General features: G+C 38.9%; 4 protein-coding genes, 1 non-coding gene and 2 pseudogenes across 8 annotated transcripts in view; 5 read left to right on the top strand and 2 right to left on the bottom strand.

Annotated features, from left to right (window-relative positions):
• The window catches only part of cachd1 (cache domain containing 1), a 101966-nt gene extending 4365 nt beyond the window's left edge, over window positions 1-97601 (top strand). The window contains exons 2-27 of the mRNA XM_088350435.1: window positions 27130-27192; window positions 35284-35432; window positions 48598-48704; window positions 55181-55307; window positions 57872-58016; window positions 58198-58414; window positions 58498-58647; window positions 60875-61141; window positions 63136-63285; window positions 63831-63954; window positions 64038-64155; window positions 65825-65993; window positions 66085-66227; window positions 67915-68096; window positions 68348-68458; window positions 69784-69906; window positions 70446-70545; window positions 72414-72530; window positions 74267-74427; window positions 74551-74637; window positions 76958-77074; window positions 77443-77594; window positions 78839-79000; window positions 81893-81970; window positions 83860-83961; window positions 95095-97601. Coding sequence (XP_088206561.1) covers window positions 27130-27192; window positions 35284-35432; window positions 48598-48704; window positions 55181-55307; window positions 57872-58016; window positions 58198-58414; window positions 58498-58647; window positions 60875-61141; window positions 63136-63285; window positions 63831-63954; window positions 64038-64155; window positions 65825-65993; window positions 66085-66227; window positions 67915-68096; window positions 68348-68458; window positions 69784-69906; window positions 70446-70545; window positions 72414-72530; window positions 74267-74427; window positions 74551-74637; window positions 76958-77074; window positions 77443-77594; window positions 78839-79000; window positions 81893-81970; window positions 83860-83961; window positions 95095-95333 — 3660 coding nt within the window. The 3' untranslated portion in view covers window positions 95334-97601. The remainder of the gene's footprint in view (window positions 1-27129; window positions 27193-35283; window positions 35433-48597; window positions 48705-55180; window positions 55308-57871; window positions 58017-58197; window positions 58415-58497; window positions 58648-60874; window positions 61142-63135; window positions 63286-63830; window positions 63955-64037; window positions 64156-65824; window positions 65994-66084; window positions 66228-67914; window positions 68097-68347; window positions 68459-69783; window positions 69907-70445; window positions 70546-72413; window positions 72531-74266; window positions 74428-74550; window positions 74638-76957; window positions 77075-77442; window positions 77595-78838; window positions 79001-81892; window positions 81971-83859; window positions 83962-95094) is intronic.
• A 20826-nt stretch (window positions 97602-118427) lies between these two features.
• Window positions 118428-189458, top strand: raver2 (ribonucleoprotein, PTB-binding 2). Of its 3 annotated transcripts, none has more exons than XM_088350438.1 (16): window positions 118428-118769; window positions 130957-131023; window positions 146106-146413; window positions 147323-147487; window positions 163107-163298; window positions 167407-167524; window positions 169419-169501; window positions 169572-169670; window positions 170497-170608; window positions 173291-173637; window positions 175331-175439; window positions 175561-175742; window positions 176787-176888; window positions 181890-181943; window positions 182127-182345; window positions 184773-189458. In XM_088350438.1, exons 1-16 carry the CDS (start codon window positions 118473-118475, stop codon window positions 184908-184910), a joined length of 2592 nt encoding a protein of 863 aa, XP_088206564.1. In that variant the 5' UTR covers window positions 118428-118472; the 3' UTR covers window positions 184911-189458. The 3 variants fall into 3 exon arrangements, with proteins under 3 accessions (XP_088206564.1, XP_088206563.1, XP_088206562.1); XM_088350437.1 differs by having other exon boundaries at window positions 181845-181943; XM_088350436.1 differs by having other exon boundaries at window positions 181845-181943; window positions 182100-182345.
• LOC148355172 (5.8S ribosomal RNA) lies at window positions 176366-176511 on the bottom strand (annotated as a pseudogene).
• A 6940-nt stretch (window positions 189459-196398) lies between the features above and the next one.
• jak1 (Janus kinase 1) lies at window positions 196399-240989 on the bottom strand. The gene is made up of 25 exons (XM_088350516.1): window positions 240768-240989; window positions 233325-233532; window positions 228732-228855; window positions 223631-223784; window positions 221996-222159; window positions 219189-219463; window positions 217029-217144; window positions 216550-216717; window positions 216281-216438; window positions 215877-215991; window positions 215490-215688; window positions 214291-214400; window positions 213311-213457; window positions 213149-213236; window positions 212956-213083; window positions 212741-212879; window positions 211560-211711; window positions 211326-211476; window positions 210458-210546; window positions 209202-209391; window positions 208268-208392; window positions 206576-206748; window positions 203320-203437; window positions 199941-200063; window positions 196399-197721 (listed from the first exon to the last, which is right to left on the bottom strand). Exons 2-25 carry the CDS (start codon window positions 233512-233514, stop codon window positions 197608-197610), a joined length of 3510 nt encoding a protein of 1169 aa, XP_088206642.1. The 5' UTR covers window positions 233515-233532; window positions 240768-240989; the 3' UTR covers window positions 196399-197607.
• On the top strand, window positions 221205-221402 carry LOC148355170 (U2 spliceosomal RNA). Its single transcript, XR_015852340.1, has one exon. It is a non-coding gene; the product is annotated as a U2 spliceosomal RNA (small nuclear RNA).
• Window positions 240990-263386: 22397 nt separating the features above from the next.
• On the top strand, window positions 263387-285498 carry ak4 (adenylate kinase 4). 2 transcript variants are annotated; one of them, XR_015852253.1, is made up of 6 exons: window positions 263387-263928; window positions 265020-265139; window positions 273938-274110; window positions 280920-281038; window positions 283144-283739; window positions 283774-285498. XR_015852253.1 is itself a non-coding variant. In XM_088349975.1 (5 exons), the coding sequence occupies exons 1-5, from the start codon at window positions 263787-263789 to the stop codon at window positions 283268-283270; spliced, it is 681 nt and encodes a 226-aa protein (XP_088206101.1). In that variant the 5' UTR covers window positions 263387-263786; the 3' UTR covers window positions 283271-285498. The 2 variants fall into 2 exon arrangements, 1 of the variants encoding a protein (XP_088206101.1); XM_088349975.1 differs by having other exon boundaries at window positions 283144-285498.
• Window positions 273365-273515, top strand: LOC148355168 (U2 spliceosomal RNA; annotated as a pseudogene).
• Window positions 285499-288358: the final 2860 nt, after the last annotated feature.

Below are 288358 nucleotides of genomic sequence, written 5' to 3'. Positions count from 1 at the left end.
TGGCGGCCTTTCATTGAACAGTCCCGGTTAGCCCCCCTTTGGTGGTTCTTTGTGGTTATTTTTGCCTGTTAGCCCCTTTGTTGCCTGTTAGCCCCTGTTTGGCTGCTTGCCCTTTGTTGTACCATCACTGCATCCACCTGCAACACACCGCCTAGACAGGCGCCACAAAAACGACCAAAATTTTGCTTAAAACACTTGTCAACTCTTTGACTAAATAACTGGGAAAACAATATTGCAACAAGCTTGCTAGGGTCCTTGTGTTCCTCCTATGATGTCACAGCTCAGATAGCAAAAACAAGACATGCTGTTTTCAAATTTCATCATCTTGGATAATACTGAATATACCAAAGAAATATGTATAGATTTTATGCAAAAACTGTTTTATTTCCTCACATTTTGCATGTTTAATTTGGGAATACCTTTTAAAAATAAAATGTAATCTTGCATATATAATATATACATGGGCATAGAGCTTCCTTGGGTAGGCAATGGCAGAAGGTTCAGCACTGGGGTGTAGGAGGGGATGTGGCGGGAAGGCCACTGGGTGGGGGGATTACTTCAGAGGCAGAAGGGCGGGCATAGGCCCTGAACACAGAGGCGAGGCAGTGGGGGAGCCCTGGCCCCAAATGGTGTTTCATCTCTTCTGCAGCAACACTGAGATGCCTTTATCCTGCCTCTGGGAATCGGCTTTGAAGGTTTCCTCTGATCTTTGCTCTTCTTCCTTTGTCGAATCACCTCTAACTCACCTGAGCTCTCCTTGGACCCAAGCTGCCTAATTTGTTTGTTGGCATTGGTTTTCCTTTTAATGGCATTGGTTTCTCTTTATGTCTCAAATGTTCTTATTTTATTTTGTGAAATCATCAAACCCTGACTTTCTGCCTTGATATTCCTATCAGGTTGAAGAATGTCAAATAAATAAATATGTGTTTTAAAAAGTAACCCGTATTTCTACTGTAAAATCATCTCCTCTAGAGCTTTTCAAGATCGTCAGCATGACAAATGCTGGTGTTTGTTTTTGTGTCGCATGCACTATTAAGAAAGGTCCTGTGGAAAAGAAACTTTTTCACAAAAGTGTCAAAGAAACCTTTTTTTCCAATCACATCAAAACATTTGACAATATAAAAACTAAAATAGGACAAAACACAAGTTGACATCTATCATCAAAATTATATAAATGTTGCCTCTCTTTTTCAAAAATTCTCATGGAAACGTAAACAGCAATCAAGCACCTATTGCTTCCCTACTTGATATGGCATTAGAGGGTTGTACTTGCTGGGTTTGGTCCCCAAATGCTTACTGCTAATTTCACGGCGGAGTTGGGTTGAGACTCAACAGTGTGTGCTGCTGTCTCTTAGTGGGCCAGAAAGCTAGAGAGCATCCCTCTTTAAAATGTAATGCAATCCTTCATGACCGCACCCTTTATTCTCTAGCAAAATTCTATGAAACTGAGGTTATCCTATCTGATGGGTCTGAGTTACCTTTGTCAGTTTGGGGTCTGTGTGTGTAATTTAAATTTTGGTTAAATCTACAGCCTTAACTGACATTAATTTTGTGTGTATAAGTCTGATAGCCCAAAGAAACAGGCCATTCATGTGGTACGAGATTTCTGTCAGAATTGACAGTTGATTTCTTCCAGTAGAAGTAGCTTCCATCAGGCAGGGTCAAGTTCATACTTGATCATTTGTGTGGACTGACTAGCTCGATATGGTGCATTTATTGTCTACGAAAAAGAAGCCAGGGCAAAAGAGACATCTCCAATAATTTCTGATGCTTGCGCGCTCGTTCTTTTAATATCTCCAGCTGCACATTACCTTTTGTCGTTCAGAATTTCCTGTTTTAATACAATTACGGTTGTCTAGAGGTAAAGCTGAGAGGGTGACCCTGAAGGGAGAGTTGAAATCCAAAAATATGATCTGTATTTATTTGTCACTGTACTTGTTGAGGTCTGAAGTTGAGGTTTGGGTTTACACTATCGTCACTGCAGCCGGGAAGAGGTGATTGACATGAAGTGGGTGAGGACTAGACGTTCAAAGAACCTCATCCCTAAAGGTTTGTCAACAAAGACTGGCACATGGCTTAACTTCTATGAGGTGTTGAAGATGTCACTGGATAGAGTAGGAACTAGAAGTAAGACTCGGCCAAGGTTATATAAGCCTGAACTCGACCGAATAACTTGATTTCAGGGGCCCAGCCCAAACTTAACCCGAAGCTTTATTTTGGCGCCAAAATGCATGCTTTGGATTTACTTCGGGCTCTGTCCCTCAAATCAGGTGTGCACTTCGAAGTGCATCGCCGAAATAAACGCTTAAGCGCCGAATTTGCGCATTTCGGCGAAGTGCAGCCTAATTAAACCAAACAAGATGGCACTGAAAAGAAAATTATATTCTGCAGATTACAAGCTGCCAATAGTGAAATATTTGGACGACAAGCAGAAAGAACGTTTGTAAAGCTTGTAAACTGTTGGCGATAAGCAGAAATGACGTTTCACATAAGGGATATAGAAGTGGGAAAAGGAAGTGGCACATCTTCTACTGCGACACCAAGGATGAAAATTTCTTTGGATTTTGTAATATTGTAAGCATGTTTTTTATGATAGAACTATCTGAATAATATAACTTGGGCGTCGAACTGCAGCACAGAAGTGAGTTACTCAAGTAAAAGTACTGTTACTTCAGAAATGTACTACTCAAGTACAAGTCAAATTCTGTCATCTAAATAGTTAATTGAGTAAAAGCAAGTGTATGCTGTACAGATCCTCCATGAAGGAAAAAAAAATAACAAGAGAAAATCCTGGCTCGGCCGACTTAATGATTGGCATTTTTTTCATCTAATGGTTCTGTTCCACTCAACCCTACAGGAAGGTTGATATTGTCAAACCAAAGTGTGCATGCTATTTTGCTAAGAAGAAACATTTTTCTTTCACCATTGAACTTTTGTGAATAACAAGTACATGGGCAGTTCGAGGACTAGCAGAACTGTACTTTGGTAATGCACCTTTTCCATGCATTGTGATTTCTGGATTTTTCTTTTTACTTTATGTCTCTCACAGTGGACATGCACCTATGATGAAAATTTCAGACCCCTCCATGATTTCTCAGTGGGAGAAATAGCAAAATAGCAGGGTGTTCAAATACTTATTTTCTTCTTTAAAAAATAAAATAAAAAGATTATATATAAGCCACTACATTATTCGTTTTTATCCGTTTATTTGCTTTTTTAAAGCCGTCTGTCCGATTCAAGTCTTAGTAGTCTTTATTTCCAGTTTTAGGAGTCCTCAGGTCCTAGGTTGTGAGACCTGTCAATTGAGAATGACTTGTGATTTAGACAAAATATTTAACCCAGGTTCAGTCATTTTACCCATTACTACACAGAGAATTATACATAAAATGAAGTACTGGTGCAAAATATGTGTACTGTGTGGTTTTATTATTTGGCATTTGGCTGTTTCCCGTGTTGTGTGCCTTGCTGCTTTTTAGACCCGGGAATTAACATTTCCAGTAAATTCCTTGTCACATCGCTTAAGAATTGTTTTAGTCGTCCTCCATTCTAAACACTGTAAATACAGTGACGCTAAGACCTGATCAGCCTCCAAGCCAACACTACCTTAGAGGACAATCAGAACCAGTTCCACTTTTGCACACACCAATGAGAAAGCTTATTGGAAAAGACACTTCTTAGGTTCCAAACAAGGCTATTTTGGTTTGGAACAGTGGGCTGCAAAAACGGGCCACTTCAGGGTCCTCTTTAATGCTTTCTCTCCCTTGTTACATATGAAATGTTATTACTACTGCCAAAACACAGGTTATGGCTAGATGACCCAACAAAAAACAAATTTTCAAAGCACATACAGTACTCCAGAGGTTGCCGCAATATAATACTGAACATTACAGTGATTAACTAACAAAGCTAATTGGGGCCAGAGCTGAATATTTTTTTAAAGAAAAATATACCTGCCAAGAGTTTAATTTTACACGCCAATTTTCTCGACTTCTTTTCAATGCACCTGTTTCCATTTTTACCTTGCCGGACAAAGTGAGGAAAATAATTCCTAAAAATGTATTTCCCCTGCAAGCTTCTAGACAACAGCACACAAGCCAAGTCATTTTTATATGTATAGCCCTTAATCAAAAGTAGTCTCAAAGAGCTGCACAGATTATTGCACGGACTATTATTACAGACTATTGTTACACCATCCCCTGATCCGAAACCAACATGAGGGCAAGGAAAAACTCAAAAACCTCAACGTGAGGAAAGTGAAACATTGAGAAGCGACCGCACATATGGTAATCAAGTCATGTTTATTTGTATCACCCTTAATCACAAGGAGTCTCAAAGGGCTGCACAGACCACAGTTTATTGGAAACCATAGACTATTATTATACCATCCCCTGATCTAAAACCTCCATGAGGGCAAGGAAAAACACAAAAACCTCAACATGAGGAAAATGAAGAAACCTTGAGAGGGGACCACACATGAGGTAATCCCCCTTTCAGGATGACCAGGCTGCAATGGATGTTACAATAACAAATAGTACACACATATTGTCATGAAAAAATATAGGTTATTCATATGCCATAGAGCAGAAGTGTGTTTTAAGCTTAGATTTAAACATTTCCACTGAGGTTGCAGATTGGATCTCAGGGGGAAGAGCCCGGATGGAGAACGCTCTCGAACCTGCGGAACTCTTCTTGGCTCTTGGGATCACCAGTAGACCAGCGCTTTCAGAACGCAGGCTCTGGACCAAAACATAGGGGGAAATTAAATCTGAAACTCCTTTGCATTTATACTGTATCAAGTGCCTTTATTGCCTTTAACGGTCTCACTTGGCCAGAGCAAGTTCTTTCCCTTTTGCACCAGCTGTTGTGATCTAAATCCGTGTGTGCATCTGATGAACAAATGATTTGACTGCTTTCTGATGGGTTCCCCACATTTTTCAGTAAAGTTGGCCCCTTTCTTTGCCCCCTCTTGACTTACTTAGTGTTTTGTATAGTTGTTTTTGACTTTGAGGTACTGTTTTCCCTGTTCCCATCTTCTTACTATCTAATGTTGACCTACACTCAAATGTCAAGCTTCTGTTAAGAATCAAATACAACCATTTCTATGGCAGCTCTTCTTCAACAAGATTGTTAGAAGCACACTTGTCCAGAATCAGATTCTATCTCTGAAAGAAAATTCTTAGTTTTAAATGAAAATTAAATCAAACAAATGTTTTTATGTAGCACTTTTCAGCCAATGGATTGCCAATCAAAGTGCTTTATAAAAACATATATATAAATATATATATATATATATATATATATATATATATATAGATTAATATAATATATAGATATATATTAATATAATATACCAGAGTGATATCCCCCTAGTTGGGAGGTGGCTGGAGTCAAGAACACACTCTTTCTGGGAGATTAATACAAAGGAGGAGATTCCCAGCCCCTTGTTCAACCCAACTGATGTGTTGCAACATTGTTGGGAGTCATTAGGTGATCAAACCACCAATTCCAACCCCTAATGCAGAGCGCCAATCATGGTCGCAATGGGTACCAATGTTATAAGTCTTGGGTATGACCCGGCCAAGGCTCGAACCAGCAACCTCCCAGTCTCGGGGCGGGCGCCCTACCCTCCAAGCCACCGAATCAAAATCAAATCAAAACAAAATAACTAATAATACAAAAATAAAAATAAAGCAAATGCACTTATGGCAATCCACAGACTAACCATGTGAGGAAACTAACCTGAAGGAGGCCAATCCACACTAATAGGGATGGCAACAGATTGGCTCATGAAAGGATGTTCAGCAATTAAACCATACCCTACCAGTGCCACCCCCACATCATACTCCACCAGCCTGATGAGGAAAAACTGAAATAATGAGAATAATATATACAAATTAAAAAACAACTTCAGAACAAAAGCAAAACGAATTAAAATAAAAAAGTAAATATGTTTCGGAAAAAAGTTATGAGTGAGACTAAAAAAGATCAATTACACCAAATATGCAGATGCATCTGGCTTCTCTGCACATTCGTTCACCACCATGCCACTTCCAAAATAGTCTTTTGTCATATATTTTACATATTAGAGGTGCATGTAATTAAAACTACAGTAAAAGCCAACACATTTATTTTTTGCGCATTTTATAAACTTATGGTAAATATTGGCGCAATGATCAGTCAAATGTTTCTTGACCAAACATTGTATGCAACGGGAATCCATCCCAGGTCACAACGGTTTGAGCTTCAGAACTTTACCACTAGACCAATAGTGGCATAAATTTTGTTTGAAAAGACACGGCATTTCATCCCATTATCACTCTATTCTTACTCGCGTTGCCAGTAACAAATATTAGTGATGGGGGGGAAAGAAAGTCGTTCTAAAAGATATATAAATAAAGATTAAAAAAAAGCTTGACGAGGGAAACAACCCATTGGTCTATCTGATGATCGACTTGGTGAGTCGGACTCTGCGTTTATTTATATCTATCAGAACTACTTCCCGTTTTCTCCCTTCTCTAACATTCGTTAAGTTACGGAGCCCATCGCATACAGAGTTTTGCGATTTTGGTCAGCGTTTTTCAATTGAACAATCGTTGCGCAAATGTGGCAGCGTACCGTAAAACCGTGTTGTGATGCACAAAATATAAAGCCTGTGATCATTTTTAATTTGAACCACTAGCATTTTGCTGAATATGAGGTACATCGGGTTATAAGGCGGACTTTTAAAATTCTGGCCAATGTGGGCTTTTAGGTGTGCCTTATAGTCTAGAAAATATTGTACTATCTTGTTTTCTGGACAGTTTTTGTCATAGTTTGGCCCTAAAGGTGGCTTATACTCGACTTAAATGTGAAATTATCGACACACTATTAAATCATTGAGTTTTCATTTTTTTTTAATGACCGGTACATTTCACTTGTTATTTTCACACTGAACCACAAGAGGGCGCTCTAGGCCAATGTTGTTGTTGTGTGTGGGACATTTTTCAAAGCGGAAAGAGAAAGCAAAGCGGCTTTTCGTCTTCCTCCCAAGTTGGAAGAGTTGTTTACCGGTAAAAGTGACACTGATGATGAAATTTGAATGGATTTAGTGATTTGCTTTAGGTTGATAGTTAAGTATGTTCTCTAAATAACTCTTAACATGTTACGTCATTACGGACGTATTCCAGCATGTCTAAGATATGCACGTTCGAGTAACGTTAGTATACCGTGTTCTCTGTTTCATTTTTATTGCAAATTGCCTTTCAAGATGACATGTATGTTTTTGGTGTTCGATTATGTTGAAAAAAATTTCGCCCAAAATACGACCTATACTCTGAGTGAGACATATACATCATTTGCCTTCCTAATCTTGCATTTTTTGGCTGGTGCGACTTATACTCCAGAGAGACTTATAGTCCAGAAAATAAGGTACTTATCTACATAAAATAAAACAATAACAAATGCCCAATATGCCTGAAAAGGATAGAAGGTTTGGGCTTTGGTCTTCCTGCTTTCTGCCAACGCATTGAGCACTGCTGGGTCTGACTTGGCCAAATGGGGCCTAACACAGCCTTTCACTTACTTCATTGGGCACAGCTTGCAATGAACTATCTTTGAGAGGGGGATAGAAGGAAAAGTGTGTGTGTGCGTGTATGTGTGTGTGTTGGAAGTTCTGGTGGAGAGGTACTGCCAAAGGGGCACTAAGTAAAATATCCCATTGGGAGGGCAAGTAGTGAAGAGGGACAAGTTCACTCCCCCAGCCATTGGGCCTTTTTAGTGTCCCCATCCCCCTTGTTACGCACACATAAATACACACGCATACACACACCACCACTGAGGAGGCTTTGCATTCTCGATGAGGCAAGTGTTGGCGCTCCCGTTGTGTAGAAGCACATCAGACGGGTTTAATGCCTTTGCTCACCTTTTTTCCTGTACGTGCATACACAAAACAACTGCTATGGCAAGTGACAGGCCCGAAAATAAACAGTTTTTGACTTCTTTGTGAATTTATGCATTCGACCAAATGCAGGCACAGTGTAGAATTATCCCTCAAATAAGGTCCTTCTGGGGTGAGTAAGGGCCTTTTTGAGTGATTATTGTTGATTTTTTTTTTTTATGATCATGGCCAAGTGGTTGTTGTAATGACTTGCATTTTAAAATTGCACCAAAATAGAAACATTACATGGGATTTATTGCTAGAAACACCTGAAAGCTAGAGTTTAGGACAAATACAGCTTGACTGGGGCCACCCATGGAAACCAGTCATCATGTATAATCAAATACCCAATTTGAAGGCCTTTTAAGTCAGGACCTACTCACAGGGCATCCACCAACTTACCTTAACCAGGTATTCAACTCATTTTTTTACATTAATATAGAAATTTTCTGTAAACTCGCACTTTAGAGACAACTGTATAACTACATTACATTTACATTTTTTTAGATTTACATCTGAACTTTTTTTTAACTTATTCTGTAAGTTACAGTAGTTGAACTCAAGTATATGACTCAACTGTAAATCTCTTCTTAAATATGAAAAGGAAACGTTAGAGATACTCCACTACCCTTTTGGACCCAAATGCAAAAACACGCTATTCTTACGATTTACCAATGAAAATGTGAAAGCAATAGATGACAAAAAGATAAAAGGCTGAGTACAGAGTAGCTTGAGAGGAAAAAACATTTGTCACATGCCTTACAACATGACCAGATTGAAATCAACAACCCGTCAGCATTAAGCATAAAGGAACATTCATACCCACCTGCAGATCCTGGAGCATATTAATCAAATTTAAGAAAACGAGACCATGTAAACAATATAAACGGACAAGAAAAATACCTCGATGGACAATTACTTAAAATCCCTGGAACAAACCTGAGTTTACCAGCCCAGTAAAATAACTTTTGCAAACAAGAATGAACACAAAATACTAGCATTATATACATTTTTGGTTTAAGGTTACATTAAACAAGTGTGCCATGAGTCGAGTTTTATGAACCAAAACATGCTTTGGCCCGGCGCATTACAGATTACTGAATAGCAGGATGGCAGGGATGCCAAGTTGTGAATTGAGTATGGAAAATAGGTCGAGTGTGGTGCATGTGTAATTAACAAAAACATCCAATTAGGAAATAGTTAAAAGTCGACTGACTCAGGAAGGAACATACCTGAAATATCAATTCTTTGTTTCAATGTTTTTGATTATATAATAGTCTTGTACGTAAACTAGACCTGGGCAATGTGACAAATATTTTAATTACGCTAGAATAATTTATCTGTCGTTATCACTAATTATCGCAATGATTATCACGTTTTTTTACTTTTACATTTTAAGTCAATTTTTGCCCATAAGTAAAAGTTCACATAATCACATGCTGCATTAACCAATATTTATTGTAGGAACAAAGCTTTCACTTGTTTGTGGCTGAATTGTTTTTCCTTTAGCACATTCTTACAGGCGATTCTGTTTTAAATAGTGGAATAATCTCGTTTTGCAGCATATTGCGTTTTTTTTTAATCAGACTCTAAGTAACCAAAATACCTTCGAACAAGTGAAGACGAGGGTCCTCTCTTGTCTACGACTATTTCAGCATGTTTTGAGTGGTTATGCAGGCTGTTATCCTTCTTCTCTTTATCATTTTTGACAGTAAGCCCTTCGCTTTTGCTCCTTTTTTTACTGTAGTGCTACCAGCGTGTGGCGCTGTGAGATGTCTGCTTCTACTTCCGAGTTCGTGTGTGAACACACTGCACTGTATCTCTAGCACGCTAAGACCTTTGACATTTTTATTGTTAAATATCTGGTGCATCCGTTCAATATGGTTGGTCTGAAGTGTAAAAAAAGAGGCGAGTCGCTCCGTGTTAGCCGCTTTTCCTGCGAAATGATTGGCTTGTCTTCGTCACCAGTGTTGGGAATAACACCGTTATAAATAACGCAGTTATGTAATAATAATAATAACAATTTCCTTTGTATTGTCATTCTTTGTAACAATGTACACAGAACGAAATGTCGATACACCTGACTCGTTGTAGCGAGTCGATGCAGCCGCAGCCAACAGAGGGCGCCGCCATTATACCAATTAGGTATGTCTCGGCCGAGGCGCGAACCAGCGACCTCCCAGTCTCAAACAGCGTTATTATTTTCACACATGGGGTAATCTTACTAATTAAGTTTTCTGCCGTTAACATTACTGACGGTCAAAAGCAGGGCATTACTTTGAAGCTTTTTCCGTCCCTTTTCTGAGTTGTTTATGTCACGTCTTTTGGGTCCATGTCACTATTCAAAATAGCGACTACCATATAGTTATATCGCAATTACAAATATAGTATTTGCTAATGAGCCAAAAGAAAAGGCAAATGAGGGCTGAGTCGCAACCGACTTGTGTCACTCGCGAACAAAACATTTATTTGGGCTGGCTCTCGAAAAGTGAAAAGCGAGCAGGCATCCCATCAATCAACACCCGGTTCCATACAAGACGCCTTTTTTCTCTCGCGATTGGTCAATATGCATTTTGGGAGGATTCTGTGTTGTTGACTTTAAATTTGTTGAGCATTAAAAACGGTAAAAATGTTTTTGTATTTTGTCTTATTTGTAGGTTTATAAATATTTTAATTTTATATCCTGTCTTTTTCATTGTTAATGTGTTAATATAAAAATGTCAATTGTCAAATTATTTGACATACAACACTTTTTTTTTAAAGTGACGGAAATAGATACTTTTGCTGGTTACTAGTTACTTTTACTATAGAGTTATTCAGTTACTAACTCGATTACTTTTTGGAAGAAGTAGTGAGTAACTATAATTCATTATTTTTTTCAGATAACTTGCCCAGCACTGCTTGTCACTTTCGTCTTCTGATTATTATCCTGGAACTCGAGTTTTTATTACATTAGCACCCCTATTTTCTCCGGTGGTCGAGTGGTAATTACAGTTTAAATGGTCAACTTCTATTGAATATTTTTTTCGTCTATGGTGGCAATAATTATATGACAATAATTATCGTTATCGTTTCATCACCAGGGCGTAACGTAAACATTGTGCTGCTTGCCCTGTTGCGCATTAAAAAAATGAACCAAAATCATTGAAATGGAGCACATTTTTGATTTAGACCTAACCGAAACCAGATCCTTTCAAGGCCGATTATAAACGATATTTATTGTGTATAATCGCTGACTGTCACACTTTTTAAAAGGCTCATCAGTCTTGTTACATTGAGACAACATATTGAAACCGTTTGCGGACCATTTTTCTATCTTGGACAGTCTCCATTTTTGAGGAAACCTAGTTTCCTTTGATCCTCCTCTCCAGCTGCCGCAGTCGGTTTTCCTTGTCCCGCTGTTGCAAATTATGTGTGGTAGGTTACATTTTGCGGGTGCAACACAGAATGCAGAACAAAAGTGTACACGGCATCTGTTAATTTTGTTCTTTCACCATAATTCTTTGTTTACTAACATCTTGATCTTCCATTGTTATCCCTGTTGTTTTATTTAAGGGGAAAAAACAAAATGCCTTCTAGTTACTTCTCTGTGTTTTTGATTTGCATATTTTTGTGATGCCCGATTGGAATATAAATGGCGTGCTGACACTTTGGATCTGACATGCGGTTGTGTTACACATATATATCATTTTTCCATCCATCTATCCATTATCTGCACCGTTTATCCTCATTAGGGTCGCGGGGGTTCTGGTGCCCATCCCAGCCATCTTCGGGCAGTGGGCAGGGGACACCCTGAACTGGTTGCCAGCCAGTATATATTATTTTTGTTTAGTTTATTTTAAATTCAAACATTTTACTCTAAAATAGTTTACTTTTATTTTTTTTGCTCTCTAATGGCTTGTTCCAAATTTCATTGTTTCTTCATGCGAGGGGCCTCCACACTCTTAGGTTGCCGTTAGCTGGCTTATTAAAGCAGGACTTTAAAGGGAAAGTGTGTATTATTTAGCAGCCCCTACTAATAAAAAAAATATTTCATTGATAAAAAAAATCGATTTAAATAATATGTAAAAATACATTAACCATCACGCAAACGTGAATTAAAAAAATACTGAGAGGTTGAGAATCTATTTTACATGAGCCTCACCTAGAGGGACCTGACATGATTTTCCGCTATGCTGCTAAAGGAACCTCCCAAAAACAAAAACAAAAAGCATTGTGAAAGGCTGGGAAATCGAGAGGAAAATGGGTCAGTTTGAGTCTTAAATTCTTCCTTTTGCTTTGTTACACTCGTTTTAGGTTGCACGGCACAATACAGCACCATTTAGTGGTCAAGTAATACACACTGTCCTTTTAAATGCTCCCTGCAGGCGTCTGCTGCCATCCCTATCATTGTCAAAGGTCCCTTTACTTACCACACACGTAAATCTAATAGATGATGATTTTAAAATGAATTGTAATTTTGAGTAAGGTCATTATTCTTTTTGTTACGTATGTTTGGGGAAATAGTTTCTACCACATATCGTACTTGTGTACAATAATTACACCTGAAAGGATTTAAACTGACACAGTGGAAAGAATGTGGCATAAGGAAATACACAGTTATGCAAATTTTAAATCATGGGAAGGAAGTTATCATACTGTCTTTTGAAATTTACATGTAGATCAAGTTGTTCTTAACTTTTTAGACAAATTATGACTGAACAACTGCCTAAAGTAGCAGATCAGACATTATCTATGTTAAATAGGGCATGTACACACAGGCCAAGCGGAAGTCCCGAGACAAAAACGGACTCATTTTGACCACAATGGGTTTTGGCAGTACCTTGTGGTTTTAGTACAATGAAAATAACCTGTTTTTATAATCTGTTTATTGTTGATACTGATAAGACTTTATTGTAACTTTAAAATTACTGTGGGCAGTACGGCGACGCAGTATGGCGGAGGAGTGGTTAGCGCATTTGCCGCACAGTTCTGAGGTCATGAGATCGAACCTCCTGTGTGGAGTTTGCATGTTCTCCCCGTGCTTAAGTGGGTTTCCTCCGGGCACTCCGGTTTCCTCCCACATTCCAAAAACATGCTTGATTGGTTAATTGGCCGATCCAAATTGTCCCTAGGTGTGAACGAGCGAGCGAATTGTCTGTCACTCTGTGCCCTGCGACTGGATGCTAACCAGTTCAGGGTGTCCCCTGCCCACTGCCCGAGGATGGCTGGGATGGGCTCCAGCATCCCCGCGACCCTACTGAGGATAAGCGATGCAGTTAATGGATGGATGGATGGATAAAATTACTGTAGCAAGATGCCTGTAGGTAACATGCCAAATGTTGCTTGTTGACCTATCAAAAAGTTACTGTAAGGACTATTTCAAAAAGTCGACCTGTGTAACAGTCAACCGACTGAAATTACAGTACAGTGGGACCTCCGTTATCGCGGTTAATGGGGACCAAAACCACCCGCGATAAATAAAAATCCGCGAAGTAGCGGCGCACCTTTTAATTTTTTTTTTTATTTTAAAAAAATAATAATAATTTTCTCCTATTATTATTATTTTTTAGACCTGTGAAGCTCAGAACCCGCGCACGTGGAACCACGAAGTAGCGACGCCCCTTAGAAAATGCTTAATTTTTTTTTTTAAATTATTTTATTTTATTATTATTTTATTTTTTTTAGACTTGCGAAGCTCTGAACCATGTCTTTTTTCCTCTTTTGTCTTGTTTTCTTTCTTTTCAGAAGCTGCGCCAAATGTTGCAGTTTCTTCACTTTGGGTCTCTGTAGTTTGTATTCTTCCATGTGCTTTGTAGTGTTCGTTTTAGGTTGCATTACACGATAAAGTGACATCCTGTGGTGAAATATTGCAATTGTAAAAAGTGCGTTTTAATTGTTTTAGATATAAAAAGGTTTGCATCAGAAAAATTACGCTAGTCTGACTGGGAGTTTTTTTCATCCAGAAAATTAGATCAGAGGCATGTCTGGGTAAGCAGTCTTGCCAATTTTCACGTTTTTTTTTCGTCTTGGCACCAACTTTTCTGCCTACATTACTTGGATGCTATGAAACAAGTTTACTGGAACGACTTATACATTCTTTTTAATACAAAGTGATCACTTTTTAGTTTAAAGTATTATGGTATCTATTAAAATGACTCAATCCCACCTTAACTCATTCATTTCCATAACGTATAATACGTTTTCAGAAGCATTGACCCTGGGTGCCAAAACGTAAAAATATGTTTTTTTTTCATTTTATTTAAAAAAAATGTGTTATAAAGGCTAACTAGTAGGTATCAAGTCTCTGGGAACGGTTTTAGTAGAAATACCTAAATTGCGACTCGATAGAATGAATGCCGTTGAGCAGGTCTTTGTACTGTACTCAGTGCTTTCTGTATCCACCATATGGCAGTGTGTAGGCAGCTCATATGCCGAGTACGTGCAGTTTGGTGAGAAAAGCGAAGATATAAGTACAGACGATTAACACTTCAAAGTTTTATTCTTTCTAAAAAAGATAACTAAGTCTGTCATTGTCGGGACAGAGAGGACTTTTCTTCTATTTAGCTTATCAATAGGTAAATACTAAAAAACTTTTTGCTTAGAAGAAAACTTAGCAATTCTTATTGCCAAATTATCTTTAACACTAACCTGAGTTAAGAAGAATTAATAAGAGAACTTGGCTTGTTTTTTGAAAAATTATTATTATCACCATATACTGTTCAGAGGTCAACCTATAATCGGGCGGGCCGATTACCGGAATAGATTTTTGGGAATTTGACGGATATCGGCATTTATTTAGTCGACAGGCCGATCATTTAGGCTCAGATGCAGCTGAGACTCACTTTGCCCTGCTCCCTTGCTTCTTTTCTTAGCTTCATTTTGCCAAAGCACTGAAAACAAGTCCGTGACACACTTTTGGGGCCCAACCAACCAGTTGAGTTACAATGGTTTAGGCCATCGCGTCAGCAGAGATGTCTTTTATTTAACCTCATCTTTGATGGTAAATCCATCCAGCCAACCTGCTTGTTGAGTGACAGGACTTTAGTCATACTGATCTCTGTCAGAATGTTAGAGGAAGCGTGTGCTTTTGTCCTTCACCTGTGCACTTGCGGCACTGTGGTATTAACGTGTCTGTTTACATTCCTTTGCAGGTGTGTGGGATAGGGTTGAGTAATTTTCGAACAATAAAGAATAGGCAGTTTCTTAAAAAGAAATATTATGGCGGATGCAATGTCTTTTAAAAAAGTTCACAAAAGCATCACACAATGTATGATTAATTTGTTTCTAATTCTTGCTGCGCTAAAAAAAAGTATAATTCACCATGCACAATTGAATTACCCTGACTTAGAAGATGAGCTCTTTTTTCATTGAGAGGAGTTGAGACACTCATCTTTCATAACAAATTAGTCTTTAAAGGGACATTATTTATTATCAGGGTTTGTCCGGGTTCTTAAAATCCTTGAAGATGCTTGAATTTTAATGGGTTCTTAAGGTCAGGAAAGTGTTTAAATTTTGGGTTGAAGTGTTTAAAAATGCTTGTAATTATTTCCATTGTCATGCTTCCTAGCAGTCTGACTCGATAGAACACGCTTTTAATTGAAGAAACAAGTATGTGAAAATGACGCCGATTTTGGCTCCTGTTCTTGAGATGGAGTTGTCATGTGAAGCGTTTCAGCCCCCTACTGTCGCATCCAAAAGGACGGGTTGGTTAATCAGACTAGTCCTGGAAACTTTTTTTGAGAGGTGGCTTTTTCGGCTTGGCTCATTGAGGAGAGACGGCTCTTTTGGCTTCCAAACGACTCCTCAGATTTTTTTATCAATAATAATAAAACCTTTTCCACCAATCTATTAAATTATAATTGGGAATTAGTAATTTCACATGTTTTACAGGGAATCCCTGCTAAACACAGAAATGTAAATTTGAAATTTCAGATATCTACAAAAGATTTTTGTAAAATACAAAACAATTTTAGCTATTTACACACTGAACAAATTTGAAGTCGAACTACAACACAAACAACAACACAATCAAATATAAACTGAAAATAATAACTCTTCGGTGCTGTAAATAAATTATAAATGCAAAAAAAACTGCTATTTACAATTCTATTTTAAACATGAACCATTATATAAGATTGCATTTTTTTAAATGCCCCTAGGCTGAGAAAATTGTATTTATTTGACATTTAGGGTTTTTTTGCTTCAATTGTAATAAATTTAGAATTGAAAATATTCTGTAATGCAACCAGTTGAAAAAATTACCTTTAGATGTCGCTAGCGCTTAACCATAAAGTTTGGACATTTCTCTCTTTTTGTCTGAAGAAACAGAAACTAGCTACAAATTATTTAATTCTAAATTAGGTTATCACTTCGAATGGAATGATCATCCAGAAAGAGATGAACCCGAGGGCAAAGTAATATAAAACGTTTTATTTATCCATGTAATCAACAAGAATCAAGGGAAATCTAACGCAAGAGACACCAGGAAAATCGATCAGGAATAAAAGGTTCAGTTACTAGCAAAAAGAAACCAAAAAGTTCCCGCTATAATGCTATTGCTTTACAAATGTTATTTTGATGTTACAAATGTAGCTTTCCCTTATACGCCTGACGTCCTGACTGCTACGTGTATTTATTTTGCTTCATAAAAGTCCACATGCCGCGTCCAAAGAAATTGAAAGCTTGTAAAAAGCTTCCTACAGACCTGTTAGAACCGTGGTGTATTCCAAATAGGTCTTTGATGAGCTTTACTAAATTATCCTGTATTTTTCTTTTTGTTATATATTTTTTAAACAAGTTGCGGACATTCGATTCCAAAAGAACTAAGAGCCATAAAAGTAAAAAAATATTTATTTTTTCGAGAGAGAGCAATACCATATATTTTAAGACGAAATTCAACAAGACAGCCAAACACGCTGTCATGACAAAAGATAATTTGTGTTCTTGTTAATTTGATAAACTGTATGAAATAATAATAATAATACCAGAGCCCGTGTCCCATATCAATATAAATATACCACTCAAAAATGGTCTCCCTCCCGCAGTTACTTAAGAGTCTAATTGTGCCCGGTCCGGTTTGTCAATTGTCTGTCTTTTCTGTCCTAAATAATAGTTTAAAAACGAGGCCTGAGCATTGTTCTTTTGTAAAAATGTTCCAAAATACTGCAAACAAGGATGCCAATGTATTTACCTTCGGTGCAGACGGCGCTGGGCGACGACAAGCAACGTGTGTGCAGTGTGTATAGCTCCGCCCATTCCTACCACTCACCCAATCAATTTGCCCTAGGTGCTTTGCTAAGATGTCTGGGCGTTTACACTTTGTTATGTGGCTTTTTTTTTCATAAAGTGTCAACAATGAAGATAGATTGTTTAATGAGCTTCAATATAAAGGATCTATTTAGCAATTTCCAGCCAAAACGTGGTTAGTTGTTGTGACACTTCAACTGTATATTGTACCCAAGACTGTGCCCTATATATACTGGACTGCACCCTGGCAATAATCAATGTTCTCTCAGCTTGAAGGCAGCATGATTAGATCCGCATGTGTAAATTAATATGCAAATTCCGTCTTCTCTGAGACAGACACACTCATCAAAAGATGTCAGTTCCCGACCTCTGATTAAGGGTAGCAAATAGTTTCAAAGTTTACCTCTCCGAACATTGTTTCTGCTGAATATTTGTTTGAAAACAAATTGAATTTTTGTTAAGATTCACCCAATATGCCAACTTTACTGTTTTGGGTTTTTGTATAAACAACCATTTTCAGATGGAGTCAAACATTCAAGCTATATACACATCCTCCCATCTTGCATGCTAGTGTTGAACCAGTATGAACACCGAGAAGTTTGTTTTCGTCCTCTTTTACTGTGAGATTTTATCATCATAATGGACAGTCTCAGGTATGCGGCCTTGATCTTCCTTTGGAACGTTTTCACATCAGCTCTACTTTAGCAGCGAGTTGTTAGTCCCAGAATGCAATGCAGGACTGGCGCTTATGTGACCATAGTACTTGTTTTTCAATGATTTTCTAACTAATACCTTGCCGCTGAAAGTCATCTTCAAGTGTAGTTTGGTTTTGTTATTGCATATTGTAAAAAACAACGAAACTCGCTTTTTTGACTTCCATCAGCATACTTCTCAATGAATTTAACACATTTCACTCTTTAACATGGGTATTTGTACTTACTCAAATAATTCAATTTGTGACCTTCTTCTTTACCGCCAATAGTACAGCATTTAATGTCCTCAGGAATGGATTTATTTAACCCATTATAGAGCAAGCTTAATAAGATAAATAACTTTTCAAATTAATCTTGCAGTTTTTCCAATTTGTTGAAAAAAAATCGGATTTGATCAGACAATAGGTTTGAAAATTAATGGATTTGTTTTACTAAGGGTAACCTACTTATGGCACAGGGAGCATTTGTGACCTGCCAAACATGTTTTATTGGCCCGCCACATGTACTAAATGCATTTGCACCTAAACTAATTTGTGTTTTAAACTCTTTTTTGCAATATGCAAACATCCAACTAACCCATGTAAAATTAAATAAGGAAAACATTTTTAACAGTACTTTTATAATTTTGATGACATTTGAAACTAACTATATTAGGCTATTTTGGTTTCTTTTTGTAACAAAAACCAAACAAATTAAAAAATATATTTTCTCATGCCTGGTAAATAGCTTAAAAACGGCCCTTGCCGCATTAATTTTTTTCTGTGTGTGCCATTTCTCACTTTAAAATCTTTTTTTAATATAGATGGGATACTTCTGGTTAAACAAAGGGTAACTTATAAAAAAACAGCCACTTTTCAGCAGACCCCAAAATCGGCTTGTTTGCCCAACCATTAATAATGAGTCAACAAAATGAGATTGCCATTCTGAGTACTTAAATTAATCAATGTATTGTGAAAAAACAGACCGTGTTAATCTAACCTCTACACTTTTAAGTGTCATTGACAGCACATACTGTAGCTGTTATTTTAACGTTGCTTGTTATCGACTGCTAATAGTCGTAAAGTGCATTTTGACCCTCAGGTCTGAAAATAAAGCCGGTTTGCAGTGACCTTTCTCTTTCAAAAGCATTCAAAGGGGGAAGTGCAGGAGTTAAGTATATTAATATGCTGGGTTTTTTTCTAAGAAAGTAAAATCCACCCGGTACAAGCAAACGACGTTCGAAAACATATTTTCTTGAGGTAAATCTACTGGTGTATTACAAGAGTAAGCACCGATGGTAGTGACTCCACAGATGGTAAAGTTTAAGCATTGGCAAACCACCCACTGCTGCATATTCCACTCATAGACGTTTGGAACTACCATAATGGACCGGCTATAAGACCCACTTGTATTACTTTTCACTGAATGGTTGGTGCGTAACGAAAACCTTGTGTGACTTCCCAACCTGAAGCAATCTGGTCATTAATGCTTGGATGTAGACAGCGTTTGGACATCAGACCCACTAGGAGTCAAAAATGTTAACCAAGTCAAGTCAAGTCACATTTATTTATATAGCCCTTAATCACAAAAATGTCTCAAAGGACTGCACAGGATTACAATTACACAATTGCACAATTACCTGATCTTAAACCAGCATGCGGGCAAGGAACAACTCAAAAACCTCAGTGTGAGGAAAAAAGAGAAACCTTGAGAAAGGACCTCACGTGTGGTAATCCCCCTTCCAGGATTGACCAGGGTGAATCAGAATAGTAAACACTAGGTAAGATGTTGAAAATGTCCGGAAAGTGCATGACAGCAACGACGCCCTCAGCCTGTGAACTAGTCCAGAAAGTCCAGACGGCCACGACGCAGCCTCCCATCGCTCCCAGTTGGTAAATGTAGGGGTTGACATGCTTCAGGTCAGACGCTGGTCCGCTGACTCATCTCGAATCGTGCTTCTCCTTCGTATCAGCCAGGCAGGCAGTCGGAAAAAGACAGGACAATACAGAATATGAGGTGGGCATCATAAGCTTTGGAATAGAAGTGTGTCTTAAGCCTCGATTTAAAAACTTCCGAGGTTGCAAATCTTATCTCCGGAGGCAGGGCATTCCATAACCCTATTAGGCAAGAAATACATCTTTTTACAAATGCTCATTTTCTCTTAATTTTGCTCCAAAACGTGGGACTTTGTCATAACAAACATTATTCTCTTTGGTAGAATTACTGAAAATAGAATAAGTTGGGAAAAAAATTTTTCTGGTGAATTCAATCTCACATTTTGTAGTCTCTATGTTTATAAAGGCCTCGTGACTGACTGGCAACAAGTCCAGGGTGTCCCCTGCCCACTGCCTTGTGTCAGCTCGGTTGCACTCTAGCATCCTTGTAAAACTTGTAGTACAGGCGGTTGGAAAATGATGTTTAACAGTCTTTTCCGTACAATTTTGTGAGACCCTGACGGGTGGACAGTCGAATCTCCCAATGGTATGGGAAACACAGTTTCTTGAAGAATAAATAAAAATGCTTGAAATCTGGAATAAGTCAGGCACTTGAGTAGTGATACTGTATCTTCTCATCTGTCTTCATACACTCACATAAATCAGTTATATCAATAATACCATTGTTATTTAGTATCAGTTCTAATATTACTCTTCTTAAGAACCACAGATGCATTCGGCAAACTGATGAAATTGTGACCACGATTAAACATTTGCGCCATACATATACCAGAATGGTTGGCACTAAGTGTCTTCCTCAAGACTTGACGTGGTGAGAGCAGGATTCAAATCCTCCAGTTACTAAGCAAACGTCTGAAACTGCACACTGCTGTGTTGGTTGTACAATATAAAGTTTCAATTGGTCTTTCCTGTTTGTAGCATAGCTACCCCCACTTTTCCATACTTTCTCCAGCTCCTGTCCTTTCGTGGCACCCACCCCCACCCCTAACATGTGGAAAGGGTTTTATATTCAGTCTGGCGGAGAGGGTGAGCAAACATCCCAGGACGAAAGCGGGAGCCTCTCAGTTCGGTGCTCTATCGAGGTGACATTTTAATGTTTAGACAAAAGAGGTACTTGATATTTTAGACCTGTACCACCTGATCACTAACAACAACAAAATACCCTCCCCCCTTCTATTGAAATATACTCTCTGAATGAGGTGTAAGCTGCAGACAGCTGCGAATAGTGAAAGATTTGGCCCAAAACGGCAAGAGAGAAGCCCGATCGTCCTGACTTAATGATTTACATTTTAAGCCCGAACCTGGCCCGAATTTTGGGCGGGTTCGCGTCGGGGCCCAAGATCCTACCTCTATACTGACGTCATGTTACTCATGCCAGGAAAGTCGGTATTTTGATATAACAAAATAAGTGTGTTTTCAGCCATAAACTGTTTGGTCAACTTTTAGTGAACCAGAGTTTGTTTACCATTCTGGTCTGGCCTTTCTTTGCAAGTCTTGAGAAGATATATTTTTCTGCCATTGCGGTCCCCCCCTCCATCATTTCTGTACCATGTGAGCATAAATTGTCACACAATGTGGAACAAAAAGCAAAAACCAGTATATGGAGGAATTTTCGCATATTTGTGCTGTCGATAACATTTAATTGATTTCATGTAATTGAATCAACCCCCAGCTCCAGGTCATAGAAACACAACAGAATTTATTTAGCAGACTCATTTAATTAGTCAACCTGTTGAATGAAACTAAAAGAGACATTTATTAAGTGTTTGGTGTCAACTATCTTTACGATGTACATTTTAGAGATCTTATTTGGCTATGATTCTCTCATCTTTTGTTCACCTGCTCATTTTTCTATTGGAATTGTGTCATTTAATAATTTACCGGATGATTATTGGCATTTATTTTCCATTTACTGTACCTAGCATGTATTTCACTAAACGGCAGAAATTTGCAAGGCTGCATAGAACCAAGCGAAAACCTTGTCATGCCCAAAATATAATTTGCAGAAACCCTCATGTGGCAAGATTGTTCAAACATTAACATTTCAAATTAAGAGCAAGCAATTTGCAACAGTTGAAAGTGGTTAGTCATGAGTATAAATGTTATCTACAGTCTCAATGTGGATTCACAAGAATGGTGGGTTAGTTTGATTAATTTCACAGTTTGTGTGAAAAAATCAGTTGAGGGAAACAAGTAGAGGAAAAGGTCAAGATGCAAATATAGGTACTGTGCAAACATCAGATAGAGTATACTTGGCTTGACTCATTTGTGGTCCAATATGTAAAGAGTTACCCGTGAGAAGGGAGGCTAGGAAGAAGTCTGAGCGGAAATGAAATGCGCCAAAAGAAAACGGCTGAGCTCCACACTTCAAGGAGAGAGCAGTTAATCCAAGTCCATTGGGTTTCAAGCGTTTATCCACTCATTGAATTGATTTCACCTAAGTGTGTGATAGAAAATTTAAATGAGAATTATTTTCTCAGAGGATTTCCCTAGAAAGGTTTATATACAAGAATCTGATCACTTCAAAGAGGGGACTGAAAAGCGGCATTTACGTAAACAGACTTTTGTCTTACCTGCGTCTACATAAAACAATTCTCATATATATACAGAACAAAGTCGGGAACTAGATAGATTGGATGGAATGTCCAGTTTGAGTTGTCATTTTTAAAAATCGTCTGTGGTTTACCGAGACAAACGGAAATGTTTAACAAAGATGCTATCCTGCTAGTTTCATAATTGATGAATCAGTCGTTCATTTTCTCGAATAATGGATGAATCGGATATCTCAAAGACATTTTTAGATTCCTCCTCTTTATTCAAATGTTGAAGTTTGGACGGATACATAAATAGTGCACGAAACAAAAAATATTCTATGATATAAAACAATTAAAAAATCCGAGTGTTTGTTAATTAACTTGGCCATAAACAAAAATACATACAAATGTATCTCATGCACTTGTAAAAATATAAGATACTCTTTTACCCTTTTTTAGGATTAGGGCTATACAAATAAACATGACTTGACTTGACTTTTACTACCACCTTAGCCTTATCTTATATTACATTTGCACTTATCATACAAAACAAAAAACACAAAAGAGCAATGCATTTCATTTAATGTCTAGCAAATCTTTTGTCTACAAAAAAATACATCAAAAATATAAATCCACTTTTCAATTGTTGTCAACAAATTTGCCTTTTTGTTATATCTTTCAATATGGTAAAGTCCCAAAATGAGAAAATATATAATATGCCTAAGAATCTGCCTCTTATATAGAGTTAAACATGTCTTTATTATTGTTATTGTTATTATTATTTTTTACTTATCTTATTTACTTATTTTCTGAATTGTTTTCTCTGTACTTCTGCAGCACTTTCTGCTCCCTTGAAATTGTTAACTTTGTTTCATGATGAAACAGTCATACACAAAAAAGTTGAAATTGCCATGCCAATTTTGTTTGTAATGATGCAGTGTTTTAATAAAAATATTTTTAAAAAAGCAAAGTAACTATTTTAAAACCAGTCTTGGCGCCCTCTGCTGGTGGTACTTCAACTCTCAGCGTCACAACAGAATTGTGTGCAGTCTTATTTGCATTGATTTAACATAATCATAGTCATAAATCACGCGATACAGCGGATCGATGATTGAGTTTTTAGTCAATGCTTTCGTTAATCTTTTTAAATCGATTTTCTTAGTTGTTGCATACTATCCTGAGCTTTAGATAAAGATATAAGGTTTCTTTTTCTCACGGTATGGTTCAGACCACTGTTTTTAGGTTACACAATTGGGTCCCAGGCTTTTGCCTTGGCAAAATGATGCTTAAAAAAGAAATAACTGAGAGTCATGTACACTCTTTAAGAATTGAAGGCGATAGTGTACTGCAAATGTGAGTTGGCTTCCCCATTTCACACAACAGTAAAAGACTGGTATAAATTGTTTACACATGTTGAGCATGGAGAAATGCAGATATAAATAAGAGAAAATCATATATGAGTTTTATTATCTTGAAGACAAAGGGGGGAAAACTTGTTTTGTTCAATTTATAGCAATACTTTTGTCGTCCCATAGATTGGTTATACAAGTCAGTCAACCAATCATATTGCAATAACAAAACAAAAAACATTTCTTATGAACTTGACTTGGACATTTTTTTTCTCTTAAGATGGGAATTTTGTCTTAAAATTTCTCAAATTTACTTTGGCAACATGTTAAAAAGAATAATTGTTTATTGTGCCACTCTTGGCAGCACAGCGGCTGAGTGGTTAGTGTGTCCGCGGCACAGTTCTGAGGTCATGGGGACAAATACAGCTACCAGCCTTCCTGTGTGGAGTTGGTCTGTTCTCCCTGTGCTTGCGTGGGTTTCCTCCGGGCACTCCGGTTTCCTCCCAAATCCCCCAAAAAAACGTGCATGTCAAGTTAATTGGCCTGTCCAAATTGTCCCTAGGTGTGAGCTGGATGCCTCTGTGTGACCTACAATTGGCTGGAACCCAATTCTGGGTGTCCCCTGCCCACTGCCCAGCTGGGATCGGCTCCAGCACCCCCGCGACCCTACTGAGGTTAAGCAGTGCAGATAGTGGATGGGTGGATGTGCCACCCTTGCCTCCCTAATACATTTCAAGTTTTGAATGCATTTTCATTTCATATTCAATGCTTAAAAATCAAAACCATATAATCAATTGCTTTGATTCTGAGTGTTGCAAAACCAATTTGAGTATAGTCACCCCTTTATAAAGAAACATAAACTGAAATAATACATCTAAGTGTTTACGTCTGCAAGTAAATGTTATGATAAATGAGGAAAAAAAACAAATTTTTCCCCACGTCTTATCGAGCTATCGGATGATATGATGCAAATAAATCTACCATTGTTTCTTGCTAGTCTGGCCCCTCTGCCAAATTTCTTAATCCAATGCCGCCCTGCGACTCAAAACGTTTGCCCACCCCTGGTCTAAACTTTAGACTCGTGCATTTATTTAGGGTTTTGCACGGTTTCGTTGAACTGCTGCAGACAAGTAAGCTTTTGATGGTGGGTCACAAGCCCACAGTGACCTAGGCTACTTCAGCCGTCTCAGGTTTCAGAGGCGAGCATTCCTTCCTGGCTACTCCATAGCTGTGAAAACCACAACGTAGCTCAAACAATAAACATTGGAGGCACTGGAGGGAAAAGACAGCTAATCAACAGCAGAAGTTGCTCACTTGGTTCAGTTCAAATAATGTTTCTGTTTTCGGGTTCTTGTTTATTTGGTAACTCTCCTTTATTTGGGGGCAGAGGGAGTGAAGGCTGCAAAAAAACAACAACATTTTTGGAGCACTGTATAAAATGTTGAAAGACTTGGGTTCAGATAATGTGGTTCTACATTTTTCTAGTGAAATCAATGCATCAAATTCTTCTTATGCCCCTCTTTTGTGGAATGACACCGGTTGACATCCGTGAGTTAGCGTTTCTTTTAAGTCAGGAGGTGAGAAATTTCATGGCCTACGATAACAATCCAAAAAATACGGGGTTCATTAGGCGTGCACCGGGCAATGAAAATGTTTTGTGTTATGTCTGGAAGGCTGCAATGGAAGCAGGCCATCTTTGACGTTGTGCAGTGGAGCTGCTACAGTTAAGCACCTGCTTGCCTTCTGCCCTTGCACAAAGTGTAAAAAACTCCCTTTATATACATACACTTAACGATGTTTGTGCATGTGTGCATGCTCGTGAGAACTTCTGGAATTGGGGTCAAAAACCAACCAGGTAATCTCCAGTGAGTTTTGGTCATGCTTTGTTTTCCTTTAAAGTGCTTGCTCTCCCACTGGCAGAAATCGTGGCAACACTCCGACTTATCTGTGATAAGTTTTGGCTAAATAGTAGACGAGCAACAACTATTAAATCATTCACAAGTAATTGATTGTCAAAACGCATTAAATGCGATTGACCTCTGTTAAAAACATCAACTCCTTTTTCCATTTAACTCAGGTGGCAGTGAAACAGTTCAACAACTACTACTGTATTTTAATTGATTACTCATGACTTTTTTTTTTAAATACCACTGATTTGACTTTGATAAAATTAAACATCATATTCACACCCATTACTTCTTGCTTACATGAAGACCAATGTTCTTTGTGTTGAGTCAAATTAAGACATTTAGGTATATTAAAGGTGGGTTGCGTCATTTACGTTTCCGTAATACATTGAAAGTAGAATATTTTCTCTCTTTTAATTAGAAGTATGTGTTTACTGTGCCCAACTGAGTTGAAAGAGCCCTTATGCTTTATTTTTCATTGAGCCCATCTCCTTTTATCAAAGTTGTCCAGGGAAGGTTTTTTTGTCAGTGTAGGATGAAATGGTGAAAGTAAGAAAAGGCCTGCTTCTAGTAAAGTCCAAAAGCCAACCCAAAGCCCAAGAAAAATAAGAAAAAAAGCAAAGTTTTTTTGCGCGCATATCATAAGCTGACTAAGGCTGCAATCATGAGAGTAAAATGTTTCAAATTCAGTTTAGAATCATTAAGTCACCATTTTGTAAATGTCTTTGTTTTAACAATTTGTGTGTTTTCCTTTTTTTTTGCTCTAATATTTTGTTATTGTTTATTTTTACAACTAAATGATGGACCAGTCTGAATGATGAAAATGCACTGTTTACATTTGAGCAAAGGTTCAATATTTGGGGTCTTTCACCAATTTGCTTTTAGTCTGTAAAACAATTTTGCATTTTTTAGGAGTCATACAAAGATTGCAAATGATTATTATTGTTTTTACAACATGAATTTGAAATAATGCTATGTTTTAGATTGTTTTAAAGCTGATGTTTTAAAGAAGCAACAAAATATTCGACTGATTTATCAAATATTAATCTATTAATTTTTTGTTGGCAGGTCTGCCAAATGGAAACACATCAGTATAATTAATATATGATAAAAAACATTGTTTCAAATGAGTTCCTTAAGATCAAAAATTCAAATATAAATTATTATAAATTAATTTTCAGGAAAGGCATTTCATATCATTTTTATAACAATTTTTATTAACTTCAGGTGAAACGTGAAGATTACAAGATAAGATATAACTCAAAGAAATCATATCAAAACTGCAAATGTTGATGTGATGTCAAAGAAAGGTGGAAAAATGTCAAAGCCGCACTGCTGTAAAATGTGTGACACTTTCACATTCCACAAAGCTGCTATTCTTTTAGCCTCATGTTAATGTCATCTCGTCAAAATCAGACATCAAGAGATTTTTTTCTTTTGACCAAAAAGGTCAAAAAAGCTTCCAGTAAGTGCACAGAAGAGTTGTGAAAAAATGAACCCACATATTGATCTAGCCTCACTGTCTTATTTCCCATCTGTTTCTTTGCAGAGGATTTTCAACTCCTTTGTGTACACTGAGAAAACATCAAATGGAGAAACTGAAGTCCAGCAGGTGAGCAACACTGTACTCCCCCTTTCTTGTCACACAGATGGTGTTGTCAAACGAATACACTCACACATACATTTATAGGCAACTGGTTCGAGGGGAGACGGTGTGATTTTGAAGGATGTTAAAATTCTCATGCTGCTGTCTCAGGGTCTTTGAAGTTGTGCTTGAGTTTGGACTCAGAATCTTTTATCGTGAGGTTGTTTTCTTTACTGTATTTTTTTTTTCAACATGTTCGTCTCAAATCAGAGCATTTTAATTAGTAATCAAGATTGATCATTAAAGTATGACAGTCAATCTTTAAAAAATATTTTCTCTTCAGTATTTTCACCTATTTCTTTGTTATTCTCCATTCTTCATATTGGTATAGGACAGTACTTTTTTAAATAGTGAAGGACTTAGTAGTGCGTTTAACCGCGGCGGACATGTTTTTTTATGTTTTTTTTTTTTAAACTGTCCTAGCGGCCCTCTCATTGGCAGGGTGTGCGTGGTTTTATTTGCATTGAGCATACTCACTTTGCACATGGCATGAGTATAAAGTTTAGATGAGGTGTAGCAGGCCTTCAGGTGACAGCTTGACAAAAATATTTATCTGGGATGACGGACAGGGAGAGATGGAGATACAGACAAAGGAAAGTCTCCCGAAAGCCAAAACGAATCGTGGGTGGCGCTTTGTTCAATGTGACTATGCTGGGAGACGGGGAAAGACTTACTGTGAACTAAGAATGTTGGCATCCGAAGGCATGAAGCCAAATAAATCAAGGCGTCTCTTAAACATGTTACATCAAAATTCACACTGATTAGTCACCGAAGTTATTTTTCAGCAAAGCATGCTAAACAAGGTTGTAGATTTGGCATTGACAAAGGTGATGTGTCCCCACTAGTATCTAGCAATCATTGTTCTGTCTACAGCACTATTATGTGATCACTAAAAAATGATCAATAATGTTGTGTTTACCTAGCAGCGCAAAAAGAGTCGATTCACATTGTCTACTGTAGCGCTAACACAAAGGACTAATGTTTTGGCTGTGCCCTACACCTATTTCGCGTGAGACTTAAGTTTTGTTGAGATTTGGTCCTCACCTATGGCAACCTCAAATCTACATCCTTAGTGCCAGATATTGCTAACAATCATCCCGCGTTGTGACTCCTACTTGAGTAAACCGATGAGCAATGTTGGCTTCATATAATCCAGCAGGTGATGAGAGTTGCTGTGTCCTGCTTCTAACCCTGCTTTAAAAAGCTGTTTTTTGCAAAACGTGCTCCATGTAGCTATTAATCCGGACATTATCTTCAAAAAATTCAGCACTGATTATTGCATATTTATTTGTTTTGCAGGTAAGCGGTTGTTTTTATTAAATATTGTGCGCTCAAGGTAATGTTTTGGATTAGTTTGAATAAATATAATGATTTTATGTAATTTTTCAATTCAGTGTTGGTATGGTTTGACATGGTCAGTGTGGTTTAAGACTTCATATTTTATTTTTGGACGCACTAAAAATATGTTCTGTTCTGTACAGTTAATAAAGCTATTCTTTGTTGTAATTTGGTCAATATGTATTCATTTCATTATTATCATATGGGTTAATGAGGATACAATCCTATGCAGAGGTGTACTTAAAACCTTTTTATAGACAAATAATACTTTTTATAGTGGCAGGGGGTTAGCGAGATGTTTTCTTCTTCATGGGGATGAAGTCATGACATAAAATAATTGAGAAGCACTGGCATAAGAGTTGTTAACAATCCAAAGTTTTTGTTACAAATTCAAATCTTAAAATCTCTTTATTGCAATCCTAGTGAAGTATGAGGTACACACATGTACCCTAAGCTCATGCAGGTGTAAATACTTTCATGATGCTGCAAAAGACCCTTCTCTATGTGCAAATTATCATCAGTCCCGGCTGCATTTGCTCATTTCTTGTCAGTAGCGTACTTAAAACAACTTAATAGGCCATCTCACGACATCGATCTCGAAACCTTTTTAATGTCAGTAGGTAATAACTACTAAGTGGCTTTGTCTACACATTTGGCTAGCGTTTTTCTGGGCAGAGGAACCACATTCATGAGCCAAAGTGTGAGTTTCAATAAGAAATACATATGTGGGAACAGAATACCATGCATGAGACACTGTTGGCTAAAACCCCTTTTAAATTTGATCTTTTGAAACTGCACTGAAAAAAATCGACATGAGGCTTGATACTTTCTTTTATACATAGTAAATGAAAAACATCTTCAAGAGCACCGAACCTCAAAATCAGTTAACTATAAACGCCTGAATGTCCACCCGTTAAATTGCAAGTTCAACAAATGTGGCTCATTCAGTCACTTTTTTCTTTTCCTTCTCAATAATGTTCATAAAGTCGCTGCTATTGTGAAAAAGATATATCTCCATTTTGGGGCCTCATATTTTATCTTCTGCAGCAGACAGCACACAGCAAATGCTCTGTGATAGCAGGTCCCTGAGGGCTGTATTTGTGGGACTATCTGTGTGCGAGACTGTGATAGACTTCCAGTGATATTTATGACATATGAAAAACCATTAGGTTTTATCTCGTTATCACACTATTTTTTGTTATGGTACAGAGTGTCAAATTTTAGAGAGTTGAGAAAATGGTACCTCGCCCTAAAATAAATAAACGCAAAAAAATAACAAGATGGGAAATAACTTCGAAAAGAAAATAAGAATAGTATAGAATTTATTGCCATGTGAAATGCACTACGATATGAACATTTGTCCCTGATACTGTGAATAACAATAGTGTGAGGATGAGGCCAGTTCTGGCATGAAAGATTGGTTAAAGCAGCATCTGGTTTTGTCAACTTTCACTCTGAGGCAAGAACTGGAATTAAAATCCATCAATTTTCTACACTGCGTATCCTCAATAGTATCGCAGGGGTGCTGGAGCCCATCCCAGCTATCTTCACCGAGTGGCAAGGGAAACCCTGAACTGGTTGCCAGCCAGTTGCAGGGAACACCGAGACAGACCGCTCGCTCAGTCACTCACCTAGGGACGACTTGGAACGGCCAATTAACCTGTCAAGCGTTTTTTGGGAATGGGGGAGGAAACCTGAGTGCCCGTAGGAAACCCACGCAAGCACAGGAAGAACATGCAAACTCCGCACTGGAAGACTAGTAGCTAGATTTGAACCCATGACCTCAGAACTGTGCCGCGGACCCACTCGCTACTCAGCTGCCATGCCGCTAGACATAAAATGTGCAGGAAAATAAGATGTGATAATTATTGTGATAATTATCGATATCGACTGACAAGAAATATATTACTGTGATAACAAATTTCGTCTAATCGCCAAGGCATACATGACAGCGTGTTATACACAAATAAATGTGGCAAACAACACGATGATGATTCTAAATCATAATCATTTTTGTTTTTTACATTTTGTATTACTGATTTGTGTAATATTGTGCGGCAGGCTTGGTATCACAATTCCTGCACACTGGTAAGGTCAGTCAGGGTGAGGAGAGTGGAGCTTTATGTTTGCAAGAGTGTGGTCAAAGTGGATAGCTAAGATTGGAATGGCTTTCTTGTCCGCACTGAGGCAAACTGTAATCCAAGATTTAGCTTATATGCGCAAAGCTTCTGGTTTCTTTTAAGCCGGTAAAAAGTGGAATTTAGACTCTGTATTGACATGTCCCTCCCACCGATTATGGAAAAACTCCACAGTTGAACTCTATCTCACTCTTTTTTTTTTATAAAACGTTCATTGCCACTAATTGCCATGCTGCCACAGACATTATAAGTGTACACAACGCCTTTTTGTGTTAACTTTATCGTCCGTGCCTACGTCCTCGTCTCAAACTCTACGCATGGAGCCATTTTGTATCGCTAAAGAATTTTTGCCGGTGCATGAGGTTGCTTTTAAACTCCTAACAGTATGGAGTTTTGAACAGATTTGCGGGTCAACCTGCAGTTTTGTGTTCCTAGCTCAAGTATTTCGTCAAAGCGCCACTTCTATTTGTTGTTTAAGCAGTCCTTCTCTCACTCACCCAGCGCCATTGGACACTCTAAATTTATGCCTGTTTGCGTGCCTGACAGGCACACGTATAGCACCTCTTCCTACCTGGCCTACTGCTGCATCTTGCCTGCCAGGTCAAATACAGCACCTTCCTCAGAAGCGAAATATGACAGGCAAAAATTTAATTTCTGCATGGTGTGGACTTTTTTTTTCCAACAATAGAAAAGGACAATGCCAGGCGTCATTTGTCTAGTCACGTTGTCCGCTACTGTGACAAATTTACATAAATGCATAAAAAAAAAATTCACCCTACTCAGAGCAACAAGCTGCAACAAAAAAATGTAAACATGTTACTGTTCCTGAAAAAAACTTGGAAATCTATTTGTACTGTGGCAAGAACCAAACAGCTGTTAAATTGCAGATTTTTTTTTGTTTTTTTGCTTTTCTTGACTTTTGCTCTGTAACAATTGTTTTATTATAATATTGTATTGTTTTACACTTAAAAGTTTATAGATTGTATTATTTACTGTATTTGCACTTAAAAACTTTTTTTTTTAATATCAAGCAATAGAAGGTAAAATTGACACTGGGAAATTGTAACATTTGTATTTTCAATAGCTGCTTTTTATTTGACTGCCTTGGCTTTTGTTCTGAAACAGTTGTTATAGAAATATTTCTTTATTTTTATTTTTATAAAAGTTAGAGTTTGAATTGTAGTTATTTAATAAAGCATGCAACATTTTAGTGCTTAAAATCTTTGTGCTGTGTTTATCATAAATATAAACCAAATCAAGGGGGGAGGGTTTAATTAGTCTATGATCATGACATTTCTAAGCGAAAAATATATGTATCATATCGGTATGAAATACTGCCATGTATTTACTTGATTGGATAAATATTAAAATTCGCTGTTTCTGCCACTGCTAATTGGATTTGGACAAAGGATTTGAGTTACTTTATGTGAAACCAACTTCCATCCATTATCCATTATCTGCACCGCTTATCCTCAGTAGGGTCGCGGGGGTGCTGGAGCCCATCCCAGCCATCCTCGGGCAGTGGACAGGGGACACCCTGAACTGGTTCCCAGCCAGCCGCAGGGCACACAGGGACAGACAATTCACTTGCTCATTCACACCTAGGGACAATTTAGACCGGCCAATTAACCTGACATGCATGTTTTTGGAATGTGGGAGGAAACCGGAGTGCCCGGAAGAAACACACACAAGCACGGGGAGAACATGAAAACTCCACACGGGAGGTTCGATCCCATGACCTCAGAACTGTGCCGCACACGCGCGAACCACTGCGCCGCCATGCTACCTGTGAAACAAACTGTCATTTTTAAATCGCTCATACACTTTTGACTATTCTTAACTGAAGGATTTGTTCCTTTTTTCCACTTTTCGTAGATAATGTAGTACACACATGCTATGATAAATCTGTAAAAAGTACCAATTGTAAAAAAAGGTTTTAAAATATGGGGTCGTTTTTATTTTGGGGGGCGAATTAAACGTTGACTTAGCCATGAGAAATCCTTCACTCAATTCCCGCAGAGCATTCCACAACATCGGGGCGAAAAACCACATTCTTTAATAAGGATTAGTAATTGTTGCCACCTATTCAGTAATAGTTGTTCATGTTTGACATTTCCTATGTTGTAAGATATTGTTGAATAAGCCTGAATTATTTTGCCAGAAAGCAAGTCAAATAAAATGTTTCTGCTATTTTTAAGACTTTATCATGTCAAAGTCAAGTTCTCGGAGCCAAATATAGCCCGCAGGAAGGTTTACTACGGCCCCTGAGACAATCTTGATTCACTATTGTATTATACACCAAGAATTGTGTGTTTTTTTACTGTACATTACTTCTTGAAGAGGTTGTTGTTTTTAATTACTAGATATTAGCAATTTATTGTATTTCAATCAAATTATATTAAAACAAATCTGTTAAACGCATAATGCTAAATTGCTATTATTTTTTTTTTTCTTTAAAGTATATTTAGCTCACTTTTGCTGAAATAGGCACTAAAGGCTGCTGATGGTGCCTGAATACCAGCTTCTTTCATTACATTTTCATGTTATGGCTTTATTAATACAAAACAAATGTATAATTTTTGCCTGTTGAAAATTGATGATTACTGGCAGAGCAAAAGGTTTTTAACATTTGATTCATGCAGCCTTAGGCTTGTAACCATTTTTTTTTTTTTTATCCGGGCCTCTGTCCATTTCACTTTGATATCCCTGTTCTATGTGTTAACTACATGTAGGGATGAGTGATGTGGCCAACAAATATAGTCTCGAGTTAACAGATTAGTCTGGGAGATTCCAATTTTAAACAATTTCAAACAATAAACCCTACTCGATACACATTTATCTAAAGAAGATTTCTCTCTGAAATATACTTATTGTGCAAAATATTAGGACAACAATAACATATTGCAAATCAATTTGAATTCAACCCTATCACTTAAGAGCGTATGCAAAATGTAGCTCCAAATGGTGTATGCCTTATTTGCTTAAATGTCAAAATTAAGTACCGTATTTTCCGCACTATAGGGCGCACCGGGTTATAAGGCGCACCCCCAAAAAATAGTTTTTGGTCCTATATCTTCCATAGATAAGGCGCACCGGATTATAAGGCGCTACAATGGGAACGTCGACAAAACAGTCAGATGATTCAGTCCAACTGATTACCCCCTTAACATTCCTAAAGCTTGCAAAGAAGCAAATATGTGTCGTAGACACGTGCGGATGCGGTGTCCGTACGATGTCACTTAAATGCGTCATTTCAAATATCATTCGGAAGGTTGAAGTCTTGGGATTCAAGAAATGCCAAACATTTCTATGTTTCTATTTTCTTTTTCGCTCACAACTTTATTGTGCATATGACAATAAACACTTGGAATTGAGTTTAATTCACTCAACTCATCACAGCAACATCAAGATCGTTCTAAAACAAGATACCGGGAAAATATAAAGCCGCATAACTCACCTAAGTTCTCATGTTCAATAATGATACGCAATCATGGTCTTCTTACAACCGTGAGTGAAGTAAATCCAGGAGAGTAGAATATTTACAAATACAGACTAATGAAACATGTTTCTTTATGGCGTACTTTAGCAAGCTTGCTACGCCATTGCTAAACTCGGCCGATTGCAGGGTTTGTTTTGGCCATCTAGCCAATCCGAGGCTCCGAATAACTTCAGCCAATAGCGATCGATTTAACGGATGATTGACACATTGGTTAGCCAATGAAACGCCGGTATATAAATCCCAGCATACACCGCGGACTTGCTACGCCATTGCTAAACTCGGCCGATTGCAGGGTTTGTTTTGGCCATCTAGCCAATCCGAGGCTCCGAATAACTTCAGCCAATAGCGATCGATTTAACGGATGATTGACACATCTTTTTCGGCCAATTGCAGGGTTTGTTTTGGCCCTCTAGCCAATCCGAGGCTCCGAATAACTTCAGCCAATAGCGATCGATTTAACGGATGATTGACACATTGGTTAGCCAATGAAACGCCGGTATATAAATCCCAGCATACACCGCGGACTTGCTACGCCATTGCTAAACTCGGCCGATTGCAGGGTTTGTTTTGGCCATCTAGCCAATCCGAGGCTCCGAATAACTTCAGCCAATAGTGATCGATTCAAATGATGATTGACACATTGGTTAGCCAATGAAACGCCGGTATATAAATCCCAGCATACACCGCGGACTACTCCACGTTCGGGGTAAAATCGAGTCGGCGGCTGTTGACTAAGTTGCGAGACCTTGCGAATTTAATATTGAGCCATATATAAGGCGCACTGTGTTATAAGGCGCATGGTCAGCTTTTGAAAAAAATTAAGACTTTTAGGTGCGCCTTATAGTGCGGAAAATACGGTAAGTCGAAACTAGTGAGTAGTACTTTGCAAAAGCTTTGAATATTTGAAATTAAACATATTTTTATAGATTTTCAATTTAGCAATAATTAAGATAACAAATTTGATTAATTGCCCAGCCCTTACCATGAGTAACCATATCTATTTTGACTCAACTCAACAGTTTTCTGACACTTTAGTCAAAAATTGTTTATTGTTGTCGCATAACTTGTCCTCTCTTTGTGCAGCTGGCCAAGAAGATTCGGGAGAAGTTCAACCGTTACCTTGATGTGGTGAACCGGAACAAGCAGGTTGTGGAGGCTTCGTACACAGCCCACCTCACTTCACCTCTCACTGCAATACAGGACTGCTGCTCCATCCCAACATCTATGATGGAGTGAGTATCAACTGTGTCAATTAATTTATCTCTTTGTTGCTCTGCCACTCCCTTTTGCTTCCTATCTTTTAAGGTGGCTCACTAGCAAGAACCTAATACTTAACAAAGCCAGGGAATGGTTTGATCAAAATAAACGGTCATTGAACACAAAAAAAACCCCCGCTATCATATTTAGGAAATCCAATAAAGACATTTAAATACAAATAAAGATAGGTAATGTTCAAAATCGATAGAGTATACGCTTGTTTGAGTGATTATTACTCACAATATTAGGTCGGTACCCCAGGGGGTCGGCACCCGATGTTGAGAGTGATCCTGGACTACAAAATCCTAAAAACAAGTTTGTGTGGAGCCGAAAAAATAACAAATAAGAAAAGCCTTATATAAATTTTACAATAAATGCAACACATGCTGTGTGTATCTATATAAGCAATATGAGCCAAGTATCAAAATGACCTAATTAGATGCAATGGATCATGTGGGAACGATACACCACATGACTACTCTGTAGGGTACTGCCTTAAGTTTAACTTTCTTAAAATATTAATGAATGAAACACATTTATATCTGTACATTCAAGGAAACTGTGCGGGTCAGATGTATCAACATTTCGTTCTGTATACATGTGTACAAGAATGACAATAAAGTATATCTGAATCTGAATTACAGTATTTTTTATAAAATTAAAAAAATGCACAAAGAAATCGATTTTTATGCAATTTCTACAAGAAAATTGAACATGCTTAACGTGCCCCTTATCTTGGCAATAAAAAGAGTGCAATAAGACACAGCATGCATTTATACAAATCAAATAGAATAGAATATAGAATATAAATTTGAAAAGTAAATTAAATCACATGAATGCAGTTCACGTTTGATTTCTGTGCAGTTGTTTTACTCCATCTTTGGGGTCCATGGCCGATCACACACATGCCTGGCTTGTGACGCTGCCTCTTTTGAAGGCTCTAACACAGGCGACACGGGAGGGAGCAAAAGAAGTAATGGAGATTCACCGCATTTTGCATAGCATCTAAGTTTTCCAGGCAGTAGTTCAAGCCTGAGAGGAACAACTTCACTTCACAATATATGACTTTGCTGCATTTGAGGCAAAAACTTATATCTGTTTTTTTACAACCCAATACCAGTGAGGGAGTGGCAGTCACTTCCCAGCCATGAGCTCACACCAGTTAATTTCCACTCCCCTAGTTGAAATGTGTCATTTGTTCATCGCATTTTTACAGGATTGCAAAACGTTAAACATGTTTGTTACATGTTTGTCTTCCTACAGAAAAAACATTTTAACAAAAATATTTTCCCCTCCTCCATCTTTTCCAATGTGAAAACATTTTGGGAATAATGCCATAGAGTCACTCGACACTACTAAAGAGCCGCATGCGGCTCCTGATCCCCGGGTTGCCGACCCCCAGTTAAATACAGTGGAACCTCGGTTCTCGACCATAATCCGTTCCAGAACCCTGTTCGAAAACCGATTTGTTCGATCACCAAAATCGTTTTTCCATTTAAAAGTAATGTAAAATCGTTTTAATCCGTTCCAACACCCTGAATGTTTACCATCAACGTAAACATGAAGCTAACCCAGGCTAATCATACGTTCGCGTTAGCGTCATCTTCCGTATGAAAGATGACGCTAACATGAACGTGTAAAAATTAAAAAATCAGGTCGTTTACACGTCATTTAGCACCCGGGTCTCCACAAAAAGTGGTGAGCGGTTAAAGGATAAAGAAAATAATTATGAATAGGATTTCTTACCTTTGTGGTGGTCTGCAGAAGCCATGCTCTATTCCCTCGAAAGAAGGGAAACTCGCACACCTTCTTCATATTTTGCTATTATTTCTTGCTTAAATGCAATAGTTGTACGCACTACTCTTCTTTTTTCACCTGTAACTTTGCTGCTTGCACCGACCTTCTTCTGAGGCATAATTAGGGGCTAAAACACTCCGTTCACCGATATTAAAAGCGAAAAGAAGTGCGCGCCCACGTGATAACAGTTCTTCACAAGGGGTGGGGGCAATATACACGATCTACACCCGTACGCCGCTCCGATTTTTCGAACGAAAAGCGAAGCAAGAATTTCTCGAAATTTTGGGTCGAGAACCGATTTGTTCGAACTGAGAGGCGTTCGAAAATCGTATACTACAGTTCGAAAAACTGTAGTATACAATCTTCATTAGAAACGAACGTTGCAGTGATGAGTAGATGCATACATATATCTGACCAAAAAAAAAAACCTTCATACACACACAGTTCATTAACTTTGCCTTATTTAAGTCATTTTAAAGAGATTTCAGGAAATACATTTACAGACGCTCCCCTACTTACAAACATTCGAGTTACTAACAACGGTACATACGAAGATTTTTGGATATTGGAAAAATATCCGGTACATTACTGTAAGTTAGATTTTGTATTGTGTGCACCTTTATCCGAGTAGAGGACAGTACTTTAGTGCTTCTTTCTGCCGCGTGGCATTGTGAGAGGTCACCCAGCATCCACCCCGAAGAAGAAATCCGGCTTCTACTTCCTGGTTTGTGTGTATACACACGGTACTGTATCTCTAGCGCGCTAAGAACTTTGACGTTTTTATTGTTTAATGCACGAGAGTGCATCCATTCGATATGGTTGGTGTAAAGCTTAAAGAAGAGGCGAGTCGTTTTTTTTAAATGAAAGTCAATTAAGAAAGTTTGATGCGGTTAAGAAAATGGTCGGATCTCTTTTTTGCCATCCACTTTTTACCACGGAGGAGGAAGTCGACTAACTTTTCCAAAAGTAAGTTAAACTTAACTTTATTTATCTTTATAGGCAAGTGAAGTAATGTTTATTTGTGACGCCCTTAATCACAAGGAGTCTAAAAGGGCTTCACGGACCACAGAATGTCAACGCCTAATGTGTCTCTTGGTTTTTCTGGACTATGCTTTATCATTCAATATTTGTAACGTTATAGAGCATATTATTGGATCAAACGTTTATTTTTCAGTTTCAAAACAATACAGGTTAATTATACAAGCCTTAAACATTCTCTCTCTCTCTCTCTCTATATATATATATCTATATCTATATATATATATATATATATATATATATATATATATATATATATATATATATATATATATATACACATACACAAAATACAGCACTGGAGCAACTTACGAGCAAATTCAATTTACGAATGATCGTCCGGAACTTATCTGGTTCGTAAGTAGGGCAGTGTCAGTAGAAGCAATATAGAAACGCTTATTCGTCTACAGAAGGTAGTTGTTAGGATTGTGCATAACACTGGGTACAAGGAACATACTGTTTTTAAAATCCAACATGTTTAAATTTGAATACAAAGTCAATCTTAAATCTCTATTAGTTGTATTTAAAGAAAGTGGGCATCCACTTCTAACAAATATTCAACTGTTGTTTTTCCGCTGAGCAGACTTTAACCATCTTAGTCCAATATGTTCGCAAAACATTGTCCAACTTGAAGAAGTTTTCAATTATGGACTGATTTATATGATGACCTTCAAAATGTCCCTAATTTATATCAATTATAAAGTATATGCCATGTGTGTTTTTAATAAATGAGATTACTATACCAAGAGTTTATTTTGATATTTTATGTTGTATGAATCGCTAGTATTATAATTGCTGGCTTGAAATATTGTTTTTTTTTTGTTTGTTTTTTAAATCCTTTTTGTGGGGAAGAGTTTTGTGCACTTATTTGGAATTTGGATATGTCTTTACTGCAAGAATACAATACTGTAGTTAAACAACTTCGCTTCAGTCTACTTGCTTTCGTCCTAACATATAGTTAACTTAAATCTAAACGGCTGCTAATCTGACTTTTTGCACTACTGGCAGTGTTTTATAGCTTGCCACTCCTTGCACATTGCTCTCTGCACTATTGTAATTACAGCGTTATTGTTACAGTGTTAATGTTACTGTGTACCTGACTTGTTAATCTGACTGCCCATTTTGCACATCTGGTTAGCTACTCTTCTTGCACTATCGGCACTATGGTAAAATACTATACGTAGCCAAAATACAATACAACTTTATTTATATCTGTACATTCAAGGAAACTGTGGGGGTCAGATGCATCGACATTTCGTTCTGTATACACGTGTACTAGAATGACAATAAAGTAGATCTGAATCTGAATCTGATGGGTTTTTTTTTGTGCTGTGCTTGCATAAAAAAGCCACAAACAAGGCAGTGGCATTGTCAGCTACAGACATTTGGTTTTCTATGGAAGTGAAAGATTTTGTGGTTTGACCTACCGTAGTAATATACCTCTGAACAATCTGAATTCTCTGTGTTGTCAGAGAAGTATGTTTTCACCAGTTTAAGGGCTTTCATTTTTTAATTGCTTGATTATGTTTTCTGAATGTAATTGGGCAAAGAGCATTTTTCTAATGCTCGTAGTGTTAGTTTAGTTGTGGCAAGCGCTACTATGACCAACTATCTCCACTGAATAACTGCGAGGGCTATTAATGGTTACAGCTCAAGCCTCACCAATGTGGCAAGCATCGCTGACTAACGAAAAATGTATTGAATGAGGATTTTTTATAAAGTGTTATTAAACTGGCCTACTATTTGATTTAACATGAGACTCACATTTGGAAAACGAAGAAATGGCTTGAAATGAATTTAAGCATGACGTAATAACACTACTCACAAAACAAAAGTGTCCAGAAATACTATCCAAAAAGTGCATTGGTGAATAAAAAGCAAGTGTGTCATGTCTACAAATACCTCTCAATTTTACATTGTTTCTCTAGTTTAAATTCACCTTTTCATGTTAATAGGCAAAGTGTGAATTGCATTCGGAGGTGACTGGTTAAAAGCGCTATATAAATGCAGCCCATTTAACATTTTTTGGCATGATAGATTCGATCTTGTTCTGAATGGATTCGCTGCCCTGAAAAATTACATTATGTGATCTGTTTTTGTTGCATGTACTCGAGTAGTGGGACCACATCCGGAAGGGAAAGCAAGTAAGGAGTTAGGAGAAGATGCTGACCTACTGCGATCTAACATTTTATTTGGCCAGCAGAAACAAAATGTTTTTCTGCGCAAATTGGATAAAATAAAGCCCCAGTTGAGTCTTGTCTTTCACTGTGACTGTTGAGTCATTTACCAATGGCTATGTGTTACTTTTACAACAAGAAAGCAAAGGAAGAACAGGACACTGTGGTTTTTACATTCCTGTTTTTTCTCATTACACCAGGTTCGGTTTTGAGCATGAAAATGGCCATTGGCAAAAATGTTACTGCCAAATAGGGCTGCAACAACTAATCAATAAAATCAAATAAAATAGATTATTTAAAGAACTGGAAACTAATTAGATTATTGATTCGTTGTATCACGGGATTTTTTGAGCCAATAAAAACGCTAAATCAATGCAAACAACAGTGAACACAATTCCGCTTTGATACTGAGAGTTGTAACACCAATTTGGTCCAACAGAGGGCACCAATACCGTTTTTAAAAAAAAAAATATCTTACTTTTTTTTTATTACTGACCATTTTATCATTGCAAACAAAATTGGCATGAACGTTTAAACTTTGTCTGACTGTTCCATCATTAAATAAAGTCGACAATTTTCAAGGGAACAGAAAGTGCTGCGGAAGTACAGAGAAAATATCTATACGTCCAAAACTTCAATGTTCAAAATCAACTGAATCACCGATTCTGAAAATAATTGTTAGTTGCAGCCCTACTGCGAATTGAATATTTTAATGATGTTGAAGGATTTATTAATTGAAAAACGTATATTCACTACTGTTGGTAGTATACAAAATCATGCATGGACTTGCTCCCTCATATCTTTCAGATTTAATTTCCCCCTATGTTCCGGTGCAGAGCCTTCGCCCTGAAAACGCTGGTAACTAGTGATCCCAAGATCCAAGAAGAGATCCGCAGGTTCGAGAGCGTTCTCTATCCCGGCCCCGGTGCAGTGGAATGGTCTTCCCCCTGAGATTCGATCTGTAACCTCAGTGGAAATGTTTAAATCTAAGCTTAAAACACACTTCTACTCTATAGCATTCGAATAACCTATTTTTTATGTTGATAATATGTGTATTATTTGCCCTAATGTAGGTTTTAGATGAGGGGATGGTGTCATAATAGTATGTAGTTTGCAATAGTATTTGATCTGTGCAGCCCTTTGAGACTCTTTGTGTTAAGGGCTATACAAATAAACATGACTTGACTTGACTACTCCATTTTGATGTAGTTGGAGCAAAATAACGAAAACTATATTGACAGGATTTAAACCACAGCAAATACTTAAGGAGCTTTATGAATTCCGGAACTTTTTTTTTTACTCGCGGCTGATAATATCCTGACTTATGTCATCATTGCAGCCTTATTTAAAGTTTTTGCATTTCTTAGATGCGCTCGAATAAGCTTCTCTTTTTTTATCTTTCTTGCGGTTTGGGTTGGCGTTTAACCTTTTCTTACTTTCACCATTTACGTGCTTCAGTCACAAATAGAAACAAAAAAAATGCAGGGACAAGCACAAAACCACTTTTCACCCGGTGCCACCATTCCTCCTGCTTAATGTGTTCTGCCCCGAACAGCTTAGCCAAAAGTAAGATAAAAGCAGATTTTAAAAAAGTATACGGCCTCTTTGTACTCAGTTTGACATTGTTAACACATATTTAAAATATTCTACTTGACACCTCAAAGAACGCTCCTTGCCTTTAACTAAATTTTAGTCCTATTGTGGTCTCAAGGGCAATAAAAATCAGGCTAATTGTATTAAAAGTGATTTTCGAAATATTGCCCATTATACAACACACATGGAAAAAGTAATAACTTGCATTTTATACAACCTTCCTTTAAAAAAAAAAAAAAAAAACTGTTCAAACAAGTGGCTTATTGTTAGTCGGTTACAACAATTGTGTCTCTGTGTACATTTGTTTTATAGGAATGGCTTGTGCTCCCATGTGTACAGTAGAGTTAAAAATGTTTGCAAATTTGAAGGATGTTTTTCAGATGAAAGCAGAAAAGACTTTCTGCATCTAGTTTCAGCACGCCTAGCACAAAATTCTACTGGTAGTTTGCACTGTTGTAACACTGCTATTGCCAGTCACTTATTCTTTCCCAGTGAAATCAGGTCGAAAGCAAAGCAAAGGAGGAGTATTGCTTCTATGTATAATCTCTAATGCTGCAGCTGTCTCCCTCTTTTATCCCTCTAACCCTCCATTTCTGCCCGCTTCTCCTTGACTCGCCGTAAGCAGTTATTGCTCTCTGAATGTTTGCTTTCACAGTGCATAATCTCTTGCTCCAAGGTCGTCTCAGTCCTGCAGGGGGACACACACACGTCTGGCCCAGGACCAACAGAGACCACCTGTAGCCTGCGCATTATTTAATGTACATACATAATCCACCAACAAAGTAGCTCGCGGTCCATTCCTAATAAAATTGCTTCACAAAATCATAGTTATAGTGAATAGCCCGTGTTGTATTAATGGTGTGGTGGTCAATTCCTCAGGCCATTGTTGTCGGTCGGGTATAGTAAGGTGAAGTAAAGGGTGATAAGTCCAACCACTTTAAAGTGTCTTCCTTTGGGGGGGAGACAAAGCACTTTCATTTTTGCTTACTTTTGCAGGATTATGAGATATGGGATGTATGTGTACACACGTCTTAGTTATGCATATGAGGGTAGCTTTAAAATTTAAATAATGAATTTTTTGGGAGTGTGAGCAGTATGTAGATAATATTACAACGTGCCATGTAGTATTAGTACCATGCTGGATAGTGGTTAGTAATTAATAGTATGCCAATTGATAGATTGCAAATTTTGTTGGTATTCAGGCATTATTTGACTCACAGGAACTTTTAATAAATCGGGTTAACCCTCAAAACATTCACACTGTTGAATTTCTACATTTAAACATGCTTGAAATTATGTTAAACCATTACGATTAAAGAGTCTGCCAAAAGTGTCTCAAAAAACACAAACTGACTTTGGACCGATCCATAAATTAAAGTCTGTGGTCGATGCCTCATCAATCATTGTTATCCCAGCTTTACTAGCTAATGTATTATGTATCAACTCATAACGACAAAAACAATTATCACATGTGTCTGGTCCAGACTACAATTCTTGATTTAAAAATACGTCTGAATATTTTTATACAATTTATGTGGGAAACTTAAACATTTGATCAATTGGATGTTGCCAAGGTAAACAGTTTTTTTGTGCCGTGATTTTTGTATTCTTAAACTCTTAAACAACTTTCTTAAAAATCATCATGCCATATTTCCTATTCTATGCTTCAGTTCTGTGCTTGAATTATACAATGTAGCTGTTCCCACAAATAGCTCATTGCATGCTTTACATTGAAAATCCACATTCATTTGGACTCAACTGTGTGCCTCTCAATTTAAATTTACTCCCAAGGATTTTTGATATTCCGCTCTGTGGTTGCAGTTTAAATTAAATGTATTATACAAACAGCTGAGGATCAATGCTGTGCGCTGTCTTTGAATCACGCAGAGACACTGCAAATTTTTCGTGGGCAGATTCTGCTTTGCAATATTCCCTCTTGCTGTGATCTAACTCTGTCCTCAAAGCGCCAAACTTTAAATATATATAAAAACGTTTCGGTCATTTACTGATTATCGTTATATTGTATGTCTTCAGGCTCATATGTAATTAATGCATCAGGAACGTTTCCCTTTTGGGCCGGCATGTGCTATGCACAAAATTCCGAATACACATGGTAAAACAAAACCAAGGCGAGGAATCTGGAGATGATGTTTCATAACATTGGATGCGAACTTACCATAATTAAATGTTGTATTGTACAAAGGAAATTGGACACAGATATTTCAGTCCTCATGTATTGCTGGGCAAAAATAGATTTTCGTTTTTTTTGCCTTCATTAATATTCCTGATCAGAATGGAAGCCCCCTCCCGGCTTGCTCTCTCTCTCGCACTCTCGCTTTCGTTACAGAGGTTTTGATGTGGAATTCAAAGCAGCTGCAAATGTATTTTTTATCTGGCGCACATTTTGCCGAACATCCTGCCAACCCTTTCTATACAAACTGGATTTAAGGAGAATAGTAATGACTTTGGCCTTATGGGACACTAAATGAGTGAAGTACAAGCGCAAGCCGTACATCAGAGTACCTGCCAATCAAACTGGGCCAAGGCTAGGTCGGCTAGAAGAGAGCCAATAAGTGTGTAGAGCGTTCATTTTACGTGTGTTGGTGAGCTGGGGTGGGGGAGTCGGACTGAAGCAATGGAAGGATCAAAGCTTGGAGTCTTGGTGCAGTGCAGAACAGGCTGCTTCTCTGCATACCTCCCCTTTGTCAGCCATTAATTCCACATCTATATCCTGTGGAGAGCAGTTTTTAATGTTGACAAAAATAAGATATTAAAATAATCTGGTCATAGCACATGTTTATTGTTGCATGTACATCTTCAGGATTAGGATCAGATTATGTGCACAAACAATGGTTTTAAAGATGTACTTACCTCAACACATGGCTGTGCAAACTGCAGATTGTATATTGATTGAATCACCGTCTTCTGTACACTCATAGCTGTTTCTTTGGCTCTGTTACCTTTTCTGGGACTTTTTTAGCACTTGGTACTAATAATGATTCGGGCTGCAACTAATGACTCCCCGACTATTCAAACAATTAGTCGAAAAATCAGACAATTATTGATTTTTAAATTTAACTGGACATTGATTTAATTATGAAAATGACAATAAACGCAAGAAAATGGGGACAGTGAAAAATACATCATTCATTGAACATTCTGTGGATTTGAACAAAAACACATTCAGGCACAGTGCTTGATCCGTACATAAATCCATAAATAAACCACTATCAATTTTTTAATAATAAGCTAATAAATAATTTAAAATCAAGTGGTTGTGGTTGGTTGGGTCCCTCAACCATTAAAGTACGGACTGGGGTGTCCTGCTAGGGTTCAGCAGTGGGGACATCGGACTTTCAGTACAACTGAGTCCTGCCTCGTGCAGAAGTTTGCTGATGACACTGCTATCGTGGGATGTATCAGAAGTGGGCAGGAGGAGGAGTACAGGAAATTGATTCAGGACTTTGTCCAATGGAGCGATGCTAACCACCTGCACCTGAACACCACCAAGACCAGGGAGATGGTGGTGGACTTCAGGAGAATTACAACTTACCCGGTTCCTGTAACTATCAAAAGAGAATGTGTAGAATTTGTCCAGACCTACAAATACCTGGGTGTGCAGCTGGACAATAAACTGGACTGGACAGCCAACACAGAAGCTCTATGCAGGAAAGGTCAAAGCCGACTTTACTTCCTCAAAAGGCTGGTGTCCTTCAACATCTGCAAAAAGCTCCTACAAATGTTCTATGAGACTGTTGTGGCAAGCGCCCTCTTCTATGCAGCACCGTGTTGGGGAGGCAGCGCCAAGAAGAAGGATGCCTCTCGTCTTAATAAACTGGTGAAGAAAGCGAGCTCTGTTGTGGGCACAGAGCTGGACAGCCTGACAACAGTAGCTGAGAGACTGGCACTGAAAAAGCTGCGGTCAATCATGGGCAATTCATCACATCCACTACAGAGCATCATCTCCAAACGGAAGAGCAGCTTCAGCGACAGACTGCTGTCACAGTCTTGTTCCACGGACAGACTGAGGAGATAATTTCTTCCTCATGCCATGAGGGTCTTTAACTCCACCCGGGGGAGTAAAAGCCCACATTAAACCACACCCCCACATTGCATATTACCGTATTTTTTATTACAGTGTGTATTTTATGTAGCACTGACTAAATATATCAACACGTTACATTGAGTATGTATTACATTCCTTTTACATTATTATTGTTTTATTTTCAACACAACGATACTGCTGGAAGTGTGAATTTCCCTACGGGGATGAATAAAGTATCTATCTAGAGTAGTAGGGGCACCATTTCCTGTGGTATGTCTTGGGTAAGTGCAGCCTAGTGGCACCCATCCCTCCCCTGGTCAATACATGTTTCCACCTGGGGACGTTTTGCGTAAAACCAAGTGCACATTTTTATCCCTGTAAATCAAGAACAGGCTAATTTGCACCTGTAGAACAGTAATTAAAACAAATATAATGTGCATGTACATTCAGTGGTCAACTGCAAAGCCTGTAACAAATTAACTTAAATTCTCAAGTAATTGAAATCAAATGGATTTAACAACTGACGTATGTCGTTTTTAACGTTTTACAACTGATGTTTGTTCTTCGGAATGCTTGCATTTAATTTTAAATACGTTTGTTGGGCACAATCTGGCATAACACTTCAGCTCTCTCTCATAGCAAAACATAAACGCATCAAATGTACAATGCATATCATTAAAACCAGATTGGCTCGAACGTTAACTTATATCTTAGAGAGGTGAGTCAAACTGTTTCGTTCTGTGTAATGTTCGCGCATAAAGGAGTTACTGCTTTCCAACTTTGCGACTAGTCTTTTTATTTACTGTATCAAGGCTAAAATGCTCCAAAACTTGAGAGGTTTTGCAAATCAGTTGTTTATGCCGCCATTTCTGTATGTTTATGTTACCATTCCGACAGAGATGCAATTGTGAATGCAAAACTCTCAGCAGAGATTATATTCATGTAGAGATTTATCAGTCTGTAGAAAAAAGGTGTCCGGTGATAGTAGTTGACATTTACATTTATTGTCGATTATTTCTATTATCGATTTTTGTCGACAACGTTGACTCCTCGTTGCAGCCATACTTGTTTACCCAAACTCAGCCCCCAATAATCAATGTGGTAAAATCGTGTAATGATGTGTTAACATAGGAAAGTCACTAGATTCTAACTAACTCCCAAGTGGTTGGGATTCAGTGCTCTCACCGATGCAATCCCGGTTTGATTCCCATTGCATCCAATGTTGTGCAAATGTGGTCATCGATATTTTTCGACAGATTCATCAATGTTAAAACCTTGTGTAATTCGCGCAACAAATCTTTTAGTTTTTCTGTGGGTGAAAAAATCAGCTGTTATATACAGTCAAAGAAAAAAATAGGTAACTTGTTTTTAAAAATAAAATAACTTATTTATTTCTTTGTGCCTTGGTACCAAATCAACAAAGGCCCACTAACAGTGCACAGCCCGGTGATTTCTGAACCCTGCTTTTAGGTGTAAAGAGATTCCTTGGTGAAGGGACTAAGAACATTACAGTAAAATAAAAAAAATCAGACTCTTGCAAGCGTTTCCTACAGCAAATCTGGAATAAAAATCTAGGCCATGGAGATGCGATGCTACAGAAAACTTCTAGGTATCTGCTACAAAGCCCATGCAATAAACTAAACGTTGTGCAACACCATCAGAGAGCACCACGGACCCTACCGAGAACGGTTGTCAACTGTGCGCAAACGAAAACTGCAGTGGTATGGCCACGTCACAAGATCATTAGGACTGGCCAAGACAAATTCCAGGGCACAGTCCAAAAGGCCAACATCAAGAAATGGACTGGTGCTAACTTTGCCACGACCCAATAACCCGCCATGAACCATAAACAGTGGGGAAAGCTGTCCAGCGTTGCATCCTCAGTTGTGCCCCGGAGACCCAAGCGGTTAAGGGATCCGTGAACAGTTTACTGTGTGTAACTTACTTGCATAATAATGTTGGGTGTACATGCAATGATGATGATTTACTTTAACGGATGAAAGATTAGCTTTGCTTTTATGGAAATCTGTTCCACAGGGACCCGTGATGTCTATATGCTAATTAATTACTTAAATTTAATCTTCAATCCTAGGCTCATGTACAGTACATCTGGAAACATTGCTGGGGAAAACACACTGTAAGCCATTTTCCACGGAAAATTGTATCCATAAAGAGTCAGAAATTCTAATAAGTTGTCTAGGCAACAGATGACTGTGGCATACATCGTTTTAAAAAACATGGACATTTTTACCAGATGTTTTTCTTTTTCATTTAAGTCACAATAAACCTTTTATTGCAATCCCTGCCAGCAGCAATGTTGAAATCTGAGTACATGCATATTAGCCCAGCCAGGGGTGCTTGCAGTACGTGTGAGTTGAGTTTCATTGGATGTAAAAGTCTGGAGTAGTAACCCAGCCACTCCGCCAAAAAATGAGTGGAAGTCAGGCATAAGTTATTCAATGTTGTCCCTGTTTTTTTTGTCTCTTTTAGGTTTGACGGAAATTTCAATGCCAATGTGTCCAAGACCATCTGCTGCGACAGACTCTCTCCGACCGTCAACAGCCGAGCTTTCAATCCTGGAAGAGACCTCAACTCAGGTTTGTTTGTTGTGCGTTGCTGACGTGCTTTATTTTACTGACTTGCATTCTTTTTAAAAGTTTAATTTGGAAATATGTTCATATTTAGTATATTGAATATACTAAAATAAAAATAATAAGCTGTCTAGTGTTTTAGAGGTTCTCTGAATAGTTTCTGTTTAACTCTCCTGTTGTAATATACTGTGCAGTTCACTTGAAAATCCTTATTTTATTCCAGCTCGAAATGAAATACACTTTCTTTACCTTTGAACACTCGTAAATTATAATGAGATGTTTCATCTGTTTGTGAAGTCTGCCTGTCGTGTCTGTGTCAGGTTAACCTGAAGCTGGTCTTTCGAATTTTTGTGAACAGTAGGATTATAAGAGATATTTGTAAAGAAAGATATTTGTTGTTCAAGTGTATCCTACTTACATTGTAAAAACAATTCTTTACTTCAATGGAAGAAAAGATTGGTTCTTTACGTGTAAACTTTTTAATTCTAAAGATCTTGGATTTTGAACTTGCAAGTAGAACCTCAGATAAGAAGTTCAGATTGTTTTAAAAGCCCTCCACTGATCCCTTTCTTTTTATTAAAGCTCATAAGTTACAAAAGCAGATCCGCCCTAGAGGGGTGGATATCAAAGAACAGCAACATGATTTACCGATAAGGACACTGATGCAAACAGTTAATAATAGTCAACAACAAACAACCGTGGGCAGTAATAGTCAAAATAACAAACTTCCTAGCATCCTATGCTATATTTTTTGCATGTATCCAATATTAAAAACAATATAAACTTATCACACATCAAAAGTACAATGTATACCTAAGCGGTAAAGATACCTGCTTTTTTAGGGTGTAGTTACTACCCATGATGGTGACTGATATAGGCTGGCCTCCCATACACAGTATCTAACAGTCACAAACCTAAAGTTATAGAAAAGATAAATATCCATTCATTAAATGTAAATTCAAGTATTTGTCTTCTTTTGCAGAAGGAAGGTAATTAGTTAAAGTTGTATTGGTATGGATGACTACGTACAACTTGCCTAAAAGTGTGTTAAAAGACCTCCTTAAAATCACAGAACAAATTCTCAATCTACAATTGACCAGTATCACACCAAAGCTCACAATTCGATTTACTTTTAGGATTCATGGCAATATTTTGCTGATAAGGAAAATCTCTATCTAAACTACCTTTAAATCATGATTTATGTGTGTCAGTTTGTATGTAAATATAGGTTCTAAAACAGGCGAACCGATTTTCGTGAAAACATAAACAGTTGTACTTTTGGTCTCTGCGAGTTTCTTGAACAAGGTTTGGTCTCAAAGCACCTCAATAATTACTAACAAAGTTCATAAACATCTGCTTTTCTCTACAAGCGTTTCTAGACCTGCATAATTTGCTTACAATAAATAGGAGTTGAATCGTGGCAAATTAGTTTGTGTAAGGAGTTTCTCTGTATTTAATTTTTGCTATCGGCTTACAAAGTTCGCAAATAGCTTGAAATACAAAAAAGAACTGCAGTCTTGTTTGATTTGTCCACATGTTAGTCTCAAATGTTGCCTTCTTTTCTGTTGTGGCATTTTAATGAGGCTCAAAAACTTTCTTGAACTCTGTGCCGTCTCACTCCCCCGCCCCTACCGTCTCTTTGAAAATTGTTGTGTAGCTGCAAGCAGCAAGGAAGTCGCTGGCTTTGTGTTGGGGAGCTCAGTGAGGATAATGTTTACTCTGTGACCTACTAAAATTCAGTTAGTGTTGAGCAAATACAGTTAAGCCTGGAGTTTGTCTCAGGTTATCATGCATCCTTTCAGTGAGACATGCCCAGATTCAAATTTGCCAAATCAAAATCACATTTATGAATCAAGTGTATTCAAGGCCAACAATGGTGTTTGATCTACACTTGTATTGCAGTAATGTGCCACTGAGAAGTTCAACAAGGTTTTACGGTATACTGCCGTATTTGTGCAATGATTGATCAATCAAAAAACATTGATGACCATAATCGCGAAGCATTGTATACAACGTGAATCGAACCCAGGCCGGGGCGGTAATGACACTTAATCACTTAACCCAGGGTCGGTACCCCGCAGCTTAGGAGCCACACGCGGTTCTTATGTGCTGCTGAGTGGCTCCATTGCCCTTTCCCTAAAATGTTTACATGTTAAAAAAGATTGGGGAGGGAAATACATTATTGTTTTAATATGGTTTCTGTAGTGGGATAAACATGACACAAACATTTTTAATGTTTTCCAATGCTGTAAAAATGTGTGAAATGAATATTACATATCAACAAGGAGCTGGTACGAGTTTATGAGCTACCAGCTAAACGCCAGTGTGTGGCTCCTCCGCTTTCCCGTGTTAGATGGGCTGTGCACGCCCAAGCTCCGCCTCTTTGAAAGGTGCAGCGTCACAAGCTTTGCCATGATCCCTAAATCTAAAAAGAAGAAAGATTAAAAAAATAACGGGAACTGAGGATTCAACGTTTCTTGGGAAGAATGATTTGCATTTATTGCCAATGCAGAAGGATTGCATTTAGAGAGAAGTTATCAAAAAAACAAAAAGTGAAGTGAAACGACATTTCAAGGGAAGGCATGCTACATTTGCAGCCGGGCCAGTGGAAATTGAGAAAAAGTGCAATTGCATCACTTCTGGACAAATAAGAGGAGCGCAATATAGATTGAAGAAGTTTATTGTATCTTTAAACTTCACTACCACGATGAGTTTTGTTGCAACCCGGGTGATGATAAAGATTAGAAAACCGTTCACAAATGGTGACAACATGAACGAGTAATTCATCAACATATCAAAAGACTTATCTGCAGTGTTCAAGAACACAATCGAGATAAGACAGAAAATCATTCCTTTTTAAGACTGTGAAGGAAAGCGCCAAAAAAAAAATCACAAACAAGAACACTGATTAGCAAAACGAAGACATCCAATGCCAGCAGGGGATGCCACTGCGTTTTACCTTTGAAATGACTTGTTTGATATTTTCTCAGAAGTCCACTCAAACTGTATTCTATCCGACTCTGGCACTAAACCATCAGTGATATAAACAAATTACGAAAATGCATTCAATCTTATCCGATTATCACACTATTCTTCCTTACGAGACCAGAAACAAATGTAAAGAATGGAAACATCAGAAATTTGGTCCTGAAATATATGAATAAATGCAAATTCCGATACATCATCAGATACACCAAAGAGGTTGTTACCCTTGTTTTATTTACAACTTTCAGAATAGCTTTCTGTTTTCTCCATTCTCTAACGTTTGTTTCTGGCACCTTGAATAAAAATAGTGTTGTAATGAGATGCAATCGAATGCCTTTTCGTATGTCATCTGTACCACTGGTGGTCTATTGGTTAGGTTTCAGCGCTCTCAGTGCCCGACCTGGGTTTTATTCCCGTTGCATTCTGTTTTAACAGATCAATTATTGCACTCTTATGTGTACCGTAGGTGTATAACAGGAGCAACGATTATCTATCTATCGTTTCACCGAAGCCATATACGATTATACATCATAGTTTTAATTATGTACGCTTTATAGCAGTGATCATTTTACCTCTGAAAAGTGATTGGTCCCTGGGACTCGCATGCTCAAAAATCTATGGGTCCCAACACAGATCTATGGTCCCCAAAATTTAGTGTTATCGAGGTTGAAATTGTCAATCGGCGACAAATATATAATATAAATCCATATATTCATTCAGTTTTAATCAACACAGTTTATTGGTAATACAAATCATTTATTACTTCAAGATTTTTCAGTTCACAACAATAGCTCGGTAGCCTAGATGGTAGGGCGCCCGCTCCGAGACTGGGAGGTCGCTGGTTCAAGCCTCGGCCGAGTCATACGTACAACATTGGTACTCATTGCCTCCCTGCTTGGCGCTCGGCATTAAGGGTTGGAATTGGGGGGTTTGGTCACCTAATGACTCCCAACACAGCAGTTGGGTCTAAAATGGCGGTGCCCTGCTCGGCTGCGGCTGCATCTGCTCGCTACAGTTTAACTGTACGGGTCAGGTGTATCGACATTTCGTTCTGTGTGCATGGTTACAAAGAATGACAATAAAAGTAAATTCTATTCTTCTTCTATTGTACATTATACAAAATAATATTGCTGAAATAATTATATTAATCTATATTTTCATTCAGTTTTAATCATCACAGTTAATTGGTAATACAAAGCAAGTTATCACTTCTGATTTTGCAGTTCATATATTCTTCGTGGTTTGCTGTCCCGCCACAGTTGTAATGCCTTCTCAAGGTCCAATCCATTATCATCCTCCTCATAGCGTAACCAGGAATATATATATATATATATATATATATATATATATATATATATATTCTTTTGTATGTGTATATTCTTTCGTCGAATCGTTCACTTCGACACGATCTTCCGAAGAATTTCTCTGCGTTTTTTTCAAGCCGGAATTATTGCCATTTTGACACCGAAGAAATGACCAATTTTGTGTTTATTTTCACCTTCCCTCGATGACAAGCACCACAACAATGACGTAATCTCGAAGCAACGAGATCTCGTTTCCCGAGATCGGCGTGTAGACGAAAACTCGAACCGCGAGACCAAAACAACAATGGCGGATCTGCCTGACGAAAAGTTTGGAGTGCGGTAAATCTTTGTAAAAAAAAAAAAAAAAAAGTAATCTGGTAATAATGACAATTTTGTGTCAAAAAGTTTACGTCCCGGGGACGCACGTTGATTTGAGACTATGCGTCCCCAGCAAAAATGATGCGTCTAGGACGCAGGGACGCGGGCAAATGAGAACACTGCTTATAGTCCAGTGTGCCTTATACATGAAAAATATAAGGCAACAGACTATTTTTAGGGGAGGCAGGCCTTATAGTGAGAAAAGTGTAATATTTTTCGACACCCCCCCAAAAAAAATGTTCGTGTCTACCGTTTTACGTAAGTCAAATTGTCGTAAGTAGGGGAGCGTATGTACTAATATTTTATTACATTCTTCAGTAGTTTGTCATTGTATTCATGTCATATACATTTAATCTATAAAAACTACAGTCCGCGGGTCACATACGGCATCATGACATGTATTGGGCTGAAATTAATTTAGTCTTTATTTTTCCTCCCGGCCCTCAGACAAATTTTAGAACCCACATGTGCCTGCCTGTTAGTTTGTCCATGCCTGGTGGAGACTCTTGAGGTATTGAAATGTCATTTGGATTTAATGTGGATACTTGTATAGCACATTTCTAGTGTATGGAACTTTAAAAAGTAAGTGGTGACCAGGCTATTATGAGTCCAAAAGAATGTTGCCTGCCTTTTTCCTAGTTCTCAACTGCCTGCAAGTTCTCAAGAATGGGATTGTCAATGATGATCTGATGACTTGTCCCAGATTTTTAGGCTTATCTATACATATGTGACAACTTTCATCCAAGCGTTTTATTTGTTCTTGGTAATGATGGTGTCGAGTCTGCTTGTTTATCATTTGTACATTTAAATGAAGGTTGTAGAGTTTGGAGCAGTATTCTGTACATCTATTTGTCTTCAGTTAGCTTAATTCCCGACTCATCCTTAATGCTTTTAACTTTTGCCGGTTTTGTTTGTGTTTGAATTGTTCTTGTTGCGGCACTCTTCTATCTCCGAGCGATTAATTTCTCCTTTGCTTCTCGCAAGCTTTTTTTTATTTTTTGTTGTTGGCTGCTTTATATGTGGCTGCTCCTCCAGGGCTGTTTCTGTTCCTCTTTTGTATTTGCACTTTTGGAGAATTGAATTGTTAAATACGCTCAAATGAAAACAAATTGGGTACAAAATGCAACAAATTTGAAGATTTCAATGCTTCTAGCTTGTTGGTAATGCCAATGGGGTGCACCTTTAGAAAAATAAGGGCCTTCATGACCTATCTTCATGAAAGGGGGCTTGTTTTGCTTGTATTGCACAATGTTAGCATAAGGACAAAAATGGAGTAATGGGACTGGCTTTAGCCTAGCTCAGCTTGTGTAGCTCATTCCTTTTTTTTTTTTAAACTCAACTCCAAATCACTTTTCTGTTGTATACCAGTTCATATTTAATTAATGAGACATTGTGTATTATTTTGTGTCTCCTAAACTTTATTTATTAAAGAAAAATTGATTTGCATAATAGGCAAGAATACATTACCTATCATATAAACATTGTTGTTTTAAAAAGGTTGAGAAAATTGCATGTATTTTAGTTAACACAAGGTTACCCTAGATGGAGCTGACATGATTGTCTGTCATCGTGCTGCTGCTGCTAGTACCTCAAAACCTTGCAAAAGAATAGAAAAATAGTGCAGTTTGGTCTTGTTAAGTCTTTTTTTATTTGTAACCTTCCTTGTACTTTTTAGCACTTGTTTTAAGTTGCACTCAACAATATACTGACATGTATTGGTCAAGTATTACACAGTGTCCCTTTAAAAAAAAAATATTTTTTGGAATAACACCTGACACCAGTCTCATATTTCCAATATCTGTTTTCTCTCTTCAGTGCTGGCAGACAATCTAAAATCCAACCCAGGGATCAAGTGGCAGTACTTCAGTTCAGAGGAAGGCATCTTCACTGTGTTCCCGGCCCACAAGTTCCAATGTAAAGGAAGTTATGAACACCGTAGCAGGTATAGCAGCTTTTTCATGTACATTTTCCACACTATAACATATAACTATAACCCGCAAAATAGTCTTTTGTGATTTTTTTTTTTTCATGTATAAGGTGCACCGGACAATAAGGCACATGGAACTACTTTAAGGACTAGGGCAGGGGTGGCTAACCCGGTCTTAGGGGCCGCATGTCCTGCATGTTTTGGAGGTTTCTCTTCTCCAATACAGGTGATTCCAATAACCTGGATCGTTATCAAGCTCTCACAAGGCTTGCTAACAAGCTGAAAATTGCCGTCACCTATGTTGGAGCAGTGAAACCTCCAAAACATGCAGGACGTGCGGCCCTCCAGGACCGGGTTAGCCCCCCCCCTGGACTAGGGTTCCCCAAAAATAATAAGTGGCATATTTGTGCATTGATTGATCAGTCAGACTATATTACTGATCCCAATTGCATACAATTGCTTTTCCCTGGATGTAACGGGAGTCAAACCCAAATGGCGGCATGGAGTGCACTGTATCCCATTGTCTAGACCCCTAGAGATACAGACACATGGTACAGCATTAGGTCAAATGTCATCATCACACTATTTTTAGTCACGGTAACAAATTGTTAATGTTATTATTAGGCTAGGCCACAAGAATATTGTAAGAAATTAAACCGGTCCTACTGAAATACAGTACTGAATTGCCCAACCGACCAAGTCTTTATGAAGACCAGGAGATTTCGAACTGAAAAAACGACATAAGAATTGTGGGAAGTAATTTAGTCGTTCTGAACTGAATTTAGAAAATGGCATTTTGGAAAGTAATTAGGTTGTCCTTAAATATCGAGAAAAAAAAAACCACACAGTCGCACGTATTTAGAACGTTTGTCACCCAAAACGCTTAGTTTGAGCTGAGAAAAAGTGAAAAACCTTTCTTTCTGCTCTAACAAACCTGGTACTGTGACTAAAATAGTGTGGTAATGAGATGAGACCTAATGCCTTTTCATGTGGCATCTGTATCTCTTGGGCTCTCGTGGATGGGTTCTGATTCTTTGCCATGTCACATTCTGGGTCTGATACCCATTGTATATTATGTACTGAAAATTGTGAACAACCATTCATGTCATTAGCAGCTTGGTAGTTAGGCTTCAGTGCTCTTACCATTGCTATCTGGTTCGCCACTATGGTTTTGAAATTGTGGTCAGCGATAAATGTATTGACAGATAGAAAATTGCACAAATATGGTAATACATTTGCAATCCCGTCATAAAGTGCACACTAGATCATAAGACGCACTGGAGTATAAGACACACGTTCAAATTTCTGGCCATTTTGGAGTTTGATGTGCCTTAATAACTGTAGTATCTTTGTTTGATACGTTATGTACTTGCAATCTGCCTTGCGTACTTCGTCATCCCTTTGCTTCTTGTTCTAATTTACTTCACCTTCTGCCATTGTCACTCAAAATTCAACGGTCCTAAACTTGAGCTCTTCCTCCCTGCCCCCCCAAAAGCGTCTATTTTAGTTGCACGTCGTCACCCTCTCGTCTTCTCCCTTTGACACGCTTCCTTCGTCCGTCTGGTCATCACCCATTCGCCTCTGTGCCATTTTTGACAGGGGGCCCAGGCGGCATGTTGGCGGTATGCGCCTTAAACACACGTACCTGTGGCAGGAATGTGGCTGGGTAACACTCAGGCTCATTGGAATTTCACACCTCCACTGTTTTTGGTTTTATTTCACTACTAGTGAAAGATAACTCTTTTAAATTATTTCTTTTATTTCCCTCTCTTCCTCTTTGGGTGAATGAAGTGTTGTGAGTTAATTACTCCGCCTTTTCTCTCATGTTATTGTCCACAGACCAAACGTCCTAAATCAAACCCCCCACACCTCCAAAATCTTTCAATAAAAAATAGGCAACATTTTCTCCTAAGAGAATTAGATTCCGAGTATTCAAAAAAATGATATCAATAACATATCAATCGATTGTAAATATATTGGTTAAACTATTTAGAATAGAATAGAATTGTCTTGATATCAACATGGTGAAATAGAGTATGCAACAAGATTAGACATGGCACTTAGGGATAAACATGGACTATAGCCTTTAAAGAGAAAAAAAAAGACAAAAGGCTTTCAAAATAAATAGGCAAAAATATTTGCGACATAGTGCTTAGAGACTGGCCCAAGTTGTAATAATAGTGCAATGAAAAATAATAATGCATCGTACCAATAGTGCCATGAAGGGTAGTGCATTAACATTAGCAGCAACAACAATTCCCAAATAGATTGCAAGATATACATTTTCAGTTTTGCGAGCTTGTTAAGGCTGGTGGTGGCCCTGGGGAAGAAACTGTCCCTCTTAGTCCATCTTTTAAGGATAATAGAATAGTTTTCCAAATATGGAATAGTTTTTGCATTTATAGTTGTGCTAATTTTATAGAAACTAATGGATAGTTGCTTGTCTGTGTAAATACATTTTTCTTTTGAGGAACAGCATCTTGCACCAATGGATTGTTTTTCACTTATTTTATGAATCTCTGAGTTGAGAATTAGGACGCTGATATGGTGTTTTGTATTGGTGTGTGTGTTTTCCACAGGCCTGTATATGTTTCTGCTGTGCGTCCACAGTCCAAGCATATTGTTGTGATGGTGGATCACGGGGCATCTGTTACTGAAACTCAACTTCAAATTGCCAGAGACTCAGCACTGGTTATTCTTAATGCAATAGATGAACATGATAAGGTACGGAGTGGAACACAACATATACTATGAAAAACTGAGTTTTTTCTTAATTAAAAGGTTGTGTATCCTTGTGAGTTCATGATACATAAAAAAAGTATTGATGACACTTTTTTGCATTACATTATTGTTGTTCTAGTCATCCTCTCATTGGCATAATGATGCTGGTCTCATTCTTTTTAAGATTGCCGTTTTGTCGGTGGCTGAGGTGGTCCGCGCCTGCTCTTTGGACCAATGCTACAAGAGCTTGCTTTCCCCGGCCACCAGCGAGACAAAGAGAAAGATGAGCTCGTTCATCTCCAATATAAAGTCCTCTGATGGCACCACGCAGCATGCCGCCGGCTTCCAAAGATCATTCCAACTTCTTCGGAACACCAGCAGCCTTAGCAAGCAGAGCAGCAGTAAGGGAGTCAGCGCGTACGAGGATGGCAACACAGAGGAACTGTTCACTTTATCATACGCTTGTGTTCTTGTTCTCTGCCAGCCACTGACTTAGTTATCATATACCTGTCTTCTGGGATTACATCTCGAGAGTCTTCAGAGCAGGAGAAGAAAGCCACTCTCAGTGTGGTCAAAGAGGAGAATAGACACTTCAACAACTCTGTCATGATCTTGACATATGCGCTCATGAATGGTGAGTTTATCACTTTGCAGACCTTTGGAAAACAAATATTGCCTTTCAAAGTATTCTTATGTTCCATACGAAGGGAAGGACAGCCACGGGCCTGGCGTTAGAGCGTTTCCATTGCACTTTAATCTGCTCTCATATGCGAATTTCCTAAAAGTTTTTGGTATTGTTATAGTTTAACACAATAGATGTTACTTTATTGATGAATTAGAGTGTTACAATTGTCTATTATCGGGGTTCTAAATAAAAACAGCAGTGTGTCTAATGATTGTCTTAACGTAACTTCCGACCAGAATTTCCACCACCCTATCTGTTTTAACTTTGAAAGCACTATGCAAATAAAGCACAAAAAGTAAACAGCTAAACATTGATTCCAATAAAGAATTGATTTATGTATTATTCTGAAATAAATTAAACAGCACAGCACTACATCCCAGAAACTGCTGCAAATATATATCTACACCTTGTAATGTCAAAGAGTAAAAATCAGGCCAAAGAAGACCATCTGATTATAAAATGCTCATAATTTTGCATAATTTACTTTCCCATTTTATTGTCGATATCTATCCATGTGGCCTCCCTTTTTTGCAAAACACACATGCGCCACATGCATTAACAAACAATTTTTGCACCGGGGAATGTAAATGAAGTACATCTAAGAGGGGACTGAGTGAGACTTCAAAGCATGAAGGGCTCATTGTGCTTGTGCGTAAGTGAGAGAGGGCCCTGGCCAATTTAAATAGGCCTGTGATGAAAAGGAAGCAAACATCTATCATCCTGAGTTGTATTAGCATTGCATGTCCTGCTGATTGTTTTGAGACTTGTTTCAGGTTGGCCATATAAAATAATGGTCATCATTATTGATTTTTAAAGTCTGAATCTTTTGACACAGTTGTGTTTTTGGTGTGTGAGTGTGTGTGTAAATGGGTAAGTGTGAAGCACATTGTAAAGCGCTTTGGGAGGTCTTCATTGACTTGGAAAGTGCTATAGAAATGCAGACCATTTACCATTTGACATTGCTACCCTTGTGTTAGTCACCGTTATGAGCCAGTGAGCCCTCGGATTAATCAGGGATTCTTTAGTAATCCACTCGGTAATTGGATCGTGTCAGACATTCTCTGAACAAGGTGCCATATGTACCAGGTGACAGCTGCAGGGGGCAGGAGTGGTTATCCTGGCTACGTGTAATGACCTGTAAAGGAAGAAGCCCAGATTTGACTCACTGTAGATTTACTCATACTAAGCTCATATACATTTAACATATTTGATCTGAGATTAACGCATTAATATGTTTATTCTGTTGTTACTATTGCACATAAAATCCATCACAGTTTTTTGTTGTTTTAACTTTTATGCACTGTTTACATCATATTCACAATTGTTTTAATAATAGTAATCATCATAATAAATTATAAAGATTTAATGTTCCTATTGTTTGAATCCACACCCTTTGAAGCGGATCTGGTTATACAACCTAAGGAATTTAATAAAAAGAAAAGGGTCAGGACTGGGCTTTTAGAACAGGTTGAAATGTATTATTCTGTTCTCCTTGCTCAAGTACAAAACCCATTGATGTCTTCTCACCTTTCTTCAGTGTCTTCTAAATTATAAGCTTAACACGCATATAGTGAGTGCAGTGCAAAAGTGTTTGCCCTCTTCTTGATTTCTGTGCATGTTTATCACTCACAAAGGTTTTAGATCATCAAACTAATTTTACTATCACACAGTGACAAACAAGAAAACACTAAATGGTAAATGGTAAATGGTCTGCATTTATAGAGTGCTTTTCAAGGCAATGAACACCTCCCAAAGCGCTTTACAATGTGCTTCACACTTACCCATTCAAACACACACTCGCACAAACACACTCACACAACAATAGCGGCCATGCAGCCATGCAAGGCGCCGACCTGCTTATTGGGGGCATTAGGGATTCAGTGTCTTGCCCAAGGACACTTCGACTGTTTTGGAATGTCTATTCAGTTTATTAAGGCACAGAAAGGATCAAAACCTATCAGGCCTTTTGTGAAAAAGTTTCTCTGTTTCTTCGTTTTCCTCGTGGAAAGGTTTTGAAGTTTTTCCTTGCCCTTATGTAGGCTTCAGATCCGAGGATCTTGTAATGGTGTTCTCTGCAGCCATTTGAGACTTTTTATGAAGGGTTTTACAAATGAACATGACTTGAATTAACATTGTAGTGTGCTGACTTTTGCCATGTCCCATTCTCTTGGTGCAGAAGGAGTAACAGGCCTAAAGGAGCTCGCCTTCCTGCGAGACCTCGCCGAGCAGAACTCGGTCAAGTACGGCGTGGATCGTTTCCCGTTGGCATCCTCGTCTGGATTGGCCACAATACCCATGATGCCTGTTGTAAAGGGCAGCATGATGGTGCTCAACCAGCTCAGTAACCTGGAGACGACAGTGGGCCGTTTCTATATCAACCTGCCGAACCGCATGATCGACCTTGTACGCTTCAGTCTGCCCTACACTGACCCCATGGGAGATGGTGCGTGCTTCACTCGAGGCCTACAATGAAACTATTTTCCATATATATATATATATATATATATATATATATATATATATATATATATATATATATATGTATATGTATACCGTATTTTCCGCACTATAAGGCGCACCGGGTTATAGGGCGCACCCCGAAAAAATTCTTTTTGATCCTATATCTTCCATAGATAAGGCGCACCGGATTATAAGGCGCTACAATGGGAACGTCGACAAAACAGTCAGATAGTTCAGTCAAACTTATTACCCCCTTAACAATCCCAAAGCTTGCAAAGACGCAAATACGTGTCGAGAACACGTGCGGATGCGGTGTCCGTACGATGTCACTCAAATGCATCGTTCCATCATTCGGAAGGTTAAAGTCTTGGGATTCAAGAAATGCCAACCATTCCTTAGTTTCTATTTTCGCTCGCAACTTTACTGTGCATATGACAATAAACACTTGGAATTGAGTTTAATTTAAAAATAGACACCATCGTTTGGATTTACTGGGTCAGCCCATTCCATCCATCATCTGCACCGCTTATCACAGAAACATCGAGTTCAGTCTGAAACAAGATACAGGGAAAATTTATAGCCGAAGTAGCTCACTGAAGTCGTTGTGTTCAATAATAATGGTCCTCTTATATCCGTGAGTTTAGTAAATCCAGGAGAATAAAATATTTACAAATACAGAATAGTAAAAAAATGCTTTCTGTATGCCGTCAACCATGTGCCATACGCATTCATCTTTTTCGCCAATTGCAGGCTTTGTTTTGCCGCTTCAGCCAATGCCAGCCTGTAAATGATAAAAAGGATCCGCCCCTTGACCTCCAAATAACTTTAGCCAATAGTGATCGATTCAACTGATGATTGACACATCTTTTTCGGCCAATTGCAGGCTTTGTTTTACAGCTCAAGCCTATGCCAGCCTGTAAATGATAAAAAGGATCTGCCCCTTGACTTCCGAATAACTTTAGCCTATAATGATCGATTCAAATGATGATTGACACATTGGTTAGCCAATGAAACGCCGGTAAATAAATCCCAGCATACACCGCGGACTACTTGGCGTTCGGGGGAAAATCTATTCGGCGGCTGCAAGTTAGTTGGAAGACTTTGCGATTTAATATTGATCCATAAATAAGGCGCACTGTATTATAAGGCGCATGGTCAGCTTTTGAAAAAAATTAAGACTTTTAGGTGCGCCTTATAGTGCGGAAAATACGGTACACATTATATATGATCACTATAATAGGGTTTTAACGGCCCGCTAAGTGTCCAAAAAGTGCTAAGAGTCCAAAAATAACACGTACTAATATGCCCAAAAATTCCTTTTTAAATATTATACACCAGTGCGTCAATAACCTCACGCTTTAATTGGTATGCGTACGTAAAAGGGCTTGTACTGTATTTTCTTGAAAGACTCACTGTTTTTTCCATTCTCTAACATTAGTTGGCGAAGAAGTGGAGAGACAGTTTAACCTATTATGTTCCTGTCACTGATTAAAAATCCCGTCGTGGTCCATTGGTAAAGTGTTGGCACTGTCACTGCCACTTTTCGCGTTCGATTTCCATTGCATACAATATTTTGAAATAGCCATATTTATTGATTTTGATCAGTCATTGCACAATCATTGTATTACTCTAACAGGATGTATGGTAACACATACTATAATTAAATGTAGAATTTTCCAATCTTATCCGCCGTATTCTGCAGTATATGAGGTGCTTTTACAAATTTCTGGGCAAATTGGGGTTTTTAAGCGCGCATTACAGTCCTGAAAAGTATGGTAGATTTTCCTTTTTCTGTGCCAACTGCAGAATTGACAGTCTATTCCATTTTACAGGTAATCTTATAAATCTGTTTGGAGCAGGCAGAGCATAAATACGTGTTTGTGTTTCGAATGACAGTGGTTGCAGATTAAGCAAACCACAAGATAAGATGCGACTGATTTGGGATGGCTACATCTTGTGCACATTCTCTTTCTCCAGGCTTTATTATGACTGTGAGCCGGCCCTGTTATTTCGGAAACCTGCTGCTGGGTGTGGTTGGAGTTGATGTTAACCTGGCGTACATTTTGGAAGATGTCACTTACTATCAAGACTCTCTGGCTTCGTACACCTTTCTTATTGACAACAAAGGTATGTTCAAAAAACAGGGTTCGTACAGATGCTTGAAATGTTTGAAAATGCTTTAAATTTAATGTTATGTTTTTAAGTTTTGAAAAGTGCTTGAATTTTGTGTGTAGTGCTTGTAAATGCTCAAAATTGTTGCCATGTGTCCCAGCAGACTGACTCATTAGACCACCAATTTTAAAAAAAAATCAAGTTTACCTACAAATTACGCTGAAGCTCTGTTCGCTTCGCTTTTCCATTGCATTTCTTCTTCAGCTGGCATTAGTTTGTATGGCTTTGTCCTAAGAAGCGTCATCGTCTGTTTGCACTGAATATTCTCATATCCATTTAAAAGCAAGGAGTAGTTAATGCTTATTGCTAAGCTAATTCCATGTCATCAAATATCAGAAAAGGTTAAAAAAAATAGGGTTTGTTTCCAGCCAGCTACGAATATTCAATTGGCTAAGCAATCTTTGCCCCACAGACACTTATAATTTTTACATCTTTTCCATTTTTCGGCATTTTGGTGGTGTTCTATTAGTTCATTTAAATGGTTATGCTTTTTTTCCAAGGTTACACCTTGATGCACCCATCCCTGACGCGGCCATACCTAATGACCGAGCCTCCTCTTCACACCGACATTATCCACTATGAGAATATTCCTGGATTCCATGTTGTGCGACAGAACATCCTCAAGTAAGAAAAAGCGTGAAAGTTGAAAACCTTAAAAAAAGTTTCTCCATCTGCAGCTTTTGTTGAATTATTCGTGTTTCTTTCAGTCTCCCTTTGGGAAGCCAGGTCATCGCGGTCCCGGTTAACTCTTCTTTGTCTTGGCACACGAACCGTCTGAGGGATAACAGCAAAGAGTTGTACAGTGTCAGCTATGCCTGGAAGCTGGTAAGTCAGGTTGTGGCATCTAAACTGGGGATGAGTCAGTATCAATACCAGGTATCGTTATCACTGTCACAGTGGCCTCCCTCTTGCGGCCGATTTATTATGAGAAACTTGGAATTAAAATGTTACCCTTAATAATTAAATGTTATGGAAAATAATGTTTGGGGAGTTTGGATATTTGAAATAATCTGTCATTTTGGTTAGAGGATTTATTGCACTAGTGATATGAACTGCAGGGACCCTTGATATTTTTAAGAGGAGTATGGCTTTTAGTTTCGTATAATAAATTTAGTTGATTTGTCTGGGGCGGCAGTAGCTCAGGAGGTAGAGCGATCGTTTTACAATTAAGGGATCCCAGTTCGAATCCCGGCTTGTCCGTGTTACATGTCGAAGTGTCCTTGGGGAAGACACTGAACCCTAAATACCCCCAATAAGCAAGTTAGCGCCTTACATGGCTGCACAGATCACAGCCGCTATTGGGAAATGTGAAGCACAATGTAAAGCGCTTTGGGAAGTCATTGACTTCGCTATATAAATGCAGATCATTTCATTTCATTTGTTTCACTTCTAACATTTTACTGTAACATATTTTACTTCTTATTTCACATTTTATGTTTTGTTCTGCAGTTTTATTTTTACTTTTGTTATTTAAGTGTTTTTTCATTGGAGTTCCTGCAACACAGTTAGGGTGGGATTCTTGCTAGAATGGTTTCGATTAATTACTTACAAGACCTTCTTTATAGGAAACTATGATGCACTTGGTGAAAGGCGGCCCCTCAATCAACGGGCTGTATTCAAGTATTTGTCCAGTACTGCTTTATGTATTTTCACACTTTTCAAAATTGGTTTGTTGTCTTCCATGATCTACTCCCCCAAATCAACAGCACATCAATCAATAAATTGAGCTGATTCCATGGAACAATACACTTTAATAAAATGCTCGGAACTCATTGGTCGAATAGTAAGGTGCTGTTGCCACCAATTGGCATGTAAAGAACGCATCAATTCCTTGTTAAATTGGGGATTATTTTTTACTTTGACTATATAATGGGACAAAGTGCATTCCATGACAACTCAATATGAAACTCGTAGTTTTCTAAATATGACATGTTTCAAGGAACGGTTGGCAAGTCAAACCAGTTAACAACGGGGTGCTAAAATCAACAGGGTGACACGTTCATTTCAGTTCAAGATAATTTCAGATCTACTACGCTGGGGTTGCGCTACCTTTATAATTCATTTTAGATGTAGTTCAGTGTAACAGTAAAACACGATTTGCTTTTATTTAATACTGTACAGTCATTTTGTATTACTTTTGCAATAGACGACGAATGCCATTTGGCTCACTTGTGGAAAAGTAGTAAGTATCCGGATTCTTGTTCAGTATTTCTGTGTTTTTGGCATTCCGCATCATAATAGCACCTACATTGTGGCGTAACACTGCAACTGCAGTTAAAATACAAAGTTTCCGCCGGTAAGCACAGATGAAGTAGTTTGTTAACGTTTTGTAAAGTTATCCATGTTGGGGATTACTGCAAATAGGTTTGTTTAAGATGCAATATGAAACCTTTCCTCACATCTATGTATAATTCATTCTTTGCCGTTGATGAATATAGCTGAACAAGATTGCAATGAACTGGGCTGGCGGTAAGTGAGATGATTTGTCTTTAAGGTTCAGGACACATCATTCATCCTGTGCATCGTGTACGTGCAGCCAGAGATCCCCGTGAAACAGCTCAAAAACATCAACACCGCACCCAGCTCTAAACTTTTGTACCATCGTTTGGATTTACTGGGTCAGCCCAGCTCTTGCCTGCATTTTAAACAGCTTGCCACAGTTGGTAATTACAAGCTAAAGTCTTAACTTTTCATTTGTATGTGTGTTGGTACTATCTCTGAAATCACCCCTGTACCTTTCTTTTGATTTCCCAGAATCCCCCACAGTAATGCTGGCAGCTGGTAGCTTCTCGTCTCCCTTTGAGCACCTGAGTCAGCCAGAAACAAAGCGTATGGTGGAGCACTATACAGCCTATCTCAGTGATAACACTAGGCTCATCGCTAACCCAGGCCTCAAGGTACACATTAAAAACATGTACAAATAACACCTTCGTTAATTTTGTTTGAAATACAAATATTTATAGTCTGACCAATACTGACACTCCATACATATACGCCCGCAGAGAGGTTGCTATAGTAGTGTGTCTCTGTATCAGGTAAAGCTTTGCATCTTTAAAGAGAGAAGGCTACCCTTTGAGAGTCTGTTTTTATTCCTATTGTGGAGGCAGGGGGGAAAGTTTTAAACTGCGGTTATGTCGTGTCCGGTGAGGCAATATGATTTACAAATGAATTAAACCACATATATCATCATTTGATTGGCAGAACAAGAAAGCAATATATACGTTAGCATAGAGCAAAAAAAAATGGTATTGTCTTGCTTATAGATGAAGTCCAGGCACTGCTCCTTTAGAATAAGAGCAGAAAGGTAATCCTTCATTCTAGAAAAAAGTCCTTGCAACAAGAAAAAAATACCTGACAGCTTGACTTGCTGTTAGCATGCTAATACTATTACTAATTCTATTGTTTGGGGCTGAGTAATGCACAAAATCGCAATCCTTGGTCTCATTTTCGCTCTCTGCTATGAGGCCTCACTTTGACTCATATTTCACTCATAATCTTCATAAAATAAGGTAAAATTCAATGATTTGGAATAAGAAATCCAAAAATGTATTGTCATTAATTGACTGATTGAAATGAGAAAGAAATATAACCATTTAAGATATTTTGAATTTCATATTACCATGAGGGCAGCACGGCAGCGCAGTGGTTAGCGCGTGAGCGGCACAGATTTAAGGTCATGAGATCGAACCTTCCTGCGTGTAGTTTGCATGTTCTCCCCGTGCTTGTGTGGGTTTCTTCCGGGCACTCCGGTTTCCTCCCACATTCCAAAAACATGCATGTCAGGTTAATTGCCCGGTCCAAATTGTCCCTCAGTGTGAATGAGTGAGTAAGTTATCTGTCTCTGTGTGCCCTGCGACTGGCTGGCAACCAGTTCAGGGTGTCCCTTGCCAACTGCCCGAAGATAGCTGGAATGGGCTCCAGCACCCCCGCGACCCTACTGAGGATAAGCGGGGCAGATAATGGATGGATGGATATTACCATGATGACAGTTGAGTCTCATGCTTCTTCTGCTTTCCATCACTGATTCTAATTCATTTTTTGTACAATGCAAAGCAGGATTGTAGGTAACGAGAGTCATTTGAACTAAAACTTGATAAGAAAATGAACTTTTGATTCCCAGCACTTGTTCACTGCCATTACATCATTGCAAAACTGGGATTTGGGTTACAATTTATTATATCGTTGCTACACATGGGAAAAAGTCAAAAGTTTACAAGGCAAGAAGGTATTTGTGACCTGTTTCAGTTTGTTTGTCTGTTGAGATCATGTTGGAAATGATTATATTCTTTAGACATTAATATTTTCCAAATGCAATTCCATTATAAACAATATGAACTGGTCTGGTCACTCACGATCTAAATGTGGTCAATGAGGTGGGGCCCGCTAACTAAAATCAGTAGCGCATGGCTGAAACACAGCAATGCGATTTTCTTGGTGCACCTTAAGTGAATTGACACAATGAATCTCTGAGCTGTTTTTTGTGAGATTTGATTTTTCCCTGAAATGTTTATGACTCATCATCTTCTTGTCACCTTGTTTCCCATATTGTGCCCTTCCCTCTCATTTCCTCTTACACCACCGCAGTCCTCTGTCAGGAATGAGGTTATGGCGACCAGTCACGTCACGGATGAGTGGATGACACTAATGGAAATGAGTAGTCTCAACTGCTACATTGTGCGGCGTTACATAGCAACGCCCAGTGGGGTGCTCCGGATTTACCCCGGATCATTGATGGACAAAGCCTTTGACCCGACCCGCAGACAATGGTGAGGCTTACTTTGGTTGAAATGAACGGCCCAAGTGCCCGGGTAGACCTACTCACTTTGTGGACAATGATTTCCAGCCACGGTTGTGTCAAGGAGTTGTAAATTATTTTATCGTTAGACTGTTCTCCAGACAAATTATAATGGAACTAGCTTGTTATACATCCTTTACTGTACAGAAATACCACCACGTTTTTTATTTTTTTATTGCATATTTGAACACTCCCTTATTTACATGGTTAATTATGTTTCAGGTATCAGCACGCTGTGGCCAACCCTGGCCTCATCACCTTTACTGGGCCTTACTTAGATGTTGGCGGCGCCGGCTACGTTGTTACCATCAGCCACACCATTCATGCCTCCAGGCAAGATGTTTGATACTTTGCCTTGTTTATTGCACAACAGGGATAGGCTTGAAGTGATACTAGCCTTTTTGAAGGAATCAGTTGTTGTGATACAGGTATCTGCTGTCTGTGAGAGGCGATGTAACATTCAGGGTCCTGCTGTTAAAAGGAATGTTACATTGCTATCAAATAGATGCAATGTTAATTTAAAATTCTTTGTGAGTCAAATATATATATATATATATATATATATATATATATATATATATATATATATATATATATATATATTCATACTTGTACATTTTTGGTCTGGGAAAAAAATGTCAGCCAGTCATATTAATACAGATAACATTTGCACTCTTTCTGTGATTAATTTGGTCTAAAGAACAACATCATCCTTGAAGTGGAACCCAACATTTTGTTTTATTACATGCCTTCTCTAAATGCAAAAGTGACCCACACCCAAAGGCTTTTTTACTGTAGCTTTATAAATGCATGTAGTTGCAGCTCTGTTTACAGGGTTCCCGCTGATCCTTGAAAAATATTAAATAGTATTGAATACATTATTTTAAATCAATATGCCTTAATTGTCATTAAGAAGTCTTAAATCCATTTTTTTAAAGTCTTTAAGAAGTGAACACAATAATAAGATTTATATTTGTCTAAACTAAAAAAAACAACACTTTTACATTTTTTGATAATTCCCCGATTTACTTTCCTTGCACCCTTCACGCGACCACAATAAAGAACTATCTAAACGGAGATGTGGTTTCAGTCGAGCCGTTCAGAGCAGACGCATGACTTAGGTCGACCCACAATACACGTAGCAACTTCAGACAGAGAGGTTTACTTTGGACCATGGAAAAGTGTAAATTTAATGAGAAGTTGCTGTCCGACAAACATTTTTCGCCATAGCCAAAAGCTGTGCCAGGTAATGTGTGCGAGGCACGATGTATTTGTGTGCAGTATTTGTTTTTTTGGGGGGGTTTGTTTCAAATGTGAGTTTATTTATTTATTTATTTACTTTTCCTTAAATTTGATTTCAAAAGGCATTAAAAAAGTATTTAAAGTCTTCAATATAACTTGCCTCTAGCTAGATGCAGGTTGGCTTTTCCACTAAAATGAGTCACGATTGGAATGTACAATAGCCATCGTCCAAATTTCCACAGTGGTTCCTTGTACAACAGTTATTTATTATAAAATGTGAGAAATTGTGTTTTTATGAGCACTTTCTCCAAGATGCAGATGTGATTATATTTTTTGAGGGCAGATGTAAATTTTGTGATATCGGAATACAAATGTGTTTTTTTGCCCCTGGTTATCATACCATATTCCTTCTGTAGTTCTCAGATGGCCCCTGGCTATGCAGTTGCAGTGATGGGGATAGACTTTACTCTTCGCTACTTCTATAAAGTTCTGTTAGACCTGCTTCCCATTTGTAACCAGGACAAGGGAAACAAGATCAGGTGGGTAAGAATTGCCTGGGTGCAAGATTTACATGTTGTCATTTCTCCTCATGTGCAACGTTGCCTTCTAGTTTCTCTGTTTTATGTAATTTCTTATCAAATTCCTCCGTTTCTTCTATGTTTTGTGTTTTGATGATTTCACAAGGGAAGAAAAATGAAAAGAGCTGAGAAAAGATAAGCTGATTATCTTGCTATTCACGTTGGAGATGAGCCTCTTTGCATCATCTGCCCCGCATACTTTCTTCGGGGTTTCTCCCCTTTTTTAACTTTATCTGATGCTTTCACTCCTTCTCCCTGTAGCACCCCTCTTTCACATCCTTTCTGTTGTCATTCAGAGGGCATATAAACAGGATTATCCGAGAGAAGCTGTGGACTAGAAGATCTGGTGGGATTTGTCAGAATGAGTGCAATTAGTTTCTGCATCCAGCAAGAGGACAGAATAAAAAACATACATTTTTATGCTCAACTGAATGTAATGACTGATTGTGTTTATGTTGTCTTACACTCATATAATTTTATATAAATACTTTGTCTTGTAGGTGTTTTATAATGGAGGACAGAGGTTACCTGGTGGCCCATCCCACTCTCATTGACCCAAAAGGTCATGCCCCAGCAGAGCAACAGCACATCACACATAAGGTAAGGAACAAGACACCCATCCACTTAAACTTAGTCTACATTGTTCATCTTAAAGGGGGGATTCTTCATTTGAGGTGTCCCCAAAAAGTTGAAAGAATTTTTTTTATATCATGTATGTGTTAATGATGCCCACCTGAGTTTAAAAAGCTTTTCATTTATTTTTTCCCACTGCGTCTATCTGATTCGATCTTACTTTTAGCAATGTTGTTGGGGTCACGGAAACAAATTAGGTAGAAGGTGTGGAGGATGGTAGGCTGGAGAGTAACTTGACGTTCGTCATCAGTTTTTTGCTAGTATGAAAATGGTAAAAGTGAGAAAAGGCCTCTTTCTAATACAGTCCAATCACAATCTAATTCCCAAAAAAGATGAAAAAAGAAGAGTTTCTTCGAGCAAGTTATAGTAATGCACTTACTTGCATGTGCGCCATAACTGAGCTGAATGAGGCTGAAATCATGATTTTTTTTTTGCCAAGAGATGTCAGCAGCGATTAATACAGTTTCAAATTCCTTACAGCACCTTTAACGCAAGACTTTAACGCACAAGAACTCTTTCAGACCTGGGATGAGAAATCTTGTTACTTGAAAAATCAATGTTGATACTCTGCCAAAACAATTGTTCTCATTGGCTTTTTTTTGTCAGTAGGCTTTATACCAGGGGTGGGTAACCTAGTCTTCTATGGTCGCATGTCCTGCACGTTTTGGGAGGTTTCTCTTCTCGAACTCCGGTGAAACACTAATATATACGAAATATTAAGCTCCTGCTCAGATTTCTCACAATCCTGATTATTGGAATCATTTGTATTGAAGTAGATCGACTCCAGAAAATGCAGAACATGTGGCCCTTGAGGACCGGGTTTCCCCCCCGCCCTGCTTTATACACTCCAATACACCTCAGGAATTTTACTTCAGCCTATAAAGCTAAACCACTTCCGACTATGGACAGAAGATAGCAGTATTGTATCACTTTTAGATTTCAAGGCATGCAGTCTTCTAAAAAAACATAGCAGGCATTGTGAAACACGTTTTCTTGGACGTGACTGATGTGTTTGTCATATTAAAACTGCCAAAACTGTTAAAAAAAGATGGTTTAACTTCTTGATCAGTAGTCTGTTTGCTTCATATTAAATACCTGGTCACCAAGAACAAGCTATTTAATTAGCCTGTAAATGTATGAGAATGGCCAGGTGTAAGAAACGAGGCACTAACTAGGAGTGTGAATAGTGGGTGTTTTAACATGCAGGAAATAATGTAGATATGATCAGAACTCAGGTTTTTTTTAACCAATCCGAATAATTCCTTTCACATGACTATTGAGAGACTAACAACTCCAAAACTACCTTGCAAAATTGTGGTATTTCATGAAAAATCACCGTTTGAGGCAACAGTGTTTTGATTCAAAATAATAACCTAAATAATTCAAATTTGCCATAAGTGTACTTATTTCCCCAAAACCTCAGTTTGCCATAAAAATCACAAATCACCAAAGCCAATTAATGTTCTCTGGTGGATCACAAAACATTGAATAAGGTAGAAATAATTTTGTGGCGCAAGGAAATAGTCTCATCCAGAAATAGCCTGATTTTTCATTTAGTAGTTATTCTGTTGACATAGTACAAGGTTTGACATTTCCTAGTAAGGGAAAAAAACACTTGGAAATGACACTTTTAAACACAAGAAAATGAAAGTGATTGTTTTATTTTGACTGAATACAGATTGCATTGTTGGAATCAAATATGCTTCTGACTGCAACCTCATATATATATATATGTATATATATATATATATATATATATATATATATATATATATTGTATCTATAGTAATAGCTGATGTAATTTAAATTTGGAAAATGTCTTTACTGTTTGTCAGGAGCCACTGGTTGCTAACGATATCCTCAACCACCCCAACTTTGTCAAGAAGAACCTGTGCAACAGCTTCAGTGATCGCACTGTGCAGCGTTTCTACAAGTTCAACACAAGCATCATGGCAAGTCTGCTTAAGGAAAGCCTTTGCTGCTGTCTTGTGGTCGTCTTAGGTGGTGCAATGAGGAACTTGCCGTCACATTCCCTTTAGCTTCTTTTCCTCAGTACTGGTTCTGCATGCCGGTGCCCATTCTTTTTCCCGGATACCGTTTTTTACCATTTCGATTTTTGGGCGCCGAAGAGGTCTAATGTAATTGGCATTGAATTTTTCAAAGTCTTAAAAATGTGAACACATAAATAAGATTCATTTTTGTTCTAACAAAAAATATTTTGTCACATTTATTAATTGTTTTTTAATTATCCACAGATTTACTTATTGGCAACATAGTGCGACCACAATAATGAAACTATCAAAACGGTGATGTGGTCCCAGTCGGGCCTTTTACAGCAGACATGTGTCTTAGGTAAACCCACAGTACACAGAGATGTTTAATCAAGACTTGAAAAAGTGTAAATTTAATGAGAAGTATCTGTCCGACAAACCTTTTTTCTCATGGCTAAAAGCTGTGCGAGGTAATGTGTACGAAGCATAATGTATTGTGTGCAACAAGTATTTGTTTTGTTTGATTCAATTGTGTTTTTTATTTTCAACTTTGTCTTAAATTTGATTTCTAAAAGCAGTAAGAGTATTTGAAAATCTTGAATTTAACTTGCCGTAAGCTATAGGAACCCTCCATAAGAAGGGGTTGCACGTGAGTTAACCCCCCTTCAATGGATGTTGTAAAGTCACCAACCGACTATAGCAATAACAGAAATCATGCTAAAAGGCCCAGTTGCTGGAAAGACGGCTCAGAACGCATGAACTTTGCAAAATCCAGGCTCGCTTTTCTCCCTCAAATACCAGGGAACAAAAGTGTGAGTAATGTTCAACTCGTGATCGATAGAACATAAGTGTGTCCTAAAACTAGATTGAAACACTTTCACTGAGGCTGGAGATCTTATCTCACAGGGTAGAGCATTCTTCTTGGCTCTTGTAATCACTAGTTTTCTGCTTCAATGGGGAAGTGTTGTTTTTTTAAACAAGGACAAAATCCAACAGCAGTTTGAATCAGTCACGCAGAATAAAAGAGTAGACGACACGGCTTTTTCCTCTCATGCAGTAGTTCTTGCTTCAATGCAGCTCTTATGGAAATAAAGCTAATACAGTAAATCAATTTATCTCATCTCGTTTAAGGTAAAAAAGCCAACTTACAAGTTGGAAACCAAAACGTGTTACAAGGGTAGATACAAGGGTTGAGAACATAAACCAAAGTTATAATTAACCTGCACACTTCCTGTTGTGTACTGGAAAAACAAAGGAGACCGTCTGGGGGCGGCAGTAGCTCAGGAGGTAGAGCGATCGTTTTAGGATTAAGGGATCCCAGTTCGAATCCCGGCTTGTCCGTGTTACATGTCGAAGTGTCCTTGGATAAGACATTAAACCCCCAATTACCCCCAATAAGCAGGTTAGCGCCTTACATGGCTGCACAGATCACGGCCGCTATTGGGAAATGTGAAGCACAATGTAAAGCGCTTTGGGAAGTCATTGACTTGAAAAGCGCTATATAAATGCAGATCATTTCATTTCATGTCTGACGCTATCCACGGTGTGGAGACATGCCACGTCAAACCGATGTTCTGGAAAAGGGGCTTTTGTGTTTAAAACTTGCTCTAGGCTGAGTTCATGAAATTAATCCAGTGTAATTGCTGTGGAAGTAACTTTTTCCCCATTCATTTTTTTGTCACACCTACCTTCCTCAGGGGGATTTAACTAACCTTGTCCACGGAAGCCATTGCTCGAAGTATCGTTTGACCCGAATACCCGGCACCAACGCTTTTGCCGGAATCGTTAACGAGACATGCGACTCTCTGGCCTTCTGTGCTTGCAGCACGGTGGACCGCCTCTGTCTTAACTGCCACAGGTGACAATAACCTCATTGTAAATGTGAAGAGCACTCTTATCTGTTTACAGTAGATGCCACTAAAATGGCTTGTTGAAAAAGCCATGTTTCTTACTTAGCAAATCACTTTTATTTGTGTTTCAGAATGGAGCAGAATGAGTGTGAATGCCCATGTGAGTGCCCTCTAGAGGTGAATGAGTGTACTGGCAACCTCACCAATGCTGAAAACAGGTCAGTACTGCTAAAATGAAAGGCCTGAAATACCAAAACTCAAATCATTTAATATATAAATGAATAATTAGATACATATTAATGCATTAATATAAACATAAATAAATACATGCAAAAATAAACCCAAAGATGAGATTGACTAAATAAAATACATATGAAAAATAAAGTTGATTCAAAAATTATTTTGAATTTTCTGCATTCAAACTATTCCGGGATAAATTGTTGTTAGAATGAAGGAGCGGCTCTTTGCATATTTTGTGGTGCATTATTTCCCGATTTCTTGTTTAATATGTTAGTCTGTCTAGTCAGCTTCTGTTCACTCCACAACAATGACCAAAAATATATTCACATTTAAAATCGTTCCTTTCAATCTTTTGGGGTGTAATATTTAATACAATACTATTTGATATAAAAGTGTGGTGGACAGATCCCGCCATATGTAGTACTAAATCTATAAATTAATAAATACTTACAAATATATGCCATATAAATAAATGGACACATCAATACATCATGTTATGCCCACATAATCAACATCAAACAGTCTGTAAATGTATGCATTTGGACATCTACGGTATTTATTTTGCTAGTTATTTTGTCATGTATTATCACACAACAATATGTTTTAATAATTAGGGGGCAGGTCAAACTGGCTGAGCTACATAAAAAATAAATAAATGGCAAAATCAATGACAAAACACACAACAGCAAAAATAAATGACAAAATAACAAAACCCATAAATGTATGAAATAGGGTATGCCACAAAAGTGAGTACAACCCTTAGATTTCTACAGAAATTTCATTATACCCAATAGCACACTCTCCTTTAACTCTCGTATAAATAACATCACCCAGTCAGCCTACTTCCACCTGCCCTCTCTCAACCGTCTTTGCCACTGCCTCACCACACACACAACAGCCATCCTTGTACATAGCCTTGTCAACTCATTCCTCGATTACTGCAATTCCCTCTACGGTTTTCCTCAGAAGTCCCCCCATAAACTTCAACTGGTCCATAACTATGCTGCACGCATCATCACCAAAACCCCCTCTCGCCATCACATCACCCGTCCTTTAGCAACTCCACTGGCTCCCAATCTACCATAGAATCAACAACAAAATTCTGCTCTACACCTACATGGCCATTCATAACCTTGCCCCTCCCTATCTCTCCGACCCTCGTCACATTGCCTCGCCATCCCGCACCCTCAGATCATCTTCCTCCCTCCATCTCACTATACTCCCTGCCCGCCTCAGCTTTCAGCTGCTCTGCCCCCAAGCTCTGGAACTCATTGCTGCCTGACCTCCGAAATTCTGCGACCCAGTCCACCTTCAAATCTGAACTAAAAACCCACCTCTTTAGACTTGTCTTTTCTTGACCATCTGCCTCACACACCGCCCCTTTTAACTATGTGTTTTTTGGCTATTTTTTTCCCGGTGGTTTCATTCTTGTTTTATTTTTCGTTTATTGTTGTGTCCTACTCGTATGTACAGTGACCTTGGGTGTCCTGAAAGGCGCTTCAAAATACAATGTATTATTATTATTATTATTGGTATTTATTAGAACAACACTCAATAAACATTGCTTTGACTGTGTACAGCCATTATAGCAGTGTAAATGCAATTTATTCTGCTATATAAGCTTTACACAAAGCAATGTTACTTTTAGTGTTGTTCTATTAAACATAATGAAATCTCTGCAGAAATATGAGGGGTGTACTTACTTTTGTGACATAGTAGGATGTCTACTTGTTCATTATGTCCCAGATTGACAATTGAATATGCAAAATGATTCACTGTTTGATCAAAAACTTGCCCTAGAAACAGCGCATTACAAAAAAGCCTTGTTATTACTCATATGCATACATTTTCACATTCTCTCGGTTGCCTCTGAAAGTGTTTGTGCCTACTCAAATGTCAGAATACAGTATGCTTCCAGCTCCAACTTTTAATTGTCTGTAAATACTTCCAGCTTGAAATTGTCTGAGGGTTTCCCATTTGATGGAGAGTTCCTTCTTTTTGTCTTTCGTGTTTGAGCGTTCTTAATTGTCTTCATTTTTTTCCTGCCAAATTGTCTGTCATTCCATTTATTTATTTTTTTACATCTTTGTTTTCAACTCCCTCTTTTTCATCAACCCTGTGTGTCGTGTCCGCCCTCGCTTGCAGAAAAACGTGCATTTGCTATTTGAAATTGTCCCTCACACACAGACACACACAGTATTTTTCTTTTTTCTTCTGCGTTCGTTTTAATGAAAAATACATCAATCAATGAACCTTAATCTATGCCAAATTTCATTTGTTTGTTTTTGCATTTGGCAGAAATCCCAGCTGTGAGGTACATCTGGAGCCAATGAGTTTGAATGTGATTGATTCCAGTCTCCAAGACATGCTGCCTCAATGCATCAACACTCGGTGCAGCCAGAGATACAGCAGCAGGTGAACACAAGCGCTCTATAGGAACACTTACACTCAATTCATGAAATCAACTATATCAGGGGTGTCAAACTCGAATTCCTAGAGGGACAAAATTTTATTTTGAACAAAACTGCGGGCCAATGTTAAACAAATAAATAAACCTTTTAGCATAGAACAATATACGTTTTGACTTAACAATTATAGTTTGATTTATTGGCTTTTCAAATTGAAATAATAATCTTTTCACAGATAAATTAAAATCACTAGAATCCAGAATTGACAAAAATATATTTTAAAAAGAAAAACCCGCATGAAAAATAGATACCACTCTGATGATACAAACCACAATGTAGATGGTCCTGTAAACAACAAAATTATTTGTGTTTTAGTGACTGCTTTGGGGTTTTGGACTGTGAGTGGTGCATGGTGGACAGTGATGGCAAAACCCATCTGGACAAGCCATACTGTGCCCTGCAGAAGGAATGCTTCGGGGGTATCGTCGGTGCCAAGAGTCCATATGTGGACACCATGGGTCTCCTTGGTGAGTCAATTACCGTACATTCCGGACTACAGAGTTACCTGATTGAATTCCTCATGATGAAATTTAATAATAAAACTCATTTTTTTCTTTGCACGAGCCTCACTGGATTTAAGGCTGCGTGCTTAAACAGCCATTAAAATGAACTAAATCGCACCCATTTCTTACATTATAAGCCCGACACGCACATGGCTCACACTAGGGCTTGCACCATTTTGTAAAAAGGAAAACTAATTGTGATTTTTTTCCGACCTGTATTGCAATTTCAATGCGATTTTCGATTTTAAAAGAAAAGAACACAAATTGTAAATTGTGTTCTGTAAATAGCATTTTTTGATAATTTTCTAGTGCTGATTTCACATATAAAAATTGTAGACTACATTTGTGGGGGGAAAAGTTTAAATACTGTATGTTGTAAATATTGAAATAATGTTTGTTAAACCTGCTTTGCTCCTGTTATATATTATATGAATAATGTTGGTAAAAACATTACTCTGCTAGAAGGGCGTCATAATGGTTACAGACGTCCCCGCAGTCTTTTGTCTTAAGAGTGCTTGCATTGTGGAAAAGAGCAGAGCTTGTCATTTTCCTCGGTGCTTCCACAGAGAGAGAAAAAAGCCCGATGTTTAAAGCCTCAGCGTTTAAAAAGTAATAAAAACGTTGCTGCTTGTAGTACGTAATTAACAGTACAACCCAAAACTACAGTCTCCTTTTTATGATGCTGCAGGAATGTGTTTGTGGACTGCAAATGCAATACAGTAATCCCTTGTTTTTCTGTTTTATTTCAAAGCTGTATGGATTTAGGAAACGATCCACTTTACATGATACTTTGTCGCCATCATGTGGACTTTATGGAAAACAGCATTTACGCTCCGGTTATGTTCTACAGAAACCATAATTTTTTCCATTGTCAAACCTATTTAAAAAATCGCCAGGGAGCCACTAGGGAGCGCCAAAACTGCATGTGGCCTCAGTGCAAGTTTAGGAGGTCGAGAAATCGTTGCCGATGGAAGGCATCATTTTCATCAGTTTGGCCAATCAGAATGAGAAACAAGGCATGGTGCAATGTAGCGAAACCGCGATACGTAAACCGCAAGGGATTATACTGTACAGTAACTGGCTCTTGCTTTTAATTTTAGCAATGTTTTTTTTTTCCCCTGCAGACAAAAAGCCCATCTGCCTTCCAGCTAGATGTTTTGAGCCAAACTAAACATCAGTGCATTTCTTTGTCCCTATTTATTCTTCAGACGAGGAGGTGGCCTCTTTAAACATGATCAAGAGTGCTCCTGTCGGTCCCGTTGCCGGGGGTATTATGGGATGCATCATGGTTTTGGTATTGGCTGTGTACGCCTACAGACACCAGATACACAGGCGCTCGCATCAACACATGTCGCCACTGGCAGCACAAGGTATGACTGTGGAACTCAAACGTCGGGGTGCAACAACTAATCTTTTCATTGACAATAATTTGATTATCAAATCAATCCACAAATTATTTTATCATGTTATTATAGCTGTGCAAGGAGCAGTGCTTTAGATCATCTCCCCTCAACATTAATACCTTGCATTTAACCGGGTCTTTCAGAAAATTTGCACCATTAACTTTTTTACATTTTGTATTGAAACAGAGTTTTAACAATAGTAGGTGTTTTTAAGCTGTTGCCCATTGTTTATGTGTAAGTTGTTGGAAAACTGGTTAAGACGATTCCCAAATGAAGTCAACATAGTACTTTTTTTTTTTAATTAATATACTTAATTTTCTCTTCCTTAACTAATGCTAATAATAATAAGAATAACTCCAATTTGGATCATTTTTTAAAAGTATCAATACAAATTGTTGTAGTGTCAATAAAAGCTCTTCAACTCGCTCTCACTTTGTCGGTAATACTTTTGCTGCTTTGGTTTGAATTTAAATGTTGTTAGTAGGTGAGCGATACTTGGAAAACTGATATTAATTTAATACAAGTAAATACAGAGTAACATTGATTGATCCCGATCCGCGACCGATTTTTTTGCTTCGAAAAGTCATAATTGTTGAATAATTGAACTCTTACCCCTTGACTTTATAATTACGACAAACACAGCATGATGATTTTAGGCACTGAAAAATTTGCACTTTTTGAAAAATAACTCCAATGTAAATTTTACCAGTGTGACAAAATAGCTGTAAATATTTCTATTACAACTGATTCAGAAACAAAGTAATGAGAACAGTCAGCCAGTTGCTTTGGCTGCAGAACACCAACGGCAACGTGTCCCCCTTGGCACACCTGATGTTTTCAGATCTCCTTCGTCACGTAAATCGGATCAAGTCACCACTCAAAAGCAACTATGGTAGAGTTAGATAGCGATTACGAATAGTCTTTACTAACGCAGCGAAAGAAAAGGCAAATGAGGGCTGAGTTTTGACAGCACCCGACTGGTCTCTTTTAAGAACGAAAAGTCTCTTTGAAACCGTCTCTTCGAAGTGAACGAAGAGAGGCGGATACCCACCAATTAGAGGAAAGTCCGACCTGGCCCACGCGTAAATAAGCCCTAACCTGCTCTAATCCCGACCGATTAACTTGATCTGAAGGATCGAGCCCGAAACTTTACTTTGGCGCTGAAGTCAAGTCATGTTTATTTGTGACGCCCTTATCACAAACCACATATTATTGCAAACCACAGACTATTATGACACCATCCCCTGATCTAAAAATGAAGCTTTACTCAGGCGCCGTGCGTAAATTTCCGCGCTGAAGTACGAAATTTGGACTTAACTTGAGGCCGAGTTACTCAAATCAAGTGTGCATTTTGGAAGTGCAGCACCGAAAAACAGTTTGGCACCAAAAATAAGTTCATATTCATGCAAATTACAAGCTGCAAATAGTGAAATATGCAGCTAAAAAGCAGATGGAAAGTTTGTGAATCTGGTAAGCTATTGGTGAGAAGCGGAAATGACGTCTGACGTAAGCCACGAAGAGGTGGAAAAAGGAAGTTGTGCATGTTTTACCGTGACTAACGGGATGAAAATTTCTTTGGATTTTGGTATTTGGAGTTAAACTGATAAGCATGTTCTCTATGATAGAGTTGTCTGAATAATATTACTGCCACTCAAGTTAAAGTACTGTTACCTTAGAAAAGTTTTACTAAGTAGAAGTAAAAAGCAGTAATCTGAATAATGAATTGACTATAAGTGCATGCTGTGCAGCATAGCCCCAAAGAAAAAATATAGAATATTAAAAAAATATAGAATGGCAAGCGAGAAGCCCGACCCGACTTAATGATAGACATTTTATGCCCGGATTTTGGGCCCGGCCCAAGATCTTACCTCCAACACCAATCAACAGCTGGTTCCCGCCGAGACTCCTTTTTTCTCTTATGATTGGTCAATGTGCATTTTTCTGTGATTCTGTGTTATTTGTTTAGATGAAAAAGGTTAAATTGTCTTGTATTTAACTTTTTTTTGTAGATTTATGAATATTTTACATATCTTTCCAATGCTTTTCAGTATTATTGTGTTTATATAAAAATGTAAAGTATATCATTTCTTTTTCTTTTATCAAGTCAAGTCATGTTTATTTGTATAGCCCTTAATCACAAAGAGTCTCAAAGGGCTGCAGAGACAACAGATTATTGCAAACTAGATTATTATTACACAACCCCCTGATCTAAAACCTACATGAGGACAAGGAAAAACTCAAAAACCTCAACATGAGGAAAAATCTTTGGCTTTTTTTTTGTTTGTTTGGTTTTGCATTTTTGCCTTTTTTTTACTGTAATTTTCCCCAATTTGTAAGACATAATGTTACATAATAATTGGTAATGCAGAGATTAAAGCAACAAAAACAACCTGAAGAGCCGATTGGGATCCATTTTGGTGAGCCAAGCTCAAAATGGTTCTCTAAAAATAGTGGGACTTCCCATCTCTTCATGTACCCCTGTCTACGACGTCACCGCAGTGTTTCGTATTTGCTCAGAAATTTTTAGATTCTTTGACACTAATCTTTTTGGGAAGTAATAAATATAGTTACTTTCTTTGGTAACTAGTTACTTTTACGATAGAGTAATTCCGTTACTAACTCTGTTACTTTTTGGAAGAAGTAGTAACTACAACTAATTACTTTTTAAAGAACCTTTCCCATTCAAAGCCCTGACCAAAGCTGTGCTTTTCATAATGCATTGGGAATAATCAACTAGCCAAGAATATGAATCTCTAACTAATTGGTTCCAAGTTTTTGTATGCAGTGTTATGTTCACATTCACGTGGAATTTATTACACATTCTGACTCAACTCTTCAATCTCCTCACTGTTCCACCAGAAATGTCAGTGAGAATGTCCAACCTGGATAACGACCGAGATGAGCGGGATGATGACAGCCACGAGGACCGAGGCATCAGTAAGTGTTGTTTGCGCTGTTACTTGTTGGACGATCAAATGTGTGAATGAAGTATTGCCGCATCAGAGCTTATCAATTTGGCTAATTATTAGAAGACAGAAATTGTGGGTTTTTTGGGGTCACGGGTCAAAAGTCTTCCTCTAATTTTTTTCCCCGATAGCAAATAACTAAAAATATTTCTATTCTATTCAATGGAAAATCCAAGTCACCCAGAAGCATTCCCAGAATTGAATTTTTTTAGGCACGATCTTAACCTCTGTCACAGAGGTTACCACTAGAGACTGGAGACTGCTCACCTCTTGTGATCAGTCACCACCAGTTTCAGTTTGTTCCAGTTTGCGCATGCAAACTATTACAGGCAAAAGACAAATTGTGCTGTAAAGATTGTTTTGTGCGGAACTTTAATTTTAAGACTATGGTAAGTGCTTAAAAAACCATCAAAAGTCTCTTGATCTCATACCTGTCTACATCGTTCAATTACACCCTGCAATGGTTGCAGTTCTATTTATTAAGTCTTAATAAACCCTATAAACACAACGCGTACGTATTTATTCACTGCAAGAAAGACTGTAGAATACAGCGACCATATTGGCAATCTATGATGACGTTGTTGTCTGCTACCAGTTACTGATACGGATTAGAGTGGTCTTTTTTTTTCACTTATAAAAATGGTTAGACATCGTACACCACTTCAAATAACGTATAATATACCACGAACACACTTGAGTTACGGCAACTTAACCATAGTAAGTGCTGATAATAAACTCACATTTTATTTCGGTAATATCATCTGATCTATCTTATTAATTATTTTTTTTCGTTTTATTACTATTCGAATATGTTTTTTGTGACTAGGAAGATGTGTATAATAGGCATTTAGTGATCACTTGGATAATTTTGAGAGGACTAGAACGGACCCATTTATTTTGAATTACAGTCGCTGCCCTACTTACGTTGCGGACGATCGTTCGTAAGTTGAATTTGTTCGTAAGTTGCTCCAGTGCTATATTTTGTATGGAATGTATGTTTAAGGTTTATATAAGTAGGTTTAAGGCTTGTATAAGTAACCTTTATTGTTTTGAAAGTGAAAAATACAAGTTTAATAATATGCTCTATATGTGACAAAGCAGGCTGAATGATAAAGCATATTACTGAAAAACAAAGCTAGGTATTCGGCCTTGACATTCTGTTGTCTGTGAAGCCCTTTGAGACTCCTTGTGATTAAGGGCTATACTAATAAACATGACTTGACTAAGATAAATAAAGTTGAGTTTAACTTACTTTTGGAAGATTTCGGCGACTTCCTCCGCCGTGGTAAAAAGTGGACGAAAAAATGCAATCCAACCATTTGCTCAACCGCATCAAGCCTTCTTATTCCACTTTCATTTCAAATGAAACAGCTCGCCTCTTCTTTACACTTAACGCCAACCATATCGAATGGATGCACGAGATATTAAACAACAAAATTGTCAACATTGTCAGCGTGCTAGAGATACAGTGCAGTGTGTATACACACAAACCAGGAAGTAGAAGCCGGATTTCTTCTTCGGGGTGGATGCTGGGTGACCTCTCACAGCGCCATGCGGCGGAAAGAAGCACTACAGCCTCTACTCGGAAATAGGTGCACACACTACAAATTCCAAATTACAGCAATGTCCGGATATTACTTGAAATCCCGAAAAATTGTTCGTGTCTACCGTTTTGCCTAAGTCGAACGTTCGCAAGTAGAGGAATGTCCGTATTTAGTTTCGGGAAAATGTGCTCGTCAGACAAGGCATTCGAGTTAAGAACATCCTGGACGGAATTAAGCTTATTTGAAGAGAGGTATCACTGTAAAAGGAATTAAACATGAAATTTTCCACAATGTGACGTTTACGCTTTTCTTTCAGTAAGCAATACCCGATTTATTGCGGCGGTGATCGAGAGGCACACCCACACTCCGGAAAGAAGACGGAGGTACTGGGGGAGATCTGGCACAGAGAGTGACCACGGTAAGACAACACATTTTGTTGCTCACTGAAATACAACACTTGGTATAAACTTATTCAGTGTCAAAATGCAATAATATTTTTTATGTTTTATTTTAGAAAACTATTAGAAATGCTTTTGTACGGCTTATCAGTCAGTATGCAGCCTCTGGCAATGATTTCAGTCTGACAAATCATCACTAGATGGCAGAAATGACTTTGATCAGATTTTTGTCCAGACAGCGAGGCATCCTTACTGCATAGGTATTCAGCGTATGAGGCGGCCCACATGGTGAGTATGTGCAACGAAGCAGTGTAAGTGAGAAAAGCTAAGCTATGAGTACAGATAATTACCCCTTAATGTTTTATTTTTTTCTAAAGAAAGATGACAAAGTTGTCGGGGCAGAGAAGGAGAACGTTTTGGGCTCCTCCACAGTCGCCATGGTGACCAAAAATTATCTTATCACTTCACCAGAAAAACCGGGAGCAGAGAAACATTCTTGCAAAGTTCATGCATCATTCATGCACAAGTTGTAATTGTAAATGGTCTGCATTTATATAGCGCTTTTCAAGTCAATGAAAACCTCCCAAAACGCTTTACAATGTGCTTCACACTAACCCATTGACACACACATAACAATAGCAGCATCAGCTATGCATGGCAACTACTTGCTTATCGGGCGCATTAGGCATTCAGTGTCTTGCCCAAGGACACTTCGACATATACCACGGAAGAGCCGGGAATCGATGATCCTAAGACGAGTGGTTTCCCTTCTGAGTTACTACCGCCCCAAGTTCAGTGTTGTAGTAAATAATAGTAATAATATAATATAATAAAAAGAATAATAGTCTTGCAATAAAATATTATTTGCAAGCAAAGTGCTCTTGAATTTATAGAAAGCATTGTTTAATATTGGAGGTATAACAAATGCACCAAGTAAAGCACCAACGTGAGTGCTTGGAATTCATCCTTTTCACAAAAATCCGTTTTTTCAGATTTTTTTTTTCTGATGAAAGATGAGGGTTTAAGTTTGGTTTTGATATGCCCTATGCCCATATAACTAAATTTTCCGTAAACCTTAAAAAATGAATCAAAATGGCAAAATTTGGCTGGAACCAGCACTTCCCACGTGAGGGAAACGTCTGACACTGAATGAGTTCAAGGAGAATAACTTTTTCTACCACCACATGTTTATTTAAAGCCCAGATGTGTAATATGTGACCACTAGATGGCACTGTGTTGTCTTATGAGAGCAAAGGCTAGTGCCCCAGAGCACAGCTTGGCAGCATCCTGTGGGGATTCCACCGTGTAAAATAAATGTGAATATCTCAACCTCGTTATGATAGTTCATGAATTTTCGCCTAACATTCAAATCAATGCTGTTGTTTTTTTTTTTGTGAATTAAAGTTTTTTGTGCCTCTAGTGCATTATATATTACACACTATCTGTTTAACATTCAGGTTGTGCGATGCGACGTAACACAAGCCCTGGAGTTGAGCGGTTCCATTGAGTTTTTTATTACAATAAATAAAAAAAAAGAGCATGCTAAAATGGTGAATTGTTAACGCAGCTAAGTCCACCCGCAGTCCTCCTGTAGGTCAATTGAAGACTTTGAATTGGGGATGTCAGCTGGAATAGAGTTCAGCTCTCCTGTGACCAGAAAAGTGCTATAGAAAAGGATAAATGACCAAGCGATAGGACGGTCATACTCTCCCTTTGTGGACTCAGCACTGATTTCATCAAACCCAGGAGCATGCACCATTGGGCAGATGGGAGTTTGCTAAAGAAAGAAACTTCTGCACTCTAGCCTCTTATTTCATTAATTATGTTATCATAGAGCATCTAAGACATTTTTATCTTGTTTGACCTAAGCGGCTTGGCTCACGCACAGCTATGGTGGTTTGCTACCTCCCACACAATTTTCAAGTTCCGGGTTTGATTTTTTAAATCAGGTTTTCTCTGACACGTTTTTATCTTTTTCCCATGATTGTGAGGGTTCTAAATTGGTCCATTTTGTGTCCCACCTCTCGCTAAACATCTGCACCACACATACTGGGAACAACTTGTTCTGGTCTTTTCGCCTTCGAGCTTATCAAATACGCATGCTCTCTGATCGCATTTAAAGGAGCTGTATGGAATTTGGAACTTTTTGATTCTCTGACGCTTTCTCCTGGCTTGTGTCATCTTTACAGCCTTTATCAGCTTGATCATGACGTGCGCGCAAGTACGTGCATTTCTTAGATGCGCTTTTTTTCATCTTTCTTCGGGTTTGCGTTGGTTATTGGACTCCTCTTAAAGCCGGCCTTTTCACCATTTTAATGCTACACTAACAAATAAAAAAAAAAAGAATCCGCGGGGACAAGCACGATGTCAGTCGCCAGCAATTCGCCTACCCCCATTCCTCCTACCTAATAGTTCCGCCCCAAACAGCTTTTCTAAAAGTAAGATAAAAACAGATAGGCGTAGTGGAAAACAAGGGCATTGTTAACAGATGCAGTGGTACCTCTACTTACAAATTTAGTTAGTTCTTGGATAGTTTTGTAACCTGAAAACTTCGTAAGTAGAGGCACATTTTAATGTAAATGCACTAATCCGTTCTTAACACCGCAAAAGTACAGTATTATATTTTTTTAAATAAACCAATAAAGAGCATTATAACATACATGTTAAAATTACATTACTGCACAAAAATCTAAAACAAGAGGCACATAAAAAAACAAAGAATAAAGGAAATAGTAAAAATAATAATTTACCTTTTTGGCTTGTTTCTTGAAAAACGGATCCAATGATGTCTGCTCTTGCCGGCTTTTGACAATCCGTCGGAAAACACTGCAATGACGAGAATGAAATCACTCTCCAACAAAAAATATAAAGGCTCTTTGATCTTAGTTGGGCATTGTTAACACATACTTTATGAAGAAAATGTTCTTTTTTTAACTTTATAAGGACACCTAAAACGATAAACCCCACTTTTAAGTAAACAAGGCAGAATATATTGTTATTGACGACCATAATGAGTACAACCTTTAAACAAGCTATTATGTACACTGATAATTGGTATAGGTTCTCTCCCATCCTTGGTATTTTTTTCCCAACGTGTCCTTTCATGTGTGTGTTAGCTCTCGCATTCCCTGGATGTGGGTGGATGGACAGTTCCTTTGACGTGAGCTCTTGAAACCCACGTGAGGCATCGCGCTAGTTCTTGCATAACCGTCAATGATTGAAAACAAATCATGAAAACGAATGAGATGAGAAAATCGTCCGGCATTGCATTTAAGAATGTTCAATGGAGGCATGGAAATAAGGAGGTCTCGTTGAACGGAAGCCAAATGGGACAATGTATCCAGGTATTGCATTTAAAGAACAATTCCCTTTCTGCCTCATTCATGCTCCTCGGCATCCAAGGAAAGAGAAGCGGATTCGGTGATGTGCATTTAGTGTCCCTCTCACTAAAACAACCAATTGCCACTTTATCCAAGATTCAACTAGAATGGCTGTGCGCCATAAAAGCATCACCTGCGTAGTGACACAAAAGCATTTTTGAGTGTTATTTCCCTTTTTGGCAGGGTCATTAAACTCTAGAGTGGCTTACCCGATTGCTTGTAAAATATTGTGATCCTGGCCAAACTTGTTCTGGCCTAAACGAGTAGAATGTCTTTATGGAAAAGCTGCTGAGTCAGCTAAACCAAAATACGAGTCAGCTGTTTTTGGGCAGTTTTTACATCCGGGGTAACGTGTATGACTGCCTGTAAAAGATGGCTTGATCGCCCATCACAGAAACATCACAATCAGTCCGAAACAAGATACCCAAAAACTATACATCCGGGATAGCTCACTAGAACGTCTCCTAGTAGTCAACTCATGAGATCATTCTTTGCCAACATGGAGTCATTCCATCCAGGACCGTCCAGTGAATCCAATCGTTTAAACGATTTATTCCAAAACACACGAAAATGCCAACGTATTAAAAAAAAAAAACCCCACCAGAAAACATCTCTGCATCAATGGATGTTGCTTGTTGCTAGCCGTCTGTTTAGCCTAGTTTTTCCGGTTTACAAATAAAAAGACTCGTTTAAGGATTTCCAATATGGCCGTTAGCCTCTTATCTTTTGATTGACACGACTCTCAGCCAAAAGCAGCCTGTATTTAGAAAATGAAAACATCCTTTAACTTTAAATATCTTTAGGCAGTAGTAACCGATCCAAATGATGATTGACACATTAGTTAGCCAATGAAATTCTGAAGAAAACGATACGGCAGATTTTAGGAGGGTATTCAAATTAGACCCCAAAGTAAACTCCCATGACGCCACTTGTGATTTATTTTTAAGCACCATTATTAAGCGCAAGTGTGCTCAAGTGATTATTTTACGTCAAAAAAAAACATCTCTTCATTTTTTCCCAACGGTTCAAGAACAGCATTCCATTCATATTGGGTACGTCTTGGATGTGGAACTTTTGGCGAATTTTACAGGAACGTTAAGGAGTTAATCAGAAATTAGGGGTGAGCGCTATTTACAAATATATACCGTATTTTCCGCACTATAAGGCGCACCTAAAAGTCTTGTTTTTTTCAAAAGCTGACCATGCGCCTTATAACACAGTGCGCCTTATATATGGCTCAATATTAAATTCGCAAGGTCTCGCAACTACGAGAAACAGCCGCCGACTCCATTTTTCGCGCTGTGCATACTGGGAAATATTAAACGATTGGTAGTTGCCGGGGCTCGTGTTGTATTTGTTTACTAAGTGGCAAAATGGCTACCCCATTAAACTGCTTAATTCATATTCAACAAATACAGTATTTGTCTGAATCCAGGGTTATGACTGGTGAAGATGTAAAGCACAATTTACCTTAAACAAACGCAGAATTATTCAGAATGTCACGTTTGAGAGAGAGAGAGAGCGAGATTCTCTTTCATACGTGCATTTGTATAAGAAAATGGCTCCTGTTAAGAGACACGCGTACAACGCCGAGTTTAAACTCAAAGCGATCAGTCACGCAGCACAACACGGCAATAGAGCGGCAGCGAGAGAGTTAAACTTAAATGAATCGATGGTACGGAAGTGGAGAAAGGATGAAGATAAGCTCCGCCAAGTAAGGAAAACTCAACAAAGTTTCCGTGGCAATAAAGCAAGATGGCCAGAGTTAGAGGAGACACTTGAACAGTGGGTTGTTCAACAAAGAGCGGCAAGCAGAAGTGTCAGTACGATAACTATACGTATGAAGGCAACAGCGCTGGCACAAAAACACCGGACGTGTTGGATGGCCCATTCACTGAGATATGGTCAATTCGAACACAGCAGAAGAAGAATTCGAGGGATTCGTCGATGAGGAGCTTATAGAGTGATCTTTGTTTTTCTTTTGTGTGTTTACGTTTTACATTTTACAGTTATTATGTTATTGCTTTGCACTCGTTGTTTTTGCACATTACGAGTGTCACTTTAATGCGATTGCACTAACGTTTCATTTAAAATAACAGTATCAGACGTTTTTTTCTTTGCGTGTTGACTAAATGGACAAAAAATAAAATGATATGTCGATGTTGTTCAAAGATGTGTCACGAAAATGCTTTACCTTAGAGAAAATAATAAAACGGCTGTTTATTTATTTTGGGAGTGAATGGAGTTGTGGAAAGCTTGTTTGTTAATAAAGTTTGACCTTTTTGAATATTTTGTTGACATTCCCTTGAGCGTGGCAACATCTAGAGGTTGCATAAAGTAACTACATTCTCTACTGTAGTCAAGTCGTCACATTTATTTACCGTAAATAGCCCTTAATCCCAAAAATGTCTCGAAGGACTGCACAGGATTACAATTACAAAATTGCACAATTACCTGATCTTAAACCAGCATGCACTTATAGCGCCTTATAATGGGGTGCGTCTTATGTATGGCATAAGTTTTAAAATATATCATTCATTGAAGGTGCGCCTTATAACATGGTGCGCCATATAGTGCGGAAAATACGGTACAGTATTTCCTCCAGCCTTCTTCCTTTTTAAGCCCCGACTCATTTGCATGCCTGATCTAAACTCTGCCCCTTTTCTTGAGTGGACAGACACACAAACAGACAAACAAATGGATTTTTGTATATATAGATCCGAAACAAAACATCATTACCACCTTTGCTTTGCTCGCGCGTGATAAAATGTTGAGAAAAGAGACATAGGAGTGCAACACAAAGGCTGGAACGAAAATGAGTTTGTAATAATGGAGTGAAATGTTGAGTGGGTGTCAGTCCCGCTGGTATTCCAAGCAAACACATTACAGAGTCGCAGGGTCAAAGGTGTCCGCCCACTCCCAAGTAATGTCATCTGCTTCGAGGAAAAAAAATGCACATTTTATATCTTGTACGTAAAATCTTCTGAAATCATTGCTGACCCAGTGTAAAAGTTTACAATCACCATACTCTGATATAATCCTAAATCAAATTCAAGATGATACCCTTAAACTGCTTTTGAATAGCAACATGCTAACAGCTATACATACCCAAAATATGAATAATACGTGTACCTAAACGACAATAATTATTTAAATATGAACATTATAAAGAGTAATACGGTAATCCCCCGTTTATCGCAGGGGTTAGGTTCCAGAAAGACCCTGTTATAGGCAAAATAAGTGAAGTAGAAATCTTTATTTTTTTTGACAATTATCACAAAATTAATGTATTATATACTCAAACCAGCGGCTGGGTGGTTATCGCACACCCCCTCTGTGCAGAGATCCAGGGTTCAATTCGACCTACCGCAGCCCTACCGTTTGGAGTTTGCATGATCTCCCCGTGCCTGTGTGGGTTTTTTCCTGCTACACTGGTTTCCTCCTACATTCCAAAAAACATGCATGTCAGGTCAATTGGATGGTCAAAAATGTCCCTAGATGTGAATATGTGAGTGAGTTGTCCGGCTGTGTTCCCTGTGACTGCCTGGCAACCAGTTCAGGGTGACCCCTGCCCACTGCCTGAAGATGGCTGGGATGGGTTCCAGCACCCCTAATGAGGATAAGTGGTGCAGATACCGAATGGATGGATACTGAAACCAAATAAACTAATCCTTTTTACAAAACTTGATTTATCTATTTTTTTTACAAACAACTTCCTTAACCTCAAATAATAATAAGCGTGAAGACTGTCTGGCTAATCACAATGCAGTACTCAATGCACGATAACCGTGAAAGAGCAAAAATGTGAAAAGTGAACTGCATTGTAGCGAGGGGATTACTGGATTACATCGTGTGATTAAGGCTAAACATATAAACATTACTTGTCTTGACTACTGAATATTTGATCAAACCAATTGAAACCATTTACAGTACCTTTGAAGGGAAAGTTTGTATCATAGGAACATGCAATTTTCGAAAATTAGTATTTATTTGACACAACATGAGCTTCATCTAATAATTGTCTAACATCTAGCTGCTATGGGTACCCAAAACCTTCAAAAAGGCTGGGCAAAAAAATGAGAAGTAAAATGGGGAATTCTCGTCACTTTAAATCTCCATAGTTTGTATTCTTCCTTGTGCTTTTTATCACTTGTTTTTGGTTGCACTACACCCGTCCATTATCTGCACCGCTTATCCTCATAAGGATTGCGGGGGTGCTGGAGCCCATCTCGGCTATCTTCGGGCAGTGGGCAGGGGACACACTGAACTGGTTGCCAGCCATTCGCAGGGCACACAGAGACAGACAGAGACAGACAACTCGCTCATTCACACCTACGGATAATTTGAACCGGCCAATTAACCTGACATGCTGGTCTTTGGAAGAAATCACAATAAAATGAGACGTTGTCCCTACCAAACACAATCAGGACAGCAAAATGGAGGCTAATATACAGGGGACAGGTAAAGCACTTGAGTCAACGAAATTGTCTGTTTTACAAGGAATGAGCTCGGCAGAGCTAAGTTGAAGGAGGAGAGCCTGATTTAGGTGGCTATGCCTATCTCACGGTCTCTTGTGTTCATTTTGTTTAGTGCGCATGTAAGCCTAGCCCCTGGTTGCATCTTATAGTTCTAAATTCAGCTTATGTGCAGTCCAGCGGCCGGGTGGTTAGCGCACCCGCGACACAGTTCTGAGGTCATGGGATCAAATCAAGCTACCAGCCTTCCCCTGTGGAGTTTGCATGTTCTCCCTGTGCTTGCGTGGGATTCTTCTGGGCACTCCAGTTTCCTCCCAGTTCCAAAAAACATGCATATCAGGTTAATTGGCCGGTCCAAATTGTCCCTAGGTGTGAATGAGCGAGCGAGTGAGTTGTCTGTCTCTGTTTGCCCTGTGATTGGCTGGTAACCAGTTCGCTGTGTCCCCTGCCCACTCCCCGATGACAGCTGGGATGGGCTCCAGCACCCCCGCAACCCTACTGAAGATAAGCGGTGCAGATAATGGATGGATGGATAATTTCGGCTTATATGCGAGCATATGCAGGAAGCCAATTTTAAGATGATATCCCTTTTTGTAAGTTGTATTTTTTGCTAAATACCATTGTCAATGAAATCTCAGAGTGTTGAGCTTTTTGTTTGTGTGTGCTCGAGGTCAATATAGTTTTTTATTTTTATCTATTGTTTGAATGCATCACATTGTGAGTCTTCAGGAATGGTTGTCCTGCTGTCCGAGTTAACTGGCATACTGGCAAGGCTTCCTTTGACCTCAGGCTTGAAGTGATCTGCACCAAGTGCATGGATGCTCTCTTTGTTCGAGTGCCAACAAAAATGTTTCCTTTTCTTTTGGCAGTGCGATTATACAGTATTTCACAAAAGTGAGTACACCCCTCAGATTTCTGCAGCAATTTCATGATAGTGATTAGTAGAACAACGCTGATTAAGCATCGCTTTGACTCAATGAAGGGTATACTGTGTAAAGCTATTGTAGCAGTGTAAATGCATTTTAACCCTCGAAACACACAAAATATAGCCGTCAATAACTAAACCCCTTTGTAACAAAAGTGGGTACACCCTAAAGTGAAAGTTGTTGAACTGTATGGTCTTGAGTCCTTCCCAGCTGACCCGTTCAAAACAGGGTTCCCCCGGGATTTTGATCAAATCCAAGACTGTTTTAAGACCACATTCAATGAAATTTAAGACCAATCTTGCACCTATTCTGTCATAAAGAATCTGGAAGCTATAAGCATTTTGCTAAAAGAGTGGATAAGGTAAGTGCCGTCCCCGGGGAAAGCTACAGAATGCGACACACCTGGGGGACGCGGTGACCACATGATTGAACCGACCCTGCCAGAAACGACCCGGCCGCCTGCCTCAAAGTCCGCACGCGTTCCTGGTCAAAATGATAACAAGAACAGTGCCACACGGTGGGACCTAGTGAATGACCTACAGAGAGCTTGGACCACAGTAACAAAGGCTACTTTTTGTAACACAATGTGCCACCAGAGACTCAAATCCTGCAATGCCAGACGTGTCCCCCTGCTGAAGCCAATACATGTCCAAGCCTGTCTGCGGTTCACTAGAAAGCATGATCCAGAAGAGGACTGGGAGAATGTTATGGTCAGATCAAACCAAAATAGATTTTTTGGTAGAAACACAGATTCTCGTGTATGGAGAAGAAAGAATACTGAATCGTATTAAAAAAAAACACCATACCCTCTGTGAATCATGGGGATGGAAATATCATGCTTTGGCCTGTTTTTCTGCAAAGGGACCAGGGCGACTGATATGTGTACAAAAAACAATGATGGGGTCATGTATTGAGATTTTGAGTGAATTTTTCACATTCTGACTCTCATGGTTGACGTCTCCCCGTTTTGACAATTACAGGCCTCTCTAACTTGCACAATTAATGGTTGACCAAATACCACACTGTATATCTTTTTTTTTCCCTCAAAGCAGTAGAACATTTGAGACAAACATATTCATAATTCCCATTTGAGTTTGTTGAGTGTGGTGAGTTGGTTCCGAGACAGAAGGTGCTTTAATTCAACTGTGAAAATAAACAATTTGTAAACACATGTAATGGCAAACATGAAATTCCTTTTTTCATTTTTTGTGACCTAATGTGTTGTGCTGAGAAAAGATCCTTTTTCATCCGTGATTATAATTTCGAGGGTAGGCTACAGATGTAGGATGAATGATAAAGCATAATATTGAATATCTGGCGTTGATGGGTTTTTTCCTGATCCCGCCCTCTGAGAACAGAAAGTCTGGATCAGGCCCATGAGCCTAATTGAGTTTGACATGTTGTGACTTTAAAAAAAAAGTGCATATGCTATGCTAGTTTTGTTTTTGGAGAGATTTTAAACATAGTGACTTGCAAACAGCGCTCAAGGTGACGTTATTACTGACTGAGAGTATACGACTGTAACAAAATAACCACTATAGATTTACAAATAAAAACAGAATTGCAGGTTGATAAATTGTTTATAGTCATACATAAGTACAACAACTGGCGGGCTTCTCCTTTCAGTGCAAGAAAGTGATTTAGAAAGAGGCCAGCTATCTGGACTCTAGCATCAGGTAACCCCGACTTTTGCACTTCTGCAAGGTGTCCGCAATGATTAAAATACAAGAATCACAAAAGCAGAGATTCCCCTTAAGTAGTAGCTCAAAGTCATCCTTTTCATGGGTAATCGATCTGGCGTTGGTGACTAGCCAATCCGGCAGTGATGGCTTAAGAGTTGTTAGCCTAGCTGTTATTTTTCCCTTCCGATACCCGAACGCGATAACAATCCACAGAGCACCCACTGGTGATCAACATTTTTTTGCACTCTTCTGACAGTTTGATTCAATTGATGAATTTCTTTTCAATGAAACAAGCTGCTTGGACTATGAGCTGTCGCGTTTGTTTTGGTGGCCATTTGTGTCAGGGCCGTTTGACTGACTGCTTACACCAGCCTATCACAGATGCGCACACATCGTTTGCAAAGTTTGCCCCGCCCTTTTTGGATAGTGCTGTTAAAACCTTCATTTGATTGGCCAGCTCTGTTAAAACCTAAACTGAAACAATTCTTGTTGACAAAACACTCCATCACTCAAATAACAAATAAAACTATAAATCCTTAAAAAAATGCGTACTGCTTGCGATTACACTATCGCACTTTTGTCGCATCGCAGTATCGAATCGATTTCATTTAATAGCGCAGCCATATTGAGTGTCAACATATTTATCAGAGAGTTAAACTGTAAACGATGTTTCTTTATCGCTTCCCGCAGGCTACAGCACCATGAGCCCGCAAGAGGACAGCGAGAACCCGCCAGGAAACAATGACCCGCTGTCGGCGGGCGTGGATGTCGGTAACCACGATGACGACCTGGAACTGGACACGCCGCCTCAGACGGCCGCTTTACTAAGCCACAAGTTCTACCCGTACCGGCATACGCACCTCCACCCGGTGCACACCCACCATCTACAAGCCGCCGTCACCGTCCACAGTGTGGATGCCGAGTGCTGATCACCAGAAACTGCGTCCCAAGAACCCATACCCTCATCTCAACGGACCAAAAGATAAGTTGAGTTTTTTTTAGAACACTGAGAAATTTTATTTTTCATGGACTTTCCCTGGAGGGAATTGGACCTTCTAGACTCTTTTAAGAGCGGTTTTAAAAAGACATGGAAGACATCTTGGGAAGTTCATCGGAGCAGTCGGAGGCTTAAGCCTGCGGACGCCTTGACTTCCCTGCGGCGGGACAACTTCACTACTGGATCGAGTTGGAGTAAGATCCTGCAGCTTGTCGGAACACGATTTGGATTCGTGCTTTCGATGGACATTTAAAATGCAGATCAATACAGATCTGGATGTCTCTGATAGTTACTGGTACGAAGCTTGTTTAACGGCAATCTTATTGCTTAGATCACAGGACTCGTTATAACCTCCTCCACGTTAAACGTAAATAAAACATTTGCGAAAAGAAAACAACTGTTAAAATATATTTATTTATGTTTGCTGGACAGAATCTAGAGCCAAATTCATTCATTTTTTACACACACTTGTAGTATCACGTGTTAACAACCAGACTTATTGTATTTTTTATTGTTAAGTACATCTTTTTTTAACATAATTTTGAAGGAATGTGTTTGGAGGACCTATCCTGCCATATGTAAAAATAAATGTATACATAAATAACGAGCTACAAATATATGTCATATGAATAGACAAACACAAAAAGTAAACCACATCAATTTGAATTCAAATTGTCTTTATTGTCATTGATATCAACGATGTAAAACATTGTATGCAACGAGATTAGACATGGCACTCCGGGGTAAAACGTGCAATACAAAGACTTTGAAGAGAAAAAAAGATAAAGACATAAATGCAGCTTATACATATATTTAAGCTTTTGTTATTTGTTTTGTATTTTGTAGTGTCACGCTAAAAAGTTATTCAAATAATGTGGCCGATCAAACTGTCTGAGCTTTTCACCTGTTGGTTCGAATGGTCTGGGGGACAATTTGTTCATCACTGATCTACCTAGACGTGAAAAGCTCGGGGACATGACGAAAATGGCAAAATATATGACAAAGTCCCCAACAAAATTCTCGACAATAAAATGATACAATGCGCGACAGGATACATGACGAAAATTGCAAAATATGCGACAAAATACACAACAAAATTCTCAACGAAATGATAAAATATGCGACAAAATTAATGGCGAAAATGGCGAAATATATAACAAAATACACAACAAAATTCTTGACAAAAATTTATAAATACGCAACAGAATACCTGACAAAATGGGCAAAATATGCGCCAAAATACAAAACAAAATTCTCAACAAAATGATAAAATACGCGACAGACTACATGGTGAAAATGGCAAAAAATATGACACATTTTTTGACAAAAAAAGACAAAATACACGACAAAATACACGACAAAAAAAGAGTAAATGCATGACAAAAGCACAACAAAATAAAGATAGGTGACAAAATACACTACAAAATTAATACCTAAATATATAAATGACAAAAAACATTACTAAATAAATATATGAAATTAATGCAACTTAGGTATCACATGATTTATTTATGTGTTTATTTATCTATATGGCATATATTTGAGTATTTTTTAATGTATACATTGATTTTTAGGTAAGGCAGATTCAGTCTACCATTAATGCTCAACAACTTCCCATAATTTAACTGGAATTATTTTCGACTTTCTTTTTATGTTAACATCAAACAAAGAAGTTGCCTTTCGAGTACTTTTTGACATTTTTTTTGCCAAACGTACGCGGCATTCTGACGCAGTTCAGCGTGTACTTTACAAGTGTGCACATTTTTTGGTCTACTCTGAAGTTTTGAAAAAGTTATAAAGTATTTGTTGCTGCCCAAGATTGGGAAGGAGAGATGCTGCTGAGTTTGACAGAGGAGAGCTCCTCTGTGGATTAACCACTACAATTGCGCATGGACGTTTTTGTTGTTTTGTTTTCATTTCTGTGTTACAAAACAGGGTGAACGGAGCGATTACCCGGAATAATTTGTATTTTTTTAGTACGACAGAAAATAGTTGATTTATACTCATAGTACGAAAAGTTGTTGATTATGAAGTTTAAATGGTGACTTTTTGGAACAAATAGATTTTGTTTTCTGCTGATGGGACAATGAAGCTTCATGAAGCACCTGCAGTTTCTTTAGAAGTTCTTCAACTTTTACTTTAAAGAGACAGTGTGTATCATTTAGCACCTCTTTTTGGTAAATAAAAACATCCATCCATCCATTATCAGCACTGCTTATCCTCATTAGGGTCGCGGGGGTGATGGAGCCCATCCCAGCTGTCATCGGGCAGTGGGCAGTGTTCATTTTACCTCTGAAAAGTGATGGGTCCTGGGGACTCGCATGCTCAAAAATCTATGGGTCCCAACTGAGATCTATGGGTCCCCAAAATTTAGTGTTATCGAGGTTGAAATTTATATTTCCATTCAGTTTTAATCATCACAGTTTATTGGTAATACAAAGCAGTTATCACTTCCGATTTTTCAGTTCACAAAAATACTGTTCATTATACAAAATAATATTGCTGAAATATTAGTTTATATATATTAATGCAGTTTTAATCATTACAATTAATTGGTAATACAAAGCAAGTTATCATTTCAGATTTTTCAGTTCATATATTCTTCGTGGTTTGCTGTCCCGCCACAGTTGTAATGCCTTCTCAATGTCTAATCCAGTATCATCATTCCCCTCTAGTGTAATCAGGAATATAATTTAGTCCATTTTGGCAGAAAAGTCCTTTTCTTGCTAGTATTCTTTTGTTTACTTTCTTTCGTCGAATCGTTCGCTTCAACACACGTCTTTTCCTGCCTCCGCGATCTTCTGAAGAATTTCTCCGCCGTTTTTTCGTGCCGAATTTATTGCCGTTGTTATCACTTTCTGCATTAAGTTTCGAATTATTACTGACAACGAGGAAATTATTAAATTTTGTGTTGGTTTTCACCTTCACTCGACAACAACCACCACAACAATGACGTAATCTCAGAGCAACGAGATCTCGTTTGCCGAGATCGGCGTGCAGACGAAAACTTGAACCGCGAGACCAAAACAACAATGGCGGTTCTGCCTGACGAAAAGTTGGAGTGCGGTAAATCCTTCTTAAAAAAAAAAAAAGTAATCGGATAATAATTTCAATTTTGTGTCAAAAAAGTTGCGTCCCGGGTACGCACGTTGATTCGACACGATGCATCCCGAGGAAAAATGATGGGTCTAGGACGCTGGGACGCGGGCAAACGAGAACACTGAGTGGGCAGGGGACACCCTGAACTGTTTGCCGGACAGTCGCACACAGAGACTCACTCGCTCATCCACACTTAGGGACAATTAGGACCGGCCAATTAACCTGACATGCATGTTTTGGGTATGTGGGAGGAGACCCACGTAAGCACGCGGAGAACATGCAAACTCCACAGAGGAAAGTTTGATCTCATGACCTCAGAACTGTGCCATGGACACGCTAACCACTTAGCCGCCGTCGTGCCCTAAATAAAACGTATATCATAAAAAGATGAAATGGAGCAGACATGATGCAATACAGCAACATCAAATAATCCAATTTTAAATATATTTAGAATTTTTTGTTTTTTGGGGTGTAAAATACACTATGTTCCTTGGTTTAAGGTGACGACAGTCAGATTTGCAAATCAAGGAATCGTCATTTGATTGGCAGAGCAAGGGAGCAGTACAGTATCTAAAATTGTAGCACAGAGAAATGTTTTTCATTGTCGAAGCTTAACTCATAAATGAAGTATTTTGAATAAAAGCATCAAAAGATAAGTAATCATCCATTATTGCAACAAGAAAACAATTTACTGGATAGCCTGGTTTGCCTGTTGGTTTGCTAATATTATCACTTTTTTATTGTTTAGAGCTGAGGTGTGCATCAAACCAGAATTCTTGGTCTCATCGCCTTCTTCTATGAGGCAAAAGTATTACATGCCTCACTCTGCATCGGCAGACACTCAGCACAGTAATACATTACATATTAATAATAGTCTTTGTTTAAATGGTCATTTTTTGTATTGTACTTTGAAAAATTTGAAAAATTAAATCCTAAATTATCAAATTAAATGAGACTGAACTTTAACACCGTATAACTTTTAACTTTTTATATTTCCATAATGACAGGTGAGGCACAGCCACACCTACCTCCTCTGATCTACACACCACTGCCTTTAGAACACATTTAGACACTTCCTGCCAAATGCCGCAACACTCGCCATATTGATTATTTCGCTGTGTCTCACCTGCTTCCCAAGAAGGCATGCCACTGCCTATATATAAGCTGCCTTTTGAACAATTTTAGACATTACTTGCCGAAAATACGCCGCAACAGTTACCGTCACAGGTGAGGCACAGCCTCCTGTGACTGCACACCACTGCCGTTTTGTCAGTATACAATAAGGAAGTTGCCTTTCGATCACTTTTGGGATATTTTTTTGCAAACCCGTTGCATCATACGCCGCAACACTTTCCATGATGACAGGTGAGGCGCAGCCACACCTGCCTCCACACCTGCCTCCACTGACTGCATGGCACAGCCTTTTTATTAGAATAGAATAGAATAGAATAGAATAGAATAGAATAGAATAAACCTTTAGTTTAGTCACTTACTTGTTACAAAATGGCTTAACATATTGTGACCACGAAATTGGCATACAAAGAGAAAGTTGTCAATCAAACATACGCTGCATCATGAGCCGCAACACTTTTTACAGGTGAGGCACTGCGTCAAGCTCTCCTGAATGCATGCCACTGCCTTTTTTGATCGCATACAATAAGGAAGTTGCCTTTCGATCAATTTTATTGAAATTATTTAAACGCAGGCGGCGTTGTACTCGACACTTTCCATGATGACAGGTGAGGCACAGCCTTACCTGCCTCCACCAACTTTGACACGCCACTGCCTTTTTTGTTTACCTGACTTACACTTTTAGACATTACTAGCCAAACGTCCTATGCCTCAAAACTTTCAATGATGGCAAGTGAGGCCCAGAATCACCTGCCTCCCCCGACTGCACGCCTATGACTTTTTGTTTCTTTTCAAACACTTTTAAATTTTTTCACAAAACGTAGATCATACACCGCAACACTTTTTTAATGACAGGTGAGGCACGCCCACACCTGCCTCCCCTAACTGCTTTGAATCCTTTGACTTTTTTTATCCTAAGGCCATTTGACTGAAACAAACCCCCTCTAGCTGTTAGTCTTGGTTTAAGACCGGTGGAATGGAAACTGAATCCCACTGCATTTGTAATCCCAATATGACATTTTAGCAGGCGATTAATACCAAAAGTGCTTCATGAAGCCAAATTTCCCGATTACTATTTCTCTTTCCGAGAATCTTAAAAGTTTTCGCTCTGTTTATCACGTTTCCATAAGAGATATCGGACTGTGTTGATGATGTCTCGCTGTATAGACGAAGCCTCAGATATAAGGTGTATTATTTTCTTTAGGTCCATATTGGATGGAAGTCACTACATGGAATAATTCATATCTACTCACTTTTACATGAGACTTATAGTTTTATAAAGTTTTATTGTGTCTTGACAGAGTACCCCGAAAGTTCTCGTCAATATGTCTGAGAACGGTACATCTTTATGCAGATTGAAAAAAAACAAACATAGGTTCCTTCTTGTTAGTGGCATTTTTGAGAAAGTACGTCTGATTTTGAAGTAGGAGGGGCCACACTAACTACTAACAAAGCGAATGTCAATGATAGTTAGTGTTAGACTGAAAGACTTTTAGAAATTTTGTTTACAAAGATGATTGCATTTATTGCAAAGTGTGGGGTATTACACATTGAAGTTTTTAAGAATGTAGCTGCAATATTAAGAGCACAAACGTGTCCTTATTAAGATTTCTCTTATATTTCATGCAAATGTTAATAATTTTTAACATGTTTCTGTGATATCAGGACATCTTTTTAATCCTGTCCTGGTTTTTAGGCAACTCAGATTCAAAGATGCTTTGAAATTTAATTAATGAGGTTGACAATATCAGTCAAAGCAGACATCCACAACAATTCCATCATTTTCATATCTGTATTAAAAATATACTTATTTGGGCATTTTTCCCCTTTTTTTCATCACAAATTGTCAATGTTTTAAACTGTATTCGGCAGCAGTTTTTAATGTGTGTGTATGTGTACTTGTGTAATATGTACTGAAAGATGTATGTGGCCCTCCTTCCTGTATCATATCAATTTATCAAATTGAAATTTATTGCAAAATGTGAATGTGATAAAGTTCATTTTACACTTAAATCTGTGTTGTCCTAATATTATTTTTTTGTTAAGACCAGAGTGGATGCTTCTGAAATGATTCTCTTACCTTGGCCATTGTGAGCAGTCATGCAGCCCGAGACCCTGTTTACATTGTCAAGGCCCCACATATTTAGCAACGGGGTACTGTGAGTAAAAATGATGTGAGGATGAGATCAAAATTTAATGACTTCTCCTATGTCATCTAAATCCCTAGTGGTCTGGTGTAGTGGTCGGCAACCTTTTCTGTACCATGGATCGGTTGAATGACGGCCCAGCCCAAGGGCAGAATCAAACATGTTGGTCCATCCATCCATTCATTCATTCATTCATCCATCCATCCATTTCCTGCACTGCTGATCCTCACTAAGGTCCCGGGAGTGCTGGACCCATGCCAGCCATGTTTTGGGAATGTGGGAGGAAACGGGACTGCCCTAGAGCACGGGAGAACATGCAAACTCCACACAAGGAGGTCGGTAGCTGGAATTGAACCCGGTAAACTCTGAACTGTGAGGTGAACTTACAAATAGCAACACACTCTGGGCGCTAATGTATTGTTTAACGTCAAACGTCCATCCTTCCATCCATTATCTGCACCACTTATCCTCAGTAGGGCTGCGGGGGGTTCTGGAGCCCATCCCAGCTATCTTCGGGCAGTGGGCAGGGGACACCCTGAATTGTTTGCCAGCCAGTCGTAGGGCACACAGGGACTGACAATTCGCTCGCTCATTCCCACCTAGGGACAATTTTGCCAATTAACATGACATGCATGTTTTGGGGAATTTGGGAGGAAACCAAAGTGCCCGGAGTAGACCCACACAGGGAGAACATGCAAACTCCACACGTGCTTAACCACTGTGCCGCCGTGTTGCCCACGCCAAAAGTCATCTCGCTAAAATTGAACGCTGGACCTCTGCACCATGGAGCTGACACGCTAACCACTCAGCCGTTGTGCTGCACCAATCAACCAGTCATGGGGGAAAACATGGAGTGCTTGGAGAAAACCCATACAGTGTTTGGGAGAACTTGCAAATGAGGAATCCAGATGCTGGAATTGAAACAGGAACATCCGAGCTGTGAGGCGAACACGCTAACCCACCGTGCAACCCCGACATTGAAATTTTAACCATAACTTTGGGCCATAAACGTGTTTATTTAAAAAGCAACGCGGATCTACTACATGTTATCTCTACAAATAATGTTAATCATCCACACGAAGCTACAAATGAAGCTGTCCAATAACAGTGCATTGTGCTTACCAAGCACTGCGTGCTCTGTCCCATTATATTCCACTAGAGAGTCATTATCAAGTGTTTTACCTTTAATAAAACAGCGGCGTGGTCCTCGTTCTGTATTACAGTAACCCGTTCACGGATGAACATGACCTCCGCATGCGTGTGCACATCCGCCACTTTGGCCTTGTCAGCTTTTTCCCATAAAGTTGACGCAGGTTTATTGTGCCAACGAGCACGTGAGACGGTCTCTAAAAGCGTCCGCCGGATAGTCTGTTCATTGCTCACATAGCGGATGCGGGGATCAAACCGTAACAATAATAATTCCACGGCGCAGCCATCATGCTCACAGACCAAGGAATGTTCTCGCTGTTCTGCTGTCACTAGTACTCGGTCTGACTTTAATAAGAGCGGCGTTTCCCAATTGTTTTGGGAATAATAGACAATTTGTGGTAACTGTGGTTCAGGAGTTAATACAGGGTATTCATTTTGTTTTATACTGCTGTAATTTGGGATTTGACTATATAATATATATACAGTGGCCTGCGAAACTATTTGGCCCCCTTGAACTTTGTGATTTTTTTTGCCACATTTCAGACTTCAAACATCAAGATATAAAACTGTAATTTCTCGTGACGCATCAACAATAAGTGGGACACAATCATGAAATGGAACCCACTTTATTAGATATTTTAAACTTTTTTAACAAATAAAAACGATAAAGTGTGTGTGCAAAATTATTCAGCCCCTTTCAGTGCAGCAAACTGTCCAGAAGTTCAGTGAGGATCTCTAAATGATTCAAGGTTGATCTAAACGACTAAAGATTATAAATGGATTCCACCTGTGTGTAATCAAGTCTCTGTATAAATGCACCTGCACTGTGATAGTTTCAGAGGTCTGTTTAAAGCGCAGAGAGTATCATGAAGAACGAGGAACACACCAGGCAGGTCTGAGATACTGTTGTGGAGAAGTTTAAAGCTGGATTTGGATACAAAAAGATTTCCCAAGCTTTAAACATCCTAAGGAGCACTGTGCAAGCAATAATATTGAAATGGAAGGAGTATCAGTCCACTGCAAATCTACCAAGATCGGGCCCTTTCCCTAAACTTTCAGCTCATACAAGGAGAAAACTGATCAGAGATGCAGCCAAGAGGCCCATGATCACCCTGTATGAACTGCAGAGGTCTACAGCTGAGGTGGGAGAATCTGTCCATCGGACAACAATCAGTCGTATACTGCACAAATCTGGCCTTTATGGAAGAGTGGCAAGAAGTAAGCCATTTCTTAAAGATATTTATAAAAACTGTTGTTTAAAGTTTTCCACAAGACACCTGGGAGACATGTGGAAGATTGTACTCTGGTCAGATGAGACCAAAATCCAACTTTTTGGCAACAATGCAAGACGTTATGTTTGGCGTAGAAGCAGCACAGCTCATCACCCTCAACACACCATCCCCACAGTTAAACATGGTGGTGGCAGCATCGTGATTTGGGCCTCCTTTTCTTCAGCAGGGACAGGGAAGATGGTTCAAATTGATGGGAAGATGGATGAGCCAAATACAGGAAGAAAACCTGATGGAAGTCCACAAAAGACCTGAGACTGGGACAGAGATTTGTCTCTCAACAAGACAATAATCCAAAACATAAAGCAAAAGCTACAATGGAATCATTCACCAAAAATATATCAAGGTGTTAGAATGGCCAAGTCAAAGTCCAGACCTCAATCTAATTGAGAATCTGTGGAAAGAACTGAAAACTGCTGTTCACAAACGCTTTCTATCCTACCTCACTGAGGTCGAGCTGTTTTGCAAGGAGGAATGGGCAAAAATATCAGTATCTCGATGTGCAAAACTGATAAAGACATACCCTAAGCGACTTGCAGCTGTATTCGCAGCAAATGAAATGAAATGATCTGCATTTATATAGCGCTTTTCAAGTCAATGACTTCCCAAAGCGCTGTACATTGTGCTTCACATTTCCCAATAGCGGCCGTGATCTGTGCAGCCATGTAAGGCTGCTAACCTGCTTATTGGGGGTTCAGTGTCTAACCCAAGGACACTTGGACATGTAACACGGACAAGCCGGGATTCGAACTGGGATCCCTTAATCCTAAAGCGATCAATCTACCTCCTGAGCTACTGCCGCCCCTTTACTTTCAGTGCAGCAAACTCCAGAAGTTCAATGAGGAAAGCAAAAGGTGGCGCTACAAAGTATTTGATTAATGGGGCTGAATCATTTTGGACACCCACTTTTTCGTTTTTTATTTGTTAAAAAAGTTTAAAATATCCAAAATGTGTGTTCCACTTCATGATTGTGTCCCACTTATTGTTGACTCTTCACAAGAAATTAGTTTTATATCTTGATGTTTGAAGTCTGAAATGTGGCCAAAGGTCACGAAGTTCAAGGGGGCCAAATGGTTTTGCAAGCCACTGTAATATACATATATATATATATATATATATATATATATATATATATATATATTATATTTAAGTTTTACGACGTGTATTTATAATTTTCTAGAAAAATACCTCAAAATGAGTAAAAATAATTAGAAAATGAACATTTTCTTTACTACGTTTTAAAAATTATTAAAGTCAGCAACATATGCACACGATCTTTAAATCATTCGAGACATTTTATTATTTTTTGCAGCGCAATCTTAAACAGACTCCTCAATCAAAATACCTTATACCAGGGGTCGGGAACCTATGGCTCGCGAGCCATATATGGCTCTTTCTATGAATATCTATGGCTCAGAGACAAATTTGATTGCATGCAAAATTTATCCATCTTGTTCAAATCTTGAGTTGTTCATCCTATTCAGGTAAACGCAAATCCAATCCAAAGCTAAGTATACGATGTTACTTCGCAGTATATATAGGGCACGTTTTTCACTACAATTTACAGTCAAGGTGTCACACAAAAAAGGGGGGGAAAAAATCGTTTTGGCTGTACAACGCTAAAGAATCCTTTATATAAAAGTTCACTATATAATCTGTGTTCAGTGTTCAGATACCTTATGATGAATCCACAGAACACACTGTAAATATGCCAAAACACCGGAAGAGAACTTAGTCTTTTGATTGGGTGAGTGGGAGGGATGGGTGGAGCCAGGCAAAAAGCGCAAGCACTCCCTCCCATCTCTCGCCCTACGCCATCTGCGCCAAAAGTGAGCTCATCAGGCTCCCTATTTGCAGAATGTTGTGACGTTTTTACACAATAACTGCTTGCATCTGGTTTTGAAACCAATATGTATGAAAAAAAAGGGTCAAAAGGAGTTTAACCGATCTTGAGTCATTGCAAGAAAGAGACAAGTTTAAAGTGGTATGTTTGTTGATTTTGGGACAGGGGCTCTGGCATTATTCTCTTTTCATATTTTTTATCAAATCATCAAAAATAAATGTGCTGAAGACTAAGCTTTTGTCTGGGGTGCGGGTTTAGCAATTTAGTAAATTTGTCTCATAATATATGGTGTGGCTCTTTCCCAAAATAAAATTAATATTTTTTGCTTTTATGGCTCTTTGAGTCAAAAAGGTTCCCGACCCCTGCCTTATACGATATACTGTACTATCTCATGAGCAGCAGATAATTTGTATAATATGTTCTTCTGCGGGAAGAACGGCGGCGCAGTGGCTAGCGCGTGTGCGGCACATTTCTGAGGTCGTGAGATCTAACCTCCTGTGTGGAGTTTGCATGTTCTCCCTGTGGTTGCCGTGAGTTTCCTCCGGGCACTCCGGTTTCACCCCACATTCCATAAACATGCATTTCAGGTTAATTGGCTGGTCCAAGCAGCACGGCGGAACAGTGGTTAGCGCGTGTGCAGCACATTTCTGAGGTCATGAGATCGAACCTTCCTGTGTGGCGTTTGCATGTTCTCCCCGTGCTTGCGTGGGTTTCCTCCGGGCACTCTGGTTTCCTCCCACATTCCAAAAACATGCATGTCAGGTTAATTGGCCGTATGTGTGAATGAGCGAGTGGGTTGTCCGTCCCTGTGTGCCCTGCGACTGGCTGGCAACCGGTTCAGGGTGTCCCCTGCCCACTGCCCCAAGATAGCTGGGATGTGCTCCAGCACCCCCGCGACCCTACTGGGGATAAGCGGTGCAGATAATGGATGGATGGATGTTCTTCTGCCGCGAACTGTTACAGATGAATGCTGCAGTTACTCAGCTGATCATCGGATGAAACCAAAGATGGTGACCAAAGGCATGCTTTTGCAAAGATAAAAATGGGTCGTTTCCTGCGGCACACTCAACATAGGTCTCACGGCACACGAGTGTCCCCCGGCTTACTGGTTGAAAAACACTGAAGTAGAGCACAGCGCTTACTGTCCAAGACCCCTCGGGTCTTTTTTGTTCACTGCTCTGCCAGCAAATACAGCAGGCGTGCACTCGTGGCATATTTTTCCAAGCCCTCATTTTCCCAAGTCTCCCGGCTCCAGCCATCTTGTCAATTGTCGGGCGCTGATAAGGGGAACTTGCCACTAATGCTGTCAATAGGGTGATTATCAGTGTTGAGCACATTACTTTGTAAAAGTAATCAGTTGCAATTACTCACTACTTCTTCCAAAAAGTAACTGAGTACAGTAAAATTAACTACTAACCAGAGAAAGTAAGTATTTGTGTTTAAAAAGAAGTTTTATGTCAAATAATTTAACAGTTACTCAGCAGTGTTTGAGTCAGTTGGATAGAGAAGAATAGGTAGTTGTGTTATAGAACCTTGTCATATTTATTTCACCTCACCAGAGACATATTTATCCTTGTCACGACCGGTACAAGCAGGGGACCAAAACACCTAACGTTTTACACTATGCTTTATTAAGGGATCGGGGAAGTCAAGGCGAGAGGAAAAAGACAGCAATCTGGTGCTCGCTGGGCAGGAGGAGTGGGAAGCGTGGTCGGAGATCGGAACAAGTCGGGTAGCCGGGATGAGTGGGAAGTTGGGGATCGATACAGGAAACATAATCAGGATACGGGTAGCCGGGAAAGTAGAACGGAGTTTGGATCGGGGATCGATACAGGAAACAGAGTCAGGTAACAGGTAGCCGGGACAGGAGAACGGAACTTAGATCGTGGATCAATAAAGGAAACAGAATCAGGATACGGGTAGCCGGGACAGGAGTATGGAGCTTGGATGGGAGATCGATACAGGAAACAGAATCAGGAAACGGGTAGCCGGGACAGGAGAACAGAGCTTGGATCAGGGATCGATACAGGAAACAGAATCAGTATACGGGTAACCGGAACAGTAGAACGGTGCTTAGATCGGGGATCGATACAGCAAACAGAATCAGGATACGGGTAGCCGGGACAGGAGAACGGAGCTTGGATCGGGGATCGATACAGGAAACAGAATCAGGATACGGGTAGCCGGAAGAGGAGAACGGAGCTTGGATCGATACAGAAAACAGATTCAGGATTCGGGTAGCTGGGTATAGGAGAACGGAGCTTTGATCAATACAGGTAACAGGTCGGCACAGGGACTAAACGAGTGAGCGCAGGTGAGAGCAATGGGCAAATCATGACAATCCTATAGTTGAAGTGCAACAAAAAGAAACTGTAAGCAATATAATAAATCAACAATCATCAGTAAACAAAACAAAGTGAGTTTAACAAATCGAATCTCATTCTATCGTCCGTTGTAGAGATGGAAACTCTGACTCTAACCGGCTTTTTCGGACAGGCTTACTAAAAGTAGCCCTACTCTTTAGGCCCCCAAATGTCTCCTTAGGTTGTTTTTGTTTTTTGATCAATATAATATGCAAAATAATTTCAATCTTTTTTTAAGTTCAAAGTCAACAGCACTGAATCCCTGGAAAAAATGCATTTTGATCAATCACAAGAGAAAACTAGCGTCTCGAAGGGAACCAGCTCTCGATCGGTGGGTAGCCGACTTCCAAGAGACGGCTCACAAAGCTGTTTCGTCTGCAAATGAGTCTGTTGCCGCACCAGCCGCCATTCGCCTTTTCTTTCGGCAATTTAGTAAATATGATATTCGTAATTGCTATCTAACCATATAGTAGTCACTATTCTAAATTGTGACATGATCCCAAAAGACGTGACTGAACGAACTCGGGAGAAAGTAGAAAACCGCTTTATTCAAAGTAACAAACATTTGATCCCAATAACGACAACAACGTTGTAATGGCGGAAAATGTAATTAGTTAGATTACTTTATTACTAAAAAGGGTTCGTTACACTGAAATTCAGGTAGTAAGGCAACAATCGTGGTCCAAGATGCAAGCAGGGGTCAGTGTTCCATTGAACCGGAACAGCAGAGGCCAAGCGTTCCTCCGGAAGGGCAGACAAGTGTTAGGTTAATGGGAATTAAAAGACCCTGAGACAAGAGTGCTAGGAATGTGCAAGACAACAAACTAGCACAGAGCCAAGAAGAGAGAAAGTGTTTAAATAGTGATGAGGAAAAGTCGTGATAGGAGGTAAATCAAGTCAGGTGACTGCAGCTGTAAGGAAGAAAATTGAACCGGAAAGTAAGTGACTAAACAAGCTAAGGTTGAAAGAGCTAAGAGAAAGCGTAATAGACAAAAGCAGTGCGTTACTTTGAATAACTCGTATGCGATCTCCTGTATGAAAGCTGCATGTGTCCCGCATGTGCAGGACACGTAACGTCACACACAATGCGCTTAGTGTTTGAGGAAGTACTCATGGATGCTAACGGTGGAGCATATCAAGCAATTTAAAAGTTATGCTACCGGAGGCAGAACAGAGTTGTTCCCCCAAATATGAATTCAATCCAAAACCTCACTTCCCTCTTATTGAATGCTCCTCGTGTTTTCGTCCGCCATGGTTGTTGATTTCTCTGCCTCATCCTGCCTATCAATGACACTCAGGTCACATGAATGCGTCTTGTCTGTCACACAGAAGTCTCATTCCCCAAAAATCAGGATTGTATCAGATTTAAGACAGCATATAAAGGTGGCCTTGGTTTGGTGGGACAAAAGAGGACAAGTCCCGATCAGACAGATTTTAACTGATCGGATAGAGCACAGGTGTTAAACAGGCGGCCCGCGGGCCAGATCCGGCCCGCTAAGGGACTGAGTCCGGCCCGGGAGACAACACTCAGAGAAGCGCAAGAGAAAAACAAGCTGCGGGTTCAAATATGTCAACTTGATGTTGCCCAAGAAAGGTGCCTCGAACAAAGACACTGTACTTGTATTTATTTTTCTCTATTTCTCTCTCTCCCACTTCTTTTCTCCCACTCTCTGTCTCTGTCTCTCTCTCTGTCTCTCTTTTTCTCTTCCTTTGTTGCTCTTTGTCTCTTTCTTTCTCGGTGTCTTTTTAACTTCTTTTGCTCTAACTTCCTTTTTTCCTTTTCTCTTTTTCTCTTCCTACCCATTGCGCTTTCTTTTCTCTCCTTCTGTCTTTCTATTTATCTTTGGATTTCTTTCTTCTGCTCCCTTTCTTTCCCCCTCTCTCACGACTTCTCTTTATCTCTTTTGTTTCTCACGCTCTCTCCCTCTCTCTTTTCTTTCTTTGTCTGCTGATTAAGGACCACTGCCCTCGGGGGAAGGCTACACATATCCCCTGACCCCTACTGTCCACCCAGCAGGGTCTCTTAAAATTCTATGAGAAACACTGACATTTGTGTCGCTGGTAGTCAAGTTGTTAATTTGACGCTTTTACCATCATGACCTTGGTTCAAATCCTGTTACAACCAAAAACGTGCATCTGAACTTCAGTTCTTTGAGGTCCGAAAAAAAAATTGTCAAAATGCTCTCTGGTATTGTTAATGGTGTCGAACCAAATATGGACCACTTTTTAAAAGCCATCGGAAATTGTCTCAGCATCACTACACCAAAGAGGCTGCAGTTAAGAACCTAATTTGACTTTCGATCCAGTTGGCCTAATCCGACTAAGCAGACATGGGGACTTGAGACTTAGTGACTTGGACTCGAGTCGACTCGAGTCGCTGTTTTTATGACTTGTGACTTGACTTGGACTTGGCAATCTAAGACTCGGGACTTGACTTGTGACTTGACTTGCCCAAGAAAAAAATACTTGGGACTTACTTGGGACTTGAAGGTGAAGACTTGAGACTTACTTGAGACTTGCACATGTGTGACTTGGTCCCATGTCTGCGACTAAGGAAGCGATGCAATTTTAGTGTAAATAAGCCATTACCTAATACATGGAAGAACCACTTTTCCACTCGGGGTTCACTCCGGGCTCTTCGCCTACTCTTTTCTCCCCTGCCCCCATCGCCCACCAAGCGAACACCAGGTGCCACTCGGCTCACCCACGCCTTCACGCTCTCCGTCCTGCCGAGCGCTCTCCACTCTGTTCTCCCTCCCACTTCAAAAATGAATCAACGGCTGACAGGCTCAAACACCGACAGGACTCAACTGGGAAGGGACTAAAAAGCTCTTTGATTGAATTTGTACAGCATGAGCCAATTATTCCTAACAGGTTTTAATTTATCCTAAAGTCTCAAAGATGCCGTTTGGCTAACGACTTAGCTCAGCTTTATGTGTTTTTTGCAGTTTGAGTCAAGCGCAGTGGTACCTCTTCTTACAAGCTCAATTCGTTCCAAGAACATGCTCGTAGCTCGTATTCCTTGTGAAACGAGTGAATTGTCCCGATTATAGTAAATGGAATATGGACTGCATTTTTATAGGGCTTTGATCAGTCACTGAGCTTTACGAAGCACTTCACACTTTACCCATTCACACTCACACACCGATAGCAAAGTCAGCCATACAAGGCGCTTACCTGCTTAGCAGTGTGCTATTGCTACCGTACAAAATAATAAAAACTAATTGGCCCGCTCCCATCCATCCATTTATTATCCGCACCGCTTATCCTCAGTAGGGTCGCGGAGGTGCAGGAGCCCATCCCAGCTATCTTCGGTTAGTGGGCAGGGGACACCCTGAACTGGTTGCCAGCCAGTCGCAGGGCACACAGGGACAGACAACTCGCTCGCTAGGGACAATTTGGACCGGCCAATTAACCTAACATGCATGTTTTTGGTATGCGAAAGGAAACCGGAGTGCCCGGAGGAAACCCACGCAAGCACGGGGAGAACATGCAAACTCCACACAGGAGGTTCGATCTCATGACCTCAGAACTGTGCCGCACACACGCTAACCACCTTTTGGTCCGCTCCCGTCCTCTCAAAATCTTACAAATGACCACTAAAAAGCTAAAAAAACAAATCTTCCTGATCACTAAAAACACGTACAAATAGTATTCAAACGTAAAAAATTCGGTAACAGGATAAATAAGATATAAACGAAATAAAAGTTTTTCAGGTTCGCCGAAACGAATGTGTGATCGGTTGCAAGGAGTCACGGAGATCGCATACCTCTAAATTTATTCTCAGTATTTCATACGTTTTTTGAATAATTTCACGTTGTGTACGCCGTATATGAAAAAAATTATCCGGGGGTGAAAAAAAGAATCGGATCGGACCTCTCACTAGTAGTAGACGACTACGTCATCATAGATTGCTTATATTGTCACAGTGTTCTAACTTTGAGTAGGTGCCGCTTTATATTTGTAAGTTTTATTTTCTTAATGAGGACGAGCAATTGTCAAACAGCTATGAGATTGAGAGATTTGATTATTTGTAAACACTTATCGTACACTTAAAATTATGATTACTGTAACTTTTAATAAACATACACACAAAAGTGATTACAGCCTTTTTTTTGCCTGTAGTAGTTTGCATGCACAAATTGGACAAGCTGATGCTAGCGGTAAGCAGTCACGATTGATGAGCGATCTCTAATGGTAGCCTCTGGGAATGCTCGAGACTTGGATTTTCTTTCGTATAACGAAAAATATTTTTGTTACAAATAAAACTCGTATATCAAAAGTACTTTTTTTAGAGGTGATTGTATAAAGAGGTTCAACCCTGTCAGACCAGGCCTCACAACCAATTTTTAAATAGACACCACTGTACATGTGACTTGTGGGATTGCAAACACAATGATTCTCGAGAGAATGACGTTAAACACATATAAGACGGTAATCATGCATTTTAAAAAAAATCAGCAAGCATGACAGACAAGTCCTTGGCTTCTTGTCAGAGAACTGCTCAATGATTCATGTCCTCCAATCTGTCAGCGACGCTTATGCAGGAGCTTGCTGTTAATTATCTGTTTTGGATGTGATTTGAAGAATGATTCTTGTTAAGAAATAGGAGTGCTTGGCCAAGTGGAAAACTAACACATGATTGTCAATTACCGTAAATTCCGGACTATAGAGCGCACCTGATTACAAGCCGCACCCACCACATCTTAAGAGGAAAACTGCTTTTATACTTACACACGCCGCACCTGTATATAAGTCGCATGCGCCCACATTAAATCATGTAACACAATCACAAAAGTAACCCAAACCCGGCTTTATGTCCCACGATTGTAACTGAATATAAAGTGCACAGTCCAAAAAACCACAGCCGGCAAAATGAACAGAAAATGATACCGGTACTTAACATTTGATGCAGAACTGCAGAGTCCGGGTACTCGTTGAAACTAATCCAAGGAAAAAAAGTCTATATTTCCAAAGGTAAGGGTGGGAAAAATATATATCCACTATTGTCCTCCGCGACAACAGGTCTCACTCACCTTACCCCACTTCCCATCAGCCCGCGTTTGCTCCGCCCCTCTTTTTTTAATTCGTAAAACATATGTGTCTCAAATAAATACATTATAAAAATATACAGGTGCAAATACATATTATACATCGGTTACACATATTTACAAAGAAAGACGGTACACCCAGAGAGTTTTCAAAGCTTCAATTATAATATTATAACTTTCATCCCAAACCGCGCCTGTGAAGGGTAGCAAAACGCTACTAGCAACACGCTCGCAAGACATTAAACGGGTCTGTTAGAGAAATCATACCGTACTTGTAGGAACCACGGTAACCGTCCTCATCTTCCTCCTTATAACTAACGTCATCAAAGTCGTCTGCTGGCGGCTGTTTGAAAAATTACATAAATTGGCTGCATCACTGAATAAGCCGCAGGGTTGAAGATTTGGCTAAAAAGTAGCGGCTTATAGTCCGGAATTTATGGTACACTACTTCCGCAAGTTGGGTTGCAACCCAGGAGATAACAAAGCGTGGAAAACCGTTCACAGATGGTGACTACACAATGAAGTCATTCATCAAGATATCAGAACACCTATTTGCAGACTTCAAGATTAAAAGTGAAAAAAGCAGAATATTACATACATGCCTCTCTCCACTAAGACAGTGAAGAAAAGGGTCGTTAAAGTGGCAAACAAAGTCACCGAGCATCAAATCAAGGACTTTCAGTGTGAGTCATGTGATGTTAAAGATTTCTCTATTAAAAAGCAATGAAACATACTGTAATTTATTAATATTGTAATGAAGTTTAAATTGAGGCGCTCTCCTAGAACAGAGCACGTCACGTGGAGCATCATTATTCAAGGATGCGCTGCATCGAATTTAGTCATTTTAATAGTAGGCTAACATAGCTAATATAGGTAAATACAGCATGAATTGCATTCATTATAAGGTACTATTATAATTTACGGTATATATGTATACATATATATATATATATATATATATATATATATATATATATATATATATATAGTGAGTGGTTAGCGCATCCGTGGCACAGTTCTGAAGTCATGGGATCAAATCCAGCCTTCCTGTGTGGATTTTGCATGTTTTCTGAATTTTTGAAAAACAGTTTTATATATATATATATATATATATATATATATATATAAACTGTATATTTGAAAAACAGTTGAGGTTTCTATTTTGCAGATATTGTGACTATGAATGGTTGTGTGCTTCTGTGCTCTCCATCCAGTTTGGAAATAAATGCCAACCTAACAGCTAACTGAGCATGCCTGCCCACGGATGGTGGAAGGCTGCTCCTGGCAAACACTACTTCCCCGCGGAGCCCTCACAATGCTTGTGTAGCTTCTGCATTATGCACGAGACTCCAAAACGATATAATCCTACATTCACAAGACATCGGCCCACTTCAATGTCAGGGGGCACATTTCAACACACTTTCAAATTCTTCCAGCACAATTACACCCTGGTTTCTTTAGAGATATCAAAATATCCCCCCATCTTTCTATCTTCCAACCTCCATGTTCTTGCTTGCCATCTGTGTGAAGTGTGTCTTGGCAGATGAAGAGCCAGACAATCACAGTTGTTGGTGGGTGAAAACGATCTCATGCTGCTGAAATCCAGAAGAAAACTAGGCCCAATCCTGAAAGGAGGACTTTAAAAGAATTTTAGCCATGTTTCCAAAAAGAGGGACTGATCAGTTAGTTCCCCACATGATGGTGCAAAACAGTAAACAAGTATCTGGGTTGCCATAGCACAGTGCATGTAGGCGGAATAGGAGTAACAATGTATAATGTTAATCACAGAAGAAAAATGTCAGGAAAACAACAGGAATGTGGCACACTTCAGTAATAAATGCCAACTCCGTCTACACACAAATATATATAATGTTATATTTTAGCTGTTTTATACTATGTTACATTTCGATTTTTTTTTCCAACCTCTCATCCCTGGGGTCGTTTACCCAAAATGTAGAGAGAGCCAAATTGGACAAAAAGAATGAGTCTGTCTCTGCAAAAAACTAAAAGCCATGTATAAGCCTGAACACATGCTGTATGTATCTATATACTGTATATATATTAGGCTACTATCAAACCTACAATCGCAAACCGCAAACTCGTACCAGCTGATCTTCCCTCACATCTCATAGTTACACCCTTAGTCGAAATGTAATATCTATTTCTCATGTTTGTCCTCTGACAGAAACCATATTAAAAGAAAAATATATTTCCCTCTCATCTTTTTTTGGAAAAGTGCCAGGGGGCCACTCGGCAGCCATAAAGAGCAGCATGCGGCTCCTGGGCTGCGGGTTGGGTTACAGAGACCAGCTATCTTCAGGTAGTGGACGGGGGACACACTGGACCTGTTGTCAGCCAATCACAGGGCACATAAGGACAACCATTCCCACATACACTCATCCCTAAAGGACCATTTAGGATAAAATCTGTTTTTGATCTCAGTATATGTAACTTCATTTGGTTCAAATGCATCCTATCCTGTTCATGCCAGGAACATAGTTTCCAGTTATGTTTAAAGATAATGTTTAAAGATAATGTTTGGGATCATTTTGAAAAATTAGAGGGACAGTGTTCAGTGAGGATAATTTCACCCACATGATTATGAAGCATATTACAAGCAAACGCTATGCGCAAATGCTTTAATGAGGATTTAAGTTTTAAGTATGTTAGTTTAAATTTTACTTTTGGTCATTAGTTGTTTAGTTTACTTTGCTACGACTTAAAATTTGGATCACTTTAAACAAAGTGCAGGAATTTTGAATATATGTACGTATTGGCACAGGTCGAGGTCTGCCTCATCTCTGAAAAGAACGCTTCACACCCAAAAACAACAGGGACCAGGTGATGAAGGTGCTGCATCTGAGTCAGGAGGTACTGCTACTGGGGAAACCAGTGCTATCTGTTTTATCTAGAGGAGCAAAACCATACCGCAAAAAAACAGTCTGTACTTGCTCAAGACAGACTCTAAGGAGTGGTGCCATGACGACCCTTCCGGTTAAGAGATCTGTGAACCGTGACACGTAGCTTAACTGTATTGTTTTAGAAAAATTGATATCATGACAAACAGTCAAACATAATGTTTGTCTGGGACCAGGTGATGACCAGGAGCTGCTTCACAACTTCAATACCTCAATGACCGGGCATTATGGTTAAATACATTTTTTAGAAAACTTTCAGGTGGAATCTCTGCTAATCAGTTCCCGACCTCAAGCAGAATTATATTAGGGTTTCGCATCATGTTATTGCATAGTTGTTTTTTAAATCAGCTTTTAACGTGTTTTAGTCTCATGGAATTCTGATTGTAATGGCGAGGCACGTGCTTTAAAAGGTCTGTTGTGCTTAAAAATCATCTCGCGTCGTTGAATGTATTAATACAAATCTGCAAGGAAGAACAGGTTATAATATCTCCACTGAAGCATGAAAAACTACAGTAATTGGAAGGTTTCTGCCAATGTCTTTTATTTTTTTAATCAACCTAAGTGAAAGTTAACACGGACTTGCAACTTGAGGTGCCGAGTAACGAGTTACATTTACTTGAGTAAGTATTAGGACATTTTATACTTCTAGGGAGTATACTTTTTACTTTGACTTAAGTAGATTTGTGAAGAAGACACTGTACTCTGACTCTGCTACATTAGGCTACATTGAATCCCCTCCACGTGAGTATGTATTTTAGTTAGATACCTTGTTTCTCTTATTTAGATTGGACCAGTGACCCAAACAACCACCAGGTCGCACTTAAAAATTAAGTAGCTTGGACGTTCACTGTAGAAAAAAAAAAATATATGCAAATATAATTAAGTAGAATAATACATTTTCTTATTCAAATTATGAATTCATTTTCTGCATTACATTTTTGTTGGTAATATACTGATTAAAGGGATAACCACAAACCCGTCTTTTTTCATTTTCTCATTTTATACTTCCTTTTTTCTTAACTTCTTTATACAACATAATAATTCGTAATATAATGCATCAAATAGAATAGAATAGAATATACCTTTATGGTCATTGTTACAAATGGGCTAACATATTGTGACAACGAAATTGGGCATGACACTCCAGTTTTACACATTCATAGTGAGGTATGAGCAAGAAGATAAAGGAACAGAGAAGATAATGTTATAAGACAAGGGGGATAAGGCTATAGTTATAATTTACATGGTATTTACACAAGAAATGTCGGCATGTGGGATGTTACATACAGGCTTGTCGTGATAACGTTGGTATCGTAACGGTTGTGCAATATTGCAAGAGAGTGAGCGTTTGAGAGCCGGCTCTCTTTAATGAGTTGAGTTGAAATAGCCGGTTCTCTAAAAAGAGATGGACTTCCTTTCACTACATCAAACCGCTCGCTTCGTTTGCAACGAAAAAAAACAATACCGAGATAGAGGCTTCTGCAGCGAACTCGTCCGACTTGATTGATTTGCCGTTTCGTGATAGTCGGTGTACACCGGATGGTACCCATCATTGACAGATTTGCGTTTTTCAGTACAGATTTTCTTGTACGTCGTACACGTCTTAAAATGCATAAGAAACGTACTTTGTACTGCAAAAACTTACAGGTTGACAGGTATGAAACAAATACGTTTGGGAATAACTTTCATAGAGAAAATATTAAACCTACAATGTATTTGGACTCCCACATGGTGCACCCCACCTTTAAATGAGAAAGGACTTTCCCAGTGAATAAATATAACTATTTAAATACATTTATAAATGTATATTTACATAGCAACATTTGAGGCACAGGCCGCGCATCCTCACCTGCCTCCCCTGACAGGTTGTCACTGTTACGATGAATATCCGGAAAATCGTAACAGTTGCCATTATATTTGTGCGGTCCAAACATTTAGTAAACTTTTAAACTTTTCCACAAAATAATTTATATCAAGTTTCCACCTTCCTAGCAAAGCGCACACACTCCACGGCACACTTGAGTTCCCACCTGCTCGCTGCCTCCCTCTTTTTCCCGCTCACTCTGCTCTCAGACATCAAAATGGCGGCAGCGTCGTCTTTCCAGCCGCGCGTCCGCCCGTCTCTCGCCTGCGAGGGTGCACTTTTCTCGGACATGAACCGCCCCGACAGCCAGCAGACGGAAGATGAAGAGGCGGTGGCTGTGACTTCCGAGATAGCATTGGCGGTGGCACAGCCCGCGGAGTCATGGACGAGCCTCCGTGACTTGCCCGAGCTGGAGCCGGAGGAGATGGAGAGGAGACTCGCCAAAACTCGCCAACAGCTTAGCAACAGGCGGAAAATACTCATTAAGAACCTCCCTCCCGACACGACTAACCAGGTAGAGTATTTTGAAAGTTAATTGTTGGGTAAGTTGAAAGAAAGTAGTGTGCTTAAAGTTGTGGAACTAACACCATTTCACGTGCGTCCTTGGTTCGTGCGTAATTGTTGGACACGTTTCGTGCTGCACGTGATAAATAGGAGATAAACCAATAGCGCTTGCATTTGAATCTATTAATCCATTCATTAAATTTGCGACAAATAAGGGCTCAATTATTAGTTTAAGTAAAAAGCTATTTCAGTGGTAAACATGTTTGTGTTGATTCTATCAATCGGCCACGTCTTATCAGCATCAACTGAGTTGTTTGGTACCGGGCACACAAAAGTAAATAAAAGTTACCGTATTCTTTGCTTATACCGTTTATAACTCGCATTTTATTTTCCCTCAAAATAACTCAAAGTTGGGGTGCGTGTTTTACACAAGGTATTACAGTACCGAGTGTGAACAATGTTTCAAGAACAGAACGGAGACAGGACCCACTTGTGTTGCGTTTCTCACAAGTTTTCATACCTGTAAACCTTAACGGCTCCATCTTAAAATGCATAAAAAACGTACTTTGTACGGCAAAACCGTACAGGTTGACAGGTATCAGGTTTATTGGAAGAAAGAGAAAGGGTTGCGCCCACGACCCGGCGATTGCTGGACGCGGGAAGCAGGTCGCTCTGAACGCGGAAGTGGATCTTCCTTGGCGAGCAATGGCGATGTCGTGAACGGAAAAACGGGTCAGTAGCCGGGATAGGCGAGCATAAACAGGGTCAGAAGAAAGTCGTAAGCCAGGAAAGGAGAGTAGACGTGGTTGGGGGAAAAAAGAGGTCGAAAGCCGGGACGGGAGAGTAGACGTGGTCAGGATCAAAAGCGGGTCGAATCCGGGGGACAGACGGGAGCAAAAAAACAGGTGGGAGTCAGGGTAGAAAAAGTCTTGCCTAGTGTTAAATAAGGTTCGCAGACGGACTGACAAGACGGACAAATAGGAGTGGGTTTAAATAGGGACAGGGAACCAATCAGAGTCCGAGGCAGTTGGTGCCAAAGGAGCGGGCACAGGTGATTCACATTGGTAATCATGACACAATGGTTGATCAGTCAAAAAAGTATTTGCACAACATTGGATACATCAAGAATCGAACCTGGATCGCACCGGTGCGAGCGCCAAATCCTAATCACTAGAGACCAGCATGGATGTAGATGACATGGGAAAAGGCATTTGGTTTTTATCTCATCATCACAGTATTTTTACTCACGGTACCACATTGTTGAATACGTGGGGCCATGATTAAAATCCTTTAATGGCAATGTCAACCATAAAAACAATGCCCAAATTTAATATACAATTTATCTATTTAATGTCCTTTAAAGTCCTATCCTTTGTCAGATAAATATGGGAACTTCACTGTTAAAATTCCTACTGTTATAAAAAGGAGTTAAATTGTCTTTGAATTTCTGCAAAGACACCCAGGTGCCATTTTTTAAATTATGCATTTTTGATATTGCCTTAAACAGCACGTCTGTGACTTTTTGTAAGTAAAATAAAATCGGAATGGGGTTCCTCAATACTCTCTGGTTGTTTTATGGTAGTCTGCAAATACAAACACAGTGGGTGGTCTTCTTTGGGAATGGCACCCAGCTTTGATGACATCCAGTGGACATATTCAAAAGTCATTTTTGATGATGCAGTTCATTTTTCTGTTGTGCTCCTCTAAGCATTATGTTGCGGGACAAATATAAGAATGTGGTAGGCCACATTTGGCCCACAGGCCATTAGTTTGACATAGGTGGTTCAGCCAATCACAATGCAGAACATAATGCCCTATGCAAATATCCTTAAAGTACAGAAACCCTGTAAATGTAACTGTGTTACAGCTAAGGAATACTGTGCACAGTTATTGATATTTTTAAATGAATTTCATCTAATCATCATTAAACATGTAAGACTTTTTGAAATAAACAATTATCTAAGAATAATGAATTAAAATGAAATGATTCTACAACTTGTGGACAAAATTATGACAATACCAAACAATACAAGAAGCCAGAAAGGTAAAAGCTGGGTGCACTGAATTAAAGAAATATATTTTTCTTGTCTTGCCCAAGGTTATGCTTTCTTCACCTTTGCTTAAGCTCAGCTCTCATGATGTGAAATGAATGTCTGTCTTCAATTCCCCTCATTTAAAATTCTCCAACTTCGGTTTTCTTCTTCTGTATTTCATTTTAACGTCCTTGTTTGATGCAGTGTTCTCGTCCCTGCGTCCTAGACGCATCATTTTTGCTGGGGACGCACGGTGTCAAGTCAACGTGCGTTCCTGGGACGCAACTTTTTTTGCCAAAAGGTTGTCATTATTACACGATTACTTTTTTTTAACAAAGATTTAGTGCACTCCAAACTTATCGTCAGGCAGATCCGCCATTGTTGTTTTGGTCTCGCGGTTCGAGTTTTCGTCTGCACGCCTTTCGTCGCACGTAATTTCGTTGCTTCGAGATTACGTCATTGTTGTGGTGCTTGTCGTCGAGCGAAGGTTAAGTACGCCTCCGAAAAAAATGTCAGTATTAGGTGAAAATCAACACAAAATTGGTAATTTCTCCAGTGTCAGTATTAAGTCGAAACATAATGCAGAAAGTGATAACAACGGCAATAATTCCGGCACAAAAAAACGGCGGAGAAATTCATACCTGTCAACTTGTATGTTTTTGCCGTACAAAGTACGTTTATTATGCATTTTAAGACGTGTACGACGTACAAGAAAATCTGTACGCAAAAAAACCCGCAAATTTGTCAATGATGGGTACCATCAGTTATACACCGACTATCACGAAATGGCAAATCAATCAAGTCAAACCAGTTCGAGTTGTGTAGTGAAAGGAAGTCCGTCTTTTTTAAGAGAACCGGCTTTTTTGGCTCAACTCATTAAAGAGAGTCGGCTCTCAAACGGCTCACTTGCTTTGATGATTGATATTACGAATTATGTTGTAAAAAGAAGTTAAGAAAAAAAGGAAGTATAAAAGGAGAAAAAAAAAAGACAGGTTTGTGGTTATCCCTTTAATCGGTATATTACCATCAATAATTTGATGCAGTAAATGAATTTATAATGAGTTAATAATTTGATGATTAAAACTAAATGAATATGTAGATTTATATTATATATTTGTCGCCGATTTACAATTTCAACCTCGATAACACTAAATTTTGGGGAACCATAGATCTCTGTTGGGACCCATAGATTTTTGAGCATGCGAGTCCCCGAGACCCACCTTTCAGAGGTAAAATGAACACTGTTGATGTTAGCATGCAAACATTGCTGAAACTGTGCAATGCAATTTATATTGAGCCACACATTACTGTTTCAACTGCACAAGGAGAAAAGATGTTGGGATAATGAATTGGGATGAAGTGCAAGAGAGAATGTCTTTGTCTGCATTCTCGACCATATCAGTGTGTCAGAACTGGGGATTTGTGTCGGCAGCCTAAGCAAAGGAACATGATGACTGTCCTGCTGACTCTGCACTAATGTAAATCTGTCCAAAAGAATAGTTGTTTTATTTTTTGGGGGGTGTTGGAGTTTACTGACTGCCTGCAGTGCTGGTAATTGGCACAGGTTTCTTATTTTTGCTTTCTCTTTTCTTTTATTACCTGTCGTGTTCATCTGCTTGGACATGTTTTTTTTTTTCAAATCAGATATGTTGTTAGGGTTTGATTTACTCCCACTGATTATCCTTTTGTATTTGTGTCATAGTTATTGAAAATAAAGTGAGAAATTTAGGGCGGCATGGCAGTTAGCACGTCCGCCTCGCAGTTCAGCGGACATGGGTTCGATTCCAGCTACCTCTCTTTGTGGAGTTTTGCCTGTGTTTTCTTCCTACATTCCAAAAACATGAATGGTTGATAAATTGGTGACTCTAAATTGGCCCCAGGTATGGATGTCTGTGTGAATTGTCGTATGTCAATGTGTGACCTGTGCTTGGCTGGCAATCACTCCAAGGTGTACCTTGCCCACTGCCCGAAGCTCCAGCACCCTTGCAAATCTAGTGAGGGTAAATAGACCCCTGCAATTTTAGTAAGGGGGAGCAGTTCAGAAAATGAATCAATGAGATATTTCAAGAAAATGCAAAAAAACAACCCAGAAAATATAGCACATCAACCGTATAATCAGTAAGACAACAGTACTGTATAAGATAAATGTGTTATTCTAATTATTATTATTGTTATTACTCTTGTTATTATTATTATTATTGTTATGTGGATTTCATGTCACGGTTGCCCATTGCCCTCACATGGCCCCGCCCGTTTGGCGCCAGCTGCGGCTTGTTGCCTGATTTGCTTCCCTTCTATTTAAACTCAGTGATTTCATTCACTCGAGGTCAGTCCGTCAACGAACCTCTTCACTTGCAAGACTTGTGTTTTGACTCCTGCCCGTGTATCCAGTATCCGATATCGGTCTCGTCTGTCTCCCCTGCTCGGTATCTTGCTCCAGTCTCCAGTATCCGATATCAATCCCACCTTTCTCGTCCTGTCCGGTATCTTGCTCCAGTATCCAGTATTGATCGCGTCTGTCTCCTTCTGTCCAGTATCTTGCTCCAGTCTCCAGTATCCGATATCGATCTCGTCTGTCTCCTTCTGCTCGGTATCTTGCTCCCGTCTCCAGTATCCAGTATTGATCGCGTCTGTCTCCTTCTGTCCAGTATCTTGCTCCAGTCTCCAGTATCCGGTATCGATCCCGTCTGTCTCGTCCTGTCCGGTATCTTGCTCCAGTCTCCAGTGCCGATATCGATCCCGCCTGTCTCCTCCTGTCCGGTATCTTGCTCGAGTCTTCTGTATCTCATATCGATCTCATCTGTCTCCTCCTGCCCGGTATCTTGCTCCAGTATCTGGTATCGATCCTGTCGGTCTCATCCTGCCCGGTATCTTGCTCAGGTCTTCGGTATCCGGTATCAATCCTGTTTGTCTCATCCTGTCCAGTATCTTGCTCCAGTATCCGGTATCGATACCGTCTGTTCTGTCCGGCCTCGATCTCGTCTGCCTCTGACTTCTCCGTCTATCTTCTTCCTCCTAGCGATCACCGCATCCCTAGTGTTTGTGTTAACGCGCATGACTGCCCCTTTCCCGTAAAATAAAGCTTATGTGAGAACGTTTCGCGTCTGGGTCGTCCGTCTGTTCGGGTTCTGACATTTCACTATACAGATGCTCCCCTACTTACGAACATTCGAATCACGGAAAACGTTAGGTACAAACATTTTTTTCGGGATGTGGAAAAATACTTGGACTTTGCTGGAAGTTAAATTTTGTATTGTGCACCTTTTTTCCGAGTACAGGACAGTACTGTAGTGCTTCTTTCCTCCACTACTGGCATGTGGCGCTGTGAGAGCTCACCCAGAATCCACCCCGGAGAAGAAATCCGGTTTCCTCTTCCTAGTTTTTGTGTAAACATACTATACTGTATCTCCAGTGCATTAAAAACTTGTTTATTGTTTAATATCTTGTGCATCCATTCAATATGGTTGGTGTAAAGTGTAAAAAAAGAGGCTGTAGATAGTTAGCTTTGTTGTGTTAGCATCTAAACATTAGTCGGACTGGCTAATGGCTACTAAAGATGTAGCAGAAAAGGTACACGCAACTTACAGAGAGTGTGTTGTCGGTAAAGCTACTTTTTTGCCACCTTTAAGGGGTTTTATTTTTTCTTTTGCGATTTTGGTCATTTTCAGTGCATTGATCCTGAAATAAATTATTTTAAAATCTCGCAGACAGTACCTCCTGGAGTTCCAAGTGTAAAAAGGTTGTTTTCAGTTTGCTCTGTCTCTGATTAGGCTGACGTACCACCCAATGGACTGATAAGAATGTCATTGCTCATTGGCAACTTTTATTGAATGCTCTCTTACACCCAGTACCTACATTATACTGCCTGTCCTGATAATTTGTCTGGGCGGAACACAGAAACAGAAATGCATTGCTACGCTTGCTTGTTGTACAGGCTAGTTAAAAGGAGTGCAACAGTTATGGGCCGACTCATTCTCTCCTTTGCCAGCCAGGTTTCGGTTTAGCAACAACATTTGCATGCTACTTTGCGTGTGCCTGGCTGTCCAGGGATAGTTTAAAAACAGCAAAAATCAGCTTCAGGGGGAAAAAAGCCCACCACGGGAAAACAGACAAACATACATAGATATAGATAGATAGATAGATAGATAGATAGATAGATAGATAGATAGATAGATAGATAGATAGATAGATAGATAGATAGATAGATAGATAGATAGATAGATAGATAGATAGATAGATATTTTTTTCAATTTTTGATTTACCATTTTCAATTTATCAGTTCTGTGTTCCCACTTTCGTTTTTGCACACTAGCTGCGGGTTCTGCTCGAAAGATATGATCCTGGATACAAAATTAGTTTATTTTACAGGTAGTCCTTTCTCTCAGAGAATGTGAAATTTTTATCTCACTTGTGGGGGACTCAGAGGGATGTTACATATGTGACAGTTGTTAATTCCTTTTTCATTTCTATTTTTGGCATTTTTTTATTTGTATTTTGCCAGCATTGTAATAAAATACAAGCTTATTATACTGGGATAACAGACACTTTTTTTCAAAGGATCTTGGTCCGTCTGAGGTTGCTTTTCTGCAGCAAGCATTATCAGTGTTTATTACTGCCTATTCAGCAGGGATCCAAACATAAGTGTAAAATTAAATCGCAAAATAACTGTCCATGTCATAGACAACAACAACAAAAACATGCTGTTTTGCTAACGTTTATTGTGGCTTTTTTATAACATGATCTACCTTGTGAAAAATGTTGAGCCGTTTATTTGGACGTGTCCATTTTGAAAGCAAGAACTCTTTAGCGCAACATTTCAATAAGTTTTTATGCAATTCTAAATGTAAACCACTAATCATTTGAAGTAGGGTTGTACATTTGTTTTTCTACTGATACCTGTAACCGATAATATCCTGCTTCTTGAGACTGATACTAATATCAACTGTATGCTATATACACACACACACACACACATCTTTTTATTTTTGATGAACCTTTCTATTTTTTTACAATTATAGTAGCGTTAAACAGTTCCAGTATGCGTATCTCCAAAAAGCAGTGCTAGAGAGACTACAGCTTGAATTTATACATTGATCCATACTTATTTTGTCTGTCAATTTGTAATGTTTCATGTTCGAGCACAAAATACGTGCGCAGGGGTGCAACCAGAAAACAATCAATGCACAAAATAAACCTAGCTGCACTCAATAAATTTCAGAAGACCATACAATGACAATAGCTCACATCCTGAGCTATGCTCAACAATTCAATGGCTAAGCGCTCCTATGCCTCTCGAGCACAAAAACTAGAGGTAAAGAGGAGACACGATCAAGTTCTGCCACTCCATACTACTAAAGTAAATAAAAGTATTATAACGAGTTACATGAGTATACATTTTCCAAAAAGCAGTGATCACTTATTAAATACTATAGCTTGGATCCAAGTAACCAATTGTCTTTTTTTAATGTATATTAAGCCAATGACTGTCATATTTTCCCGTATTTGGTCTAATAGTTATCACACATCTATCCATTAACTGCACTGCTTATCCTCAGTAGGATCCCGGGGGCGTGGGAGCCAATCCCCGCTATCTTCGGGTAGTGGGCAGGGGACACCCTGAACTGATTACCTGCCAGTCACAGGGCACACAAAGACAGACAACTCACTCGCTCTTTCACACATAGGGACAATTTGGACTGGCAAATTAACCTGGCATGCTTGCTTTTGGAATGTGGGAGGAAACCGGAGGTCCTGTAGGAAACCCACGCAAGCACAGGAGAACATGCAAACTCTGCACAGGAAGGCTGGTAGCTGGATTTGAACCCATGACATGAGAACTGTGCCCTGCCGCCCAGTTATCGCACATCCGTAATTAAATGTTTTTGTAATGGATTTTGACTTGTACTTTTGCTTTTTCTGCATTTTGGTAAGATCATTATATGCTACTGAGTCAATGGCTAGTTCCGGACATCACCTGTATTCGATCCTTAAAGGTCCATCTGAATGGAACATATCCGCTTTTTCACATGAAACCCAGGCCACTTTCATTTGAGGTCCCAAGTCCATTACGTATTAAATCTTTTGGGTTGCGACTGCTGTTTGAGCGGTAAAGCCGCATTCCTGTGACCTGCATCACAATTCTGTTGAGAACAGAGAGATAGAGAACAAATTGAAACTCAGTACTGTACCTACTTTAAATTAATTGATGTTTTTTTTTTTGGTGGGCGCGTGCAATGATCAAAGCCCTGAAAAAAAAAGCCCAGCGAGAGAGAGTGAAAAACATGGAGAATAAAGGCTTCTGCGTCACGACAAGATGAAGGATTGGGACACCCTCTTAGCGAGAGGTAAAGAACGTGGAGCAGGTGTCCGGACAGTTCTGAATAAAAGACGCTCCGATATGAATTGGCATCGGAGATCTCAAGTCGACGGGTTCTGGCCGATCGGCTTGAATCTCGGCTGCCCCAAGCGGTGGGGTCGGTGTGGGAAGCTGCTGCTTTTTTAAGACACCTGGAAAGTTTTATTGTCTCCATTTTTGGACACTGCTATACTAGCGTGACACTCAGCATTTCTCCCTCCATCAACATTTTCCAGTCTGTGAATGTCTGTGAACCAGTTCTCACTGTGAAAAGCGTTAGGTGCCACAATTCTGAGGGTTTGTGCAAACTGGCGATCCATGTTGCAGTCAAATCAAATAAGTATCCTATTAACTACTTAAGAAATTAAAACCTATATGAATGTTACCTTGAAACTCTACTCAAGTTAAAAATCCTACTTTATGACCAACATAATTGTTTTTTGAAACAATTTTTATAAACCCTTAAGTTTAATATTGGAATTCAAAACACATTGAATTGCTGGCTTTTGTACTTGGATTTTTTGATGCCATCGCAGCAAAAACGTTTTTGGCTATCTTGCTTGATCTTGAGCTTGGGATTATAAGTGATATGAAATGGTGTGCATTTATTTAGCGCTTTTCAAGACACTGAAGACCTCCCAAAGCACTTTACAACGTGCTTCACAATTACCCATTCACCAATCTCAGTTTAAATTTGTCATTGTCGTTTTGGAAAACAACACTTTTAATATTTATGATAGATACTAGACGCAGTAGCTGTGATATTGACTGGGAGTATTTTTGACCGCCAGACCTCATCTTTCTTGGTTTTTCTCTCTGTAGCGTATAAGGCTGTCACTGGGTCAAGGACACTCCCACTGCTGCTAAAGAGGCCAAGGAGTGTGTAAACGATGGTGTTCCCCATCTTTACCATGCTCACACAAACCTTTTGATCTTTTTCATTCAAAAATGTTCAGTTGTACATAAACCAACCTATTTAATGGCATGCCAACCAAAGATTGATTGTGTGTGCATGTAAAAAAAGACTACAGTAAACTTACAATAAAATAAGGGAACAAATCTACATTTTAGGGATATTAGTATTAACCAATAACATTTATCTATATAGTTGTTTAAAAGTTAAATTCTTGATATTGAAGGTAATTTGATGCTACTTAAAAAAAGTGGAGTTTTTGAAAGGGTGCTGGAGCCTTTCCAGGGCATCTTAGGATAGTAGGCTGGATACACCCTAAGCTGATTGCCAGCTAAACCACAGGGTACCCAGAGGAAAATAACCCTAGTCTGGTTGGTGGAATCAAACCAAGGTCATCTGAACCGTGAGGGAGACATGCTACGTACTTTTTCTACCGTGCATCTTATGGAATTTCCTTTTCCAGTTAAACTGTGAGATCCCGTGTCTTGCAAGCGTAGAGTAAGATGAAAAAGAGCCACGCATGCATGTGTCTGATTTTTGTTTTTATTTCACTCCAGTATTCTGGTCTCCCCAAATAAGTTTAAGTCTGGCAAATGTGGCTGTAGTTTGAGCTATTCTGGCCATGATATCTGGTCGTCATCCCTCTCTTAGCATGACAGCTCTAAGATACTTAAATATGGTGACTGGTTTAATCGCTTGGTGGTTGATGGTGATGTTTGTGGTGATACTTTGAGGGTTGTTGGTCATTATTTCTGTTTTTTTCTGTGCTGATTTCCATCCAATAGTGGGTTCTAATCACATGCCGACAGAAAATATGCATGAGGCAAAACGATGGGAAATCTATCAAGTTTTCATCAACGGAAGAAAAAGTAATAACAAATCAGATCCATGTTTGCTGCATGTTTGGTTATTATTTAGTCGCCTCTTTTCTATCATTACTTTGTTTACTTCAATTGACAAACAGGGAGGATTAGTAAAGTTTTATATGAAAACACTGACGGTCTGTCATTTAATATATATGCTACGTGAATACAGCCACAGCTCACAAATATTCACAGTAACACAATTTTCAATCATGAAACAATACAGCCCAAAGGTGTCTATAGCTTTTTCTTGCTCTGATACGATGATTTAAGAGTTCCTCACTTTTCTTGAAGTCTGTCTGACCGTCCGTTCGTCCGTCCATCTGTTTGTCTGCCTTTTTGTCTGCCACTTTGTCTCTCTCTGTCTCTCTCTGTCTCTCTCTGTCTCTCTCTCTATGTCTCTCCCTCTCTTTCTTTCTCTCTGTTTCTTTATCTCTCATTCTCTGTCTCATCACTGGCTTTCACACTGGCTTTCTATTGTTTTGTTTCACTATCACTCTCATACTCTCTATTTTGCACTTTTTCTCTTTTTCACACTCGCTCTCTCTCCTCTACTCACGCACACACTGTCTCTTTATCCGTCCCTTTTACACATTGTCAGTACTTCTGTCTGTTTGTCTTATTACATAATCAGTATGTATACGTCTCTCTTACACTCTGTCTCTGTGATTTTTTTTTTCTGAAGCTATGAGCACTATGGTTTTCAAGGACCAGTGAGCTGGTCTGTGTGGGCTGCCTTACATGGCCACTTTTGATGTGGAAAATTCCTGCTGTTTGCTGTGAGTGGGCTGGATTATGGTCTGGGGCTTTAGAAGAGGAACATATTAGAAAGCTCACAGATATTGTGAGGCAATTACTTTGTCCCCTTGCCAATGATATGATGCATAGCACTGAGATGATTTTTTTACTGTCACTGCAGCCATGTTTTTATCCTGACACAGACTTCATTCCTTTGTTTTAACATGCCTGTGGCCAGTGTCAGTGTAATAGGTAACAACTGATTGGAACTTAATCTGTTTAGAACAGATTAAAAATGCTACATTTCAAATGGCTGTTTCTTGTTTTTTAACACCAAGAAAGTCAGTGATCTGTGAGAAAATTCAAGTATTAGTGGTGTAAGGGCAAGAAACGTTGATTCATTTTGATACATAACCCTCGCGATAAACGAGGTTTCACTGGATTAGGCATTTTTACTGTGTTAGTGATTTTCAATATGATTTTCACTGATAGCAAGTGCCGCTAAGTTGAAATAATGCACACATTTAATGTAAATTTAAATAATATGATTTAAACATGTGTAACATAACTAACTAAGGCCAGTTAGGTAAAGAGAAAGAAGTCTGATAAATGAGGGACTAAGTTAAACAAAAATGAAAGAGATACCAACTGCCTTGCAAAGTTTTTGGGTTCTGAGAGGATTTTAGCTTGTTTAGGTTGGTCATCTGGCGTTTTTATTTATTTATTTATTTATTTTGTTATTTATTTTGATTTAAAAAACATTTTCTCGTCAGTGGCTTTAGAGAGGATGCAAATGTCTTTTTTGAGTCTGTGGCACTGAATAATTTATCTGGTAGTTCAATCTTCTATTTTTTTTTTTTAATTTACCCATCTTTCTAGGTCAGTGGTTCCCAAATAATGGGGTGGCTGTGACCTTGTTTTTTTTTTTTTACCATTGTAGAATAAAGCACGTTAGCGCTCTGCATAGGGCGACAAGTGTTGACACGAAGTGTAACAGACCCTCGGGTCAAAATGTGAAAACAAAATTTAAGAGTAATGACATGATAGGCGGGCGGCATGGCAGTTGAGTGGGTAGCGTGTCCGCGTCACAGTTCTGATGTCATGGGTTCAAATCCTGCTATCAGCATTTCTTTGGGAAGTCTGGAGTGGGGCTTTGAAGTTTTCATACTCCTAGGAGGGCATGAAAGAAGATGATTAAGAAGCACTGCTCAATGTTTTAAATGTAAGGAAATATATTACAGGTAATTTTGCTTGGCTCATCATGATGTGGCTAATGTTCTCTCTGTTTCTTTCAGGAGGTCCATGAAATTCTAAAAGAATACGAACTTAAATACTGCTTTGTCGATCGCAATAAAGGCACAGGTAATACTCACAATGCACACAAGCATGAATACACACATACAGGTATACACTGATAACACATTTACAGACGCAGTAGCTGTGATATTGACTGGGAGTATTTTTGACCGCCAGACACTGCGAGAATAGTTATTTTAGTTTTGTCAACATTGTATGTTCTATGATAAAATACGGTATCAACATTTGAATTTCCAAATATGTGGACTCAAATTTTGCCAGAACCTTGATTATTTTTTGTCCTGTATACAATGGGGCTAGATATTGAAACAAAATTGAACAGTTTAATTTGATTTAATTGAGATTTTTCTTATAATTCACCTCACTTCAATCTTCTATCAATAAATATTGAATACATATGTTTACCAAGTATTTTCATACATCTCAAGAACATAAATTCCAACTTTAATTATGTGCAAGCAGTAACTGGTCAAAGGTTTTACTTGCATGTCACATTAGGATTATGAGAGATATGCAAATTACTATTGAATTATTAAAAGAACCTAAATTGTTCCCCATAATTCTTTAACACAGCCCTAATATATGTGGATCAGAAAATGTATTTCGGCCAACGTTATCTTCATTGTTAATCACTTTGGTGTGCTCAATAGTTGGTTCCCTTTACCAAGTTTTAAGCTAGGCTTAAAGTGTATTTCCTTTACATGAAAAACTGTATTTTATTCTTTGTTACACTATACCGTTTCAGTTCTTACTGGACTTTTTTTGGGGGGGGGACTGAGACATACTTCTCTGTTGCAGTAAGAGCAACACATTTTCACTCTAGTAAAAACAATTGGGCATTTGGCAGGACTATGATTGCTGGTTGACCTGTTTGTTGGGTGTTGGGTGCATTGCTAAAAAAACAAAAATTAGTTATAGTTACTAGTTACTTCATTTGAAATGTAACTCAGGGGTGTCAAAACTTTTCAGAAAGCAGGCCAGATTTGGCAATATAAAAATGTGATAGGGCCGTCTATTCAGCTTGGCATTCTTTGTACAGTCTTAAATAAATTCACCCTCCATGAAATGTTCACATGCTTGGACATCATGACCTCGTAGTTCGCCTTTGTATCATTTTCATTTGACTCGCAGGGTCTTGTGAAAAAGCCCTGCTGGGCCATTAAAACAGCTTCCTGTTGCTTCACATTTTCACAGTGTTCATTTCCAGTTAGCTTTTTATAGTCAGCATGTTTTGTCTTGTCCTCTTGATATTATATTCTTTGACAACAGCCGCAGTGTCTGGGCAGATTAGGCAGTACTCCAATTTCCTTTTTTCCTAGAAGCAGCATTTCTCACAATGAAATGAAATGAAATGATCTGCATTTATATAGCGCTTTTCAAGTCAATGACTTCCCAAAGCGCTTTACAATGTGCTCCACGTTTCCCAATAGCGGCCTTGCAGCCATGTAAGGCGCTAACCCGCTTATTGGGGGTATTAGGGGTTCAGTGTCTTACCAAAGGACACTCGACATGTAACACGGACGAGCCAGGATTCGAACTGGGATCCCTTGATCCCAAGACGAGCGCTCTACCTCCAACAGTTGAGTTATTTTATAACGAGTTAATCCCAACATTACTTGTGTATGTGGCCAATAATACACAATTTATTGTGCAAAAGGTGAATGTGGGAATGATTTACTAGTGTGTTGCTTGATTTTTCTCAACTGGGGTCCACTTTACAATCGTCACCCTAGAGTTGAACCAACCTACTACAGAAAACACTTTCTTTTCTTTTTCTGGATTGCAGATGTGAGTATATTCATTCAAGTTACCAAATTTTCTGGACTATGAGTCGCATTTTTTTATCATAGTTTCGCCCGGGGTGCCATTTATTCTCCGGTGAGTCTTATATGTCAAATTATGAACACATTATATCAATGATATATAATTTTTTATTACCAGTACCGTAAATTCCGGACTATAAGCCGCTACTTTTTTTCCCAAATGTTCAGCCCTGCGGCTGACTCAGTGAAGCGGCTAATTTATGGAATTTTTCTAACGGGGCAGAAATTTAAAAGGTAAGATTTAGACCAGTTGAATAAGTGCGCCAAGAAAGACTGCAATCTCTAAATTCTAGCATATATTTTCTGTAAAGTCAAGGTACGTTCCGATATTGAGATAGGTGCCATTGATTGTGATTGTTGTTAGAAGGAAGTTCAAGACGACTTACCGAGAATTTCACATTTACGGGGTGCCTTTTTTTCACAGGTGTGCTTGATACATTGCGAGCGTGATCCTACTAGCGTGTTGGTACCTTTCAAAGGCACGGTTTGGGATGAAAGTTATATTATTATTATTAAAGCTTTGAAAACTCTCTCGGTGTACCGTCTTTCTTCATAAATATGTGTAACCATGTATAATATGTATTTGCAACTGTATATTTTTGTCATGTATTTATTTTAGAGATTTATTCTGTTATGTGTTCTACGGACGAATCAAAAATAAGGGGCGAAGAAAACGCGGCCTGATGGGAAATGTGGTAAAGCTGTGTTACCGGTTATCTGACTGTTGTCGCAGCGGACAATAGTGGATATATATTTTTCCCACCCTTAACTTTGGAAATATACATTTTGTGTCCTTGGATTATTGGAATTACGGGTATCATTTGCTAATCATGATGTCAACTGTGGTTCTGAAATTGTATACTGTTTATGAAGTTACAAGTGTGGAATTTACATTTTTGCCTGGGTTAAAATTGTGACTGTCGCAAGTTTTACTGCAGGCGCCCGCGGCTTATACATGGGTGCGGCTTGTATAAGTACAAAAGTGCCAAATCACTCAAAAAGTGGTGGGTGCGGGCCTGTGTTGATCATTTCAAGCTGCTTTGTTGTCCCCCACATTTTTCGGCACAACACCGATAATTCATAAAAAAACACTAAGAATTGCAGAACAAAAATGGCACCGATAAGAAAATTATAGTCTTCGGATTACAAGATACAATTCGTGAAATATGCAGCTGAAAACAATTTTCGAGCCGCAGAATATAAGTTTGGAGTTTGAGAGAAGCAGAGGTGACGATGAGTGACGTAAGAGATGTAAAAGCAGAGGGAGGAAGCGGGTTATGGTCTACCTCCAAAGTTGGAGTTGTTTACTGGTAAACGTGAAGCTGAGGAAGAATGTTTCATCAGATTTAGTAAATTTGAGTAATACAGATAGTTTGGTAAACATGTTCTTTATGTTAAAGGTATCTGAATAACTCTTAATATGTTAAGTTGTTACTGACATAATCAGGCATGTCAATCATGCAATGTTCATATTCCGTACATTTATTAAGCCTGTAGTTCTCTATTTTATTTTAAATTTCCTTTCAAGATTACGTGTATGTTTTGGTGTAGTATTTTATCAAATTAATTTCCCCCAAATTTTAGACTTATACTCCGGGTGCAACTTATGTTTTTCCCTTTCTTATTATACATTTTTTTTTGCTGTTATGACTCATACTCCAGAGTGACTTCTAGTTTTAAAAAATACGGTTACTTAGTTAGAACTGTATCAATTTATCTATAAAGACAGCATTAACAGAACCCATCCAACAACTCATCATGTCAATTGGGAGGTGAGGGTGTGATTTTTTTTAATTAGAAAGGTAATACAGACCTCCTACTATGATATACAACGTAAGAGGAAAAAAGTCAAGCAGACAGACAGACAGACAGACAGACAGACAGAAACACACCAGCACATAAAGTATAGAGGAAATTTCCAAAAGGTTTTAGCACAGTCCTGTCCCTCGCACATGCGAATGTGACAAATGTGTCGCGCTAGCTCACAAACATTCATTTTAAAATTAAAATCATGTAAGTGTCTATGATTATCAATCATATTGATTTTATCGAGTTGACACCAGTAGTCCAATTCAAAAAGGTTTTGTGAGAACCCTTAGTGTTTAAACCCGTAAAAGATGGAGATGCTGAGATGCCCGGTTCACAGAGGGGTAAAAAGATGTTAAAAAAGCCAAAATAAGAGGTGTAACTAAAACACTTCACCAAGAGAGGTAACAGTGCGATCAGCTTTCTGTCTGTTAAAGCTATATATTATATAAACTCAGATGAAATCAGTCATTAAGTTTTAAAATCTCCCTTGCGAAGGAGAGAGCACTGTCGGGAGGCCATCTCGCCACAATCTCTCAGACAGAACTGGCTACTTCCGGTCAGGGGTGTGGTTTATTTTGAGTTGACACATAAACAGGAAAAGGAACACACATGAGCGCGACTTCACAAAAAAAGGAGACGAGATAGTGAAACGTATAAAAGATGAAATTAGACTTATGTTTGAACCGTGACTATATGTGTGTGTGAAAGAAATTGTTTTTATATTTAGGAATATAAAAAAAGGTTCATTGAAGTCTGAGAAATGCACATATCAACTTTACACTGTCAAAGACAGAGGGGGAGCACAACACGTTTCTATCCGCGGGAGTGTCCTCAGCTAAAGTATGCTAACTATTTTTCTTGTAGATTTTATATGTATTTCATGCGCTTTGCAAGAATGACAAACCTAATGTTTTCTCATTTGTGAGCATTTCTTTTTTTGTCTAGTCAAAAACACTGCCCTCAGCTTCCCAAATATGGTGTCACGTTGCATTGTGTCTCCATTGAAGGGGTCTTTTTCGAGCGCATGTAAGCCAGATGATTTGACACTGACTAAATAAAACTAAAGTCGTTTTTTTTGTCTCAAGCTGACATCAGACTTACAGTAGATTCAGCGCCTGTTGAACCTCCGGTATGAAATGTACCCCAGGTGAAAAAGGTGTGTTGACAAAAACTTTTCATGTAGTTTTTGTTGTTGAAATTGAAATTACCACTGGTGCTAGTGGGTATCATCATTGACAGAAAATTACATTTGTCATTAGTTTAGTTTTACAGTGCTATTTAACAGGAATGCAATCAAAGTAGCCTGTATGAGAGAATGAGAACATTGCAGAGTTCTGTCATGGGCCTCTGAATAAAAAAGAGATGGCTGAACAGCTCAGAGGTTATATTGTCATGAATAATTAAGCAGCCCTGTATTAGTACGTTATAGCAAGGATGTGGTTTTGCTGTGACGAGCCTTCTAAAATAAGCTCTATACTTGCTAGTTTCTACATATATATATATATATACATATATATATATATATATATATATATATATATATATATATATATATATATATATATATATATATACATACATACATACATACATACATACATACAGTCGTATGCAAAGGTTTGGTCACCCCTGATCATTTTCAAGGTTTTCCTTTATAAATCATTGGTTATTGGGATAAGCAATTACAGTTCAATATATCATATAGCAGACAAACACAGTGATATTTGAGAAGTGAAATGAAGTTCATAGGATTTACAGAAAGTGTGCAATAATTAATTAAACAAACGTAGGCAGTTGCATACAATTGGGCACCCTTGTTGTTTTATGGATTGAATACCTTTAGCACTAATTATTGGAACACAAAATTTGTTTGGTGAGCTCATTGTCCCTTGACCTACATAAACAGGTGAAACCAAGGCGTATTTAAGGTGGCCAGTTACAAGTTGTTCTCCTCTTTGCATCTTCTCTGAGGAGTGGCAACATGGGAGCCTCAGAACAACTGTCAAATTACCTGAAAACAAAGATTGTTCAACATAATGGTATAGGGGAAGGATACAAAAAGCTAGCTCAGAGATTTCAGCTGTCAATTTCCACTGTGAGGAGCATAAGGGGGAAATAGAAGGCCACAGGCACAGTTCTAGTTAAGGCCCGGATTGTCAGGCAAAGACAAATCTCAGATAAGGAGAGACGAAGGATGGTGAAAACAGTCAAACTCAACCTACAGACCAGCTCGGAAGACCTACAACATGATCTTGCTGCAGATGGTGTCACTGCGCATCGTTCAACTATTAAGCACACTTTGCACAAGGAGATGCTGTATGTGAGAGTAATGCGGCAAGAGCCACAAACAGAGTCGCTTGAGGTATGCTAAAGCACATTTGGACAACCCAGCTTCATTTTGGAATAAGGTGCTGTGGACTGATGAAACTAAAATTGAGTTATTTGGACATAACAAGAAGCGGTAAACTCTCAAAGGTGGTATATTAAAAGTTATATGTCCAATGTTGAAGAAACCAATACAAAAAAACTCTGGAGTTTAAAACAACATGCTAATTTTCTCTCTCTCTCTCTCTCTCTATCTCTCTATCTCTCTATCTATATATATATATATATATATATATATATATATATATATATATATATATATATATATATATATATATATTGTGTGCGGAAAATTCACTTTATCAAATCTGTTCAAAGCTGACTCAAATAAATCTTTTTTTGGGCTTGATTTTTTTTTATTTTTTTTATTTTATTGACTACTTTTCCAAATTCAGACCCAAAACTTCCATGTGGCTACTGACTATATAACACAACCAGAAGCACCAAATCCCTTTAACAAACCACTTTTACGTTTAAAATAAACCTTGGAGCTCGTTTTTAATACACCTTTAAATTTCTCTTTGAATTGCTGTAAATTGTTTTTGCAGACAAAAAGTAGCAGGCTCTGGTTGAGTTTATATACAAGGACCTTCATGTTTACTGTCATGGTTTATAATGACAACACTGCTGACAAGAATGTGTCAGATTCTAATGGTACCATTCCTCTTGAGAAAAGCCCGTGTTGTCTATCTGTCCATGAGACTAATACTATTTTATAATTGGTGTGAGGTCCCAGCAGTCCTAGCATATCTCATAAATACAGACACGAAAGAACTCCCAAGAACAGTGGCTATGTTTTCCATGCTAATTTGCTTGATCAGGTAGTGTTACACTTACACAAACACACGCACACACATGCATGCATGCACGTACACAAATACACAAGTAGAATGAAACCTTTTAAATCAAACTATATCAACAGTTCCAATCTTCCTGTGCAGAGTTTGTATGTTCTTCCCGTGCTTGTGTGGGTTTCCTCCCACGTCCAAAAACGTGCATGTCAGGTTAATTGGCCGGTCCAAATTGGTCCTAGGTGTGAATGAGCAAGTGAGTTGTCTGTCCCTGTGTGCCCTGCGACTGGCTGGCAACCAGTTCGGAGTGTCCCCTGCCCACTGCCCGAAGATGGCTGGGATGGGCTCCAGCACCTCCCACGACCCTATTGAGGATAAGCGGTGCAGATAATGAATGGATGGATGGATATATCAACAGTAAGCTTGTTGACCTCAAATTTTTTCACATTTTACAATATATTACGCATAGAAAAGGAAATATTTAAAATGAAAATATATTCCTATGTGCTGGTTATATGTGCAGGTGATGATGTGCACTGTGAAGAACTTGTGATCAATCCTGTCTATTTTATTCGTTTGATTTATTTCATTACACTTCACAATGAGGCATAAATAGTGTACTTCACATTGCTCCCTGCTTTAAAAATTAGTGAGTGTGCTTTTACTTTCATTGAATTAGCATGCAGTTGTCGGAGAAGGAGAAGCTGCGGTGTGCTTCACTACATGACCATATCAGTTCCCACTCGGCCTCTTCTGTTGGACTTATTAAGTCATAACAATGACGGTGTTTATGTCTGTCTGTTTGAAAGTGCCCTGCCGTTTCTTATGTGCATGATTCAGAAGACCATGCTATCAGAAAGTACATGTTCCCGAATTGTTTTTGTGGTTATCGTCCAAGCTGTTACAGTTGCAACAGCCATCCTTGCAATTCACAACACACTATCAAGTTTACAACGGTTTTGTATGCCAAATTCTCCCTACCATGCCTTTATTGCTTTCTTCTCGGATTTAATATCATGCTTTGGTTACCTGTATTGTTTTAAGAGCTATCTCCTATTTCATATTTTGCACCAAAATGCAATGACATAAATATAGCTCTTTTACATAATTGATTTGTTACAGTCCAGTCAGTCTGATGTGAATGCTGTCTGTCATATAGAGCAAATTTGTATCCAACTTCTATGTCTAATAAATTTTAATTATTCATTTCTAACTATTAGAGATAAAAGTATGAGAAGACAAGGCACATATACAGGAATGTGTTACATAAGGTGAAGGTTTAGATGTAAAAATATGTTGTGATGGCAACCATATTCAAATTGTTTTCTTGTTAAATGACAGTAATTCTGTGGCTACTCTCATTTCAGTTAATCACAAGACCCAAGCCTGATTAATACTCGATCAATCCAATTAAGAAGTATTTACTTAGGACTAGACTCACGAAAGGAAGTTGGCTTAAAGTTCCCAAAACTTGCAGCATATGACAATACAAAAAAAATACTAATTACAGTTATAGATTTTTATCATCATAGAAGGCATAACCTTATAATTACTTAAGCTAAGGATTCTAGCAAACTAAGGCGAGGAACTCTAACCATAAATGGAAACAGCAAGGAACACACAAATAAACATAACTTTACTTGACATTCCACTCCTTCTCATGTGAGATAAATGGAAGTCCATTTTGACAGGTGAACACCAGCTAAGCAAGGTGGATGCTCGCCTCACATTTGACATTAAAAATTCAGCGGATTTTTTGTCAACATATAATAGTTTTTTGGCTGCATTGTTTCCAACATGTACATCATTGATTGATCTGCAAAATGAAACACGACCAGGATCATGCATAATTTTTCAGTCTAGAACTCCAAAGAGTTACTTTGAAATTATATTTGTTTTAGCCCTGCTGTTATTATAACCATCATAAATAATATGAATGAGTAACAAGGATTTTATTTAGACGTAATTGTAGATAGATAATGAAGATAAGTCACTGGGCAGCCAAATGTTATTTCCCTGGTGATCAAAAAAGGGGCACAACATCAGCGTATTTTTACAACGGTTAACAGACAAGAAATGTCAATGGGAAAATCTTTTCATGAAGGTCTCTACAGTTTAGTAAATGTGTGGTTTATTTGACGGAATAATCTATAATAAATGCAAACACACACTTCAAGTTGGATTACAACAACGGAACAAGGAAAATAATTCACTGAATGTTTTTGGGCTGGAAGAAAACTGAAAGGGTGCCGTAAAAAAATGATGTGATAACGTCGCCTCAAACGTAAGGTGAGCCTTGCGGAGGTTGCTTTTACCCTCGTGTTATGCAAGTTTTTGTTGCATACTTTTCATTTTGGGCATCAGATGAAACCTGTCAGACAATAAGTTAACACTTAATTTCTGTATGACATACAATGTGTTCATCCCCAAAGTTAATTGGCTGGTGCTAAGCTATTTGCGATCAGAGTTTAATTTATTTCGCCATTTCCATCTCAGTTTTTGGCCAAGTGTTTCACATTTCTGTTTCACCCTAAAATTGTCATTTCTCTGTACCTGCGGGTCGTTGTTTATTCAATCTGATGCCACGTTTACACAAGAAATCTAAACACAAAAAAGGAATCGATTTCTAATTGATTATACTGCGCAAGAAAACAAAGAGAAGGAAATAGAGAATACTGAGAATGTTGAGTGACAAACAGGCGTGTATACTAACTTTGGAGGTGTGATTCAGTTGTTTGGCCAACTTTGCGTAACGGTAATGTGCATATTGCAAACGAAGCACTACCATGGTGAGATGAGAGGTCTAGCAGCTTCAACCACCAAAAGACTTGGTTTCCAGTCAGTAGGGTAAAAGTATTAAAAAAAATAAAACGTGTGAAAGTTTGGAGTATGTTCCGGTGTGTTTCTTGGGCAGAGGTCCAGGAGAAGAGGGCTATTTGGGTAGCGTTCACAAGAAGGAAGAGCGCGAATGGTGGGCGGCAATCCTTTTCAAGGGTTTTGTATGCAAACGTCTGTGGGTGGAGTTAAGTTCTCCCTCTCTGGCATTGTACTGCCTAAAAGCCAATTTGGGCAGAAACAGCTCAATCACACTTACACCAATTACTATGCAGAGAATGTCAACATTATGTAACAAGGAGTGCATATAAAATGCAGGAATAAAGCGGCCGCAAAATGATATGACTCATATTTTTTATTTTCAGAATAATTAAATGATTTAAGATTTCTGTCTATGTATCTATCTACCCTGGTCATATCCCTCGAGAGGGGTGACCGACAGTAAGACAAACACATGCACACAAAAAAAAAAAAAGAAAAAAAAGGGAAAAAGTAGCCTGCCTCAGTGGGGAAGGCAGTGGATCCCACGGCATCATTGTTACTTTTTGATGTAAGTGAAAGATTAGTCATGTTAGTTGTGTTGAAATTCTAATTTGTTTACTGTAAAATTTTTCAGAGAGCTTTTATTTAAATTTATGACAAATATTTTTTGTTTCTTTTTCATTATTAAAAATTTATTACGAAAATGTTTTAAGCTCTTACAGGTGATGAATATCAGCTCCAAATATCGGTTATCGACCTCCCCTTAATAATAATAATCGGTTTCGGTATTGGCCCTAAAACACCCATATCGGTCAAACCCTAGTTTAAAGTTTATATTTGTGTCAAATCCATGCACAAAAATAAAATTGTATAAATAAACAAAACAAAGACATACTGCCTAATGTCAATTTAGAAAATAAAAAATAGCCCACCACCCGATCAAATGGAGTAGACACCATGTTTGTATGCCAATCACATCTGTCAGAAATGGTATTGCTACTACTGTATGAGCCAAACATCTTGCAATTAAAAGGCTTTTGCAGCACAAGTTTGAATACAACTCGTGGGTTACAAACATGTTCACTGACTTTATAGACAAAAGACTGCAAGGCCAAGACTAGATGATAATGCAGTTTTTCCCAAGTGTTTACATATGTGTTTTTGCGGTGTTGAATTATGGCTCAGACAATATAAACACGGATAAGGGTCAGATCACAATAAGCGATGCAATGGAAAAAAACAAGGTCATCGCTGCACTCATTTTTGAGCTATTCGCCAATCGTATACAGTATATTGTATTTATTTATTTATTATTATTATTATTATTATATTTTACCACAAATGTTATCTGCTCTCGCTCAGTGCAGAATTCAATATTTCACTAGATGTCACTTTAACATAAAAATGAGCTGAAGAACTGTACAATCGGAAGAACTCACAGTACATTAACCGAGAAAGATCACTCTTTGCAAAGCCTACCTCAACTTTTATTTTGTGAGATAAAAAGACCACTTCAGCTAGCAATGAAACATCCAACTCCGTGTGAAACCTGGCGAATAAGCGCAAACAAAATAATGAATCAAAACACGAACGTTTCACATTATCTTTTGTTCAATGTACTGTTTGTCGACATGATTTTAATGGTAGATATGGGCCACAGCACTCACAGCACTAGGTGGGAGAAAAGCGGCAATGCACTACCATCCTAAATAGGTTAAGTACTTCCTTATTTGGAAGTGCTAACCAGCCATGCACCACTCTGTGCTTTCTAAGCCCCGTCACCTATTATTTCAACTATATTCCTGACACCACATGATACTTTCCATGACCTTTGGGCTAAAATCAGGAGTAATTATCATTAGGGCCTCATTTCATAACAAAATGGCTTCTTGAGGCTTTAGAAAATTAGCATGTTGTTTTAAACTCCAGATTTTTTTGTATTGGTTTCTTCAACATTGGACATATAACTTTTAATATACCACCTTTGAGAGCATTTTTTAATTTTTTTCCTTTTCCAATGCATAATTTACTACAGCTTGGAGAAACAATAAATGTACTCAAATGTAAAAGCCCATAATTAAAGTGTAAAATAATGTTCCATCTTTTATCTAATGTTCTGTAATTTTTCTTGCAGCCCACTGAGTAAATGGAAACCCATTGTATTCAGGTTATTTTTAATGTATTTTTTTCATTAGAGAAACATTTGTGGAGAATTTCACACCATCCCACGCTTCCCATACTACATTTCCCTTATAGCCGCGTGAAAGGGAAAACAATTTTGTCCACCTGTAATGCCTAATGTGACCTAACATATTGTTTTTAAAGACAATTGGATTTTTCATGTCAAACATCCAGCCCTTAATAGATACAAACCATTTTGGATGAGGCTTGTGGTAAATAATTTGGTTGAAAGCAGAAATGGAGCGAGTAATAGACAATACTGTTGATTTAAAACAGAATAGAAATGTATGAAGTCAGTTATTGGGAGAGAGATAACTTTGAATGAAACAATAGTGTGCAAATGATCGGTACTTGAGGTAAGACTGGGCCTAAAAAAATCTAGGCTGGGTCAGGCTTGTACACCCACAGGCCCAAGGGCTTAAGATATTACCTTTAATTGGTACAGAGGTAAATGGCACGGACGTCAACAATTTTGAAAAATAGATTTGTGTTAATCTTGCTGTCATCATCTTACATGAAATTTTCCGAGACAGGGGTGCAGTCATCATATTCAGATTCCAGACCAAACATTAGTTTTTTGATTTGGTCTACTCCAGTCCCAACTGTACACTTGTATGTGATACTGTATCTGTCGGTGATTTGACGAGATGGGAACAAAGTTTGATGCCTACGATTACAGGGGATTTACAGCAATATGAAACGGTTTGAAGGTCTGTTAGGGATATTTATTTTTTCTCTTTTTGGGAAGTTGCACGCTTTGAGATGTATCACGGGAAAGCTCAGCGCAATCACTCGACAATTACGTCATTGCTCTTTCAACATGTGTCACGGGACGTGGTGGCGTGGAAGGTGACCGGACCAGAACGGAGGCAGGAGGCATGAAGGGAGAACTCAAATGCGTTGACGATCCATAGGTTTTATTTAATAAAATAAAAGTCGCCCAATACTCCGAGGCAAAACAGAACAATACAGAGTTCCTCCGGCACGAACTCAACAGGACAAGGCATAACAGACTAAAACAGGACAAGGCATAACAGACCGGGATTGTGAATAATGAGTAATGAACCAGCACCCGCCAAACCCAAAATCCAGCCTTAAATTGCAGAACAGCAATCAGCTGATCTGCTTCAGCTTGAGTTCGGGGGCGTGGCATACTGGTCGTCATGGCGACCGTGACAGAGCCCCCCTCTTAAGGGACAGCTCCCGAGGTCCCAAAAAAGAAAAAATTACTACCTCGCGCCCCGGAATGGTTCGACGCTCACGATTGGGGCAACCCCGCTCCCTCCTCCGAACACGCAGGAACGGGGAGAGGCAGGCGCCATCTGCGTCGGGCGGATCGGAATCGGCGCTCGGCAGGGGGGGTCCGGCGGGCAAGCTGGACAGGGGATAACAGACAGGCAGAACCGACGAGAACAGGACAGGCAAAATCAGGGCAGAATCAGAACAGGTAAACAGGACAGGCAAAATCAGAACAGGCCACTACAGAAGAGTCGCGCTCAGGTCAGGCCGATGCAGAAGAGTCGCACTCAGGTCAGGCCGATGCAGAGGAGTCGCACTCAGGTCAGGCCGATGCAGAAGAGTCGCACTCAGGGGGTTCAGATGCAGAAGAGTCGCACTCAGGGGGTTCAGATGCAGAAGAGTCGGACTCAGGGGGTTCAGGTGCAGAAGAGTCGGACTCAGGGGGGGATCAGGTTCAGAAGAGTCAGACTCAGGGGGGGATCAGATTCAGAAGAGTCAGACTCAGGGGGGATCAGATTCAGAAGAGTCAGACTCAGGGGGGAACAGATTCAAAAGAGTCAGACTCAGGGGGGAACAGATTCAGACTCAGGGGGAACAGATTCAGAACAGACAAGACAGGACAGGAAAGACTGAACAAAATCAGTACAGGGAGACTCAAGGCAGGCATGGGAGTCGAACAGGCAGGCATGGGAGTCGAACAGGCAGGCATGGGAGTCGAACAGGCAGGCATGGGAGTCGAACAGGCAGGCATGGGAGTCGAACAGGCAGGCATGGGAGTCGAACAGGCAGGCATGGGAGTCGAACAGGCAGGCTTGGGAGTCGAACAGGCAGGCTTGGGAGTCGAACAGGCAGGCTTGGGAGTCGGAGTCGGACTTGCACGCAGGGGAGAGGGAATAGCAGGCAATCGGCACGGGAGTCGGGCAGGCAGGCGTCAATTCTTCCTGGGACCCCATTCGAGGCACAGCAAGGGCCACGACGGGCGGGGCTGTGGTTCGAACGGGCAGGGAAGGCCAACTCAGTAGGCGCCTGCCGAACTGCGCTCTCCAGCTCCCCAAGTCGCGCTGGGATCGTTCGCTGAGTTCTATTTGTTGGCTGGTTCATTCTGTCACGAGTCGTGGTGGCGTGGAAGGTGACCGGACCAGAACGGAGGCAGGAGGCATGAAGGGAGAACTCAAATGCGTTGACGATCCATAGGTTTTATTTAATAAAATAAAAGTCGCCCAATACTCCGAGGCAAAACAGAACAATACAGAGTTCCTCCGGCACGAACTCAACAGGACAAGGCATAACAGACTAAAACAGGACAAGGCATAACAGACCGGGATTGTGAATAATGAGTAATGAACCAGCACCCGCCAAACCCAAAATCCAGCCTTAAATTGCAGAACAGCAATCAGCTGATCTGCTTCAGCTTGAGTTCGGGGGTGTGGCATACTGGTCGTCATGGCGACCGTGACAACATGACTTTGCATACTTAATAGAATACCTGCCCATTTATAAAAACCATCCATCTATTTCGCTACCTTACCCATGTATCCATATAACATTTAGAGAGCAGCTAGAGATTGCCCCAGCTGAATGAAGGGTCCCATGCACTCTGCCTGACTGTCAAATCAGCATCTGTAGTACAGGACATTAATCGAAACAACCAAATCTAAATTGATCATCATTTACCACAGTTACTGCAAATGTTTCAAATAGCCCTACTAAATGTAACAGTATTTTTCTGGCATGCCATTTCAAATTCGTTAGAGTGTACAGTATATGTGTGCGTCACAGTGTATTCCACCTACATTGTGGCCCCCTTTTGGCTTTATTGCTAATGTGTTGTCTTTCTCTTTGTGTAACTGTCCGTCTGTCCATATGACTGCCCGTCCTGTTGGTTACATGTTGCACAAATTCTTGACATTTGACCATATTTGAGCTGTCATTTTACTTCCATGTGTATGTTGTGAATTGGGCAAAAATGTCTGCTTTGAATGTCTGTCTCTGACAAATCTGTTTGTTTGTACCTTCATTTCTTCGTGTTGGTTCTTTTTTGTCTGTTCCTTTGTGGCTGTTTCCATAATGTCACTCCTCCAGCCTTTGTGACTTTGCTGAACGGGGACCAGGCTCAGGATGCCATCCGCTCCCTCCATCACAGCACTGTCCGGGGACGCCTGATCAATGTCACCCTGCAGCCTACAGACTCCCTGCTTTGCCTTACCAACGTGCCCCACACCTTCACTGCCCAGCAGTTTGAGGAGCTGGTGCGTTCCTACGGAAACATCGAGCGCTCCTTTCTGGTGTACAGCGACCTGACGGGCCACTCCAAAGGCTATGGATTTGTCGAATATATGAAGAAAGATTCAGCGTCACGGGCTCGCTCTGAGTTGCTGGGAAAACAACTGGTGGGTTGCAGGTTACAGTATTATAAATGTATTATTGAGGGTTCAAAGGGTACAGCTCCATACAATGTAGAAAATGAACATTTAATAGCTCTTTTTTCTAGGTTTTTGTGAACAATTTTAAGTTTGAAAAAGTACATTTGCAAATGATTTCCTACTTTGGGGATGATAAATGGTACAGGGGTTCTCGTGGATCCTTGAAAAGTCTTAATTTGCATTGAATGTTAGTTTAATTTTCTTACATTTAAATTTCGAAAGTCCTAAAAATATGAACACATTGACAACATTTTAATTTTTTTAAACTTAAAAGATTTAGCAACATTTATCGATTGTCTTTTTTAATAATTTAATGATTCACTTTAAGACTGTGATGTGGTTTCAATCAGGCCTTTCAGAGCAAACGCATGTCAGGTCTACCAATTAGCATAGCAACTGCAGACACATACATTTACTTTGGACCTTCGGAAAGTGTACATTTAATGAGAAATGGCTGTCCAACGAAGATTTTTTTGCTATGGCTAAAAGCTGTGCCAGGTATTTTGTAGGAGGCACCATATTATTGTGTTAAGTAATATTTGTGTTTTTTGTTTTTGTTTCAATTGTCAGAGGTTTTCTGTCGACTTGGTCTTAGATTAGATTTCCAAAGCATTGGAAAACTCTTAAAAAATTATTGAATTTAAGGTGCCTTAAGCTGTAGGAACCCTCTGCTAGTATTCTAACCGTGTTTATGTAATACAATTACCAGTACAGTGTATAAGTAATGCATTGATCAGTTCATCCATCAAATATTCAGCAATATTCATTCATTCATTCATCCAAATGTAGGAATACTGGGGTATGTATTCTTAAGCATTTCTGTGTAACTCCCGAGACAAAAAGTGGACGTCAATGACATTTGCTGTGATTTTGTAGGGAGATCGCTCACTGATGGTGCAATGGATGGATGTCAACCAGTTGAGCCAGGAAGAGAATCTTCACTCCAAATGTGTATGTGTGGATAGACTCCCTCTTGACCTCTTTGACTCTGAAGAGATGACCCAGATCTTCTCAGAAACATATAGACCAGTCTTCTGCCAGGTAGGACTTAAAGAAAAAACACTCACACATACAAACCTTTGCATGGGTGCATAGTACTGGCATTAATGGGTCTTACTTGCAAGGCATCCGCAAAGGGATGTCTTGCAGCCTCCCTGAATTGGAACACTTTACATTCATCAATATTATGTACATCCTAATATTACGTGACTGATGTGAACATAGCTCAATAAGTAGGGGAAATATGATAGTTTACTACTTTTAAAGAATAATACTTCAATCAGGGCTAATATTACATAAGTCAAATACTTGCACTTGCCCTTGGTGCCCCCATGTATCAACTAATGTTCAAAAGTGTAATGAAATACATGTAAAACAAATAACTGTATTTTTAAAAAAATATTTTAGAAAGAAGCAATAATTATCACAGAAATAGAACCGTCACTTAATCTATCATTTAAAAAAAAAAAAAAAAGAATTTGGTTGACTTAATAATAATCCAAATACAATTACATCCAAAAAATGTAGAGGAAAATGTATTTATTGATGATTTAAAATGGTTCAGTCCAAAAGCCCAAAAACGGTTCGGGCTGGGAAGGTTCTGGGTCGGCCGTGTTGGGTGTAGTTTGGGGTTTGTTGTGGGTAGTTGGGGGATAGGTGAGGCAATCGGGTGGGTGGTTATAGCAGTGGGTTAAAGACGCAACAAATTCCATTCATATCCCACCGGGAATGAGAGGACCACCATAAATAAATAAATAATAATAATTTATATATGTATATATAATATATATATATATATATATATATATATATATATATATATATATATCGGGCACTCCGGTTTCCTCCCACATTCCAAAGACATGCATTTCAGGTGGATTGGCCGGTCCAAATTGTCCCTAGGTGTGAATGAGCGAGCGAGTTGTCTGTCCTTGTGTGCCCTTCGAATGGCTGGCAACCAGTTCAGGGTGTCCCCTGCCCACTGCCCGATGATTGCTGGGATGGGCTCCAGCACCCCCGCGACCCTACTGAGGATAAGCAGTGCAGCTAATAAGATGATATGTGTGTGTATATATATATAGATAGATAGATAGATAGATAGATAGATACTTTATTCATCCCCTAAGGGAAATTCACATTTCCAGCAGCATCCCTGAGTAACTAAATAGTGCTACACAGAATACATAATGCAGTAAGATTCGGTAATATCCAATGTAGGTGGTGTGGTTTAATGTGGGCCTTTACTCTGCCGGGTGGAGTTAAAGAGCCTCATGGCATGAGGAAGAAAAGATCTCTTCAGTCTGTCCGTAGTACTTGTTCTCTTGCTCAGCAGTCCAAAAGTCTATACAGACCAACTCCATAGGCTCAGAGGTGACTATGTTCTTGAGTGGTGCACGGTTGTGTGGTTCCGGTGTTTTCCCTACTACACAGCGCTGACAGGATTTGACATAATTCACAACATCACGTTCCATGCCATTCCAGAAGAATCGTTGCCTCACCAGAGACAAAGTACGGTTCTGGCCTTGGTGACCTGCTGAGTCATGTAAACCTTGAAGGACTTTCTGTTTCAATGAATCAGGCACCACAACCTGGAAGATTTTCTTGGCCATGTGAGGATCTTTCCTTATTTTGTAGAGCATGCCATTCTGTATGGTGAGTCTGCTCCAATGCTTCAGTAGTTTCATCACACTAGGCGACTCGACAGCTCTCTCACGCCTGGTAGGTCTCTTGTGTCTATGCACAAAGTACATGGTTCTGCTTATTGTGTTGTCCTGTTCTTGTAAACCAACAAGCTGACTCTGTGGGAGTGCCGTTGACTGATCTCCCTTCTGCAGAAGATTGAAGTTGGCATCTGTTCCCATCACTTGACCCACACCACCAGTGGACTGAGCACTGAAGACAGCAGCAACCTCTTCTGATGTCACAGAACCATTGGAGCCTGATGGAATTGCCCTTTTTACTGACTCGTCTGATGTCCCAGCACTCTCGTCTACAACAGCGTGACAATTGTTGGATACTCTGAACACCTCTTGCACAGTACTGTTGTTCACCCTGTTGACTTGGTCCAAGAGCGAAGTATAGGGCTCGGTAACAAGGCGATGACCCACACATGACCGTACAAATGGCTCACGGCTCAGAGCGTCGGCTACGATGTTCTTTGGGCCGGGAATATACTTCAGGTCAAAATTGTATGCAGCTAGCTTAGCTACCCACCGCTGTTCACACGCATCAAGTCTTGGTTTGGTCAAAATGTATGTAAGTGGGTTATTGTCGGTCCACGTGGTAAAGTGTCTTCCTTTCAACCAATGGCTGAATTTATCACATACCGCCCATTTCAAGGCAAGAAATTCGAGCCTGTGTGCAGGGTAGTTGAGCTGGGAGCGAGAGAGCGTCTTACTTGCAAAGGCGACTGGTCTGGCTACTTTTCCACCAGGTGGCAGCTGTGACAGGACTGCTCCAATCCCATCAAAGGATGCGTCGACAGCCAGAATAAACGGCGCATCAAAATCTGGGTGGGCCAGAGTGACACCTGTCACGAGGTCGTGCTTCAGTGTTTCAAAGGCGTTCTGGCATGCATCGGACCAATCTGCAGGCGTCAGCTTCACTTGACCTTTCTTGCGGGCTCTCTTGCGCTTATGCTTGTCACCAGATTCAGATGTGAGCCTGAACAGAGGTTTTGCCTTCGCAGAACATGCTTCAATGAAGCTTTGGAAATACATCACCATGCCTAGAAAAGATCTGATTTTACTAGGGCATGGCGTCTTGCCATCCGACTCCATTAGATCAGCGACTTGTACGTCATTTATCGCTCTCACTTTCTCGGGGTCAGTCCGAATTCCATCCTCACTGATGACATGCCCAAGAAATTTCACAGTCCGTCTGAGGAAAAAACACTTTTTGGGTGCGAGCTTGAGGTTGTGTTCCTTAAGGCGAGTAAACACCATCTGCAGGCGTTGGAGTGCAACTTCCTCTGTGGGGGCAAACACCATCAGATCGTCGAGGTAACATAATAGGCTCATGAAATTCTGATCACCAAATATTGACATCATCATCCTCATAAATGTTGCTGGGCTGTTGCAAAGTCCCTGAGGGAGCCGGTTGTACTCGTGAAGGCCGAATGGTGAGGAGAATGCCGTGTACTTTTTGTCGTCAGGGTGCAAGGGCACATTGTAGTAGCCTGACGTCAGATCCATTGTGGAGAAAAAGGCATTTCCCCCAAGTGCGGCCAAAGCATCAGCTTGATGCGGTAGTGGGTAGGCATCCTTTATGGTTCTTGCATTAAGCCTTCTGAAATCAGTACATACCCTTAGTTCTCCATTCCGCTTCCATATGAGAACAAGCGCAGATGCATAGTCGCTAGTCGACTTCTGAATAATTCCTTTCTCTTCCATCTCGTTCAGAGTCGTCCTCAGTTTTTCATACTGACTTGGTGGTATACGTCTGTAGGGTAGACGGAACGGCTTATCATCAACAAGGTGGATACGATGTACAAACTCTTTGGCCTCTCCACAGTCCATCTTATGGCGAGAAAAGATTGACTCGAATTGTTCGATGATATGAAGGAGCTTGTCTTTACACTGCAGCGAAACCTCACATGACTTCAGGTCAATGTCTTGCAGTCCCAGAGCTTCCAATGCACGCATCATGTCCTCTTCTGACCTGGGTCGGACCTCTTTGATCTGTACACTCTGCACGTTGCACTTGACCTCCTCTGCATTGGGCAGGTCTTCCGCTGCGATACAAGGAGACACATCTGCAATTTTTCTGTTTCTTCTCAGCACCACAACTCTGTCCGTGGGATTAAAGACTTTAACAGGCACCCATCCATCTCCCCAGAGTGGAGTAACAACTCGTCCGACAAGGACTTGTCTGGGCGCAGCCTTAGATTGGGTTGGCTCAACGACCACTGTGCTGCCCGCTGATGCCCCGGCCAACTCAGGTAACTTGCCCCAAATAACGTACTCGGTCCGTGGATTCAGCGTCACGCAACTCTTGATCTTTACTGTCCCTACCTTGTCTGGAATGCAATCACCTCTCCATCTCTCTCTGTGTTGGAAAGCATTGACAGGAATTGACTGTGGTTATCGGACAGACCGTTGTCAGGAGTGGAAACTAATCTCCAATAGCCATCAGTACTTTTCAATTGAGTCAAAATATATTTGATGGCATTGCTGCCAAGGATCATCTGTTCTGTCTGGCCTGGCACCACCATTACTGGTATTATCATTTGGCACCCGTAAACTGTGACGTGAATGTCGTACATATCTCTGGGAGAAACTTGGTGTCCACCGCAGCCTACAATGACATAATCATCGGCCGTGTAACTCATCATATCAGGGAATTGCTGCAGGAGGTACTTAGCTGTGTCCTCACTTACTGTACAAGCCATCGACCCGCTGTCCAACAGCGCTCTGAAAGTGGGGCCTTCTTGCACAAGTACAGGTGTGTAAAACAGTTCGTCAGTCTCCGCTATTCTCTGAAACCCCTGAAAGATCAGCTTCTTCGATGGAGGTATCTTGTTGCTATACAACTCATAAATTGATTTATTGTCTTGCATGTCAGGCTTCACATTAGTGGTGGGAGGTATACTCAGTTGATCTGCACTGTTCTCCCCTAAGCGCAGATCAGTTAGTTTCCCTGAGGCAGCGGGACAACCTTCGTCACTGGACAATCACGTCGAGAATGCCCTGGGGCATGGCAGTGAAAGCAAAGGTTTTTGTCTCGGCAATGAGAGAGAGCACTGTGTTCGACTTCTTTGCAAATGATACATGGCTTGGCAGTGAAACCATTTATTCTGGCTCCAGGTCGCCTGGTTGGAGCTCCCCCTCTCTCTTGAAACTGGTTCGAGGTAACACGTATCAGAACTTTCTCCAACATACTAATAACGTCCGTTAGAGAGACATACTGTGGGCTCGAAGTCTGAGGTGGCTCGTCTGTCCGTAGTACAAGACAGTGACAGCAGTCTGTCACTGAAACTGCTCTTCTGTCCGGAGATAATGCTGTGAAGCGGATGCGATGGATTGTCCATGATTGACCTCAGCTTTTTCAGTGCCTGTCTCTCAGCTACTGTTGTTAGGCTGTCCAGCTCTTTGCCCACAACAGAGCTCGATTTCCTAGCCAGTTTATTGAGACGAGAGGCATCCTTCTTCTTGACGCTGCCTCCCCAACACGCTGCCGCATAGAAGAGGGCGCTTGCCACTACTGTCTCGTACAATATTTTCAGGAGCTTTTTGCAGATGTTGAAGGAGGCCAGCCTTCTGAGGAAGTAAAGTCGGCTTTGCCCTTTCCTACATAGAGCTTCTGTGTTGGCAGTCCAGTCCAGTTTGTTGTCCATCTGCACACCCAGGTATTTGTAGGTCTGGACAAATTACATATATACCAGTATATCGTATTTTCCTCACTATAAGGCGCACCTAAAAGCCTTTTTTTTTTTAAAAGCTGACCATGCACCTTATAATACAGTGCGCCTTATTTATGGATCAACATTAAGTCGCAAAGTCCAACTAACTTGCAGCCGCCGACTAGATTTTTCCCCGAACGCCAAGTAGTCCGCGGTGTATGCTGGGATTTATTTACCGGCGTTTCATTGGCTAACCAATGTGTCAATCATCATTTGAATCGATCCCTATTGGCTAAAGTTATTCGGAGGTCAAGGGGCGGATCGTTTTTATCATTTACAGGCTGGCATAGGGTTAAGCGGCAAAACAAAGCATGCAATTTGCCGAAAAAGATGTGTCAATCATCAGTTGAATCGATCACTATTGGCTAAAGTTATTCGGAGGTCAAGGGGCAGATCCTTTTTATCATTTACAGGCTGGCATAGGCTTAAGCGGCAAAACAAACCCTGCAATTGGCCGAAAAAGATGAATGTGAATAGCACGTAGTTGATGGCATAGAGAAAGCATTTTTTACTATTCTGTATTTGTAAATATTTTATTCTCCTGGATTTACTAAACTCACGGATATAAGAGGACCATGGCTGCACATTATTATTGAACACAACAACTTCGGTGAGCTACTCCGGCTATATATTTTCCCTTTATCTTGTTTCAGACTGAACTCAATGTTTCTGTGATAAGCGGTGCAGATGATGGATGGAATGGAGTGTCTATTTTTAAATTAAACTCAATTCCAAGTGTTTATTGTCATATGCACAGTAAAGTTGCGAGCGAAAAAGAATAGAAACTAAGGAATGGTTGGCATTTCTTGAATCCCAAGACTTTAACCTTCCGAATGATGGAACGATGCATTTGAGTGACATCGTACGAACACCGCATCCGCACGTGTTCTCGACACGTATTTGCGTCTTTGCAAGCTTTCGGAATGTTAAGGGGGTAATAAGTTTGACTGAACTATCTGACTGTTTTGTCGACGTTCCCATTGTAGCGCCTTATACTCCGGTGCGTCTTATGTATGTCAAATATAGGACCAAAAACTATTTTTTCGGCCTTATAGTGCGGAAAATACGGTTTATATATATATATATATATATTTATATATATATATATATATATATATATATATATATATATATATATATATATGTATATATATATATGTATATATATGTATATATATATGTATATATATGTATATATATATGTATATACATATATATATATATATATATATATATATATATATATATATATATATATATACATATATATATATGTATATATATATATATATATATATATATATATATATATATGTATATATATATATGTGTATGTGTATGCGGGTGTGTGTGTTTGTATTCTATATATACAGTCTTTTGACTTTCTTTTTTTCCCCACTACCATCCAGCCATTTTGATATTGTTGCTACCTTAGATACCATCTATTGTTGTCCCAGTTTTAGCTCCAACCCTTTGGTCTTTCCCACCTACAAATCAATAGAACCCTACCATTCTACTCCCATTGCTCTTTGTGGGCGTTCAACTCATGCTGCTTCACTGTTGCATCGCCAGTAGGCTTTGACCTATGGATCAGTGATTTTATATTTTAAATCCATGATATATTTATACTTTATACAATTGCAGTGCAGCATTTATTTTGCATTTTTTAACCAAACAATAATTTCAAATCACTGGTGATAAAAAGTGTAGTGTTATACAGTGTTTCCCATATGTAGGTAGATACTCGCAAGCCGCCAGGGTTTAATTCACCCCACCAGTCTCAATAAATTGTATCACTAACCCCTTAAATTCACCTAAAATTCCATTTCAAAACATACCCAAAGTAAATGAAATGCTTTTGTTGAACCGTTGAACTGAATATGCACAGTTTTGGTCTCTTTTGAAAGGTAACACAGATTGGTCCCCAATTAAAAAAATAATCACTACAAGTGCTACTAGCATTGAGTAATCTAAGTTGGTTCACAAAGAAAAATAAAGATATTTATTATGAGCACACATTCATCATAGATGTAGCTTCTTGATATAGCTCAAAAAATGCACTAGATTGAGGCGTTGAATTTAAAATGTACACAATTTTCTTTCGGGGTACCTTCCAAGCCTGTCCACCAATGTAATGGGAAACACTGTAATGGCAAATGTTGCAATTAAGAGATATTTACGCATCAGGTGTGAGGGCAATTGTATTACCTTAAACAGCGCAACTGTAACTTCAGTTTAAGTAGAATGAACTCGGGATGGGTGTTCCCTCAAATGTTCTTTGGTTGCATTGAAGTCAGCAAATACAACTACATTAGATGGTTTGCTTTAAGAGTAGTGCCTGGCTTTGGCAACATCCAGGTCATTGATTGACAAGATGCTGCTCATTTTTCTTTTGGGCTTCTCTCAGCATCGTATTGTGGGCTCGATTAAATCTGTTGGCAAACCTGATCTGGGCCACTAGCTGTATGTTTGACTCATCTGATGTAAATATTCTTTCCATTCACGGTTCACGGATCCCTTAAAAGCATGGGTCGTCGGGGCACCAATGAGGACGCAACCCTGGATAGTCTTCTCCACTGTTGTCGGTGCCTGGCCTGTTCTTAGGTCGTGGCAAAGTTGACACCAGCACCTTCCTTAATGTTGTCGGACCAGTTCTTTTTCGGTCTTCCTCTCCTCCCGCCCTCTTGGACTTTGTCCTGGAGACTTATTTTGGTCAGTCCTGATAATCTTGTGACTTGACTATACCACAGAAGTTTCTGTCTGCGCACAGTTGACAACAGTTCTTCGTAGGGTGAAATGAAATGAAATGATCTGCATTTCTATAGCGCTTTTCAAGTCAATGACTTCCCAAAACGCTTTACAATGTGCTTCACATTTCCCAATAGCAGCCACCTGCTTATTGGGGGCATTAGGGGTTCAGTGTCTTACCCAAGGACACTTCGACATGCAACACGGAGGAGCTGGGATTCGAACCTGAGGGTCCAATGTGCCCTATGATGATGTTATGCACCGTTTTTTTTTGTCACATGGGCTAAGTAGCGTATACCTAGAAGTTTCCTGTAGCATTGTATCCCCATGGCCTGGATTTTCTCTTCCAAGCGTAAAGAAAAGTGGGTGTAACCAGCACTTGCATGAGCCTGACATTTGATTTCACTTTTATGTTCTTTTCTCCCCAGATGGGTATAAGTGGTGCAAGTGCTGCTGCTGTTGTTGTTGTTGTTGTTGTTGTTGTTGTTGTTGTTGTTGTTGTTGTTGTTGTTGTTGTTGTTGTTGTTGTTGTTGAGACACTCAAGGCGCCTAAGGTAATCCTTAGTAGCGCTAGACCCGCTCGTGGGAGGCTCCGTAGTTCTCCGAAGGAGAGGGGGCTGCGACTGTCCTGTGCCGGCAGGCCTAACGGGGTGTGACCCAAGCAAACCAAGCATACGAAGTAAGTCCTTAGTACGTTCGGACAGGCCGGTGCATGATTTATGGAAGCCCCGTGGGCAGGTAGTACAGGTGGTTGGGGTGTGGTCGCAGCGAATGGTTTGAAAGCACCACTGGCATTTGGACTGGGGGCCAGGGTTGCTCTCGAAGTCGCCCGCCCTAAGAAGAACAGAGAGAGGAGAGTAGAAGAGAGAAAGAGAGGGACAGATAGAAAGAGAGAAAGACAGACAGACAGAGTAAAATGCAAAAAAGGGGAAAAGAGAGTTAGAGAGGTGGGGAGAGAGTAGGGAAGAGGGATAGAGAAAATGAGAGACAAGAGTGAAAAGGCGGAAGAGAGAAAAGGAGAGACAAAGAAGGAGAGAGGACCAAGAAAGATAGAAAGAGCGAGTCTGAGTGGATTGGGTTGGATTCGTAAGGCTCTCCCGGGAGAGAGCCCTTCGCAGGACACCACGGGAAGGTTCCTAGTCTTTGTCCTGCAGTGCTGCTGTGGTTTGAACTATCATGGCCATGATTTCTGGTAGCGACCCCTCTTCTGATATGGCAGCTCCAAGATATTTCAATTTGGTGACAGGTTCTAGCCTTCTGTGGTTGATGGTGATTTTGTGGTGATACCTTGGGGATTGTTGGTCATTATTTTTTTTTAATTTTTATTTCCATCCCAAACTGGGGGAGATGCATTGTCCAGGTGATTGACCAGATCTCTGAGTTCCTGTTCGTCTTCCGCCAATCCAGCAATATTATCAGCAAAACGGAGGTTAGTGAAACTGATTGTACCTTCATGTTGCTCTAAAGCTTCAGACATGATCCTCTCCAGGAAAATGTTAAATAAAGTTTGGGAGAGAACGTAGCCTTGTCTCACATCGACTGTGGTTCGTAACCACACTCCAATCGTACAACTGATCACTACAGCACTGTTGGCATTGGCATACAGTTGTTAAATGGTCTGAACCAGCTTCTGGCCCATGTTGTACTTTCGCATAGTAGTCCATACAGCGGCTTGCCATACTCTGTCAAACGCCTTCTTGAAATCAACAAAAAACGTGATAGAGGTTTATCTGGTATTGTGAAACTTCTCACATAAGTTTTGCATATTAAAAATCTGTTCTTTGGTGCTCCTTCCCCCTCTGAAACCTCTCAGCCATGCAAGTAAAGTTTCTATGAACACCTGAAAAATTGACTGAGTGTTAGAAAACAAAAAAATGTTGTAAAACAATTTAACAAACAAAAAAAAGGAATCTTATGAAGTGCAACTGCGCACACAGATGTTTTTGAGATATACTCCTGGAGATGTGCCTGTTTTTTGTTGTTGTTTTTGTTTATAGTTCCCTCGTGCTCTGTGAGTTTTTTTTATTCATTAGTGCATAAATGGGTCACATCTGCATTTTTTTATTGTATTTACTTTGATTTATAAGCCATTTTATTATTTACGCTTTTTTGTCCTTCTAAGTTTTAGGTGGGAAGCACTTTGTCACTTTTTCTGATCAGAGTGCACTTAACCAGCAGTCTTAACTCCGAAGGCTATAAATCTAGACTAATCTGGTGCACACTTCACTAACTTATGAGTAATTAGTGCGCATATTTTTTTTTCAATGTCATGGCCTCTGCTTGCCTGTTGCTTGGGTGCAATATTATTCTAAGGTAAAGAGCATCATTAACATTTTCCCACCCAGAAAGTAGCATAATTGGCAGCACAAATACAGTACATCTTCAAAAGTTAAATTACGAATGCAACCTGAGCGCTGATAGAAATATCTCTGTCACAAGTAAATTTCAAACTTTGTATGATAAATGTTGATGTAAAAACTTTTATAAGTTCCGCACTGTCTCTCACATCTGCAGACATGAATAATAATAAGCACACTTTTATTTGATTTTCTTACCCACGCTCTCCTCTCACATTCTTTTTTCTCTCTTCACATATCCAATTCTGCTCTGTCTCCATCCATCTTTCCCTGAAATGGGCGACTGATGCACATAATTTCCATGCAGTTTGTTTAATGTATGCTGATGATAATGGTCTATCGACCCGCTCCTCGACAGACATATCCATTTTCCTCTCTTATTCCCTCCATGCATCATCTGTTCAGATTTTGGGGGGAACCAAACGCCAAATAATGGAATTTTTGGTCCTCTTGAAAGATTAAAAATGGTACTAACAGATCATTGGCCTTCAAAGTGGTGACAATTGCTTCCAACTCATACTTTTTTGAATTCTTTTTTGCAATACAAAAATAGATTTTAACATAATCTTCAATATGAACGGTAAACGGTAAATAAAATGTATCAAAATAAACCATGAACACTGAACAGTAATTAAAACAAGGTTGGATGCACTCTGTAAAGAGAAAGGTATTGAATATTTGTTTCTGATACTACTGACAACAGATTATGTGATATCATATACTAGAGGAAAGATTGGGCTTAAAAAAATCCTGTCCAACCGTGCCCGTGGGTATATATGCACGAACCCAACCAGTTAACTTGATTTGAGGGATCGAGTCCGAAGTAAACCTGGCGTTTTACTTTGGCGCCGAAGTAATAGCGATGCTTCGCTTTGGCGCTGTGCGTACTTCAGGGCCATAGGGTGCGTATTTCGGGCTGGGTTCGAGCCCAGGCTCAAGATCTCACCACTTTCATATACATCCATCCATCCATTATCTGCACTACTTGTCCTCAGTTTGGTCGCGGGGCTATCATATACAATAGCCTCTATACTCCATTAGTATAGCCATTAGCTTCCCTGCATTATTTAACTCCCTTATATAAGCAGGGAATGCTACTTAATAGAAGCAGAACCACTAGTCAGCACTACTATCATTTTGAGACTTACCCTATTATATGTAACCCCCATTAGATCAGAAATAATCGTACTAATAGAACTTTACTTTTACAACTGTCTTGTATGACCACCTGCTCACTGTGGCTTTGAGGGAAGTGTGTAATAATGAAATTCTTAAAATGTCTAAGTTTGAGATCAACAATTTTATTTTTTGTGTGTCCCAATGATTCCAGCATTTAAGTGTGATATTGACAGAAAGTTAAATCGTCATTCTTACTGCAGCCCCTCATGATTAATAAAATTTTTAAAAAAATTATTTGACAATATTGCCCCTTGATGCTTAATGGCAGCTGCATGTGGGTTGTACCTTCACCATTAAAGCTAAGCTGAGCACAGCCTCAAAAAAGGCTCCATAGTCTCAGCAACACTCTAATTTGTGGTGGCAGAGTACAGTGAATATGAGTTATGCGCACTAAAGTGTTTCAACACTTTAATGCGCATAACTCTCTTCAGCCAAAACCCCAAAGGATGGATGAAACCCATTGTGAAATCCTGAATACTATGTTTGTTGTAAGGCTGTGGTATTCCCTTACAACAATGCATTGACATCAAGGACATTGACTTTAGATGGACATAGTTGTCATTTTTAGGAAGGTGGATCACAAACTACAGTTCCAAGCTTTCCTGCTTAGGTCATTTCAGAGGTGCTGGGGAGCAGGGTCTTTCATGACATTTAATGCAAAATTCAGGAATAGGGTCATTATATCTAATAATTATCACAATACTGTTTAGTTGAAAGGTGGGTGATGTACTAAAATGATCATAATATGGTACAATATCTCATGTAATAAAAACACTTTATTTAAGGGGGAGTGGATAATATTGTTTTCAATAAAAGATAACCCAATAAAATGCCTCGGAAAGTGGTACGATTCATCTCTGGGCGAGAGGGGCAGCGTTCTCAGGACAGTGGAGCAGGCTAATAAGTGGCTGCAAAGGATTGAGCGATTAGGACTACCAGGCAAGTTCAAGACTTGGTTGTTCCAGTATGGTCTGCTACCAAGACTGCTGTGGTTGCTAAAGATCTATGAAATCTCTATGACTGCGGTTGAAGGAATAGAGAGGAGGGCAAATAAACATCTCCGCAGGTGGCTTGGTGTTCCACCAAGCTTCACATCATTAGGGCTTTACATCAGATCGGGGCAGCTGCAGTTTCCCCTGTCTTCAGTAGTGGAAGAGTTCAAGGTGGCCAAGTGTAGGGCGGTCATGATGCTCAAAGATTCTAGCGACGAGATGGTTAGGGGCGCGGGCGTGATTACAAGATCGGGGCGTAAATGGGCAGCAGACGGCCAAGTACATCAGGCAGAAGGCAGGCTGAGGTTGAAAGATCTCATCGGAAATGCATGCGCAGGGCGTCAGGGATTAGGGTCTACTCATTTCCAGCAATGGTCAAAATCTGATCCAAGGCAGAGGAGAGACATGGTGCAGGCCGAGGTCCGTCAACTGGAGGAGGAAGGCAGGTGGTCCAGGGCGGTGGAGCTTGGAGTCTAAGGAGCCTGGACAAAGTGGGACCTACCAAAGCGAAGGATCACCTGGCCAGAACTCTGAAGGTTGGAACCGTTCCGGATCTCTTTCTTGCCCCGGTCAGTGTACGATACTCTTCCAACACCAAACAACCTGTACAGGTGGGGGTTGAGGGAGGACACAACGTGCAGGCTATGTGGTGGGAGAGGGAACTGGCGCATATTCTGCCAGGATGCCAGATTGCTCTTAGCCAGGCAGATACCGCTGGCGCCATGACAAGGTCCTCGGTGCACTGGCTTACCTATTAGAGCAGGAAAGGCGGAAGAAGCACCAACCTCAACCCGGTCCAACACATTCCATCCAGTTCGTCAGGGAAGGAGAGAAACCAGCATCCTCCAAGAAGACCAAAAAGAGCCTCCTGCAGACAGCACCAGCGTGGGAGATGAGGGTAGACCTGGGAAGGAAATTACACTTTCCCCAGGTAGTCCAAACTTCCTTGAGGCCAGACATTGTGATTTGGTCAGAAGAGGCTAAGAAAATCATCCTGATTGAGCTAACTGTACCATGGGAAGAAGGATGCAGCGAAGCCCATGAAAGGAAAAACACCAAGTATCAAGAGCTGGTCCAACAGTGCAGGAACAAGGGATGGCAGATCTGGCTATTCCCAGTGGAGGTCGGTTGCAGGGGCTTCCCAGCACAGTCTGTATGGGACACATTAACATCTCTGGGAATAAGTGGAAGGGAGAGGAAGGCAGCTGCCAAAAGGGTGGGGGAAGCTGCGGAGAGATCCTCTTGTTGGCTCTGGAGTAGGAGAGAGGAGTTTAGCTGGGGACCAGGGCAAGATGGGCAGTGACTGGCCATCACTGCCGGCCCGCCAACTTGAGGGCGTTGTGGTTAAGGGTCGAAACGCCCAGTGACTGTTGGACACCACCTGACGACATCTTCTCCTGGTTGAAGGCTACAGTCACTGTTCGAGTGACTGCAGAAGTTGCACTGATTAGAAGTGTGCGTAATAGTTTGTAATACAATTAGCAATGTCACATTATGTTTTGTTTCTGGTTTCTCATATCACTGTCTTGTGTAGTTCACAATGTTGTGTTATTTTAGTTTTTTTGAAGGCGACATAGAAAAATCTTTCTTAAAATTATACTGCTCCAATATTTACGTGTGTTGTGTGTTTCTAATTGTACAGATAGACACTAGAGACGGAAATTGTAAAATTCTTAAACTAAACCTCCTCATGCAAACATTGTATTTGTAACAAATAGTGTGCAAGTGTTAGGGAACAGATAAGGAATAAATAGAATGAATTTGTCTTCCAGAAAATAAATATGAGAATCACAAATTATCACCAACAAAACAACTTTTCATCAAATTGAACATAAAAAAGATGACGTAGAAATAAATCCATGTGAGGTAATTCAAGAAATATATGCAACAAAAACCGCAATGACCAAGATTTGTTCAAACGTTTTTTTCAACACAAACGTCATCTCAGAATAGAATGCATTTTCAAAAAAACAACCAGTTAGAGCAAATATAAGAAAATTATATCATAGACCCAATGCAATGATGAACTGAAATGATTTATGATAAAAGAAAGATTTAAAATGTCTTCAAAACCGAGGTAATAAACACTTACAGAATGGTAAAATAATAGTAAAAACAAAATATGAACGTGGTTTAATTTTATTTAATTAATATCGTTTTTATTTTCTTGTTTCGGCTTAATTTAGTAGTATTTTCTATTATTTATCTGCCTCTACTGAACTCTAGTCTATTAGTCTATCTATCTATTTACCCTGGTCATATCCCTCGAGAAGGGTGACAGACAGCAAGACAAACATATACAAAAACAAAGAAAATAAAAAAAGGGAAAAGTAGCAAAAACAAACTCAAAAATTTTAGGACCATGGCCAACCCAAATGCCCAAATACCCAAACAAGTTAAGCACCTCGGCAACCAAGTTGGTCATGCTTTCGTCCCTCCAGATGAAACGGGACACTAGAAAGCAGCCATGTCACTCGGGTTTGGGTGACACAACACAGTCTTTTTTTCAATAGCAGGGACAGCTTTCACTGGTTTACCCCTGCCGCATCATACGGGTGCCCTGCCCATCGCTTAGAACAGGTCTAAACATCCCACTATCCTTTCTCAACTCCACTCATTCCTATCACCAACAAACTATTGTTGGTATTATTAGTAAACTATTATTAGAAACTCGAAATAACCTGAATACGATTTTAGAGTGATTTTATGCAATAAACTTAATCTAGAAAGGTATTTTTATTTTTTCCTGCAAAATGTTCGAACATAATCTATGGACAAAAGAGTTGGCAGTGGAACAAATTCAAATAGAATGTGTCTTCAGCGTTTTAACTGGAATTCTGTTTTTAATATTGTGACATGACATGGCTTTTTAAACTTAGAGATATTGCATGTTTCATTGCTTTCAGCATTCCAACTTTTATTAATAATCAACAAATGTGTGTTGAAACAGCTACCAAGCAATATTATCTTCATCATTTCCCCAGCTTGCTCAGGATGAAGGAAGTCCATTACGAGGCTTTGGTGTGGTGGAGTATGCGAGTGCGGAGCAAGCAGAGTCGGTACTGATTCAGATGGACAGAAAACTGGTGGGAGGACAAGAAGTCCGCCTGTCACTCTGCACCCCCGGCACTTCAGGGAGAAGCACCCTGGCTGCACTTATTGCTGCCCAGGGCATGGTGAGTAAGAAGTGCACTGAGAAACAGAGTTACAGGACTTTTTTGGTATTAAAGTTTTTAGCCCATAAATGACTGATGCGTTTAGAAATTCTAATGACTGTATTAAAAATGTCACGAACTGATCGATTTGCAACAGTGAATAAGGATGTAATTTACTTACTGATCCCTCCCTAAAAAATGTGTTTTATTTGTCATGTTAGAGGCATGTACAATGTGGCAGTAATAAAAGTGCTGTGTATAACAATAGCAACATTGAAAAAAATTGCTGATTTATTTATTTTTTGTGTATTCCATTAAAGTCTCAAATCCAATAACTCGGGTATACATTTTAAAAAAAGATTATGTAGGCCTATCCAATTTTTCTTGATTGCACCTAATATTTTGTTGTATATTTGTTTATAAATAGAGCATTTCAACCAACGGGTTGTGAAACATTTGAAATATATATATGTATTTATGAAACAAATTTAAAGTAAAAAAACAAAATAATAATAAAATCTCCTGTTTTTACACTAAACTTGAGTATTTGCACAAAACTAAAAATTCTAAAGGGCTAGTAGTTCAGAAGTGTTTTTGCATAAAATCTACCAAATATCTTGAATGAAATTATTGCATAATAATGGAAATTGCAAATACAGAATCTATTTGAATGTTGTCCATGAGCGTAATACACATAAATGCTTCATGAAAAATATAACTTTTATGGGAACACAAAGTGGAACAATGGGAATAAGAGTGGCACCAAAACAACAGCACATTTATTAGTTATTAGTGCTAGGTTTTTGTTTGGCGGGTGGATTAAAACACCTCATTGACTGTATGAGGCCCATGAGCTATAGTTTGCCCTATCCTGGATTAAAGGATGATTTATTCATTTACTTGCTTGTTTTTGCTTTCATTTTGTTGTTGTTGGCAGTGATTATGAATTTATATACTGTTTGGGAACGTAACGGTGCATTCGCAATGATCGCGTCAAGGATTTAGGGCTAGGACCTTAACTTGGCCTTTTGGCTGAGAATAAGTGTCCCGGCTCCTAGGCTTTGTAGCGTATTGTGAACTGACCGATAATGAACAATGAAGATAGAACAATAACCCTTAAAAACCCCAAAACCCCATTTGTTTAAAAATTGGGAATTAGGTAAGGCATAGAATACAGACTCAAAATGAAGAAAAAAAACAATGCAAAAATAGGAATAAACCCCCTATAATCTCTATACACTGTAATACAAATTCGGAATTTTATAGATGGGTATATGGTTCTCAAAATATTTAAATTTAACTGTGGGCTCAGCTGGTGCTCAGATTCTCACAGCTTCTTCTAAATGTGTCTCTTTATTGTTTGGTAAGCAATCAGTCAGCGTTCGGATGAACTACAGTTAGACACATTGCTCATTTAAGAAACCCCCATGGCTGCCGAAGTCCTTGTAGCTGTGGTATCCTATCAAACACGGCAATGTGACAGTGAAGTCTTGACATAATAATTACCGCTCTGATGACTGATTAGTCTCCTCCATTGTCTACCACAGTTTGAAACAAACACCCACTCACAGCCCATGCCAGAATGAGCAAAGCTTAGCAGCAACAAAACAAATTGCCAGTTGTTATCAAAGGGCAAATCCTGCTGTTACCTTTATTTAAGTATTTGAGGAATATATAATGATTTTCTGTACTATGACTTGCGCCCGAACGTCCAATCTGCTGGCCAAATGTTGTAGGTGTTTTAGAAATAATAACTGCTGAATAAGAAGGTGCAGAAGGTGAAAGTTTAATATGGCTGACAGAATGCTATTCTGTATGAAATTTATTCTGCGCATTCATTTTGTATGCTTATCATAGCACAATGCTTTGCCGATGAAATTTATAGTCACGCACCAGTTCATATCTTACTTTTAAATATTCAATTTAGATCTTTTTGTTTTGATTAGCAACGTTGGTGGAAGCCCAGATTCGCGCAGATCGGCCAACACCCCTTGACTTGAGATCTCTGATGCTAATTCATATCACAGTCTCTTTAATACTTTATTGTGTACGGACACCTGCTCTCCGTTCTACTACATCTTGCTAAGACTCTGTCCCGCTCTTTTGTCATGCCAAAGCCTTTGTTCTCTCTCTTTTTCTCTCTCCCGCTCTCATTTTCGCACAGCTTTTTTTCCGCAGGGCTTTGGTCAGTGCGTGCCCTCACCAAAAAAAAAAATCATCAACTAATTTAAGATAGGTGCTGAGTTTCAATTTGTCCTCTCTTTTGCTTGATCTTTCAGTCTGCAGAGCTTTAATCAAGGAACGCCCCAACCAAAAAAACATCAACTAATTTAAAATAGGTACTGAGGTACTCACTTCCTCTCTCTCTCTCTCTCTTTCTCTATTTCTCTATTTCTCTCTCTCTCTCTCTCTCTCTCTCTCTCTCTCTCTCTCTCTCTCTCTCTCTCTCTCTCTCTCTCTCTTGAATTCGGTAAGTTGTCAAGCCCGCTCTAATGAAGGCCACAGGGAAAAAAAGTGTGACACTACTTTGTAGATTTTCACTTTTCACAGGTGGTTCTGGTCCCCATTTATCGTGAACACCGAGGGATCTTTGTGCCTTTACCTGTGAGGTTTTTTTTTCTCATATCGAAAAAATAAAAAGTTGAAATAAACATTTGTGATTTCATGACAAATCAACATCCAGCCCTTTCTTTAAATATCCCATGAAGCCATTATCCGATTGGTCATTGAGATTGTATATGCCAGGCACCAGATGGCCTCCTCTGCCTCCTTGCGCGGTGATTCTTGCTTTAGATTCTTGCTTTAGATTCTTCACAGCTTTTCTTATCCCCCTAACACCTTAACGTGTGTGTGCATGTCCATGTGTGGGCCAAATAGATTGATGCATTTTGTCCATTTTATTTAAATATTTCCAAATGAAGGTAGAATGGATAGAACATTTTCTTCCATCTTGTTTCTGCTTTGGAGGGCGCTCTCGTTCACACATTAAAACACGCATTCTGGTAAAAAAAAACGAGTAAATATACAGTACACAACTGTGCATTTATTTTCCTGATTATATTACTCTTGCTCTGACAGGCCAACTACATCTGCACTGCATCACTGTAAGTGTTGCGTGCGTGTTGCTAGTGTGACAGGTTGTCAAATAGGGTTGACCTGGGCAACATTCATGCTTTTACCCAAAGGTAAATTAATTCAATATGGGTCGATAGTTTGAAGTTTCATTTACACTATTCAGTGTAATGATAAATTCATTGAAATTAGAAAAAGTGTAAAGAAGGGGTCACCAACCTTTTTGAAGCTACTTTTTGATACTCATCATGCATTTCTCAAATACCTTATGCTATTCTTATGTTGTCAATATGTTATCACCTGGTTGTAATTATTAGAAGTTAAGTCAACCAATAAAACATCAAGTCAGTTAATAACCACATTTACTAGAAAATCACAATGACTCTTCTTAGGGGGAAACACACATGCACTATGTTGGAGACCCTTGGTCTAAAGAAATGGACAGCCTGTTTTTTTGGAAGGAACCATTAACGCCACACCAACATGTGGCCAAAGCTGTGAAATAAAAAGATGATCGATTGCTCACTAAGGAAGTATATTTTTTTTGCAAGTTAATGGACCGACATTGACCTGTGATCCTATTTATATCTTGCACTGCAATTTAGGACAGTAAACTTCATTCATCATGTTGGCCTGTTAGGTCACCAAGGAAGACTAAAAACAATAACATTGTCTTACTTAATGAAATACTGGTATGTTTTACAAGTGGCTTTAAGACAGTAAGAAAAAAACGTTTATGAACGCAGGGATGTCACAGTTTTTCCTGCAGGTCTGTGTTATGTCTTGTTGTTTTTTTTCATTAAACCACTTTCTCCCTTTATAACCATCTTTTTCATTTACTCCTTCCCTTTTCTTTCTCTGTGTGCCCAAACCTATCTAGTTTAAAATAGCTTATCTTGATGATGCAAATAAAAGCAATCATGGCAACATCCACCACTGAGCACTAATCTTCATATCAAACAAGCTGTGTATTTTAATTTGCCATTCACACACTTACTGTACTGTTCTTCATCTTTTCCCTCCGTTTTATATATATATATTTTTTGTCTCCCTTCAGATTTTAAGTAGCAGGAAAGGCCTGCTGCCGGATCCAAACCTAACTCAGCTGTTGACCAATATGACAAACCCTGCAGCCTTACAGATCCTCATGAGGCCGTACCACTCTGGAAAAAGAGGTGAGATGGTGTGCTGTCTCCAAAATACTACACAGTCATACTTTAAAAAAAGATTAAATGCGGAGACAAAAAATATGTTGGTTGCGGATAATTTTGCTCATCATACGTACTTTCCTCATTAATTCTCAAACCACCCCCGTAAAGAAACATGAATTGTGCCAAAAAATAAGTAGTTATTTAGGGAAAGTCAGAGGTAAAAACAGTTCTCTATATCTGTACTGGTTTATCATGATTCTTGTCACATGGAAAACCTCTTGTGAATAAATTTCCCCCCCAATTCGCCCCAGGGATCCATTTCACAAAGCAGATGTAACTCAAACCAGAGCTAGACGGGTAACTGTAATAGTTTCACAAAGAGGGGTTACTTCAAATTTCAGCCAGTTACAATGGCAACAGTGTCTTCAAAACAGACCTGCTCAGTGGCAGTTTTTTCTTCAATGAACATTGTGCTTTTTTCTGTCTTTACTTGCTTTCAGCCACATAGAATGTCCATCCATCCATTATCTGCACCGCTTATCCTCAGTAGGGTCGCGGGGGTGCTGAAGCCCAACCCAGTTGTCTCCGGGCAGTGGGCAGGGGACACCCTGAACTGGTCGCCAGCCTTTCGCAGGGCTCACAGGGACAGACAATTCGCTTGCTCATTCACACCTAGGGACAATTTGGACCAGCCAATTAACCTGACATGCATATTTTTGGAATGTGGGAGGAAACCGGAGTGCCCAGAGGAAACCCACACAAGCACGGGGGAGAACATGCAAACTCCACACAGGAGGTTTGATCTTATGACCTCAGAACTGTGCCGAACACACGCTAACCACTGCTCCGCAGTGCTGCTCCACTTAGAATGTATGATTTCTTTATTCAGTCAGATATGAGATTTTGCATAGCACCACATAGTTCTGCTTTATTTTATTTACCAAACAAATGTCAATTGTTTTTTCTTAAAACTGTATTTTACCAAAATAAAGTACATACATTCAAAATATTTCCCATGTGAATCAGGGATAATAAATTCAAATAAAACTTGAATAGTTCTTTGAAACCTTTTACAGTAAATACATTATAATTTCAACACAACTAACATGACTAATTTTTCATCTATACGTGTCACCCAAGCCTTTCTTTATAACATGCACAAAATCTTTGAGTTATTTCTTTAAGGTAAAGATTTTGCGTGTTATATTTGAATAAATACGGTACAGTTTCAGTGAAAGACACTTCAAATCCTTCTGAGAATCACATTTGTTGTGCAGTGTCGTGAGATTCTTTGTCAAGCAATTATTTTAATGCACTCATTAAACTTGTGAAGTCTCTCAAGGGTTTGTTTGTGTTATGCATGGCAGCATTGCAGAAAGAAATTCCCTTGTCAATGTAAAATGACAATTGAGCTCACAACATGAATATTCTTCTGAGCTCATACTTTAAGCAGTTCTATTTCTTCAAGTAGTTTGGAATATAATCAAAGACTCCCTGAAGAGTCTGCTCCCTTGTAGCGAGTTTGTTATTTGATTAATAGTTAATCAGGTATTAACAGGAAATTGTGTGACATTAGCAGGACAAATGAGAGCCGGAAAAAGAGAAGCTGGGGGTGGAGGAGCTCTCTTTGAAGAGGAGCAGACAGTAGGCCTAAAATTAGGGCTTTGATTAAATGTTAAACTTTGGCTACCTATTGCGGCGGAAATCATTGCTTATTTTTAAGTGGAGGTTGCATGTTGCAGACTTACACAATGTAAAAGTCACACTCCACTATTTAAAATTTGCTTTTGTCTTAAAATCAGATGTGACTGGAATTTAGGCTTCAAAACAAGTAGGGGCGTTGTCTGTGGCAGGGATGAGTGTGAAAAGTGTCACTCACGTTTCTTAGTTTGTTTATTTATTTATTATATTTTTACAGGGAAGTATGGCCGACACATGAACCTGCCGTTCTTCAGGCCGCCACTCACCGCAGCTCTTCTTACACTAGGGAAAGCTCATCAGGTTCAGATAACATTAACATTTGTAGTCTGAAGACCTTGTTGAAAATAAGGAGTATTCTCTCACCTGGCAGAGTGCTATGTTTGGCAGTGGACTCGTTCTTCAGAACCTCTTGCAGATGCAGATGGCTCAGAGGCAACTGTTACACATGAAAGACAAGTGCATCAACAGCGTAAGACCCCTACATTTTAAGCGGTTCCATTTTTCCTATTTTAACACGAAAAGCATTGAGGCGACTAAGTGTTGAAACCCCACTTGGGTTGGTGCAGAAACAAAATGCAGAAAGACAGATTGGTATCGAAAGCGTTTGACTTTTACTTCGGGCTGGGTTCGGTACACAGGACGTCAGGTGGCGAGGCAAAGATTGTGATCCAAGAGGCAGGCGAGGGATCGTTGTTCCAGTAATCCCAAGCAGTGGATGCAACAATCCAAGAAATTGTCGGGCGGTATTGAGACCCAGAAGGGCAGGCAAGGGTTCAGTACACTGGAATAACAAAAAGCTGAGTAAAAATTGCTTGCGCCATTGCAAGAAATAACAAACTAGCACAAAGTAAAGGGGACAGAGACTTTAAATAGTGACAAGACAGAGTCATGAAAGGACGATCGCACATTTGAGCAGGAAAATTGAATCTGGCAAAACAAGGTAAGGTGAAGAGAGAAAGAAGGGAGATAAGAAAGAGAGAGAGCGAGTGAGGGAACCTCCATAGACTCAGGACTCTGAGTGCAGGAACATGAAACCAAGTAACTTAAAATTAAAAAAAGATTTTGTTGGTGATTGCTGCCACAGCATTCCACTTGTCTCTTAAAATGAAGCCAGGGCTCCTAACATTTTTTGAGACTTTGGAGGGATGCCTTCCTACACCTGCATCCTGGATGGAATAACTGGCAGACGGTTTTGTCAAGTTGTACATGCACGTTGCCCAATCACGATACAATTGACTATACACTTATTTAATTTATTATTATAAGCTTGTAGCTTTTTCCTTCCACGTCCTTAGGTCTCCAGCCTGCTGGGGGATCCATCCAGGGTTCTGATGCAGAAAACATTACCGCTCCAGGCTCCACGCCTCATAGCAGTTGGGAAAGGACTCCTGGGAGACTCCCCCTCAGGTCAGTCGACTGCCTATAATGTAAACTTGGAAGTGTAATTACAAATCAGTAATGAAAACAGGTTTGCTAAAGGAAAAACACATTTTTTTGTGTTTTACTGCTTACATTAATTGCTTTTCGTAATTTATGATTTATTTAATACCATGTGAGTCAGCAATGTTTAGCCTATTAAGGTATATACTGTTTTGCTTCCGGGCCGTGAAACAACTTTCAATTTGAAGTCATTGATTTAAATAGAATGTCTTCTAAGTAATCCAGTACAATAAAAATATTTATCAGACACATTGTTTTCCTATTATGAGCATTGTTTGGATATCCTTTACGTTATATACCACTGAAAAGGTAAATTATGATTTTTGTAACTTTTTGTTATACATTTTTACATTGTCTGCAACATTAATTTTGTGATTAGTAATCAGAGCATTTACTGTTGTAAATACATTAGTCATGTTGACCTAAATATACTTAAATACCGTATTTTTAAGACCAAAAGGCGCACCTAAAAACCCCATTTTGGCCAGAAATTTGAAAGTCTCATCTCATCTCATCAGCCGTACCGCTTATCCTCATTAGGGTCGCGGGGGGGCTGGAGCCCATCCCAGCCATCTCCGGGCAGTGGGCAGGGGACACCCTGAACTGGTTGCCAGCCAATCGCAGGCATAATAATGGAAATTGCAAATACAGAATCTATTTGAATGTTGTCCATGAGCGTAATACACATAAATGCTTCATGAAAAATATAACTTTTATGGGAACACAAAGTGGAACAATGGGAATAAGAGTGGCACCAAAACAACAGCACATTTATATTAGTGCTAGGTTTTTGTTTGAAAGTGAGCCTTATAATCTGGTGCACCTTAAGTAGGGTGGATAGGATTGGAAATGCATACATCATTTATAGATGTGTATTACTAGAAATGGATTTACAGTATAGCGTACTTGAGCAATAAAAAATCAACAATCATCGCTAGCCCAAATCTCAATATATTGTGGGCAACATATTTAGGTTGCTGGACCAGATTCCAATACATTGCATGTAAGGGGATTTAGAACCGGTTTGTGGCATTTATGACCCAGACACTCTACCACTTGACCACCAGTGGTATGAAAAAGCATTAGAGCTTATACTATTTTCGCTTTCGGCGCCGGAAAGCCTGGAAACAGTCTCTTCACTTCTTCTGTCGTCATTAACGTTACAAAAGACAAAAACCAGAAGGTTTTTTCAACAAACACTATATGCAGTGTCTGAAATAACGTCTGGCCGGACGCCCGGGGCGTTCATCTTTTACGTCGGGCGTACAACTTACAAAACGTCTCCGCTCGGGTGGCCGACAACTTTTTAAAAGAAAAAAAGAAAAGGAAAAAAAAAGAAAGGTTTTTTTTTTTGTTTTTTTTTTTTTTTTTTTTTTCTTTTCAAATCAAACGTTAGCTTTATTCCGATTTCGAAATCTTTGTCCGATTTGGAAATTTCGGAATTTTGGTTTGTTTGGCAATTTGCATACCAATCAGAAGCCTGCATTGAATTACTTAGTGCTTCCGGACTTTCCCGGATTTATCAGGTTGTGCATTTGTGTATCATTTTACAAAGTAGACGCACAAGAACACAAGAAAAATGGAGAAGTGGTTAGGAATCAAGCCAAAACTTCAGCCCCAGAAGAAAGATTCAAAAGAAGCTAACAAAATTCATGATGCTACAAAACATTAAAAGCATTGTGAAAAGAGGAGTTCACATGCTTGTAGCAGACGACGCAACGCAAACATTGCATGAATGAAGATGAGTAAATACAGGTACATACTGATGGCAGATGGAAAACAGCGATGTCATATCCATGCAATGAATGTTATAAGTAGTTTTATAATAAACTTAATTTTAAAGTGTTGTTCTGTTATATATTCTGATTATCAATCCTTAATACTTTGCAAAATTGTTTTTTTCTTTAGTTGTCTTATTGTGTTTCATGTTGTGAAAAATGGGGCAGGCAACTTTTTAGAATTCTCTGCCCTGGTGTCCGGTAACTTTTTGTCATGAGTTTCAGACACTGCTATATGCTTTTTTACGTACGTTTACATATTAAACCAAGAGGAAATTGACGCACAAGTGAAGAGGAGACACTGTTTTACCTATCAGAATGCACTATGCAAATTAGTGTTTCTGGCACCGCAAGTAAAAATAGTTTGATAATGAGATAAGATCTAACGCCTTGGTGGTCTAGTGGTAAGGTGTCAACGCTACGATTCCCTGTCGATTACTGTTGCAAACAATGTTCTAATTTGCATTACTTACAAATAATCGGATTGATCTTTGCTTATGCCATAAGTGTGTAACGAGCCCAAGTGTTATACACAAATAATCAGGGTTGCTCTAACTTTAGTTTCCATTTCATGAGCTTTATCGTCCGGTGCTTCTTATGTATGAAAGAAATATGACAAAAGCTTATTTTTTTAGAGGTGCACATTATAAACTGGCATCTTGTAATGCGGAAAATATGGTATAGGAAGAAAGAAGTTGGAAAAGTGTGATATGTCCCATTGTACTCAGTGTAAGTGATTGTTATGGTATTCTGATATTAGAAAGGTATTTATTATTTGTGAGCTTCTCTCTTTAGATCTGTTCACAGAATAAATCTCAACTCAGGTATTTCTCCTGCCTACTGTTGTTTTCCTTCCTCTTTTCACCAACAGAATTCTGTCACAAGCCTTTGCCAGCGTGGGGCCACAATGGCACAGTAGTGGTGTCGGCAGCGGGTGTGGTGCCTTACTTTCAGCCCAGAGCTGGTGCTGCAGAACAAAACGGCAACCAGTCCGTGTGCGCTGCACCTGCTGCCTCCTCTTCGTCCACTGCTTCCTCTTCCTTCTCCAGCTGTGCTAATCGGCTGGCTGTCCCTGCAGGGAGTGTGATGCAGAGGCACAACTGCTCGTCAGTAATAAGTAACTCGGGACTAGGTGCAGCTTTACCTAAACCGCCTCGGGGCGTTTATACATCTACAGGCCATCACAACAGCTCAGATGGTTCTTCAATGAACAACATGGTGAGAACTGTCATCAACAGTCATGATGCATTTCACTGAACCCTTGCTTTATAAATATTTCCCAGTAGAGTTTTAGCACATTTGTCTGTTGGCCCATAAAGACCCTTTGTAAACACGTGACCATGACCACGCAAGAAGGGTGCCGATGCCATGACTGACAGCACGATACTGAAGTAAACTGTACTCCCCGTGGGTAAGGCCAGTAACAGTAGACAACAACAACAAAAAGCAATGACCAGTCAAACAAATATTGTGCAGCTATCAAATGAGGTGGCTCATCTTTGTCAAAAAGCACAAAGAGCGGTATTAAGAGAAACTGAGGATAGTATTAGCAAGGCTAGCTATCGACCCATACAGTCTTTCTCCTCACATATTCACAAAACTAACATAATTGTCTAGTCTGTCTGACTTCAGTCCACACAATATGTACCACTCTAAAGAAAATGGAGTATACCCAAACAACTTCAATGTGGGTAGCCTTACGCCATAAGTTAACAATGAACGTATTAGATTTACTCTCCACCCTCCAATGTGTGTTCCGTACTGGTGAACCTAACATGTAACTCGTTAGTTAAGTTTGCTACTCGGCCTAAAAAGCATCTCATCTCATTAGCTACACCGCTTGTCCTCAGTAGGGTCGCAGGGGTGCTGGAGCCCATCCCAGCAATCATCGGGCAGTGGGCAGGGGACACCCTGAACTGGTTGCCAGCCAATCGCAGGGCACACGGGGACAGACAACTCACTCGCTCATTCACACTTAGGGACAATTTGGACCGGCCAATTCACCTGAAATGCATGTTTATGGAATGTGGGAGGAAACCGGAGTGCCCGGAGGAAACCCACGCAAGCACGGGGAGAACATACAAACTCCACACAGGAAGTCTGGAGCTGGATTTGAACCCACGCAGGAGGTTCCCAAGACATGAACTGTGCCGCACATGCGCTAACCACTGCGGCGCCGTGCTGCCCTTCGGCCTAAAAAGCATACATATTTTTAGTTACAGTTGCACTAGATAACTTATTGTAAGCAACATCTACTGTCTTTGATGTGACTCGTACCTACTTAATATAAAACTGCTCAGAAATATATTAAATGTACCTCGAATAAAATGCTTGCTGCATATCCTGGAGTACTTTGAGTGCTGTCAGTCCCAGATATCCATCACAGTCTTCCATCTTCATCAAAAAGGAATACGATAAAATGCCAAATTGGGGTTCGATTTTTGCCAGTTTGCACAGCCCACTGCACGGCAAGAAATCACCATCGGAAAAAGTCGTGGATATATTCTTCTGTCATGGTTATTGATATTTGTTTCAACTCAACTGCTTATTCAACTACTATATACAACTGCCGTCCGCTCAGGTGCTTTTGACGTCCGTCATGCCGCTCATATTTCCGGTGAATGACGTCACGTGCAAAGGTCAATAGTAGCACTAACAGGCCATTCTGTCTGCCCCCTATGCTCGCTTACATTTTTAATGAGAGACTGCTCAAGTTCTTTGGGGAAGTGAATCCCACGGCTGGCGTCTCCTTGAAAGTCTTTTTTTAATGAAGGAAAAAGTAATTAACAGAGCACAATCCTCTCAGGTTCGCAAGACTCCTAATGCTCGACAAAGTCGCTCAGACTCACAATGCGTGGAGCAGTTAAGGTTAAATGATCCTTAATTCAAATTTCAAATGTATTCTCCTTAGGGAAACAACGGTCAGAATTCTCTACTGGGTGAGCCCCCCAAAGATGTCCGCCTGCCTTCAAACCCATACCTGAATTTAGCCAGTGTAATGCCGGGAGTTGTTCTGCAAGGTAATTCCACTAATGCTCACTTGACTCAGCTGTATTTTTTATTATATTTTCAAGTAAATTGTGATTCTAATAAGTCATCGTTTTAGTCCCATATCATTTTGTCTACCCCACTTCTCTGCAGGATCACTGGGAGGTAAAGGCCAAACAGGGCTGCCAGCCTCCAGCATGTACGGGGGCTCGGTGACCAACAGCGCCTCACAGTGTGGCAGTTCCTTCTCTCACAATGGAACTGTTCCTGTCGCATCCTCATACAACACTGAAACAAATTCTGAATACAGCCATTACAGCCAGGTGTACACACAGGTACCATATTTTCCAGACGTTAAGGCAGATCCAAAAAACCCCAAATTGGCCAGAAATGTGTGTGCCTTATAATCCTGTGCATCTTATATGTGGATAAAATAGGCGTTACTACATTTGTGCAATTATTGATCTGTCAATCTTTTTTATCACTGACCAAAATTGCATAAAATGGTGGTAACCTGGATCGAACAGGACAGCAAAGGTAAGATCACAGAATCCTTTACAGTTGCATAATATTGATAGCAACTGAGATGAAACCCAGATCGCAATGACAAGAACACTGGATCCTACCCACTACAGTAAGACCTCGGTTATCGCGGTTAATGGGGACCAAAACCACCCGCGATAAGTGAAAATCCGCGAAGCAGCGGCACACCTTCAAAAAAAAAAAAAAATTAGTATGATTTTTCTTAAATTATTATTTTTTTAGGCCCGGTTAATAGGAAAAAAAAATATGTATATTTTTTATTTTTTTAATTATTATTCTTTAGACCCGGTTAATGGGGAGCAAAACCACCCGCAAAAAGTGAAAATCTGCGAAGTAGCGACGACCCTTAAAAAAAAAAAAAAAATCTCATCTCATTATCTGCACCGCTTATCCTTATTAGGGTCGCAGGGGGGCTGGAGCCCATCCCAGCCATCTCCGGGCAGTGGGCAGGGGACACCCTGAACTGGTTGACAGTCAATCGCAGCTGCAAATCACATTAGTTCTCGCAGCTAGCTGCGTTCTTCATCGACGCATGAGCCGAGTGATCCACCGCTAAGAGAGTCGTACAGCTGTGCATCAGTACTGGTCTGGTGGATTAAATCCGATGCACTCCACCTTGGATCTGGGTTTGATTCCCAATGCAACCAATGATATGCAAATGTATGCAATTGTGATGAGTGGAAAATTTGGTATCAATCTAATCTAAGTAAAATATTGGGTAGTATGTAGTATCAAATCTATAAAACGCATAACAAACTAGTGCGTTCCAGCCCATTAAGTTAATTAGCTGTGTGGGCATGGGCGTGTATGTGTTAATGTCTGTGTTTATTCCATAGGAAGCCATGCAGTGGTACCAACACTACCAAACAGCACAAGGCTACCACTCAACAGTGCAACAGGACAACACAACTACTGATTACACTAAGGAGCACGCACAGGTGAGACTTGGTCTGTAATACGAATGATCTGGTATGAGCGGTTGATTCATTTTTCATTCATTAGTCAACAGTGCTGCTAAAGTATACAAATATTATGTAGTTAACTACATTAGCTTAGGGCAAATTACAAAATACACATTTTCTATAAAAAACTACCGTAAATTCTGGACTATAGAGCGCACCGGATTATAAGCCGCACCCACCAGTTATTAAGTGATTTTCCACTTTTGTTCTTACACAGGCCGCACCTGTGTATAAGCTGCGTGCGCCCGCATCCAAACTTATGACACAATCACAAATTTAACCCAGACCAGCGCATGAGCCCCACAAATGTAATTCTGTAGAGATTAATTGTTATATATTCCTTACCTATTGTCCATTATTCTAAAATCATACAATACTACAAAGTCAAAAGGCCGAGATACTAGCTCTTAGCCAAGAGGCTGTGTCAAGATCCTAGCCCCCCAACCTTCTATTGACACAATCTGAGGGGGGATTTTGTAGAGGGTTATTGTTCTATATTTTTTATCAATTATCCATTATCCGTTATCGGTCAAGTCATAATACACTACAAAGCCAAGAGACCGAGACACTTGCTCCCAGCCAAAAGGCTGGGTCAAGGTCCCGGCAGCGATCAGTACGAATGCACCATTCCCGGAGGTACTGCAATACCGGGCCGATGTGTGGAGTGGACAGAGTAAGCTCTTAGTGTCAATAGTGCTCAACTCTAAAACTACAGTCGGCATCATGTAAGGAATATGATACCCGTAATTAACGTATGATACAGACTTGTAAAGTCCGGGTCCCGTTGAAAGTAATCCAAGGGAACAAAATGTTTATTTCCAAAGTTAAGGGTGGGAAAAATATATATCCACTATTGTCCGCTGCGACAACAGACAGATCTACCGGTAACTCAGCTTTACCCCAATTCCCATCAGCCCGCGTTTGCTCCACCGCTTCTTTCTGATAGGCCCGTAGAACACATAACAGAATAAATTTCTACAACAAATACATTACAAAAATATACTGTTGCAAATACATATTATACATGGTTACACATATTTACAAAGAAAGACGGTACACCGAGAGAGTTTTCAAAGCTTTAATAATAATAATATAACTTTCATCCCAAACCATGCCTTTGAAAGGTACCAACACGCTAGTAGGATCACGCTCGCAATGCATTACATGTGCCTGTCAAAAAAAAAGCATCCCGCAATTGGGAAATTCACGGTTGATGTCCTCATCTTTCTCCTCATAACTATTGCCATCAAGGGCGTCTTCTTCATTAACGGAACGTAACTTTGCTTAACGGACGATTTATGCATAAACTTAGAGGTTGCAGTCTTTCTTGGCGCACATTTTCTCCTGGTCTAAATCTTACCTTTCATACTCCAGCGCCGCTGGTGGCTGTTAAAAAAAATCCATATATTGGCCGCTCCACTGAATAAGCCGCAGGGCTGAACATTTGGGAAAAAAATAGTGGCTTATAGTCCGGAATTTACAGTAAAAAAATCGTAGGGGGAAAAACAAAGCATCCTCATTTATGTTTTGTCAATGTTAATTGGTTGTGGCTTATTTATTGTGCATTAATGCAATCTGTTGTAGACGTGCAGTCACAGATTTCATGTGCGATTCCTTCTAAAGTGATAAGTATCATTGTCTATGGACCACTTTTGACTTGAAAATGGCCTTCTTGTATAGAGGTCGACTGATATTTGGGAATTTGACGGTTATTTTTATCGGCAATTTTTATTTATTCAAGAGTACGATTGAAAATATTCAAAACAGGTTTTTTTTGGGCTCAGATACAGCCGAGTCTAGCTCTCTCTCTCTCTTTCTCTCTCTCCTCGGACGCTACCCACCCTGCACCTTCTGATTGGATAAGCAACCGGGGGCAGTGTCCTTGAAGCAGAACTAATAACGGTAGAGCAGCCACTCTGCTTACTCAGCCCGATATGGGGAAAAAAAGAAAAGCGCGTTTGCTCTTAAGAAATAGCGTTAAAAGTATATTTAACTTGGTTTAGAGAAGCATGTTCAGATGGAGACTGATATATTAGCTCTGATCATAACATCAGTTCATTAGTTTGTCAATCAAGTGTGTATTTTTGTGATTAAGAGAGAGCATAAAAAGCATGCTGAAGTGGAAGGCTGAGTGATTATATCTTACAATTGCATTACTTCATCAATGTGACTTCAAAACTGGAGTGCTCGCATTTTTCAATTTGTGGGCTCCGTTGAAATTTCGATACACTTTTTGTTTTGAGTTGATTTAAGTAATGTTGTTGTATTGACATTGTTATTTATTCATTGTAAAAAAAATGGGATCTATTTAATTTTTTATTTACCTTTATACAAGTATACATATTTTGTTTCTGGGACTGTTGGTTTTTGGTTTCAGTTAAAGATTAGTCATGTTAGTTGTGTTTAAATTACATTTTATTAACTGTAAAAAGTTTCAGGGAGTTATGGATGTTTTTATATGAGTTGCTGCTAACACTAGTTGTATTTACTTAGTTTTTGGTTTAATTAAAGGATAATTCATTTCAGTAGTATTAAAATTCTAAACCTTTCAAAGAGCTTTTTTAGTTTTCTTTGAATTTATTACAAATATTAAGTTTCTTTATGCATTATTAAGCATTTATTACCACATTTTTCAAACTTTTAAAGCAAATGAATATTGGTTATCAGCCTTCTCTTAAATGCTAACAATCGGCATCTGTACCAGTCCTGATATACCCATATTAGTCGATCCTGAGTTTTATATGCTACTACAAAACACAACTGTAAATCTGAAAATTCTCTGTATCCATTTTGAAATCTCATTTTTAATGTTTGGCTGCTCTGTGTCAAAGAAAAAAAAATACTCAAGAATCAAAAAAAAAAAAATCAATATTTAAAACTGAAGGAAAGGAATAATAATTTTTTTTCCCACACCTTCGCAGCTGATATTAGACTGAAACGTACTGTATCATCTCATAAATCACCAACACATTAGTAAAATGTGATCCCTTGCAACTTACTGCTTCGTACTTGCATTGCGGGATGAAAATTGACACGCAAGTGCCTTTTCTTTCTTTTTTTTTGGTTTTGTGCACTCTTTCTCTCTCACATTTTTTCACGCTCTCTCTTGGTTCTTTTTGTCATTTGACAACATCAAAGTATTACAATTTTGCTACAATTTAAGGTTTTCAGAGCTCAGCTTATATTTGTCGCGGTTGCCCATTGTCCTCACTTGGCCCCGCCCTTTTGGCGCCAGCTGCGGCTCGTTGCCTTATTGGCTTCCCTTCTGTTTAAGCAGTTTCCGGTATCGATTCTGTCTGTCTCGTCCTGTCTGTTATCTGACTCCAGTATCCGGTATCAATCCCGTCTGTCTTGTCCTGTCTGATATCTGACTCCAGGCTCCAGTATCTTTACAAGTCTGTATCCGGTATCGTTCCCGTCTGTCCATTATCTGCTCGTGTATCTGGTATCGATCCTGTCTGTCCCGTCCAGTCCGGTATCGACCCCGTCAGTCCGGTATCTGCTCGTGTATCTGGTATCGATCCTGTCTGTCCAATCCAGTACGGTATGGACCCCGTCTGTCTGATATCTGCTCGTGTATCTGGTATTATTCTCGTCGGCCTCTGGCTTCCTGTTTTTCCACGCCGGACTTCTGTCTTACTTCTTCTGCCAGCAATCGGCGAATCACGGGCGTTTGTGTTCACGCACAAGACTGCCCCATTCCCGTAAAATAAAGCTTGTGTGAAAATGTTACGCATCTGGGTCCTCCTCCTATTCTGGTTCTGACACTAATTATGTATTATATTTTATTTACTGTGTTATATTTACTGTATATAAGTTAATATGTAGGGCAGCACGGCGGCGCAGTGGTTAGCGCTTGTGCGGCACAGTTCATGTCATGGGAACCTGTCGTGGGTTCAAATCCAGCTCCAGACTTTCTGTGCGGAGTTTGTATGTTCTCCCCGTGCTTGCGTGGGTTTCCTCCGGGCACTCCGGTTTCCTCCCACATTCCAAAAACATGCATTTCAGGTGAATTGGCCGGTCCAAATTGTCCCTAGGTGTGAATGAGCGAATGAGTTGTCTGTCCCCGTGTGCCCTGCGATTGGCTGGCAACCAGTTCAGGGTGTCCCCTGCCCACTGCCCGAAGATGGCTGGGATGGGCTCCAGCCCCCCCGCGACCCTAATGAGGATAAGCGGTACGGCTAATGAGATGAGAAGTTAATATGTATATTACACCTTTGTGCATGCATATACAGAAGCTTACGAAACAAAAATTCCTGGGGGTTGGGCCAGCGGCACTGTTTTGTAGATTTCACTTATTGCATGGCATGTCTGGTCCCCACTTACCGTTAAAAAAAACAAGCAATTACAGAAATAAATAACGCCAAACAACCTTTAAAGCATTTTTCTTCTGTATTTGTACATGGAAATGTACTGTATCTTTCTTTGCTGGGATCAGAATTTGTAAGATGGACCAATAAATTACAGCATACCAATAAAGTATACCAACTTATTAACCCATGGCACAGACCTAACTTTTTTCCCCTTTCTTATAATAAAAACGACAGTGTTTAAAAACGTAATGTCATCTTGTGGTTATTGATATATATGCTCTATATCGTCAATATAAATGTTTTAATTTAATTATAGATCCAGTTTTGGCTATTCAAAGTATTCCCGTTGTGTATGACATGATTCCTTTTGTATTCTTATTTTTTCCCTACTTATTGTCGACCCCACTCATGAATGTAAGTACTTGGTAGGTCATGCATAAATAATTAATATATAAATCCTGCTAGGCATGAAGCAGACAAGTTGCACTGATACCCAATGCACTGATTCCCTTTTGGTGCTTGCGTATCGCTTACCATACCATATTTTCTGACCAATTTAGGCTATGTGCAAAAAATGAGTAGATTTCAGTCTGCTGAATTAACACATCTTGTGTTTTAGGTTCCACCTGCTTCCACATATAATGATTACAATTCCTACTTGCAGACATTCACACAGTATTACTCCCAGACCTCTGCTACGCAGCCATGTCCTAGCAAGGTATGCATAAGTGTGTGTGTATATGTGTGTGTGTGTGTATATATATATATATATATATATATATATATATATATATATATATATATATATATATATATATATACATTTGATGTCAGTAATACATTATTAGTGATGCTCTCTCTTTTGGGCTATGAGGTGACGCGCCGAGTGTTTCCCAAACAGGAAGTGGACGTGTGCAAGCCACTAGGCATGGCCCTTCATGCCGTCAGCAATGGTGTGGCTCCTCCCCCCGCTGTTCTTCCAAATGCTGCCATGCTGCCAGCCTACAGTGCTTTGCCTCTTGTGCCTGCTTTCCTCGGGGCGCCGCACCAGATTTCGGCCACGCCCAATGCAGCTACCCAAGCACAAGCTGCTGCCACGGACTGGAACGCTTATTATTATGTGAGTTGGAAACAGTTTCTTTGGTTCAACTCTGAATAGTGTTTTTCACTTCAGGCACACATACACATCAAAGTTATTTGCTTTGAAAACTCATTCGAAAACTCAATCATTTGAATTCCCATTCTAAAATGGACTTTCTGTCATTTTGAATATTTTACTTAAGTATTAGGTTTGTATGGTTTTGGGGAGACAAATGAACCTTCATGAAGCATTTATTGCATGCTAACTTTTGAGTCCTCAAGACAGCAACAAATGTTTAAAGAGTGGTTTGAGAGTCATGCAAATGAAATCAGTTTCCCTAACCTTTCTACGGAAAATATACATATATAGTCATACCTCTACACTCAAGCACCTGGAGGTCAATAAATTTGAGATAAGAGTGGTCAAACAAAACTCTTGCCATTTTTGCGAGACATAATTTTATAATGAGGCAGCAGGCAGGCAGGCAGGCAAAATACCATCTGTGGTGGTGGAGCAGGACACGAGGGGCGGACGATTTTGAGGCGACCCTGTGACAAAGGTCCCACCCCCAAGCTTCCACCACCCTCTGAAACTAAACCCAGCCAATCCTCTGGCCTGTGGCAGGGCTTTAAAGTGATTTTATTACCATCTTTGATTTTGATTATTGTATTTTTATATTCAATTACTATTTGAATGTGTTTTTAGTGATCAGGAAGATGTGTTTTAGAGCTATTTAGGGTAAAGAGATAGTGGCCGGGGTGAGAGGAGTCCTTTATAATGTTGTTGGCTCTACTGCTGTCACTAATCGGGCTGGCTGATGATGTGAGGTGACGGGAGGCGGGAGGCGGAAGCTGAGTAGGTCTGATCCGTCTATGAAAAGATTTCCGTTTGTTTGGAGAGACGGCCTTTTGTGGCCTCCTCCTATAATGCAGCTCAAGCCTTTTTGCCTGTGGTTATCCCTGAACACACTGTGGATTTGCATTGTGGTCTAGTGGATTTTTTTTTCTTTTTTTTGTCAATGCGATCTGCAGCCAATAGTGTCTTTGAGTCAAGATATTCCCAAATTCCTAAACATACAAAATATGGGGAAATAGTACATTGTTTTTTGCATAAAATCATCATTATATTGGAATTATTTTCCGAGAAAGTGCATTCAGAAGACAACATGTTTTGTCTTTGTCATCTTGAGCTCTGACGTAATTGAAGGAACTTCAGCACGCCTGTAAGCCAGTCCCCATTATTTTTTACGTGTTAACAAATTGAAGAGTTTGACGAGTGTTTTTAGCAAAATTTTGTAGTTTTTGTGGAGAATGCCTAGGTATTGGATCGCAGGTATGTGCAGTGATGATACAAGAAGGGGCAGGCAGCTAAATAGGGGATGGCAAAACTGGCAGAAATAACACAAGGAGTGTCGCCAACCGGGACCAATCAATGAAAGGTGGCTGCAGCCTCAGAGTCGGGCTGTCCCAAAAACACACAGTGAGCAGCCATGCTAACCTTGAACACACAACAAATAGCTTCAAGGGTTATGGTGACAAACACAGAGCCAAATAAACCAAAGGGCACGGCAAAAACATAGATAACGCCAGGTAGCTAGCCGGACACAATTATACCAACCGCAACACACGTGGCAAAAACCACAAACGAAAAGCCCCAATGCACGCTGTAACAGCCGCAAGTAAACCTTTCGAGGTAGAAGCACGTGAATATGATAAACATTATCAATATGAAAATGATACATAATGCGCTTAAGAGTCTTACCTTTATGTTATTATTTTTCTTTTTACGTTATTTTATCTTATTATTTTCAGGTTTATTTTTCTGTACTTCTGCAGCAATTTATGTTGCCTTGAAAATTGTCAACTTTGTCTCATGATGAAACGGTCATACACTAAAAAGTTGAAACTTTCATGACAAATTTGTTTGTAATGATTCAACGTTCAATGAAAAAGATTTGAAAAAATATAACTTTTTTCTATAAAACGTACCTGGCGCCCTCTGTCGGACAAAAGTGGTACTACAACTCTCAGTTTTCAATGGAATTATGTACACTCTTATTTGCATTGATTTAATGTACTTAGTGGCTCATAAATCACGAACAATGAATCTATGATCTAATTAGTTTCCAAAGCTTTTAATAATCAATTGTATCGCTTAGTTGTTGCAGCCATACAAAATCTATTTAGGCGCTGCGTCACATGTTGTGTTAATGGGATTCATCATTTTAAAAGTGTTGTGTTCCTTCAATGAAATCACTCTTCTAGAGGAAACAATCCAAAAGGGTCTACTTTAAGACTACATTTCTCAAAGTTCCCCGGCTTCTGGAATATTTTGCAACATGATTGCATCATTGCAGCGATTAACACTACACGTTCGGTACCTAATTGAAAAAAAAATGTTGTGTTTGGGAATATCTTCAAAAGGGTGGGGTAATGATAGATATCTGTTTTTTTTTTGTCATTTAAGAATCAAACTCGAGGCCACAAGAGGGAGTACCCCCAGTTGGCGGTGCAGGACGTGACATCATCAGACGGCTACATCGGGCAGCACTCCCAAGGCCTCGGGGGGCAGTACGCCGACTATTTCAAGAGGAAAAGGCTTTAGAGGGACCAGCTCATCTTTCCAGACCGTCTCAACACAATGTAAATATTTGTACGGGAAATAGTCCCAGGCCATTCACAGAATACAATCAAATGAAAAACGATAAATTGGGTAACTCATTGGTGCCTTTCTGTGTCACGTCTTCGTACGCTGCCACTAGAAGGATTTTGCTAAGGTCCCGTGTCAGGATTTAGGATCATCATCCAGGAAATAGAGAATCCTGCTCCTGGCAGAACACAACAGTGACCTCGTTAATTGTCTATGAATGCCAGAAGAAGATGTCAAAGCACTGTTTTTTTGTTCAAACAAAACTATTAATATCCTTCATATTAGGACTGTGCTCAGGATGCACAATAACTGCTTTTTACTATCAATACTGAGAACCAAGAGAAATCCTGCTTCTTTCAGATACTGACAAAGATATACATTATATAATTTATATAAACTTTTATTGGGAAGCAAATACACTTACATGTAAACACTATAATAATACATTACAGTTTAATATTCATTTTTTTTATAACTATGATATCATTTTGAAAATATCCATCCCAAATATCTGTCTGGTAGACATCATGCATCTGTAGATGGCTCTAAAGCAGGGGTGTCAAACTCATTTTAACTCGGGGGCCACATGATAGAACAAACATTCTCTCGGGGCCCGGACTACTAGATTAGAGAGAAAGGAAAAGAGAGTGAAGGAAATAAGAGAAGGAGAGAAAAAGAGAGAGGGTGGGACAAAGAGAGAGAGAGAATGTGAGAAAAAAAGAGATAAAAAGAGGAATAGTAAAAGAGGGAGAAAGAAAGAAATCCAAAGAGAAAGAGAGAAAGGGAAAGCAAGAGGGAGAGAGAAAAAAAGAGAGAGAGAGAGCAAAAGAAGGTAAAAAGACACAGAGAGAGAAAGGGACAAAAGAGAGACAGAGAGACTGAAAAGGAGAGCGAGAGAAAAAGGGAGAAAGCGTGAGAGAGAGAGAAATAGAAAAGTACAGCGTTTGTGAGAGGCACCTGGCCTTGGCAAGTGGACATATTTCAACGTGCAGCTCGTTTTTCTCTTGCGCATCTCTGACCGTTGTCTCGTGGGCCGGATTCAATCCCTTAGCGGGCCTAATGCGGCCCGCGGGCCGCCTGTTTGACACCCCTGCTCTTAAGTAATACTTTTACTTAATTAATTTTACAAAATATAGGGATGGGTGATTTTTATTATTATTATTATTATTATTACATAATAATAATAATATATCGTAAAGGGCTTTTGTTCTTAAAAAAAACAATTGAAATATTGTTAGATTATTCTGTTCTGAGGCTAGGCACATCATTTTGGTAGCTAGCTTCGCTTTAGCCGTAGCACTCAATACTAAGTTATTGAGCAGCTCGTGCCAACTGATGCTACGACTGATATATATTTGCTCTCGGACCCCCAACCCTCATAACTTATTTCGCGTGTGATGTTGTATTGACTCAATTTCCATGAAGTGGTGGCACACCATTGAATCATTTGGGTCCAAATACATATTTTAAAGGGACACTGTGTCATATTGGACCACTGGTTGTCGCTGTATTGTGCAGTGCAACCAAAAAGGAGTGCTAAAAAGCACAAAGAAGAAAACAAATTACAGAGATACAAAGTGACCAAACCATCCTATTTTCTTCCTTTTTTTTTTGCCCAGCCTATTAAAAGATTTTTTGGGGAGCACCTGCAAGATAGCGGACAATCATGTTAGCTCCTTCAAATTAATTGACCCATGAGAATTTAAAATAAATGCAAGTTGATAAGATGAGTTTTTACCTATTATTCAAATTAATACAATGGTACCTCTACTCACAAATGTAATTTGTTCCAGCAGTGATGTTCTATAATGAAAAGTATGAAAATCGAAACACGCTTTCCCATTGAAATTAATGGAAACTGGATTATTCCGTTCCAAGGTCATCAAATGCAACCGAACCCCCAATAAATAGACTGTCACTCTCCTGGAGGTACACTAATGTTCAATAAATGTTCATAGTTCATGAATTGCAGTTTTTACCCAGAGAGCAAACCCATCCTGAATTTCTTCAGTCAATAATGGCTCCGCCCATATCCCACTTTCATATTTGGCGATATTTTGTTGCTTTTCGATTGTGAGGTGAGCCCTGGCTCTCTTTCTCTCCCCTCTTTTTGCAGGACTCATGGCTGGGAATTAAATATCACTGTAAACTGTAAAGTAGCTGGGATGGGCTCCAGCACGCCCGCAACCCTCCTGAGGATAAGCGGTGCAGATAATGGATAATGGAAGTGTAAAGTGTAGTGTAAACAATTCGTAATAGCGAAAATGAACTGAGCCCTGGTGTCTGCAACCAATGAAAACGGACTAAACTATTAGGCCATTTAAGTCAGGGGGTGGTCTCACCGAGCTGATGATCCAGGCAGGATGCTGTTGGTGCATACCTGCGCCATCCTTCAGTGGTGGCGTCACAGATTTCGGATACGTGAAAACTAATCGTACAACAGGGAAGATTTTAGTCGGACGCGAACTTTGGATACCGAAACATTTTGTAAGATGGGTTGATCGTAAGTAGAGGTACCACTGTATTTTTTTTTTTTTTTTTTTTTTGTGAAGTCAGTTTTTTTTTTTCACTAGGAGGCGTTAAATAATTTACAATGTCCCTTTAAGTAGAAAAATAGCTTTGGCATCAACTAATTGGATCTCCGGGTTTTGGAGGAGATCTTGCCCCAAGTGGAGTTCAACTATCTTGAGGTCTTGTTCACGAGTGAGGGTAGGATGGAACGGGAGATTGACAGACTGGTCAGTGCAGCGTCCGCCGTCATTCGGACCTTGTACCGGTCCATCGTGGTGAAGAGGGAGCTGAGCCGAAAGGCAAAGCTCTCGATTTACTGGTCGATCTATGTTCCTGACCTCACCTATGGTCATGAACTTTGGGTTATGACCGAAAGCACACAATCCCGTGGCTGAAATGAGTTTCCTCCGCAGGGTGCCTGGGTTCTCCCTTAGAGATAAGGTGAGAAGCTCAGTCATCCGAGAGGGACTATGTGTAGAGCCACAGCTCCTCCGCATTGAGAGGAGCCAGTTGAGGTGGCTCGGGGATCTGATAAAGATGCCTCCTGGACGTCTCCCTCAGGAGGTTTTCCGGGCATATCCCACCGGCAGGAGGCCCCGGGGGCGACCCAGGACACGTTGAAGAGACTAAGTCTCTAGGCTGGCCTGGGAACGCCTCGGGATCCCCTTATATGAGCTGGAGGAGGTGGCTGGGGATAGGGACGTCTGGGCTTCCCTTTTAAGGCTGCTGCCCCCGCGACCCGACTCCGGATAAGCGGAAGACAATGGATGGATGGATAATTGGATCCACACTAAGTTTTAAGCGTGAGTTCAGGCCTTAGAATGAGTTCCACCTCAAAATGGAAACTTTTGTGTGTCTGAGTCTCACACAACTTGAGAGTCAAACAGTGCTCTCTCCTTACTGCCATGTTCCTTTTTTTCTAGATTGTAGACTTTGATGTGTGTATTATTCATGAGTGTGCCTATAAGATTTATCACATATGTAGGAAACGTTAGCCATTTTGCTTTCCCTTGGCTGGGAACACATCAGGAAGCAGGTTGTGGACCAATCAGGGCCTCGCCCGTGTAGAAAGGTTTCAGTCACAGACTGAACTAGGTTTGTTTTTGAGGTTGTTAGCGTCATCCATTTGGGAGACCACATTAACTCATTCAATGCCAGATGTTTCTTTCAAAGGGGAAGTGCAAGCCAATTTTTGCCATTTTTAAAGGCCAACAGAAAATCTGGCTCCGAAGCGTTAACCGTCTGTACTTATGTTTTCACTTTTCTCACCACACTGCTGCACTTACTCACCATATGGGCCCACCTACACACTCTCGTTTCCTGTTAACAAAGAAGTGGAGGGTTCTTCGATGTGTGGATAGATCTTATCAAAGCCATTTCTGCCATCTAGTGGTGATTTATTTTTTATTGCTAGAAGCTTCATACTCATGATTTGCTTTTTTTAAATGAAAACAAAACTGTTTTTACATTTTGGCGGAATGCTTCTAAAACATATTTATACGTTATGGCACTGAATGAGTTAAGCACCTCTGTTCCACAAGAATGGAAACGTGTCAATTTTCCACTTTGTATATTTGTAAAGTTTTTCCTAAACCCAGAGATTGAAGGAATTTTAATTAGGAATGTTTTGACGCTAAAAGCAGTGTACTGTTGGGTTTAAAACAATCAATGCGAATTTGGTGGCATTTGCTACCAATACTCTTTGATAAAAATTGATTTTATTTTGTAGAAATTACTCTGTCAAGTGTTATAATATATATATCCCAATTGTATAATTTGTGTCCTTTTTTAGTTGACTATCAATGAGGGCTTGCTTCTTTACTATTACTTTATTACTGCTTGCTATAGCAATAACTAAGGCTACTCACTGCTGTCAAATGTTGAATGTACTATATTTATTCTTCTAGTCAACATAATAACTATCTTATGAAGGAGTATATGGTCCACACTGAAATATAAAAAAAAAAATGCTGAGAAGTGTGATGGGGAAAATCATACTAGAAAAAAATATAAATCAGGGGTCTTAAACTCAATTTGACTTGGGGTCCAAAGTGAAGTGAGGCTACATTGGGTTTTCCACATAGGGTTATATTAGTGTCTGACAAAAAGTTATCGGACACCAGGGCAGACAACTCTGAGAAGTTGCCTGCCCAGCCATAAAGTTGCCTGCCACATTTTTCACAACTTGAAACACAATAAGACGACTCATCGCAAAAACAAAACCATTGTTGCAAAGTCTGAAGGGTTGAAAATCAGAATATATAACAGAACAACCCTTTAAAATTAAAATTAAATCTACTTATAACATTCATTGCATGTATATGACGTCGCTGTTTTCCATCTGCCATCAGTATGTATCTGTATTTACTCATCTTCGTTCGTGCAATGTTTGCGTTGTTTCGTCTGCTCTAAGCCACGTAAACTCCTCTTCCACGATTTTTTTAATGTACATTTACGTTTTGTAGCGTCATAAATTTTTTTAGCTTCTTTTGAATCTTTCTTCTGGGGCTGAGGTTTTGGCTTGATTCCTAACCACTTCTCAATTTTTATTGTGTTGTCTTTGCGTCCACTTTGGAAAATTATATGCAAATGCACGCCCTTATAACGCTCGGAAAAGTCCGGAAGTACGAAGTTATTCAAAGCAGGCTTCCGATTGGCTACTGAGTGTGCAAATTGCCAAACGAACCCAAATTTCCAAACCGAACGTAGATTTTGAAATCGGAATAAAGCAAACGTTTGACTTGAAGAAAAAAAAATCAAAGTTTGGCAGTGGGATCTTTACCCTGCCATCTATTGATTACTCTTCGAGATTATTTGAACGTCTTCTTGTAAGTTTCCATGACCCCTGCGCAGGGGGGTAAGGGGTGGCCCCTGATCCAATACATACAGGTTAAATATCTCACTCTTGGTCGATGATTTTTTTCCTCTTCATGGAAGATCTACACAGCATGCACACTGTTCGGCGAACTTGGGTGCCGAAGTAGGCGCTCAGTCAAAGTGCAGCTTCGGCTTTATTTCGGGCTCGGTCCCTCATACTAAGTTAATCGGTTGTGCTTGGACTGGTTCGGGCTTTTATACCCAGAGACAGGGTCAGGTCAGGCTGGGTTTTTTTTTTCAGGCCGGTTCTTACCTGTATTTCAGGTAGTGATTGCATGTCCCTGTGGTTCTTCTCTCTGAATCCAGAGCCATCTCGAGGCATTTCCAACTGCTTCTGTGGTGCTTTTTGACGGCTTTGCAGCATGCTGTTCCCATAATACCCATCCACTCATCCATTATCTGCACCGCTTATTCTCAGTAGGGTTGCGGGGGTGCTGGAGCCCCTCCCAACTATCTTCAGGGAATGGGCAGGGGACACCCTGAACTGGTTGCCAGCCAGTTGCAGGGCACACAGAGACAGACAATTGGCTCGCTCATTCACACCTAGGGACAACATGACATGCATGTCTTTGAAATGTGGGAGGAAACCGGAGTGCCCGGAGGAAACCCACACAAGCACGGTGAGAACATGCAAACTCCACACAGGGGGTATGATCTCACGACCTCAGAACTGTGATGCACACGCGCCAACCACTGCGCCGCCGTGCTGCTCCTATAATACCAAGGGCACTAAAATCCACAAAAAAAAATCCTATTCCGCTAACATTGATCTTTCACAGCTTGGATGACAATTTCATATTAGGTTGGGGGCTTAAACTATTCGCATGCGGGCCACAGCTGGGTCTTGGACTGGGAGTTTGAGACCCCTGCTGTAGATCAACTACAATGTTGTTCAAAATACTACTTATATTAGCAACATTAATTTCATCCATCCATCCATCCATTATGTGTACCGCTTATCCTCAGTAGGGTCGCAGGGGTGCTGGAGCCCATCCCAGTTATCTTCGGGCACTGGGCAGGGGACACTGAACTGGTTGCCAGCCAGTTGCAGGGCACACAGGGACACACAACGCACTCGCTCATTCACACCTAAGGACAATTTGGATCGGCCAATTAACGTGACATGCATGTTTTTGGAATTTGGGAGGAAACCAGAGTGTCTGGAAGAAACCCACGTAAGCATGGAGAGAACATGCAAACTCTACACAGGAGGTTCGATCTCATGACCTCAGAACTGAGCTGCACAAGTGCTAACCACTGCATCGTCGTGCTGCTCCATCAATTTCATAAAACATTTTTATATTGTTTATAAAAATGGTGACCAAATCTGAAACAGTTACTTATTTTTGAAAACCGAAAGTTAAATTAAAAGTAATAATAATAATTTTCAGGAATCCGTTTGTATAATACACTTAAAATCTCAGCAAGTTTTTTTTTCTCCTTTTCAGTGTTGATCAAATACTTTCTATATTATTACAAATATGATTGTGATTCTACTGTCAAGTGGGATTGTAGTGCATTACTTGTGTCACCATGGCAACACTGAAAAGCAATAGCGGATGAGTTTGTTAGGGTTTTTGGAGCCATTATGACTTGTTCTTCCATTATTCTTCTATTCTGCTGTATTCTCTCGCTTTGTGCTTTATGCACTATGAATATTTGTCATGTTTACCATGTTTATCATTATGGGATATTATTGTTCATTGTTCCAAATGGCATTAAAATGCAGTTCTTGACTTGAATTCTCTTTATTGCCTATTTTGCTGTATGTATAAATAGATGTATGAATGAACACTTACAAATATATGCTATATGAATAAATCAACACATAAATAAATCACGTAATACTTAAGTTAATGGCATGAAAGCAATTCATGTATACATTTATGCTATATGTCGTTTTTTTCCCGTATTCGTTTTGTTTTGTAGTTTGTGAATTATTTTGTCATGTGTTTTGTTAAGAATTTTGTCGTGTTTTTATTCATCTATTTATTTTGGTGTGTATTTTATTGTATATTTTGTTGTGTAATTTCCTGTAATTTTTGGTTTATTAGGTTTTTCTCATGTATTCTGTCATATATTTGGTTGTGTATTTTGTCATTTATTTCTTTACTCACTTCCTCGTGTCATTTTTTAGGTATTTTGTTGTTGTGTTTTATTTATTTCAGTATTTGTCATTGATTTTTATGTGTAATATGTCAAGAAGTTTGTTGTGTAATTTATCATTTATTCATGTATTTATTTTGTCATGAATTTTCTCTATTTTGTCATTTATGTATTTATAGTTTGTCGTGTATTTTGCTGTGATTTTTCTGTTTATCATGTATTTTCTCAAATATTTTGAATATTTTGTCAAGTATGCTGTCATGTATTTTATTGTGAATTATGTCATTTATTTATGAATTTTGTCAGGTATCGTCACATATTTTGTCCTTTTTTTGGGTCATGTATTTTGTTGGGATTTTTTATTGTCATGTATTTTTTCATGTATTTTGTCATACATTTTGTTTATTTTGTCATGGATTATTTAGTTGTTTCTGATTTTACTTTGTCATTTTTTTTTGGTGTATTTTCTGTATTGATTTTGTCGCACATTTTGTCATTTACGTTGTTATTTATTTTGTGTAGTTTGTCAAAAAATGTTTTTCAAATGAGGGTCAAACTGGCTGTGTTTTGCACCTATCGGTTGGTTCGCAGGCTCGATGTGCTCGTCAATCGACCAATAGGTGAAAATCTTAGCCAGTTTGACCCACCCCCTCATTTGAATAATATTTTGGGTGACAAAATATAAGACTCTCCCTCGGCTTCTTACCCTTGCACAGCGCTATCTTCACCGCAAATACATTGCTATCTTGGTTCGCCGTATTTTGTGACATTTTTACATAAGAACTTTGCTCGCACCTTGTTTTGAAACTATTATTTAGGACAAATGAGCCTCAACACTCTTCAATAACTGAATGGAGACAAATTTTAAGTGGTGTATTCACATTTGCATTTTTAATATTATTTTATAGATTTTATCAATTCATCGGATGTCACACAGTGATATAAAAAGTGCTGAATAATTTGCCTTTGTCTGGAGAGCAATTTTGCAGTTTTTTTAATTTTTGTCACCAAATTGATGGTGTGGCTTTCCCCCAATTTTTTTTAAATATTTTTACCACATATAGTTATTTGGGTCAAAAAGTTCCTGACCCCTTGGCTAAACAGTTGTCCATTACTTTTCTGCCTATGTCTGACTGCATCAATGATGTTTAGCTCAGAGTTGAACACGTACGCAAAATAGCTTGATGAATGGATTTTATGTATGCGCAAATCTTTTTCATTTTCAGGATTCTCTAAAAGCTATTAAGTCAATGAAAGCACCAAATGTCAGTGGAATATGCTTTCTATTGCCAACAAATTAAACTACCAGCTCAACTTGCTCAGGAGCCACATGCAGTTCTTTGACGCTCGTGAGTGGCTCCCTGTCATATTTTTTTGTATAGCCCTTTATCACAACAACAACAAAAACTAGTAGCTGTATAAAATAGTTTTGTGGGAACGGGAATATTTTAAGCTAAATATGGAATAAGTAAATATGTAATTTGGTTTACATGGAATCGAAAGGCCAAAAATGATTAGATCAATGATAATGATATTGTCATATAAAGTTCATACTCAGGTAAAACAGTATCTTATTAAAATGGATGTAAAAATGTATTGTGACTCATTCATTTGCAGCAACTATAATAAAAACCTCATTATCCAATCCAGCGTGAATGTGGATTTTTGGTGGGATGGGTACACCGCGGTTACATATACATATATACATTATATATATATATGTTAAAACCATTAAGTGTTTGTTTTATGTTGCAGTTCATATATTGACTGTGCCTCACAAGACATAAACCTTACTGCCAGTCACTGGTAAGATCGCTGCGATTATAAAGGACATAAACAACCTTAAAGTTTGCATAAGACTTTAGACACGGAATAAATTTGCTATTCATGCTTTGTAAACAAGCCTTTTATTTCTTTGAGATCCGATGTACATATTGTGTTACAGTCAATGACATTTTAGGGAGGATGCAGTATTTCCTGGGAAATGTGCAACAGGTTACATACAGCATACATTTTATACATACACACACAGTGTACGTATATCAAGAGCGAGATTATAACATTTGGAAAGACAATTTTTCCGAGGATTTTTTGATGAGAGACCGTTTGAGAAGTAAATCACACTTGCTCTCAAATATAACGTAGTATTCTCACGCGTGCACAACTCTACTCTTATAGAGATGGTCATACCCATGCACAAAAACTATTTGCTCTCATACACTACTATGCTTTCACAGCCATGCCGTTTTTGCACACATACTACTACACTCTCATACACGCAGTACTGTTTTCACACACATACTATTATACTTTCATACTCAATATTATAATATCTCGCACGTACTATTCTACACACACCTACAGTCTCTTCTATGGTTTAACACGTGATACTACTCCTCTCATGTAATTCTATACCCTCATACACATATTACTATACTCTCACACACTACTTCGCTTTCACACACATACTACTATATACCCATACAGAAACTACTATAGAATCACACACTGTTATACTATGCTCCCACACACACATACTACCAGACTCTCACACACACTGCCTTACTCTCTCACACTATTATTTTGTCCTACTCACAAATACTTCTATACCCCAATACACAAACTACTGTAGACCTAAACACACTATTATACCCTCACACACTATTCTTTATCACACCCGCCAAAATTGCCATAAAGGTTTTTCCAACAGTTCGCCTCTCAGTGTTGTTAATTTGGGTGTTTATGTTGTACAGTTTGATGGGAAACGGTAATTTCCAGTAAAGTATGTGTTAGAGTATGGTAGTATATGCGAAATAGTATGTGTGTGATAGTGTGTGCATGAGAGTATACAGGTAGTATGTTTATGGGAGTTTAGTGGTATGTGTGGTGTATTGTGTTTGTAAATGAGAGTATAGTAGTATGTATAAGAGTATAGTAGTGTTTGTGTATAGTATGATTCTTTTGTCTCATTAGAGAGCAAGTAAGATTTACTCCTCAAACGGGCTTTCAGTTTTGATTACTTTGAAGAATTGTCTTTCACATCCTGAAATAAATCTTGTACTTGTGTGTCTTTTGTTCTGTGTCATATTGTTACTAAGAAAGCAGCGTGTGAACATGCAAACTACATTGTAGACACAAATGTGAAAGAATTTTTAAAAAATCAACTAAGAATGCCTCGTAAAATAAGGTGCCACTCATTAGTCCTCAGATCGCTATTGAGTTTTTGTGGAAAAATAACTTTGTCACACCAGCAATAGGCAAATGTACAGATATATATATATATTGGCCACTTTAAAGAATAAATGCAATATTTTGGGATTTTTTTGGATTTGCTCTATCCACGCATTTATTCGCGGGTCCCAGGCTCAGAAAGAGCTCTGGGGCCAAGTGGCCTTTACAATTCAACTCCAAAAGTCGCCCATGTGAAGTAAGCGCCATCCCCTAGGTCAGGGGTGTCTGGGATGCGGCCCGTGGGCTGGAGTAGGCCCACAAGACAATTCTGAGAGAAGCGCAAGAGGGGAAAAAACCATGGACCTGCAGTTTTCAATAGGTCCGCTGGATGTCGCTAAAGTGAACCGTCCACTGCAGCTGTTTTTGCTGACTACCGTTTATCAACCAGAGAATGTTCTGAGGAAACACCCAAAATAAATCTTGGAAATAAAAAATCAGAACAATAATTTTAAGTCTTTAAATCATCGTCTCTTAAAAGTTTGTGTGCTATTTTGTTACTTTCCATCTTGCACGAGTTTCCATGAGTTAAAGGGACAGTGTGTACAACGTGACCACTGATGGTCAGTGTTGTTTAGTGCAAGCAAAACAAGTCAAATTACAACTTCGACTTCAATGAAATTGAAATGACCAAATCACGGTGTTTATCTAGATTTTTTTTGCACAGGAAATAAAAGAAATAAGAAAAACAGGGAAAAATAAAAAAATAGGAACAAAAAAGAAAATAATTTTTTCCTTCCTTTATCTTGGTAACCCTGGTGCTTGAAAATGGTGGACAATCATGTCAGTTCCCTCTAACGTAAGGAGCATAATGGCCCAGTATTGACTGGCTTTGCATTGCCGGGCATTGTCCTAGAGCTAGGTTGTTGGGGCCATGGTTTGTTGCAAAAGCGCCAGAGACATTGCCAGTAAGTGCCTTGGCACATAAACTAGATAAGGATCCTCCCAGAAGCCTAAAGTACTACTGTGTAAATTTTCACAAACATCGGTTCAGCCGTTTTGGAGCCTATAGGCCACATTCTAACACAAACACGCAAACCAGGATTTAAATCGTATTACATAACATCTCATATCATTCTGGATGGAAACATACGTCGGCCTGGCGAGGGACGGGAGCCACCCGGTTGTACTTGCCCAAGACACACCACAGGAAATGGTGCTCTATAGTCTAAATACACCTAGATTTCTCCACCTATGCGAACTATCATCCAAATCGATATATTTTCTTTTTTAAATGAGTTAAAGTTTTTTTAACCACTGGGAGGCGCTAAATGATACACACTGTCCCTGTTACAATTTGGGGAATTATTTCTTTCTTTTTACAAACGCACAGTTGATAAACACTACAAGAGATTAAATCCCTCAATATTTTCATTTTATAATTGAATCTTACATCCCATTATTCACTCGTGAGCCTCTAAATCAGGGGTGGCGAACAAGTTTGACACAAAAGGCCGAAATTTTAAACTGAGAGTCAAAGAGCCACACCACGCACTGACCTGCCATGACAGACACACACAATTAAAAACATATTTCCCATAACACACTCCTCTCCTTACAACACAACAAGTATTGTTCTTGTGTTGATTTCAAGAAAAGTGTCCACCCTCAATACACACAAACAAAACTAAACATGAAACAAGGCAAAAAGCCACAGTATATAGAAAATATGATGAGGCAAAGAGACGCATTCTTATGCGGCTCTAGAGCCACTTGTTCGCCACCCCTGCTCTAAAAGATCCCCAGCCCTCCAGCCAAGGCACGCTTTTTATGCCATTGAATTATGAGTCAGAGCCCTGCGTGGGTGCTTTTTCTACCACGTGGCCCCTGAACTAGGAGTTTGACACCCCTGCTTTAGACGAGGCGATAAGCGGAGATGGTTTCGGCGCCGATAACGATCATATAGGGATGAACAGCAAGCGAAAGGGTTTTATTGGCGGGAGCCGAGCGGTTGCTGCATGTTACTGAGCTGCTGGATGAGCTGCTTGAAGGTGATCCTCTTCTCGGGCGCGTGCTCCCAACACGCACGCATCAACTTGTACACCTGCAACACAAACAGACCGGTGCGACTGTTTTTGGTGGCCTCGACCAACAGAAGGATTGGGCTGGGTTCGTACACCTGGCCAAATTCAAGGGCTTTTAAGGGCAATTTTTCCATTTTTCTAGTGCCTTCAAACGAAGAAATCCAGCGCCGGTCAAAAAGACTTTCCTTTGTTGGCTTTAATGACTGAAATTGTCTCACCATCTTGCTGCCGTTTTGAGATGTTCCTACCTCTGATCTTTGATGGGCTGCTAAACCTGACATGAATTCTACTTGGCCATGCCACACTTGTTTACAGACACGGAAAGGGCTCTATAGGTGTTGGGTAAGAATTGACTTCAATACGGAAGACCAAAAAATAAAGAAGGTACTGTATGTATAAACAGAGAAGTGAGCCAAATTTGGACTCATTTTAGGATATTGATTGCTCTGGCGCAGAGTGCATTTCAATTTCAGAGACTGCTGATCTTTTCCTTTTTCTTTTGCTCATTTTAATTTATATATTTTTTTGTGTCTTTTTTTAAAGGATCCTTATCGAAATGGGTCAAAATAGAATTGTAAAGAGTTCATGTTTTGCATTTTAGCATTTATAGCACTGAAGAAGTTTTATTTTTTTGTTTTGTATTTTAAGGGATTCAGTGATGTTGTTCGACTTTGAATCGCTTCAGTGAGTAAAAAGCTTAAAATATTTTGTATTTTAAAATATATTTTTTAGATCTGAGAATTTTCAAAAAATATTTACTGTGTTTTTCAGGGATCTCAGCAAAACATATGAAATTAGTAATTAGTAACTAATAAAGTTGAATTTTTATTGATAGCATATCATTTAAAAAAAAAAATCAGAGGAGCCGTTTGGGAGCCGTTTTTCTAAATAGAGCTGTCCTCTTGGGTTCAAACCAATAGAGGGCAGCAACACTTCACACGACAGGCCCCTAGAGCAGGCGTTTCAGCGTCTTTTTCAAGCACTTTTAAAGAAATTTTCTTCATTAATCTCGTGGTAGAGGCCGGGAACGGATTAATCGGTTGGCAGTTATTTCGTATCTGGAAAATTCGCTCTGGAACTGAGAAATTCTAGATGCGAGCACGATTTGGACACTAATCTCGTGTGCAGAGTAGAATAGGGCTGCAACTAACAATTATTTTCATAATCGATGAATCGGTCGATGATTTTTCCGATGAATTGATGAATCGGACTTTATGAAGACATTTTTAGTTTCTTCCTCATTACTCAAATATTGAAGTTTTGGAAAGATAGAAAAATAGTGCATGAAACAACAGAGTATTTTATAATTTAAAAAAAAAAGTATTTTAAAATCCAACTGTTTGTCAATTACCTTGACAATAAACTAAATTACATATGAATATATGATATACACCTGCAAATTCGTAAGATACTCTTTCCTATCACAATACATTTCATTTTACGTGTAGCAAATTTTTGTATCCACAAAAATATCTCAAATGTTAAGCCAGTTTTCCAAATTTTGTCAACAAATTCGTTTTTTTTTGTTTGTCAAATCTTTGAATATGATAAACGTTCCCATGGTGAAAATAATAGGTAATATGTTCAAGAATCCCCTTGTGTAGAGTTAAATACGTCATCTATCATTTTTATTTTTTTGTTTTCATGTTGACTTATTTTCTGATTTTTTTTTTTAAGGTTTTGTAATGCAGTGGTTAGCACATTCGCCTAATACGCAAAAGGTCCCCTGTTCGAGACCGGGTTGAAACGTTTGTTAGCCTAGAGACACACCACAGGAAATTGTGCCCCTGCAACCCTAGTGGTTAAAGGATCCAACCCAACCCACTTCTGCAGCACTTTCTGTCCCTTTTGAAAATTGTTAACTAACCTGAAGCAGTCAAACACTACAAAGTTGAAACTTGTGTGCCAATTTTGTTTGTTACGACGCAATGTTCGATTAAAAACAAAACGTTTTAGAAAATTGAAAATTACTTTTAATAAAAACGGTCTCGGCGCCCTCTGGTGGACCGGAGTGCCACTACAACTCCCAGCGTCACACCACGAAATGCCATACACTCTTACTTGCATCGATTTAACATACTATACTTAGAGTCTCGGAATCACGTGACACAATGAATCGACGATCTAATTAGCTACCTACGCTTTTAATGATCACTTTTATCAATGAGTTGTTGCAGCCCTACACTGTATACACGCACAGTTAGATGGTGGTTGGATGGAGAGAATAAAATTGTCTTACAGGATCCGGGCAGCCGTTGGGTTGGGGTAAGCGCTCTCCTTGCTCCAGCGCGTTCAGCAAATAGACAATGTTCATCTGACCTTTGATGCGCCCTACGTTCTCCGGGTGGAGCAGCTGCTCAAACTGCGTCACAATTTCATGCAAACACATTCATTCATTCAATCAGAATACATCATCCAGATACTACATTCTAAAAACATGGACTAAGTCGAAATTGATTGCACACAAGGGAAATAAATGTTGTATTTCTTTGAGCTGGGCTTAAAGGGACATTGTGTAGAATTTGGTGCCTCCTAGTCATTTGAATAATAAGCAACCATACATTAACTATCACATGAAAAAGCATTTTTCTTTCAAATACTAGTAAGGTCTAGACATCTGGAATTATTTGACATGATGTGTATATTTTAGCGCCTCCAAGGTATAAAGAAAACACATCATTAAAAAAGAAAAAACACATTATTCATTTGAATAATCAGCAAAAAAACTAAGTATGATGTAAATGTGTACTACAAAGTTTAAGAAATGAGTATTTTCCATAAAAGGTATCTTTTAGTGCATCCTCGTTGTAAAAATACTTTGTTTTTAAAAAAAAAAAAGCAATATTGATTTGAATAATAAGAAAACAAATGAACTCTATAAATGCACCTTTTTTATACAAACATTAATTAGTGAAAAAAATCAGTGTTTTACATAAAATGTGTATTATTTAGAGCAGGGGTGTCAAACTCATTTAAACTCGGGGGCCACATGATAGAACAAACATTCTCACGGGCGCCGGACTAGTAGAGAGAAAGAAAAAAAAAAGAAAGAAGGAGATAAAAGTAGAAAGGGTGGGACAAAGAAAGAGAAAGGGAGAAAGAGAGGGAGGGAAAAATAGAAAGGGTGTGACAAAAAAAGAGAAAGGGAGAAAGACAAAGAGAGAAACAAGAGATAAAAATAAATAGTGAGGGCGGGGGAAAGAGAGAGAAAGAAATAAGAGAAAGAGAGGGAGAGAAAAGCAGAGAGGGTGGGACAAAGAAAGAGAGAAGGAGAAAGACAAAGAAACAAAAAAGATAAAAAAAGAGGAGAGAAAAGAGAAGGAGACAAAGAGAGAAGGGGAAAGCAAGAGTGAAAGAGAAAAAGAAAAAAACAAAGAGAGCAAAAGAAGGTTAAAAAAGAGAAAAAGACAAAGAGGAACAAAGAAAGAACAAGAGAGAGAGAGACAAAGAAATAAAGAGAGAGAGAGAGATAAATAAATACAAGTACAGCGTTTGTGAGAGGCACCTGGCTTTAGCAACATCAAGTGCACATATTTCAACCTGAGCTCGTTTTTCTCTTTTGCTTCCCTCAGCGTTGTCTCGCGGGCCGGATTCAATCCCTTAGCGGCCCTGATCCAGCCTGCGGGCCGCCGGTTTGACACCCCTGATTTAGAGCCACATAGCGGTACAAGTACCTTGTTTTGGAAAAAAAGCAATATTGATTTGAATAATGAGCAAAAACATTAACTAAATAAACGTACTTAGGTCAAGACACCTGTATTTCACATAAAATGTGTATTATTGAGTTCCTCCTAGAGTAAAAATACTTAGTTTCAAAAAAGCAATATCGAGGATAAGCAATAAATAAATAAATAAATAAAACACATGAACTATATAAACGTGCATTTTTTTAAAGACTATATTGTATATTTATTTTATGAAAATGTAGTGTTTAAAAGCATTTTTGACACTTGTTTTTTGGTTGCACTTCACAATAAAACACCAAATATTGCACTTCTTTTGCAGTTTTTTTCTTTGAAATCTTTTTTTTTAATAAATACCTTTCGATATAATGTACTCACATAAATAAACAAGTGGAAAAATATTTTGTCTATTTGCAAGGTCTCAATCCCTAATTTCTGCAAGCAGTGAGGACCACATTCCATTGTTTGGCAAAAGAGGGGTTTTCTTGCCATCTCCTGGCAACTTTTTGCAATTCTATGGAGGTAGATTTGTGTCTTTATTATTCAATCCAAAAAACACATTTTCAATCAAAGAATAAAAGTTTAAACGCAAAAAATACAAAAATAAAGTCCTATGAAGTGTTTTTTACAATTGAACCATTTTTTTGAACCGAGTGAAAAAAGTCGTGTTTTTCCGATGGAATCATTTTCACACAAATATCCCGCAGTGGGCGGGTGCTTCCTCATTGGTCAGACATATTGAGTGACAAGTGTCCAAACCAACAATGACAAGGAAATCACGGTTGCCGCCACGTGGTGGTGGAGTTGTTGGTAAGAACCTACGACCGTATTAACACGATTGGTGTCATGTTTTTATCGCACTCTTATATTTTAATTGAACGTACAGCTTGCTAACTTAGCTCACGTTGACTATTTTGTGTGATGGTGATAGATATCTATCGCCTTCATATTGTTTGGCAGGCTTGCTATACAGTCGCATATCTGTCAACCTGTACGGTTTTGCCGTACAAAGTACGTTTATTATGCATTTTAGGACGACGTACAAGAAAATCTGTACGGATAGACGCAAATTTGTCAATGATGGGTACCATCCGGTAAACACCGACTATCACGAAATGGCAAATCAATCGAGTCTTTCTTTTCCACCCCTTTTCTCCCACGCTGTCTCTTTCATTCTCTGTGTCTCCTTTTTCTCTTCCTTTGTTGCTCTTTGTCTCTTTCTCTCTCTTTGTCTTTTAACCTCTTTTGCTCTAACTTCCTTTTTTCCTTTTCTCTCTCTCTTCATACCCTTCGCGCTTTCTTTTCTCTTTTCTCTCCTTCTGTCTTTCTCTTTGCATTTCTTTCTTCCTCTCCCCTTCTCCCCCCCTCTCTCACGACTTTTTATCTTTTGTTTCTCATGCTCTCTCCCTCTCTCTCTCTTTCTTTGTCCCACCCTCACTCCTTTTCCCTCCCTCTATCTCTTATTTCTTTATCTCTCTTTTTCCTTCTCTTTATTCTACTAGTAATGTTTGTTCCATCGTGTTGCCTCAGAGTTAAAATGAGTTTGACACCCCTGCACTAGTGTAACTGCTAAGCATAATGCCATTAATGGCGTTCCTTCAATTAAAGAAAACATTTTCAATAAAAAAGGGTTCAAATGCAATTTTTTTGAGGGTCAAATATTATTTTCGCATTCAAACACTTTTTTCCTTTAATCGAAAGTGTTTTTTTTGATTGACGTGAAGGTTTGTTTGTTTGATTGAACCAACTATTTTTGTGTTGAATAATGAAGACGCAAATCTACCTCCGTACAATTCGGAACACACAAAAACAGCATGCCGAACTAAAAAAGAAGAATAGTCTTGCTGTCGCTCACCCCTCTTGAGGGATATGACCAAGGTAGATATATAGACAGACAAACATTGCAGTGTATGTGAAAACCAAAATGAAAATCACCTGCGTGGGCCCTAGGTCAGAGTCACAGTAGGTGATGAGCTCGTACAAGGTCACGCCAAAGGACCAAACATCCGAGGCCAGGTAGAATTTGCGGTGAGTTAAACACTCCGGAGCGTACCTGACACACAAACGAGAAGCAAAAGTCGCTTGAGTACCACAACAAAAAAATGAGGCTGTCGTGTGTTGTTCTTGAAGCAATCATGCCCTAGGTCAGGGGTGGCCAACCCGGTCCTCGAGAGCTGCATGTCACGGAGGTTTCTCTGCTCAAACACAGGTAATGCCAATTTTCAGCTTGTTAGCAAGCTTTGTGAGAGCTTGATAATAAACCAGCTGATTAGAATCACCTGTATGCCCACACTTTTTGTGTAAATATTGTGTAAATTATAACCTTTATTTTTTTTGTTACTTTATCTTCTTTGTTTTCTGTTATCCTCGCTGTTAAATGTGAGACTGGCGTGCCACATCCAATTTCATTGTGTCAATATGTTAAATGGTCTGCATTTACATAGCGCTTTTCAAGTCAATGAAGACTTCCCAAAGCGCTTTACAACGTGCTTCACACTTACCCATTCGCACACACACTCACACACCAATAGCGGCCATGCAGCCGTGCAAGGCGCCAACCTGCTTAATAGGGGCATTAGGGATTCGGTGTCTTGCCCAAGGACACTTCGACATATAACACGGAGGATCCGGGAATCGAACCTGTGATCACTTGATCCCAAGACGAGCGCTCTACCTCCTAGATTTTAAAGGGAAATTGTGTTTTAATTTTTTTTTTGCCTCACCTTCATTAATGCAGACTTAGCAACTGAGGGAGGGAACAAAACGGCCAGGTTTAAAGATAGATGGTAGCGTTTTAAAGTAGTTCATCTTTTTTGACTGATATAGAGAGAAAAACAGTTAGGGTTGGAAAACAGATGGATTTTGAAGGTAGACAGTATTTTAAATTAAGTATTGGTGTGCGGTCCCTTCTTAAGGTTTCTTCATTTTCCTCATGTTGAGGTTTTTTGAGTTTTTCCTTGCCCTCATGTTGGTGTAATAATAGTCTGAAAAAATAGTCTGTGTAATAACCTGTGAAGCCCTTTGAGACTCTTTGTGATTAAGGGCTATACAAATAAAATGACTTGACTTTTTTTTTTTTTTTTTGCCACACCTTGTGCACGGATGTGTTTATTTGAACATATACAGAAGCTCCCCCTACTTACGACCATTCGACTTACGAAGAACGGTAGATACAATCATTTTTTTCGGGATATCGAAAATTATCCGGACAATGCCGTAAGTTAGATTTTGTAATGTGTGCACCTTTTTCCGAGTACAGGACATTACTGTATTGCTTCTTTCTGCCGCTACCGGCGTGTAGCGCTGTCAGAGCTCACCTAGCATCCACCCCGAAGAAGAAATGCGCTTCCTCTTCCTAGTCCGTGTGTAAACATTCTATACTGTATCTCCAGCGCGTTGAGAACTTTGATATTTTTTTGTGTAATATCTCGTGCATACATTCATTAAGGTTGGTGTAAAGTGTAAAGAAGAGGCGAGCAGCTTCTTTTACAGCAACTTACGAACAATTTCTACTTACGAACGATCGTCCAGAATCTCGTTAGTAAGTTGGTCTGCAGATGTTTTCACAACGCAGGGGGAAATTTAAGCTCCCATGCGTTTACTTTTCAATGCTGTCTTTTTAAATTAAAATACAAAAAAACATGAAAATGTACATCGATGTGTACTAGGGCTTCACGATTTGGGGAAAAAAAACACAATTGCGATTTTCAGACTGGTACTGCAATTTCAATGTGATTTTCAATTTTAAAAGAAAAGTAAATTTTCAGTGCTAGTTTTGTGTTTTTGTGAGTGCTTAACACTTGGGTGCATGACCTACCAGTACATACGCTCTTCCATGGCAGGGTCAAAAGTTGGGGAAAAAATAGAAGTACTAACGGCATCATGCTACAAAAATGCTTAATCAGGAATACCTGGATCATGACAATATTACAACTTATTTTATTTTTAACTCATTCAGTGCCAAAACGTAAAAATATATTTTTTAAATAAATATTCCATTGGCTATGACGCCACCGTTCAGTAATTATCGAACCTCTGGAAACTATGTCAGTATGATAAATCACCACTAGATGGCAGGAGTAGCTATGATCAGATCTTTTTCAACACACTTCGTGCCTTGTGGTTCCCCGAGTTCACCGTATGACACGGTATGGCAGTTTATTGGCGGCCCATAAGCAATGTACGCACAGTGTGGTAAGAAAAAAACGAAGATATAGGTATAGACAGTTAATTGTTTCAAAGCTTAATTATTAACAAAAAAGATGACAAAAGTCCCTTCGCCATCCATAGGGCGAAGAGGTAAAATGTTTTGTGTGCACGACCGTGATCGTCATGATGACCCGAAACATGTGATCATGACACCGGAAAGTTTAGTGTTCTTGCAATAAAATGTTAATTTGCAAACGAAGAGCCCTTGTGTTTATACTAAGCACCGTTTACATATCAGCAGTTTCACAAATATAAATTCAAAAAAAGCACTGAAGTTTTGCTTGAAATGCATCATTTCTCAAAAAGGCTTTTGTGTCAGTTTTCTTGGAAACAAGTATTTGACACCCTTTTATTCTGTCTTTTACACAGTGGTAAAAGCTAGAAGGATACTGAAAGATTCAAATTTTTTTCACTGTGTCCTATGCCCATATAGCTACAGTGCTAAATTTTCTCGAGGCCTTAAAAAATGAGTCAAAACGTCTGGCACACGCACTTCCCATTTCAGAAAACGTCTGGCACTGAATGAGTTAAAGATTTTCAAGAATAACAACCCATTGTGTCACTTTTGACCCCATTTACACACTGAAGGGTAATACTAGTGACGTTCTTTGAACTTAAATATTCAGTGCCTTCTTCAGGGGAACTTTGTTGGGGTTGGTGTCTGCTTATATGAGGCTCACACATGGGTGTGTGGCATGCTGCTTGCAAACTTCACCTGGCCTTTATTGGCTAGTGCCGTTAAAACTTGCCTCTGATTGGCCAGCACCGTTCATACCCAACTGTGAGAATTCACGTTGGCCAAATGCTCCATTGCTTAAATAACAAAGAGGAACTATAAATCCTTGAAAAATAAAAACCACAGTGTATTGCGATTACACAATCGCACTCAATCATCCTAATATCGATTAGATACCGGTTAATTGTTCAGCCCCATTGTGTACCTGCATACCAAGAGGGTTGCGAAAGACACGATCTTATTTACCAGAAAATGGGGCTGTCGTTGTCATCCTTGACCTTGTAGTAGACTTCATTGTCTTTGATGCTTTTGGTCAGACCGAAATCTCCGATTTTCACCGTCCACTCGTTTTCCACCAAGACATTTCGGGCGGCCAGGTCACGGTGGATGTAGTTTTGAGAACCCAGGTAGTCCATCCCCTAAAACACAGGTGTCAAAGTCAAGGCTGGTGGGCCAAATGTGGTAAACTAGAAGGTTTGCTAAGGCTCCTGAGATGATCTTGATACATTATTGTTTCATACACCATGAATCATTGTGTATATCTTTAATCCTTTAAGTGCGTAGTTTTAGGTTAAAAGATTTTTTTTAACTTTATGGTATTTCAATCCAATTATGTTTTTCAGTTGAGTGAATGAAGACAATTGCTGTTATTTTATTTATTTTAAGTAAATTTGGCACACTTTTGTTAAAATAGAAACTACTACCAACTGTGTACTGCAACTGGTGCCTGAAAAATAACTGCTAGCTTTCCAGAGGGAGGGTCTAGCATCAAACTCAATTAAAATGTTTTTTTTTTCCTGTTGTCAGTCTGAACGCAGCACTTTTTTAGCTCCAGCAATTACCTGTTTGAAAATCAGTGTGTATCTTTTTGCGTCGTTTCGTACACTTCATGGCTTTTAGAGAAACGTTAAAATGAAACATTTGGGCATTCATAATGTAGGTTCGTCGAGCTGTTTTGAGCATGTGTATATCTCAGACCGCAATGTCATTGACGTGCAGGCAGACCAGCACAAAAGGGGCAAGGCAATTGTTTAGCCAATCAGAATGTAAAACACAAAGCAAGAAGAAAACCTGCGAAGTAACGAAGCTGCGATAAGTAAACCGCAATACAACAAGGGAATACTGTATTTGCATTAGCAACAAGCACTAACAACTAGCATTAACCATCAAGCATTGCTCAATTAAACAACGTTAAATCAAAAAATTAATGCACTGCAAAGACATCCTATGGCGGCATTGGGTCAGCAGGTAGAGCCTCGTCTTGGGATCAAGAGGTGGCAGGTTGGATTCCCGGCTCCTCCGTGTTATATGTCCAAGTGTCTTTGGGCAAGACACTGAATCCCTAATGCCCCCATTAAGCAGGTTGGCGCCTTTCATGGCTGCATGGCCGCTATTGGTGTGTGAATGGGTAAGTGTGAAGCACATTGTAAAGCGCTTTGGGAGGTCGAGCAGGTAGTTATCGGTTAGTTAGTGTGTAAAAGGGAAAAGTGTGAAATGCTTTTTTGCCCCAATGTAGGAGTTGTGTATACATGACATTTATTCATCTAACAATATCCCACAAGGAAACACGACCGTAACTTTTTGCACGGCCCATATTAAATGTCCATAATTGATAAGTAATCCTTGCACTAATTCAAATTTCATTGTGCCCTGTTTAGGTGTAGCAGGCACCGGTCCTTTTGGGCATGACATGTAGGGGGCACTGCCATACAAACTAATGCCACTTACACTTAATCATAAGGGAATAAAAACTGCAATGTCAAAGCGAAGCCACCAGAGAGCATCTTCAGCATCATTTTTTAAGCAGACATGTTGAGAAACAATGCAACCGCTTCAAGCATTTACAAGTACTTCACCCAAAAGCATTACAATATAAGTATTTTCATGGATTTCAAGCAACCATCTAAACTCAACAGTACAACAGTAGCGGTGACCTACCCGGCAGATTTGTGTGGAGTAGCTAAGCAGGGTGCTGAGGCTAATACTGCTTTTATTCATTGGCAGGTAATCTTTCAAACTTCCCAAAGGAAGGAACTCCATCAGAAGCTTGGTAGCCCGACCGCCTGTTCACACAAAAGGAGATAGTGGCCTTAATTTTTTTTTAGCACAAAATGCTTTCAAATGTTGAGCTGGAAAATCATTTTTTTCCTACTTTAGACAAAAGTTTTAACAAAATCCTCATTTTCTAAATACAATACAAGACTAAGTTGGATGTGTTCTTAAGCGAGCGCCTCTAAACACAAGAATTTCAGTATATGAGATTTTTATATATTATTTTTTTAATCTACCTCGCTATACAAAAGAAAATCAGTCCCAGGGGGCCATCACTAGAAGTGCTTACCGCTTGTGACTGCTTACTACCAGCATCAGTTCATCTAGTTTGCACATGCAAACTACTATAGGCAACAACAACAAAAACTGCCGGTTGGAATTGGGGGGATTTGGTCACTAAATGACTTCCAAAGTTGTCGACTTCCTAAGGTGTTGACTGCCAGGCGTCTAAAAAAGGCGGAGTAAGGGGGCCGGGAAGATGTTACAAGGACATCTAAATGTTCCACATGACTACACAGTTGATTTACACTAATTATTTTTTAATAATGTCGATGTTATCATTAATATTATAATTGTTGTTTTTATTATCATCATTATTTTATGAAAAGTACAAACATGTTTAATGCAGGCTTTGCGTTGGGGCGTGAAAATTGTCGGATAATGAACACATCGGTGGTACAGAAAAGTTTGCCGAGCACTGATAGAAAGTATTCCCATTTTACAAGCGAAACAACTAAAACTTGAGTGAAAAACGAAAACTACACATAAATGGGCAAAATGTACCAGAATTGAGTAGTCAGCGAAAAATTGGTAAAGTTACCTTCCTCTAGGCAAATGCCCTTGTACTTGACAATATTTTCATGGTAGAGGGCCTTGAGTATATTGATTTCACAGGAGAGATTGCCCTTCTCCTGTCCGTTGTCAGGCTTGAGCGACTTCACCGCCACCAGTTCGCCCGTTCGATCACCTCGCGGATCATAGCGACACAACTCCACCGTTCCAAAATGGCCCTTTCAGGAGGCAAAAGTCACATTATTAATCACAATAAGCTATAACATATTTTCGACCAAATAACCACATTTATCTATACATTCCATTTCCTCCCTGGGGTTGGAATTGGGGGGGGTTTGGTCACCTAATGACTCCCAAAGACAGGTGTTGCGACACATCGGTTTGGTTGAGTCAGAGGGCTGGTAATCCCTGCCTCTGTATCCCTATCCCAGAAAGAGTCAAGAATGTGAATGTGTTCTTGACTCAAGCCACCTGCCACTAGGGGGATATGGCTCCGGTATATACATACATAAATACATACATAGATACATATACAATTCAGACAATTTTAGTGGATGAAGAAATGTTCAATGAAATGTAACTTGTGCATGAAAATGCAAAAGGGAAGGATTGGATAGGCTTCTGTTTTCTTTTTTTCCTAATTTATTGCTGGGGTAGTGGATTTAGGACTCGGTATTGGCATAGATGAAAAATTAAAAACAGTACCTCAATCAACCTATTTTTCCCTCCTGGCCCGGCCCCTATGCAAACTTTTGTGTTCCAATGCCACCCACCACTCAAAACGTTTGCCCACCCCTACCTTGTGCCCATCAGTCCACATCATGGTGATTTTATACATGAAATGATGAGTCTTAATTTTTTCAACACATTCCCTTTTTCCAAATCACACTTTTTTTAACTAACCCAGTTAGTTAATTTGTAACATATGACGTTAGTCACAAAAAGTATCACACTTAAAGTGTACAGAGTAAATACAAGTATTAATTTAACTTAAATTTGTCGGGCTCGGGCAGGGCCAGGCTATAATAACCGCGGGCCAGGTCAGGCTGGATTTTTTTAGACCCAATCTTATCTCTAACTTGGAGTAAATCGTAACAATACCTTAGTGAACATATGGTCTTTACCTATAGAGGATTACATTAACACTGCTTATTTCACTGTATGCCGTCGTCAAACAAACTCTTCCACTGTTAATTATCAAACTGAGCAGAACCATATTATTGGGGGTTTTTCAACCGACTCCGCCCATTCTAGCCTAGTCTTAACACTATTAAAAGGGTTTACCGCTCCCAGTTTTCTGATAGTCCTTAGGAATCTGTTTTCAAAGACAGTCGGGTCCACTTCAGGCGCAGGTTGCTGTTCAAAGGACGGATCTATAGAAATAAAGAAGCAAAATATTTATGTTCCTTAGAACTAGGGCAGTATTGCACAAAAACTGAATTAAAAAGACACTGAATAGGCACATTTTGTCTTAATCAGTTGCTAGTTTGCAGAGCCAGGATCACTTAGGAGCTGGAGAACATTTGGGATATACAGTATGAGCGTTCACAGAATCCTCAAATAAACCCTCGGGTTTGATCTCAGAATTACGATTCGGAAATTGGAAAAGTCTTTTATGGCTGCTGAACAAGAAACGGCTCATTACACCTTTTCAATTATCACCAAGCTTTGAACTACACCAACCAGACAATAACAAAATATGCAAACACTAATATACCTAGATTTTGCCTTCTCCTGGTTCTTATTTCCTAATCTAGTGAGCATCTAAGAAAAAAGAACTGGGCTGAGTTTCAGGCAAACCTTTCAATTGTTCCCGTTACCCGGATAATTTTGTATTCCTATTTTAAAGCACTATTGCACACATTATCCAGTTTGAACCAGTTAAGATCATGGGGTCCCACATTGGCACAAGAGTGAGGTTTAGTGCCACCCCTGCATGGCTAGATGGTTATGACAGTACAGGACAATCACTATATTAGATAAGACAGACTTCTTCCACATCAGTCTAAAAAAAGAGTTGTGAATTCAATCTTTCCGGTATCCAAATAATATTCAAATAATAATGTGGTTCCCATTTCAAGTATAAATAGCTAGCATTCAAGATAAAAGAACCAGGCCGAGGTTCAGGCCGAACCTTACAGGATAAACTTACTTTTTTCTTCCAGTTTGTCAATGTCTCTCACAATAGCCCTGAAGAAAGGTCTCTTCTTTGGATCGTAGTTCATGCAGTGAATCATCAGTTCAGCTAATTCTCTGTAGTCGGGCGTTGGAAGCTGGCACTCCGTTTCATAAAACCTCTCCTTCTGCTCGTGACCAAACAGAATCAAAGTTTGGGATGCATTTGAGACCCAAGACAAGAGAGATGAATTTCAGTTATCATGCATACTTCTATGAGCCTCTTTTCTTTAAGTGGAACTTCTCCATCATAACAGATCTCCCACAGGGTGGTCCCGAAGCCCCACTTGTCAGCTGCAATGCTCAGTGTTGACACACTCTTCACACACTCAGGGGCAATCCAGGGTATGCGGTTAACACACTCTGAAGAGAAACAGGTTGGTTTTTGAAAAACACTTTTCATCGAGGCTTTCAAACAGTGGTCCCCCAACTATGGCCCACGGGCAGGATACAGCCCGCCTTCTCATTTGGTCTGCCCTCCCTGAACAATACCAGAGAGCATTTTGACATGCAATATTTTTTTATTACCTAAAATAAAACTCAAAGTCTGTGTGCACAATTTTGGATGCAACTGGATTCGAACCCAGGTTGCGGCAGTGAGAGCACTGAACATCGGGTGTTTATCTCGTTATCAAACTACCTTTAATCACAGTACAACAGACAATAAATGAATCATTATATTTATAGTAAATACAATAAAAATACATTTTTCATTGTATTTATTGTCATTGCAACATGTAAAATGCACATCGAAACTAATATTTGTCTCTGTTACTTTAGCTAAAAATAGTGTGCTAATAAGATAAATTGCACTGCCTTTTTTCACAATCCATCTTAACCACAGGTGGTTCAGTGCTCTGACAACTGAGCTGGTCTTGAACCTGTTAATACTGTGTATGGCACAACAGAAAGTGTATGTTCCATAGACTTGTTTTCTGTGAAGAACCCAAAGAGTGTTATTATGTTATTTTGTATTTCACAAATAGTGAAATTAGTTATTTTCCGACTTTTGTCCGTGAGGAATCTAGAGAGGTTATTTGGCTCTTATTTAATTCATTTATATAGTTATTATTTAATTCAGACTTTTGTTATGTAAGGAATCCAGAAGGGTTGTTTGATTGTAGCTTCGAGGAAAACAATACATTTTGACATTCGGGCACTACTGCAACCCTCACACTTTCTCTGTTACAAACTGACCATGCCCTCTCATCAGAGAAGGGAAAAGCAACGTGGCCATCACAGAAAAAAGTTTGGGAACCCCTGATTTAAAATATGATCACTTGCACAATGTCGATTCTCGTGCATGTCTTTGAAGCGTACTGCGTAAAAGAAAAAAAGAGCACACCAACAAAAACATTGTTTTTGGTTTGGTGATCCAACACTCAAGCTCACCTTCTCTGGTGAGCACAGTGATGGGTATTCCTGGGTCGCTCAGCTTGATAAAAGGCCCTCCTTGGTCATCGTCCAGCCCATCTCGAGCGAGCAAGATGTTCTTGGCGCACACAAAGCCGTGGACCAGCCTCTTGTCTTCCTACGTGTCAAAATTAAATCTATGTTTGCGAGTTGCACATGGCATGCAGAAGTGTGTGTGTATCTTTCTCCCTCACCAAATAGCTTAGAGCTGAGGCCAGCTGCTTAGCCACCTGGAACTTCCAAGCCGTGCTCAGTTGGCTTTGCTGTCTCCTCATGAACAAATCCAATGGTCCAAGTTCAACAAACTCCTCCACAATGATATCTGACAAAGAAAAAGGGTTTGCGAAAGGTACTTTTCTGCAACACACCGAGAATCCTGACACTTACTCTCCAGATGGTGGACACACACTCCATAAAGCAGTATGATGTGTTTGTGGGAGACCTGCCGCATCATGCTTGCAGTCTCAAAGAAGGCCTAGAAAAAAATTAATCAAATATAATGACCACTTTGGAATGTGTTACATGTGCACATATAATGTTGAATCTCACCAGGGAAATATCTCGATGTCCTGAACCCAGCACTTTGAGCACCACCGAATACTCTTGGAAAGATCCGTAACCTAGATCCTCATCATTTTTTACTCTTAGTTTGCCTGAGAATATATTGGTTCTCGTGCCGGAACCAAGATGCTCTTCCTAATGCACATCAAGGACACAAATGCATTGAGATTACAAAAATATTTTGTTTCTTTTTTTAAAGTCAAACCATTGACTGCATACTGTAGTTTCTGCACAATAAGGAACACCGGATTATGAGGCGCACCCCCGAAAATTAGTCTTTTGTGATAGCTTTTGTTTGTATAAAAAGCACACCGAAAAATAAGCCGCATATAATTAAAACAACATTAAGAGTTAGGGTGGCACGAAAAAATTAAAAATGGGTACCATATTTGTGCATTGATTGATCAGTGGAAAATATCGCTAAACACGATTGCAATAAATGAATGCACCGGGAAAACGAACCAAGATTGAGGTGGGGAGAGTCGAAATCGTATCTACTAGACTACTAAGGACACTGACAATACAGACGACACACAAAAAGGCATTAGGTTTAACATCATCACATTTTCTTTAGCCACAGTGCCATGTTGTTCATGTTAATATTGGGTTGAGCCGCAAGAATATTGTAAGACATTACACTGGTCTGTGGTACAGAAAAGGTTGGGGACGACTGGTGGTTTGAGGTGTTTTTATGTGTTAGAGGGATAAAATGTATGTATTGTAAGAGTAACGTCCCACTTACTCGATGACAAATATGATAATACACCGATATGCATTTCCAATGTTTTCAATACATAAAGCGTCCTACTAAAAATATTTTGATACAATATATAAAAAAAAAAATACAATTGAAGGAACTATCCAAACAGGATTAGTGCAAAATATTACACCACAAAAAAATGTTACAACACAGAATACTGCATATGCATATACAAACACATTTGATGAAGTGTAGAGTGAAAGGGCACCTGTTCAATTTCTTCTTTATGAATGCGATGGATTATGACCTGGCTCTCCTGCATTGGTGTCAGAGGTACCGGTGCTCTATCATTAGTGACCACCAGCAAATTGGATATTTCTACAACACATGTGTTCCCAAAACATCAACACAAGATAGAAATTCTAATATTACAGTAGGCATACAAGTAGAATAATAGTAAAGACAGTAGTAAATTAAGTAAAAGAATATGAATTACAGGTGGAAAAAATGTGGGACTCATACATTGTTGGAAAAACAAAAGTACACACATTGTACTGTAGTTAGTGTTGAAGAAAATACACAATTGCACAGCCACCAACAATTACCCCTTAAATTGTCTGTAATGTAAACAAATAAACATGACTTTAAAAAAATCCTGATCTTATTTCAGTTAGTAGAGTGGCAATTACGACCTCAAAGTAAAAGATTAAAATAAGCAAATCTGACACCTAAAATTTATTAGTTAAGAATATTATTCCATGACACAACTATTTTGATTTTTTTGCACTTATAACGAAGACCACATCATATTTTATGTTTTAGTCTTCTCTCATCATCGTCATGCTAATCTATCCCTGTTTAAAATCATAATTTTCATAATAGCCTTATGATAGCGATTGGCATATCTTCACTAATAGGAGAATCTCCATTTTTGTCAATTTTTACTATGTTGCTGTAGTAGAAACTTATATAGATACTCATAAACAGTGGTACCTCTACTTAAGAATGTCTACATACACATTTTTGATACAAAGGAAAAAACAAAACAAAACAAAACAAAAAATTTATATATATATAAACAGGGTGTCTCGAAAAAATTTACTCACTTTTTATGTGTTTCGCGACGTTTGCGCGTTATCAGCGTTGTCTGGACAATAATGGTCATCACTTTGAACATTTGCGAACATGATTCTTCAATTACATTTGTCTCATGTATTCGATGCTATTTCACTTCACTATGTTCATAAATAAAGGTTTTCTCATCATTCTAAGAGTGATGACATTTTTTGAGACACCCTGTATATATATATATATATATATATATATATATATATATATATATATATATATATATATATATACACACACACACAAATACAAAAAAGTTGTTCAGTCCAAATCATATATATTTAGATATTGCTTGTACTGCCAACTTAGATATTTGGCTATATTCAACAGACATGTTACCTCGGGGTTGAGGAGGGCAGCAGCGGAGCAATCTAAACTGGAGATTGTCTGAGCGAAGACTCTGGCCCTCCAGGTGCTCCAATAACTCGGTGAGACTAGGCCTGGCCGTTTCTGTGCCAGAAAGCCGGAATTCGTTTGGAGTGACTTCGATCTGGAAGTTTTTATACTGCTTGACAGAGCGGGATTGCTCAAGGTCCATCTAAATTGAGGAAATTGAGATGAGAGAAGTGGGCTAAATTAGTGAAATTTCCTACAGTGCTGCGGAAGAATAGACAGGGGGTTTTGCTGGAGAAGTGAATTGTGTTATCAGAGTAAAAAGTGAAAATATAACTTCTAGCAGATAGGTTTGATTGAAAACTAAGGAGACATCAAAATGAAGCAAGATACCTTATCGCATACCACCGTGATGATAATGTACTCGTAGTGGGTGCAGCTCCAGCGAAGAATGTACATGCCCTCTTCATTACCCTCCTGGCGCAGCTTTTGAATGGCGTACTCCGTACTGAAGCAGGAAACCAAATAGGACACCAGATATTTCAAACTCAAACAAAGGGTAAGAAGGCAGAGGTATTCTTATGTTGGGATCAAAATAAATCAATGGTTAAGTTTCATCATCATGATTACGGGCAGCAACAACCGCTCTATAGGATCATAAACTGATAAAATGTGATTAAATTAAAAAAAACAACAACTGTATAACCACTCCAAAAACTACAACAAAAATATAGAATTAGGTTAAAGAGTGTATAGAAAAACAAAGAATCAGCATAAATGAAAAGAAAAGAACAAACCAAATGGGGCCATGGCAGCCATTGTTGATATTGTGCACCACAGAAGATGGAGCCACCTCCTTGCACAAGTAGTGATGGGCATCCACTGTCAGCCTAAAGTAGCCATCCACCAGGGCTGCAAAGGACAGGGCTTCAGATGAAGATGTCAAATGCAGCTCCTACAAAAGACAGGTGCAGACAAATATGTATTATTCTTATGTTTTAATCATAAAAGGTAAGGTAAACTGGTTTGCAGATTTGAGGTTGATTTAGACTCAACGTTGTCCTACCATTTTCTTGTGATCCTGTCTATGAATTGTAACTGTGGCATCTTTTATGGCAGCATGCATGATCTCGTGGAAATCACAAAATCTCTTCCAGCCTTCATCTGCTTCCTTTCTTCTCAGATTTTGATTCCGCTTGTTCTTCTTTGACTTGCTTTTAAAATTCACCAGCATCTAGTTTGATGATACACAAAGCTTTTATCTAAGTAGAATCAATAAATGCACTTAGGTGACCATTTTGTATGCATTTTATTATTCCTGCTGTGCAATGTAGGAATTAACACAATTTCAGTTCAAGAAGAAAATAATTTCAAACACCAATGAGAATTGATCATACATTCAGTCATTCATCCATTTTCCAGTCACTAATAAAAAGGGGGGCGGGATTAAACATCATATACATATACTGAGCCTGGCCTAGAAAATTATGTTATTATGGTTAAAATGAGTTGAAATATCCAAAGAATGATAACTGTTTCGCTTACTTTGGGGGGCTTCTTCCTCCAGGAAATGCCTGTTGTGCCAGATACACATACTTGTACATCTTGCCAAATAACCATGCTCTGGTTTGGGCTCTGATCTAGGACCTGGTTGTAGTACACTGTGAACACAGTCGTGGAACATAGCTGTGTTTTAACAACTGGCAAGCAATTTAAGAACCTAATTATTACTATTCAATTTTAAAAGTAATGATAAAAACATGAGAGTGCAATAATGTATAAAATAAATGAGACATCTAATATCCCCTTTTTTTCTCAATAAGATGTTAAATAGTTAGCATACTTTTAACAAGAAATGTTACAGCGTATGCACCTCTACATCGTATTTTAAAGTGTCCCACTAGTAGTGTTTTTGGGTGGCATCATTTTGCGCTAATCATTTCATGTTCAGTCATTTACTTTAAAAATATCCATGTGTATATCTGAAAATTGTTTATGCACTGAACAAAAACGGAATATAAAATGAAAAAAATCCTACACAAATAAAAAGTAGACTGTACCGTGAAAAAAGTATTTGTCCCCTTCCCTGATTTCTGTGTTTTTATTTTGCACATTTATCTCTCACAAGGTTTAAGGTAATCAAACCAATTTTAATATCACACAGAGACAAGCCAAGGAAATACCAAATGCAGTTTTGGAACATTGATTCCATTTATCAAGGCAAAAAAAGAAATAAACAAACCCTGTGTGAAAAAGTAATTGCCCCCTAAACCTAATAGCGAGTTGGCCCGCCTTTGGCAGCAATAACAGAAACATTTATGTTAATTGGTAATGAGTATTTCACAACGCTGCGGAGCGTTGCTGTGCAGTCCTTTTAGAAATTTTGTGATTAATGGATGTAAATGTGGGGGAATGTTGGCCCACTCTTTTTTGCAAAATTGTTTCAAATCTGCCAAGTTTCTTAGCATGAACTGCCGTTTAAGGTTACACTAAAGCATCTCAATTGGATTTAAATCCGGACTTTGACAACCTTTATTTGGGTTTTTTGAGCCATTCAGAGGCGGACTTTGCTGATGTTGTCCTGCTGCATGATCCAAGAGCCCTTGAGTTTGAGGGCACCAAATGATTGCTAAATGTTCTTAAAGATCTTCTGGTTGCCACCAGAATTTATTAATATGTCAATCACAGAAAGTTGTCCTGATTCTGAGGCAGCAAAGCAGCCCCAGAACTTCAAACTGCCACCACCATGCTTTACTGTTGGCATCATTCTTTTTGTCAAATACTGTGCCATATTTACAGGAGCTGTAACAGGCTGCACACCTTCCAAAAACTTCAATTTTTGACACATCAGTCCACAGAAGGTCTCTCAAATGGCTTGAGCATAATCAGGATACCGTTTGTCAAAAGTGAGATGACTCTGTGTTCTTATGTGACAGCAGTGGTTTTACCCAGGAACTCTCCAATGGATGCCATTTTTGGCCAGTGTCTTTCTTATTATGGAGTAATAAACACGGACCTGAACTGGGGTTCCTTTGCTCCCTCAGGACCAGGACAACTTTCGGTGGTTGACGGGATAATGAATGGCCCAAAATACACCCCACCCCCCAAAAAAAAGGCTGGATTTAAATCCAATTGGGATGCTGTGCTGTGTCCTTCAATGGCAGTTCATACTAGAAAAAACTCTCCAATATGGCAGATTTGAAACAATGTTGCAAATAAGAGTGGGCACAAATTTCCTTCACAGCGTTGTGGAAGGACTCATTACCAAATGTTGTAAACTTGCATTTCTGTTATTGCAACTAGGTTCAGAGGGGCAATTTCGTTTTCACAAAGGGCCGGACAGGTTTTGATTCTTTTGTGTCTTAACAAATGGAATCAACATTTAAAAAATGAGTTTTGTACTTTATTGGGTTGTCTCTGTTTAATATTGAAATTGGTTTGATTATCTGAAATATTTGTAACTGATAAATATGCAAAAAATACAGAAATCAGAAGGCGGGCATATACTTTTAAACTGCACTATACAAATATTCAAAACTCATTCCTCCATCTGACACCCAGTTTTTTTCTTACGAAAGGTCTTTTTTTCTTTTAGCTCTTAGCTTTTTTAGGGGCTATAGCTTGAACAGAACGTGTCAAAAAAAATACAAAATGCATTCTTATTCAACTTAAAATTTAAGTAAATAAATAAACCAAAAGTTGTACCGAAATTTCCTCCATTCACGACATCTCCTTCTTGTGTCACACGAAGTGAACTGGGCTCTATTATCTCACTGCCCATTCCGTTGGTCAACCCCTCCATAGTAGCCAGATATTTAACTTTCAGGTCGTACAGGGTGACTTCGCTGTCGCTGACGCTTATAGTTCGGTTGTTGAATTCGCTGAGGAATTTCTTGAAGACATTGTTGATGCGAATCCGGGTCAAAAAGTTTCTCTGTTTAAAGTTTGCATCAAGCATCTGTGGAATAAATCGTCTATAACTGCAAAAACAGGAAAAGAGAAAAATGTTACAATCAATTGATAGATGACAATTGTGATAAATATACAAACTTTATCTTTCTTGTTATTACAGAATTTTCCGGATCATAAGGCAAACCCTCAAACCCCAAATTGGCCAGATATTTAAACGTGCACCTTATGAACTGGTCTGCCTTGTGTACGGGAAAATTTAAAATGCATACTGGTGTATCATCATGCTTGATAAATGTAAACTGATCATTAATTGCACACTGACCATAATTGCATAATAATGGTGGCAACGGGGATTGAGTGCCGAATATTAACAGCCAGGTTACTAAGATAATGATTATGTAACTGGTAATAGGTTGCATCTCATTATCACACCATTTTTATTCACCGAACCAGATACTATGTTAAAAAAATGGGACAAAGTGAATAAAGAAAAAAAAAGTCATAAAATTGTGTTTCACTTTTCCTTGGCTCAAACTAAGCATTGTGTGACAATTGTTGTTGAATATGTGTGGGCATGCTATGAATTAAATCTTTTTGAACGGCTGAATTACTTCCCACAATGCCTTTCCCTTCATTCAGTTCAGAATCAGGTGAGTTTCGCTAGTACTTTGCGAGTCGGTGATACAATACTGTATGTTAGTGGTCCCCAACCTTTTCTGCATCATGGACTGGTTTAATGTCCAACAATAACCTTGCAGCCCAACCCAATAATGACATCAACAATGTGGCCCCGCAACTAAAACTGGTGTGATGATGACATAAAGTGTCATCCTATCTGTGTGCCATCTGTATCCCGAGTAGTCTCTTGGATAGGATGTGTGTGTGGGATATTACGCAGAATGGAAAGGACCCACACAGAGGACTGGAAGAATGCTGCTTGGGAGGGTGGGATGGCAGAGCTATGCCCTCGCACAATAGTATTGCCTTTTACACGCTGGTTAACTACTGTTAAAAGAAAATAACTCTGAAATTGTTTAATTGATGTTGAAAATGTCAGGAAAAAATGTTAAAACGTAATATCGTCACGTCATATTGTCAAATATAAAAAAAATGTGAATATGCTTGATGGCTGTGTTTTGCTGCTGTTGGTGTCAGTGGATTTGTTCAGACCGAGGACAATCGACTTTGGCCTGGACGGATCTATTGACACTAACAAAGATGTTATATAATGAAATTGTGAATATGTTTGATTTTCGAGAAGGTTTGTTCAAACCTCACTTTGTGTTTGCTGTTAAAAACGTAATATTGGAATATAATATTGTGAATGTGCTTAATTGCTGTTGAGATTGTCATGATTGTTTTCTGTTTTTAGTGTCAATAAATTTGTTCAAACCAAAAATATTGACACTAACAAAGATGTTATATAATGAAATTGTGAATATGTTTGATTTTCGAGAAGGTTTGTTCAAACCTCACTTTGTGTTTGCTGTTAAAAACGTAATATTGGAATATAATATTGTGAATGTGCTTAATTGCTGTTGAGATTGTCATGATTGTTTTCTGTTTTTAGTGTCAATAAATTTGTTCAAACCAAAAAATGAAATTGTGAATATGTTTGATTTTCGAGAAGGTTTGTTCAAACCTCACTTTGTGTTTGCTGTTAAAAACGTAATATTGGAATATAATATTGTGAATGTGCTTAATTGCTGTTGAGATTGTCATGATTGTTTTCTGTTTTTAGTGTCAATAAATTTGTTCAAACCAAAAAAAAGACAAAAAAATGCTAGGACCTTAATGCTTTGATGCTAGATCCTTAGCTTGGCCTTTACGTATGACTAGCTTGGCCTAGCAAGGCTTTGATGCTAGATCCTTAGCTTGGCCTTTTGTGTACTTTCTATGAAGTCACTATCTTTGATTTTTGCATTTCGGAGATGGAATATGAGCTTGCTCTGTCCACTCCACGCATCGGCCCGGTATTGCAGTACCTCCGGGAACGGTGCATTCGCAATGATCGTAGCAAGGCTTTAGGGCTAGGACCTTAGCTTGGCCTTTTGGCTGAGAGTAAGTGTCCCGGCTCCTAGGCTTTGTAGCGTATTATGAACTGACCGATAACGGATAATGGATAATGAATAACGAAGAAAGATCAATAACCCTTAAAAACCCCAAAACCCCCACAAAAAAAACACTGTGTTTTTGTCTCTACCCTCCTACTTGTTCATTGGTCATGGTAACCTTGTTATCCTGCCACAATTATTTCTTTCATTGAAACATTAGTAATGATGTTTAAATAAGCAATGTTTGTAATCTCTAAATTGGGCCACGTTTTTGGAGTGTGATGTAGTGTGTTTGTGTCAATAAAGTTTGTTAAACCCCCCCTACTGTAGTCTGGGTCCTATTCCGATCGCATCCAATTTTTGCAATCATATTCTGACTGATCAATCACTGCGTGTTATAACCCGGTGCGCCTAACAGTGCAAAAATTACGGCACTCGAAATTTTTTTGGGGGGGGATCCCTCCCATCCCTCCCATAACCCTCCCATCCCTCCCATATCAAATAAGACTAAAACATTCTTTGATATAAGAGTACTAATAGTCTTACTTGAGTTTTTGAGATGCAGCAGACAGGGGTATATCCATGCTCATGGCATAGTGGGTAATAGCTAGCACAGCCATTCCGAGACATTCATTTTCAATCTCTCGCTGCTCAGCGTCAGACATGCACGTTCGAAGAGGTACCACGCCTGTTTGAAAATCATGCTGGCCCTAGAAGACAAATCAGAATAATCAAGCTTTGCAAATATAATGTACAATCAATGCATATACACAAGTTTATGTTCTGAAAATTTAACTGTAAACAATGCTAGTCTGTTTATGCTGCTTTGACATTTGAAATAAGCAAGTTGATTTGAATGTCAGTGGCCAACGCCGCATACTCAAGGTCAAGTTTGAACAACCCTAACAATTAAGTGTGAAAATGTGGTTGCCCTTGACATTCAGATGCTTGATGCCTGGCACTGAGCTTATAGTACTGTCTTCTGAACAAGTGTTTCTTAACCAGTAGGCTGTGAGACCTTGTCTGGTGTGCCCCAGGAAAAGTACACAACCACATAAGTGCTGGCAAAAAGCATGCCAATTGAGTATCTGCGCCGTCTTCCAATTATCGAAAGAGGATCTGTAATAATCTTCCATATCCAGTAGGAAGAAGCAGATTTCTTATTTATAATATATGATGAATTGGCAGCAGGACGGTTGACTGTTTTGGCCATAGACATTTAGGAACAGACAAAGAACAGAGAAGACCCTGAAGCTTGTTTCCATAGAGGAAGTTATATTTTTTTGGTGCAACATAAAATATTGTCTAAACAATATCAGTAAACCCCAGACAATTTCAGTTCAACTATTTCACATCATCATTGCTTTATCATTAAAAAGAAAAGTCACCCTCGAACCCCACCAGAGGACTAGCGGTTATTAATATAATTAATTTAGAGAATATGTCAAGTTTAAACGGCCTTTGAAAACTCTTTGATTAAAGTATTGCTTTATTTTTTATTTTAGTAAGGAAAAAAGGGCAAAATGCAGTAGCTACACTGTCTATTGTTTGATTATTTGTGGTGTAAAAATACTTCATTAATTTAGATAAAATACTATGGCTCCAAAAAGGAAGCTAAAACACATGAAGAAAACCCGTATTTCTTTCAGATACTCATAAGTCTAGAAATTTGAAATCATGAAACGTAACTTGAGACATTCTATGAAGAAGCAAACATATTTGGTCTTGATCTTGTTACTACGGAAGATAGAATAACAATTTTGCGGGTGGAGCTTTTAGCACATTGCAGCCACTTGGGTTCTCCAGCTGGGAACTGCGTCTTATTGTCACTAAGAACCACTGGACGTTCTTTGTCTCCCTAAATGCAAATTTCACCAGATGAGACGTTTTGGGAAACTCAGCCCTCATGGAAATGTCTTCTTTGCCAGGGGAAAAGGGTATTTCTCATAGATCCTGAATCATATAGTGACCTAAGGAAGAATCCTGATCATTTTTGTGCATTTTGTCGTTTTTAAAACAATTTTGCAAAACAATCCTCTATGGGCAGAAACTGGATGCTAACCGAGCAACAGTTACATCAAGAAACAGTTGCAATAAACACGATTCTTCCCCGTCTTTTCCCATTTCTCCTGAATTCTTTTGTTGTTGGAAAAATATTTGGAAAGAATGTACATAATATACCTGGTAAAAAAGGTAGTCGAGTGATTCAGCATCCAGGAGTGGTGCTCCTTCTGTTTTTTTCTGCTGGTTCAGGCCTCCTTTAATTTTACTGACGCAGTGTCTCCAAACTGGAGACTCACCTTCATTTGTGCCATGCCAATTTCGGAAAAAAAACCTAAGACAAAACCATAAAGAAAATATTTTGTGTTACAACTCGATCAGGAACATGACTGCTTGAGGTATATTTTTTTAGCTCATTCATTTTTGTATTTATATGCACCTAAATCTTGTCAATAAAAAGATTGAGATCCTTCTTTTTTACAGGGTTCGTACACCTTTTTCATGGCCAAATTCAAGCACTTTTAAGGTGAATTTTGAAATTTTTTTAGTTCTTTTAAAGGAGTAAATCCAAAGCTTATCAAAAGAACGTTTTATTTTTGTTGACTGTAAGCACATACTGCTAGCACATACTTTGTGCAATTTTAAACTATTCCTATCTATGACTTACAATCTTTTTGCGTCAATAGGCTGCTATAAATTGACATGAATTCTGTTTTTCTGCTTCAACAATGCATGCAAAGCTTTGCTACGTTACACTTGTTTACAAAAACAGAAAAGGGCTCTATGGCTGTTAGGTAATAATGGAGTTCAATACGGAAGACAAAAAAAAGAAAGTACTGTATCCATAAAAACAGAAGAGTCAAATTTCGCCTCATTATAATGATACATATATATTTATCTATATTTTATCTTCTTTTTATCTGAGTTTTGGCCACCAGGGATACAAACATAACACTATTTCAGTCTGTACAATAATATTACAGCATCCAGGGTGACTTAGTGCATTCAATCGACTGTTTTGATCCTTCTTTTACGTATTTAAATTAATTTTTTTGCATGTTTTTATAGAGGATCTCTACCTAGTTTTTACATTTTTTCTGCAGATCGGTGCTGATTTTGATTTATACTGTATTTCATGTGTTTTTCAGGGATCTTCAGCAAAACATATGAAATTACTAAATAATTTGGTGCGTATAGTTGAATTATTATAGATATTATATAATAAAAAAAACAACAACTGAGCTGACCAAAAAAAGCCGGTTTTCTAAATAGAGCTGTCCTCTTGGGTGCGACCAGTAGGGTGGTAACGCCCTAATGACAAGCCACCAGAGCAGGCGTGTTTGCGTCATTTTCACTAGATCTGCAGGTACAAGAGCATTCCCGTTTCGGGCCCTGGTGGGGTGGAATGCCCTTTGAGGTTCGATCTGCAACCTCAGTGCAACTGGTCAAATCTAGGCTTAAAACACACCTATAGTCTATAGCTTATGAATAACATATGTTTCATGTTGACAATGTCTATGTATTGTTTGTTCATGCCTTTGCTACATCCATTGCAGCCTGGTCATGTGTGGTCACTTTTCAAGGTTTCTTCATTTCCTCATTCATCTTCCTTGCCCTCATGTAGGTTTAAATCAGAGGATGGTGTAATAATAGTCTGTAATAGTCAGTGCAGCCCATTGACACTTCCTGTGATTAAGGGCTATACAAATGAACATGACTTGAATTTTTCAGCATTTTTTGAAAACACAAAATTACAATTTGTGATGATTTCAAGCACCCGTGCGATCCGTGGTTTAAGAATTTAGTTTCTTAAGAGACCTTTGCGTACAGATATATAAAGAAATAACGTGAAAATCTCCACTATTGTTGCCAGTCCATAAAAAGCTAAGAGCTTCCTAGATTGACATTCAGAAAAGATTAAACAAACAAAACACACAACCAAAGATTGTAATGCGGTGTGAGGTTTATAATCGTCACCTTTAAAGCTCAAGTGCTGACATAGTGTACCTCTCACAGTCGGACATCCTGTTTTGATGACAAGCGAAAGAAGCAATAAAGTGTGTTCCTTATTTATGTGTCAAACCAAAGGATTTTACAACCAATTGTGGGTCACCAGTAGTCTAAACACAGCATTTGAAATAGTAAATCTGTAGAATATAAGTCAAAAAGCAAGAACAATCCATACATCAATTCTAGCGGATGAATATTTTGCCACACGGGGGGAATTGCACAAAACTAAGGGACGGGATTAGGTGGAGATATGTATATTGGCTGAATTAACCCAAAAATTGGTTGCATGAAAGCAGTTTTGATTTAGCTTGGCCCAGTTACTATGATGATTTATTCTCAACAGCTAACTTGCTCCAGAAGGACTAGGCTAAGATTATCCCCAGAAATACTGGCACTTCTACTCGTCAATCATGTGAAATATCTATGGTTCGTATACCATTCCCATGGACTTTCTTGATATGTTGCATTATTTAAATTAAGGATTTAATTTAATTGACTCCATTGACTATAATTCCAACCCATATTTTAAAGTCATTCATTCAGATTGCATTAATAAAGACCTTTTCAAGAGTAATACAGTATTTTAAATGTTAAATTCACATCTATTCACTCATCAAATAGAAGTTTGTTCTTTAAGAAGGATCAATGAAAACAAAATAAATCATTAAATAGATAAGATTTAAAATTAAAATTGTATTTGTCCTTGATAACAACAGCGTAAACATTGTTTGCAATGAGATTAGACATGGCACTCTAGGATAAGAGAAAAATAAAAACAGGAAAAACATGTAACCAAAGAGAAAAAACAAGAACAAAATAAAGTTTGGATAAACAGGCAAAAATGTTTCTTCGTACTATTGACTGGGAACTGAACCCAAGCCTCTTGCGTGGCAGGCAGTCATATCACAAAACACACTTTATCAAAATTTATCATAAACTTTCACTCAGCCGGAACTGTTGTTGAGCGGCCATAAAAATCATGTGGGCGACTCTTATTCATTTTCTACTCCATGATTCTGAAATCGATCCTGCGTGTCTATTTAGGGGTGCCGTGAACATACAAGCCCTTTGAGACTCTTCGTTTCGATTTAGGGCTATACAAATAAAGATGACTTGACTTGACTTGACATTCATCCCAAATATCTACAGAAGGCTTGACATTGTCGCGCTTTTTCAGACGTGTAACTGATTAAGCCAAAATGCGCTTATGTAGTTAGCCTGGATTTCTTTATTTCACTTTTGTGCACTCCCTGCTATTCAACAACCAATCAAGGTTTACCTGCTTTCTTATGCAAAGCCATGTCCTGAGCATTTTTTTTGTCATTATCAAGATTAGGTGTCAAAAAAAAGCCAGCCCCTGAGATGGATAAAATGTGCAAGTGTTGATGCTTTATTAATATTCCACAAAATATTTCTATTGTTCCATTTACCCTATAGCATTTCAGTTACTTTTTTCTTTTCAATCATGTTGCAACAAACATCACAAAATGAACAATTCACCGGAAAAGAAAAAAGGGATGTCCCCAAAATAACTTTGGACATAAAATATCATATTTTACATAACTTTAAAGTCATTCATTTGAAAATGAAATTGTTTGAATCACATTATACAGCATACAATATTTTACAATTATCGCAATGTTTTTTCAAACCCTTTCTTCCCATATTTCTAACAACAAAATATTGTGTGAAACCTTTGGATTAGCAGATAGTTATAAAAAAAATAGTATAAAGAATTGCTGGCTCCAAGTAGATTGAAGTAAGCAAAGGTAAGGAGGTCACTAGTCATTTTTACAATAGTGTGTCTTTACTGAAGCTTGTTGCCGGTTATTGTCTCAGAAAAACAAAAATCAAACAAAATGATACAGTTAATGACTTAACAGCTTCATTGTTTTTATGTTGCTCTGCAGTGATCACCAGAGTTAGGTTTTGCACATTCAGGTATGCCTAGAAAGGAGCCAATTCTAATGGAATGTATTTTAGCATTAAATGTAATTTATATTTAATAAGTGAACGAAAACTATATTGGGTTCTGTTCAATAAAAATTTGGTTCTCGTTTTTCCATGCACTTGGACGTTTTCCATATTAGTTTCAAATTACAGTATTTTCCGCACTTTAAGGCGCACATAAAATCTGATTTTTTTTTTTAAAAGCTGACTATGCGCCTTATAATCCGGTGCGCCTTATATATGGATCAATATTGAATTACAAGGTCTCGCAACTTACAGTAAGCAGCCACCGACTTCATTTTTCGTGTAGAAGAAGAAGTGCGATGTGCATACTGGGAAATATTAAACAATGATTGTCTTTTATTTGTGCGGTTGTATAAAGACCCTGAAATGGCTCCTATTAAGAGACACGCTTACAACGCAGAGTTTAAACTCAAGGCGGATCAGTCACGCAGTAGAACACGCGAATAGAGCAGCAGCGAGAGAGTTCAACATTAATGAATCGAACACGAGAGTGGCTCGAGCCGGCAGAATTAAGAGTCCCCCGAGGAACTCGCTAACTGAACAATGGTTCCATGGGTGAATTATGTAAAACCCACTACAACTTTTTACATTTTACAGTAATTTATGTTATTGCTTTACTGTTATTGTTTTGCATTTGTTGTTTTTGCACATTACGAGTGTCACTATATTGTTTAATTTACCATAACAGTATCAGACGTTTTTTTGCGTGTTGACTAAATGGAGGAAAAGTAAAATGTTATGCCTTGCTGTTGTTCAAAGATGTTAAAGATGTGTCACGAAAATGCTTTACCTCGGAGAAAATAATAAAACGGCTGTTTATTCATTTTGGGAGTGAATGGAGTAGTGGAAAGCTTGTTTGTTATCTATTAATAAAGTTTGACTGACATATCTGACTTTTTTGTTGACATTCCCTTTAGCGCGGCACCATCTGACGGTTGCATAACGTAACTACATCCTCTACTGTAGCCAAGTCAAGTCACATTTATTTATGACGCCCTTAATCACAAAAATGTCTCGAAGGACTGCACAGGATTACAATTTCAAAATTGCACAATTACCTGATCTTAAACCAGCATGCACTTATAGTGCCTTATAATGGGGTGCGCCTTATGTGTGGAAAAAGCTTAAAAATATATCATTCATTGAAGGTGCGCCTTATAACACGGTGCGCCTTATAGTGCGGAAAATACGGTAGTCATTATTGGATGTTTAGTTGGTAATTGGTTTGGAATTACAAAAGATCACAACATATAAATTTGGCCAAATAAAAAAAGAAATGAAGATAAGTCAATCTTACCTCATACGATAGTGCAATTTGATGTTGGTCTCATCTGTAATCTTGAACTCATAGTTGGGTGGGCACCACATGCCGGTCACTTCATTGTACAGGCCAAAGAGATTGTGGCAGAGTGGTGAAATTGCTAAGGGAAAGAATTTAAAATAAAATGAATATTGTTCTCCCTTTCTAACTATATATCTCATCTCTATATATCTATCTATCTGTAAACAGTAAGGAAATTAAGTATTTGAACACCCTGCAATTTTGCTATTTTTTTCCACTTAGAAATCATGGAGCTGTATCACACAAATAAATTGTTAAAAAAAATCATGCATCATGATTTTTTTTCTTTTTCTTTTTAGTTTATCTCTCACAGTGGACATGCAACTATGATGAAAACATAAAACCCCTTCAAGATTTCTAAGTGGGAGAAAAAGCAAAATAGCAGGGTGTTCAAATACTTATTTTCTTCACGACGGTATGTCGCAAAAAAACACTGCTATAAGTTAGATTTTGCATTGTGTGCACCTTTTTCCGAGTACATGACAGTACTGTAGTGCTTCTTTCCGCCGCTACTGGCGTGTGGCGCTGTGAGAGGTCACCCAGCATACACTCAGAAGAAGAAATCTGGCTTCCCCTTGCTAGTTCGAGTAAACATTCTATACTGTATCTGTATCTTTTACATTATTATTGTGGATCCATTCAAAAAGGTTGGTGTAAAGTGTAAATAAGAGGTGACCCGTTTCTTTTTAAATGAAAGTGGAATAAAAAAGCTTGATGCGGTTGAGAAAATGGCCACTTTCTACCATAAGAAGTCGCCTAACTCTTGAAGCTCATCTTCCAAAAGTAAGTTAAACTTAACTTTATTTATCTTTATCAAGCACATTTTATGAAAGATTTATTTTTTAGCACAAACCAATACAGGTTACTTACACAAGCCTTAAACATACTTATATAAACCTTAAACATACATTCCATACAAAATATAGTACTGAAGCAACTTACAAACAAATTCAGCTTAGGAGTATGTATATTATATTTGTCTGTATATTGTATTTATGTGTGTGCCTGTTACCTGTAGTAACACAGTTATGAATATTTTCTTGTTCCAAGACTATTATGAGATGATTTTGAACTGTACAGCTCATTTCGCACCTGCTATGGATATCAGTCTAACAGGAGAAAATGTGCCTTAAGTTTTGTGTGTATTGGGCAAGGGTGGAATTCAATGTTTTCTTTGGCATAATCCCTTTCATCCATTCTGTTATAATTGAAGCTATATTTACATGAGTTCACAAGGAATGTAACTGCCTGAACTAAAAAAATAAATGAAGTGAATGAATAAAATGAAACATTTTTTAATCCCCTCATAAACAACATTTTCTATTACCTTATTTAAGATGAAAATAAATAGTCGGCATGACTGCACAGGGCTAGCTGCACATAACCCACAATAAAAAGGCTATCTAGGGTCCGAACACCTTTTTATGGCCAAATTCAAGCACTTTTTTAAGGATTTTTAAAAGCAATTTTCCAATTTCTTCTGTACCATTAAATAAAAATATCAAGTGTGAATCATGTATTTTGCAGATCAACAAATATAACTGCTATTTACATTCCAAGCATTTTCAAGGATGTCAAGCCCCCATACGGACCCTAAATCTAGAATGTTCAGTTATTCTGCGTTATTGCAGGTTGAGTAGGAAAACCACTCAGGTTTTGTGACTTATTGACAGGAAACTAAAAGATGTCATGACCCAAAGCATCTGAAGCAGAGGGTGATATATTGGGTGTGTTTGCAAACAAAAAAAAGTGTAATATTTTCACTTTTCAGGATCCTTTTAAAATGAAGCTGTATAAAATGATGCTGCAACTTCAGGCAATGTTTGTGGATGGATGGCACAATACATCAACTTTATTTAAAGTACAACTAACAAGTCAACGCCAACAAAACAGTATGGACAAATGAAATACCATGAAATTAAATGATGAATGCAATTTAATTATTGGAAGCATGTGCCCTCTTATACAGCATCCTTTCAAGCATCCATTCATTAAGTTCATGCACTTATTCGCATGCATCTTCCATTTACACATACATAATGCACTTATAAATTGTATCTATCATAATTTCAATTACTGACACTAAAGAGACAGAGAGAGAGGTGACAAGAAGTCCCAGTGTATTTCAAAACTGAACACTTAGAGTGTATACATCTATATTGGGTTCTTGATGTGCTCTTGATGTGAACTAAAAAAAAAAAAAACATATCCGCCATGAAAGAAAGAGAATGTCATATTAAAATGTGTGGACTTTTTTTTGTTGGACCACAAGCAACAGCCTGATCTTGGTTTCTTCCCTTATTTTTCAAGGTAAGATTGTTCATTTATCTTAAACGTGGTAATTTTATTTATGTTTAGTTTATTTTGTGCTTTATTAGCCTATTGGAGTAATCTAAAAGTAATCAAAAGTAATCAAGTTACCTTACTTTTATCTTAAAGTATTCAGATAAGGTTACTAATTACATTTTTCAACAGGTACTTAGTAACTATACCGGATTAAACTTTTAAAGTAATCCCCTCAAGACTGCCAGAAGTTTTAATAATGAAAGTACCATATTTTCCGTACTGCAAGTCCCACCAGCCAGAAAATGAATAATTAGGAAGGAAAAAACATACATGAACACACTGGAGTAAAAGTCGTATTTTATGGGGAAATTTATTTGATAAAACCCAGCACCAAAATCATAAATGTCATCTTCAAAGGCAATTTAAAACAGGCTGAATAAGTTTCACGTTAACGTGATTGAAATGCCTGTAAATTTCAGAAACGACGTCACATATTAAGAGTTATCCAAATAACTTTATCATAAACTACTATTTTCATTCCAAATCACAAAATCCAATGACATCTTCATCCTCTGTGTCACTGTCACGATAAACAATCTGCCACTTCAGTCCTCCAGTTTTACGTCGCTTACGTCCTACTCATCGCCCCCTATGCTTTGTGCTTTTCACTATTTTCAGCTTGTGAAGTGCAGAATATGATTTTCTTTTGGTGCCATTTTTGTTCTAAAGGTTTTCATAAATCAGAAATCCGTTTTCAGTAAGATGAAAAGATTTACTTTGTCAAAATGACGCCGTATCTTCTGAACATTCATGTCCTAACAAGAGGATGTCATTCAAAAGTGATTTCTATACAAGGTTCAAATTATCTGTGCTTTACTGTTCTAATACATGTCCACCAAAAATGAGATACAAAGTTATTTTAGTGACGTTTGTGGGAGTGACGTATGCAGGGGGGCAGCATTTTCGGGCACAACAGGGCAAAGTAGTTATTAACAAAGGCGTCGGGTGCCCTCTTGAGGTTTAGTGCGAAAATAACATGTGAAGTAATACCGAAAATAACAATTAAAAAGTCATTGATGTAATAATGTGTTAAATAAGTATTCCCGGAGTTGGAGTCGCACCCCCGGCCAGACTATGGAAAAAAAACCTGCCACTTGTAGTCCTGAAAATACGGTAATAAATTAGCTAATGCTAAACAAATTTGTTTCCATTTAAGAGGCTTTGAATGGCTTTCAGTTCAACCTAAACGAATACATCAATAATAATGGGCGCATATTTTCCTTTACGTACACAAATTGTGCTTATTTTATATGTAACTGCATCTAAAACAGGCATAGGGAAAACAACAACCTGGAGCTTTTTAGCTTTAAGTTTAAGAGCTTTTTAGAATTTAATGTTGAAACTACTACTAATAATTTTCCTGCCATACCAAGTTTATAGATGAATAACAAATAGATGGTGCTAATTATTCTATGACATGCAAACTTTGTCTCGCTTTAGGGGTGTTTTACTTGCCGATAAATCAGTTGTTGATGGAAGCAGTCATTTGGAACGAAAGCAGTCACCATGTCGCATTTATAGAAAGCATAAGCCTATTAAAAACCTTAGTGTCACTCTTGATCCTTGTGTCCCAACCAAAAATATATTATGAAAATGTACTGCAATCAAAGCCAACCTTCAAATTATTTCTGTATTTTCTAATTGTATGTGTATTAGTGTTTTTTGATGAATAAAATTTTACAGGTGTTTTGCCCACCAAACTCAAATGTTATGTGAAAATAAACTCCTCTGAGCTTGCCCTTTTGCATTTTGAGTTTTTAAACACATGTTATCAAATTTAGAGCTTAAAAAATGCACATAAAATATTTGGTTCAGAACCAATTAAATGAAGTGTATCGATTGACACTCTGAACATCAGATATTTAAATTCAAATAGTTTTTTCCTTCAGCATTGATTAATTGAACAATCAAATCATATCCCTAGCTTGCATTAAAAGATTTTCCCCATTTATTGATCAAAAGCTGTTTAGTTTAGATTTTTTTGAAAATTAAAAAAAAACATTTAGCAACATCGAGCAGCATGGCGGGTGAGTGGATGAGGCGTCCACGGCACAGACCTGAGGTCATCGGTTCAAAACCAGTTATCAGCCTTCCAGTGCAGGGTTTGCAAGTTCTCCCCGTGTAAATCTTATCTTTGCTAATTAAAGGCTAAAACAATCACTGCAGACAGTTCTTATTTTTGCCAGCTCAATTGTCACTTACAGCATTTCTTTGCAGCTTCGACACACAGATCTTCTGAAGTGTAGCAACCTTTAAAAAACTCCAGCTGATGAACGTCTGGTAAGTAGAAATGAACTTCCAAGCCCCAAGTGGAAGTTGGAGAAGAGGCAAGTTGGGCCCTACTGTTGGAACTCATCATTTTCGCACAGAGTAGCCTGCTCAACTCCATCATTGATTTGACATTCAGAGCCTGTATTAGGGCACAATAAAATAAAGACATTATTATAGGAAAAGCATTCAATTATTGGCAATTTACTATGAATGGTAATCATTAATTCTCAATTCATGTCAGTGAATTTCTGGTAAAAAAAATGTTTTAACAAATTTTATATTAAAAATAATTTTGAGATACACAACGGAAATAACAAAGATGCTGCTGTGAAGGACCAATGACACATCTTTCTGTGTAAAAAGTAAGACTTTAAGGCACTTAAGTAAATTGAGATCTTATAAAAAAAATTATGTTTACTGGATTGTTAGTCAATGAGCCTGAGAGAGAAACAGAGTGAGAAAGACAGAGAAAAAGAGACAGACAGAAAGACACAGATAGCAAAAAGAAGGATTTTTTTCTCTTTGTGTTTGTTTCACCTCCAGAGATGAGCAATTCTGCTGAGATTTGTATCAAATGGATACAGAATATTCCGGGCTATGTGATGTACAGAACAAGGCGATACAGTTTCACAATTTGCGCAGAAAATAATGTCGACAATCACTTATACACCAGGAGGGTGGGCTATGACAATAATGTAACTTTAGAGGCAGTGGAACAACCATTGGAAAAATCCTACTTCAGCCCATTGTCTGTATCGACCCAAACTCCGACCCCCAAAACTGGCCTGGGTAGGGATGGGCGCGGCAAGGCTATACTTGCCCAAGACACCACAGGAAGCGGTGCCACGACAACCCAGGAGGTAAGGGCCGGAGCCTCTGAAGCCGGAAGTCCCCACTTTGCACTGTCCGCAGACACAGACTGGAGCATAAGTTAGGGCTGTTGAGAATATTTGTTATATTTGCGAATACATTTCACATTTGCAATAAGCGTCTTTTTCTTTCCACACCCTTTGTGACCACCTTTGACTGAAATGTCGAGTAAATGTCGTCAAAGTGCAACGACCCACGCATGGAAGCAGGAAACACCAATGTTGTGCCTGAAGCAGACTCCCCTTCATGAGAACGCAAACTGATTTTTCTATGCTTCTCAGAGCTGCCCTTCCAAGTGTCGCCATCATAGTCTGTCTAATGTGTTTATTAAGAAATATTGATTGGAGTGATTAAAACAAAAAAGCGATCGTTGTCTATATAATGAGTTTAATAGGGCATTCATGAGAATGTCACTAACACTGATGGCAACCCAATGTAGCTAAATGCTATAATATTCACGACCAGGGCCGATTTTAGGTTCACAGCTTTGGGGGTGCAAGGCAACCAGAGTGTCATATCCCTTTCCCTTTACACCAACATCCACATACAAACATCTTTTAGTCATTAAACATATTTATTCAGTCTTTTAAATAACTAATAAATAATAGATAAATAAGATAATATTCAACCTCAGTGTTCTCAAACACATGATGTTTTATTAACAGGAAGATAAGAATTCAGTATCATAAAAAGCAGTATCAATTCATATTTTCAATCGTGAATTATTTGTAGATAATCCATTAAAATGTGATGATAATGTGGTCAACTGTTGATGAGAAAATTTAAATTATTAGAATACATCTTAACGCAGCACCAGGAATCAAATTGACTGTCTCATCTCACAGCAGGGGAGTGTTTCTGACCCTGCATTGTTCACATTTAGTTTCGTTTTCCTTTTCTTTTTTTTTTAATTATTTGTTTGGTGTGTTCAAGCTTATCCTGTTCAACCTGAACAGGATAAGCTTGAACACATCCACATCTAATAGTACACAAGTAGGTTTTATAGTTCTATACTAGCCACCCGCTCTGCCTTATTGCAATGTACCTTTTTTGTTTGTAGTTGTTCACAGATTGTTGTAACCAGGAAACAATTGTGACCGAGACCCTGGTTTTATTGGATTCCCCATGTAAACCACCACACTTATTGGTCATGTGAAAGTGAAAGATTAGTCATGTTAGTTAGTTATTACCTTTAAAAGTTTTCATTGCGCTAGTAATGTTTTAGTTGAATTTAAAACAAATATTATTTGTTTCTTTTTGCATTATTAATCCATTTCGCCAATATTTAAGTTTTTACAGCAAATATATATTGGCTGCAAATATCGGTTATCGACCTCTTCTTAATACTCATGATCAGTATCGGCCCTGAAAAACCCATATAGGTTGATCCTTAGACAGAAGTAATAAAGAGTTATAAATGCAGAACCAAATCATGGCTAAACATGCCGTGACACAGTGACAGTGTTGTGCAAAGAATGTTATCAGTGTTAAAAACTTTTTTTTAAATAGGCTTAAAGGGACAGTGTGAATCATTTGACCACTGGATGTCATTGGATTTTGTAGTGCAACTGCAAACGGGTGTAAAAAGGTACAAGGAAGAATGCAAACTACTGAAGCTTGAAGTGACCAAAAAGCTCTTTTTAAAATTTGTTTTTTGGGGGGTTACCGTAGCAACAAGAGGGTGGGCAATTGTTTCAAATCACCCTAGGTCAAGGGTAGGGAATGTATGGCTAGCGAACCAAATGGTGGCTATTTTCATGAGTACATCTTGCTCGGGATGAAAATTCACTTGTTTAATGCTTTTAAGCGGTGAAACATGTTTCTACCACTAGCGTCAGAAGCGCTGTAGCACTTTTCTACTTTTAGGGCAGGGAGCAGCAAACAATGGCCCATGGGCCATATTAGGCCCGCCAACTGATTTAATTCGGCCCACGAGACGATGCTTAGAGAAGCATAAGCAAATTAATTAGCCACTTCTCATCAAACGATGACCAGCAGTTTTAATAATGTCCACTGGATGTTGCCAAAAACCATGCGTAATTCCAAACTACTGAACTGTGGCTGTATATGCTGACCTCTATCAAAACCGCGAACATTTGTAGAAACACTCATCCCAATGTTTTTGTTTTTTTTTTAAATAGAAAGTCTTTATTTAAGGCAATATGCTTGCACTCGACTGGACTTCTGAACCTGAGTCCCTTTGTGTACCCACATGAAACCTTTATTTTTCATTGCGCTCATGGCCAATAACTGGTGGCGTGTTTCTGTAAATGCATTTTTTAGTCATCAATTTAATTTATAGAGTAATTTAAAACACTTTAAGTAGCCCTACTGCATTGAGTTAATTGATGCAAATAATCAAATTTAGTGCTTAAAAAATGGAAACAATTACTTTGCTCTTATTCTTAAAGTTTTTATTGGTAAACGAATAAATCAATTTGTATATTTTTTTGTTTACAACCAATCGGATGAAACGATCCCTTTATAAACAAATAGACAATGAAACACAACTTGTGCAGGTAAAAATCGATTGCTTACGTTCTCAATTTTCCTCATGTAATTGCAGGGGCATCAGCTTTTATAAATGTAATACAGTATATCAATCAGCTTCCCCCCCTCCCCCGGTCCCTGTGCAAATGTTTTCAAGACAATGCGGCCTGCAACTCATAGTTTCGGGCCCCTGCTTTCGGGCCTATAAAAAGAAATGTCATTAGGATATTTTCCGTGTTTTTAGCCAATGAGACGGATCAGGGCACGCATGAGAGCGTGAGAAGCGCCTCTTACCATTTCCTGTGTATTTTCTTCAAGCGTGTAGTTTTGTGCAAGTTGTGAAAAAATGACAAATGATCAACGACATGCTTGAAGACTTTTTAGACGAGATTAGCTTTCAAATATGTCAAAGATTAGCATTTATAAAACATAATGGAATACGAATGATGACCACTTCATACCTGTCAACCTCCACGGCTCCATGCCCTTACAAAATGTTGTATTTTCCCTTACACCATATTTTTTTTTCAAACGTGTTTATTTATGTAGTTTAACATGATATATTGTACATGTGTTTCGTTATATCATATATATTGTTAATTAACATTTTGTTGTGAGATACTGTGTTGCTCGACATGAATGAGGTTTATTATTTAAAAAAATCAAAAATTAAAGTAGTTTGGACGTTCACTATAGAAGGAAAAAATACATGCAAATATAATTAAGTAGAATAATACATTTTCTTACTCAAATTATTAATTAATTTTCTGCATTAAATTATTGTTGGTAATATACGGATTAAAGGGATGACCACAAACTCATCTTCTCTTTTTATACTTCCTTTTTTTCTTAACTTACAAAACAATAATGATTCGTAATATAATGCGTCAAAGCAAGTGAGCCGTTTGGCTCTCTTTGATGAGTTGAGCCGAAAAAGCCGGTTCTCTAAAAAGAGACGGACTTCCTATCACTACATAACTACCACATGAAATCCGAGGCGGCAGATGCATGCGCACAGTAGCATCAAACCGCTCGCTTCGCTTGCAACGTAAAAAAACGATACCAAGATAGAGGCTACCGCGGCAAACTCGTTTGACTTGATTGATTTGCCATTTCGTCATAGTCGGTGTATACCGGATGGTACCCATAATTGACAAATTTGCGTTTTTCCGTACAGATTTTCTTGAACGCTGTACACGTCTTAAAATGCATAATAAATGTACTTTGTACGGCAAAAACGTACAGGTTGACAGGTATGCCACTCGATTCCCAAGGTTAGAACTGTGACCACGTCATATAAAAGAAGGTAAATACATCAGTATCCTTCTCGTTTGAAGTATTTGGTGACATTTTCTATTAGATAACTCTGCCCGCACCAGGTTTTACAACTATTATTCATGACAAAAATGTACGGCAAAATTAACCTCGATGATCATAAGCAACTGTGGGAGGAAGACCCATTTTAAGTGGGATTTTTTGTTGATACGAGACAAAGTCTCTGAACATTATTATTTAATATGTTATATGAAATCATAACACAGTCAAATAAAATTCTCTGAAAAAACAGCTTTTGTCTGGAGATAAGGTTTAGCAACTTTGTTTGATTTTGTCTTATAATATATGGTATGGCTATCACCAAAAATACAAACTCTTAACATTTTGCGTTCATGGATCTGAGTCCCTGCTCTAGGTGATGTAAAATGAATGCAAGCTTGTCATTATTAAGAATGCATGTTCAAATATTTCTGGTATTTTTGTTATTTTATCACTTAACAGTTTAATTTTTATAAGAAAAAGGGTATTAATTTATGGAATGATTTACAGGATGACTTTAAAAATGTCCCGAATTTACAACAATTTTGAAAAAGTCATACACTATACGTATTTTAGATAAATACACTAAAGAAGATTAAATATGAAGTTTCTTTGGGTATTATATGTGATAGGAGTCACAAGTGATATTATTTTAAGTTTGAAATCTGTTTGTTTGTTTTCGAATGTTCCCTTGTGGTGCCATTGTATCGTTTTGATTTTGAATTTGTCTCCCCTGCAAGGAAAACATAAAATAGGGGAAAGGACTTAAAAACTTCAGATTCAGCACCGTCCAGGGGTCGGGAACCCAAAGAGCTGTGAAAGCAAAAGATTATGTCGTTTTTTTTTCTTTCTAGAGAAAGCCACACCATATAAACCCGAGCCCGCTCTCCAGACAAAGCTTATTTTTCAGAGCATTTTATTTTACTCTGTGAGATGACGATTTGATACAACTAATGGAATGATAATTTACCACTTAAACTTTGTCTCCCTACTCCGGTTACTTAAGATCGTTGAGGTTCATTTTGGACCTTCATTTGGTAATTGTTTTAAAACAATGTACGTGCAGTTTGTATGTAAAAATGCCACAAAATACTGCTAAGGAGGACACTACTGATGTATTTAGGTTGTTGTGCTATGTGTGCATAGATCAGCCCACGCCTACCGCCCACCCAATAAAATGACTCTCGGTGTTTGGCTGGCGTTTTGGGGTGTTTACAGTGTGTTCTGTGGGTTTTCATCGTAGAGTGTCTCAAAAGAGAACATATATTGTGTGATGAGCTTCTATATATAGGATTCCTATGAGATATGAAGTCAAAATGGGGTCTGTTGGTGTAATACCATGATTATAAACTGTAGTTGAAATTGAACCCTATACATTGACAAGAACTATTTGTTTCAGTGTTCTCAAATCAGGACTCAAAAGTGGGACGTGGACCCGATTTTGGTGAGTTGTGGGCCACCGATATGAAACATTCATAAAACTCCTAAACAATAGATGGCAATGATTCCCTGCATATCTGAGCTGACCATTTCACAAGACAGAAAAAGGCAGATAAAGTTTGCTTACACATGTTGAGCATGGCCAAAACAAGATACAGTGGAGAGTATATGAAATATGGATTTTATTATCGTAAAGACAAAGCCACTGATGTGAAACATTTTGGATTCCATTTAAAATGCAGCTAATTGAGGATTTAAGGAGATATTCTTACTTGAAGACGTTTAGGTTTAGCTGGTCTTTATATGTGAATATATTATATCACTGGTTTGAATGACACGCTCTTTTCTGACAGTAAATTAGAGAAGTGGACATTTTTTTTCTTGATTTTGGTCACAACTTGTGATTAGGATAGAATGCTGGTTCCTGATGTAAGACTAGTTGTGAACTGATATAGAGAATATTTCCATGGGTCATATTTTATCTCCGAGCCATGTTGCCGGCCACTGACGTACAGCTTTTGGGCACATGATTTCTTTGTGCAAAGATTTTACTTTTTTATTTTATTAATTGATGAGTGATGTTGTTTTTCTTTGTGTGTGCCTAAATCAAAAAGTCACAAACATTCGTTTGAGACTGTATTGATTATGCCAGGGGCAGCACGGCGGCACAGTTCTGAGGTCATTAGATCAAATCTCCTGTGAGGAGTTTGCATGTTCTCCCCGTGCTTACATGGGTTTCCTCTGGGCACTCCGGTTTCCTCCATCATTCCAAAAACCTGCATGTCAGGTTAATTGGGCGGTCCAAATTGTCCCTAGGTGTGAATGAGCGAATGTGTTGTCTGTCTCTGTGTGCCCTGCGACTGGCTGGCAACCAGTTCAGGGTGTCCCCTGCCCACTGCCCAAAGATAGCTGGTATGGGCTCCAGCACCACCCCTCGACCCTACTGAGGATAAGCTGTGCGGATAGTGGATGGATGGGTTGCCCATGTCACTTATCATATTGGACATGATCAATCGAATAGGGACTTCCTGTGCAGCGGTTGTAAGAAAGATGACGCTTAGTAAAGAACACAAGAACAACTGGAAGCATTCGAAACAACCTAGCTGCGATATTTAATCTATTACTTGCGTGAGCTTTTTTCCGAAAGACTTAAGCAAATCAAGTTTATTACAAGAATGAAAAAAGGAGATACGCCACAACAAACAAGCAAGTTAGAAGGAAAACATTTTTTTTTATAAACGTTGCCTGAAAATCACTTACCAACAAGCTCGTCAGCCAGACAGCTGGCAGTTTACTTCCGTTTCGCGTTAGAACCTTTCACCTCACGAACAACTAAAAAAAAAGAGGGAATATAACGATAAAACATTCAAGAAAGACATCCAGGACCTCGATACTTGGTTTCATTCGGTGTAATTTTCCAAATTTAGAGAAAAAAAAGAGACCCGCAGTTGAGAACCAGGCTAACGCCTTCCTGACAATCAGCTTTTTCCTTCCCGTAAAACACGCAGTGAACACGGACGCTGATTGGCTTATTCAGCTGTCAATCGCTGTGACGCCGTCAAACTTGCAACGCCCTTTCGAGAAAATGCCAGCCAGAGGACGACTAAAATATAATTTAACGCCAGGCCCGGATCTAGGTTTACTTACCGGGGTGGGCCATAAGAAATATTTTTGGGGGGTTAGGGGGCTTAGGGGCATCCTCAATGCTGAATTGTAGAAATTTCAAAACCTATTTTCCTTAACCGGCTCGGTGGCCTTGGGGGTTAGGGCACCCACACCGAGACCGGGAGGTTGCTGGTTCAAGCCTCGGCCGAGGCATACCTAAGACTTACAACATTGGTACTCATTGCCTCCCGCTTGGCGCTCAGCATTAGGGGTTGGAATTGGGGGATTTGGTCACCTAACGACTCCCAACACTTCAATTGAGTGAGGTGGCTGGGAACCCTCTCCTCTGTATCAATCTCCCAGAAAGATTCAAGAATGTTTTCTTGACTCTAGCCACCTCCCACTAGGGGGATAAGAGTCCTGTATATACATATATATATATATATATATTCCTTGATAAAGGGCAGCATGTGCTTGAATATATCAAAAAACGCTAGACTAAAAAAAAGTGAAATAAAGTAAAAATGAACAACATAACGTTGGATATACTCCACCTTTTTGGAATTTAGTACATTTGATTCCTAGCGCCTGTCATGATTACTCATTACACTCACCTGTGCCCACTCGTTTGGCGCCAGCTGCTGCTGGTTACCTAATTGGTTCCCCCTCCGATCTAAGCTCATAGCTCTCACTCGCCCTTTGTCAGTCTGCCAGCAAACCTCTGCTTACGCAAGGCAAACACTTTTGACTCTGACTCCCGTTGGTGCCATGTTTTCATCCGTATACCACTCGTCTGTTCCTGATTCCCCGTTTATCTGCGGCTATGACCCATTTTAGACCACTGACCACGTTCTGAATTCCCGTCCTGGCCTATCGACCCGTTTTTGACTACCGACCGCGCTCTGAACCCTCGCTCTGGCTATCAACGCGTTTTTCCCGTTTGACCACGCTACGATCTCCCGCTACGGAAGATCCACTTCCGCATTCCGAACACGCTCCGATCCCGTGAGCAGCTTGCTTCCCCTGTCCAGCGAGCACCGGATCGCTCCCGTTTGTTTCCTCGATATTCCAATAATCTTTTGTGTAAAACGTTACGCGCTTGGGTCTACCACTTGTTCTGGTTTTGACAGTGCCGCTTTCTGTCTTTCTGTTGGGACTCTGGTGTATTACGGTGAGAGTAAGTCATACAGTGGTTCTATCTGGCTGTGATGGCAATTGAAAAATATGTGCTTGACCAAGTGCAACACCCAAAAATTTATTAACAGGATTGCAACCCTCAAGGTCAGCGGCACAGCTAAATTCGTAAAGTGTAGGGGTGAATTCTAAAGTATTGAATAGAATGCATGAATTCAATGCGTCTTCTTCGGTATGTGTGTGTACTCTTTGCATGTGCGCCAATTGGCTCTTCATCAGATGAAGAGGGGGCAAACTTCTATTGCAGGGGTGGCGAACACGTGGCGCTAGAGCCGCATGCGGATCCTGGCCAATAAGAATGCAGCTCTTTGTCCCATCATATTTTCTATACTGTGGCTCTTTGCCTTGTTTCATGTTTATTTTATTTTTTTCGTGTGTATTGAGGGTGGACCCTTTCCTTGAAATCAACACAAGAACAATACTTGTGTTGTAAGGCGAGGAGTGTGTTATGGAAAATAATATGTTTTTAATTGAGTGTGTTTGTGTCTGTCTGTCTGTCCTGGCAGGTCAGTGCGCGGTGTGGCTCTTTGACTCTCACAGTTAAACATTTCGGCTCTTTGTGTCAAACTTGTTCCCCACCCCTTTCTATGTGTTCCTGATCCCTGCCCCAAAGCTCACATGAGGAGCAGAGGGGACTGATGTCACTATGAAGGATACTGCTTGGGAGGGTCGAAAGAAATCCCACTTGAGAAGACAGAACTGTGCCCCTGCACAATAGTATTGCCCTGTACACATTGGTTAACTGCTGTTAAAAGTGTCAATAAAAATATTGTTCGAATATGATATAATGAAATTGTGAAAGTATTTAATTGCTGTTAAAAGTGTCGATAAAAATTGTTCAAACCTCATATTGTTAGAATATGATATAATGAAATTGTGAATGTGTTTAATTGCTGTTAAAAGTGTGAATAAAAATTGTTCAAACCCCAGAGGTAAGATCTTGGGCCTGAATTCCAGATCAGGTTTCGTCCTTAAATATGGCAATGATTCAGTTGGGCCGGGGTCTCTAACTCACCGTTTGTTTTTTCTTTGTCTTTGTGGATGATCTGCACAGCATGCACTTACTTTTACTCAAGTAATTATTTAGATGACTGATTTTTACTTCTACTTGAGTCACATTTTTCTTAAGTAACAGTACTTTTAATTAAGTAACACTTCGGCGCTGCAGTTCGGCCCCAAAATGCGCACTTCGGCACCAAACTTATATTATTTAGGTAACTCTATCATAAAGAACATGTCATGATGACTGATTTGGATCACCTGTGCCCGCCTGTTTGGTGCCAGCTGCTGCGGGCTACCTGATTGATTCCGTGTCCTTTTTAAGCCCAATCCTCTCACTAGCCTGTTGTCAGTCCGTCAGCAAACCTCTGTTTCTACTAGGCAAGCATTCTGACTCGGACTCCCGTCGGTTCCGCTTTTTGCACCCGTTTTTCCACCCGTCCGTTCCTGTTCTCCCTGTTTGTCTCCGGCTACGACCTGTTTTTGACCCCAACCACGTTTGCTGTCCCATACCGGCTTACGACCCGTTTTTGATCCCGACCACGTTTTTGCTCTCCTGTCTCCTGTCTCTTGACCTGTTTTTTTCTGTCCTTGACAACGTCATCTTCCGCTCCAGAAGATCCACTTCCGTATTCGGATCACAATCCGATTGTGTGAGCAGCTTGCTTCCCGCGTCCAGCGGGCGCTGCCGTTCCTCTTTCTATCAATAAACTTGTGGTTAACGCTACGCATTTGGGTCCTGATTCCGTTCTGGTCGTGACAGAACATGCTTACATAACCATCAGTTGTCCAAATCACTAAATCGAAAAAATATTTCATCCTCTGTCATGGTAAAACATGCGCCGCTTCCTCCATCCACCTCCCTCACGTGAGGCGTCATTTCCGCTTCTTGCCAATTGCTTTTAAGCTTCACAAACTTTCTCTCTGATTTTCGGCCAAATCTTTCACTATTTGCAGCTTGTAATCTGCAAAACATGATTTTCTTTTCTGTACTATTTCGTACATTTTCATTTTACTGCACTTTATTGAAATGAGCACTTCGACAGCAAAGTGTTTATTTCTGTTCTGCACTTTGAAGTGCACACTTGATTTGAGGGAGTCCGCCCCAAGTAAACCCCAAGTTGCATACTTCGGGGCCGAAATGGACACTTCGTTTTTACTTTATTTTGTTGAAATAGACAGTCCTTTATAACATACCTGTCAACCTCCACGGCTCCATGCCCTTGCAAACTGTCATATTTTTCCTTACAAAATTATCTTACACCATACTATTTTTTCCAAACATGTTTATCTATGTAGTTTCACATGTTATATTGTACATGCGTTTCGTTATATCATATATATTGTTAATTTACATTTTGTTGTAAGATACTGAGTAGCTCGACATGAATGAGGTTTATTATAGAAAAAGGTTCAAAAATTAAGTAGCTTGCATGTTTACTGTAGAAGGAAAAAATACATGCAAATATAATTAAGTAGAATAATACATTTTCTTATTCAAATTATGAATTCATTTTCTGCATTCAATTAGTGTTGGTAATATACTGATTAAAGGCATACTGTAACCACAAACCTGTCTTTTTTCATTTTCTCCTTTTATACATCCTTTTTTTCTTAACTTCTTTATACAACATAATAATTCGTAATACAATGCATCAAAGCAAGTGAGACGTTTGAGAGCCGGCTCTCTTTAATGAGTTGAGCCGAAAAAGCCGGTTCTCTAAAAAGAGACGGACTTCCTTTCACTACACAACTCGAACTCGCGTGACTTGATTGATTTGCCGTTTCGTGATATTTGATGTATACCGGATGGTACCCATGATTGACAAATTTGCATTTTTCTGTACAGATTTTCTTGTACGTCGTACACGTCTTAAAATGCATAAGAAACGTACTTTGTACGGCAAAAACGTACAGGTTGACAGGTATGTTATAAGCTCAAGAATCCTTGATCCAATAAACAAATGCACGTGATTTTTGTATTCATTTAAAATTCAAAATGAGTCAGTGGAAACCCTAAAACAAGAAGGTTAATACAATTGATTGGACCAAGGACATTATTAGCCAAAGGTATTAAGCAATAGATGACTTTGACCTGACTCGACTCATCCACTACTCAGCATCATCTCCAGACAGAAAAGCAGCTTCAGCGACAGACTGCTGTCACAGTCTTGTTCCATGGACAGACTGAGGAGATCATTTCTCCCATAGGCTTTTTAACCCCACCCATGGGAGTAAAAGCCCACATTAAACCCCAACCCCACATTTGCATATTTTACCCTATTTTTATTACACTGTCTATTTTTTGGAACATTATTTAAATGCTCTTTATTCTACACATTATATTGGGTATTTTTGTATTCGATATCTCTTATTTCATTTTTTAACACAAGGATACTGCTGGAAATGTGAATTCCCCTACGGGGATAAATAAAGTATCTATCTATCTAACTACTTAATCAACATAAAATTGCTCCAGATTGAAAACAGGTCGTACCCGGATTCAGTTCTGGTCGTGATATTAATAATATTCATAATAAAATGTTAAAATTCAGCATTTTAAAAAGAGATGACCCCCCAATAATTGAAAAGTTAAATGAGAAAGAATTTTAATACTGAACAAATATACTGTAACCGTTGATATATTTTTAATTTATATTTCCATGATGAAAGGTAAGGCAATTTTTTAATAAATTATTCAATTTCAAACTTGTATCAGTAAATATCAACAACAAAATAATGTTTAGAAGGCATTGCAGTTGACTTCTTCAGTAATCCCACACATTACTAGAGGTGTCAACAAGGTAATTCCACCAAGGACACTGAGCAAGTACCCATAGCAGTAAATGAAGTAACAAAAGTAAAAATCCCACATTCAAATTGAAGTGCATGGTAATAGAGTACAACAACTTGAAAAATGTAATCAAATACAGCGTGAGTATTGTATTATTTATTTCAAAAGAATCAATCATAGTACAAAAAGAAGTGATGTACGATGAAATAGAAAAAGTCGAAAAAAATCTAGGACTGTAATCACAAATATTTATTTATCATAAGAAATGTTCAATCCCAATTTTCTTGAGAACGATACCGATACCCAAATGCCATTATTTCATGAAATTATATTCCTTCATCAAAAATATATGGCTATTTTAAAAGAAATAGCTTTGAATCCCGATATATTTTCCTTTAACATTCTATGTATTTAAAAGGTGGGGTGTGTCTGAGGTGTCCTTAAAATGTTAAAAGTGGAACATTGTTCCTATTTAGTATGTGTTGACAACACTCAACCACCACGCCTAGCTGCTTTTATCTTACTTCAGAGCTGTTCGGAAATTGCAACAGATTAGGAAGCAGGAAAGGGGTTCGGATAGTGATTTCATGCTCGTGCTCTGTTTTCTGTTATTGTAGCATAAAAGTGGTGAAAGGATATACAGTCCAAACGCCAACCCAAAATCCCCAAAAGATGAAAAAAAAGACTTTATCTGAGCCTGTCTAACTAATGCACGTTCTTGCACATACCACACTAGAGGCTTGACTGAGCAGGCAATGTTGATTTAAGCCAGAAGATGGCGTAAGCAAGTAGAAATTTTTCAAAGCCTGGAGAGTTCCTTTAATGGCAACTTACTGTCACTGTTGCCATGGTGCCCAATTGGCCCCAATTTCGATATCCTGTTTTGATATCAATCCCGTCTGTCTTGTTTAATATCGGTGTCCAGTTTTGTTCCCGTCTAGTTTGTCCCGTTATAATTTCGATATCCTGTTTTGATATCAATCCTGTCTGTCCCGTCCTGTACGGTATCGACCCCATCTGTCTGATATCTGCTCGGGCAATTGGTATCGATCTCGTCGGCCTCTGGCTTCCTATCATTCCACGCCATACTGCTGCCTAACGTGCATGACTACCCATTTCCAGTAAAATAAAAGGCTTGTGTAAGAAATGTCATGCATTTGGGTCTTGATCCTTTTCCGGTTCAGGACATTTACAATTTCTAATTTTTTTCAATGGCTTCCTCAAGGCAGGCAAAATTGGTTTTAGAGACCATCGTGAATACTGCTATCTTAAAAGGACAGTGTGTAATATTTGACCATAGGATGTTGTTGTTGATGTGCTGTTACCTGGCATTGCTATTTAGTTCACCCATCCCAATAGATTTTCACAATTATACAAGAGAATTGAGTGAATCACCTGTTGAAAATATGAATCATATCACAAAAAAGGTTGTTTAAAAAACATTTAGGTAGAAATCAGAATCGTAGAAATATCTTTATCCTACAAACTGAAAACCTTTTTATTGTCAAGATTACATTCCTCCACACAATTAAATGATGTTAGTTTTTGCGTTACAGTGTCAAGTTGGCAGCCATCCTTCAGTTATCACAGTACTGTACCTTCGATGGGGACAGCATCAGCACTGTGATAACTGAACCAGGGCAGCCTGTCAAATCTCAAGGTCTTCCTCCAGGTGTCGTCCAAACGTGGCCTGTGGGATGCTGGTTGACATAGATCAGGGGTCTGGTACTTCAAAATGTCTGAAAGAGCCATATAGGAACATAAAAACATAAAATTTATGTTTGGAGCCTCATAAAAACCTTTATATAAGCCATATAAGGAAGGCAACACATACAACAACTGATTCCAAATAAAAGTCAACTGAGTTAAACCAAAAACATAGTAATTTAACAAAATAGTAATACTGTACTGTGTTAACAAGACAACAAAAGCTACTGTGCCCAATATTAACACATCAATTTTCTCAGGTGTTCAAATACTTATTTGCAACTGTATCACACAAATAAATGGTTAAAAAAAATAATGATTTGGGGATTTTTCTTTTTAGTTTATCTCCCTCACAGTGGACATGCATCTACGATGTCAATTTCAGACCGCTTCATGATTTAGAAGTGGGAGAAATAACAAAATAGCAGGGTGTTCAAATACTTATTTTCTTCACTTTATATACACTCACACTTACACACACACACATACATATACATATCTCATTAGCTGTAGCACTTATCCTTATTAGGGTCGCGGTATATATACACACATACACATACACATATATATATATATATATATACATATATATATATACATATATACACACACATAAATACACACACACATATACATATACAATTAACTTGAATAAACACACCAGAATCTTGTGTCATATTTAGAAATTTTAATATTCAGAAGTACCAATAAAACAAACAAACAATTACATTTTTTTTAAAGAAATATTATTTATGAATGATCCTATTGATTGTAGATTTATATTAGTTTATAGAGTCTTTATATTAAATGTTTAGGCATGGGGTGCCTTGTCTAAACTCGGTTATACAATGTTTCATAACATTAATATATCAATGACAATAAAGACATATCTAATTCTTAAAGCAATGCTTGGACCAATCTCTGCAGTGAAAAGCTCCATTTAATGTGTCTGTATGCCCTTTTTGTTAAATCATACTAGGTACTTTAAAAATTATAAATTTGAAAAAAAAAAAAGTTGACTGGGAAAGAATCAGTGTACTGTATTAGGTGTGAGCAACCCAATAAGTTCAGTTGAACTGAAGGTTCAGTTCACAAGACAAAAACAGAAAATATGATTCTAAACCCCAAAAATCTTGATGCAATTTATTAAAATTACTTTCATTTTTTTTAATTTACATTTCCTCTTCGACGTGATGACAGAAGGTAAGATCAAGCAGAAATGCAGAAAAGAAACACACCTTGGTTTACTGATGAAACTAGAGCCCTTAAAAAAGAATGCAGGAAATGGGAGAGAAAATGGCGCGCTACCAAGCTTGAGGTTTTCCATCAAACCTGGTGTGACAGCTTGTTAAAGTATAAAGCGGCCCTTGCCTCTGCTAAATCGGCCTACCTTTCGAAGGTGATTGCGTCTCAAAAGAACAACCCCAAAGCCCTTTTTGACACTGTAGCATCGCTTACAAGGCAACAGGCTATCGCAGACAGTTCGACACACTCTGCTCAGGACTTAATGGTCTTCTTCACTAAGAAGATTCAATGCATACAGGAAGAAATTGCAAAAGATATTGTTAGTACCACACGTATTAAAGGACTGAAATTTACAGATGCACGACAGGGTGGCTGCCCTGGGAAAATGGCCGGTTTTAGTGAACTGTCACTTGATGATCTCAAACAAGTGGTGAATGCGGCCAAACCGACAACTTGCCAGTTCGACCCTCTCCCAGGTTCACTTATTAAAAGTCTTTTTAGCGTCCTTGGGCCTTCAGTTCTAAATATTATAAATACATCACTCTCCTCAGGTGTAGTTCCAGCAGCTTTTAATTCCGCCGTTATTAAACCCACACTGAAACGACCCAACCTTGATCCAGAAATATTAAGTAATTACAGACCTGTGTCAAACCTACCTTTCCTCTCTAAAGTACTCGAAAGAGTAGTGGCACAGCAGCTGAATGCTTTCATATCGGAGAATAACCTTTTTGAATCCATGCAATCAGGATTCAGGGCTAACCACTCTACTGAGACAGCTCTGATCAAGGTAACAAATGATCTCCTAATGTCAATGGATTCTGGCGCTTCATCACTTTTGCTGCTGCTGGATCTTAGTGCTGCTTTTGACACAGTGCGCCACAATATCCTACTAGAACGGTTGGAAAAATGGATTGGTCTCTCAGGAGCCGTCCTCTCGTGGTTCAAATCTTACCTCTCAGATAGGACGCACTGTGTTAAATATGGTGAAACAACATCTGAGCCCTTTAATGTTACCTGCGGTGTTCCGCAGGGTTCAGTGCTCGGCCCCCCACTTTTCAACATTTACATGCTTCCATTAGGTGATATTATTCGCAAGTACAATATCAGCTTCCACTGCTACGCAGACGACACTCAACTATATCTTCCGTTGGAGGAATCTTCCACACTAAACTGTGGAAATTTGGAGGCCTGTCTCACTGAGATAAAAGAGTGGATGTCACTCAATTTCTTGCGTCTTAACTCTGAAAAGACCGAAATGTTAGTCATTGGTCCTTCTAAATGCCGGGACTTATTCGCAAAAACTGCTGTGAACATTGACAAATGTCACATCACACAGAGTGACTCAGTTAAAAATTTAGGTGTCATATTTGACCCTGATCTATCCTTTGAGATGCATGTAAAGCAAATTACTAGAACTGCCTTCTTCCATCTTCGCAACATTGCTAAAATCCGTTCAATACTGTCTCAGTCTGATGCGGAAACAATAATTCATGCATTTGTTACCTCCCGTCTCGATTACTGCAATGCACTACTCTCCGGTCTCCCGAAGTCCAGAATCAAGTCTCTTCAGCTAGTACAAAATGCCGCAGCGAGGCTTTTAACTAGGACAAAAAAGTACGATCACATAACACCGATTATGGCTAACCTGCATTGGCTCCCAGTTAGCCAAAGATGTGACTTCAAAGTTCTCTTAGTATTGTACAAAATCATACATGGACTTGCTCCCTCTTATCTTTCAGATCTGATCTGCCACTATGTCCCGGTCCGAAGCCTACGATCTGAGAGTGCTGGTCTTCTGATGATCCCGAGAGCAAAGAAGTCTTCGGCTGGTTCGAGAGCGTTCTCCATCCGGGCACCGGTGCTGTGGAATGCTCTTCCCCCTGAGATTCGATCTGCAACCTCAGTGGAAATGTTTAAATCTAAACTTAAAACTCACTTCTACTCCATTGCATACGAATAACCTACTCCTCTTGTCGGTTGAAAATAGTTTGTGTAATATAGTGTAACAATCTGTGAAGCCCTTTGAGACTCTTCGTGATTTAGGGCTATACAAATAAAAATGACTTGACTTGACTTGACTTGAAATGCAATTTTGATTTGTTTTTGTTATTAACAATACCACAAATGTATTTTGCCACAGGTGTTGGAAAAAAAGAGTGTATTTTTCACCAGAGGAGTTTCATAAAAATATTTCACTTATTCTTTTTCCAGAGCAAGGCAGAGACTGTTGTATTATTCATACCAGGTGCAAGAGGGCGAGTGACGTCAGACTTGTTATGATTCTCGCAAACGCTCCGCCTCCTTAGCTGACGTCGTATGAACGTGGCAGCTCCTCCCCCTCCTTCTCCTCACTTGTGATGGGAATCTCGTCTCGTTTTTAGAGCAGCGGCTCTTTCGGCTCTCAACACGCTCTTCGGATGTTTTTTTCTGCTTTGATCCACCAATTGATAAATAACATTCTTCACTAAAAGACAAAAGAAAAAGGGAAATATTCAAGAAAAAATACAATAAAGACCAAAATGAAAAATGAAACAAAAGAAAAGCAAATATAGAATAAAAAAGGAAATCAGAGAAAAAAGAAGAAAAAAAACAAGAAAATAAATAAGCTTGAAAGAACAAGCAAAAGATTAAATAAAAGAAACAAAAGAAGAAAACAGAAAAGAAAATAAGCTAGAAAAATATGAAAATAGATAAGAAAAGAAGAAAAATTAGGAAAAAGAGGAAAAAAGGGTAAAAGGCAAAACCTCATTAAAATAAAATGGAAAAAAACGTAAAAGGTTGGGCTTTGGGATTCACTTTACCAATATAATTTAACTTTATGCATTCAAAAGGCTAAAAAATGGCCTTTTGAATACTAGGCTACTCTAAAAAGTCAACAACACGAGATACCAGAAAAAAGAATGGATATTACCGTATATAATCTCAAGTTAGAATGAACCGTCTTAAAGGGAGCCAGATTCTTGTTGCAAGAGAGCCGGCTCACAGAGTTGTTTCGTTCGCGAACGACACATGACTACCCTCGTCCAATGCTCCGCACTTCTTGTAAACAACTCCATTAACCCTGCAGCCCGACCCACGGAAACACACACGCGTGCCCACGTAAATTCACAAAATCCCCGCGTTGCGTTAACAGCGACAATCAAGTGCGTTAATCCAGCAACATTTGTCAATACACAGCGCATATTTTAACGCCATAAATCGTTGTTGATCACCCTAGAAAGAGCGCTAACCTCGTCTTCAAGTGTAAACACTAAAGCATTGCGACATACGAGAACTGTCAACGTCCAATAACATACTTCGATGAGAAGAATGGTGATATCATTTACGTTGCGCTTCGAAATGATAAAAAAGTAAACAAAACAGCAGTAATGATATAATCTTATATTGATATTTTTAACTGGGATTAACGTTTTTTGCATAAGAATAGCGATACGCAATAACGTGTAGCCAAATGTTGACGCCCAACCTTGCGCGCACACACACATTCGCACACACACCCCTTTCTGAACTAATACAAACAGAATAATACACTATACTCCATTTAGTTTTTAATTCTAAGAAAATTATGAAAGTATCTCAAAATAACCATACCTTTGACATCACTTACATGCTTCCCTTGCGTCTGGCGTCCCGTGTTTACGTGAATATTTTTAGTGACGCAGCAAGAGCACACGGAGCAACGTGATTGTCGCCATTTTTTGTTGTTATTGAATTCTCCAAAGCCATGTGACAGGACGATCTCAGTTTTAAAAATAGAATTCCCATAACAGAAAGGTAGATTTCGAAAAAGTCAAAAAATGTTGCAAATTTGAGCTGGAGGCAGGTAGATCCTCGACTTGTTATGGATCAGTCTGCTTACTGAGTGAAGGCGTGTGCAATATTTGACAGCTCGGGGACGAGCTCCGCAGCTTGCAACAAGTAGGGGAGACCGGGTATAGTTGTAACACATTTGGCTTTCTCCCTCCCCAATTTGTGATCTTGTGTGATAGTCCTCTCAAACTTTTATACATGGTAGCTTGATTTTTATTTTATAAGTAGACGTCAAGGGTAGAGTGCTAAATAGCTCCAAAAGTCTTTGACACTCTCCCAAACAGAGAAGATAGACACGGTACCCGGTACCGGATAGTGTTGTAACACTGCTTGTGGACAGTTGTAACAATGATTTATTATTAAAAATATGCTTCAGATAGTCCAATATTTGAAGAACTCTTCATTTAATAGAAAAATATATTGAGAAGAGCATTGAATAAAACAAAGTGCTTATGTCGTATTTATTCTGTGTGCAGCCTTCGTGGAAAAAATGCTTGCCAGGGAAAAACGACCGACTTTCTTTGCCCTAGCATTTGACTAGAGGTAATATCGGGCCTGAAAAATCCAGCCCCAACCTGAACTTGATTTGAGGATTTCAGTCAGGAGTAAACCCAAAGCTTTACTTCGGTGCTGTTTTTATTTCGGGGTGCGTTTCGGACGAAGTATGCAGCCTTGAGTTTACTTTGGGCAGTAAGGATTCAGTGTCTTGCCCAAGGACACTTCGACATATAAAACAGAGGAGCCAGGAATTGAATATGCGACCTCTTGATCCCAAGATGAGCACTCTACCTTCTGAGCAAATGCTTGACCCCTGAAGCACACAGGTCGTCTGGGTATAGATGGAGCAACTCTGGCCAGCCTTCTCCCCTCTTGACGGTCTCTGGACTGTTCTTGGGTTGATTTTGCAGATCATAAGCTGCAAATAGTGAAGTATATGGCCGAAAAGCAGATTTTGTTTTTGTAAAGTTCTGTAAGCAATTGGCAAGAAGCGAAAATGACCTCTGACGTAAGCGACGCAGAATGAAAGAGGAAGCGCCACAACTTTTACTGCGACACCAAAGATGACAATTCCTTCGTTTTTAGTGATTTGGAGATAAAGTAATAGTCTGGTAGGCATGTTCTTTATAACAGAGTTATCTAATTAATATAAGCACGGCGCCGAAGTGTGTTACTCAAGTAAAAGTGCTGTTACTTCAGAAAAATATTACTCAAGTGGAAGTGAAAATCATCTCATCTAATTAATTACTTGAGTAAAAGTAAGTGCATGGTGTCTGCATCCACTGCGAAGAATTTTATGAATTTTATGCCCAGGCAGGGTTCGGACCCAAGATTTTTCCTCTAATACAAACTATACACACGCGACCCTACTGAAGATAAGCGGTGCAGCTAATGAGATGAGCTGAGACAAACTATACAGAAGTTGTCATTTTTGATGTTTTATAACCAATGTTCCCTCTAATTTTACACGGGTCTGAGCGTTCACACAAAGTCGGTGAGCAACACTTGAAACAACAGTGAGCAACCATAATCCCAAGTGTGGCAAGATAATAATTATCAAACATGTCCAAAATTTGACATTTTGCGAAGTTTCCGGCAATTCAAAATTATTTTTCTCTTTTGAATGAATTGACTCGTACTATTGCAAAGGTTGTACGGCCTACAAACGTCATTGGTTCTTACAGTTCTTTCACAAGATATCCATTTCTTTTCTTTTCCTGATATATTTTGTTGCATAATATTAACATTTTGGGGGGCTTATTTAGTCGGTTGCAAGATACAGAACTGTACCTAATCACATTTTTAGTAGAAGTACAATGTTGGCAACAAGATTCACTTGATATAATTGGAAATTATTTGAATGCAACACAAACTTTTTCTTCTTTTTTCCGTGGGTTTTTTTCTACTTTTTTTTAAATTCTTTTTAAAAAAGTCTCATTGTGTTTATTTTTTCAGAGCTGTTACTCTTTTCTTTTTGTCCTACATTTACTTTTTTCCTATGTTTCTTTCTTTGCTTTTTTTTCTGGCTTTTTTCTAAATTTTTACTTCTTTTTGTTTCTTTTTTTCTCAGATTTTCACTACTTTTTCATTTCGGTATTTTTTTCTTTTTTGTTCTATTCCCCCCTTCTTTTAAGTCATTTTGTGCATAGTTTTACATAATATTTGGTCATGTTGGGATTAAAGAAGGAAAAACAACCTGAAGAGCCGTTTAGGACCCGAAAGAGCCGGTTCCTTTTAGTGAGCCGAGCCGAAGAAGCAAACTCTACTAACTTTACTCAACTTCGTTCTACTTCGACTCAACTTCAAAATACCGAATTTAGGACACAACGTCGGGGGAACCCATGTATTTTTACCTTCATGCACTGTAACTTTGACTTAAGTCGCTTCTTAATTAGTAATTTTGAGCCCTCATTTTTGTGCGCTGGCTAGATTTTCTTGTGCGCTGAGAATGTGCGAGCAGCGCGCAATTGTGCACGCGCACAGCTTAGAGGGAACACTGGTTATAACAGTCAGTTGTTGTTTGGTAATGGAGTTTGGAAGAGTGTGTGATAGGCGTAAGTTATGTGTGAATGTTAGGAAGAGTAAGGTGATGAAGTGTTCATGGGATGGAGTGGGCATTGGCGTTGGAAGTAAGGTTGAATGGACAGCTGCTGGAAGAAGTTGAAAGCTTTAGGTACTTGGGTTGTGATGTGGCTGCAGTTGGTGGAATGGAGTGCGAGGTATTGCACGGAGTGAATCAAGGAAGCAAGGTTTTGGGTGCTTAGCAAAGAGTGATGAGTAACAAGAGGATGAGTATGGATGTAAAGAGAGGACTGTATGAGAATGTGATTGTGCCGACTGTGTTGTATGGTGCAGAGACTTGGAGCCTGAATGCAGATTTGAGAAGGAAATTAGATGTTTTTGAGAGGAAGTGTTTGAGGAGTATGCTTGGAGTGACAAGATTGGATTGATTGCGAAATGAAATTGTGAGAGACAGAACTGGAGTAGTAGTGCAACTGAGCAAGCGTGTGGATAAGAGAGTACTCGGTTGGTTTGGATTCTTGGAGAGGATGGATGAAGAGAGAATGTTAAACAGGATCTACAGCGCAGAAGTAAATGGAAGGAGACCAAGAGGAAGGCCGCGATTGACGTGGATGGATAGTATAATGAGTGCACTGGAGGAAAGAGGTCTAAATGTAGTGGAAGCTAGAGATCTTGTTGGTGATAGGAATGAGTGGAGAGGTGTTGTGAAAGGATAGTGGGATGTTTAGATGTGTTCTAAGGGATGGGCAGGGCACCTGTATGATGCAACAGGGGTAAACCAGTGACATTTTTCGGGCCCTGCTGTTGAACAGAAGAGTGTGTTGTGTCACCCTGACCCGAGTGACATGGCCGCTTTCTTGTGTCCTGTCTGGAAAGACGAAAGCATGACCAACTTGGGTGCAGAGGTGCTCAACCTCTTGGGTGTTTGGGCATGGTCGAATATTTGTGTTTTTTTTGCTACTTTTTCCTATTTTCTTTTCTTTATTTTAGTGTATGTGTTTGTCTTGCTGTCGGTCACCCATCTCGAGGCGTATGACCAGGGTAGATAGATAGATACAACAGTCCGCATACCTATGAGTTGTTCAGTGGCGGTTTTAGGCACAGACCAAACGGACAGTTGCCCGGGGCGGCATTTTTACCATTACATAAGAGGGGCAGCATGAAAACTTGCAAAAAAAAAAGGAATACAATAAATGTGTGCTGCAAGGCGGTTTTGGAGTATCCATCAACATAACATGTCAAATAGGCTCCCCTTTATTGCAACCTTTGAGGCCCCTGCTTGCTGCGAAAATATGCTGTTATTACCTCCAAAAATCTTTTGCACAGCACTGTTTAGAGTGTTTTTCAGGGATGTATTCCACAATTAGCTTTTTTTTTAATGTAAAGTTTATTCTTTTATTTTGCAGTTTGTTTGTTGTTGCACTGAAAAGTTAATATCATTACTAGACATTTTGTAGTATCATTCAGTGATTTCTGTTTAAAGTTGCTTAGTATTAAAATGTTTAAACAAGTAAAAGTTCACGGCAGAGTAAAAAATAATTTTATAATAACGTAGTGGAAAAAAGTATTTATTTTGTGCACATTACATTATTAGTAATATACTGAAAAAGGGACCTCCCATAGTCTTTTTTTCCTGCTTTTTCATTTATTTTTTTATTTTTATTTTTATTTTGTTTCCCTGAACCCTTAGCTTTTCCCTTTTTTGTTGTTGTCGCTTTTTTTCCATTTTGTTCTCCATTTTCATATTTTATTTTATTTTTCTTCTTTTCTCAGTGGCGGTGTTGGAGGTTGGAGGGGGTCTCGCCCAGGTAGTAATTTAGTGTAGAACCGCCCCTGCAGCTGTCATTAACTAACATTTTCTCCATGTGGTTGTAGAATGTGGACATTGCATCCATGTGCCAGAAATTTGTCAATATTTGGCATATTTGAAATGAAACAAAAAACATTGAGAGAGAGAAAGTTTGAAATCCTTTCTGAAAGTGTTTTTATGATCATACAACTGAGACAATGTCACTCAGTGTCTTCAACGTCTTGTTTGAGGTCAAAATGGAAAGGAGAGTGTCCCATAACAGCGACATCAATATAACTCTTGATTGGTCAAACTTTGACTGTTACAACTGTCCCCGTTTTACAACTGTACTAGGGTTCCCTAGTAAAAGTGCATCATTCCTGATTTACAGAGACTCACACACCCAAAGTAGGATCGGGTTACAGCAATGACGTATTTTTCTCAAAACATCGCTCTATAACCATTCAACAAGGGGTGTGTCATCACATTACAAAATAAGAGGGCGTCATTTCCACAAGATCTGTATATGGATTTAATGACCATATATGGGGCACACAAAATGACTATTTGGTAACTGACATTGATTTTTTTTCTTCTTTTTTTGGGGGAGCAGTTTGACCAAACGGACGTTTATCAATATAAAGGAAAGGAATCCGCCTGGTCTACACGACAGTAGTTGGTCAATGACCTGAAAAGAGCTGGGACCACAGTTTCCAAGGTTATTGTAGGTAATACACTAAGACGTCATAATTTGAAATAATACATGGCACGAGAGGTTTCTCTGCTTGAACAAGTACATGTCAAGGCCTGTCTTAAGTTGGCATATAACAGTTTGGATTATACAGAGGAGTCATGGGAGGGAGTTTTGTGGTCAGATGAGACCAAAATAGAACTTTTTTGTCATAATTCCACGAAGCATGTTTGGAGGAACGAGAATGAAAAGTACAATCTGAAGAACACCATCCCTACTGTGAAGCATGGGGGTGGTAGCATTATGCTTTGGAGGTGTTTTTCTGCACATGGGACAAGACGAGTGCACTACATTAAAGAGAGGATTACTAGGGCCCTGTATTCTGAGATTTTGGGGAACAACCTCCTCTCAATCAGAGCATTGAAGATGGATCGTGGCTGGGTCGTCCAACACGACAACGACCCGAAGCACACAGCCAGGAAAACCAAGGAGTGGCTCCGTAAGAAGCATATCAAGGCTCTAACATGACCCAGCCAGTCTCCAGACCTGAACCCAATCGAACATCTTTGGAAGGAGCTCTAACTCCGTGTTTCTCAGTGACAGCCCAGAAACCTGACTGTTCTAAAGAGGATCTGTGTGGAGGAGTAGGCCCAGATCCCCCCTGCAGTGTGTGCAAACATGGTAAAAGACTACAGGAAACGTTTTACCTATGTAATAGCAAACAAAGGCTACTATACCAAATATTAATTCCAGCAGCTGTCCATTCAACCTTATTTCCAACGCCAATGCCCACTCCATCCCATGAACACTTCATCACCTTACTCTTCCCAACATTCACACATAACTTACGCCTATCACACACTCTTCCAAACTATTAATTTTCTCGGGTGTTCTGTCATATCCTGCACGGTTGTCATAGCGTCCAGCTGGCCCTGCCCCTTGACACCGGCTGACCTGCATTTTCCTGATTACTCCTATGGGTACTTAAACGCGCCTTTTGGAACTGCCCTTGGCCAGATCATTGTTTGCCCTTGTTGAAAACCTGTTCATGCCTGTTTGATACCTGTTTATTCTTGTTGTGCTTGTTGGACTTTGTTGCACTTCAGTGTAACATTCTGAGAGATTCCTGCAAGTTCTGTTTAACCCTGGTAAATGCCTAGTCTGTAGCTTTGCCTGCATTTGAGCCGACTTTGTTTTGTTTTTGGTCCGTTTGTGTGTTGGACAACTTTTCTTTCTCAATTAAAGTGACAGATCGTCTACACAAATGAGTTCCAACTTCCTGCTTCCCGACCCGTTTCAAGACAGTCCCGTTCCGTTTCGTGACATGTTCAAATATTATTTGCAGCTATACCACGCAAATAAATCATTGAAAAATCATGAATTGTGATTTCTGGATTTTTCTTATTTAGTTTTTCTCTCTCGAATGCACCTTCGCTGAAAATTTCAGAACCCTCCATGATTTCTAAGAGAAATAGCAAAATAGCAGGGTGTTCAAATACTTATTTTCCTTACTGTACATACATATACACACACTCATTTGTCGGAATGAAGGAGTGGGGGCTACCTCGATGTGTGGATTAAGATCTGATCAAAACCAATACTGCCATCCAATGGTGATTTACCATACCAACATCTTTTGAATATATCAAAAACTTGATACTTACTGATTGGCAACGCCAAACCCTGTGTAATAGTTTTTAAAAATAAAACAAGAAAAACACATTTTTACCTTTTGGCACAGAACGAGTTGAAAATCTGTTCTCACTGTATTTTTTTATTTCAATTTAAACTGATTGCACTGACCTTGACAATCGAGTACATTGCAAGCCTTCTAACACAGTTGTTCTCACCTGGTCTGACTTGAGGACCCACCATTTCAACCGGCGACAAGCTCGGATTCAAATCATGAAAAAAAATCCACTTCTCAAATTTATCGAATGAAAAGCATAGTAGTTTAAAGTATAGGTAGTACAATACATGTATCTTTTTTTCCCTAAAAGCCAAAATGACTTAAGTACTGTATATACTCGCATTCAAGCCTAAATTGTCAGGAAACAAACCAGGAAGCAGGAAGTCGGAACTCATTTGCGTAGCCGATCTTTCACTTTAATTGAGAAATAAAAGTTGTCCAACACACAGACGGACCAAAGACAAAACAAAACAGGTTCAAAGGTAATCAAAATTACAAACTAGGCATTACACGGATCAAACAGGCATGAACAGGTCTTCAACATCGTAAAGCGATGGTCTGGCAACGGGCAGTCCCAAAAGGAGCGTTTAGGTACTCCACAAACAATCAGTTCAATGCGTCTCAGCCGGTGTCAAGGGGCGGGGCTAGCTGGATGCCATGACAACCGTGCAGGACATGACATACATTGCATGAGACTGATATAAAATAGCCACACACTAAAAGAAGTTCATAAGGAAATATTTAAAAATCATGTACCTCAACAACGATCATAACTTAACTGTGTTGATAATAAAGAGCAATAGTTACCAAGAGCATCCCTACGTTCACCAGGTGAACTATGCAGGATCTTAAGGCCCTGCGACTGCTAGCGGCCCCCTGAAAACGGTTAACTTAAATGTTCGTGTGCTCAGTATAAACAAGAGACTCGGCCATCAGATATCTTACAATGATATCATAATCGACTTTGCCTCCAATTAAGCTAGGAAACACAGGTTCTGAGGAGTACATGGACTGTTGAGGGACAATATAGAGGAGTGTAAAATTAAAATCTTTAGACTGCAGTAGTATCAGATGTATTTTGTTCAACTTTATATTCTGTTTATAAATCAGATGTGTTACCTTGTTGCAAGTACTTCTGTACATTTCCATAATTATTTAAGTATTTGTTTGCTCTTTTTAAAATTAATTTTATCTAACATTGTCTGTTTTTATACATTTGTCGTTGCAGTTTATTTAAAACACAAACTATTTAGTGTATCTTGTTTCATGTACCTCTATGCATTTATATATTTATTTAAGTTTTTGTATTTAAATTCAGTACATTCGTACATTAGTTGTTTTAGTTAATTGAAAACCCAAATAATACAGCAGATTGGTTTATTTTGTTACTTTTAGATGGCCTAGATAAGTGATTTTCAACCACTGTTCCACGGCACACTAGTGTGCCGTGAGATATCGTCAGGTGTGCCGTGAGAAATTATCCAATGTCACTTTTTAAATTTGAAAATTTTATAAAACATTTATGAATCATTTTCTGCATATATTATGTCATTGTCTGTGCTGTAAAAACTGGGGTATTATAAATTATATTGTAATTAGATATACTGTTCAGTGTCAATTTACACCATTTTTGGTTAGTGGTTTTCCCGCAAAATTTTTCCAACGTAAAAAAAGGTGCCCTGGCTCAAAAAAGGTTGAAAAACACTGGCCTGGATGACTTTCAGGATATCACTTTGTACGATATAACTTTGAATGGTTAGTGTAAATCGACCTCAGGCTGCTCTTGCAGTTAAATTTGTACCATTTTAAGTGATAAACTGTAGGTAAATCATGCCTGAGTGAGCACACAGTAATCAATACATAAACCCTAAAAGGGCACTTTGCCAAATGTTAATTTCAAATCATTTTTCTGTAAAATTGCAAATCTGATTTCTGCTTGCTTGGCCTTATTCGCTGTGGATTACAATCTAACTATCCATTCATCCATCCATTATCTTCCGCTTATCCGGGTCGAGGGGGCAGCAGCCTTAACAGGGAAGCCCAGACTTCTCTATCTCCAGCCACTTTTTCTAGCTCATCCAACGGGATGTTCCCAGGCCAGCCTAGAGACATAGTCTCTCCAGTGTGTCCTGGGTCGTCCCCCGGGCCTCCTGCCGGTGGGACATGCCCTGAACACCTCCTGAGGAAAGCGTCCAGGAGGTATCCTAATAAGATGCCCGAGCCACCTCAACTGGCTCCTTTCAATGGGAAGGATCAAGTCCCTCCTGGATGACTGAGCTCCTCACCCTAACTTTAAGGGAGAGGCCAGCTAACCTGCGGGGGAACTTCATTTGAGCCACTTGTCTCCGAGATTGTGTTCTTTCGGTCATAACCCGCAATTCATGACCATAGGTGAGGGTAGGAACGTAGATCGACCGGTAGAACCCCAAACAGGGCCTCTTGAGGAACACGGTCGAATGCCTTTCCCAAGTCCACAAAACACATGTAGACTTGATAGGCAAACTCCCATGCACCCTCACGGACCCTGAAGAGGGTATAGAGATGGTCCAGTGTTCCACATCCGGGACGAAAACTACTCTGCTCCTCTTGAATCCGAGATTCGACTTCCTGGCGGACCCTCCTCTTGAGTACCCCTGCATAGACCTTACTAGGGAGGGTGAGAAGTGGGATTACCCACACAAATATCTCACATGTAGTATTTTAATTGTATTTGCAATGATAGAGTAGAACATGGAAAGAGTCGTAGTAAGTACGCATCCAATCAGGTTATAGGGGACCCATTCCTGTCAACCTACGCGGCTCTATGCCCTTACAAACTGTCGTATTTTCCCTTACAAAATACAAAATCATCTTACACCATATTTTTTTTTCAAACGTGTTTATTTATCTAGTTTAACATGTTATACTGTACATGTGTTTCGTTATATCATATATATTGTTAATTAACATTTTGTTGTGAGATCCTGAGTTGCTCGACATGAATGAGGTTTATTATAAAAAAAAGTTCCAAATTAAGTAGTTTGGACGTTCACTGTAGAAGGAAAAAAATACATGCAAATATAATTAAGTAGAATAATATATTTTCTTATTCAAATTAGGAATTCATTTTCTGCATTAAATTATTGTTGGTAATATACTGATAAAAGAGATAACCACATTTTCTCATTTTATACTTCCTTTTTTTCTTAACTTCTTTATACAACATAATAATTCGTAATATAATGCATCAAAGAAAGTGAGCCGTTTGAGAGCCGGCTCTCTTTAATGAGCCGAAAAAGCCCGTTCTCTAAAAAGAGATGGACTTCCTTTCACTACATCAAACCGCTCGCTTCAATTGCAACGAAAAAAAACGATACCGAGATAGAGGCTTCCGCGGCGAACTCGTTTGACTTGATGGATTTGCCGTTTCGTGATAGTCGGTGTATACCGGATGGTACCCATAATTGTCAAATTAGCTTTTTTCCGTACAGATTTTCTAATACGTCGTACACGTCTTAAAATGCATAATAAACGTACTTTGTACAGCAAAACTGTACAGGTTGACAGGCATGGAGACCCCAAAATCCAAGTTTATTTAGGGCACCTAAAGGCTTGGCCCTGCCAGCCGGTCACCAGTTCACAAATTATCAGCCAATACTTCCTCAACTATCAACAATTTACTGGAGAAATTATTGATTCGGAAATGCAAATGATAAATACGTTTCCAGGCTTGGGCCCCTGGCCACAATTTTGAAGCCAATGCGGCACCCGACTCCAAAAGTCTGCACTACAGGGAAGAAAAACTACAGATACCACGTTACCCCGCGACATGCGTGACTGACTGGGCGTAAATCGTTCGTGCGCATTTTTGCAGGATGATGTTCGCGTGAGCAGCAAAACGGGGCGTTGTAGAAACTCTCGCGTCCATTCGTGGAGAAACTCTTGTTTTTATATACGACGGCTACCGTAATGTAAGCAAAAGAAGACCTTTAAGAAAACAGGCTTGGGGGGGCATAATCATTTGCGGAAATGAGCACCAAGTAGAGATTCTGCACATAAGACGGAGCGCTTTTCGAAATATAGATCTTTCTTTCTATTTTCCCTATCCAGACATTCGAGCTGGAGCGTTACCTCTCGTGTTTTGGAACTTGTTGGGAGGATATTTTAGTTGCTTAACTTGCAAGAAACAAACGGGGCAAGCAAGCTATTTACAAGTGCAACCGTGAGCAGACTTTTATCTGCATTTTGAGAAGGAAATGGCTAAGTTGTTCCGCGCTGCTATCATGGGTCCTCCAGGATCAGGTAAAGGGACCATATCGGAGAGGATTGCGCAAAGCTTCGGCTTGCAGTATTTATCCAGCGGTCACTTTTTACGTGAGAACATTGCAGCCAAAACAGGTAAGATAAACTTGGATCAATCCATTCGAGCCAAAAGTAAATGTTTGTTTTCGAGTTAAAAGAAAAAGTGACACTCAAACTAACGATTTTTTTTTGTGATTAGGTAAAAGACCTGGGAAACATGTCAGATTAATTCAACGTCGTTTTGTCCATGTTAAATGCAGCTTTTAAATGTGTGCCTGTATGCACTTATAAAAAAAATATGTAGAGAAATTTATTTTTGGCATACCTGTCAACTTATAGGTTTTCCCTTGTATTCTATACGTTTTTTATCATTTTAAGTTTCGTACGGGATATATTTTTCAAATATGCTGCTAAATATGATAAGCAACCCTAAATTTACAAGTGGGTTTTGATTTGAATGTTCCTTTTCAGTTAAAAGCAAGGTGTCCTAAATACATAGAGTAATCCCTTGCTATATTGCGGTTCACATATTGCAAATTTGCTATTTCGCAGATTTTCATCGTGCATTGTGTTCTTCATTTTGATTGGCTAAACAGAGGAAGATGCTTTCTATCGACAACAAAGTTGGACCACTCCACCCGCTAAACTTACTTTGGTGCTAGATGCGGGTCTTTGGCGCTCCGTTGTAGCTCCCTGGCGCTTTTTAAAAAATAAAATGCAGTTTTCCATAACAACTACAGGATGGTGGCAAAGTGATGTAGAGTAAAGGGGATTGGATCCTTAATCCATACAGGAATAAAACTTCATGATCATTTTTTAATTATAATGTGACAGAATTCATTTGTAAAAAATGTTTATATTGTGCAGTACTCCTATTTGTAAAAAAATATACAAAAAAAATAATAAGTAATTAAAAAAAACAAACCGATAAATATAGGTTTTTACGTCACAGGTTTTGGCTATTGCGTAATGTTTGTGGAACGCAACCCTTGCGATAAATGAGGAATTACTCTATCCCACTTCCCAATCACTCTGAAAACAGTTGGGGTTTGCCCATGACATTTGGGGACGTCTTGCGTTTGCCGTTTTTATGTCGTAATAAGTTTCATTAAATATAAATGTACTAAACAGCACATACTACTCATAAATACGTTAATGTATTACATTATCTGTCTTTTGTAAACTAGAGGAAGGAGTGCAAGTGAAGCCATATGTGGAGAAAGGCATGCTGGTGCCAGATCATGTCATGACCAGTCTGATGATGTCCAGGCTGCAACGCATTAGTGGCCAAAACTGGCTTTTAGATGGTAAGAAAGTATTTTATTTATTCCCTAATCTATTGTCAAGCTTTCTCTCAGCGTAAAATTGTGTGTGCCTTTGCTATGAACAGTGCAAAGCAATGTCTTATCCATAATAAATGATGTGAAAAGCCAGTGTTCTCTCATGGCGATTGGCTAACATGTTTCCACACCCTTCGTCTCAAATGACAGGAAAAAGGCATGTATGTGCCTTACTGTACAGTGCATATAACAGGCCTGTGGTCGTAAAACCCCATCCTCTGGTCTGCACTTACGTGCATTTACGGCTGCACGTACATTTACATCAGGGGTGAACAATGTTGTGCTCTCAGGCACTCCCCAAAGAATGCCTGGTAGTTCGAGGATGGGTTCCAAAAATAATTTTCCGGTGATGGGAAATTTGAGTAATGTAAAGAATGGAAAAGATTCCTAAGAAATGTTTTCAACTGGTTGTATCTGTTTTCTAACCTATCTACCCGGACGCCCAGGGCGTGCATCTTTTACGTCGGGCGTACAACTGACACAACGCCTCTGCCAGGGTGGCAGACAACTTTTTCAAGAATTTTTTTTTCTAATTAAACGTTTGCTTTATTCCAAATTAGAAATCTTCGTTCGGTTTGGAAATTCCGGTTCGTTAGGCAATTTGCATACTCAGCAGACAATCAGAAGCCTGCATCGAATCACTTTGTGCTTCCGGAATTTCCTGAGCGTTATAAGGTCGTGCATTTGCATATCATTTTCCAAAGTAGACGCACAGAGAACACAAGAAAAATGGAGAAGTGGTTTGGAATCAAGTCAAAACCTCAGCTCCAGAAGAATGATTCGAAAGAAGCTAACAAAATTGATGACGCTACAAAACGTAAACGTAAATTAAAAGCATGGTGGAAAGAGAAGTTCACGTGGCTTGTAGCAGACGACAGAACGCAAACATTGCACGAATGAAGATGAGTAAATATAGGTCCATACAGATGGCAGATGGAAAACAGCCATATCATATACATGCAATGAATGTTATAAGTAGATTTATAATAAACTTAAATTTAAAGTGTTGTTCTGTTCTATGCTCTGATTATCAATCCTTAATACTTTGCAACGTTTTTTTTTTGCGATTAGTCGACAGTGGGAACTATTTAGAGCCTCCTAGTGGTGAAAAACTTGATTCATTAAAAGAGTAAAATTTTATTTAAGCATGAATTATCACATAAACATGCTTTTTTAAATGCAGTACTCCTAGGTCGATAAATTTGTATTTACTCACCTTGAAAGAGCTGACTTAATGATCCACCATCTTGCGCCCTCCCTCTGTCACGGTCGCCATGGCGCCCGATTGGCCCGCCCGTGTGGCGCCAGCTGTGACTAGTTGACAGATACCTTTCCTTCTATTTAAGTTCAGTGTTCTCACTCTCTGTTTGTCAGTCCGTCAACGAACCTCTGCCCAGCAAGACGTGGGTTCTGACTCGGTCCTGTTGCCTGTTGGTATTTCATGTCCGGTATTGTTCCCGTTTATTTTGTTCTGTTTAATATCGGTTTCCAGTTTTGTTCCCGTCTACTTTTGTCCTGTTTATTATTCTCCCCAGTTTTCGTTCCCGTCCAGTTTTTCCTGTTTAATTTCGATATCCTATTTCTATATCAATCCTGTCTGTCCCGTCCTGTCCGGTATCGACCCCATCCATCCGATATCTGCTCGGGCAATTGGTGGCTTCCTCTATTTTCACGCCAGACCGCTGCCTAACGTGCATGACTGCCCATTTCCCGTAAAATAAAAGCTTGTGTGAGAACGTTGCGCATTTGGGTCCTGATCCGGTTCCAGTTCATGACACCCTCCCCGCAAATACCTGACGAAAGCCTGGGCAAAAAAATTGCAACAAATAATGTGGTCTAATCACGGAGTCGTCATTGTTTGTATTCTTCCTTGTGCTTCTTAGCAATCATTTTCAGCTGCAATACTCAATACAGTGACATCGAGTGGTCAAATATTACATCCTTTAAACAGCTTCATCGGACAAAATTAGATATTAAATTAATTTGCCTGTACAACGTCATGTGTCACGGTGTGTTCGTTTATTGACCCCCCAAAAAAAACTTCACTAGAGGGAGGACAGTGTGAAACCGGGACTCCTGAGGAGGAAAAACTGGAGAGGGGGTCTTGGGGTGGTGAAAATCTAGGAAAGAAGATTTGATGAAAACTTGAGAGTGAGACGTGCGAGGGAAACTAGAAAGGGGGTCTTGGGTAGTGATGTTACGAATGGATCTGGAGTCGCAAGTCATGCCCCGCACAAAGGGGGCGTGGTTAAATGGAGCCTGTATTGAGGTCCGTCTCGTTTTTTCCTCATATCATGTGACCGAAGGCAAACGAGGCCCCATTTTAACGCTTGCGTGACTGACTCGCGTCGTGATTTGCGCTCAATAAATAGGCTTGAAAAACCCAGGAGTAGACCCCCACATGAGTCTTGGATCATTGCTGCGTTACTTCACTACTTGAGAATGGAGCCACCCAAAAAGCGAAAAACTTCACCGGTTTCGGAGTATTTCGAACAGATATCTCCCAAAAAGGAATAAACAGACATGTATAATTGAGCACAGCTTAGGTCTCTATATTTATATACACACACCTTTTGTGTGTCACACAGAATATAATATAGTAATTATAATTCTTTATATAATATTTGTAGATATAAATGTAACAGACTATGTAATGGACAAAACTTAACTACATAACATCGGAGTTAAATCAAATGACCAGCAGATGTCAGCACTACTAATTGAGCTATCAAATGAGTCCTCGACCGATCAGGCTTTTGGCAAAGCAATTGGCCCAAAAGAATTGATACATTCACGGGGCTTCATCCCGCCATCACTAGTCTTGGGGTGGCAAAAATCTTGAAAAGAGATTTTCGAGTACCTTTAAAAAGATGATTGGAGTGGATGATCTTGAGACGAGGAGGGAACTGAAGAAGAAAGTCTGGGAGAGGAAGTTTGTCTTCTTGACGCGTAAATGACTTGAGAAGCATTCAAAGCGAATCAGCAACGTAAGGTGGGAGCCCGGCGTTTTTATGGTAGAGGTTGGCTAATTAGTATAAGGGGAGCACCTGGAGAGGATAGTCGAGAGGATTAGAAAATGGGGTGATGCTGCCATCTCTTGGAGAAGGGAAGGGACTGCAGGCACTGAACCTTGACATCATAAGAAAATAGTTAATTATTTTCTAGGAGATTTGGCACATGATTTATGAGCCCTTTTTTATTTTCTAGCAAAGTGCATAAAAGGGCAAATTTTAAGCCTGCAGCCACCATAACCTTGTAAACATTTTTGCACAAGTTTTAGTTCCCACATTTTCAGGCCCGTTTCCTGAAAAGTTTGGACACCCTTGGTTTACACCAGGGGTCGGGAACCTATGGCTCGCGAGCCATATATGGCTCTTTCCACGAGTATCTGTGGCTCAGAGACAGATTTGATTGCATGCAAAATTTCTCCATCTTGTCCAAAACTTGATTCGTCTATCCTGTTAAGTTACACGCAAAGCCAAACCAAAACTTACTGTCAAATGACTACTTCGCAGTATATATATGGCACGTTTTTCACTACAATTTACAGTCAAGGTGTCACACAAAAAATGGGGAAAAAAAAACTCGTTTTAGCTGTACAACGCTAAAGAATCCTTTATATAAAAGTTCACTATGTAATCTGTGTTCAGTGTTCAGATACCTTATGATGAATCCACAGAATTGTAAATACGCCAAAAGGCTCTGAGAGACTGCTTTGGATGTACGGACTGGGATGTCCTGCTAGGGTCCAGCAGTAGGGACATTGAGGAGATGGCAAACTGCACTACTGACTACTTTAAGTTCTGCATGGACAATGTTGTTCCTATAAAGACTGTACGCTGCTATGCCAACAACAAGCCCTGGATCACGAGCGACATCAAGTGCCTTCTGAACCAAAAGAAGAGGGCTTTTAAAAATGGTGATCATCAGGAGCTAAAACGAGTACAGAAGGAGCTCAAAGTCCAGCTCCGGAAAGGAAAGGAGCAGTACAGGAGGAAGTTGGAGAAAAAGCTGCAGAACAACAACATGAAGGAGGTGTGGGAAGGGATGAAAACAATTACTGGCTGCAGCACCAAGCAGGGTGTGGATGTGGATATAGATGTGGGGCGAGTCAACCAGTTGAACAACTTTTTCAACAGGTTTGACCACTCCGCCTCATCCTCACCCCTGAGTAATGCAGCTGTCCTTCCCCCTCCCCCTCTGGACACTAGCATGGAAGACATCCCCCCACTAAAAATAACTTCAGCCCAGGTGTGTGGAGAGCTGAGAAGGCTACGAACCAGCAAGGCAGCTGGTCCGGATGGAGTATCCCCCCGACTGCTGAAAGCCTGTGCGTCTGAGCTGGGAGACCCTCTACAGCGCATCTTCAACCTGAGCCTTGAACAGGGGAGGGTCCCTCAGCTGTGGAAAACATCCTGCATCATCCCAGTCCCAAAGAAATCAAGACCTGAAGAACTCAACGACTTCAGGCCGGTCGCCCTGACATCACATGTGATGAAGACCATGGAGCGGCTGCTGCTCCACCACCTGAGGCTACAGGTCCGTCACGCCATCGACCCACTGCAATTTGCTTACCAGGAGAAGGTGGGAGTGGAGGATGCTATAGTATACATGTTACACCGATCCCTCTCTCACCTGGATAGGGCGAAGGGGGCTGTGAGGATTACATTTTTGGACTTCTCCAGTGCCTTCAATACCATACAGCCTCTGCTACTGAGTAGGAAACTGACAGAGATGGGAGTTAGCTCACACCTTGTAGAATGGATTTCTGACTACCTGACAGGCAGACCCCAGTATGTGAAACAGGGGGGCTGTACATCGGACACTGTGGTTAGCAGCACAGGATCTCCGCAGGGGACCGTTCTCTCTCCGTTCCTATTCACTCTATATACATCGGACTTTAAGTACAACTCTGAGTCCTGCCATGTGCAAAAGTTTGCCGACGACACTGCGATCGTGGGATGTATCAGAAACGGGCAGGAGGAGGAGTACAGGACATTGATTCAGGACTTTGTCCGATGGAGCGACGCAAACCACCTGCACCTAAACACCACCAAGACCAGAGAGATGGTGGTGGACTTCAGGAGAACCAGAACTCACCCGGTTCCTGTAACCATCAAGGGAGAATGTGTAGAATTTGTCCAGACCTACAAATACCTGGGTGTGCAGCTGGACAACAAACTGGACTGGACTGCCAACACAGAAGCTCTATGTAGGAAAGGGCAAAGCCGACTTTACTTCCTCAGAAGGCTGGCCTCCTTCAATATCTGCAAAAAGCTCCTGAAAATATTCTATGAGACAGTAGTGGCAAGCGCCCTCTTCTATGCGGCAGCGTGTTGGGGAGGCAGCGTCAAGAAGAAGGATGCCTCTCGTCTCAATAAACTGGCTAGGAAAGCGAGCTCTGTTGTGGGCAAAGAGCTGGACAGCCTAACAACAGTAGCTGAGAGACGAGCACTGAAAAAGCTGAGGTCAATCATGGACAATCCATCGCATCCACTACACAGCATTATCTCCAGACAGAAGAGCAGTTTCAGCGACAGACTGCTGTCACTGTCTTGTACTACGGACAGACTGAAGAGATCTTTTCTTCCTCATGCCATGAGGCTCTTTAACTCCACCCGGCAGAGTAAAGGCCCACATTAAACCACACCACCTACATTGGATATTACCGAATCTTACTGCAATATGTATACTGTGTAGCACTATTTAGTTACTCTATATAACACGCTACAGTGGGCATTTGCACGTCACACTGGGTATTTGTATATTGTATTCTTTTGGCTTTATTATTGTTCTTTTGGCTTTATTATTGTACTGTTCTCAGCTCAGGGATGCTGCTGGAAATGTGAATTTCCCTTAGGGGATGAATAAAGTATCTATCTATCTATCTAAAACACCGGAAGAGAACTTAGTCATTTGATTGGGTGAGTGGGAGGGATGGGTGGAGCTATGCAAAAAGTACAAGCATTCCCTCCCATCTCTCGCCAAAGGTAAGCACAAAAGGCTCCCTATTCTCAGAATGTTGTGACGTTTTTACAAAATAAATGCTTGCATCTGGTTTTGAAACCAATATGTATGATAAAAAAGGGTCAAAAGGAGTTTAACTGATCTTGAGTCATTGCAAGAAAGAGACAAGTTTAAAGTGGTATGTTTGTTGATTTTGGGACAGGGGCTCTGGCATTATTCTCTTTTCATAATTTTTATCAAATCATCAAAAATAAATGTGCTGAAGACTAAGCTTTTGTCTGGGGCGCGGGTTTAGCAATTTAGTAAATTTGTCTCATAATATATGGTGTGGCTCTTTCCCAAAATAAAATTAATATTTTTTGCTTTTATGGCTCTTTGAGTCAAAAAGGTTCCCGACCCCTGGTTTACACTGATGTACATTGTTTGATAAAAAATAGTAATTACTGTATTATGTTTATTCATTGGTTAGAATTTTACCTACATGTGAGTTATCCTACGCCCTAAGCTGCTGTTACAACCCACAGTATTGTACTGCGCGAAAGAGTACTTGCGTCGAATTACATTTGTCAGTACCAGAAACCTATAGTGCATATTTTGGGACTTTTCTTGTTGTGTGGCTTTGATCACTTTGAATTTACGTTTCAAGTTTGTCATACCAAACTCCAGTGTTATGCTGGTTGATTTAAGATGGTTAAGAGGGATAGTTAGCATGCTAACAAGGTTGATTACGAGCGTTACTGTCACCTCAACACAAGGTTTTTAAGTTTCATTGTTTTTCTTCTGATTACAGTGATAGTTCAATGATGGGTTAGCCAATTAGATTGAGGAACAGTGAATACAGACATTTGTGAATCTTCAGCATGTGGTTCACTGGCGAACTTCAGAGTGTTGAAAAGAGTACATTTCGGCATAGCACAATTTGAAGTATGTTCCCTTCAAGTACAACTTTGCTGTGTATGTTGAGATTGGGGTCCTCAAAATGACAGATTATGAATCCTAAAACATGTTGCCTTGGATGCCCCTTTAATTTGGAGCTGTCCTAAAAACTGTGTTTTTCACGTTAATTTTTATCCAGTTTTTTTTCTTCCCCCCCATATAATAGACAAACATTGTCAAACACAACTATTTGTTGAGTCACAGGAGTAAACCTGGAAGAAGGATCAGTAATTAACTAGAGCTGCAAGTAGCAACCCATACTACTATTGTGTTAGGGTACTACCGCATTTAAACATTAAATTTCATAAAAATAAAAAAAAGGAAAAAACATTTTGTGTTTTGTGGAAAAGCACATATGAAAGGCGAAATTTGAATCCCTACTCCTACCATATAGGCTCTCGATAATCAATACGTGTATTATTTAGTGCCTCCCTGTGGTAAAGAAAAACCTTGAATAAATAACAATATTGATTTGAATCGTAAGCAAAAATATAATATAAATAGAATTGTTTTAAATAGTCATGGATTGTGAAATTTGTATTTATTTTACACATGAGGCTCACCTACAGAGAGTTGACATGATTGTTTGCTATCTTGCTGCTATAGGTACTCTGAAAAACCTTGTGAAAGGCTGGTTACTTTGAGTCTCAGTAAATTGTAATAATATAAGTAAGCGACTACTGTAAATTCAGGACAAGTTGCTACATTTTTGCAACATTTTAACCACTGCGGCTTTAAATACAATGCGGCTCATTCTTTTTTTTTTCATGGTGACTCTGAGGAAGGACGTTTAACACTACTTTACGCAATTTTTATCCAACATGCTCATAATGTTTAAACATTTTCGGCCACAAATCAAGTCTTCAACTTTTATATCCGTAGTTAATAGACATTATCCATCAAAAACGCTACACTTCTCTTTCTGTATCACCGTCTCCAATGTCAGCTCACAGAAGTTTCCCTTGATCCTCAAGGAATGATAACAACCAAATGCAAATGGGTCCATTACTATGGAAACCACCAATGACAAAAACACAAAAAGACATGTCTGTTTCAATCTGGCATTGTTCTCCAAAGTATGGTTGTCCAAGCGCTGCCGTCTTGAAGTACTCGCATTTAATGCGCCACAGCCCTTATTTGTGTTTTTTTTTGGCGCACTACTAAATATGTGCTTGCTATTGTAATCTCCATCTTCAATGGTCACATGATCCGAAAACACGTGACTTAGGCAACTTGAATGAGTACTGAAAATGAAGCAACTAAATGTGTGCAAAAATGAATGCAAATGAATTCATTTGTATGGCTGTTTAAGCCTGCGAACTATGAATTTTGTGGCTGTAATGAAGGATTTTTGGAATCCGGAGATGGAATAAGAGCTTGCTCTGTCCACTCCACGCATCGACCCGGTATTGCAGTACCTCCGGGAACGGTGCATCCGCAATGATCGCAGCAAGGCTTTAAGGCTAGGACCTTAGCTTGGCCTTTAGGCTGAGTGTAAGAGTCCCGGCTCCTAGGCTTTGTAGCGTATTATGAACTGACCGACAACGGATAATGAATAATGAATAAAGAAGATAGAAAAATAACCCTTAAAAAATCCCCCCCCCCCCCCCCCTGCGGCTCAGAATCCGGTACAGCTTGTACAAAGACAACATTGAGTTTTGTTCTTAAATATGAGCATCCAGCTTTTAATTTATGTGCCCTCTGTAGCCCGGAATTTACGTTAACTGTTTTTAGTCTGTATGTAGTATAAACAATCCCCTTACTGATTTGACTGTTAAACATCAGGCTGCACGATTTGTAAACTATCAAAATCTCTTAAAACTTTATCATTTTTAATTTCCTCAACTCTGGCTTCCCTTCAGGTTTTCCACGGACACTTGTGCAAGCCCAGGCCCTGAACAGCCTGTACCAGCTTGACTTGGTGATCAGTCTCAATATCCCTTATGAGACCCTTAAAGAAAGACTGAGTGACCGCTTGATCCACCCTGGGAGCGGTCGAGTTTACAACATGGGTTTCAACCCACCCCGTCGGCAGGTATGATACACCATGAGGTCAGAAATTGTTTTGAAACTAGAGCTAGCGTATTATCCAAGTATAACACGCACTTGTTTAGAAAACACATCCTTAATCTTTGATTGAAAATCGGTATGGAATGTTGTTTCACTCTTTCTTAGCTCAAACTAAGCATTGTAAGTGACAAACCTTGTTGAATAAGTAAAATAATTTATTGAAAACTATGAACACAATACTAACATAATATTAATATGTATTCTTTTAATGTCCTTCTAAGTACGATTCACTATCGGATACACCAAAGAGTTCTTTCCCTCGTCGTGCTTTTTTTTTGCAATAATTTCTATCTTCCTTTGCGACCCTGTTTTCTCCATTCTCAAACATTGGTCTCTGGTAGGGTTAATAAAGATAGTGTGATAATAAGATAAAACCGAATGCCTTTTCGTTTGTCATCCACATCACTTGTGGTATAGTGGTTAGGATTCGGCGCTCTCAACAAAGATAGACTGATGAGTCATTGCACATATACAGTAATATACTACCGTAAAACCTCGTGAATAACGTGCACCTAAACTTTAAGTTCTTTCTTTGGTTAAAAAAAAACCCAATGTTATTCACAAATAAATATGGTACTTCTTTGTAAATAATTAGTATTAGAGGTAACCACTTTCTTGTCTGTTTGTTTGTCCGTGTGTCTGTCTGTCTGTCTAATCTAGCATTATTGATTTCTCATCTCATCTCATTAGCTGCACCGCTTATCCTCAGTAGGGTCGCGGGGGTGCTGGAGCCCATCCCAGCAATCATCGGGCAGTGGGCAGGGGACACCCTGAACTGGTTGCCAGCCTATCACAGGGCATACGGGGACAGACAACTCACTCGCTCAGTCAAACCTAGGGACAATTTGGACCGGCCAATTCACCTGAAATGCATGTCTTTGGAATGTGGGAGGAAACCCACGCAAGCACGGGGAGAACATACAAACTCCGCACAGTAAGGCCGGGAGCTGGATTTGAACCCACGCAGGAGGTTCCCACGACCTCAGAACTGTGCCACACACGCGCTAACCACTGCGCCGTTGTGCTGCCCCATTATTGATTTATTTTTGGCTATTAGCTTAATGTGGGTTTCTATCTAAATTTTCAGCTTTCTGTGAAACAGAAATGACATCGACGACAGTAATTTCACCTAGACTACATACAGTATAGTAAACTAACTCGCTAGTCTTAATATTTTCTTAAAATGTCACAAGAAATTCATTAATGTTTTACTCAATAACTTACTTAGTAACGTTTTGCTGGCAACACGAGAACCGGACCAAAGGCCCTCAATCGCCTTTGATCTCTGTTTTACCCTGCCCATTCAATATTGACTGTCAACATGTCCCTAGGTGTGAATGAGCAAATGAGTTGTCTGTCCCTGTGTGCCCTGCGATTGGCTGGCAACCAGTTCAGGGTGTCCCCTGCCCACTGCCCGGAGATGGCTGAGATGGGCTCCAGGCCCCCCGCGACCCTAATGAGGATAAGCGGTACGGATGATGAGATGAGATGAGAACATTATTTTTCAAATATAAAAACAACAACATGAACCAAAGATGTACTGTATGTCATATTTCAAGGAACCATGTTATGAAAAATTTGTGTCTCGATGTTTGCAAACAAATATTTGTTCACGCTCTGTGTCCAATGGAATAAGACACGAAATTATAAGCATACATCACATGATGAATTAAATACAGAAATGATAAAATGACTGGACTTTCTTAGTGTTCTGTGTGGCTTACCAGTAAATTAATATTTACATCTTTACACTTATATTAAATCAAATCAATTTTATTTGTATCATTACAAACAAAACTGTCATGAAAGGGGCGACAGTTGCTCAGGCGAATAGGTTCGATTCCCGGCTCCTCCGTGTTACATGTCGAAGTGTCCATAATCCCTATTGCCCCTGATAAGCAGGTAGTTGCCTCCTAGGCTGACACTGCTATAGGTGTGTGAGTGTGTGTAGGTGGGTAAGTGTGAAGCAAATTGTAAAGCGCTTTGGGAGGTCTTCAGTGACTTGAGAAGCGTTATATAAATACAGATCATTACATTTATAGCACCTTGCAGGATGTTATTGTCATTCAAAGTGCTGTTTAAAAGCATTCAGTGTACAATAAGACATTAATTCAATAAAATCATCTTCTTTTATCCCCATACAACAACTTGAAACACCAAATACACAGCCGCACACAATAACTAAAATACAATAAGAATAAAATGAATAGCAATAGAATAACATGTTTATGGCGAGGGACAGACTAACCAAGTGAGGAAAGGGACACGAGAGAAGCGAATCCTCCCTGATAGGGACAATAGTCTGAAATAATTGTCTGTGCAATAACCTGTGCAGCCTTTTTAGACTCTTTGTGATTAAGGGCTATACAAATAAAAATTACTTGACTTTACTTGAAATTACCTCAGGAGTTTCAGCCGTTGAACCACACCCTACTAATAAGGGTCTCCCCACATGAGCTAACACCGAAATACTAAAAATAAAGAATAAAAACATTGAAAGAATAAAATAAAAAAGTGAAAAAATGTAAAATATCTTACAGCTAATAGGTTAGAAGTTAAACAAATCAAACTATTATATAGGTGAGGACCAATGTGGCTGAATCGTGCCTCACCATAGGACATCAATGACAGGGAGGGCTGATATAATGAAAGCATATCAGACAGATAAGATGGCCTAATACTGTTAACACTTTTATAAATGTAAATGGTCTACTTTTATAGAGCGCTTTTCAAGTCAATGAAGACCCCCTCCAAAGCGCTTCATAATGTGCTTCACACTTTACCCATTTACACACTAACTGAAAGCAGCGTCAGCCATGCAAGGCAATTGCCTAGCCACTCCTTTGCACATCTGTTCTCCTCTGCACTATCGTACTCCACTGTTATTGTTATTGTATAGTGACTTGTTTACCTGACTGCTCCTCTTGCACTCTTTGCACTTCTGTATTATACTATACATAGCTATAATTATTTAGTATATTATTAGTACTTCAATACTCCAACTCAATACAACATTTTATTTATATCTGTACATTCAAGGAAACTGTGCGGGTCAGATGTATCGACATTTCGTTTTGTATACACGTGTACAAGAATGACAATAAAGTATATCTGAATCTGAATCCTGAATCTGAATCAATTACCTGCTATCAGGGGCATTAGGGATTCAGTGTCTTGCTCAAGGACACTTCGACATATAACACGGAGGAGCCGGGAATCGGACTGTGACCTCTTGATCCCAAGACGAGCGCTCTACCTTCTGAGTCAAACTGCCAAGAAACATGGCAATGACAACAATTTCAAGGATTTTCAAGCTCTTTGCCAAAAATTCAAACATTTTCAAGGATTTCAAGCACCCGTACAGGCCCTGTCGTCACCTTCCTAGTTTTTGTTTTACCGGCTAGATGCTCTTATTCCAGTTAATAACTTAGGAGTGCCTTTAAATTTGAATGTGTTACTAGTGAGCCGAGAATCGAACCTGCGACCTCATGATCGCAAGACGAGTGCTTTACCTCCTGAGCCAATGCCGCCCCAAACATTTAAAAACGAGTAAAAGCAACAAAAATTTGATTCTGAAACACACAAGAAGCCAATGTGGCAGTATGTAGACTTTTCTATCCACGCTTTACAAGGGTGGATGCGTTTACCATTTACTTTTTGTTAAATTTGCTTATGTCAATTTGGGGATTAAGTGTACTGCTCAGAGTAGTTTGACTACACCATGGTTTGAAGTGGGATGCATCGTTTGAGCCGTCCTTAAGAGTTGAACGATAAATATGTTTTATTAAGTATGTGTTAACACTGTCCAACTGAGTTCAAAGAGCCTTTAGGCGTTATTTTCCTCTGCGCTTACGTCATGCTCGTCCCTGCAGTTTTTTTTTTAATTTCTATTTGTTGGTGTGGCATGAAAATGGTGAAAGTTTAAAAAGTCCTGCCTTAAGTAGAGTCCAAACGCCAAACCCCTCCGAAAATGAAAAAAGGAGAGTTTATTCGAGAACATCTAAGAAATGCACGTACTTTCACACGCAACATGAATGAGCTGACTGAGGCTGCATTGATGACACAATCGAGGAGATGGTGTCATTGAGAACAAAAAGTTCTGTATAGCTCCTTTAACTTGAATGAATGAAAACTTTATTCAAACATTACAATAAAAACACAACCAAAACAATAACTCAACAACAAAATAATGTTACATAATATGTTCGAAAAGGGGTAGTAAGAAGCTTCTATTCCCTACCCCTTCATCTTCCCTATTACATACACCAATGATATAACAACAATTGTAATATATTAATTATATATGATATATTAATACATTAATAATAACAGTTAGGATATAACAATAGCAACAATAACACAAAGTTAACCATAGTTCTAGACGCAATATTCCCAACAACTCGTATCACTCATACCCCATTTTCTTTATCTCTGTATTCCGCCAGGAATGTTTTTTGTATCTAAATTTGAACAAGTGAATAGTTGGACATTGTTTGATCTCGTCTTGTAAATTGTTCCAAAGTTTGACTCCACACACAGACACACACATACTTTTCCTGGTGGTTCTCACCTTTGGGATTATGAATTTACTAAAGCCCATTAAGTTATAATTTCCCTCTTTCCAAATGAAAAATGTATGGAGGTTTTCTGGCACTATGTTTTTGTTGATCTTAGATAGCAGTTGTGCAGTGAAAAATTTTACTAAATCATCTAATTTTAATAATTTGAAATGCAGAAATAAAATATTAGTATGATCTCGATATCCTACCCTGTGGATGGTTCTAATTGCACGTTTTTGGAGGATAAAAAGGGGCTGTAGTGAACTTTTGTAATTATTGCCCCAGACTTCTACACAATATGTTAAGTATGGCAGAACAAGAGAACAATATAATAAATACAATGCATTATAGTTTAAAATGAATTTGGCTTTGTTAATTATTGAAATGCTTTTAGATATTTTAGTTTGTGTGTGTTTTTCAGCTTAATTTATTGTCTATTATGACACCTTGTACTTGAAAAATATATTACTTACTCCTCCTACATTGACTGACGTTCTGATGGCTAATTTTTTTAAAACATTTTTTTCCTGTTTTGATGTTTCAGAGACTTGTGCTTTGCAGATGTCATCAATTATGAATCAGACATATTGAGGTTAGATTTGTGTATTTATTATTCAATCCAAAAAGGTTTTTTAATCAAAATGTATATTTTCAAAAACAAAGTTTAAATGCAAAAATAAAATACAAAATAAAACAGTAATTCGAAGTCTATTACTTTTTTTTTTATTGAATTTTTTGTTTTGTTTTAAATAAAGTGAAAAAAGTTTTTAATTATTATTTTTTCCGATTGAATCCTTTTGAAACAAACCTCCTGCAGAGGGCGGGTGCTACCCCATTGGTCAGATATCTTCGAGTGACAAGTGTCTACACCAACAACGTCACACCATCACACAAATTAGTCGACGTGAGCTAAGTTAGCAAGCTGAATGTTTAATCGAAATATCAGAGTAGTCAAGTCATGTTTATTTGTGACGCCCTTAATCACAATGAGTCTCAAAGGGCTGCACAGACCACAGATTATTGCAAACTACATACTATTATTACACTATCCCCTGATCTAAAACTTCATGAGGGCTAGGGAAATCTCAAAAACCTCACCATGAGGAAAATGAAGAAACCTTGAAAAGGGACTGCACATAATGTAACCCCTCTTTCTGGGACGACCAGGCTGCAATAGATCTTGCATTAACAAACAATAAAATTAGAAATAAAAGATAAAATAATTAAGGTATAATATCAAATACAAATCAAATCAAAAGAATGACCAGGTTGCATGCAATGGATGTGGCATGATATTAACATGACACCAATCGTTTCAATACGGTTGTATGTACTTACCAACAACGCCACCACCGCTTGCTGGCAACCATGACTTGCTTGTCAGAAAGACGTCGTATATATATATATATATATATATATATATATATATATATATATATATATATATATATATATGAATGAAAACTTTATTCGAACACTAAAATAAAAACAAAGCAAAAACAATAACTCAACAACAAAATTATATTACATAATATGTTCGAATAGGGGTAGTCAGAAGCAAATGCTTGTATATATATATATATATATATATATATATGTGTGTGTATGTATATATATATATATATATATTAGCAAAAGTACACCGATATTTCTTGAATAAAAGTTTTAATTTTTCATTGAAAAACAAAGTTGTCTGCGTGACCCCAAACCTTTGAACAGTAGTTTATATGTGACACTCACTATTTTAATATTTTTGGTTCGTAATTATGTGTTGTGTTGTGTGTAGAATAAGCGTATTACTGGTATATGATTGTTGTCTTTATCTATTATTTAATGCCATTTAAAATTACTCCTTAACTCAGATTCGGTTGAAGTTTTCCTTCCAGTGCCGAGCCAATATTTGCTTCTGCACTTAATGTCAACATTTAACTCAACAGTATCAGTTTTTATGAAGTTATTACAAGAAAATGAGTCATGCTCACAATGTTGTTGTGCAACATTGTCATGCAATAAAAGCGAGATAGGCATGTGACACACAAAGAGCCTCTTTTTTCGTTTCATCTTGCGTTTATTGATTCCGTTGAACTACAGTAATGGCGTGGACTTTAACATTATTGTCGGTCTTAGTGTCTTTTATGGGTCTCATTTTTTGAGTCTTGGCTTGTTTGTTCCATTGAGTCAGTTCTCTCTTCTCTCTGTACTGTGTTCTGCTTAGGGCAAAGATGACATCACAGGGGAGCCCCTTATTCAGCACGACGATGATAAACCAGAAGCTTTGATGGCCAGGCTGAGACATTATAAAGATGTGGCTAAACCCGTCATAGACTTATACAAGTCAGTACATTATTTGTTTTCATTTTGAACAACAAAACTTGATGCGCATTTTGGCCATACCTCCACAATAAACATAATAGTAATATAAGCACAATTTATCATTAGCCTACTAGATTTGTATTTTGGTTGCAATTGGTAAAATGTATCTAATATGCAGGACCAAATAAATGTTTGTGTGTGTATGTATATATGTTTATATGTTTATATGTTTATTTATATATGTGTATATATATATATATATATATATATATATATATATAACTGAATATAACCTATAAAAATTATAAGTTGATTTAGAGTGTAATACACCAATAAACAATTAATAAATAAATACATGTTTTGTATATTTTACAATACATTTCAAACTTTACCCATTCACACACACTCACATACCAATAATGGGGCCATGCAAGCCGCCTACGATTTTATCGGAGGCTTTAGAGGTGTACATTATTACACATCAAAGTATTAAATATTATGACATTATCGAGTAAATACATGTTTTGTTTATTTTTGATTGTATTCTCAGACATGATTTATTAAATGAATCAATACATAAATACATAAACTCTCCCAAAAAGGAGTGTGAAAAGAAAGGAGGCGATCAAACTCCTAACTAAGCACAGACTCAAAGATGCCTGTTACATCTCTGAAATATCAAACATTGTTCCTGTAGTTGTAAGTGCTCACATAGGCACAATTCTTGTTTCTTACTCAAGCTTTGTTACTCAAACTGAAAGTGCATCTCTAATGAACTTAAACTAGGAACTAGCAGATATTGCGGACAGAGAATTGTCACCTACCAGCTGGTCATTCATCTGACAAATAAGACGACTAGGAGTCCTGATGGACTGGCGGACCCTAAGACCATAACGGTTAGGTTGAGCACAAATAACCTGAGCTTGAGGGTCTGGGACAGTCAAGTCTAAACAGTCAGTATCAGGGGAGTCTGTGTCCGGATGGTCAGTGTTCAATGGGATCTCGTCTGGGAGGACAGTATGTGGTGGGCCCATACCCAAAGGGATCATGTTTTCAGAGCACTGTGATGGGCTTTCCGTATTGTCACTTGAAGTATGGTCAACATCTTGTTCGGGGATGTGCTGACTTCCTCGACTGGATGTATCGACTGTGAGGATGATCTGGCCAGCGAATCTGAACACTCAGGGTGTGACGCTGCTATGCATGGAAGTGATGTATGCCCTGATTTACCTGACGCGGTTGAAGACAGTGATGTCCGTACAGTAAACTGGGTGATACAGGCAGGTGAAGAGCAAGTTCATCCAGAGGTGGAGGATAACTCACTAGACAGCAGATCTGATGCCCAGTCTGACTCTCTCACAGTCGATACATCCGTATCGACATTTCGTTCTGTGTACATTGTTACACAGAATGACAATACAAAGGAAATTATTATTATTATTATTATAAACAAATACAAGTAAATATAATACAATATTAATTAAAAATTGTAAACATTTATTTATGTATGGGACTATTTATTTTTTATTTAAAGTTATATGCATTATTAAATATTATTACATTATCGAATAAACACATTTTTTTTCATTTTGAATTGTATTCTTTTACATTATTGATAAAATGCATACATAAATTGATACATAAACAAATAAAAGGAAATATAATAGATATTGATTGAAAACTTTAAACATTTATTTATATTTGTGTAGACATATATATGTGGATGTATGTATGTATGAATATACTGTATGTATATATATATGTATATATTTATATGTATGTATGCATATGCTCCTACAAAATCCTATAAATAAATAAATACATAAATAACTGTGAGTGTAGTCAATAGAAATTGATCAAATTAAAATATTACACAACATTTTTTATTCTTATTTGTTTGATATTTATTATATAGCAGTATAAACCCCAGATAAGTAAATACATGCATTAATAATGGTGAATATTATAAGTAATAATTATACAATAATGAAAAATCTTAAGGTAAAAGAGCTTTTAGTCATGTTTTTATTTTTTTTATTTATTCTTGCTTTTTGGGTCTTAGGCAAAGAAAAGCATTTTGCAATGATTTACACTTAAAACGTTTTATTTACATTCTCTACATTCAGGTCACAAGGAATCCTGCACTCATTTTCTGGAACTGAAACGGATCGGATTTGGCCCTACATCAACTCTCTCCTCACCACAAAGATGCACACACAACCAATTGATGCCCGTCAAAGCCAGGCACCCTGACTGCACAAAAGAGAAGGCCTCAAAAACGTGAAGAAGAAAGTAGAAGGTGGAATTAGCTTCTCCAACGCTGTATTGTTCTCTGGGGTTCCTCAAAGACAGTGCGTTTGAGAATAAGCAGGAAATAAGATTTGAGAGTTCTGCAATCCTTTATTGTTTATTTTTGTAGGTGTGCGCATGGACGTATGCAATTCTTCTCAAATGGGAAAAAGCTCATATAATCAAAGCTGTTCCCCACAAACTGATTTTTACTCGCGACGTACAATCTAGTTACTCACACTCTGATGATGTCCATGCAAGACGGCATGATAGAAGAAAGGAAAAGAACGGAAAAAATATGTAACTATAAAGGGAATATTTTCTCTGACGTACAATATATCCTTGCACAAACTATGCAAGCTAGTTAGTAAGTCATACTGTCTGACTTGGGTTTTGTTATTTTTCTTATTATGACATACCTTGAGAATCTCAGGTCTCGTTCTCGTTCTTAAGAAAGCACTTTTGAGAGACAAATTGAATTATCCCTGAAAATTCAAAAATATTGTATATGAAAGTTCTACTATAGAAAGTTGGAAAAAATGAGGACCCAAAACATGCAGCCATTTTAATATTTTTTTTTAAATCCTGGGTCCCAAACAACCAAAATTGGGTTTAAAAAGTGGACTGATCCACTACCTGGATCCATTCGATGTCGGGGGGGTTTGTATTTAACAACCCAACTCTTTTGGATTATTTTTTAGCAAAATAACCCAGCTTTTTTAGGTAGTTTTGCTCAAAACAACCACATTTCTGTGGCTTCTTTATACAAACTTGCAAGTTATTTAAAAGAGAAAAAAAAACTCCCTATAATCTTTGGCTTTGAAACGAAAAAAACAAATAAATAATAAAATTATAAATTTGAAACATACGTTAAATATATGAACTGTACGTACACTGTTTAAAACAAAATCTTCCAATTTATTTCGCTTTTGTTGAAAATTTTACTTATTTTTCTGCTCAAAATGAATCAACCACTTTTGGTGGGTTATTTTTCTGACCCGATTTAGAGCTCCTTAGGCCAAAAATATAAAAAATAAATTTAGGAAGTGGATCAATACACTATTGAGCCAAATTGGGTCTATCTATGAGCCAATGTGTTATATTGTACAAAATAATTCCCACCCAATTGTAAAAACAACAGACAAAAGGTTTTAGATTACATCAAATTAGGTAAGATTTTTTACCACCAAAATATTGGGTTGTATATTTGAAACAACCTAAACCATTTGGGTTAAGGTCTTTTTAAACCCTTTCAAATATAATACTACTTCTGCTGCCCTATAAATTGGGCTTATATTAGACACATCCACCCCTGGAACCCCCCCACCCAAATAATAAAAAATAAGAATTAATATATGTATATTGAGTAATTTATTTTTAGAACCAACCCATTTTTTGTAGAAAACTGAATTCGAATTCATTTAATCTAATTTAGGCTTAGGTCCATTTTTTTCTATCCAATCTGGGTTACTTTTTTATGCCAAATATTTTTGGGACCTTGAACAATAATTCACATTTTTGTTCAATCAACCCTACAAAATAATTTGTTTCATTTAAAACCAAGTTTGAGTTATTCAGCCAGACTGTTACTGTTTTTTTTTTCATTATATGCATGCAACTGAATTTTTATAGTTGGAGAAACAAGCTTGCTGAATTCGGTCTGCATTTTTCTCAAATTGTCTGACACGTGTGGAATTTGATTTACCATTGTGTAGTACAATTTGGAAAAATATATATTCGCCAACCATTATTAAGTGCCTTCATTATGTTTGTGGTGTTTTTGATTACCATTTTGTAGACATTTATCTTGTCAAAGACAGTTCTTATGCATCTCAAATACAGTATTTGATTTCCTGAAAATTGTTGGGAATTTCCATTTTCGCTACACTCTTATGTTATGGTTTAGAAGTGAACAATACAGAAGCGATTACTAAATTTTAACCATGTTTAATGCAAACCAGGCAGTAGTTACATCATGCCCTGAAAAACTTTGTTTTGTTAGTTACTTGTTACTATTTTGGTCGATTATCTTTATTTTTAAGGCGTATTCATCTGAAGAAATGATTGACCTATGCAGTACCTGCTTCCACTTACGTCTCAGCTGCAATTCTTAAAAAGTCCGATTGTAACTCAATAGTGCCTCCTGTGGCTTAGATGAAGACTTTAAAAAATATAATGCTTTTTAATTGTGATGTTTATCAATGGATTGATTGATTGATTTGTTTATTCATGGGACATGTAAATATTACTGTTCCCTTTTTCAAGGTCAAACATTTACAATTCATATTACTGTTAGTTGAGGTCTCGGATTTGATCAGCTTGCAAACATCATGTAACGAAGGCTAGAATACAAGAGGAGTTTCAATTACCCCTTGAAAGGTTTCAGATAGTGAGGTACAATCCCATTACTCAACCATTCCCCTTCATTTCGACCCTTAATCAAGCAATGCACGTTCCCAAAGAGACAAACACTTTCCCATTTATTCGCAAAGCATAAGAGTATGGCTAAGATTAAGGGGCACAAATTTCCTTTCACAAAGAAAGGTCAGGATTGTCCTAGTTTCTCCCTAGTCTCTTGTCTCGGTATTACTGACTAACTGGAACCAATTGTGGTTGGGAATAAACCATATACATATTTTTCAAGTGTGTATACATGCTATGTTATGGAACTTGAATTCCTACAGAGAGAAAATCAAGGAAAAACACACAGGCAGGAGTGGGAGGTTGTTATAGATAAGAGAATTAAAGTGCAGTACTCAACAGGAAGCATTCTGTTTTTCTTTAGAAAGTGAACCACAACAGTTTAATGTTTTAACCAATTTCAATGTTACTGTTTTGAGTTGGATGAAATAAAAATGTTAATGGAAAAGAAGAGTGACAATTATCATGTATGTTACGTCACATGTAGCGTGGATGGAAGTGAGAAAGAGGTAAGCTTGAAGTATGTTCTCAATTCCAAGGGGAATCTTTCCCTTGCCCTAAACAAAATGTGCAAGGGGGAGGAAAATAAACAAGACAAAGTGGATAGGAAAAGGGGAATCAGCTCAGTGGCCAATGCAGTACCTGCTTCCACTCATGTCTCAGATGACAGTAGGCTTCGCGTAGGGCGCTCGCTCCGGGACTGGGAGGTCACTGGTTCGCGCCACGGCCAAGTCATACCTAAGACTTACAACATTGGTACTCATTGCCTCCCTGTTTGTGGCTCGGCATTGGGGGGTGAGAATTGGGGGGTTTGTTCACCTAAGGATTCCCAATGACAAGTGTTGCGACAAGGTTTTTGTTACGTTGAGGTACAGTATTTTTTTTTTTTGGTTTGAACAAATTTATTGACACTAATAACAGCAAACAAACAATGTGAGGTTCCTGTGGTGTATCTTGGGCAATTACGGCCTGGCGGCGCTCATCCTTCTACAGCCATTTTTTGGTAGGGGTTTAATCCCCCACATGATACTGTTTTCCGTGGTTACCAGTTGAAGGGGAAATCTCCTGATATAGGAGGCGCTAAATATTACACAAGGCCACCAAAGATAGCACAGAAAAAAATAATAAAATGAATCAAATCTTTATTATTTTCATTATGATTTTTGTATTTTACTAAAATATGAAAAAAGTATGCAGTAAAAAAAAGGATATCTTTTTCCTCAGTTTAAAGGTAGGCGTCATTTCAGGTGTCACTAAACAGTTGAAAGTAAAATATTTTCCCGATTAATTAATAACAACGCCCAACTGACTTCAAAAACCCCGAATGCTTTATTTCCCACCATGCCTAAATGCTTTTAGCTGACCTTTAGCAAAGCTTTTTGGGGTGTAACACAGGAGGAATGGGGAATACATATAGATGAATAGAAAATAATTATCGTAACATGATTCAGATATCGGGCAGCACGGCAGCGCAGAGGTTAGCACGTGTACGGCACAGTTCTGAGGTCATGAGATGGAACCTTCCTGTGTGGGGTTTGCATGTTCTCCCCGTGCTTGCATGGGTTTTCTCCAGGCACTCCGGTTTCCTCCCACATTCCAAAAACATGCATGTTAGGTTAATTGGCTGGTCCAAATTGTCACGAGGTGTGAATGAACGAGTGTGTTGTCTGCCTCTGTGTACCCTGCGACTGGCTGGCAACCAGTTCAGGGTGTGCCCTGCCCACTGCCCGAAGATGAGTGAGATGGCCTCCAGCACCCCCGTGACCTTACTGAGGAGAAGCGGTGCAGATAATGGATGGATGGATTTAGATATCTTCTCGGCCAGCAAAGAAGGCCTTGCAGGCTATTTTTAATAATTGCAACCCCCCTCATTTACAGATAATAAACCTCACAAACATAACACGGCACCAATTTACCCTTAGTAAAAAGGACTATGTTGAATAGAATCAAAGATAATTTGTGTAAACAAGTTTATTTTATTTACCAAATAAACAACGCAAACAAGTTTCTCAGCTAGTGTCTTAGTTATGTTCACACTTTCAGCAAATTTGGTGTTGCTTATTATACACAGCAGATCAGAGCCAAAATTGACAAATCAAAAAACGACTTGTTGTTTTTTGATTTTTCCCGTACAAAATTGAAATAAGGCGTATGCAAAGTGTAAGGATAAAAAAACAAAAACAGATATAATTAGGGCAGTCTCAAGTCTTGGTGGGGCCCTAAGCAAAATAAATTGACTTGATCATTTGCATACCTACTATATCTCCTTCCATGTTCTACTTTGTCATTACGAATACTGTACACTTGAAATACTCGATGCGAGATGTTTGTTAGATGGATGTCACTTAACTTCTTGCACCTCAACCCTGAAAAGACCGAAATGTTAAATATTGGTCCATCTAAATGCCGTGACTTGTTCTCAAAAACAGCTCTAAATATTGACAAAAGTAATATCACCCAGAGTGACTCAGTCAAAAATTTAGGTGTCATATTTGACCCCTGTCTGTCCTTCCAAAACACATGTTAAGAATATTTTTTCCATCTTCGCAACATTACTAAAATTTGCCCTATGCTGTCCCAGTCCGATGCGGAGATTATAATGTATGCATTTGTTACCTCCCGTCTGGGTTA

This window comes from Urocampus carinirostris, chromosome 12 (assembly GCF_059441175.1).
Source record: "Urocampus carinirostris isolate Australia breed hairy pipefish chromosome 12, RoL_Ucar_1.0, whole genome shotgun sequence".
NCBI classification, from domain to species: Eukaryota; Metazoa; Chordata; class Actinopteri; order Syngnathiformes; family Syngnathidae; genus Urocampus; species Urocampus carinirostris.
The sequence above is the reverse complement of the archived record's forward strand: the minus strand, read 5'-3'. Positions and strand labels throughout refer to the sequence as shown.

Coding starts and splice junctions, on each gene's coding strand:
- jak1 (XM_088350516.1), bottom strand. CDS start 233,514: ATGATGGAGTTGAGCAGGCTACTCTGTGCGAAAATGATGAGTTCCAAC. Junction 217,145..219,188: donor CGTGAATGGAGGAAATTTCG/GTACAACTTTTG, acceptor CTGTGTTCACAG/TGTACTACAACCAGGTCCTA. Junction 210,547..211,325: donor TGACAAACTGGAAGAAAAAA/GTAAGTTTATCC, acceptor TTATTTCTATAG/ATCCGTCCTTTGAACAGCAA.
- ak4 (XM_088349975.1), top strand. CDS start 263,787: ATGGCTAAGTTGTTCCGCGCTGCTATCATGGGTCCTCCAGGATCAGGT. Junction 265,140..273,937: donor CCAAAACTGGCTTTTAGATG/GTAAGAAAGTAT, acceptor GCTTCCCTTCAG/GTTTTCCACGGACACTTGTG. Junction 274,111..280,919: donor TCAACCCACCCCGTCGGCAG/GTATGATACACC, acceptor TGTTCTGCTTAG/GGCAAAGATGACATCACAGG.
- raver2 (XM_088350436.1), top strand. CDS start 118,473: ATGGCGGCAGCGTCGTCTTTCCAGCCGCGCGTCCGCCCGTCTCTCGCC. Junction 131,024..146,105: donor CGATCGCAATAAAGGCACAG/GTAATACTCACA, acceptor TCACTCCTCCAG/CCTTTGTGACTTTGCTGAAC. Junction 169,502..169,571: donor CACTAGGGAAAGCTCATCAG/GTTCAGATAACA, acceptor CTCACCTGGCAG/AGTGCTATGTTTGGCAGTGG.